The sequence below is a fragment of the Schistocerca gregaria genome, chromosome 3 (assembly GCF_023897955.1).
Source record: "Schistocerca gregaria isolate iqSchGreg1 chromosome 3, iqSchGreg1.2, whole genome shotgun sequence".
Taxonomy (NCBI): Eukaryota; Metazoa; Arthropoda; class Insecta; order Orthoptera; family Acrididae; genus Schistocerca; species Schistocerca gregaria.
Window position 1 is genome coordinate 407508062 of NC_064922.1, and position 288358 is coordinate 407796419.

The 288358-nt window shown below is 40.8% G+C and overlaps 1 protein-coding gene and 1 long non-coding RNA gene across 5 annotated transcripts; one reads left to right on the forward strand and one right to left on the reverse strand.

Moving 5' to 3' along the window:
- Window positions 1-19384: 19384 nt before the first annotated feature.
- LOC126354300 (uncharacterized) lies at window positions 19385-151494 on the reverse strand. 3 transcript variants are annotated; one of them, XR_007565292.1, is made up of 3 exons: window positions 151286-151494; window positions 106695-106781; window positions 19385-19517 (listed from the first exon to the last, which is right to left on the reverse strand). It is a non-coding gene; the product is annotated as an uncharacterized LOC126354300 (long non-coding RNA). The 3 variants fall into 3 exon arrangements; XR_007565294.1 differs by lacking the exon at window positions 151286-151494 and adding an exon at window positions 121134-121354; XR_007565293.1 differs by lacking the exons at window positions 106695-106781; window positions 151286-151494 and adding an exon at window positions 44770-45080.
- A 42571-nt stretch (window positions 151495-194065) lies between these two features.
- Window positions 194066-212483, forward strand: LOC126354297 (uncharacterized). 2 transcript variants are annotated; one of them, XR_007565289.1, is made up of 3 exons: window positions 194066-194322; window positions 206712-206759; window positions 211978-212483. XR_007565289.1 is itself a non-coding variant. In XM_050003849.1 (2 exons), the coding sequence occupies exons 1-2, from the start codon at window positions 194113-194115 to the stop codon at window positions 212302-212304; spliced, it is 537 nt and encodes a 178-aa protein (XP_049859806.1). In that variant the 5' UTR covers window positions 194066-194112; the 3' UTR covers window positions 212305-212483. The 2 variants fall into 2 exon arrangements, 1 of the variants encoding a protein (XP_049859806.1); XM_050003849.1 differs by lacking the exon at window positions 206712-206759.
- The last annotated feature ends 75875 nt before the right edge of the window (window positions 212484-288358 follow it).

Here is a 288358-nt window from a genome sequence, read left to right on the forward strand (position 1 = left end):
CTTCGATGTCCGTCGGTGAGATTTTGGTATTTTTAGATCAATTCGGACCTTTCTTATGCAGACTGCTGTCGTTTTCAGTTTATGTCAGTACGTCAAAATTTTCGTTGTTAATTGGTTGTCATCTAGTCTCATTATGTGTGTGTACAACTTGAGTCGCTGTTTGCGGAAATCGGTTTAGATGTTGGAATACTTTTCTGTGACTGTATTTGAATGTAGACTGTGAGGTTTGGGCCAAGGATATTTCGGATGATTTTTCTTTCAACTTCTTTCAGTTTTCGAGGTCTTCTTTGTAATTAAGATTTAGAATCTCGCTCGTGTAGAGTGTTTTAGGCTTGATAACAGTTGTGTAGTGTCGAACTTTTGTGTTGATGCATTTTTATTGTAGGTGCTCGCAACCTTCCCATACGCTTTGTGCATATTCAATTCCCTCGTTTTTGTGTTGATGTTTCTATATTATTAGGTTCAATAATTTATCCTAAATACTTTACTGTGCCATATTTTGAGATTTAATTGTGTGTTTTGTAGCCATGAATTCGGTTTTAGATACAGAAATTTGCAGTACAACTTTTCATGGTGCGTTCTTTGAGGACTTCAGTCTGATGGACTGCTGTTGGTTCATCGCCAGAAAGGATCGCGAGGTCATTAGCGAAGGCTAGGCATATGACGTCGATGTAACTCTCTTCTTTTCGTAGCCTGATGAGCCTCCAGATATTTCGATGTTTCGGTTCTTTCTCCCATTCTTCGATGACATTGTGTAAAATGATGTTGAAAAGTAGTGGGGAGAGGTTGTGAGATTTTTCCGTTGAATTTGACTTTGGAAATCGTGTCTGTTAGGGTTTGTTGGATTAGCCGTTGTGTTTTTGGATCCAGATTGTTTTCTTTGAGTACATTTAACAGGGACTGTCGGTCGATGGAGTCGTAAACATTCTTGAAGTTGACAAATGAGCAGATGGTTGGGAAATTTCCTGGAGCTCGAATTTTCGGTGAAGTTTTCAGGTTGAAAACTTGTTCGGTGCCTGATCTGTGTGGTCTGAACCCTGCTTGATTTGCACCTATTAGTGGTTCAAGTTGTAAGGGGCAAGCGAAGAGGACTCTGTAAGGAACGGGAAGGAGGGAGACACCTCTGTAGTTATTCACATCAGAATTGCCTCCTATTTTATGTAGTGGGTGAGTGAGTGCGCATTTCCAGTCGTATGGGAGTTCTTCACTTTGCCATGTCCTGATGATCTGTGTGATTTCTTGTAATGATCGCGTTCCTAGATTTTCAGTCATTATGTGATGATGTGGGATTTCTTCTTGTGTTAGTGGATCGGTGTCAGTTTCCGTGTGACTTGGGAATGTGTGTACGAATCGTTCGGATGGTTCAGGGCAATTAAGAAGGTCGGAAAAATAGTGTGCCAGTTCTTTTCAGTTTTCTTGGCTAGTGGGTGCGAGTTTCCCATCTTTATTCTGGAAGGTCAAATTTTGTGTTTACTAACGTTTATTTCTGTTAGCGAAAGCTGTATAGATATTTCTGTTGTTGTAATTTCTGAAGTGCTCCTCGACTGATTTTAGCTTTTCGGTGATGTATTGGGCTTTCCTGATGGTTCTGTTTTGTGTCTTTACGGATATCCAGGAAGTGTTTTCGGCGGTTTGTTGCTGTTATGCTTTTGAAAGACGATTAGGCGATTGGTGATGGCTTGGTCGCAGTGGGAATCCCACCAAGGGTGTTTTATCGTTTTCTTAAGTTGAATTAATTCTTTGTTTTTTTCTGATTAATTTGCTACATAAATCAGTCCCGATGTTGTCGGTTCTTTATCCATATCCTCTGTGATATTTGTTTCTTGAATTCTAGATTCGTCGAACTTTTGGATATGAAGTATTTTATTATATACTCTCTTCAGAGAGAATTTTACTTTAACTCAGATGAGGTAGTGGTCCGGATCGATATTCGCCTCTCTTCGGACTTGAATGTCGTGATGATTCTGTAGTGGTCGTAGGAGACGGAAACGTCGTCTATCAGAAGATATTGGATTGGGGATCATCAGTTTTCTGTTTTTGTGGTGGTTTTCGGAAGTGTGTGGACATAATTTGGAGGTTGAGTTGTTGGCACATGCAATCAGACATGAGGAATTAGTGTTGATGTTTTGGTGTGCAGAATTTTTGTCGATTATTTTTCGATAAGTTTTTTCTTTCCCGAGTAGAGCACTGATGTCTCCCATTATGATTTTCACGTCGTGTTGTTGAATTTTGCCCATAGTTCTTCTGAGCCTGTTCCAAAATTTTTCGACGGTCTCGGGGTTGAGGATCGTATATATTTTATTGGCACTATTAAAGCGCATGGCCATGACTCGATTGTTAATGAGTGTGATTTCTTTAATAGAGTTGATGATGGATTTGTGTACAAGAAAGGCCATTCCGAAGATTGGAGCACCTTTCGTGACCTTCTGTTGTGGTTTGCTCTTGAAGATGCGGTAGTTTCCGTAGTCCATGATTTCATTGACAATCAGGCAAGTTTCTTGAAGAGCAAACATGAGAATTTTTTGTGTGTTTATTATTATTATTATTATTACTATTATACATCGCCCATGTACCATTCAAATTGAAATGAAGTGTGGTTGGATGTAAGACAGGGCTTAAACGTCCTCATATTACCAGATGAAATAAATGCATAAATAAATAAATAGCTAAATTACCAGCTCTTTCGAATGTGGTATTGCTAAATGATATTAACACTGCTTTTGCTCATTTTGCCCACCATTCTAACATCGAGGCGTCTTGAGTAGGTATACAATTCAGGTCATGACATGTCTGCGCTAACAGGGGTGTTAGCTATGGATCCTTCAATATAATGCATTTAAGTTGCCATGCTCCAATTGTCGTAAAACCTCTCTGTCTTAAACTTACGAACTGATTAGCCAAAACATCATGGTAGTTAATGGCATGCAGTTCTACTTTGGGAACGTATTGAAACCGCGATGCCAGGGGAAATGGACTTGAAATGTGTCTGTTAGGTTTCCGGAGATACGTGGCACCCGGTTTTTATACAAAGGTCAGGCAGCTTCCGTAATTTAAAGGCCGGTGGCTGGCACCCGATATCATCCCAGACGTGTTCCATTGGGTTCACAAATAGCTAATTTTGTAGCGAAGACATTCAGTCCATTATCAGGCTCCTGGAACCACTGGAACAGTTGCTAACAGAGACAGCTATTCTACTGCAATATGCCATCGCCACTGTGCAAAACATCAAGCATAAAGGGAAGCAGTTGATCTGCAATAAGGTTCAAATTGGCAGAAGTAGTCAAGGTGCGTTTGTCAGCATAGGTCCTATGGGAGACCCAGAGAATGGCTCCTATTCATACTACTGTCCTCACACATTCATATGATCAGGTAATAGGTTTCCATTGATCGACGGCGATCAAGTATTCACTGAAATCGTAATGGGCGATGTCGTTGGGTCAACATGGGAACACACCTGCTTCAGAGCCCCTTGTTAAACTGCGTGCACTCAACGATGTTTTTTGTACCAGCCCTCTACCGTCAGATATGCTACGGTCTGTGACGATGAGTAGACGTCCAACAGATTGCCGCCAAGTCGTGGTTTCACCCTCCTTTAACCAATTTCCGAAGATGCTCACGACAGTATCACGATAAAATTTGACCACAATCATCATTACTGATGTTAGTTCTCAGGAGCAGCAATATCGCAAAAGTACATGCGTTTAGTAAGCTTTGAAAGAGACTAGTCGAGTCCACTATTTTCGAAGCGCTGGCTAAGGTTAGAGACTAGGTGCGTAGTGGTTTATTTACAGTGATTGGTGAGAGCATTTAATTTATTTTCTGTTATTCGAAGAGGTTGCTGATTGACTTTTGTGTGGCATTCGTGTCTCACAGCTTCATTTTCGAGAATTTTGCGTGCCAAACTTGCTATGAAAAATGTGGAGGTGAGTATGTACCCTTTTGTGCAGTGCTGGAAAAGCTTCGTATTTTATGCGTTTCTTAACCTACACTTTAGTTACGAAGGTGTGTATTTATTATTCAGTTAGTATCTAATTCGCTCTGTCAAACAAATTAGACAATTACATGTTGTTTCTAAGTGCAAGCGTACTGGAGTCTTTGTTGATGCTTATATTCTCAGATCATGTGCATATTGCACATTCTTCTTCCTTTTCCTACGTCATTTATTAAGTATTAACAAATGTATAGAAATGTGCCTTGTCCACCACCATTTTATATTCACGAGTGGCGAGTTAACACCTATCTCTACTAAACAGTTACTCTTAACCTTGTCCATGAAGCATTTCCTTTTTCAAATGGTTCCTCTGATTTATTGTAATAGATACCACTCTTACAGCATTCAATTCATGAAGATAAGTGCTATCGGCGATTCCTGAATGAGGAAAAGCTATAGCTGAGACTGTAAAGTGTATATGTTCACGTTCCCCGGTTTAAATTACAGGGAACGTTATGTCGTTGAATATGGCATTGCTTAATAGGTCATGCAATTTCAAGTCTTTATATCTCTACATTATTCAAATTATCGTGAGACAAATTACCAGCAGTTCCTCACCTTTGGTATTTGACAATCGCAATTACAGCGGGGGGCCTGAATCCCCATTGCACAGTGGTCGACCAAAAGTTGGTCTCTGTTACACTTATAGGGAACCTCTTGAGTACGAGGTCGGAAGGGACCAGTTGTGTTTACGGCATGCGACGCGCCACATATTGTCTACCACGCAACCACAAACATTGGCTGTTAATGACAACAGCGCTAGAGATTAGAAGTATTAACTGGTGAATACAGCATGACGCTATGGAACGTAGTTTAGTTGCTTGGTCCCCTAGTAACTCACGACAGCGCTATAGTGCTAGTGGTGTTGGCACGATGCAGAGCAATAACAGCGATAAACAAAGCAAACGTTGCACTATATATACAGAAAATTGTCATTTAATCAAAAAGGAACCCGAGGAAGTTTGCAGAGTGAGGAAGAAGTGTCAGATTGAATATAAAAGTTTCTGTAAGATGTTTCAGTGGAACGTGCGGTGTCGTATACGCTCGGCCGTGCGGACAATGAACAATGATGACGACACGTGCTTAACATGTAAAAGAGATACTGAAGCGGATGTCGAACCATTTAGTTCATCTTCATTGTCTGAAAGGAAGCCACAAATCCCCACTCCAGCTAAATGTAGCAAAGGACGACCGTTGTCCAAGCAGCGGGTACTAAACACAGTTACGTACACGGATGACGATCAGCTGCATAGTAAAAAAGATTATGAACAGGTTTTGAATAAGTTTGCATTAATGTGACTGTGTAGCGCATGAGAAAAACTACGGATATTCAAGGGAGGACCAGTTACACTTGTTGCAAAAACTGGTATTCGTACGTTTCAAGGATGCTCGAGAAAATTTACAGGATGTTCTTTTTAGTGACCTATTACGTATTCAAACTGCGTGTGACACAGATGACAGTGATTCCAAGACAAGCAGTGGATGGTTGCGTAGCTTCAAACAGTGCTACAGAACTGGAAGACATAACATAATTAATTTTCAAACAATGCGTCAACTTGATGATGCGCTACAAACTATGGACTCGGCGCGAAAATTTGTAGATGAGATAAACAAACGTGCCGCACCGTTCAGCAAGGAATTTAGTTTCAACACCGACCAGTCGGGATTTCAAGAGGAGTTGCTTATGAAAGGAGCCCTTGAAATCAGAGTTACCAAGAAAACTGTATCAAGATCAACTACCATCGATATGTTAAAGCATACAATTACGCCGACTGTTTACCTGGATGGTAAATTGGTTGCAAAGTTATTTATTTTTTCTCGTACACGTGCTCTTGCAAGGGCTGTACTGATTATTTACGTCACAGAAAGCAAGATTGGAAAAATGGATGAGCACAGCATTTGGCCAATAGCTGCTCGAAATAACTTGCTTTTACTTGAGTCTTGGCCTGCATAAAAAAATCGTTCAGATTTAGAGAAAAACTATCCCTCCTGAAAAAAAGAGGCTGACATTGCAATTCATACCTCCTGGAATTACTGGAAAAATTCTGGCGCAGGATTTTGTTTTCCGTTCCTGTAAAATATATCGCACTATCTGCCGCTACGCCTTAAGGGACAGCCCGTTTCACGATAAGCTCCATGAAAGACTGTTCCGCATTAGGTTGCATTCCATGACATTCCATCGACTCTAGACCAATACGATTCTATAATCATTTTTTGAGAATTGGTAACTAATTCAACGTCATGCATAGTTTGTAATTCCCAAGCATTTCTCCCTCGATCCTGAGTGTCGAACCTTTGTGGTTCCTGGGGCACGCCGTTTTTCATGTGGCGTTCATGATGGTTTGCTTTGAACATTGCTTAAATGTCGACGATGTCCATTTTTTCAATTGTAATACGTACGTCCCTAAACTTCCAGGAATCCCAGACCCTAATTTTCTGTCGCGCTCTGGAGCACATGATGAGTCATTAGCAGCTAACACTTTTCCTATCATAATTGTTAACACGATGCTTTCAAATGAACCTTACTAAAGATTGAACTGACGAACACCGACTGAAGCAGTTCCCTGTTAGTAATCTTGGTAGGGTCTTACGAGGCTCTTGCTATTAGTTGATGTTTAAGTTTTTCGTAGTATGCCTGCTTTTCATTAAGTTGCACGATTTATGTGAGTGTGAGCTACACTTGTAACTTTCTTTCTCGCTGGCAAAGTTAGACATAATGAATAACTGAATAATTGCGTCATTATTTGAATATAAAAAGGTATAGTTTCACTAAATCAGGGCTTAGTGGCTCTACTCGTACTGGTAGTTCAGTTACGCAATAGAGCTGCTGACTTACAATTTGGCCCAACCAGCCAAGATATTTCGTTCCTGTGATATCGCTATTGCATCAGTAGCTGAAAATGTAACTGTTTTACTTGACATCCTGTCTAAAAGTCTCCCTATAATTATCAAACCTTATCTGGAATTATGGCTCCTTTAAACCTTCTGATCTTTAATTAACTACAATTTCTTTCATATAAGGTTTCTGTTTAGCAGTATTCAAAAAATATACGCAGTAATTTAATGCTTTTTGGGTTGGCAGCTAGTAATAGTGAGACAGTTACTACTGCTGACTGTGCTGTTATATTAGTCAAAGTATTTTGTTCGTATGTTTTCCTTAAAGAATTTTTCTGAAAGACATAGAATTATGTTTCAATCTACGTCTGCTAGTGGATTAATGTTGTCAAATTCTTATATGTATGTGAACAGTATTTACCACATTGAAGTGATGTTACCTGTTGTCCTCCAGAGCTGAGCAGTCAGTGTTAAGGACTGCCATGCGAGGGACTTGGATTCGATTCCTGGCCTGATCAGAGATTTTCTACGCTTGGAGACGTGCATTATCAGTATCATTAACTGCAGCTGCGTTGTTGTTGAAATTTCAGTTCTGTGAGAAACATTGCGTTATTTGAAATTTATTTTGGACTCGCCATACATACTTTAACGAAGCTGCGTCTACACTTGGATGCATTTGTGCAGTCTCACTTACATTCTGAACACAGAATTTTGTTTAGGTACTACAGTATACATCAGGTACATAATACTTATATGTTCTCAAATGTGTGCCTATATTTCATGATATAATTGAGGAAAGCTTATTGGCGGTATGTTGTAATGGATACTGTAACTGAGTTGGCTATTGCAGTGATTGTACATTCACTGAAACTACTTCTTGTTTTCTAATGTTTAAAGCGAATATGTTCCTCGCCCTAGTGTTTTGCTGAAAGGGTGTATTGTTACAGACGAATATTTTTTTTTCTTGTGTTGAAATTGAAATTTGTGCAAATACTTTTTATGCGGTGCTGTGGGAAGAGTTTATGCTTCATACGTTATATAGAAATAAGCATTTTGGGCTGCATTCCTATATGCTATGATTGTTAGAAGTTGTTGGTTTTTCCGTATATGTGATACAAGTCAATGATTCTTATGTATGCAATGCAAATCATTTGTGTACTTCATATGGTTTGTTACAACGACTGATTTCACTGTAGAGTAACGACAGCTGCTTATTTCTTAATGATACAGTTTGTGGAAGAGAGGGCAGCATGGAAATTCTATCAAACCCCTGCCCCCGTCCCCTACCACAACCACATAAGCACATACGAAGGAAGAGGTTGATTTGGAGGAAGGTTGAGCTTCGAATCGTTTTCAGATTTTTACGAGGCGCTGATTACATTACAAATCGTAATTTTCAAGAATTTCTTCAGTTCATATAATTTTTGTTAATGGGCTTGATAATTTAAAAAAGTGTGTCTGGAACTGACTTGAGGTACTACTGAACATTATAGGCTATGACCGGAGTCATTTCGTGCTTCTGCGATCATACAGTCGTAAGCATTTGTAGAAAGATTATTTAACTATTTCTCACTTATTCGTACAGAGCCTTCAATATTTCTATGAGATGCTACATTTGATTCACTTCTCATTTTCTGAGCTACTGTGGACATTGAAAAGGAAGTAGGAACATCGTTGTCTTGTGGTTTGTCACAGGAAGCTTTTCGTGATTCAGTAGAAAATTATTGAATCTTTTGCCAGGCGTAGGACTTGTGAATGTAATGTTTTCAGGTCTGGTGTGCTATTCTGAAGGAAAACTTTATTTGTTTCTTTGGTCATTTTAAGATGGAGTAGCTTATGACGACTAGAGTCTAGAACTGTAAGCAGTCTCAAAAGGAATGATAGGGCTAGATCAGGAATGCTATTTGATTCTAGTAATATTCATTTTATCGCTGATATTCAAGATGTATACAAAGTAGGAATAGACCATAAAGATAGAAAAATGATATGGAACCTGTACAAAAACGAGACAGCAGTTATCCGTGGACGGACAAAACACGAAGAGGTGCAGATACGGAAAGGTGTCCAACAAGGTTGCGCACTATCCCCTGTTATCTTCAACGTATACGTTGAAGAGGCGCTGAAAAAAAGTAAGGGAAAATTCACAGACAGGTGTAGTAATTCATGGGCAACGAATAGATATGATAGGACATGCCGATGATATAGCTGTCCTGGCTGAAAGTGAAGAAGATCTTGTAATCCTACTGAATAGAACGGATAAAGTTATGGGTGAAGAATATAATATGAGAATTAATAAAGCAAAAACAAAAGTGACATGCGACAAAGAAGATCAAGTGAAAGTCCAACTTCATCTAGGCAATGAACTGCTTGAACAAGTTGATAAATTTACTTATTTTTGCAGTAATATCACCAGGGATGGAAGGAGCAAGGCAGAAGTGAGAAGTAGAATAGCTAAGCAAAGGCTGCTTTTAACAAGAAGAAAAACATATTAATATCTAAGAGCATCAGCCTTGAAATCAAGAAAATATTTTTGAAATCATATGTGTGGAGTGTGGCATGCCATGGGTGTGAAACATGGACTCTCGGGAAAGAGGAAGACCAGAAGCTAAATTCTTTTGAAATGTGGTGCTATAGACGCATGCTAAAAATAAAATGTATCGACAAGGTCACAAACGAAGTGGTTCTGGAAAGAGCAGGTGAGAAGAGAAGCTTCTGGAGTTTCATTGTTAAAAGGCGAGTGCAATTTACAGGCCATCTATTAAGACATAAAGGACTCCTGAACACAATCATAGAGGGATATGTCGAGGGAAAAGACCAAGATGAAGACCACGATTGAGGTACATGGATCAAATCGTGAAAGGTGTCGGATGTAACACCTATAAAGAAATGAAGAGAAAAGCTGAAAGCCGCACAGAATGGAGACAAGCTGCCATTGTAGCTGTTGCAAACCATTCCTTGGATTGACTACTACAGAAGAAGAAGATTCAAGATGTTGATGAAGCGTCTGATAATTCTAATGTAATGTTGGTCAGCTTGCCTGAGGGTGTTGAAATTATGGTTCTTGGTGTTGCAACTGAAGAAATCAGTGTGGTTATTTTGAGTGAGGATGCAGCTGAATGTTAGATGGTGTTGAACCTCGTTCTACTAGCACTTGTGGTGACTTGGTTGAGGATCAATTCACATTGCTGCCTTTATTGTTCAAGCTGAACAACAGTAAATCCTATCATGTTCTGCTCCTACAATGTCGTCTGGATGTCAAGTGAACAAGCACAATTGTTAGGCTTCAGTAAGGAGTACTATACAGGAGAAATTGTAATACATTATTGAAGTCACTTGTGGCAATTCAACAAGAACAATTGGAGAAGTTATGAAAAAATAGGGTCTAGTCCAAAAGAGCATAATGATAAGATACATACTAGTGTATGGTAAAATGAGGGCAGTACTGGAATTGAAACGAATTGATGCTATTGTAAGGGAACAGAAAATTGGTACAGATACGTTGAGAGAGCTAGTTGAGACCAACGGGCCAGCAAGCTGACATTACTGCAATAAAAATGATAATTTAAAATTTTGAACACAATTTCGAACCTTTTGGAGAAGACATTTCTGGGATATATAATTACCACTCATTTAAAGGAAGAGCTGCACTGTGAATGCGTTGAGATGATCTCAGAGGTGGACAATGGACAAATTAGTGTAGATGAGAGACAGGTTGTCCCAATGGTAGTTAACCTGGTCTCTACTGCCCACTAGTGGGCGTTCCGGATATCATAGTGACAAGCATTTTCACTAGGTTTTAATAAAATTTTGATACAAAGGATTTGAGAACTAACTATTATTATATGCTTTAACTTGCTGTAATGCCGCTTTATAAATTTTATAAAGCAAAGGTACTTCTCTGCTTTATAGATCACTATTTCTGCGGGACTGACGGGCGTTTAGAAAATTTTACTGCTAACAGATATACAAAAGTTAACAGTATATAAAAATTGTTGACTACCTCTGAACTAGATTTGAGGACGTTGAGAGTGAGAACATTATAAGTTACTGGCTGATTCACAGATTTTAAGAAAAACGTGTATGAAAATAAGAAATATTTGTCAGACGAAATGGATTTTACTCCTAATTGGGAAGATGTCGCTCAAATATCTATTTGAAGCCAATTCATGTGCTGCTAATAGAACAAACAACAGCTATGAATATTTTAACGTGTAGGATTTGTAAGACGTGAAGGTCCTTTCTATGAAAATGTTAAATTCTTGATAAACCCACTGTTTCTAATCGACGTGAATCGTGTCCTGTCGTATTGTGTTCTACAAACTGATGGCCAGGTGTCTGTGTTGAGTGTGTCAACTTGTCACAGGTCTGTATAGGTAGGAAGGGCAACTGTACGAAAAAGTGTTGAAGTGCAGAAGCAAGTAGGGGTACCGGCTTTGGTAATTCATACGATTTTATTTGTTGACATTTTGTTGAGCACGCAGGAGTTATGGACTTAGACTGCAATGTAGTGAACGTGAAGAGTAATGCCAGCCGTGGTGGCCGAGCGGCTCTAGGCGCTGCAGCCCGGAACCACCTGGCTACTACGGTCGCAGGTTCGAATCCTGCCTCTGGCACGGATGTGTGTGATGTCGTTAGGTTAGTTAGGTTTAAGTAGTTCTAAGTTCTAGGGGACTGATGATCTCAGATGTTAAGTCCCATAGTGCTTAGAACCATTTGAACAATTTTTTAAGAGTAATGTTGTCAAACTGAAGTTGGTTTTCCTCTAGGAGATGAACCGTTTAAGTGGAGTGATGTGTTAGTTACTGAGGCGATTTGGGAGACGTTTTGCGAAGTCTTGTGCAGGTTGAGCGTCTGTAAAGATTATGGTGCAACAATAAATTTGGAGACGCCAGACTCTGACAAAAGTCACAAGAAATTTCTTCATGATATACACATTGCGTTGAATAGCTTCTGGTTGAAGAGAATGGCAAATGATAAGACCACATTCTCAATAGGGATCTTTACTCTTTCATAGATGGGATAAAAATGAACAACGTGACATCTGAAACGATGTACTTTTGTGTCTTGAACCGTTTCCTTTCCTTATGGGAATACCTCCTGCAGTGAAAACTAGGTGTAGCGGTTTGAAAATGCGCACACAAAGGTAGGTAATTTTTTTAATAATGTATTATTTGTTTGTGTGTTATCTGTTTCTCATAGGAAGTTAAGATTCATTTGGTGAAGACGCGCCCACCTGAAATAAGACAGATGGGTACTAAGTAGTGCTGAAAGTGGCGGAAGGTAGAAGTGCTTATGTTTGAACAGTAGTAGTTTTTTAAATGGATGGGACTTTGATACATATCGAACAGATGAATTGGGACTTCAAGAATTGTGCAACAGTGTACCCATCAATAACGTAAACCCACACAACTGCTCTAATCATACACATAATGTATGAACATTTGACTGCAAATTGAGTGTGTAAGTTTGTGTAATATGATGAGACATGTTTGCTCATTCACAAGAAATCACTGTCAATAAATGTGTGTGCTAAATGCCGTATGAGACGGTGGATTACAGCATTAGTAATATATTTATGTAGCTTCCAGCGCACTTTGCGCTTAAATCCGGTGTTTAAGTTTAGATAGCACAATCCAAAATGGCGCCCACTTGATCTGTAAAAGTGTATGTGTTAGTATGGGTTGCCTACATTCAGGAGCACTCTTATCAGTGACATCACTATCCTTATCATAGAGGTAACAAACGAAGTTTGCTATGTTTTCAACCAACTAGTAGCTATACTACTGAAGCTCATTCGACTATGTACTATCAGTTGTTTCCCAAGATGACAGTCCATACGACACATTCAGACTGTTACAGGAAGGAGACTTTTGGATTTCTGAGACGTTAATTAATATGGAAACAAGTACTACTATACAGACGCTTTATTAGTACAGTTACATGCAGAAAACAAAAGCTCCTTTGCTTTTGTCTGGGTAGTTTTAATAACATCCAGCTAAATTTTCTACATGCAGTTTAAATCTAAGTAGAAAACACTTATTTTTTCCAGTCAGTAATATGAGAAATACAAAAATGGGATTTTCCGGAATTCTAATAAATATGCAGTTTTTTTCCTGTAAGACTTCTCATCTTTGAATACAGCAGTTAGCTCTGTTCAATCTCGAAATTCTCTAGTTGAAAATACTTTTCAGTTTTGATTTTTTTCTTTTATTTCCTCCGTTAAACTACTTTTAAGGCATTTCACATCTTACTGAGCATATGTATCAGCTACTCTGCTCCACCTTCTTGTTGAATTTTGGTACAGAATTTTAAGTTTATAAATTTTGTAAATCAGTATTCGTTATATGTCGTTATTCCATTGGTTTCAGATACCGCAAGTAGTTTTCCTGTCGCTAGGTGCACAATGTCCAGTCCATAATATTGAGATACAATGTAATCATCCTTTTGAAGCAGATCGAAATGGAAATAGATGTTTATAAAGAAATTTTCTGTACATTTTGTAATATTGTACGCGTTTGACGATCCATTTTTGCTGAGAGTACTCCAACTCACGGCCGCTTTACATTGATATTTACAGTAAATGAGGAGATCTAGTGTTCCCCAGTTGCATTCAGATTACTCCATTTACTGTGCTTAAATATGTGAGCCTTCTCAACTTTTTTGGCCGGGGGGGGGGGCGGGGGGGGGGAGGGAACACCCTGAGATATAGATGTCAATTGCAAGTTATAGATGTCAATTGCAAGTTAAAGTTAATCTAGATGTTATTAAAACTACACCAAAAAATGAAAGAGTTGTTTTCAGTGCGTAAATATAAACATAAATTTAACGAAGGTTTTGTACAAGAATATTTCTTTTCTTATTTGTTACCAGTGTCAACAATCTTTAGAAATTGCTTACTTTTGCGTCTCCTGTATGGTGACCTTGCAGAGTTGTCAAAAAGTGGTAGCTGAGTGATCTTCGAAAGTAATGTTCGAATTTAAGACCACTGTATGTAACAGCATGTTATGTAAGAACATGAGTATAAAAATGATTTTGTAAAAACATTGTTGAAAAAAGGTTTCTTACATAGATTTTTATGTTTAGAGTAGTTTTCGTTTTTTTTCTTCTCTTCCTAAATCCCGCTGTTGTTTCTTCTTCATTCAACTTCAAGTTTTTGAGATTTCATGCACTGTATCTCCCTCTTCGTAGACCCAGCTGGCTTACATGTAAGCAGGATATTGGAGACATAAGGAGGTAATTCCTGCAGAGGAACACATGCAGCAAGTGGTCCTCCTCTGATGCGAATGACACTCTGATGCCAATGACATACATGTATGTGTGTGTGTGTGTGTGTTTTACTAACTACAAACCTTGATTATTTCTCTTTGGGACATTTGTACAGTGTTGAGTCAACATTGGAGTTGGTGTCAGCAGCTGGGAGTGGAGTGTTTCATATTGTGTAAGTACACATGAGGGACGATGTTTAACTCTTTCTCTGTTTTCGACGTGTATCCAAGTTCTGTTACGCTGTTCCTCAGGTTTAGTGGACGTGTATACGTGCGCCGCTTGGATTTTCCATCTCGGTGAACAAAAAAAGAGTCGAGTGTTTGTCATACTAAATATGTGCCTCATTGTATGCTGTCATTTGTAGATAATCTCGGTATCTTGAATCGTTTGAGATACGACGATTGTTATGACCACATGATTCGCGATACGCAAGGAAGTGAATGGGCGCGAGGCATGCGACCATTCTTCGGATATTAAAGCGAATAATACGAGAAGAATATTAGATATCCTTCTTCTCTAAGTTTCAAACAAAAGTTCTTGATCTTGTCTACATTTCCTTAACTGTGATGTAGGAGGTCAAATGAACCACATGCAAAGTTTACGCAATGCTTTTTTATCTTTGCGAACTCTAAAAATTCGTGCAGTATATTACTTAATATGATGTAGCCGAGTAAGTGCAATGGATAACGAAAGGAAATTCGGTTCTTTATCGAGAGAAGATATCAGACTGTAAGATGGACGAAAATTCACTTTCTCCACTTAATAGTTTTCGAAAAATAGGATAAGCATTTCATCTTGGCCGGAATGCCGTCTGTGAGCAGAGGTGCTAGAATTGTACGAGCAATACAGCCATAACAAAAGCAGCCTCGGCATGGAATGCAAAGAGTTCGATTATGGCAGCGAAGAGGTTAATGACGAGGCAGAGCTGCAAATATATGAAATTTACTGCGGTTTGTAAATCATAGAAATATGGAAATATTTTGTGCACTCACACATCTGTCAGATCAAATTCAATGCCAAGGCACAGTTCACAATAAAGAAAAGTAAAAATATTTTGCGATAAAATTCAGATGTATTTACACAGGCGTAGGCAGCGTGGTCGTATCATTGTGCCATCCAACAGCATTCAGGGTGACGTTGCTCACTCAGTAAACTGACCACCATTCTCCACTGACTATGTTTATCCACTGATCATCACACCCCACTGACCATCACGATCTACTGATCATTATTCTGCACTGCCCATCATTTGCTACTGACCATCAATGTGGGACCAAAATGTAAAATTTCATGTAACATGATTATGTGTAGCGCTGTTTTGGTATAATTGTTTGATTTATATCCGTAACTGAAAAGAAAACGGATGCAGTTTGTTACAAATTTGCGAAAATTTTTTAAAGGTCTTCGGTAATTTGTTAGTTTTGGTGTATCATGGAGGGCAATTTTAACCAGTTTTGGAGCAAGACGATACAGGTGGAAGAATTATTACTCTTTTGTTTTAGCCTGCTAAATTTGTCACAGTTTGCTGTAATGTGGAGAAAAATTCTTTACAGTTAGGGCAACTTGTGAAAGTATTTGTTGTAACTTCAAAAGCAAGTTCACGTAGTTTTTTTGTAATGTGGCTCTATTTGTTACGTGTAGTGAAATTTCATGCATAACAATTTTTTAATGCAGCAGTGTCAACAACCAGTCGAGATCGAAAATGCTCTTCCTCTTTGTTGTATGGTAACTGAGTTCAGTCGTAAACAGACTATCTTCTGACTAGTGATTTCCGCATTCTTGAGAGAGGTGGATTCGATGTACATAGCTGTGCTAAGTGCAAGAAGCACATTTTGTCAACTGGAGTTGACCACAGCTGCTTCTTGAGTTGACTGCACTCACCACCAGTGGGGAAATTACTATTCTGATAATGAAATGTGTGTGACTGAAGTTGGTTACCATATTCTGAAGATAAACTGCATTTGCAATCTGGACTCACTGTATTTAGTTCCAATTTTACTGTAGCACAGAACACAGTTTGTTACTGTTCTGGGAATACCTTACAGTTTTGCTATAATACATATCATAACTTGTTATAGTTTCACTGTAACATGGACAATTTGTTGCGAGTTTGGTTTAATATAGAGAGCAATTTGCCGCAGTTTTGCTATAATGTAGAGAGTCGTCTGTTACAGAAAGGAAGTAATATGGTGGTCAGTTTGTTAAATGGAGGGGAATTTTCTACAATTTGGCTGTAACATGTAGAGTAACTTCTCACAGTTCTGCTTTGAAATGGAGAGTATACATTTAGTTTTCTGTTATGCAACTTTACACCGTTCAGATTGATCAGTATTGTGCAGATTAAAAGCAGAGGTAGACATGTGTAGGCTAAATGCATTTGGAATGTACAAATATTGCATATTTTTTTCCTTCCCCGTATTGAAATGGAGGTTAAGTAAAGTTTTTACTTCATATCTTCGAAACTTTGCGTCCTTTCTACTCATACGACTGTCTCACTGGAGATGAGTGGGAGGGGTAAAAAGCACAAATTGGCCATATCTGCCCTCTTGGGATTTTTAAATATATTTCATATATTGGTTTATTCGTTAATACTTTACCGTGATTGGCTGTCTCATTGTAATTTTAGTATTACACTTTGATTAGAGTATGGTGGGGAAGGGTACAGAAGAAGGGAAGGGACGGGTGCATGGCTTGATGACGTCTTTGATAAGGATGGTGACATCATTAGTAAGATCCACTGACGTTTCACTTTTTCAGGTCAAGTGGCTGCTATCTTAGATTGTAACGTCAGTGGTACCATATCCGAATACCTCATGTAAGTCCAATGTGTACTGGAGACTGCGTCGATATATTACTCAGCATATGCCTCTCCAGTCACTAATGGAAATATTACAATGTTACTGTGCTTTTGTTAAGCCATGATAATGGTTACAGAGTAGGCTCCAAAGAGCTCTGAGCACTATGGGACTTAAGTCCTAAGGACATCAGTCCCCTAGAACAGAACTACTTAAACCTAAGTAACCTAAGGACGTCACACACATCCATGCCCGAGGCTGGATTCGCACCTCCTACCACAGCGGTCGCGCAGCTCTAGACTGTAGCGTCTAGAACCGCTCGGCTACAGAGGAGGGTTCTTACCATTCAATCAGTAACATTTTGCAGTCGATTCAGTCAGTATTGCCAACAGGTTAGCTCATGTTACGATGTTGCTGGTTGCTCATATTATAATTTCATGTGCATATAATTCTCAGAAGCTAAGTGGCTTATGTCCGATGTTAACTTGATATTGGTAACAATTATATGATCAAATTACATATTCTGCTTATTGTTGTCACTTTCCCAACAAGGGAAACTCCTCATCGCACACCCCTCAGATTTTGGAGTAAGTTGGCCGGTAGAATAGCCCATCAAAAACTGACTGAACACAGATCAAACTCGAAAACAGTAAAAAGACTTTCTGAACTATGAAAAAAGAAGAAAAATAGAAACTGTGAACGTTACAAGTTTAATATGTGCAATATCGAGCGACCGAAATGAGATATGAGTCGTGGTCATACAGTCACGGAGTTTGATTGCGAAGGGGAAGATGTGTGTTCGAATCCCCTGGGGCCTTTTTTTCTCTATTCTTTTTACAAAATTACGAACTGTCCGTCCGGTCATTCCCGTATCTGCTGTTCGCTATATTCAAATTTGTGTGTGTGTCGTGGCGCTGTGTCCGTTTTCAACAGCGACGTGTAACGAAGGGGCCTGCAGGCGTACATACCTCCTACTTCTTCTACACAGGACCGTATGTTATGCCTCTTGCGTTCCGTTTTAGAAGTTCTGACTCTTGAATTCCACCGTTGTAACATAGTTCACTGACGCCTATTTGCTGTTCTCATTTCTGTGAGAAGACTATGCGGCATCTCGTCTGCTCTCACTATTCGCAACCGAATATGAGTTATATGGTAAGTATGTATTACTGTCACACTGACTGCAGCTTCAGTACAAATGGAGACATTACCATGGACACCACGGTAGTATTTGTACAGCGAAGGATATATGCATAAATAACCAAACCGAAACAGTCTTGTCACTGAAAGGGTACAAACAACTCCTGATATTTGAACCTAACAATATAGTGTCGATTATGTAGATGCACTGAGTACACATTCGTGTGCGAGCTAAGCTTTGTCTAGGATGGCTACATAGAGAAAATCACTCCCGATAGTCACCGCGCCAAGTCTCTGCTAAAACAACTACTTTTCACTCGTTGCTGACAACATGACCGCAATGACTACTTCATACAACAGTATGTCACACTCTGTTACGTCAATATGAAACCATGGCAGGTTAAAACTGTGTGCCGGACAGAGCGTCGAACTCGGGACTTTGCCATTAGCTGGCAAGTGTCCTACAGACTGAGCTACTCAAGCACAACTCACGATCCCTCGTCACACCTTTACTTCTGCCAGTACCTCGTGTACTAACTGACAGACTGTGAGGACGACCTGTGAGTCATGCTTGGATACCTAAATCGATGGAGTACTTGTCCATGAAAAGCGTAAGTCCTGAGTTTGGTTCTCACTCCGACACGAAATTTTAACCTGCCAGGAAGTTTCACGTCAGCGTGCACTCCGCTACAGAGCTAAAATTTCATTCCCTCCCCGCCCTTCATTGGATGGAATCACTTGGTCAGAGTTTCTTATATCATCCAAGAAAATGATATCTAATAACGACAGTGCTAAGTAGTTTTCAGTGTCGTGTGCGATCTATGGGATAACGGCATATCTGTGGCCATCACTGCAATTCTACAAAAGCAGCCGAAATGTAACACCGTTCATAATCGTTTTTAATAGGTAACTGAATCTGATTCGCAGTGTACGTATGTAACTTGATGTTGTTGACGACAATAACAGGCAATTCATGTGTATGCCGTATACCAACATTATGCAATACGTCATCGCTGAGGATATTTGGTTACAGATTCTTGTTCTCACATGCTTATATATATATCACACATAACAAATGAGTGACAAATGAATGCCACGTTTTTCCGTTACTTTAAATGAATATTTAACTTGAAATCACCCAATCTTAACAAAGCCTATTGCTCATGTATAAATAATTACATGTCTGGTGTAGCTATTATGACAGACCATCAAGTTGTTAATGGAGAAGCTTCATCGGCTCATTGCTTTCTCTATTACTCAGAATACTGACGCTGTTAAAAATTCTGAGGAACCAATATATTTAGCATTTCAGGAAAAGATATTATTATGTTATTAATAAATATCTTTAATTATTCTAAAATAAAGCTCATATAAAGATGTTCTTTATTTGCAAGACACGTGACAGCCACGTTCGATTGGTAACCGACGTGCTTCAGTTGGACAGTCCATCACACTGACTGGAACCGGGTTACTTTTCCTCATTTCTCGTCACGCTGAAAAACAAAAGAGGACTTGCGTTAATAGTAGTTTCACAATTTCAGTATCAGACAGAGACTACAATACTTAATAACATATCAATAAATCTGATATTTATATCTGTAGTAGAGTTTATTGCCTTCTGTTTTATTCCAATACAAACTGTTATATAAATATCAATACTTCATGCTGTGATTCCCTATAATGAGTCAAACATGAATAAATATATAGACAGAGTTTCACTTTCTTCATCACGTAAAAGTACAACATCAACAATCATTAGTCTGAAGGAGAACTACTTGTGCCTATAAGCTAACGAGGTGCTGTCAGTATTTCGTATCCGGTAACTAGAAGGATAAGGACATATTGGAGTAAAATACAGGGTAATTATAATTAAAGTTTAACTTTCCAAACCGTGTATAAATAACACCGCCGGTCAGAATGGCGTCAAATTGCGATGGAATATTGTCTGAGAAAGCGGAAAACTTATGCCACAAGAAAACAAATAATATGAAAATTGATCAATGGATGGCGCTGTATGTGTCAGAATATGGAAATGACAACACCTGCCACGCGCACGACCCACTGACGTTGGTGTAAACACGTCAGGTACACGGCTTTTCGTCCTTTCGCATCTGATTGTTGCAGAAAACGCTGGACAGCAATTGAAAACGTTTTGCGCCACACGAACATTAATAATCCTACTAGTGGTTGATGCTTTTTATGCGACTTTTGGCCTCAAGACAATTAAAACCCGGTATTTCCGATCCGCTGTGATATGACCTTGCAGCGGTGGATGGGCATACGTAACTAACAGTATCAGACCTGTACACCCTCGCACACTGAGTAGTACAGTCTGTTTAACGTCACACGCACAGCTTAGGCATTGTTGAATGATTAAATTGCCATTTGTAAGCGATCACTATTAAATTATGACGCTTATAGCGCCATCTATTGCTAAAATTTGTACCCATTTGTTTGTCTTCTGCTACTCGTTTTGCCCGATCTGCGATAATATTCTGTTGCAATTTGACGTTATTCTGACCAGTCGTGTTATTTCTACGTCGGTTTGCAAGTTTAACTTTAATTATAAACACCCTGCATATCGGTCAAATCGAAGACTACACGATAATTCAGTGTTTTGCTTCTCCTCAGCGGAAATTCTGCAAGTTTTACTTATTGTACCTTGTCGGTCTTTTGACTGGTGACTTGCTGTTCTGTGTGTCTTCCTGTCCCGAGTTAATGTTTCCATCTCACTGCAAATCTTTACGTCTTACATCCTCTTTAATCTGACTTCCTCTTCTTAACTACTGTTTCCAGTCTCTCTTTCCTTTCGCTACTAAGGGAAATCTTACTGTTGCCGATGTTTCTATAACCTGATGTATGGTAATGACCTTTGACAGGCTTCGTTCCCTGCATGCTGCCAGAGGTCTCGCAGTGGTGGACAGAAACCTGGACAACACATTACGTGAGGTCAACGTGACGATGACGTCAAATGTGGCTGGCTCAGCAACGCCAAGCAGTTGAAGGGACGGGGAAAGATAGTGTGTGTCAATCGACGAGTATTTACAGTCCATTGTTGTAGTTTTCTTCATTGTATCACGTTCCGGAGACCACCTTTGGATTCCTTAACATCGAAATGAATCATTAGGAATCTGGATGAAGGATAAAATTTAACGAGTGTAGCACAGGAGTGTGGTGTTCTCGAGATGGTGTTTCAGGTGCATCGGGGTTGTTCCGAAGCAGAGGCAGTACTGCCTGAGGGAGAGAGGTTTGTCGACCACATTGAACTACAGCAGCAATAACAGCTACACGTGCAGCAGGCAAGATGGAGCCTAAGTCAAACAGTGGATGTAATTGCAAACACATTTGACTCTGAGGTACGCAGTTTCATGCTACGCAGTGGCACCGTGATTGCGTATGCTACGCAGAGGCACCGTCATTGCGTAGGGATGGTGGCCTCGTCTCATCAGCATCACCTTGTGTTCCGTATAGACTCACTCAGGTAGGCACCTGCTTTGAAGATCCTACTTCATCCTCTCCCCATGAAAAATTTACCTTGCCATTGTTGGGGAGGCTTGCTTGCCTGAGCGATACAGATAGCCATACCGTAGGCGCAACCACAACGGAGGGGTATCTGTTGAGAGGCCAGACAAACGTATTGTTCCTGAAGAGGGGCAGCAGCATTTTTGATTGACTGATATGGCCTTGTAACATTAATCAAAACGGCCTTGGTGTGCTGGTACTGCGAAGGGGTGAAAACCAGAGGAAACTGCAGCCGTAATTCTTCCCGAGGGCAGGCAGCTTTACTGTGTGGTTAAATGATGATGGCGATCTCTGTAGTAAACTATTCCGGAGGTAAAATAGTACCCCATTCGGATCTCCGGGCGGGGGCTACTCAGGAAGACGTCGTTATCAAGAGAAAGAAAGCTGGCGTATCGGAGCGTGAAATGTCAAATCCCTTAATCGGGGAGGTAGGTTAGGAACTTTTAAAAAGGGAAATGGATAGATTAAAATTAGATACCGTGGAAATTAGTGAAGTTCGGTGGCAGGAGGAACAAGACTTCTGGTCAGGTAAACACAGGGTTATAAATACAAAGTCAAATAGGGGTAATGCAAGAGTAAGTTTAATAATGAAAACAAAATAGGAGAGCGGGTAAGCTACTACGCATTATTGTAACCAAGATAGACACGAAGCCCATGCCTTCCACAGTAGTACAAGTTTATATTCCAACTAGCTCCGCAGATGACGAACAGATTGAAGAAATGTATGATGAGATAAAACAAATTATTCAGGTACTGAAGGGAGACGAAAATTTAATAGTCATGGGAGCTGGAATTCAATAATAGGAAAGAAAGAGAGGGAAAAGTAGTAGGTGAATATGGAATGGGGTAACGAATGAAAGAGGAAGCCGTATGGCAGAATTTTTCACACAGCATAACTTAATGATACCTAACACTTTGTTTACGAAACAAGAAAGAAGGCTGTATGCATGGAAGAGGCCTGGAGACACTGGAAGGTTTCATATAGACTCTGTAATGGTAAGACAGAGATTTAGGAACCACGCATTAAATTGTAAGATATTTACAGGGGCAGATGTCGACCCTGGCCACAAACTGTTGGTTATGAACTGTAGATTAAAACTGAAGAAACTGCAAAAAGGTTCGAATTTAAGAAAATGGGTCAGGGATAATCTGAAAGAACCAGAGTTTGTAGAGTGTTTCAGACAGAACATTAAAGAACGATTGACATGAACGGGGGAAAGAAATGCAGCAGAAGAAGAATGTGTAGCAACGGGATATGAAATGGTGAAGACAGCAGAGGATCAAGTAGGTAAAAAGACTCGAGCTAGTAGAAATGCTTGGGGGATGGGAGAGATAATCAGGTTGATTGATGAAAAGAAAAAAATATAAAAACGCAGTAAATGAACCAGGCAAAAAGGAATAGTAGTGTCTCAAAAATAAGATCTACAGTAAGTGTAAAATGGCTAAGCAAGGATGGCTAGAGGACAAATGTAAGGATGTATAGGCATATATCACTAGAGGTAAGAAAGGTACTGCTTACAGGAAAATTAGAGAAACCTTTGGATAAAAGAGAATTACTTGTATGGATATCAAGAACTCAGATGGAAAACCAGTTCTAAGGAAAGAAGGGAAAGCAGGAAAGTGGAAGGATAACACAGCGGATCTATACATGGGCGATGTAAATGAGGGCAATATTATGAAAATAAAAGAGAACGAAGATGGAGATGAAATGGGAGATATGATACTGCGTGAAGAATTTGACAGAGCACTGAAAGAGCTAAGTGGAAACAAGGCTCCGGGAGTAGACAACATTCCACTAGAACTACTGATTGCCTTGGGAGTGCAAGCCCCGACAAAACTCTACCATCTGGCGAGTAACATGTATGAGACGGGCGAAATAGCCTCATACTTCAAGAAGAACATAATAATTCCAGTCCCAAACAATGCAGGCACCGAAAGGTGTGAAAATTACCGAACTATCAGTTTAAGAAGTGACGCCTGTAAAATACTAACACGAATTCTTTACAGACGAATGGAAAAACTGGTAGAAGCCGACCACTGGGAAGATCAATTTGGATTCCATATAAATGTTGGAACACGTTACCCAATACTAAACCTACGACTTAGAAGACAGATTAAGGTAACGCAAGCCTAAGTTTCTAGCATTTGCAGACTTAGAAAAAGGTTTTGACAATGTTGACTGGAAAACTCTTTTTCAGATTCTGAAGGTGGCTGGGATGAAATACAGGGACCGAAATGCTATTTACAATTTGTACAGAAACCAGATGACAGTTATAAGAGTCGAGGGACATGAAAGGGAAGCAGTGGTTGGGACAGGACTGAGACATTGTTGTAGCCTATCCCCGATGTTATTCAGCCTGTATATTGATAAGCAGTAAGGGAAACAAAAGCAAAATTTGGAGTAGGGATTAAAATCCATGGAGAAGAAATAAAAAATTTCAGGTTTGCCGATGACATTGAAATTCTGTAAAAAACTGCAAAAGGCATGGAAGAGGAGTTGAACGAATGGGCAGAGTCATGAAAGGAGGATATAAGATGAACGTCAACAAAAGCAAAACAAGGATAATGGAATGTAGTCGAGTTAAATCGGGTGATGCGCAGAGAATTAGATTAGGAATTTTGCTATTTCTGGAGCAAAATAACTGATGATGGTTGAAGTAGACAATACATAAAATGTAGACTGGCGATGGCAGGGGAAACGTTTCTGAAGAAGAAAGATTTGTCGACAATGAGTGTAGATTCAAGTGTCAGGAAGTCTTTTTTGGAATTATCTCTATGGACTGTAGCCATGTATGGAAGCGAAACATGGACGATAAATAGTTTAGGCAAGAAGAGAATAAAAGCTTTCGAAATGTGGTGCTACAGACGAATGCTGAAGTTTGGATGGGTAGATCACGTAACTAATGAGGAGGTACTGAATCGAATTTGGGGAAGAGTAATTTGTGGCACAACTTGACTAGAAGAAGGGATCGGTTGGTAGGATACGTTCTGAGGCATCAAGACATCACCAATTTGGTATTGGAGGGCAGCGTGGAGAGTAAAACTTGTAGAGGGAGACCAAGAATGAATACACTAAACAGATTTATAAGGATGTAGGCTGCAGTAGTTACTTGGAGATAAAAAAGGTTGCTCAGGATAGAGTAGAAGGGGGAGGTGCGTCAAACCAGTCTATGGACTGAAGACTGCAACAACTTGCTTATCAGTTATACCAGTAAGGAGTGGGTTCGCGTGGTTTTCTCGGATGAGAGTAGATTCACACTGAATAGCGGTTCTGAACGTACCTTCGAATTCCAAGAGGTGGGAACATGCAACGAAACTTGAAACTTGGTCGAACATGATTGTTTTTGTAATCCATTTGTTAGAGTGTATGGAGGCATAATGTGGGATTTGCATACTGACCAAATCTTTGAACACGATATACTCACCAGTCAACGTTGTTATAATCCTGCAGTATAGACTGCTTCCCCGTCTTTTCTAGGGTGCACTCGGCGCTGACTTCATTTTTGCGGATTACGGTGCGTGATACCATCCCGAAACCACGGTGGAGGAGCTCTTGGAACAAGAGGATAATTGGTGGAGTAAAGGTACGCCCTATCACCCGAAAATCTCATCACGTACACAGTGGCGAAAGTAGAAGCACTGCTGCAGCGTGTGCGCTGCCATCTGTGGGGCTCACGCAACCTATTAACCCTCTGACAGTAAGGTTGGGGTTGGATCCGAGCCCAGCGAGTCTGTTTTGTTTATAACTCGCCACTCCCTTTTCTGAGAGCGCTGTGGTTCCAGCTACCCTACCATCCAGTCGTCCCGAGAACGCCGGGGAGGCCACGCCAGTCTGGTGAGTGGCCTGCAGCTACCCTCTGTATCCGAAACCTACATGACCAGCGCTCGGGTTGGATCCACCCCCACATTACTGTTTACGTCACCCGTATTAGATTCTTTTGTGGAGAGAATTCAACCCCATATTGATGTTTATAGTACATCTAAGTTTTGTTTTCTCTTCTAGTTTCTTACTAAAATAGCGCGTCAACTCCTTAGAACTCCTGAGGAGTTTCTCCGACAGAAGGCTGAGTCAGAGGATGGCGACAATATCGATGCAGAAAACTGTTCAGAAACCACCTATTACATTATGTGCACAAAGACATTTATTATTGAGAACTTTATATTTCGAAACTGCGGACACTATAATTATTTTCTACAAGTAGTAAGAGATGTTTCTCATTTAGTTCCTATCTTTAGAATTTCTAAAGCACCCAAGTTTCTAGTTGATTACTGAATCTATTGATTTTTACTATGTTTTCAATAATTTTACAGAGAATATTTCTATTAAGGTATTTTTTTTAATCAAATTCCTATTTTTTCCTAAGTACTATTATTACTTATTGACTATAAAAAAACTTGTTATAACAAATATTATGTGTGTTTAATTGATGATAAAACTTTTTCCCATTATTCATTTTGTATTTCACCCCGAAAAATCGATATTTGGAGGGTGGTGTCTGATCTAACCCCACCTTACCGTTTATGTCAGGAAACTTCACCTTGTTGTTAAAGGGTTAAGAACCATCTCCAGCCTTTTTGAATGTCGAGGGAACCTTCTGGAATCGCGGTGACTTCAGTGTAATTACTGTCTTTGAATAGCAGTAATTGCTGCTTGTTTCTGTGCCTATTCCACTCAGTTACCTTCTCTACTACAGCAGTTTTCTGTGGGTCAGTTTCGGGTTTACCAGAGCTGACCGGCGAGGTTATCAGTACCCTCCAGTTCTTGCTATGTTTGGTCTAAGTATTTTCGACCTATGATACTTGGCAACGACATATCATGCGAAGCTACTCTCGACCTTAAGTTCTGCCCACCAGTACACAAGATTATTCGATGGTGCCACAATTCAGATGGTTCTACTTTCTTTGTATCCAGATTTCAAGTAGTCTATTTTTTGTTTACACACGGTTCGGCGCTCCAGACATGAGCCTTTATGAAGTAGAGCACAGTTATTAAAGAAAGGCTGGAGAATACGCTACAATTCCGAATTACAAGAGTTAATACAAGGCAGGGACATAGTAAAATTTGTGAAATCACAGCGAATACGATGTCTAGGACACTTGGAGAGAATGGCAGAGAATGGAATTCCAAATAAAATGATGAAAGATATGATCCATTCAGTTAGGCGAAAAGAGTGCGTTGCAATCATGATTGTATATAGCACTAAGGACTTGTGTCGTATATTTGTAGTAATATATTTCTGGTGCCAGTCGATTTTTACAATGACAATGTTATTTTATGTGAACTGAGATATAAATCAGAGACTGTGTTCCGTAAATTCTTATTTAAATGCTATTTTATAAAGATTGTAGCATATAGATTAACTAAAGATAAAACTGTATAGCGACCTATTCAGCTAAGCTGTTCATCCCGAATATTTCCGGAATTGTTCAAGTTAGAGTAAAGAGGTAATTTATATAATTTCAGATATTTCAACATTTTTCATGAAAATAGCGGAGGCTTTCGCTTGTATTAGTACATATACATTTAAAAAATCTATAGAATTTTTAAGAAATATAAATATCACACTTTAGCTACCCCATCTACTAGCACTATTTTACGAACCGATAAAATTGGTGAAATTTTGATATATTTTGGGGGGAAATATGAATAATGCTAAATAAACTGAAAATATCATGTAAAATGTTAGTTTAACTTCAAATCTAGATGACTGTCTTCAAACAAGAAGCATTCATACGTAGTCACGAGCATAGAAGATATAACTAATATCAGTTTTTCCTAGTACTGAAATGTTTACACACAGCGAACACCTTCAAACTGTTTTCTTCCTTTTGCCTCAACAAAACGCTCGTAGTGTCATGTTATGCAACTCTGACACCAGGTCCAGTCACCTTTTTGGAAGAAAGTTGCAAAATCCAAATTTCAAGTCATCTTCACTACTCTGATCTGAGGTCTGCAACCTGATGGTGATTGAGTTCTTCCATCGTTAGCTTTCTTCCTCGCATCTTATGCTAGTGATCGTTTCTGGTTCATTGATTCTTTTTCGTTCAAGTTCCTCTTCTCAGTCTGTTTTGACCCTTTGTCTTCTATCGTCTGATGTTTCTCTTTAACAATTTCATTATTTCCAGGAGAAGTGGTGTGACACTCCTTAGGCGTGAAGTGCATTGCCTGCTATGAGATGGAGATGAGTTCGTCTGTTATAGTTCTGCAGGAATGTTGTACTCAAGAGAATGGTTGTAAGTGTCTTACGCGGCGAAGTCCTCAGTGACTAGTGGTCTTAATAAATTCCAATGCCTGAGAAACCACAGACCGCTAGTTCAACTGACGCCGTACGTTTCCAGACCTTCGTGAAAAGTAGTCCAAAGTGCAATTTACTGATAGCAGACCCTATGTTGCGATGCATCGACATGGTAGCCTACTGATAGTCGTAAAGCCTTAGAACCTTAAAAAGACTGCGGACAAGCGGATACAGGACGTGTGTACGATAGTGAGGTAAGCCGAACAAACATAATTCTGCGGCTGATACGGACGAATGGGAAAGTGTGACCACACGAATCAACAAAAACTTTTCTTGGTACAGGATCTTCTCGAAGTTTTCAAGGAATTTTAAAAATCCGTCTTCACCGATACAGCCACTCGCACATGTACTTAGAAGAGACACATTGTAAAGATAATTTTGCACCTCGGGCTTTTGTTGCACATTGTTAAATATCACTAGCGTGGATACGTAAGTGCCTATGGAGGTACAATATACTTCAATAATAATATTTTCCCTGCGTTCAGCACTTGTTAAGCTGACGATTCCCTTTTTGCTATTCTCTGTTACTATTGAAGGTGGCCTGCTAAAAAACAGGAAACCCTCTCCATTAGCTCGGACAATAATGCAGATCAAGCTCGGTCACAATGTTTTCTAAAACGTGGAAACAGAACTTGACTACCTACTTGTCAAATCCTGCTGCTCTAACTTTACACAGCCTTTCAGCTTAAAGTTGGCCAGGTGCATTTTTACCGACCATAAGTCTGATAACTCAATATTGCAACATTTAGCATGGGAATATGCAGTAACGCAGTTCTCTCTGAGTTAACAAAGCCTCTTAACACACAATTCTCTCAGGGTTGATTCAAAACACCTTGGTTCCCAATATTTCAACCTGTCTGCTACAGTTTGCAGCAGATCTGCTCCACATACTGATGGATGCCTAGTGTCACCAGTTGGTTTTGGTACGTGAGACACCAAATAATCCATTTCTAACATTTCCCTTCTTTTTTAACTGCACTCTTCTATGTGCATTAGTACAAGGAACATCAAGCATCCAGAACTGATATCTCGTTGTTTATGACGGATTTTGTAGCCTGTTCCATGCTTTCCTTTATCCATCTGAGCTTACATTCCTTTCTCTCGAAATTGCTCACCATGCGAATTTAGAAAAAAAAAGATTCAGTTATATAGAATCATGCTACTAGGGTTTAAAATTTGTTTAGATTTATCGCAAAATCAACTTTCCTAGTGACACGCAGGCCATTTTTCTCCGCCACACACTATCCAAATTTCCTAGCGACTGGACGAACGATAATTCGATCATAATTCAAAGCTCAAATACGAGAATGCCCGACAATTCTGACTAGGAAGTGCTCAAGCACACGTGAAACGCTTACTAGTTATTGCCAGTCATCTGCATTACCGCATGTTCTACGAAAGCTTAAGTATATGAAGTCAAAGTCAAAATCTACTAACGAATATGGAGATTATTGCACACGCTTCAGTATAAAAATATTTCCGAAGACTTGTACTTGAGCTTTAGGATCAGATTTATCGAAAGATGACAATCACAACTTACATCTCACTATGCATTACCTCTCAACATGCCGTTTCGTCTCAATGCTGCCAATTTCTTAGCATTATTCATGTTGCCGCGCTATCCAAATTAATCCTTTATATTCTACAGTAATTTGTATCGTCCAAAATGCATTGTGGAAAAGTCTGCACTAAATGGCGTACAGCCACCTTTCTTACTCATATTAATTAGAAGGGACATCACCACTTCGCGCATACGCTGTAACTTAGGTGACTTTTGTTGGCCAGTTTATGGCTGTTTCCCGGTTTAATAAACAGTAAGTATATACAGGGTCGTCCATTGATAGTGACCGGTCCAAATATCTCACAAAATAAGCATCAAACGAAGAAACTACAAACAACGAAACTCGTCTAGCTTGAAGGGGGAAACCAGATGGCAATATGGTTGGCCCGCTAGATCGCTCTGCCATAGCTCACACTGATATCAACTACGTTTTTTTTCTTTTAAATAGGAACCCCAATTTCTATTACGTATTCTTGTAGTACGTAAAGAAGTAAGAATGTTTTAGTTGGACCCCTTTTTTCGCTTTGTGATAGTTGCCGCTGTAATAGTCACAAACGTGTAAGTACGTGGTACTGCGTAACATTCCGCCAGTGCGGACGGTATTTGCTTCGTGATACATTACCCGTGTTAAAATGGACCGTTTACCAAATGCGGAAAAGGTCGATATCGTGTTGATGTATGGCTATTTTGATCAAAATGCCCAACGGGCGTGTGCTATGTATGCTGCTCGGTATCCTGGACGACATCATCCATGTGTCCGGACCGTTCGCCGGAGAGTTACGTTATTTAAGGAAACAGGAAGTGTTCAGCCACATGCGAAACGTCAACCATGAACTACAACAAATGACGATGCCCAAGTAGGTGTTTTAGCTGCTGTCGCGGCTAATCCTCGCACCAGTAGCAGAGAAATTGAACGACAATCGGTAATCTCAAACACATCGGTGTTGAGAATGCTACATCAACATCGACTGCATCCGTACCATATTTCTATGTGCCAGGAATTGCATGGCGACGGCTTTGAACGTCGTGTACAGTTCTGCCATTGGGCACAAGAGAAATTAGGGGACGATGACAGATTTTTTGCACGCGTTATATTTAGCGACGAAGCGACATTTACCAACAGCGGTAACATAAACCGGCATAATATGCACTATTGGGCAACGGAAAATCCATGATGGCTGCGACAAGTGGAACTTCAGTGACCTTGGCGGGTTAATGTATGGTGCGGCAGTATAGGAGGAAGGATAATTGGCCCCCATTTTATCGATGGCCACCTAAATTGTGCAATGTATTTTCTACGCAATGTTCTACCGATGTTAAAACGAGATGTTTCACTGCATGACAGAATGGCAATGTACTTCCAACATGATGGATGACCGGCACATAGCTCGCGTGCGGTTGAAGCGGTATTGAATGGCATATTACATGACATGTGGATAGGTCGTCGGAGTACCATACCATGGCCCGCACGTTCACCGGATATAACGTCCCCGGATTTCTTTCTGTGGGGAAAGTTGAAGGATATTTGCTATTGTGATCCACCGACAACGTCTGATAACATGCCTCAGCGTATTGTCAATGCAAGTGCGAACATTACGAAAGGCGAACTACTCGCTGTTGAGAGGAATGTCGTTACACGTATTGCCGAATGCATTGAGGTTGACGGACATCATATTGAGAATTTATTGCATTAATGTGGTATTTACAGGTAATCACGCAGTAACAGCATGCGTTCTCAGAAATGATAAGTTCACAAGGTTACATGTATCACATTGGAACAACCTAAATAAAATTTTCAAACGTATCTACGTTCTGTATTTTAATTTAAAAAACCACCCTGTTACCAGTTGTTCGTCTAAACTTGTGTGCCACATGTTTGTCACTATTATAGCACAATCTATCGCAAAGCGAAAAAAGTGGTCCCACTAAAACATTCATATTTCTCTACGTACTACACGAATATGTAATAAAAAATGGGGGTTCCAATTTAAAAAAAAAACCGCATTTGATATCCGTTTGACCTATGGCAGCGCCATCTAGCGGGAAGACCATAGCGCAACCTGATTTCCCCCTTCAAGCTAGACAAATTTCGTTCCTTGTAATTTTTTCGTTGGAAATTTATTTCGTGAGATATTTTGCCTGGTCACTATCAGTGGACCACCCTGTATATCTATCTATCTATATACACAGAAGCGCCAAAGAATCTGGTATGGACATGCATCGTCAAATAAAGAGATTTGTAAAAAGGCAGAATACGGTACTTCGGTCGGCAAGGCCAATAAAGAACAACAAGTGCCTTGCGCAGTTGTTAGATCGGTTACTGCTGCTACAATGACAGGTAATCATGATTTATGTGAGTTTGAACGTCGTGTTATAGTCGGCGCACGAGCGATGGGACATAGCATCTCCGAGGTAGCGATGAAGATGGGATTTTTCCGTACGACCATTTCACGAGTGTACCGTGAATACCAGGAATCCGGTAAAACACCAAATCTCCGATATCGCTGTGGCCTGAAAAGCATCCTGCAAGACAGAATCAACGACTACTGAAAATCGTTCAACGTGATAGAAATGCAACGTTTTCGCAGATTGCAGCATATTTCGATGGTCGGTCGTAACGAGTGATAGCTTGCAAAACCATTCAACGAATGAGCATCGATAAGGGATTTCGGAGCCGAAGGCCAACTCTTTGACTGCTGCGACACAAAGCGTTACGCATCGCCTGGACCCGTCAACACCGAAATTGGACTGTTGATTACTGAAAACATGTTGCCTGGTCGGACGAGTCTCGTTTCAAATTGTACTTTGCGGATGGACATGTACGGCTATGAAGACAACCTCATGAATCCATGCACCCTGCGTATCAGCAGGAGACTGCTCAACCTGGTGCATGCTCTGTAATAGTGTGGGACGTGGGCAGTTAGAGTGATATGGGGCCCCTGATACATCTACATACGACTCTTACAGGCATCCTGTCTGATCACCTACATCCATTAATGTCCAGCCTACATTCCGACGAACTCGGGAATTCCGGTAGGAAAATGCGACACCCCACATGTGGAGAAATGCTGCAGAGCGGCTCCAGGAACACTCTTCTGAGTTTAAACACTTTCGCTGGTCGCCAAACTCTCCAGACATGAACATTATTTAGGATATCTGTGGTGCCTTGCGAAGTCCTGTACTGAAGAGATCTCCATCCCTTTGTACTATTGCGGACTTACTGACAGCCCTGCAGATTTCATGGTCTCACTTCCATCCAGCACTGCTTTAGACATTAGTCGAGTCCATGACAGTTCGTTTTGCGGCACTTCTGTGTGCTCGAGGGCGCCGTACACGTTATTAGGCAACTGTACCATTTTTTTGGTTCTTTAGTGTATATGTATCTCTCTTTCTGTTACTCTTCATCGTCTTCGTCCTTTTTTTGTTTGTACAGAGAGATATAAATGTTCATCTTTTCGCGTGCTTTTAGAAAATGGAACGTTAGAACAATAGTCTGAAGGTCTGTTATTACTTTCGTAAATAAAAACCGTCTCTTCTTGCTGCTCTGTAATTTATTTCTCCCATACACGTTTCGACTTTTTTTACTCCAAGGCAGCTGGTCAATAAGTTCGAAAGGCACACAAAAGCTGCTATACAAAGAATGGAAACAGTTCATAGATAAAAGATTAGCCAATTCAAAAAATTCGTCACCATACAGTAACTTTACACAAAACCCAGAAAAACACACGCAAATTCCACCCAAGACATTTTACCTTACAGACACACAATTAAACAGTAAAGCAAGACAACTGTTGGAGAAAGAATTAAAATACAATGCCAATTCAGAAATAGATGAAGATTACACGGAAAAACTAATAAGAGAATCAGAAAACATAACGAGAAAGGCCGATAGGAATTAAACCAGCAGTTTCAACGTCGAACTAATTAGAGAACTAGTAAAACAGAAATCCATAATGTAACAACCGAAATGAAAGACAACACTACCAAAACAGCAAAAAACACAGAATCTGTACCACTCAGAAAACTTAGGAAAATTCTTCAAAATGAAAATGTTAACGTTTCAAAAGCATATATGGGGAATATAGTAGTACTTATAGACAAAGAAAAATGCATTGAAGAAACACAAGAATTGATCTCACAAAATACCATTGCAAAATTAAAATCAGACCCAACAAACAGATTCCAGAAAAAAAGTATACACATGTTATATACATCACACTGGATAGTCCAAAAAAAAAAAAAAAAAGCTGACACAGATTAATCCCAGTGCACCTGTTCTCTGAAGGCAACCAAAGATCCACAAACCAAATCTTCCTGTGAAGCCTATACTGGATTTCAGAAAGTCCCACAGTTATAAGTTTGTAGGATACATGTTAAAATTACTGTCTGAATATTTCAGAGCACAAGAAGACAAAATCATTAAAAATACTACACAGCTACCACAACAGATAAAATATATAAAAATCGCAGACATAGCAACATTCCTCTTATTTCATATAGAAAGCATGTATGCCACCATACCAGTACCACAATCAATAGAAATAAAACCTTAAAAGTTACAGTCAGCTCCTTGAAGAACAGATTAATCAGACACTCACATTAATAAATCTTGTCACAGAACCACATTACTTCTAATTCAATAACGAAGTTTATTTATAATCTGATGGATAACCAATGGGGTGCCCAGTTTCAGGAGCCTTGGCAAAAGTTTTTATAAGCCACATTGAACATATCATTTTCTTAGAAGCATTACCAAAAGAATACAACATATTATAATGGACAAGATTCAACAAAAACTGAAAAACTGCATACTGATGTCAACGATGTATACAAAAATATAAAACTCGCAATTGAGAGAGAACAGAATAACCAAATTAATTTTCTGGATGTAACAATCAAAAAACAAAGCAATAAGCATATGTTTGAAATTTACTGTAAACCCATATCAAAGGACTTCATCATTCCCCAATCCTCAAACCATCCACACTCTAAAAAGGAAGCAGCACTTCGACATCCTCCACACACTCAACACAGTGCCACTCTCCAGGGAAAACCACCAAAAGCAACTTGACATAATTATGCAGACAGCACAAGTGATAGAAAAGTAACATAGTCACAAAGCTAAACAACAAAATTAAAAGCAAAATAAAACAAAAAAGCACCAAACCACAGACAACACCACAACAGAACCAAACACAATCACTCAGTACCATAACAACTACACAGGGTAACCAGAAAAATGTGAAAAAAGACCCAATATGGTACACAATGACATACAAACACAAAGGCACACATAAAATTACCAACATTTTCAAAAGACAAAAAATAAACATAGCATACACAACAGACAATTCTACGCAAAAATATATCACAAAACTGACAAAAAACAGAGATATATACCAGGAAGCAGGCAAATGTCCATTACAGTGTAGTATTTGTGGTGGCAGATACACAGGACAAACAGGCAGAGAATTTGATGTCATGGATAAAGAACACGCGAGCGCCATAAAGTGTGGAATAATCCACTCCAGATCTGCAGAACACCTAAGAAAAGGTAATCACATACCAACCACTGCAGAAGCAGACATGAAAATAAATAGAATCAACAATAAAAATTACCTCCTAACTGCAGAAGAAAATTACCACAGACAGAAAGACAAAGCAAAAAAGCAAATACTACTGATTGATCAGGTACACATGCCAAACAATTTATTGTTTACACTGGCAGATGAAATAACAGGATAACACTCCAAAAGAGGATTACTGGTATAACAATGACAATAATGCCACCCAAAACCTTTCCACTCACTTGTCCATGAACCTGTCGACAGAACATTTAAACCAAAACTCAAGTCAACTGATCACCAAAGTTTTCAACTATTCTCTGACAGCTGTTACATTCATATTTAACACACTACAACTCGCAATGAATAGCCACTAACACCTCCCCCCCCCCCCCCAAGCACACACACAAAAAGATTTAAACGTCATGAATACATCTTTGTTTTCTGGTTTTCAGCATATATCTCTTTAGGTAGGCAGCATGAAGGTAAAAAACCAAACAACGTGAGACACGTAGTTAACTCACAAAATTTGTGCCTTTAACAGCACAGGTTTGGAAAAATTATCTATAACTAGTAGCTAAAGAATAATATTGCACCACAAAAATAAGAGTAAACAAGACTAACAGCGTGAAAGAAAAAGTTCTGAATATAAAAAAAATCTGCTTATATTTCGTAAATGAAGTAGTAGTACTACCTCCAGACTAGATGAGAAAAAGCGCAGCTGCCAACCAAAAATGTGAAGATTTATAAGTAATTACTTATTTACATAAAAACGCAACATGAAATGTTTTAAATGTAAAATTATCGTTTATCACTACAAAACTATGTCGTTCTAGATACTACTAAAGATCTCTTAGAGTCAATAAAAGCCAAACACGTCTAGGAGAAATAAATTGCCGTGCAACAACAAAAGGCGTTTTTTAACAAAATTAATATTTCTGTGCATGCTACGGAGGATAGCCACGCAAACAAACTTTTTAGTCTAAAGCTGGTTAGAGGAACACTTTGACAGGCACTTAAGTGTGCATTGCAGTGTATTCAAGTGGTTGTAGGTATAGATGAAATGTTTTCTTGACTCATGAGAAGTTGCAACACAGGCCCCACATTTTTTATTTTTAGTTTTAAGATACATATTGAGGGCATGTTACTGGCGCCAGCGTGTGTTATTTAGCATTTCGTAAATACGTGAAATGTGGCGCTACTGCCATCTATCAGCTATGAACTAAATCCAATACTGATTTGTCTGTGATATTTGATAGACACAGAGCGAAAGAGTGATAGCGTCCCTAAATGCATATGCACGACCGACGAACTTCCCTGCTGCAATTGGAGGGAAACTGATTTACATATGTTACGTTGAGAAATTTTATGTATGAAAAGTGCTGTGTAAGTCCAATGTACAAAATCATTGCACAGTACAATGAAGTGATATTTGAGTAATTATGATACAGTACTGACCATTAAAACTGCTACACCACGAAGATGAAATGCTACAGACGCCAAATTTAACCGACAGAAAGAAGGTGCTGTGACATGCATCACACAAGGTTGGCGCCGGTGGCAACACCTAAAATGTGCTGACATGAGGAAAGTTAGCAACCGATTTCTCACACACAAACAGCAATTGACCGGCGTTGCCTGATGAATCGTTATTGTGATGCCTCGTGTAACGAGGAGAAATGCCTACCATCACGTTTCCGACTATGATAAAGGTCGGATTACAGCCTACCACGATTGCGGTTTCTCGTATCGCGACATTGCTGCTCTCGTTGGTCGACATCCAACGAATATTAGCAAATATGGAATCGGTGGGTTCAGGAGGGTATTACGGAACGCCGTGCTGGATCCCAACGGCCTCGTATCTCTAACAGTCGAGATGACAGGCATCTTATCCGCATGGCTGTAACGTATTGTGTAGCCACGTCTCGATCCCTGAGACAACACATGGGGACGTTTGCAGGACAACAACCATCTGCACGAACAGTTCGACTATGTATACAGCAGCATTGACTATCAGCTCGCAGACCATGGGTGCGGTTACCCTTGACGCTGCATCACAGACAGGAGAGCCTGCGATGGTGTACTCAACGACGAACCTGGGTGCACGAATGGCAAAACGTCATTTTTTCGGGTGAATCCATTTCAGCAGTATAATGCACGACCGCATGTTGCAGGTCCTGTGCGGGCTTTCTGGATACAGAAAATGTTCGACTGCTGCCCTGGCCAGCATGTTCTCCTAATCTCTCACCAACTGAAAACGCCTGGTCAATGGTCGCCGAGAATCTGGCTCGTCACAATACGCCAGTCACTACTCTTGATGAACTGTGGTATCGTGTTGAAGCTGTATGGACAGGTGTAACGATACACGCCATCCAAGCTGTATTTGACTCAATCCCTAGGCGTATCAAGGCCGCTATTGAGGCCAGAGGTGGTTGTTCTGGGTACTGATTTCTCAGGATCCTTGCACCCAAATTGCATGAAAATGTAATCACATGTCAGTAGTAGTATAATATATTTGTCCAATGAATACCCGTTTGTCATCTGCATTTCTTCTTGGTGTAGCAATTTTAATGGCCAGTAGTGTATAAATTGAGCTTTTCTGTGGAAGTAATTGTTGTGTAACAATTTTCAAAAATGGCTTGTTTTGAAAATTAGGGATAATTTTATGTAGCCTGTACCAAATTTAATGTATACCTCGATTAAAATTTTTATTTCGCTGGTAGCTACGCGAGATAGTAAGCTAGTGTGATGAAAGTTAAATGAGTAATTTACTTTACTTAATATGTTTTACTTCTTTGCGAGAGGCGGTGATTGCTATTATAATATTCTGTACGCTAGAGTCGAAAATTGCAGGTCGACTGAATTCTGATTTGAATTTAGTTTTGAAGGTGTTGCAGTATTAAACAGGAAGCTAAAGTAACGACTCATAAACAAACATGAAGTGTGAACTGCACTATGACTGACTTAGTCACTTTTCAAACGGATGGCTAAAAAGTTTTATTCAGCTCCTGATATAGTACTGTGGTTACTAAATGATTATCCGATTGAACTGAAAGTAGTACCGCTTATTTCTTTTAATTTAATGTGGTGAAAGGAGTGTATCACTTGGATACCTCCGCCAGTTTACAGAGACCTCCCATGTCTTCTAAGGTTATTTTTGTGTACTGTTTCCGGTCGGTGTCCACCTAGGTTCAACTAACTGAAAGTATTTTAATGAAAAAGAAAACAGTACTTTCAGCCTACATATTGTCAAAAATATATCGATGTCGTGACTCAGAATTTCGATCTTGGAGTCACCACAATTAATGCTAGGCCCTTTCATTGTTCGTTACAATGAAGGACACGAAAATTCACCGTATTTGCAAAGTAATGTTTTTTCTCATTATATTTGATAGGTATATATGTGACGAATGTCAGGTTTTTCTGTGATCTTAATTGTTATGGAGTTCCGCAGCTCACATAGTTGAAGTTCTGATGAAGATAAGCGCGACCATGCAACATTCGTAGTAGCAGTGGTTGCAAGCAAAGCAACTGGCTGCATTAGAGTGTCAGCGATTAATTTTCCATTTACATTTTAATTTCTACAGCCTACTTGCCAAGACAATGTCAAGTGATACAAAGTTTTTTAAATTCTCAGAAAAATGTGTACTCTATAGGCAGAAATGGCTCAAATGACTCTGAGCACTATGGGACTTAACAGCTCAGGTCATCAGTCCCCTAGAACGTAGAACTACTTAGACCCAACTAAACTAAGGACATCACACACATCCATGCCCGAGGCAGGATTGGAACCTGCGACCGCGCCTAGAACCGCTCTGCCACTCCGGCCGGCAGTACTCTCTAGGAACAGACAGTACTATACGTGTACAAGAACCAAGAGAATGGAAGACCAAGAGAAGAGTGTTCCGATAAAAAGAGCGCAAAGAAAAGATGCAGCCCTCCTCCGCTGTCAATGCTGAAAAGCGTAGAGGTAATCATGGAAAGAAAAGAAATATTTTAAAATGGGATTAATATGAAATCGCTGATCATATTGCCCTTCTTTGTAACTGTGACGAACACTTACAGAATCTGTTGAGTAGAATGAAGAATCAAAGGAGCACAAAACAGGAACTGAGAGTAAACGAAAGAAGCACAAACATCCCGAGGAGAAACGGGAGTGCTTTATCGGAAGTCATTATAGGAGACGAATTCAAATAATTTTGCTAGCTCGGAAGATGATGAATGAAGAAACAGAATATAAGAAGGACACAATCAAATGCATATAGAGCATTTCTCGTCAAGTATCATGCATAATCCATTACTTGAGAATTACTTTCCTGAAAATGCACGTCTAAAAAACAGCAGCTGAAACACGGACTGTAGGAAAACATCACAAGAACAGAATTAAAGTTTCGAAGATGTGGTGCTAAAGAAGAACGTCGAAAAAAGAATGGATTGGTCAGATAATGTGGAAAACACTGAGTAAAAGGAGGAACAGGACAATAGGATTTGTGTTTTCAGGGAACAACTTCCGATGTACTAGAGGACGTCGTACAGGGGGAAAAAATTGCAGCGGTTGAAGGAGCTGGAATATACACCACCAATATTTCAGGACATTGTCTTTAGGTCTTATTCGAAGATGAAGAAGGCAGAAGACAGGGAATAATCCGGTGGACGCATTAAACCACTCAGAAAACTGATGATAGATAGGAGTGAGACAGGAAGTGAAGCCAAGATACTTAAACTATACTTTACAAATCACCCGTACAAGATTTATACAAGCGTACAATATTCGATGGAATGTAAGGTTGCTTAGCGTAGGCCTATTTGAAAAGGTTTCAGTAAGATTATCATACCTTCCTTAGACAACAACATATAATTTTAGAAAAAGGGGATGGAATATTGATGTTCAAAATTACAGTTGCTTTGAGTTAGAGCAATTAATTAGTGTGTACCTTCGTCTCACGAAAAGTTTCAACATGAAAAGTTACTCGTACTTTCGAACACTCAACATTCCCCTCGGCAAATCCAGAAGATTAACATATTTCCCCACCGCATTTTCTATTCGTTACGCAGTTGTGAAGTTGGGGGACTTCACAGATAAATTTGGAGGTACTTTAGTTTCTTCACACACATTTCTAGAAACAGCCGCAAAAGTTGTGGAAATATTCGTGATTCTTGCTACAAAGTTTTGCGTTAGTTTCGTTGACACTGTATGACTTTCTCCTGAAAGGAAGTTCTTCCCGCTACGTGACGTAAGTATAGCGCAAAATAAGCTTCACTGACAGAGTCTCTCCCAGGTCGCAGCTACAGTGCGGGAGTGATTTAGCTCACAGAGTTAAATCGGTAAAGGAAGATCCTTAGGTTGTGCTAGTCACTTCAAACACCACGTTATAAACTGCTCGCGATATGTGACGATAAGATGAGCATTTCGTGAACAAATGCTTTCGTCTTGTAGTTTAAAACCACAACTACATCTTTTGCATTAAAATTTGAATAAAGAAGGTAAAAATTATGATTCACTAAAATATATCGTTTTGTAGTTTGAAGATAAATAACAAATGGATAAGTTAAGACAACAGTCATATTATTTAAAGGTTCTGATCAATTTCAGCTTACGTGAGGCATCTGAAAACGAAATTTTTCACTCCAAAGATGTTTGTTTGGAACAGGTATATTGCAAATTATGAACATGACTTAATTTACTTTGGAAATAAAAAACACGTCTTAAATTAAAAAAACTTTTCTCTGCTCACATTGCGTATTACATCATCCTTTACGTAACGACGTATCTTTTCTACCTGGAATGGATTTCTAATCTTTCTGCAAACACTTCAATTCCATTTATTCCACGTATTTCTGCCATGGAGTGTACAGCGCATTATATCTGGTCTCACTGAGCAGTCTGTGGCAGCCCTGCACATGTAGGTATTTACGTCTACATCTATATCTACATCCATACTCCGCAAGCCACCTGACGGTGTGTGGCAGAGGGTACCTGAGTACCTCTATCTGTTCTCCCTTCTCTTCCAGTCTCGTATTGTTCGTGGAAAGGAGGAATGTCGGTATGCCTCTGTGTGGGCTCTAATCTCTCTGATTTTATCGTCATGGTCTCTTCGCGAGATATACGTAGGAGGGAGCAATATACTGCTTGACTCCTCGGTGAAGGTATGTTCTCGAAACTTCAACAAAATCCCGTACCGAGCTACTGAGAGTCTCTCCTGCAGAGTCTTCCACTGGAGTTTATCTATCATCTCCGTAACTCTTTGCGATTACTAAATGATCCTGTAGCGAATCTTCTCTATGTCTTCTATCAACCATATCCGGTTTGGATCCCACACTCCTGAGCAGTATTCAAGCAGTGGGAGAACAAGCGTACTGTAACTTACTTCCTTTGTTTTCGGATTGCATTTCCTAAGGATTCATCCGATGAATCTCACTCTGGCATCTGATTTACCGACGATCGACTTTGTATAATCATTCCATTTTAAATCACTCATAATTTATGGAATTAACTGCTTCCAGTTGCTGACTTGCTATTTTGTAGCTAAATGATAAGGGATCTATCTTTCTATGTATTCTCAGCACATTTCACTTGTCTACATTGAGATTGAATTGCCATTATCTGCACCATGCGTCAATTCGCTGCAGATCCTCCTGCATTTCAGTACAATTTTCCATTGTTATAACCTCTCGATATACCACAGCATCATCCGCAAAAAGCCTCAGTGAACTTCCGATGCCATCTACAACGTCATTTATGTGTATTGTGAACAGCAATAGCCAACAAAAACAGCAGATCGCTACTGAATGTTGTAATATTAATGCTCGCGAAAAATCACTGCAGAGGCGTCATTGAACCATTTTCTTATTGCGTGATATCTATGTTACGATAAAGGATGACAGCCAGAAACAGTTGCAGGATAAAAATTTATAATAATAATAATAATAGAAATAATAAAATAAAAATAATAAAAATTAATTTTAATAAATTTTTATCCTGCAACTGTTTTTGGCTGTCATCCTTTATCGTGAAGAATTTCAACAGTTGCTGTTGCAGCCATGTTTAAAATCTTGATCTATCAGTTACTTTCTTGAAGTATTCCTCAGATTTTTTACATATTTTGTCACCATATTCACAAAAGTTGGACACCATCCAAAACGTAATATATAGTGAGTTGGAGGTTTCACCGGTTAATGGATCAATCTCGTTTTACTTAGCAGAGCTGCAGTGTGTTACCAGCAAAGTCGCCTATTGGTCAGTCTCTATTCCTAATAATGCAACCAGACAAACTGATGGGAGGAAATTTTTTATCCCAATGTGAGGGAGAGAGTAAACCTACTTCTTTTGTCTCCTCTTTCATAATACGATGTGAAGCTGAAAGTCTAGTACGTGACATGTACCATTTTGATATAGTGTTTCCCGCTGCGTTCTCAGTGTACTAATATGTGTTGAAATTTTGTATTTCTTTCTTTTACAGCTTTGTCATATATCATCTCCCATAGGTCGCATCATAAAGGTGAACTATTAAGTATATAATTCAAATTTATCATCTAAAGGAGATCTGGCATAACACTACTCGTCTGTTTATAGTGAACTCTGCTACTGGTATTGTTGAGTTCAACAGTTTTTAATCCTAGAATCTAGGCAGTAGGTTGTTGAGGTAATTGTTAACAACTTCGAAATTTATTGGGAATCTGTCCTTGTGTCAAACACCTTTGTACATGCTATGGAACTTAGGCAGGCAGTCTAGGTCTGCATGGAAATTTTATTATTTAGAAAAATTACAATGAGGAAGCATATGGGCTCGGAAGAGAGTGTAAAAGTTTCTAAATATATAGTACACGTGATCAGATAGCTTACCTTGTATTTTGACAGCTTTCCTTAGCTAAATGAACACACTGTTCCTGTTAGTTGCAATGTTCCATCTGATCATTACGTTAGACGGTAGGTAACGAAAGTAGACAAAATAAATCAGCATCTCATCACTAAACACAACGAGTCATGTCTAAACATGGCGATATGAGCTTCTAGAGCACCATGTCATTATTGAGGTAATGTTTTTTCTATTACCGAAATATTCGCTGGGATGAACATTAATGTCAAATTAGAATTAAATTATGTTCCTGATCTTGAGTCAAACCAAGACTCTCTGGCTGGATACTCTCCATAAAGCGTGCACGGATAACCCGAACTATAGCCCATTGGCCGTGATAGGAAACGAATCCTGTGCCGTTTCCGTTCTTTGTAAGTTTTCATCAATTTAGTGAGATCATTTTAGCTTGGAACTCAACTAGGCCCAAGGAATTTAGCACACAATATTTCATTTACAGGGCAATAATTAATGCCTTTTTACTGATATTAATATTTCAATGTTTTGTGATGCAACAAGAGACAGCCAGAGCGGCCACTAAGATGGATGTTCATTTAGTCAGTGACGGGTGTCGGGTTACACACATTCTCAACCCAACCAATGTTTGCCAAGTAAAATGTCTACCCAAAATAGCAGTAAATGAAATGACTACATATGTGTATGGTACCAACTAATTTTCTGCCTCCTTTTGCACGACAGTTTAAAATAAGTTGCAGTCCCACATTAGCCATGGCTCTGGAGTATTACAAGTTCATTTTTATCCGTGTTTAATTGCGCAATAACATCTACAACTACATTTATACTCCCCAGACCACCCAACGGTGTGTGGTGGAGGGCACTTTACGTGCCACTGTCATTACCTCCCTTTTCTGTTCCAGCCGCGTACGATTCGCGGAAAGAACGACTGCCGGAAAGCATCCGTGAGCGCTCGAATCTCTCTAATTTTACATTCGTGATCTCCTCGGGAGGTGTAAGTAGGGGGAAGCAATATATTCGATACCTCATCCAGAAACGCACCTTCTCGAAACCTGGACAGCAAGCTACACTGCGATGCAGAGCGCCTCTCTTGCAGAATCTGCCACTTGAATTTGCTAAACATCTCCGTCACGCTATCACGCTTACCAAATAACCCTGTGACGAGACGCGCCGCTCTTCTTTGGATCTTCTCTATCTCCTCCGTCAACCCGATCTCGTACGGATCCTATACTGATGAGTAATACTCAAGTATAGGTCGAACGAGTGTTTTGTAAGCCACCTCCTTTGTTGATGGACTACATTTTCTAAGAACTCTCCCAATGAATCTCCACCTGGTACACGCCTTACCAACAATTAATTTAATATGATCATTCCACTTCAAATCGTTCCGCACGCATACTGACAGATATTTTACAGAAGTAACTGCTACCAGTGTTTGTTCCGTTATCATATAATCATACGATAAAGGATCGTTCTTTCTATGTATTCGCTATAAGAGTTTTGTAACTAACATGTCTTGCAAAAAGTAAAATACTGTTTACTATAAATAACAATAACTGATTGAAATAGACATACAAAGTGTATCTTCTCTGGCAACTGCAGGCGGGCCCTATTTTCCAAACCTTACGGAGGAAAGAACTGAAACCACAAAACCGGTGGTTAACGGAATGACCTGACAATTCGTATCACTGCACACTTAAAGAGTTTTTCGAGGCTTCGCGCAATTAATGTTCTATACGAAAACATATGATGCATGCGGGAACAGATGCTCGTCTCTGTTTAGATGATTAAAAGCTAATGACAACCCATGATGATTTAGCCATAACGTAAAATGACTGTATGCACGCTGATGTGTAATAGCGAAAAGAAAACTTGTGGTAAAAAAAAAATTGTTTTGCATTTGCGCGTGAATCACTAAAGAAGCTTAAAACACTCATATGCACCAAAGACTGAGCTAAATTGAAATAACTTACCACTGACAGGTTGATCGTCTTGATACAATTTCCGTTGTAATCAGCATAGCCTGATCTACATCTGGTAGGCACATCCAAAGCGTTGTAAAGGGTCAGATTGGTCGTATTCTTCGTGTCCTCGGGCAGCACAGTTGGATACTCCTCAGTGTCTACGGATGGTTCTGTTGTATTTTCCGCGTGGTCTGCATCGGCAAATGTGGTGTGCAGAACTAGCACGGTACACAGCAGATGCGAGAACATACTTCCTCGGCAGTGTTCTTGGCAAAAATGAAGTCTCCTACAGGATGCGGTGTGCTTACGATGCGCTCTTCTCCGAGGCAGTAAAAACGTCAAGGTGAACAACTCGCTTAACTAGAAACCAGCTATCAAATGACGAAATTTTCCCACTAACAGTCCAAGACAATCGGCGGAAACGAGCCCTCTTAAGGTTACCTAACGACAACGCTGTTAATCATTGCAGACTTGCAACTTTGCATTATCTGCTGGGTCCTTTATTGGCCTGGCTCAACAGATAACCGCCTGAAATCTACATAATATATTTCCCGATACGTGTGGACGTAAGTCATTCTGCGCTAATTTTTGTTGTATTTTTATATGTTTCATCTTTTTGTGACATTGAAGCAATTCTACATCTACATCTACATGATTACTCGGAAATTCACATTTAAGTGCTTGGCAGAGGGTTAATCGAACTACAATCATACTATCTCTCTACCATGACACTCCCGAACAGCGCGCGGGAAAAACGAACACCTAAACCTTTCTGTTCGAACTCTGATTTCTCTTATTTTATTTTGATGATCATTCCTACTTATGTAGGTTGGGCTAAACAAAATATTTTCGCATTCGGAAGAGAAAGTTGGTGACTGAAATTTCGTAAATAGATCTTGCCGCGACGAAAAACGTCTTTGCTTTAATGACTTCCATCCCAACTCGCGTATCATATCTGCCACACTTTCTTCCCTATTACGTGATAATACAAAACGAGCTGCCCTTTTTAGCACCCTCTCGATGTCCTCCGTCAATCCCACCTGGTAAGGATTCCACACCACACAGCAATATTCTAACAGAAGACGAACGAGTGTAGTGTAAGCTGTCTCTTTAGTGGACTTCTTGCATCTTCTAAATGTCCTTTCAATGAAACGCAACCTTTGGCTAACCTTCCCCACGATATTATCTATGTCGTCTTTCCAACTGATGTTGTTCGTAATTTTAACACCCAGGTACTTAGTTGAATTGACAACCTTGAGAAATGTACTATTTATCGAGTAGTCGAATTCCAACGGATTTCTTTTGGAACTCATGTGGATCACCTCACACTTTTCGTTATTTAGCGTCAACTGCCACCTGCCACACCATACACCAATCTTTTCTAGATCGCTTTGCAACTGATACTGGTCTTCGGATGACTTTACTAGACGGTAAATTACAGCATCATCTGCGAACAATCTAACAGAACTGCTCAGATTGTCACCCAGGTCATTTATATAGATCAGGAACAGCAGAGGTCCTAGGACGCTTCCCTGGGGAACACCTGATATCACTTCAGCTTTACTCGATGATTTTCTGCCTATTACTACGAACTGCAACCTTCCTGACAGGAAATCACGAATCCAGTCGCACAACTCAGACGATATTCCATAGGCCCGCAGCTTGATTAGAAGTTGCTTGTGAGGAACGGTGTCAAAAGTTTTCCGGAAATCTAGAAATACGGAATCAACTTGAGATCCCCTGTCGATAGCGGCCGTTACTTCGTGCGAATGAAGAGCTGCGTTGCACAAGAACGATGTTTTCTAAAACCATGCTGATTATGTATCAATAGATCGTTCTCTTCGAGATGATTCATAATGTTTGAATACAATATATGCTCCAAAACCCTAGTGCAAACCGACGTCAATGATATAGGTCTGTAGTTCGATGGATTACTCCTACTACCCTTCTTAAACACTGGTGCGACCTGCGCAATTTTCCAATCTGTAGGTACAGAACTATCGGTGAGCGAGCGGTTGTATATGATTGATAAGTAGGAAGCTATTGTATCAGCGTAATCTGAAAGGAACCTAATTGGTATACAGTCTGGACCTGAAGACTTGCCCCTATAAAGCGATTTGAGTTGCTTCGCAACCCCTAAGGTATCTACTTCTAAGAAATTCATGCTAGCATCTCTTCGTGTTTCAAATTCTGGAATATTCCATTCGTCTTCCCTGGTGAAGGAATTTCGGAAAACTACGTTCAATAACTCCGCTTTAGCAGCACATTCGTCGGTAACAGTATCATCAGCACTGCGCAGCGAAGGTATTGACTGCGTCTTGCCGCTTGTGTACTTTACATACGATCAGAATTTCTTAGGATATTCTATGGTCCCTTTCAAAACTCCATGTTCATTTGGACTTCCTTCGGCAAACGAGGAGAAAAAGCCACCCAGGTCTACTGTTAATCATTAGGGAGTGAATTTTTACATGCTAGCTCTCACTATTTAATCCCTGTCTTTATGAGGGTTTGTTATCTTTTCTCATTTCAAGATGAGGCAGGTAGATTTAATTGTCATTTCATAAAAAGTGGCTCTTTTGAAAATCCACGTACATTCGGACTTCTCTCGGCAAACGCGGAGATTAAAAAGTGTCCCAGTTCTACTATTAGTAATTAGCGAGTGAATTTATACACGCTAGCTCTCGCAATGTAATGTGTCTCTACTGGAAGCTTTGTTACCGTCTCTGATATAAGGATATAGTATGAAAACATCACTCGCATTTCTACATCTACATCTACATCCGTACTCCGCAAGCCACCTGACGGTGTGTGGCGGAGGGTACCCTGAGTACCTCTATCGGTTCTCCCTTCTATTCCAGTCTCGTATTGTACGTGGAAAGAAGGATTGTCGGTATGCTTCTGTGTGGGCTCTAATCTCTCTGATTTTATCCTCATGGTCTCTTCGCGAGATATACGTAGGAGGGAGCAATATACTGCTTGACTCTTCGGTGAAGGTATGTTCTCGAAACTTCAACAAAAGCCCGTACCGAGCTACTGAGCGTCTCTCCTGCAGAGTCTTCCACTGGAGTTTATCTATCATCTCCGTAACGCTTTCGCAATTACTGAATGATCCTGTAACGAAGCGCGCTGCTCTCCGTTGGATCTTCTCTATCTCTTCTATCAACCCTACCTGGTGCGGATCCCACACTGCAACTGTTGTTAAACATCGATTAGAATGGACAGGGACTGCGATTGCTGTGTTCGGATGAGGGCTGACTTGGCATCCCTTCGTTCACAGCTGCAATCGGCGCTGACTTCGGTCACGCAGCTTGAGGCTGTTGCCAATGGCCACCACTGTGGGGAGCCGGACTCGGGTATCACGGGGATGTCAACCTCGTCCCGTCTGTCCCCAGATCGGTCTGCCGCTGTGGTTGCCCCGGTTGCTGCCCGCAGTGGGGCTGAGCCCTCGCCTGTGGTTGATTGGGAGGTCGTTCCAAGGCGTGGCAGGCAGCGAAAGGCGTCCCCGGAGGCTGATCAGAAAGCCTCCCCGGTGCGTCTGACAAACCGGTTTCAGGCACTGTCTCTGGCTGAGCCAGATGCAGCTGCCTGCCCTGTTTCAGAGGATCATTCTCAGCCTTCAAGGTCCGGGCAATCGCAGAGGGTGGGCTTACTGGTAGTTGGGAGCTCCAATGTTAGGCGCGTAATGGGGCCCCTTAGGGATACGGCGGCTAAGGAGGGGAAGAAATCCAGTGTGCACTCCGTGTGCATTCCGGGAGGAGTCAATCCTGATGTGGAAAGGGTCCTTCTGGATGCCATGAAAAGCACAGGGTGCAGCCAGCTGCAGGTGATGGCACATGTCGGCACTAATGACGTGTGTCGCTTTGGATCTGAGGAAATTCTCTCTGTATTCCAGCGGCTATCTGATTTGGTGAAGGCTGCCGGTCTTGCTTACGAGATGAAGGCAGAGCTCACCATCTGCAGCATCGTTGACAGAACCGACTGCGGACCTTTGGTGCAGAGCCGGGTGGAGGGTCTGAATCAGAGGCTCAGACGGTTTTGCGACCGTATTGGCTGCAGATTCCTTGACTTGCGCCATAGGGTGGTGGGGTTTCGGGTTCCGCTGAATAGGTCAGGAGTTCACTACACTCAGCTGGCGGCTACACGGGTAGCGGAGGCTGTGTGGCGTGGACTGGGCGGTTTTTTTAGGTTAGAAGGCCTCGGGAAAGTGCGGGATGGGCTGCAATGTCAAAGGGTGCTTGGCAATTACAGGACGTGCTTGGATCAAGGAACAGTCGGAATTATAGTTGTAAATTGTTGTAGTTGCGCTGGAAAAGTCCCTGAGCTTCAAGCGCTAATAGAAAGCACAGAAGCTGATATCGTTATAGGTACAGAAAGCTGGCTAAAGCCTGAAATAAGTTCTGCAGAAATTTTTACGAAGTCTCAGACGGTGTTCAGGAGAGATAGATTAGGCAGAATTGGTGGTGGAGTGTTTGTGTTTGTCAGTAGTGGTTTATCTTGTAGTGAAGTCGAAGTAGATACTCGGTGCGAATTGGTGTGGGAGCCGAATTAAGTTAATAATTGGCTCCTTCTACCGACCCCCAGACTCCGATGATACAGTTGCGGAACAGTTCAGAGAAAGTTTGAGTCTCGTAACAAATAAATACCCCACTCATACAGTTATAGTTGGTGGGGACTTCAACCTACCCTCGGTATGTTGGCAAAAATACTTGTTCAAAACCAGTGGCAGGCAGAAAACGTCTTCCGAGATTGTCCTAAATGCATTCTCCGAAAATTATTTCGAGCAGTTAGTCCACGAACCCACACGAATTGTAAATGGTTGCGAAAACACACTTGACCTCTTGGCCACAAACAATCCAGAGCTGATAGAGAGCATCATGACTGATACAGGGATTAGTGATCACAAGGTCATTGTAGCTAGGCTCAATACCATTTCTTCCAAATCCATCAGAAACAAACGCAAAATAATTTTATTTAAAAAAGCGGATAAAGTGCCACTAGAAGCCTTCCTAAAAGACAATTTCCATTCCTTCCGAACTGACTATGCGAATGTAGACGAGATGTGGCTCAAATTCAAAGATATAGTAGCAACAGCAATTGAGATATTCATACCTCATAAACTGGTAAGAGATGGAACGGATCCCCCGTGGTACACAAAAAAGGTCCGAACGCTGTTGCAGAGGCAACAGAAAAAGCATGCGAAGTTCAGAAGAACGCGAAATCCCGAAAATGGGCTAAAATTTACAGACGCGCGAAATTTGGCACGTACTTCGATGCAAGATGCCTTTAATAGGTTCCACAACGGAACATTGTCTCGAAATTTGGTAGAAAATCCGAAGAAATTCTGGTCGTATGTAAAGTACACAAGCGGCAAGACACAGTCAATACCTTTGCTGCGCAGTGCCGATGGTACTGTTATCGACGACTCTGCCGCTAAAGCGGAGTTATTGAACGCAGTTTTCCGAAATTCCTTCACCAGGGAAGACGAATGGAATATTCCAGAATTTGAAACACGAACATCTGCTAGCACGAGTTTCTTAGAAGTAGATACCTTAGGGGTTGCGAAGCAACTCAAATCGCTTGATACGGGCAAGTCTTCAGGTCCAGATTGTATACCCATTAGGTTCCTTTCAGATTACGCTGATACTATGGCTCCCTACTTAGCACTCATATACAACCGCTCGCTCACCGATAGATCTGTACCTACAGATTGGAAAATTGCGCAGGTCGCACCAGTGTTCAAGAAGGGTAGTAGGAGTAATCCATTTAACTACAGACCTATATCATTGACGTCGGTTTGTAGTAGGGTTTTGGAGCATATACTGTATTCAAACATTATGAATCACCTCGAAGGGAACGATCTATTGACACGTAATCAGCATGTCTTCAGAAAACATCGCTCTTGTGCAACGCAGCTAGCTCTTTATTCGCACGAAGTAATGGCCGCTATCGACAGGGGATCTCAAGTTGATTCCGTATTTCTAGATTTCCGGAAAGCTTTTGACACCGTTCCTCACAAGCGACTTCTAATCAAGCTGCGGAGCTATGGGGTATCGTCTCAGTTGTGCAACTGGATTCGTGATTTCCTGTCAGGAAGGTCGCAGTTCGTAGTAATAGACGGCAAATCGTCGAGAAAAACTGAAGTGATATCAGGTGTTCCCCAGGGAAGCGTCCTGGGACCTATACTGTTCCTGATCTATATAAATGACCTGGGTGACAATCTGAGCAGTTCTCTTAGACTGTTCGCAGATGATGCTGTAATTTACCGTCTAGTAAGGTCATCCGAAGACCAGTATCAGCTGCAAAGCGATTTAGAAAAGATTGCTGTATGGTGTGGCAAGTGGCAGTTGACGCTAAATAACGAAAAGTGTGAGGTGATCCACATGAGCTCCAAAAGAAATCCGTTGGAATTCGATTACTCGATAAATAGTACAATTCTCAAGGCTGTCAATTCAACTAAGTACCTGGGTGTTAAAATTACGAACAACTTCAGTTGGAAGGACCACATAGATAATATTGTCGGGAAGGCGAGCCAAAGGTTGCGTTTCATTGGCAGGACACTTAGAAGATGCAACAAGTCCACTAAAGAGACAGCTTACACTACACTCGTTCGTCCTCTGTTAGAATATTGCTGCGCGGTGTGGGATCCTTACCAGGTGGGATTGACGGAGGACATCGAAAGGGTGCAAAAAAGGGCAGCTCGTTTTGTATTATCGCGTTATAGGGGAGAGAGTGTGGCAGATATGATACACGAGTTGGGATGGAAGTCATTACAGCATAGACGTTTTTCGTCGCGGCGAGACCTTCTTACGAAATTTCAGTCACCAACTTTCTCTTCCGAATGCGAAAATATTTTGTTGAGCCCAACCTACATAGGTAGGAATGATCATCAAAATAAAATAAGAGAAATCAGAGCTCGAACAGAAAGGTTTAGGTGTTCGTTTTTCCCGCTCGCTGTTCGGGAATGGAATAGTAGAGAGATAGTATGATTGTGGTTCGATGAACCCTCTGCCAAGCACTTAAATGTGAATTGCAGAGTAGTCATGTAGATGTAGATAGGCCTAACTAATTCTGAAATCCATTAAAGGTGGTGTGGGAAAGCATAATGAAAATTTGGTAAATGTGATTCAAACAATAAGAGTATCACGAGAACAAAACAGAAAATTATTGTGAATGTACATCACATTTAATCAGCTGAGACTGCACAGTAAGTAACAATAGAAACAGATACTTGTACTACTGGTATCATTTAGGGATCTCTTTAAAATGACTGGACAATTTAGGAGACAAATTAAACACATGATAAATCTTCGATGCAAATGATTAAAAGTGGATGAAGAGTAATACAAAAGGAACTTGGAAATCTATTTGCACATTTTATGATAAAAAGTTGTTCAAACTTGGAACAATGCCACAACTGTGCCAAATCATAAAAAAAATTACCGAGACAAGCCGAATACTATAGGCCCTTCACGCGTACCTTACCACTCACACATTTCAAAACCCCAATTTACTCAAGAAATGTGGCACGTTATGTGCAAAACGTAAAAAGTAAACAGCACACAGCACAATTTGACAGAAATTAATGGAACTACAGAATGGAGGGAAGGCAATACTTTGTTCATGATTCACTGAATGGGAACAATTAACAACCGGTAAGTTATGCGAGACTCATTCCATCTATGTCAATGTACTGAATAATATAGTGAAAAGCTCCAACGGAAGTAAATTGCACAAAACTTGCAAAACGGCTTAAACATATTCGTATGTCACATCAAGTTTACTGGCCAGCTGTTAGTAACAGCTGAGAGGCGGCTCTCTGAGAGGCGATGGACAACGTTTTTGAGGGCTGCCGATTCACTTTTGGTATTAGAGTCTGACTGCATTTGTCTTTTGTTACACCTCTCTACAAACTTCATCAGCCTAACCACTTGGAATGGATTTCAGTCACCTATTAGTCTCAGCTCGTATCCTCTTGCCAGAAATTCTGTACGTCGTAATCATGAGTCTTCGTTGTTTTTCATACAGTTTATACACTAACAGCAATTCATTATTCCGGTGTTCAGAAATTTCCCTCACTACCATCTTAAAGATGTCATTTCCTTCTTCTGATTAATCGCTGAAATTCCTCAAATCTATTGTCAATGTGAAAGAATTAAGTAAATATAGGAGTAGTAGTGTGGAAAGTTAGAAGTAGTTAGGAATGTCTCATCTAAGGTGGAAAATCAAATAGTCAAAATGAGAAAATAAGTATGAATGTACAAAAATGTTAAAAATATTTGAATAGTTATAAAATTACGTAACCTCATTGTTAGTGCCTCCCGTGATCGGCTCCCACCGTAAAGAAAGACTGGTATACCGGGTGATCAAAAAGTCAGTATAAATTGGAAACTTAATAAACCACGGAATAATGTAGATAGAGAGGTAAAAATTGACACACATGCTTTGAATGACATGGGGTTTTATTACAAAAAAAAAAACAGTTCACAAAAAGTCCGACAAATCTCTTGCGCGCGTCGTTTGGTGATGATTGTGTGTTCAGCCGCCACTTTCGTTATGCTTGGCCTCCCAGGTCCCCAGACCTCAGTCGGTGGGATTATTGGCTATGGGGTTACCTGAAGTCACAACAGTATCGTGATCGACCGACATCTCTAAGGATGCTGAAAGACAACATCCGACGCTAATGCCTCACCAAAACTCCGGACATGCTTAAAGTGCTGTTCACAACATTATTCCTCGACTACAGCTATTGTTGAGGAATGATGGTGGACATATTCAGCATTTCCTGTAAAAAACATCTTTGTTTTATCTTACTTTGTTATGCTAATTATTGCTATTCTGATCAGATGAAGCGCCATCTGTCGGACATTTTTTGAAATTTTGTATTTTTTTTTTTTGTTCTAATACGAGTAAAACCCCATGTCATTCCAAGCATGTGTGTCAATTTGTACCTCTCTGTCTACATTAGTCCATGATTTATTCAGTTTTCAAATTTATACTGACTTTTTGATCACTTGGTACGTTCGAATTGTAGCGTCTTAACGTCGTGTGATGGAGAGGCTGAAAACTTTAGCAATACCATGGTCTTAACATCAAATGAAATCTGTTACTTGATACCTACTTTTTAATGCTTCGCGAACTGATTGTCCTTTACTTGGATCGATTGGGTTTTGTAATTTGTTAATTATCATTATTTAAGGATTTTCAGTGCATGGAAAACTGAGTTCGACTAGAGACCATTGCTGGGCTATGTAATTTTACTATTTTAAATCGTCTTTAACACGTAAACAACGTAAAGAGCGCGTTAGTAAAGCATTTCGCGAAGAAGCCCACAATGAATCGACAATTTGTTAGTGCAGTGAATTCAATACAAATCGGCATTTTCGTGGTGAATAATTTCACGAAGGATGTCAAGGAACTGCTCTTACTGACGAAAATATTGCCACTGTTCGAGAATTGCTTCAAGGAAATTGACGTCTATTTTATGAATTTACTGGAGCGACATTGAGCATTGGAGCATTGCTTCAAGAAAATCGACATCTGTCTTAAAAATTAACTAGGGCGACATTGAGCATTTGAAGGAATCAAATCCAAATCATTTTACATTACACGTTGGACGTGAGCAAACTTTCTACTTGATGGTTTCCATATAAATTGACTCCGGTTCAGAAATAACACCGTTCTCACTGGTGCCCAAAAACTCTGAAAATAATCGAAAGCGGCACTTCAAGTTAGGTTTGGAATGTCGTTATTGTTCATGTACAGCCCAATGGAATCATTTTTATGATCCTGAAAAGAACTGTAAATCAGCTCGGCCTTTCGAACACAACCTATGGTTAGAAAATTCCGACGAATTTGTAGTGCTGGTAAGGAGATAATTGCCAGTTTTATTTTTCTAAAACGGGCCATACTACTACAATTGTAGTATCAGAAGATACAGGAGCCGCAACGGCCGACCGCACACACATGTGTCTTTACTGCAATGTTTGAAAAAGTTCATAAATTTCCCATCACGATAACCCAGCATTACCTCCAGAAAAACTAAGAACGGAAGACCTGGATGCTCTAAAGGTCAGCTCCATGTACCACTCACCGTACAACTCTCAGCTAGCTATCTTCCGATTTCTCTTTGCTTCTAAAAGTTAAAATTAATATTGGTGTAATCAGTTCCTTGTCATCAGATGAAGCAATAGAGCATTATAAAATTCTGGTTTCTAAAGCGCCTCACGAAGAGTGTATCACTGCTTTATGGACTGCTATCATCGAAGGTAAAAATGTGCTGATGTTAATGGGGAATATCTTGATTTACTAAAAACTTACAGTGTGTCCCTCCTGTTTCGAACTACACTGATGAGCCAAAACATTATGACCACCTGCTTAATAGCTTGTTTGTCCGTGTTGGAACGAAATACATCACTGATTCTCGTAGCAGGGACGCGACAGCTTTTTGGTACGTTTGTGGAGTTATGTGGCAGATGTCTACGCATATAACATTGTCGTTGGGAAGGACATCAAGTATGAAGAGATGCAGGCGGTTCGCAACTGTCAGCATCTTTGATTACTACCACAAGTCCAACGCAAGAGCAGAAGAATATCTCCCACAGGATAACACTGCTCCCACTAGCCTGCGTCCATGGCAAGTTGCACGTTTCGTGCCGACTTTCAACTCGACGATTTTGTTTGTGGAGGCGACCAGCGATTTAGTGCATCAAAAACGCAGAACCAAATAACGTTTCACTGATCGGCGGTCGAACACCGATGGGTCCGCCCCCCTGACGATTACTTTGGGTCAACATGTGAACATGATGGATGGTCTGCTGCGAAGCTCCATGTTGAACCACGTACGATGAACGCTGAGCTCCGAAATACTTGTACGTTCACCAGCGACGTGTCCTTTCGGCAGAGATGCCAGAGATCACAAACTACAGTACTTCACAGGGCAGACAAGCCTCCAAACCTCATGTTCTGTGACATTTGTGGACATAATAGCATTTAGCGCCTAGTAGTAGTTTCACTGTCCTTCTGTCCCTTTCCGTAGATGGTCACGACAGTAGCACGTGGACATTCGATAAGCTTCGCCGTTTTTGGAGTACTCGTTCACATGCTCTGAGTAATGATAATCTGTCCTTTGTCAAAGTCTCTTATCTCGACAAATTTTCACATTTGTAGCCCATATCTTCCCTCGGGTGTTACGCTGTCCGTGTCTGCTCCGCTTACATAATTTTGTTACTGCATCACGCGCCTCCAACGCCTTCTGACGACATATAACGACACGGTGGGCAGTGGTCATGGTTATTTGGATGACAGGTGTACTTCTAAATATCCATAAAGCATATATTTCACAACAACATAGTGTTGCAGTTAATCTTTGATTTATTCCATACCAAGCACCCTAAACATTTACATATGGTAATGTCAACAAGTCCTTCTGTTTATCTAAAAGACCAGACCAAGTTCTTAAATGAGCATAAAGACCTGCGAAATGGAAAATTCGCCAGCATCTCGTGGTCATGCGGTAGCGTTCTCGCTTCCCGCGCCTGGGTTCCCGGGTTCGACTCCCAGCGGGGTCTGGGATTTTCTCTGCCTCGTGATGGCTGGGTGTTGTGTGTTGTCCTCAGGTTAGTTAGGTTTAAGTAGTTCTAAGTTCTAGGAGACTGATGACCATAGATGTTAAGTCCCATAGTGCTCAGAGCCATTTGGAAAATTCATAGACATGTTTTTACTAGTTTTACGACGGAGCAATAGAAATTCACAGAATATAAAATTATTGCTACACTCATTAATAAATATGAGTAGAAAGCGGCAGATCACGAAACGAAAAAGCAATTATCAGGGATTCTCATAGTTACTAGTACCATTTCATGAGAGTACTGTGATCGATTTTATTTACCTAACAACTGTGTAACAACTATTCCAAAACGGCGTGCTCCTACAACAAGAGAAACAAAATTTACAAGTTACACCAATAGTGAGCGATAATTAAATGTAATAGAGAAACAAAGGTATTTGTCGGTGAATTAACAAATTTCTGTTAAATAATTGTAATCTTCCTAGTGTTAACCATGTTAAAAAATCGACCAGACAGAGCTACCAACACATCGAAAACTTCTGAAAATTATCTTATGACCATTACATGCAGTCTTATGAACGAGGACGTATATGGCATAATGTATTAGTAACGAATCGTCCATAAAGTAAGTTATAATGCGCTTAGACATGTCTTTTTGCTATGTCAAAATCACGTCACTAATGCATCCAATGTACGCTACTGGCCATTAAAATTGCTACACCAAGGAGAAACGTAGATGATAAAAGGGTATTCACTGGACATACACTCATGGAAATGGAAAAAATAACACATTGACACCGGTGTGTCAGGCCCACCATACTTGCTCAGGACACTGCCAGAGGACTGTACAAGCAATGATCACACGCACGGCACAGCGGACACACCAGGAACCGCGGTGTTGGCCGTCGAATGGCGCTAGCTGCGCAGCATTTGTGCACCGCCGCCGTCAGTGTCAGCCAGTTTGCCGTCGCATACGGAGCTCCATCGCAGTCTTTTAACACTGGTAGTACGCCGCGAAAGCGTGGACGTGAACCGTATGTGCAGGTGACGGACTTTGAGCGAGGGCGTATAGTGGGCATGCGGGAGGCCGGGTGGACGTACCGCCAAATTGCTCAACACGTGGGGCGTGACGTCTCCACAGTACATCGATGTTGTCGCCAGTGGTCGGCGGAAGGTGCACGTGCCCGTCGACCTGGGACCGGACCGCACCGACGCACGGATGCACGCCAAGACCTTAGGATCCTACGCAGTGCTGTAGGGGACCGCACCACCACTTCCCAGGAAATTGGGGTATCGGCGAGGACCATTCGCAACCGTCTCCATGAAGCTGGGCTACGGTCCCGCACACCGTTAGGCCGTCTTCCGCTCACGCCCCAACATCGTGCAGCCCGCCTCCAGTGGTGTCGCGACAGGCTTGAATGGAGGGACGAATGGAGACGTGTCGTCTTCAGCGATGAGAGTCGCTTCTGCCTTGGTGACAATGATGGTCGTATGCGTGTTTGGCACCGTGCAGGTGAGCGCCACAATCAGGACTGCATACGACCGAGGCACACAGGGCCAACACCCGGCATCATGGTGTGGGGAGCGATCTCCTACACTGGCTGTACACCTCTGGTGATCGTCGAGGGGACAATGAATAGTGCACGGTACATCCAAACCGTCATCGAACCCATCGTTCTACCATTCCTAGACCGGCAAGGGAACTTGCTGTTTCAACAGGACAATGCACGTCCGCATGTATCCCGTGCCACCCAACGTGCTCTAGAAGGTGTAAGTCAACTACCCCGGCCAGCAAGATCTCTGGATCTGTCCCCCATTGAGCATGTTTGGGATTGGATGAAGCGTCGTCTCACGCGGTCTGCACGTCCAGCACGAACGCTGGTCCAACTGAGGCGCCAGGTGGAAATGGCATGGCAAGCCGTTCCACAGGACTACATCCAGCATCTCTACGATCGTCTCCATGGGAGAATAGCAGCCTGCATTGCTGCGAAAGGTGGATATACACTGCACTAGTGCCAACATTGTGCATGCACTGTTGCCTGTGTCTATGTGCCTGTGGTTCTGTCAGTGTGATCATGTGATGTATCTGACCCCAGGAATGTGTGAATAAAGTTTCCCCTGCCTGGGACAATGAATTCACGGTGTTCTTATTTCAATTTCCAGGAGTGTATTATACTAGAACTGACATGTGACTTCATTTTCACGCCGTTAAGATACATAGATCCTGAGTCTTCAGTACACAGAACAACCAGCTCTGGAGTTAATAACGGCCTTGAAACGCCTGGGCATTGAGTCAAACAGAGCTTGGATGGCATATACAACTACAGCTGCCCATTCAGCTTCAACACGATACCACAGCTCATCAAGAGTAGTGAGTGGCCTACTGTGACGAGCCAGTTCCTCGGCCACCATTGACCAGACATTTTTAGTTGGGGAGAGATCTGGAGAATGTACTGGCCAGGGCAGCAGTCGAACATTTTCTGTATCCAGAAAGGCCCGTACAGAACCTGCAGCATGCGGTCGTGCATTATCCTGCTGAAATGTAGGGTTCCGCAGGGATCGAATAAGGGGTAGAGCCACGGGTCGTAACACATTGTTCAAAGTGCAGTCAATGCGAACAAGAGGTGACCGAGACGTGTAACTAATGGCACCCCATACCATCAGGCCGGGTGATACGCCAGTATGACGGTGACGTATACACGCTTCCAATGTGGATTCACCGCGATGTCGCCAAACACGGATGCAACCATCATGATTCTGTAAACAGAACCTGGATTCATCCCAGAAAATGACGTTTTGCCATTCGTGCACTCCGTTTTGTAGCTGAGTACACCATCTCAGGCCCTCCTGTCTGTGATGCAGCGTCAAGGGTAACCGCAGCCATGGTCTCCGAGCTGATAGTCCATGCTGCTGCAAACGGCGTCGAACTGTTGGTGCAGATGGTTGTTGTCTTACAAACGTCCCCTTCTGTTGACTCAGGGATCGAGACGTGACTGCACGATCCGTTACAGCCATGCGGATAAGATGCCTGTCATCTCGTCTGTTAGTGATACGAGGCCATTGGGATCCAGCATGGCGTTCCGTATTAACCTCCTGAACCCACCGATTCCATATTCTGCTAACAGTCATTGGACCTCCACCAACACAAGCAGCAATGTCGCGATAAGGTAAACTGCAATCTTGATAGTCTACAATCCGACCTTTATCAATGCCGGAAACGGGATGGTACGCATTTCTTCTCCTTAACACAAAGCATCTCAACAACGTTTCACCGGGCAACGCCGGTCAACTGCTGTTTCTGTATGAGAAATCTGTTGGAATCTTTCCTCATGTCAGCATGTTGTAGGTGTCGGCCCCGGCGCCAACGTTGTGTGAATCTTTTGCATGTAACAGCATCTTCTTCCTGTCGGTTAAATTTCACGTCTGTAGTACGTCATCTTCGTGGTGTAGCAATTTTAATGGCCAGTAGTGTGTAATACATCCGTTTCAGATACTTGAAAATGGCCTAAGGCCTAAATTCTACAATAATACATGAAATGAAGAGATAGACAGCTGTAGGCACAACGAAATCACTAAAAAACATCCATTTATTATTTTTTAGAAAATAACTGCAATTACCTCAAAATTAAAGCAGTCTGAGATTAGCTTTACGGGAAACAGTTTCAGATATAAATGTGAAACGATAATGACCACCAACATAATGTACCGTAGAATGCCTAAGATCACAAATATAGGATGATTGAGCTGTCCCTAACTATAGGTTTTATGCAACCCATAACGCCTTTAAACACACGGACAAGTGTTTCATGTTCTCTCGGTCGCCACATGCACACATTCATTATCAGTTCAAAAATGGTTCAAATGGCTCTGAGCACTATAGGACTTAACATCTGAGGTCATTAGTCCCCTAGACTTGGAACTGCTTAAACCTAACTAACGTAAGGACATCACTCTCATTCATGCCCGGAGCAGGATTCGAACGTGCGACTGTTGCAGCAGCGCGGTTCCGGACTGAAGCGCCTAGAACCGCTCGGCCACAACGGCCGACACGCTATCAGCCCTAAATAAAAAATAATCAGGACTTTTCCAAGGAAATTTAATGTAGTACTGGGATACATTTTCACTGGAGGCCACTGTTTTCGAATTATTCAAGGTAAATACATCTGAAAATTACTTTTGTACTTCTTGAATAATTCGAAAACTCCGGCTTCTGGCGAAAACGTATCCCAGTATTAAATTTAATTATTTTAAATGTGCTACAAAGAGGTCTTGTTCATTTTTCTACAAGACGAATTGTTTCCTCGTAGCGTGGGAGAGAATATGGAAACGTCACTCGTAGTATTTGAAGCCGTTGCAGGTCGCATAAAATCCACAGGTAGGGCCAGCTGAATCACCCTGTATATTTTTTGTGGTGGTCTTCAGTCCAGAGACTGGTTTGATGCAGCTCTCTATCCTACTCTATCCTCTGAAAGATTCTTCATCTCCCAGTACCTACTACAACCAACATCCTTCTCAATCTGTTTCGTGTATTTATCTCTTAGTCTTCCTCTACTATTTTTACCCTCCAAGCTGCCCTTCAATACTAAATTGGTGACCCCTTGATGCCTCAGAATATGCCCTACCAAACGATCCCCTCTTCCAGTCAAGTTGTCCACAAATTTCTCTTCTCTCCAATTCTATTCAATACTTCCTCCTTAGTGATGCAGTCTACCCATCTAATATTCAGCATTCTTCTGTAGCACCACATTTCGAAAGCTTCTACACTCCTCTTGTCTAAACTATTTACCGTCAACGTTTCAGTTTCATACATGGCTACACTCCATACAAATACTTTCAGAAACGGCTTCCTGACAGTTAAATCTATACTTAATGTTAACAAATTTCTCTTCTTCAGAAACGCTTTCCTTGCATTGCCAGTCTACATTTTATATCCTCTCTACTTCGACCATCATAAGTTATTTTGCTCCCGTAATAGCAAAACCCATTTACTACTTTACGCGTCTCATTTCCTCGTCTAATTCTCGCAGCATCACCCGGTTTATTTCGACTACATTCCATTATCCTCGTTTTGCTTTTCTTGATGTTCATCTTATATCCTCCTTTTCAGACACTGTTCATTCCGTTCAGCTGCTCTTCCGGGTCCTTTGCTGTCCCTGACAGAATTACAATGTCATCGGCGAACCTCCAAATTTTTATATCTTCTCCATGGATTTTAATTCTTACTCCAAATTTTTCTTTTGTTTCCTTTACTGCTTGCTCAATATACAGATTGAATAACATCGGGGGTAGCCTACAACTCTGTCTCACTCCCTTCCCAATCACTGATTCCTTTTCATGCCCCTCGACTCTTATAACTGCCTTCTGGTTTCTGTACAAATTGTAAATAGCCTTTGGCTCCCTGTATTTTACCCCTGCCACCTTCAGAATTTGAAAGAGAGTATTCCAGTCAACATTGTCAAAAGCTTTTTCTAAGTCTACAAATGCTAGAAACGTAGGTTTGCCTTTCCTTAATCTTTCTTGTAAGATAAGTGGTAGGGTCAGTATTGCCTCACGTATTCCAACATTTCTACGGAATCAAAACTGATCTTCCCCGAGGTCGGCTTCTATCAGTTTTTCCATTCGTCTGTAAAGAATTCGCATTAGTATTTTGCAGCTGTGACTTATTAAACTGGTAGTTCAGTAATTTTCACATCTATCAACACCTGCTTCTTTATGGGAATTGGAATTACTATATTCTGCTTGAAGTGTGAGGGAATTTCACCTGTCTCATACATCTCGGTCACCAAATGGTAGAGTTTTGTCAGGACTGGCTCTCCCAAGGCTGTTAGCAGTTCTAATGGAATGTTGTCTACTCCCGGGGCCTTGTTTCGACTTAGGTCTTTCAGTGCTCTGTCAAACTCTTCACGCAGTATCATATCTCACATTTCATCTTTATCTACATCCTCTTCCATTTCTATAATATTGTCCTCAAGAACATCGCCCTGTAAATACTTTCTATATACTCTTTCCACCTTTCAGCTTTCCTTTCTTTGCTTAGAACTGGGATTCCATCTGAGCTCTTGATGTTTATACAAGTGGTTCTCTTATCTCCAAAGGTCTCTTTAATTTTTCTGTTGCGTTATCTATTTTACCCCTCGTGAGATAAGTCTCCACATCCTTACATTTGTCCTCTAGCCATCCCTGCTTAGCCATTTTGCACTTCCTGTCGATCTCATTTTGGAGACGTTTGTATTCCTTTTTGAATGCTTCACTTATTGCATTTTCGTACTTTCTCCTTTCATCAATTAAATTCAGTATATCTTCTGTAACCCAAGGATTTCTAGTAGCTCTCGTCTCTTTCCCTATTTGATCCTCCGCTGCCTTCACTACTTCATCCCTCAGAGCTACACATTCTTCTTCTACTGTATTTCTTTCCCCCATTGCTGTCACTTGTTCCCTTGTGCTCTCCCTGAAACACTGTACAACCTCTGGTTCTTTCAGTTTATCCAGGTCCCATCTCCTTAAATTCCCAAATTTTTGCAGTTTCTTCAGTTTTAATCTGCAGTTCATAACCAACTGTGGTCAGGGTCCACATCTGCCCCTGGAAATGTCTTACAATTTAAAATCTGGTTCCTAAATCTCTGTCTTACCATTATATAATCTATCTGAAACCTTCTAGTACCCCCAGGGTTCTTCCATGTATACAACTTTCTTTCATGATTCTTGAACCAAATGCGTGAAATGCGTTAAATATTTGGAGATCCGCAGAGGAATGGAAATTGATACTAAAACTTGGCCTTATTCACTGTGCCGCAAGCAAGCAGGTGATTTATATCTAAGGCATTGTTTGCTGATGCTACTCTTGTAATCCGCGTGGATTCGCATTACAGTAAACGTTAATGAAAATTTTCATACTGAACAATTCTAAGTAATTCTGCTGTAGAAACACAGACGGCTACCACAAGTTATACAGTCAACGCATCGAAATATAAATGATATAACGTAATAAAGAAGTTACAGAAACTCGGGAAATTTTCTATTCACGTCAGTTACTGAGGGAGATGTCTCACTCATGAGGACACTGGATTACTAGTCGCAAAAAGAGAGCTACAGAACTCCAATTAGGCATCGTGATTTAGATTTTCCGTAGTTTCGATAAATAATAAATTTGAATGGCGAGATTGCTCCTGTGAAAAGAACACTGATAATTTCTTGCGCCATATTCACTCTACCCGAATTTGAGCTCTGTTCCTAATGATCCTGTAATCAACATAAACAAAACTAACTGCATCCAGACATTTTAAGAGTGGATATTACCGATTCCGATCCTTGGTCATGAGACATGAAGTTCTGATATTAAATCTTTCAAAAACGAAGGGTTCCTCAGCGAAAAAATGGGCCACGGAACACACTCGACAGAAAGATGCGTTTATGACACTGATGCCAGACCGGCGAGGCATACAAGTAGGCAAATTAACGTTAGATGGACTGAATAAGTATGTTACTGCTTTGCAAGACATAAGAAAGAAGAGCTAACATGATTCATTGGTGCTTTGATATATGAGATTAGAAAACACTAGCAGCAACATTGGTACGTGTGACTCGCAGCAACAGACGTAAAAAGCTGATGAAGACGCGTTTACCTAAAAGTGTGTGTCAATTAATTTACAGTGAAGGTGATGTAGCCATGTAACAAAACTGTAAAGGCTTTCGTTGTCACTTGTTAACATATTTCCGGTTGACTAGCGTGTCGGGACCTCCGGTCAACTTCATTTTAACGATTTCTCTGATTTTCTGCAAATAACAAGTGGCTTACGTTTTCAAAATTTGAACCCCCACTACTCATGGCCACTAGCAATATAAAGTTACTCTTTGACAATGTCAGCCACAGGTTCCGGCGGAAAGACAGGCCATTAAACCATGGTCAGCTGAATATTCCTAGACGATAGCCACCAGTTACAGCATCCTTTTTGTTTACGTGCTATACAGTTTGCAGTTGTGCCGCCTTGTGTCTGTTTTACACGTAAGAACAAGAAAGGTAATTCCAATACTCGTGCACTGAATAAGAAGTAATTAAATTTCCACTTCTGTGTTTCGTCATGTCCTACACCTTCAGACTGATGCAGGTCATGTCTATTTGCAGTAGAATCCATTCTAATGCACTAATGACTATAGATGAGACTATGCGTGCCGACGTGAAGTTTATATTTATTATTTATTTATTTATTGTTCCGTGGGACAAAATTAAGGAGAAGTCTCCATGGTCATGGAAAGAGTCAATACATGAAATTATAACACGATAGTAGAGACAGATAAAATGAAATATAAGAAACATATTTAGGCGACAAGACTTAAGTTTAAATAAAGAAAATCAACAATGTAACTCTGGAATTTGCTTCATTTTTCAGCTCTTCCAGGAGTTCCTCGTGAGAATAGAAGGAGTGAGCCTTGAGGAAACTCTTCAGTTTAGATTAAAAGTGTTTGGGCTATTGCTAAGATTTTTGAGATCTTGTGGTAGCTTACTGAAAATGGATCCAGCAGAATACTGCACTACTTTCTGCACAAGAGTCAAGGAAGTCCATTCCACATGCAGGTTTGATTTCTACCTAGTATTGACTGAGTAAAAGCTGCTAACTCTTGGAAATAAGCTAATATTCTAACAACAAACGACATTAAAGAAAATATACACTGTGAGGGCAATATCAGAATTTCCAGACTATTGAATAGGAGTTGACAAGAGGTTCTCGAACTTACACCACGTATAGCTCGAACCGCGCGTTTTTGGGCGAAAACTACCCTTTTAGAATCTGAAGAATTACCCAAAAAAATAATACCATACGACATAAGCGTATGAAAGTATGCGAAGTAGATTACTTTTCGTGTTGAAATGTCAGCTACTTCAGATACTGTTCTAATAGTAAATGAAGCAGCAGTTAGGTTCTGAAAAATATGCTGAACATGGGCTATCCACAACAGCCTACTATCTATCCGAACGCCTAGGAACTTGAACTGTTCCGTCTCGCTTATAATATGCCCATTCTGCCTGATCAAAATATCGGTTCTTGTTGAATTGTGAGTTAGAAACTGTGAAAACTGTGTCTTACTGTGATTTAGCATCAAATTATTTTTCACAAGCCACGAACTTAATTCATGAACTACATTATTTGATACTGTTTCAATATTACACAAAAGATCCTACACTACCAAGATGGTGTCATCAGCAAACAGAAACATTTTTGAAACAGCAAGTCAAGTTGAGGTTCCGATAAAAATGACTGAGCGACTCGAGCAGGTAAACTACTTAACTCACCGGAGGTAAGCTGACCGTCTTGATGCACTGTTCGTTAACAGAAACAGTGCCAGTTGGACATCGGTCCGGCAAATCGATAGCAAGAGGTCTCACTATGTTGGGGACTTCTCTCGAAGACCCGTTATCCTCCGCGCTGGCGAACGCCGCTAGCGCAGCCAGCACAATGCACAGCCGGTGCGACCACATGTTTACTCGCACTGCTCACACAGGCGAATGACGCAGACTGTCGGGATCTTCCCGCACGCTCTTCCTCGCCTCAAGGCTACGCACTTCAAACAGGTTTGGAGATGGAACATGGTTTCGGAATTGAATGGTTAAGGAGCAGATAATCCTCGCTACTGTGCTTTTACCAGTCGCACGTGAATGGAAAACACATCGCACACACTGTTGCATAAAATCGATAAACAAATCATGTCCCAGAATCAAGTGGTGTGATGTGTGTGCTCTTTCAAAGGCTGCTTTGTGATGTTTTATACAGGAAAGTTAATATAAAGTTTCTTGATGGGAGCTTATGCATAGGTGAAGGAAATTGCAATATATTATTGTCTGGATAGTATACACAGCATTGATAGAAGATGCCAAAATTATATGCTGAACTTACTCATCTATATTCTGTGGTCTATTCCATACCAATTACAGTATTCGAGTTTGTTTTCAGTGGGCTTTTTCCACAAATGCTCTCTCAACACATCACTCATCTCGTCCTACGCCACATTGTAGTCTCTGTCCCATAGATATCCGAATCCAAGTTAATTTGGTATTTCTGTATTTTTTAAGAGCTTTGATTTATTACCACACCGACACCCAGTAAAGAAAATACATTCCTCTTGTGATACCTAACCGGTGCAACAAAATCCTGGCAGGCAAGTTGCAGCACGTTATCCCCCATGAAGAGTGAAGCACAGACACTGAACTAAAAGAAAGTGCCACAGCGTAATGATATGAGCCTCACCACGAAGGTGACGTGCTACAGACGCGGAATTTAACCGACGGGAAGAAAATGCTGTGACATGCAAATGAATAGCTTTTCAGAGCATTCACACAACGCTGGCTCCGGTGGCGGTATCTATAACTTGCTGACACGAGGAAAATTTCCAACCGATTTCTCATACACAGACAGCAGCTGGCCGGCGTTGCCTGGTGAAACGTTCTTGTGATGCCTCGTGTAAGGAGGAGAAATGCCTACCATCAACTTTCCGACTCTGATAAAGGTCGGATTGTAGCCTAGCGCGATTGCGGTTTATCGTATCGCGACATTGCTGCTCGCAGTGGTCGACATTCAATGACTGTTAGCAGAATATGGAATCGGTGGGTTCAGGATTGTAATACGGAACGCCGTGCTGGTTCCCAACGGCCACGTATTACTAGTAGTCGAGATGACAGGCATCTTATCTGCATGGATGTAACGGATCGCGCAGCAAGGTCTCTATCCCTGAGTCAACAAATGGGGACGTTTGCAAGAGAACAAGCATTTGCACGAACAGTTCGACGTTTGCAGCAGCATGGACTATCAGCTCGGAGATAGGAGCGCCTGCGATGGTGTACTCAACCATGAACCTGGGTGGACAAATGGCAAAACGTCATTTTTTCGGATGAATGCTGGTTCTGTTTACAGCATCATGATTGTCGCATACGTGTTTGGCGACATAGTGGTGAACGCACATTGGAAACGTGTACTCGTCATCGCCATACTGGCGTATCACCTGCAGTGATGATATGGGGTGCCATTGGTTAGATGTCTCGGTCACCTTTTTTTCTCATTGACGGCAATTTGAATAGTGGACACAACATTTCACATGTGTTACGTCCCGTGGCTGTACCCTTCATTCGATACCTGCGAAACCCTACATTTCAGCAGGGTAATGCACGACCTCATGTTGCAGGTCCTGTACGGGCCTTTCTGGATACAGAAAATGTTCGACTGCTGCCCTGGCCAGCACATTCTGCAGGTCTCTTACCAATTGTATACGTCTGGTCAATAGTGGCCGAGCAACTGGCTCGTCACAATACGCCAGTCACTACTCTTGGTGAACTGTGGTATTGTGTTGAAGCTGCATGGGCAGCTGTAGCTGTATGCGCCATCCAAGCTCTGTTTGACTCAATGCCCTACATGCCCAGGTGTATCAAGTCCGTTATTACAGCTATAGGTGGTTGTTCTGGGTACCTTATTCTGGGTACCGATTTCTCAGGATCGATGCACCCAAAGTGCGTGAAAATGTAATCATATGTCAGTTCTAGTATAATATATTTGTCCAATGAATACCCGTTTATCATCTGCCTGTCTTCTTGGTGTAGCAATTTTAATGGCCAATAGTGTGCATCAAATATGTGTTGGTGCGGAGAGCAAAGTATATATGCCACTAGTGGCATACAATGTCATAACATTGATAACGGCATGTAAGTTACGAGAAGCCCTGGTGGCAGTGGTTTTCGATCACACTGACGACTGAGTGGAACATGAGTTTCTACGTGCTGTCATGGAACGAATGGGAATCAACTTCATAACTGTAGACACGATTGTGCGGTTGATTCTCGGTGCGCGCTCTATAGTATTAGTAAATGATGCTGGCTCAGAGCCTATCACGATTCAGCACCTAGTGCGGCAAGGTTTGCCCCTTCGGTCACCTTACCAGCTGTCACTGTTGAATGAGCGCTACACGCCCTCCGACGGCGTCTTGAAGATGTCCAATAACGGACCGCCTCTCTCCTATGCCGCGCATGCGCTGGCGTCGTCTTTCATTTGGTCAGGTCAGGAGACGACATCCAGGCGGCGCTGGGATGGCTTCAGCAGTATGAAGCGGTGGCGAGTAGTAACATTAACCCACCAAAGATATGATGTATTGAAGAGGGCAGAGGGCTGCCGTCAGTGACAGCAGTGTCCACTACCTAGGTGTCCACTCTCAAGTGTCTGGAAGTGGTGTTCCACGGAAGTAGAAGACGTAAAGCATCGGACAATTATCGACTCCTACTGCGGCATATTTGCTCATTGGTACGATAACACGCACTGCTGGCAACAGGAATTTTCCAGAACGCACAGTATGTCAACCTCTATTTGACACCAAATATAGGTAATTTGGCGCACATACTGCCATTGCCCACAACGATCGCGTCAACTTAATAGCCGCCGTTATCACGTTACAGTTAGACTTCGAACATTTCATGAGTGCTGACTTCCTTTTTTAAAATCTGCTATGATACATTGACGCAGCTGTGCCACCGAGAGAAGGAGGTACGGGACTCCTAATAGCTAGGAGCAGGGCGCGTGCGATATGTCTTAGTACGATGTAACGCTTTTGGAGAGAGCTCGTCACCTTTATGGGCGCTGTTATCGACTAAGTGCCCCGACCTCCCCAATCACTCTGACCATCAGACAATGTTGGCGACATCACGGCACCGCTCGCACTCTTCAGGTCTTCTTACTCCATTACAGATACGTTAAGTGTGGTTTGCCGGAGATCAGGCTGCCCGCAACGAAAGATGTACATCGAAGTTTCCTTCAACAGCACCCTCGCAACGTGGTCGAACAAAAGTACCCGGAAATACACTGACAGACCGTATGGAGAAAGGCTCTCCTTTCCTCTCTCTCTAAGGAGGTTACGGAGGTAAGTACTTTGTGGTACGTAGCGTTGAACGGCAAATTTGCGGTCGATGACTGCACTCTATATACCTGGTCGACACGCCGATTTGCCCCCACTGCTCAGTCGTCGAATCCGGCGTTCTGTTTGTGGCACTGCAATCGAATGTTGGCTTCTCACGACGAATAAATTGTCCCTTTTACCTAGTACAGCCCACACGGGGATCTAAATTGACGACGTACTCTTCTTGGAGGAAGTATACTTTCCCACCGCCAGGACAAACGCTGTAAACTGGATAAAGATGATGGCGACGCATTATATGCATCGCTCCGTTGACTAGGACGTCATGTACTACTCGTACATACAGCAATGTGATCTTGGGGCGACACGGGAGATATAGAGCATGTTTTGCTAATTACTTGGGTCATTTACTCACGGACCCTCCAGCTATTTGTAGTGTTCTGGGAGCGGGAAATGAAGTGAGGTGGGGGATCATGGTTCTGGAACTAATTTTCAGGCCTGATGTATTTAAAGATGTTCGCAAACTGGGTCGTTGCGGAGTCCTGTTTTTTTTTAGTGAATTCGTTAAAATCTAGCCGTTTTACGTTTGGATGAGTTGAATGGCACCATTAGCTTATTAATGTTGTGTCTTGCCTCTACAAATCGCAAAAAATATAGTAAAGTACAAATAAAAATGATGAATTACAAAACATCATTTCATCCTTGTACCACAACCCCAGGATCCCTGCCTCCACCATCCACGACCTGACCTCTTAAAACCCTTAAAAAGAGAGTAACGTCTTTCATTACGTATGAAAACGTCCTCGGCCTGGGTTAGAACCCCGCCACCGATTAGATAGTGAATAAAAATTATCAGCAAGAGTGGCCGAAGACTTCCAGGATAAGAAGTCACCCGACATTCTGCCAACGGCCTTGTGAAGGAGGGCGGAGAGCACACAGCGGGTCAGGACCCTCTTTTGCCCTTGAGATGGGAAATTACTCCTAAAAGCGGAAGAATCTGCAGTTATCAAAGATGTCAAAATGTACAAGGTAATAGGGTTGTGTATCTACAGACCATGTGGCTTGTAATTGAAAAAGTATCATGATGATCTCTCCATTGGCAAAAGATTTCGGACTAGTCCCCCATTCGGATATCCAGGAATGGTCTGCCAATGGGGAGGGGACCATGATAAAATGATTGATTAATCAACGAAAGGAAAACGTTATTTGTGAATCGGGGCGTGGAATGTCAGAAGTTTGAACGTGGTAGGGAAACTAAGGCTCAATGTACACATAGTGGGGTCAGTGAAGTAAAATGGAAGGAGGGCAAGGATTTGTCGTCAGATGAGTATAGAGTAATATCAACAGCAGCAGAAATGGTGTAACGGGAGTTGGATTCGTTACGAGCGGGAAGGTAGGGCAGAGAGTGGGTTACTGTGAACAGTTCAATGTTAGAGATGTTCTCAACAGAATCCACAGCCAACCAACGGGAGTTGGGTTCGTTACGAGCGGGAAGGTAGGGCAGAGAGTGGGTTACTGTGAACAGTTCAATGTTAGAGATGTTCTCAACAGAATCCACAGCCAACCAACGGGAGTTGGGTTCGTTACGAGCGGGAAGGTAGGGCAGAGAGTGGGTTACTGTGAACAGTTCAATGTTAGAGATGTTCTCAACAGAATCCACAGCCAACCAACGGGAGTTGGGTTCGTTACGAGCGGGAAGGTAGGGCAGAGAGTGGGTTACTGTGAACAGTTCAATGTTAGAGACGTTCTAAACAGAATCCACAGCAAACCAACACCGAAGACAATAACTATTGTATATGTGCCAACGTCGCAAGAAGAGGCTGAAGAGATAGAGAAACTGTATAGTGATATTGAACGACTAATTCACTATCTAAACGGAGATGAAAATCCTATAGCCATCTGGGATTGGAATGCTATTGTAAGGGAAGGAGCAGAAGAAATAATTACGGGAGAATATGGACGTGGTACAATGAATGAGAGAGGAGGAAGAGTAACTGAGTTCTGCAATAAATTTCAGCTGTTAATTACGAATACACTGTTCAAAAACCACAAAAGTAGAAGCTATTGGTTGCGAAAGGGCGGGAAATACGGGAAGATTCCAGTAAGACTACATCGTGGTTAGGCATAGTTTCTGGAATCATATTCTGGATTATGAGGCGCACCCAGGAGCAGATACAGACTCAGACCACAATTTAGTGAGATGAAGAGTGGATTGAATTTGAGAGACTAATCAGGAAGAACCAGTGTGCAAAGAATTGGTGTGCGGCAGTATTAAAGAATAAAGCGATACGTCTGAAATTTCCTGACGCTTTATATAATGCGATACTGAATAGTTCAACATGAAATTCTTTTGAAGATGAATTGGCATCTCTAAAAAGTGCAATCATAGAACCTGGAAAGAAAAACATAGGTACGATGAGGGTTACTGCGAAGGAAGAAATGACTGACGAAAAAAGGAAGTAGGAAATGTTTGGGGAAATTCAGGATTATGAAAACACAAGTCACTAAGGAGTGAAACAAATAGGAAGTGAAAGGAAACTAAGGCGAATGGCTGGATGAACATTGTGAAGATATCGAAAAAGAAATGACTCAGCACACAGAAAATTCAATATAACCTACAAATAAATCAAAAGCGAGGGCGTTAACACTAAGAGTGCCATGGTAATTCCACTCTTAAGTGCAGGGGTTGCGTTGGGTTGTTTGGGGAAGGGGACCAGACAGCGAGGTCATCGGTCACATTGTGTTAGGGAAGGATGGGGATGGAAGTCGGCCGTGCCCTATAAAAGGAACCATCCCGGCATCTGCCTGGATCGATTTAGGAAAATCACAGAAAACCTAAATCCGGATGGACGGACACGAGTTTGAACCGTCGTCCTCCCGAATGCGAGTCCAGAGTCTAACCACTGCGCCACCTCGCTCGGTAAGGGCAGAGGACAAAGCGGATAGGTGGAGAGACTACACTGAACGCCTCTATTAGCGGGAGGAGTTGTCTGATGACCTGATAGAAGGAGAAACAGCAGCCAACAGAGAAATGATAGGGAATCCAGTATGACAGTCAGAATTTAAAATACTTTTGGACAACTTAAGATCAAATAGGACAGAAGAGATACTAAAGTTTCATCAGAATTTCTCAAATCAATAGTGGGAGTGGCAACACAACTACTGACGTTGGTGCGTAAAATACTATACTTACCATTAAAATTGCTACACCAAGAAGAAATGCAGATGGTAAACGGGTATTTATTGGACAAATATATTATAGTAGAACTGACATTTGATTACATTTTCACGCAATTTGGGTGCATAGATCCTGAGACATCAGTACCCAGAACAACCACCTCTGGCCGTAATAATGGCCTTGATACACCTGGGCATTGATGGCATTGAGACCTTGGATGGCGTGTACAGGTGCAGCTGCCCATGCAGCTTCAACACGATACCACAGTTCATCAAGAGAAGTGACTGGCGTATTGTGACGAGCCAGTTGCTCGGCCACCATTGACCAGACGTTTTCAACTGGTGAGATCTCGAGAATGTGCTCGCCAGGAAAGCAGTCGCACATTTTCTGTATCCATAAAGGCCCGTACAGGACCTGCAACATGCGGTCGTGCATTAAGCTGCTGAAATGTAGGTTTCGCAGGGATCGAATGAAGGGTAGAGCTACGGGTCGTAACATATCTGAAATGTAACATCCACTGTTCAAAGTGCCATCAGTGCGAACAAGAGGTGACCGGGACGTGTAACAAATGGCACTCCATACCATCATGTCGGGTGATACACCAGTATGGCGATGACGAATACTCGCTTCAAATTTGCGTTACCTGCGATGTCGCCAAACATGGATGCGACCATCACGACGCTGTAAACAGAACCTGGATTCATCCGAAAAAATGACGTTTTGCCATTACAGCACCTAGGTTCGTTGTTCAGTACACCATCACAGGTTCTCGTGTCTGTGATGCAGCGTCAAGGGTAACCGCAGTCATGATCTCCGAGCTGATAGTCCATGCTGTTGCAAACTTCGTCGAACTGTTCGTGCAGATGGTTGTTGTCTTGCAAACGTCCCCATCTGTTGACTCAGGGATCGAGACGTGGCTCCACGATCCGTTACAGCCATGTGTATAAGATGCCTGTCATCTCAACTGCTAGTGATATGAGGCCGTTGGGATCCAGCACGGCGTTCCGTATTATCCGCCTGAAGCCACCGGTTCCATATTCTGCTAACAGTCATTGAATCTCGACCAACGCGAGAGGCAATGTAGCGATGCGATAAACCGCAGTCGCGATAGGCCGCAATCCGACATTTATCAAAGTCGGAAACGTGAAGGTGCGCATTTCTCCTCGTTACACGAGGCATCACAACAACGTTTCACCAGGCAACGCCGGTCAACTGTTTGTGTGTGCGAAATCGGTTGGAAACTTTCCTCATGTTAGCACATTTTAGGTGTCGCCACCGGCGCCAACCTTGTGTGAATGCTCTGAAAAGCTAATAATTTGCATATCACAGCGTCTTGTTTCTGTCGGTTAAATTTTGCGTCTGTAGCACGTCATCTTCATGGTGTAGCAATTTTAATGCCCAACAGTGTATATGAGAATGGCAGTGTACCACAAAACGTTCGAAAAAATATCAGCCAAGCTGTTCCAAAGTTAGGAAGACCCCGAGGAGCATAAGAATCATCTCACCGTCACTTTAACGGGACAAGAGTAATATACAGAAGAAAGAAATATAAAATTGAGGTCTGTTATAGGGCCATCAGTTTGGCAGCAGGAAAGGTAAATGTTCTGGCGTAACCACATGTGCGTGATCCGAGGATGGAGAACGCAAGAGAAGAGAAGGCGGTGAGACGACGTTGGCCAGCGGTGCGCTGATTAGGAACGCACCACGACAGAAGAGCCTCAACGACAAGAGAATGTAAGCACCGCCCCCGCGAGCCTCGGCCGCTAAGTACTCGGACAGTATTCGGATAGTATTCGGACAGTAGTACGCCGGTACTACAATAGCAGTGATGTGTGATCCATATCGGTTGCTTTCATGGTTCTTGTACACTGCAAAGGACTAACTTGTTTGCGTGTCGCCCATTGCTTGCGACACCTTTGTAGATTCAAAGTTAAGTATTGGCAATCTGCTTTACTGAAGTAAAAGTACTAATGCTATTTCCTTGAACTGTTGTATAGCATTCCGAGAGTGCAGCATCCTTTGGGTGCTCTATACGAGAAGAGTGGGCAGGAGCCCACAGTAAAGGAACGAGAAGCTCTTGCGATTGGTAATGGAAGTAAGACTAAAGAAGAAGCAAGATACGTTTGTAGGCTTTATTGACCTGTAAAAAGCGTCGACAATGTGAAGTGGTGCAAGGTGTTCGAGATTCTGAGAAAAGTAGAAGTAAGGTATGAGGAAAGTTGAGTAATATACAGTATGTACAAGAAGCAAGAGGGAACAAAAAAAGCGGAGCATCAAGAACGAAGTGCTCGGGATGAAAAGGCTGTAAGACAGAAATGCAGTCTATTGTCCCCACTGCTCAATGAATACATCAAAGAAACAGTGACAGGAAGGTTCAAAAGTGGTTTAATTGAGAATAAAATTCAGGGTGAAATGATATCAGTGATAAGATTCTCTGACCACATAGCTATACTCAGTGAAACTGATGTAGATATTACAGGATCTGTTGAATGGAATGGACAGTCCAACCAATGCAGAATACGGATTCAGTGTAAATCGAAGAAAGAGAAAAGTAATGAGAAGTTGCAGAATGGAGAATAGCGAGAAACTTAACATCAGAACTGGGCAGCAGGAAGTAAAGGAAGTTATGACATACTGGTACCTCGAGAGCAAAAACCGATGATGGATGGGAGAAGAAGGCACAAGATTGGCACTGACAGAAATGGCATTCTTGGCCAATAGAATGTTGTAGTACCAATCATAGGCCTTAATTTGAGAAAGAAATTTCTGAGATTATTCGTCGGAAGCATAGCATTATATGGTAGTGCGACATGGACTGTGGGAAAACCGGAACAGAAGACAATGATGCATTTGAAATGTGGTTCTATAGAAGAATATTGGAAAGTAGGTGGTCAGATAAAGATAAGGAGCGAGGAGTTTACCAGCAGAATCGAAAAGGTAAGGAACTTGTGGAAAACACTAACAAGAAGAAGGGACAGGAAGGCAGGATACCTGTTTAGACACCAGATAATACTTACCACCGTCCTAGAGGTAACTATAGAATGTAAAAACTACTGTTGAACACAGATATTGGAATACATCCAGCAAATAATTGATGGCATACGTTGCAGTTACTGCTGTGAGGTGAAAAAAAAGGTCACAGGGAAGCTTTGCCTCCTGAGAATGTGTCAGTAAGTGAAGATGAGTCCAGTGGCGGGCACGTAGAAGACAGCGAAGGTGATCAGCAGGTCAACTTAACATTTCAGGGTCTATGTGTTTCAGATGAGCCACACTATTTGCATTTTGAAGTAATATCGAGTCCTCTACGGAGACACTGGTATGGCCAGAGTAAATGAGAGACGATTGTTTACAGTTTCCAGCACAGTTAGTGTGAAATCAGTACGTCTCTACAACGAGAATAAATTTACTTCTGTTCCGTGCTAGTGCAGGTAATCTAAGGAACAGATATGGGAACTGCTACACGCACTTATTCAATGTGACAAATACAAATGCCATATAGGTGATGATTACAAGGTCAATGCCCTCATATCGGAATACACCTCGAGTACACAGATCACTGCTATGCTCTATGCAAATAGCACAGCAGGGACAGGAAAATTACTATAATGAAGAAAATAGCCTTCTCTGAGTAAACTATGCCTTGGCCTGAATGTGTTGTTGAATCCAAAATTTGTGTCTACCTGAGTTCACATTAAATTTGGTCTCGTCAAAACTGTGAAAGCCATAGACAAAAATCCATGGAAAAACTTAACGTAGATTCATGTATTTGCAAGAAATCAAGGTTCAGCGAGCCAGAAATAAAGGAAGGTTTATTTGTAGGACAGTAACCAGTTAATGAATGCCTGATGAAGATTTCCTCGATTTGTTGAGTGATGTTGGAAGATGACATGGGTGTACTTCAAAAAATGACTCTAAGCAATATGGAACTTAACATCTGAGGTCATCAGTCCCCTAGACTTAGAACTACTTATACCTAACTAACCTAAGGACATCACACACATCCATGCCCGAGGCAGGATTCGAGCCTGCGACCGTAGCAGCAGCGGGATTCCGGACTGAAGAGCCTAGAACCGCTCGGCATGGGTGTACTTCCTAAGGAACTGCAAGATACTTTTGGGTAACCATAGGACAAAGAACTATCGCGACACTGTACAGGAACTACTGAAATCACACCACCTTACGCGATGTAACATGTAATTTAAACTACATATATTCAATAATCATTTGCATCTATTTTCCGATAACGCCCGCACCGTTAGTGACGAACGCGGGGAAAGGCAGGGAAATATGTTTTGTTCTGATTCTGTATTTTCCTTTGACTCCTTTGAGTACTACCTCATTTGCCTGCTTTTGTATTTCAAGATGTTTTTTGCAAGAATGTGTCATTTTAGCAGACAGTGACAGTCTGCCGTAAGCAGGGAGGAAAAGCATTATTCTATGAAAAATAAACCGATAGAGACATTCTGAAATCATATCTGAATTATGAGGTGGATTATCTTTGAGAAACAGCGCATATTATACCTGGAACAAGGATGACTTCTGTTATTCTGCAGTGACAGTAACATGGAACCATCGCGCAGACTACGTAAGTAACTAAATATCAGTAGCAAACTTAGAGTGTGTGTGAGTGAAAAAAAAAAAAGAGTCACAAACTCGTACTACATAGTTCTCTGTTGCCGTATAACACGCTACCGACTGTTACGTGGTAGCTTCTCTGGTGCAATAATAGTTATTATATGGCGGAAGAAGGTAAACTGACGTATTGTTTTATTATTTACACTCACTTAGCAGCTACATACAAAAGAAAATCAATAGAACTGTCTGTTGTGAGTGCCATTTCACCAACATGTTACGCGTCGTAAACAGATAGTTAACCAGCCCCTACTAAGCAAAATATCTGGGCATTAAACCTTCACAAGTATATTGTGCCCCATTTTCAGGAATGCCTTACAAAATTTGCAATAAAGATATTTTGATATAAAATAAACTTCTGACTGTAGGAACAAATATTTTAAATTTTCGCTTTTTTTTGGCCTATAAATACTTTTTTTTGCGATCTGAATTTCATCCAGTTGCCTTCTTCTGTTAAATGAAAACTTCAGCTGTGCCAGTTGAGCTAGTGTGCAGTACATTGTATGGCTATGAGAAAATGTGGGTACCTTATAATTAACATGGGTTCCCTCAGCCTTAACGGATCATAGGTTCATAACATGTTTATACCTTATCCTTAACACCCAATTTGATAGTTGCCTAGACTAAATATTTTTGTCTAGTTTATAAGGTTTTCTTTAGTAAACATTTATACTTCGCAAAAGCATGGCAATAACATAAAGATAATGCGTGAAATATTTGGAGATGCGTAGAGAAATGGAAAATGATATTGAAAACTTGGCCAAATTCACTGTGCTACAAGCAAGCAGAGAGGTGATTTGGTTCTAAGGAATTCTCTGCTGATGCTACTCTAGTAATCCGCGTGGATTCGCATTACACTAAACGTTAATGAAAATGTTTATACTGAACAATTCTAAGTAATTCTGCTGTGGAAACACAGATGGCTAACACAAGTTATACAGTCAATGCATCAAAATATAAATAACATAATGTAATACAGGAGTTACAGAAACTCTTGAAGTTTTATATTTACGTCAGTTACGGAGTGAGGTGGCTCACTCATGAGGCCACTGGATTCCTAGTCGCAAAAAGCGAGCTACAAAGCTCCAGTTGAGCATCGTGATTTAGGTTTCCGGTTGATTTTTATAAATAATAAATATGAATGGCGAGACTGCTCATGTGGATAGAACACTGAAAATACCTTGCGCCATATTTACTCCCTCCGAATTTGTGCTCTGTTCCTAATGATCATGTTATCGACAGCGGTTCGATAAAGTAAATACGATTTTTAGAACTAAAATTGCAGACTTTAAGAGTGGATATTACCAATTTCGAGCGATGGCCGTGAGACCTGAAGTTCTGGTATTAAAAACGTTAAAAACAAAAGGTTCCTCAGCGAAAAAATGAGTCAGGGAACACACTCGAGAGGAAGATGTAGTTATGACAGTGATGTAACTGAAATGGATACCTTCAAAGCATACAACTAGGCAAATTAACGTTAGGTAGACTGAAGAAGTATGTTGCTGCTTTGCAAGACACATGAAAGAAGAGGTAGCATGACTCATTGGTACGTTGATAGATCAGATTAGAAAACAAATGAGTACGTGTCGTTTCTCTCCCTTCGTAGAGGTCATTTAACATGTAACATGGGTACGTGTGACTCACTGCAACAGATGTAAAACACTGAAGAAGAGGCGTTTACCTAAAAGAAGATGTCATATGATTTATAATGAAGGTGACGTAGCCATTTATACAATACTATAGAGGCTTTCGTGGTCACTTGTTAACATATTTCCGATTGACTAGCGTCTCGGGATCTCCGGTCAACGTCGGTTTAACGATTTTTCTGATATTTCGCAACCACAAGTGGCTGACACTATCAAAATTTGAACCTCCATTACTCATGACCACTAGCAGTATAAAGTGAACCTTTGACAATGCCAGCCACTGCTTCCGGCGGAAAGTCAGATCATTAAACCATGTTCAGCTGAAGATTCCTAGACGATAGCCACCAATTAAAGCATTCTTTTTGTTTACGTGTTTACAGTTTGATGTTGTGCCGCCTTGTGTCTGTTTTACACGTAAGAACAAGAAAGGTAATTCCAATACTCGTGCACTGAATAAGAAGTAATTAAATTTTCACTTATGTGTGTCATCATGTCCCATCACTGGAGTTTAATCCAGGCCATGGTCTACTGCAAGTTTATGTTCTAATGACGTAATGACTCTGGATGAGACAGTGCATGCAGACGTGAAGTCAACTTCAAGTTCCGATAAAAATGACTGAACGTTTCGAACAGGTAAACTATTTAACTCACCGGTGGTAAGCTGACCGTCTTGATGCACTGTTCGTTAACAGAAACAGTGCCAGTTGGACATCGGTTCGGCAAATCGATAGCAAGAGGTCCCTGGATGTTGGGGACTTCTTTCGAAGATCCGTTGTTCTCCGCGCTGGCGAACGCCGCTAATACAGCCAGCACAATGCAGAGCCGGTGCGACCTCATGTTTACTCGCACTGCTCACACAGGCGAATGACGCAGACTGTCCAGGTCTTCCCGCACGCTCGTCCTCTCCTCAAGGCTACGCACTTCAAACAGGTTCGGAGAAGGGACACGTTTTCAGCACTGAATGGTTGAGGAGTAGGTGATCCTTGCTACTGTGCTTTTTGCAGTCGCACGCGTATGGATAACACATCGCACCCACAGTTGCACAAAATCGATAAACAAATAGTGTTCCAGAATCAAGTACTGTGATGTGTGTGCTGTTTCAGAACCTGCTTTTGTAATCTTGGGTACAGGAACGTTGAGGTAAAGTTTCTGAACAAGAGCTTGTGAATAGATGAAGGAAATTGTAAACTGTTATTGCCTGCATAGAATATACAGCATTGGTAGTAGATGCTAAAATTATATGCTGAACCTTTTAATCTATATTCTGTGATCTATGCAATATAAATTACTCTATTCGAGGATGTTTTCACTGAGCTTTTTCCACAGATGCTCTCTCGATATACCACCCATCTCGCCCTATGACGCATTATAGTCTCTGTCCCATAGATAAATCCAAGTTAATTTGGTATTTCTTTATTTTTAAAAAGTTTTGATTTATTACCACACCGATACATAATAAATAAAATACATTCCTCTTGTGACACCTAATTGGTGCAAGCGTGCAGGCAAGGTGCAGCACGTTATCCTCGATGAAGAGAGAAGTACAGACTCTGAACTAAGAAACTGCCACAACGCAATGGTGCGAGGCCTACGAGAAAGACAGACCGCGGCACGTACGTCACGAAGGTAGGCCTGAGCTCGTTAGTTCGCTCAACTCAACAGACAAACTACGTTTCTGCACCTGTTGGGAGTTCATGTACAAACGACAATTGCATATTCTACTGGAATCCGCTATAAGGGAGTCTTACTGTTACTAGTCCTACAATGTTCGTAAGTCCATAGGCCTACTCATAATTTGCTACGGCAGTGTTGGAGTACAATAAAATTAAAATCATGCAGAAATTATTATTAGTTGCATAAGGCACCACTTCTTTTCTGAAACGAAAACTGTTAAGCACGAGAGACTAAAGGCCATAAACAAGCCGTTGTGCCATTTATATCAATTATTGGTCTTAAATTTTGTTGTCACACTATTAATCATGAGACTTCATAATAGCATATTCCAGTATAATATGCAATTCTTGTCAGGATGTAGACGCCCAGCTGCGAGTTAACGGGTTTGGAAAAGCATTTTGTCTATTAGGCTGAGCGAGCGAGAGATTTTAGGCCTACCTTCGCTATGTACGCACCGCGGCCTGTCTTTCTCGTGGTCTTCGGCAGTGATGCCATCGTTGCCTTTCATATTATGCACTGCCCGACGAAGACGTGAAGCACCCAGAAGAGGAAGAGGAAACGATTTGAAGTTTAATGGACTGAAGATGTATTTCACATTCTTTTGGTGGTTATATATCCGAGTCACATTTATAACTAACTGGCAGTATGAATCCACTTCTCATTATGATGTTGCACTCCATCTGGCCTGGATTCATGCAGTGATTCGATTATAATTTGGGTCATAAATTCGTTGTAACCTCTCCTGAAACTAGCAGGCCTACAACTGTTGTAATTGATCATTAATATTCTTTTGACGGTAACTGGATGGAGTTTGTGTGGAAGCTAGTCCCACACATGTTCTGTCGGGGTACTTGCTGGCCACATCAGCATCAAGTAGACTGTTCTACGAGAAACTTACCACGTGTGAAAGAACATTGTCCTGCTGAAAAGTGGCTCTACGATATCGTCGCATGACAGGTAATACATGAGGATGCAGGATAACCCTGACATACTGTTGTATCGTTATAATTCCCTCATTGACTAGAATATATGACTTGTATCCAAACCCAATGGCTCCACATGTCATAACGCCAGGAGTAACAGTGATGTGCGTCTCCAACACATTGGAAGAATTGGGCCTCTCCCTGGGTCGCTGTCATATTCGGCAACGCTGGTAATCTGGGGTAGTGTGAAATTGCGGCTTATGGATGGACAAAATGCGACATTCATTAGCACTCCGCGCTTCTTCTACACAGCACCACTCGAAAGTAGCCGTGATGTGGTATTTACTGCAGCTTGCGCATTGGTTCGTAATACCCAAGTATGTCTCATCCTAATCTCCGAACAATGGTGCAAGGTAATACAGAACGTTGCACGTAGTCCATTACTTGGTCTCGGATGGCAAGTGCCAATAAGAAGGATGCACAATCTGGCGATCAACATTTGTGGTGGTCAGACGTAATTAACTGTAACTTTTATGAGTATCCCGCCCTCACATTCTCGTGTAGTCCATCAAAGGGCCGCTTCGCATACGAACACCTCACATGTGTGGCTACTGCGCGATCCGACCAGCCCCCCCCCCCCCCCCCCCCCCCGAACAGATGCCTCAAGAACACCCTTTCCAAACTCATTCAGGAGCTGATAATGCTGTCACAGATGGGTACGTGTCGTTTCTCTCCCTTCGTAGAGATCATTTAACATTTGACGCTGTTGTCGTCCTTTATACACCGCGCCAGGCTTGGTAACAATACTAAATACAAGCAACACTAATGCGCTCTGGTGACCGTTCTCCATATCACAGACAATTGAAGCTCTAGTCATTTGTATACCTATTGACGGTGTGTGTGATTCTACGAAGTTACAGTGGTATCCAATGTCTTCCGAGTGCTCCACTTGTCAGGGAGTATACCTTAACTAGTTTGTTGATAGCATTACTTGCACTCAGGAGCTTTCCGAACATGACGCAGTTTTACATGACAAAATTTTGTTCAGTGATTACATCGACACCCAGTAAGGTCTCGACGAAACAACAGCCTGTTGCAGTGATTGCTAAAAAGCGGTTAATGTAGTGAAGAGAAAACTTGTGCACTTCACGAAGCGGAAGAGCGTGGTATATCTTGATGAAAACCAACTGAGGTGGACGAGTGGGAGAACTCGCGAACTCAGTAATTAAAATCCCCTTCGATAATCGAGATGTATTCTTATCAGTGATTCCCTTAATCTCCTAAAGTAAAATCCAGGATGCTTCCTTTGAATTTGTCAAGGCCGACATTTTGCTCACAATCCTGTCGTGTGGTTTACTTCCTATAATCTTATCGTCAACCGTCGTTTGTGTCTTGTTAAGTTCTGATCTTCTATTCCTTTGACTACAGGATTAGTGTGTCACATCTAGAATCAGTCATTTCATATTACACTGACAGAAAAAAAATCGCAACAGCAAAAAATAATTAATGTTGGTTAAGGACATTTCGGGAATACATTTTCCTAGATAACATATTTAAGTGATTAATACTGCCAGATCACAGTTGATGTAAGTGCGGTACAAACCACTGCAAAAGCGAAATGCTGGTACACTAAAAATCGGTGTAACGGCCGGACTGTTGAATGCAAGCGTGCATACATCGTGTTGTACGGGTGCCAGGTGTCAGTGTGTGGGATGGAGTCAAAAGCCTATTGCACTTGGTCGGTCAATATAGGGACAGTTACCGAGCGAGGTGGCGCAATGGTTAACACACCGGACTCGCATTCGGGAGAACGATGGTTCAAATCCACGTCCGGCCATCGTGATTTAGGTTTTCAGTGATTCCCCTAAATCGTTCAAGCAAATGCCAGGATGGTTCCTCTGAAAGGACACGTCCGATTTCCTCCTCCCTCCTTATCAGATGGGACTGATGACCTTTCTGTTTGGTCTCCTCCACCAAATCAACCGCCGGCCGGGGTGGCCGAGCGGTTCTAGGCGCTTCAAGCTGGTACCGCGCGACCGCTTCGATCGAAAGTTCGAATCCTGCCTCGAGCATGGCTGTGTGTGATGTCCTTAGGTTAGTAGGTTTAAGTAGTTATAAGTTCAAGGGAACTGATGACCTCTGATGTTAAGTCCCACAGTGCTCAGAGCCATTTGAACCATTTTTTGAACCAAATAAACCAACCAACAGGGACACGTAATGGTGTTTGTAGATGACAATTGAGTTGTCGTCCAATGATGTTCCAAATGTGCTCGACTGGAGACATATTTAGTGGTCGAGTAGGCCAAGGCAACCCCTGCTTTTGCTGAGGGTCGCACTGAAGTTCACGATGAAGAACAGAGTGCAAAACTCCTGGTTTTGGATGCCATTTTCCAGAAGATCACAAGTGAGCTACTCAAAGATCGCAGAGTCACTGTCCGTGAACTCGTTTAACGCATTCCTGAAGCTTCCCGTGGCACAATAGAAAGATCTTTAACAGAAATGTTGGGTTACCGCAAGGTGTCTGCTCGCTGGGTCCCCCAAATGCTGACTGACAGACACAAGCAGCCACGCCTCGACTGTGCTCGCAAGTTTCAGCAATGTGAAGGGGGAGGCAACAAGGAGAAGAAATTTTGATGCTTCATTATACCCCCGAAACAAGACAACAATCTTGTCAGTGGCGTCACCGCAGATCACCGCCACCATAGAAATTCAAACAAACACGGTCGGTAGGATATGTTATGACGACTGTGTTTTGAGATCGAAAGGAGGTACTCCTCATCAATTTCGTGCAACCTGAGACGACAATAAACTCACACACATATTGTGAAACACTGACCAAACTCTGGCGAGCAGTCCAGAATCACCAGACAGGACGACTGAAGGAGGCAGCAGTGCTCGTATGCATAATTTGCAAAACATGTTAATATTAAAATACAGTCTTCAATTAACTTTCATAGAAAAGGAAAGGGATAGTTTAAAAGAGGCGTCAGGTGAGCAGATGCCATGATGAAATAGTGTACTTTGTACAAAAAATTATTGTAAAAATATTCTTTGTGTTTTTGCATGGAGTAGCAATTATTTCATATAAATTTAGCGTTTTATGCCACTATACATAGAGAATTGATTAAACTGTTAAGTTTTAATCCAGAAACAGAGGCTGAGGCTTGTGTGATTCTGACTACAGCTCTCTATCTTGACGGAAAGTAAGCCATATAAACCTATTTCCTTTTCTGCTTTCAGGTAGTAGCAGGAATTCTAAGGCTTCAAGCTGTAGTAGATTGAAAATTCTTACTTTTCGCAGCTGGTTAGTAGTTAGTATTTGTTTGATTAATTTTTGGTGCCCAGTCGATGACGATTGGTAACACAAAAACATTGTTTTATTGTGAATATAATTCAGAGGAATATAATTGAAAAAGAATACGTTAAAGGGTATTATTTGGGGTTCATGTAATATTACTAGCGGTTTAGGGTGGATTTTTTCAGTAAAGATGAGATATCAATCTAAAACAAGCCAACAAGAGATTTCACAGAGAGAAGGCAGTGGAAGAGAGAGAGAGAGAGAGAGAGAGAGAGAGAGAGAGAGGACAGGTCACGGCAAACAACTGATTGATCTGCCGACATTATTGTTACAAAAGACAGAAACCTTTTATTGCAGATTAAAAAAAAATACCAACAAAAATACAATCAGTAGTCACATTGCATTACTATTTGAAATGTCTCCAGTGCAAATGGCAAAAATTAACAATGTACACAAACAACCAATGTCAATACTGCATTAAATATAAATATACAGGAAATAATCAGAGCTCAAAGGAACTTAGCAGCTGAGCTGTTGAAATTTTCTGAGGCACTTAAACATTTACCTCAAGAATTTGGAAGTCTTAAGAGCCAAGTATGTGACACCAGAGTCGAGGCACCTTAAGCGAATGTGACGAGCAGTGATCGACCAAGCGGAAACTCTATATGAGGAACTGAAAGTTCCTCCCAGTTATTGTGCTAGTGATCTCCAGTCATGGCTCACGGAAAAAGATGAAAAGTTGTCAAATACAGTACATAAATAAGTACAATAGACAGTAAATGAGATTAGATCTGCTGTTGAAAGGGTATGTAATGAATTTTCTGATGGTCTGTAAGAAGTTAAAACCAAGCTGGGTGACGAATTTGCCCAGTGGAAAGCGACAGTCATCTATCGGGTAGAATCAGTAAACTGTCAACAATCAAGATAACCACTGTGTAACTAGTAACGCAAGCAATGAAAATGGACAAGCATATATGTCTAATTATCCACAGTTTCAGAAGGAGACTTACAACTAAATGTGTCATCTCAGTTACCATTAGTGAGGGAGGAGTTAAATGAAAATCCAACATTGCATCTGGAGGAGAAATTAATCACATTTTATCAATTCCACTTCTTCATCGTGGATAAAAGGGAAATCCACCCAACTTTGTTGATACAAGTTTTCATATCTGTGTTACCATGTATATGGACTGAGTCCCAAAAGACTGCAAGATGTTAGTAGATATATACAAAGAGATATTTTATGGGCGAAAGATGCAACGGAATCTTGTAATACTTGTGTGGAATTCGAAATAACATTCACTACTAAATACTGGTCACCTGCCATGTATGAAAGACTGTGCAAATAAATATTCAGCTCTGAACACTTTAATGTCCAACAAGAAAATTTAGAGGCAGATGTACAGCAAAATTGCAAAAAGGTTTGAATTACATTTGGTTGCGTAATTTATTAAACTGATTGTTTAATAATAACATAGCGAAGTTTCATAATGAAATTCTGGCTAGAAACACGTTTTAAAAATATTTGTTTTGGCGTCTGTACCTACACCCCCCCCCCCCCGCCCCCCTTTTTCTATGCTGTGATCCACAACTTCTCTACGCTTAAGTTTTCGTTCACAAGGCCTAAACGAACTTCAGATCATTACGGTATATTGTAAATTTTTACTTGTTGACCGTCTAATTACAATGTCAATTCACATATGTCAAGCATTGCCTGTCTACAAGTAAAACTCCAGGACACTGAAAATGCCTTGCAGAGAAGAAAAGCGAAACGCGTATGGCAGAAAATTGTGTTTCATTCAGTTGTAGTTATACGGTCAATAAGTAATAGTTAACACAACAACGCAATTTTACACCCAACAGAGGAAGTCAGGACTACAAAAGTTGAAGATGTGAACTGCATTTGAGTTTAGACGGCTCTGAAAAAAATTATCTTTACTTGTTCCTTTGTTTACAATGCAGTCTTTTAATAGTGCGTGCTACAAACTTATTTAAGATTTTAGTTTTGCATGTAACAACATGTTTTGGTCGAAATGGGTCATAACAGTAGACGCATATTCAAAAAAAGTGAGGAAATGTCGAATTTCACAAGAAAAATGTACAGGAAATTCAAATAACAGTGCTACAGTTGCTGCTCCTAAATCTGAAGAACAATTTTCGACAAAGTCACTGAGTTCATCGAAGAACAAAATTAGTGAGGGAAAGATGATGCTGTATACAGAGACTAATACAAGTTTTCCAGTGGATTTAGGTTTATCTGACTTAGATATAGTTGCCCATATGATTGATATTTCAAGTGCATGTGGTAACTGTGTGTCAAAGAGCCTTAGACTGTATGATAAAATTGACAGAACTGTGATTGTAAGTAATATATATATATATATATATATATATATATATATATATATATATATATATAACTGAATATCATATTTATAGACTTTACACAATATATATATATATATTGTTATATATATATATATTGTTATATATATATATATTGCGTAAAGTCTATAAATATGATATTCAGTTATATATATATATATAAGTAATATGTACGAGGCGAATACAAGACTGCATTATGCCGTAAGATGGTTATGTGTAGGCAAAGAAGGCACAAATTCGTTTTGTGGCTTGATGAACACCTGTGACTAGACCTCTTGCAGTTGAGTGCAAGGAAGACTTGAAACCTGCATTTTAGCAAGCTGAAAATATTAACAATGAGGATGAAGGACACTGTGTAGTGAAGACAGATCTCTGTGTCTCTTGTGATGGAACATGGATGAAGAGGGGACGTACAACACTTCATGGTGTATCATCTAGCATTAGTGTGGATACATGGAAAATCTTAGACCCCCCAGGGAAATAGAGAATTTTGCTGTAAGTGTGACACAAGAAACAACACTGATGAGAGGAAGAAGACAGGTGGCAGCAGTACCACAAGAAAGTGTGTAGCGATAATTACCGGGGATAAAGCAGAAGGATGATAGCAGCTGGGGTCGAACTAATATTCCAAAGGTCAGTTGAACAATATGGTGTCAGGTATGTCAAGTAGCTAGGTAATGGAGATTCCAGTATTTTTAAGACTGTTTTAGAGAGCAATCCTTATGGTTCACCAGCTAAAATTTAAAAACTGGAATGTGTGGAGCATGTTCGAAAGCAAATGGGAGGTAGACTTCTCAGATTGAGAAAGAAATGGAAGGCAAGGCGTTAGAAGATGGAATGCCACTGTGAGTTGTTACCAGACTGACCAACAAGAAAATTCACACCTTATAAATATATTATGGTAAAGCTATCAGGGATAATTTACATAGAGTGAGAACTATGCTGCAAGCCATATATAAAACACTTTTACGAACTTCCCACACATGATAATCTTCAACAGCCCCTTTGTGACATTTCGTACTGCAAATATCTTCGTGTGAAAGCCACCCGAAAGTCATACACCCACATACATGGTTTGCTGCTTGCTGTTTTAGATGCTGTAAAACGAACTTTCAGGTACCCAGCCAAGACTGAACTGCAGGAGAATGTCTACATTGCAAAACATAGAATGAAATTTAAACCTACAGTCAAATCATATGGATGCACTGTCCAAAAGCAGTATTTGTGTCCTCAGTTGTTATGAAGGTAGTTGTCTGCAATGCATGTCTAGTATTCAGTAGTGAAAATGAGCGAGGATAAAGTGCATGCACTGACAAGGCTTCCATCCAGGTGCATTCCGAATGAAGGTACTCAGAAGCATCGATGAAGTGCGACTGGACAAAGTTCAGGTAGAAGAAGAAACAATGAAAAAGTTGGCTAACCAAAAGAGTCAGGGGAAGAGTTTACTCCAGGAAGACGAGGAAGAAAATAAAGTGTAAACAGGATATGGATATGGACAGCATTAGTCACTCAAAAAAAAAGAAAGAAAAAAATTCTCAGCACAAACTGGCCATGAAAGCTCAAAGGTACCGACTGGCCACAGTATCATCCTCTGCCCATAGCCGTCCCTGGGTGTGGATATGGAGGGGCATGCGCTCAGCACACTGCTACGCCAGCCGTATGCCAGAACCGCTACTTCTCAGTCAAGTAGCACCTCAGCTTGCCTCACGAGAGGTGAGTGCACCCAGCTTTCCAGACTGAATGGTCAGCTATCCGAGTGTTAGCCTAGCTCGACAGCGATTAACTTCAGTGATCAGACGGGAAGCCACTAGAAGTGTAGCAAAACTGTCAAAACTTGAAATAAAACTTTAAATGTGAATTCCCATAAACTGACGTTTTTTATCTATACTGTACCTTTTATGAGGAACTATAAAAGTTAACATTCCGAAATCTTGCTTGGTTCATAAGAATTACTTACGGATTAATCCTGTGCAGCACTTTTGCGTTATCTTTACTCTGAGGACAGCTCTCCTTTAAAATCTGACAAATAGAGCGGTCCCAGGTAACAAAAAACTGAACAATTAATTTCAAAGTAACTATGACTCATAAAAATCTTTTCCACACGCTTTATTAGTCTCTTATGCAGATGTAAAGTTTGAAATTCCAGTGTTGTTGCTTGATTATTTTACGAGAAATGATACAATATAGAAATAATGGTACTTAAAAATTCAAATCCTTATTAAATGTATGTCGATGTGGATTTTCTAACAAAAACTACGCAGAATATTAAGCAGTATGTTGTGCATAATAGTCTCGAGTTTTACTATTTTAGCTGTAATTTTTAATATATGTTTAAATACAAGAATGCGTTTTGCCCTAAGTCTGTCCTTATAATACTACCCTGAAAAATACATGAACAAAACATATTACTGGACAGAAAGTATCTCGCCAAAAGATATAGTGCGTACTTCGAAAGACGAGCTACCCATAAATAATAGAGAGAAACTCGTAGACACCAATGACACAGGCTTGAAAGAATTATTGTCTATGATTGATACCATTGATATGTTGTATGAAGAGGCTAAAAGCAACATACTGAATTTGCGTCCACAGACAGTCAACGTTTAATCAACTACCTTTAACTGTTGCAGTGTCAAAACCATATTATGTGGTACAGGAATAGAACAGGACCCACTGCTGCAAACCATTCATTTCGGAAACAGTACAATAACCTCACTAATAATTCTGGAAATTCTAACTCAATAATAACCGATTCATTGATAAGTGACATGAAATAAGGTACAATCCAGTTTATCAGCAAAATGTGTGACAATCTCAGTAGCAAAAACTAATCCTCCCATTAAATATAAAGGTGGTCACTGGCGAAACCAGCAGCGGAGTTTCATAGAAGTCACAGTGGACAGTCATCTGACTGCTCTTCATTGAGCGTTAAAGTTACAACAGCTTGGAGCCCAGAGATGTTAGTCTAAGTTGTGAGAGAGTCTGAGCGAAGAACATCTGTATGCTTAGGTATAATGATGGTGAGGATATTAGAAAAAAACTAACACAAGATGCTAACCCCTGGTAGCTTACAGTGTATCTCAGTCTCCTATAAAAGTGGAAGTGGAAGGCTGAGAAGTGTTCATTGTTCTCAATACGGGTTTGTGGATAAATGCAGTGTTGATGTCATTGTTCAAATTAATGCAGGAAAGAGCTATATTATCCACCTTACCAGTAGCCAGTTTTCTCATCTTACGTGCTGCAGGATGGTGTTCCAGTATTATGAAAATACAGATATGACTACATTTAATCCTAGGTACTGGAACCAATAGTTGGAAATGCCTCCTAGTACCAAGCATGGTTGCCATTGTGTACTTGGATGAGACGGAAATGGAGGCAATTGTCGACTTTGCCTCCGGAAACCTCTCACAAACAGTGGAATCCCATCACATTAGACCTGATTGATTTACGTTGCTCAGTAATTATATATAACCTGTCCCTCAAGTTACCAATATTCTTGGACCTCAGTCTGCTGTATAAGTATCTTTTACTGTGTAACTAACGGACATTTTTATGTTAATTATGTCTCTTGGGGGTCGTTATTATTCACTGTTACATGAAACTATTATATCTATATTTCTGAAGGCATTCAACAATGCCCACTAAAATTGTCTTGCAGCACTTCATACTTCCATAACTTCTAGGTACTTTATTCCATGGAATATTATTTAAAACCTACACGCAGTTCTATATTACATGTAGCTCTCCAATTTACCTTATGTAGACAATCAGACCATGAGCAACACGTGGCACAATAATGAGACATTCTACATACATTCAATACTGTTTCACTATTAATCACTTTTAATACAGGACTGCTTATTCTCTATCTTGGTTATACAGAAATTAACTTTCCTACAGAACAACCATGTGACCCTAGTGTATCCACATATAATGATGAATATATTGTAACTGTATTTATTTATGGTATTATAATTAATTGGACAATGGACATGCGTCACATTTCATATCCTGCTTTTACTCTTCGTTTTCATGTACTTAATACCTATATCTTTATTTATATAATACATTGACGTTTTCTACATGTTATGAATTATATATAGACTCCACACTGAAAGATAGACATACATTTACAATTATTGCATATTTAGTTGTAGTTGTTGCTTACGAAGGCCTGAGACAAAGTAGTAGTTGGGTTTCGCTATTTGGGGATCAAAATAACTGATGATGAGTGAGGTATTTGGGATATAAAATGTAGATTGGCTATGGCAAGGACAGCGTTTCTGAAAAAGGGAAGCTTGTTGACATCGAGTATAGATTTAAGTGTCAGGAAGTCTTTTCTGAAAGTATTTGTATGGAGTGTAGCAATGCATGGAAGTGAAACATGGACGATAACTAGTTTAGACAAGAAGATAAAAGAAACTTTCGAAATGTGATGCTACAGAGGAAGGCAGCGTGGAGAGTAAAAATCCTAGAAGGAGAGATGAATACACGAAGCAGATTCAGAAGGGTGTAGGTTGCAGTAGGTACTTGGAGATGAAGAAGCTTGCACAAGATAGAGTAGCATGGAGAGCTGCATCAAACCAGTCTCTGGACTGACGACCACAACAACAACAACAACAACAACAACACTTTCATTGTTATGTAGCATCCAGATCTCAGACTACATTGCAGAATGAGTTCATGAATGCATTGCATATAATGAACGGAAATTTTTCTTACAGCTTGCATTTATTTTTGATATTAAATGAAAGTATGGTACTGTATCTGTCATAATAGTGTGTGATATTCCTTCTCTACTTCCTGTTTGATAGTAGCACCTAGAGCTCCGTCTACATTTCTAACTCACGTGATCAATATATTCCACATTTTCAATGGAGTTCTTTTAGAAGGTTTTGTGGTGGGTTTGTGAATTTTAATTCTTTTTTATATTTCAGTAATTGGGTTGAGATGTGTTTCTCCAATTTCGTCTTTCCTCTAACAGCCTATACTGCTTCTTAAATGTAGCCCTCAGGCTACAAGCTACATGGCTGTTGACTTCTTCACATAAGGTACTGTCTTACTTTGTTGACTTTATGCTATGTGCAGAAACTTTCATATGATGGTACCGATATAATGCATATTCTTTTATCACGCCATGTCTTAAAATTTAAGTGTACAAAACACACATTAGGCTCGTTATAAAAAGTAAATTATTGGCTTGCAGATATTTATCCTTTATTTCTCTTCACAGCTATAAGCGTTGAACACCTGTCCTTAGAATAACTGAAAGTTGAACTTTATTATTTCATTCGAAACTTAATCACTAATTCTACTGTCGTGTGCATACATAAACCGTGAGTCTGAGTATTATTATTGCGAGTAGCAGCGGGCGAATTGTTGTTGACAAGAATTGGAAGTCGTCGGACGCGGCTTTCGGAGGATAGAAGCCCTGTGACATGAGAGGTCGCAGTCTAGTAGCGCCTGAGGTGACTTTGCTATTAATTGAGGTTTTTGGTAATTTGACTTTTTGTTGCATGTAGTTGTTGCTTGCTTGCACACTGAATGGATTTTGTTAGATTTGTGTGTCAACAGACTAGGAGCAATATTCGTATCTTTGTTGTGGCTAGAGACATGATTGTTGTTTTTAGACATTCTGGAATAATTACATTTGTTGCTGACCATACAGTCAAACAGAAAGTAAGATCTGTGTAATTTTTTTCAGTGTTTAAACCATCAATTTTGTGAATATAGCAGATTAAAATCCTTACCGATTTCTTTCATTTTTACATCACTTAAGGCAATCATGCAATTTCTGTATTAAAACAGTTTGGCAGCAGTTGTACCAGTAGTTGTGACCATGATGATACGATTCTAAGGGCATAACCTGCTCAAGACGTTCTGTTTACAAGTGCCTTTGTGTTGTTCACACCATTTCAATCGAGAATCAGTATTCATTTCTAGAAATTTTGCATTAGTTATACTGTCTATAGAGATGCCATCTACATTTAATTAAACATTGTCACTTTTCCTCTTCACACTGAAATTCATGGCACTAGTTTTCTTATGTTCAATGTCACTTTATTGCTTATTGACCAATCATAACCTTACTTGAGAGTTTCATTCGCTGTCTTGGCAAGTAACTCTCTTGTTTTCTCAGTGACTATAATATTTCTGTCATCAACGAAGGGAATTTTGGCACCATGAGTAACGCTACTAGGAAAATCATTGATGTATATCAGGAATAGCATTGGTCGTAATATGGTGCCTTGCAGAACTATTGGAAGACGTTCGAAAATCTCTTTAAATTCGCTGTCAGGTACTAGAGATACAATTTCGTATGGTTTGTAGGAAGAGTCGGCAGATGAAGGTGAAATTGATCCCTGCATCAAACAAAAATTTACCGATACTAGTATTTGAATGCTATCCCCTATTTGGATGGAGCCGAGGTAGGAATTTCCCTACACATCGGTCAGGAGGCCTGACGATAGCGTAGTAAATCGCGGAAAGTGGTAGCCCAATAAAATAACAGTTTGAAAATTAGCCTGCAGATAGTTGTTTCATTTGGCATTGTGTACTAAACAGCCGAGTCCTAACCATCTCGGAAAAGATGGTCATTCAGAGATTAATGAATTTTCTTTTTTCTATCAGAATACTACTGTTGTCAGAGATGGACCTTCACATATTTCCATTCGTGTGTCACCAGAAACCAAATAATAAGAATTTCAAATATTCTAAGGTTAAAAAAACTAAACAACTTTCACCTGTCGAATTGTCTGTCAGGATCTCGTTTCGTTTGATGATTTCGCTGTTAGACATGCTTCGGCTTGCTACTGCATTTACAAAATTTTATGCAATAGTAGCCGGTCAGCAGTCGTATCACAGCACCGTTGTTGCTTGCGCGCTGCTTTGCATTAATTCAAAATTTTTATTTCAGTAGCTTTCTGGTTCAGAACTTGTTTGTTTATTTTGTAACAGTGAAGTTAAATGCTGTGTGTTAAGATAGTATTTTGCATTTGATATAATTTGCTTTATTGCTACAACGACAGTTTCTGCACAGGCAAAAATTGACAAGACTGCAGAAGTAGCTCCAAATGAAGTCTCGGAAAATTTGAAACACTGTCTAGAAAATTATATTCAGGATAATGAAGTCAGAGCACTTTTGAATAACACCGTGAATAATTAGGGTGTAGGCTATTATTAGCCAATAATGCTTGATGAATTGCAGGGAACTACAAATACTTAAGAGGGCAAAGCACTCTGAGATTCGATTTTGTTATGAGGGATCCAGGTATGGCTTCTATTTTTACAGAGCAAAGTAAGTATGTCTTTCAGTAACGATGTTACATAGTTAATACTACTTCAGATTGGTGAGATTAAAAAATCTAATGACGAACTTCGTGGCGAGATCAAAGAATCTAGTGGCAAACAGGAACAGAATTGGAAGCTATAGTAAGAGAACTTCAAATTGTTTCATGACGAGACAAATGATCATTTAAATCGTAAATTACAGGAAATCTCAGATTGTCGAAAAATCAGGTACGCGAGGAGCTCAAGTCTGATGTTCATAACTTTGAGTCCAGACATGACAATGTACAATCTTTTGATATTGTTGAGACAACAGACGTAACAACAAAAATTTCAAGTAGAAGAATTAGCAAAAGAGTTAGTTACAGTTACAGACTAACAATGAATCTTCGAAGGCGCAAAATCAGTTGACGATTGTAGCAAAACTTGTCGATGAATTATTCGATATAGTAATGTAAACGAAAAATGGCGAGAAGATATTCAGCCGGTACCGTTCGCTGATACAGAAGCATTTCAGCTAGTGCAACTTTTGAAAGATGGACAGATGACAATTAATCAGCAAAATAAACGTAATACAGGAACAGCTTGCGAATATCGAAAAAAAGATCGGTCACAATTACGATACGACTATAGGTTCAATAATTATCACATTAGAAATCACAATAAAAGCACCAAGTTTGGAAATACTAATCACTTACCTTGTGAACGTGATAAGTTCGCAGGGGACAATACTTGGAATGCGAGTTTCGGTATGAGAGAAAGCTCACGTGTTTAGAAAAACGATGGCTTCGATTACAAACATTTTATCTCAGTATGGAAATTTTAAGATTTTTCGCAATGCTAGCAATGAAATTCACCCAAGGGACTGTTTGCAACAATTTGAACTTTTGCCACCGACATGGCCAATTGGCCACAAACTTGAATTGATTTGCACTTATCTCGAAGGAGAACCTGTGAGAACAAGGAGATCGATAGCACGTGAATATAACATGTATGGTGAATTTTAGCAAACATTATCGTCCACATACTGGTCTGAAACAACTCAAGATCGAGTGATACATAACATTATATTATGCAGAATTATAAACAATCGAATTTATTAACTCCTGTGGAGTACTTTGAAAACATGGCGCGAATGAAGAGACATTTAACTAATCTGTACATTCCTTCGGAATTATTCGGCGTTTGTTTGACTAAACTATCTATCAGATTACGACCCAGGCAGGACGTCGTAAGGTTGACTTGGAAACTTTTCAAGCTCTTTTGCAAGAACTTGAATTTGACAGTAATGACGACACACAAAGTTACAATAATAGTATTGAGAAAATTACTGTCAGCAGCGTAACCGAAAACTTAGATTAAATTCACGTGAACAGTATGATGATAGATGCGACGAAAACAGGTATGACAGAAACATCAGCCGTACAGTACAAATTACAGACCCTTGGAGAAATGATTCCCATGTCCGTCGGAATTATCAGTACAGGAATAGACATCGCGGGTCGTGTTAACATACACATTATGCCAATGCAAATAATTTCAGACGTAGTGGAAATGACAAAGTAAATGTAAAGTGGTGTGACCGCACAAATTTTGATTTTGAACGTGCTCTCAGGTTGCAGAAATCAGGGCATCGAACCCACGGGACTGTTATCGTTACGCAGGACGAAATAATTGTGATGACAGAGCAAACCAAAGTTTGCGTCATCATAGAAATTCAAATTCTGAGCATGGTACACCTGTAGAAATCAGACCGCCCAACTCATGCAACAGCTCCAGGCAAAATGAACTTGTAGCAGTGATTACCATCCACGCACGCAAACGAACCGTTTTCAGTTGCCGACAATGTACGTATGAACCATATTAACTCTGTACGTTTTGATGACATTATAGACACATTATTGCAAGAAAATGACGACTATAAAAATACACTTATATATCCTATTGCAAAACTTTTCTACACGAAACATTTCACTTTCTGTTGCACTTGGTTCTGGTGTTCCAGTTAATGCGATTCGTGAGGCAGTGTTTAGTAAATGTACTCAATCATCTGTTTGTCCAACTTTGCTGCTATTAAGAACTAAATTGAAAGGAGTGATTCAACTTTTCTGTGAATTTTCTGATAGTTCCCATTTTGTCAACAGAAGCAATTTTTGGCGTGGGGTTTTTACGTGAATATAAAGTGCTGTTAAATTTTTGCTATGATGAAGTAGTTTTGCAAGTAAATCGTGTGCTAGTAAAGCTTAAATTTCAATGTTCTTTGACAAAGGAAGGTGACGATGTAAACTGTTTGCGTTTTCTGTTTCCGTTGAGGCTGACGATTGCATGAACGACGTTACGTTTCATAGTGAAGCTGGACAACCTAATAGCACAGGACAGTTAATTAAAAAGGAAGTACTTAGACATGAAGTAGATTCTGATGCAGACATACATGAATATTCGAAATTTTAAAATCACGTTCTGAAGTTTTTGCTCACAAGACAGGATCTATACAAAAATTTTCTTATGAATTCAGTGTTAAGGACATAATACATTTTTTGCATCACCTTATGTTGTTCCGTTGGCATGCAGGGATAAAGTTACACAAGAGATACAATCGATGCTAGATCAGGAAATAATTGAACATACTGTGAGTTCATACAACAGCCCGTTTCACATTGTTAGAATTCTATTAAATTTATTCTCGATTCCAGACAGATCAAAACCATTATGCGATCACAAACAGAACGACCACACACATTAGATGAATTATTACAGAAATTTCATGGAGTAAAGATAATGTGTTCTCTTGATTCACAATCTGCCCTTTGGAAAATTGAATTACATCCTTAAGTTAGGACATATACAGCCTTTCTCTAGTTTGCAAACTGCTACCAATTTAGATAATTACCATTTGGTCTCAATGTTTCGTCAGCTGCATTTATCCGAAGTCTTCATATTATCTTAACAAAGTATTTGAAAATTCATGGGCAGAACACAACCAAGTACTGAGCGAACTATTACAGACATTTCTTGAGGATCGCATTACAGTCAATTTAGAAAAATCAGAATTTGGTAAAATACACATTAAATTTCTTGGCACTTTGTCTCTACGAAAGGTATGTCATCCGATCTGGAAAAACGGAAAGCAATTGAAGAATTGCCTATACCTACAAACAAACGCCACTTTAGAGGATTTCTAGGTCTTTGAATAATTTATCGACGATCAGCTTAGCGAGCTTGTGACCGCTAAGGCTATATCAACCCACAGGTAAGAATACGGTTTGGGACTGGGGTGATGTCACCTAGATTGAATAAGATGATCTAATAACTGTGCTGCTTAATGCACCCATATTATGGCATCCTGATCTATCTCTTGATTATTGCATTCCATTATAAAGTTAAAAATCTGGTGTCGGTGTATACTTGTTGCAAGAAGTTGTAGAAAATAGAATTCTTATATGGAAATGTGTAGCTTTTCCCAGCCGAGTCTTAATCAAAGCCGAACAAAACTACCCACTGAACTCGAAACATTAGCCATACTTTCGGCATTTGATGAATTTCGTTATTTTCTACCAAGTAAACACACTAAGGTATATACCAACATCGGGCACTTCAGTTTCTTATGACAGATAAACTAAATCATGATCACATAAGACATTTGGCTTTCTTCCTTTAGGAATTCAGTTTCACTGTGATTTACGTTCCAGGTTCAGAAAACTTTGTTCCTGATGCACTTTCGTATGCACCTGTTGGTTTAGTCCAGAGCAATGAGACAGACTGCAAAGAAAATAATTTTAGTTTGTGATATGTGCAAAAAGGAGCCTTTTAAAACTGTATTTCAGCTTAACTGTGCAATGTTGCTCACGTAAAGGAGAAAGATCCACTCTGGAAAGACATAAAGGAGAAATCTGAAAAAAATCTAATACTACGATAAGACAAAAAATGGTTCAAATGGCTCTGAGCACCATGGGACTTAACTTCTGAGGTCCTCAGTCCCCTAGAACGTAGAACTACTTAAACCTAACTAACCTAAGGACATAACATGCATCCATGCCCGTGGCAGGAATCGAACCTGCGACCGTAGCGTACGTTAAAACAGTTTTTCCTTGTATGTTACAACATTTTATTTAGACGTCCATGTCCTGACAGTCCTGTTTGGGTACTGTGCATCCCAGACATACTCTTAAAAGAAAAAAAAAAGAGACTCATTTGGTACACAAATCTCACTTACGCACACTTTGGTGCTAATAAATGTTTTCAGAAATTACGGGATACATGTTACTTCAACAACATGGAAGAGCGAATTCGTACTGTCTTCGTAATATTCTAACTGCGCCAAAAGGCAAAACCAACTACCGTTACGCACAGAACACTGTTGTTTCCTATCATTCCTGTGAAACTAAGAGAATTACCTATCGTAGACATTTTCAATCCAGTTACGAAGTTTCGTTTTTGTAGCCTACCTCTGAGTTTGTGTTACTCACGTCTTTGCGGAAATCTATTACAAAATCTATTTGTATAGCACTAGTAAAGAATTTTCCCAAAGGAGCGTGGAATGTTAACAAAGTAATTTCTGATAATGGGCTACGGTTTCGTTCTAATTTGTGACTAAAAACTTTCACACGTAGAAAAATTAAATCAATATTTATATCACGTTTTATGTCATCTTTTAAGCCATTCCCACGGAATTAGGTAAACTTTGCCGATTTTAGTGTCATCGTCAACACCACAGAACCTGGGATTTACACCTATCGGAATTTCAGAATATCATTAACGAACTACCAAATGACTCTACAACATCTTCTGCACTCCTTGTACTAAAAGAATAAACCACGACCAGAACGTATAAAACAGTTAGTAGCCTTCTCTTCATAACGACGTTTAAGACACAGTGAAATAATTTATTTAGCATTGGAAAATATTAAGAAAGCCGTAGAGAAAAGGAAGAAGCTCCAGAACCTCCGAGTCTACATCTTCATCTACATTTATACTCCGCAAGCCACCCAGCGGTGTGTGGCAGAGGGCACTTTACCTGCCAGTGATTACCACCCTTTCGTGTTCCAGTCACGTATGGTTCGCGGGAAGAACCACTGCTGGAAAGCCTCCGTACGTGCTCGAATCTCTCTAATTTTACATTCATGACCTCCTCGGGAGCTATAAGTAGGGGGAAGCAATATATTCGATACCTCATCCAGAAACCTACCCTCTCGAAACCTGGACAGCAAGCTACACCGCGATGCAGAGCGCCTCTCTTGCAGAGTCTGCCACTTGAGTTTGCTAAATATCTCCGTAACGGTATCACGCTTACCAAATAACCCTGTGACGAAATGCGCAGCTTTTCTTTGGATCTTCTCTATCTCTTCTGTCAACCTTACCTGGTACAGATCCCACACTGTTGAGCAACACTTAAGTATAGCTCGAACGAGTGTTTTGTAAGCCACCTCCTTTGTTGATGGACCACATTTTCTAAGGACTCTCCCAATGAATCTCAAGCTGGTACCCGCCTTACCAACCATTAATTTTATATGGTCATTCCTCTTCAAACCGTTCCTTACGCATAATCCCAGATATTTTACAGAAGTAACACCTACCAGTGTTTGTTTCGCTATCATATAATCATACAATAAAGGATCCTTCTTTCTATGTATTTGCAATACAGTATATTTGTCTATGTTAAGGGTCAGTTGCCACTCCCTGCACCAAGTGCCTATCCGCTGTAGATCTTGAAAACTGGAACTACCTGTGCTCTTTTCCAATCATTTGGAACCTTCCGTTCATCCGGAGACTTGCGGTACACGGCTGGTAGAAGGGGGGCAAGTTCTTTCGCGTACTCTATGTAGAATCGAACTGGTATCCCGTCAGGTCCAGTGGACTTTCCTCTGTTGAGTGATTTCAGTTGCTTTTCTATTCCTTGGACACTTATTTCGATTTCAGCCATTTTTTCGTTTGTGCGAGGATTTAGAGAAGGAACTGCAGTGCGGTCTACCTCTGTGAAACAGCTTGGAAAATGGTGTTTAGTATTTCAGCTTCACGCGTGTCATCCTCTGTTTCAATGCCATTATCATCCCAGAGTGTCTGGATACTATGTTTCGATCCACTTACTGATTTAACGTAAGACCAGAGCTTCCTAGGATTTTCTGTCAAGTCGGTACATAGAATTTTAGTTTCGAATTCACTGAACGCTTCACGCATAGCTCTCCTCACGCTAACTATGACATCGTTTAGCTTCTGTTTGTCTGAGAGGTTTTGGCTACGTTTAAACTTTCAGTGAAGCTCTCTTTGCTTTCGCAGTAGTTTTTTAATTTTGTTGTTGAAACACGGTGAGTTTTTCCCTTCGCTCACTGTTTTATTCGGCACGTACCTGTCTAAAGCGCATCTTACGATTGCCTTGAAATTTTTTCATAAACACTTAACATTGTAAGTGTCGGAACAGAAATTTTCGTTTTGATCTGTTAGGTAGTCCGAATTCTGCTCCTATTATTCTTGCTAAACAGATAAACCTTCCACCCTTTTTTAATAATCCTATTTACTTCCACATTAAGGGATGCTGCAACGGCCTTATGATCACCGGTAGGTCAGAAAATGTTGCTCAAATCACATCGTTTATCTCATAAAAGAAAATCTTTAAGCACCAAGTTTTCGTTGGTGTATGAAGGGGGTTTAAAGTTCTTTGGTAAATATATGTAGTGGCGATCAAATGTGCTCAAGCTGTTGCAGTGCATTTTCTTACTTCAGCTTTCAGCACTGTTTCATTTCATCTAATCTGTAGATCTGTAAATGTATCTCTTACTGTCAATCTACATAATAGGGAATTTTAATGAAAAGTGATGATCTATGGTTTGTGTTATATGAAGAAATGTACTTTGAATTTGCTACCATAGTGTGACAAGGTGAGAATACAGTGAAAACAGACTATTTTTTTAAATCTGTATTTGCACTATGACATTATTAAATGGTAAGGCATCTGTGACAGTTTGTATTCACCTGTTATTATTCTAAGTTTACTGGTGAAATATCTGATTGAAATGTAACACTTATCTCACGAGTTTGGAACTATTGTTTTGAGATCTGGGTATAACATAGTAGTATGCTTTTCAGATTATAAGAAAAACATTTGTTTTTCCATTAGGTAGATAATTTTAACATATTACGAAGTTTCTTGTGTCTTATGATAACTTGTGATGCCCATTTAGCCTTACCTTTATGAGTCAAATACTGTGTTATTTTTGAGAAAGTGCATGACATGACTTTTTCTGTAGGAACATATTGTGTGCCTACAGAAAGCAGGTTATTAATTCTAGAGAGACACACAACTGCTGACTTTATTTTGAATAAGAGACTGTGTATGAATGGTTTCATATTGAGAAAGACATTTCTAATAGGCACTAGTCTAGCTAGGAACATTTCTGACTCATGCTTGTTTGGCTATTTAGAATGTTTCCTGATGAGTGATAGTTTCAGAGTTGTATACATAGACATGATGAATATAGGCGATACTATGCTGTACAGAAGTGGAATATGATGATGAATTTTGCTTTAAGCTTGCCATGTGAGACTCATGATTGTATTAGTGAATAATTATGGTACATAACGGTGTAGTTACTGTATATTATGTGAAGTGGGTCATGATTCATAGGATACAATGCTGAAGGTTAATGAAATATATTGTTCTGAAGAGGACACTTGAGGCATTTTATACAACTTAAGGAGAAATTTTTTGCAGCTATTTATAGAACAAGACAAGCTAGGGAATGTACACTCCTTACATAAGGCAACCCACCTCAGTTAAAGATATATGAAGGTTCTGTTTGTGAACATATTGATCGAAGGTAGAGCCACTGCAATATTTCCAGAAGAGGTATATTTTGTCATGAAAGAATTTCTCAGAGGGCAATATGGATGAAGTTTTGTAACAACTGATGAGCTGTATTATGACATATAAGAGCTATAGATGTTGGAAAGAACATGAATTACAGTTTGAGATACCAACCCTACCTGCTATATACACTGAAAACTCCAGTGATACGAAACCTTTACCTGTATGAAGCACCAGCGCTTGCTGATAACACATTTTCTTTTCACCTATTTGGAGGCCAAAGTGTATATGTCAATATATCTGTCGAGTAATGAGCATGAACGGTTTTACAAAAAGTTTTTCTTTACTGCTGAGTTATGTGAAATATTTGTCAAATGAATTATCTAGCTTTGTGGAGTTGTGAAATGAAACTCTTCCAATGTAATATTTTGTTTATCTACTTATTACTGTTTATACTTACTGTATTTTAATTTTTTGCATGTGATATGATCATAACTGAATTTGTCTCTATTGCATAAGTAATTAAAGGCACAAAGAGCTGTCTGTATTTTTATGAACTAAACAGTACTTCCAGATCATAGTGAAACGTAGGTAGCAAGTGAGTTACTTTCTAACAATGCGAATGTTGCAGTGGTCTGGGTTCCAGAAGTATCCAGTCATGTTACAGACATCGATCCATGACTTGTACATAAATAGGTTATGCATTTTCGTAACTTTTTCTTTTGAGCGTGTTACATTACATTTCTATACATGTTGTAAATAATTGCCTAAAATAAGTTACTTCAGTTCTTAACTGGCTTTCTATTTAAACAATTTTATTTCAAAATGTCTCTTATGGTTTTGCTACAGCAATGTTGCAGTGCCTATTCTATCATATTAAGTTAATGATTGTAAAATGATGATTCTTTTTTCTTGTCCTTAAGCAGTACTGAAGCTCAATTGAAGTTATGTGCTTTATTTTCGGTTACTAAACCATTTCTTTCAGCTACTACTGAACAGTTTCGAGGATAAGTCTCTATTGTGTTTCATCTCAGAGTAGCTGATGTCATTATTAGTTGCTTTATAGGATACGTCTTTTGAATGTTGTATTTACTTTGCTCTTGTGATTCACTAGGCATGGTCATACAGTTCTGACTCCAAAAACAGATAAGTTGACATTTGAGATATGGGAATTTTGACCATGTTATTCTACTTCCATTTTCCATTAGGTGATCATCATTTAGACATTACTATGACTCCAAAAATATGAAATAATTATCTTGTAATAATAAGGAAGTACTTGAGATAATCACTGACCCAATACTTAATGACTGAATGTGTTATAAATTATCAGAACCAAACTGACAATGCAGTAATAAGAAATGACATTCTTTACAAATTTATGTTGACTGTAGCTCATTTCAATTATACTATATAAGAAAGAATTGCGTGTATACCCACATATATTTTTCTTAAATATCCAGCACAGTAATTGGATTATATGAACTTCATGTTATGATTGTTTACCTGTAATTTTACTGTGTAGGTGGAAGTACCTGCGAGCAATGCTAATATTTTATTGTATGATAATTTATAGCACATGCAACTGCAGTGTATACATCAGTCCTGGGATCTACAATTAATTGCTACATTTTTTAAATATGCAACCATTAATATCTTTGGTCAAATCTGTATGTCGTTCAGTGATGTTACATGTCACGCAATTTGCATATTCTGGATGAAAACATGTACTTTCTGGTACACCATCAGAAAATTAATTTGTCTAGAAGATATTTGGTAGGACTGGATATAATACATACAACAGCATTTCAAGAAACTTGCCACACTTATGTAATTGTCTGTGGCGATGCATACTCTGAATCAATTACCAAGCACTGAGCTTATGCGCCCTTTCAGATAAAGTTTTTCAAGTGTGTATAACTTACTATTATTCATTTATTCACTATAATTCGTTTCTGTTGTGGTGTCATGTATGAGACTTTTGATCTATATCGATTACAAGTACCTGTTTTCTCAAAGGCATGGAACTCCAACACTTTTATGATCTTGATGAATTCTGTGGTACTCACCAAGGTATGCTTGTGCCTTCTACGAGATGTAACAATAAAGAAATAAGACTGGTTTTGCTTTAGAAGATGTGGCAACCCTGCAGGCTTGTGTGGGCGCAGTAGCTTTCACCTTGGTCGATAAGCTGCCTCTAGTCCAAGCGGCACATCGATGCAACTGCACAGTCATGAGTTGTGTTACAATAAGTTATTATGCATTTGGGTGTCTTGTCACAAAAATGGAACCACATAATATTGCACAACGGTATGCCATTTCTTTTTGCATTGAATTGGGTGAAAACGCGACGACATTTAGTTTTTTCAGTATGATCCAGAGACAAAACGCCAAATTTCGCAATGGTGCTGAAAGGGATCACCCAGACCAAAACAAGCTCGCATGTCAAAGTGAAAAGTATAATGGATCCTTGTGTGCTGCTTTGATTCCAAAGGAATTGTTCATAAAGAGTGGGTGCCTCCTGGACAAACAGTTAACCAATATTACCAAAATGAAATCTGAGAAAGACATTGCAAAAGAATTCATGCTCGTGCCAATATAGCTGATGATTGGATTCTGCATCATAATAATGCGCCATCCCAGACTGTTCTGTCAGTACAGCAATTTTTAACCTCAAATCAAATTTCAGTACTAACACAGCCACCTTATTCACCATATATTGCCCCGTGCAACTTTTTTTCTATTCGCAAGAATCAAAACAGCGGTCAACAGACACCATTTTCAAACAACACAAGACGTCCAAAAAACTGTGAATATGGTCTTGGAGGATATTCCAGAATATGAGTTACCGAAATGCTACCATATATGGCAGAAGCGCTGGTTAAACTGGGTGCAGTCAGAAGGGAACTACTTTGAAGGACAGAACACTAAACTTGACTAAACCGGTAAGCAACATGTGTTTTCACATATGTCTCATGACTTTATTGTCGCAGCTCTTACTATCAGTACTGATTCTCTACTATATCCTTATATGAGTATGAAAAGGACTGACACACTAAAACATTGTGGTGTGGTCATCAGTAGACATAATGAATGTAGCTAGGCACAAAGTCTACTTAAATCTCAAAAATGTACATCATCAATTGAATATATGTATAAATATGGCAATATATGTATGAATAGTAGATTGCAGTATTTCTTTTGAATTATTTTTCCATGTTGCTGGTCATGCAGTTGCAGTGGTCAAATGATATAATTTGTCTGTTCCATACAGGAACATTGCAGTATAGCTGTCAGGAGACATTAGAAAATATCTGGAAATCAACAGATAGTAGAGAATTGATTTCCTGTAAGTTGTAGGAAGAGTAATTAATTTCTGTTCTTTTTGTTCTATATTAGAATACTGTTATTGTCAGAGATTAAATTTCATAAATTTCCAACCTCTTTTTCTTTTAATTTACAACTTCCATAGTGATTACACAATCATGGTGCATTATCAAACATCTTGCTGTTAGCGATTACATACTGTGTTATTATAAGAAAAAGTATTATCGATTTCTGCCTGTATTCTCCTATACTTTCTTATTTGTTTATAGTTTGACTGAGGAGTGATTATACTTACTTCAACTTACATGTATAGTATTTCTCTGCATTGATGTTTCAACACTTTTATGCTTTTTGGTATGGACTCACTTAGCAAATATGAAATATATTTAATTCTTTCATTTTGTATAAATCATTATTTATGTTGTTGTTTCTGGTAAGGGAAAATTAATTTTTTGCTCCATATGGCAGAATTGTCTTCCTATAGGCCTTGATGCATGGCATCAGTTAGTCTTCTACTGTCCATAATTCTCACTGCACCTGGAGTTACTTTAGAATAACATTATGCGACAAGCTTCAGCTCAATGTCCACATATTTTAATTGTCTTAGTCTTACAGTGTGCATGACATTTTTATGTTGTTAAGGGCTGTAGTTTCATCTTACATTTCCTAATTATGTATTAATGGTCTATAATATTATTGTGACAATTTAGATATGTTAATACAGTAATTTTAATCATTGTTCCATTGAATAACAAACGATCCTACTAACACAAGTTGTAGTCATGCATCCATGATGTTTCAGTTGTGTACTAATAATTGCAGTTTGTTGTGATATGTATCGTTTTATAGAACTTTAGTGTTAGTAATCTATACTTCTGTGACTCTTAGATACAAATTTATGTGTTAGAGGTCTGAAGACAGCTTGAAGATAATCTAAAACTAGTTATCAATGAAGTTATATTTTTGGCATCGTGACCACTGAGGGTTTTCCTGAATTCAAAAGCATATAAAAAAGAGAGAAAATTCTTCTTCTAGTGTATGCAAGGAAGTTATTTCCCAGTTGCTGACCCTTTTTAAATACTTGTAATTATTTACTTGTATGCAAAACTCTCATTAGATACTTCAGTACTGCTGTGTATCATAAATAACTGTTTCAAATTTAATCTTTTAGAATATTACTGTGAGCAATGACACTTTGTTCAACCTATTTATCAGAAGACTTCAAAGTGCCTATAATTTAAGAAAAGAATATAGATCGTTTAACTATCCAGTTTGATTTAATATTCTGTTTTAAAACCTTAAAAAAAGTTTTGATACTGAATTTACAAAACTTACATATTATATCTTATTAGATGAAATTTTTCTTTTGTTGCACCATTCTTTGTTGATCTCATGGTACTCATCAGTTTATCTCCTTCCATCCTAGAAACAGAAAAAAAGCATATTAAATTAATTATACTTTAAGCTAAAGTTACCACTTTCTTAGCACACTTTTCAGACTGCCTGATTACATTGGACAGAAATAACAGCAACTGAGTAGTGTAACACAAAGTGAGACAGCATTAGATTATCAACAAACATTAAAGCTTTATGTATTAGTCACAGTCTTAAGTATTCTACTGGGGAGTTCAGCAACCTAATAAATTTAGCTATGGCAGAGAGAGAGAGAATTTTCTTTTTGTATTGTCTGTTTGCATTCTGTGACTGCTCTTGGTTTATTCAGACAACTTCTATATCCAAAGGGTTCAGTATCAATATATCATGGCATTTGTTAGGTTACAGCTGAACTAACTTTAAACATGCTCTTTTAATGTGCTTAATTTTCTTGATTAGAAGATAAGTATTTCATAACATCTGTGTTTCTGCTAGGCTTTCTGTGCAGGAAGGATAAACATAAAATTCAGTTTGTAAAGGATTGCATGGAGATAAAGAGACATGCATATCACTTGCCCATAGAGGAACTTGTCATTTGTCCCAGACATTTGCTCATACTGGATAACACTTCAAACAAAGCTTTCGCACCTTAATGACACTAAGGACAATATAATTTTTCCCTATTATGAATGGGAAGAGGATGCTGGTGAGTAAGCAGGAGCGATGTACTTTGAAGTTTATTCAGATTATAAACGTCAGTTGGTGAAGGCAAACTACGTTTTGTCTTTCATTTGTTGGATTCTGAAACGATAATATGAAAGTATTCTTAATCATATAAGAACAGTTGTTTATTTACGAACATTTCAGGAAATAGCTTCAACCCATAATCTTTTATATATGAGTAGCTTCAACAGAATGGTCATTTGTAAACTTCGTTCCTGTCTGTCACTACTGTTAACGCTAGTGCATGTGTTTCCTTGTGGTATAGACATGTTCCTCATGTCTAGAAAACTCTGAGAATTTGTGTAAATATCTCATGTTTCACTCCCACATAAGCAACAGTATGAAGTTGTAGCAATGGAACTTACGAGAAAAAATATTCCATGCTTTCATATTTGAAGTGTGGTCAGTATGTTGCACGACATCAGAAATGATGTTTTGCCGCTAGGGACTGTTTTCTATTCATCGGTAGGTCCTCACGCCAGTTGCAAATCTTACATAAATGTATTTTAATTAATAGCTGTCAGTGGTATGTGTACTGCTGAAAGGAATTTTAAAAGAACATTTTCACAGAATGTAAATAGGTTGTCATTTGTGAAGGTTTTGCATTATTATTATTTATGGAGCGTGATCTAATCACTATGAGCAATGCTTATTTAGAATATAGGAATTTGGAACAGCAAAGTTAAAATTGTAAACCGATCACACAGTTTGCTGCACTCTTAGCAGATAAGTTATCTCAAGTCCAATGATCGAAAACGTCTTCGATAGGTGATCAAAACAGTCTCTGGACAAAATTTGACCTTTGAAAATAGGGTTGACTATAAGCACAAATAGAAACAAATACATTACATCAACCTGCTTCACCCCTCTTTTAAATATACCTCCATCCTTAACTACACCACTTCCCTTTCTCTGCCCCTCCCCTTATTAAGCTACTCACCTTCCCATCCCATCCCCTTTACTTAGCAACACCTCTTTTCGATAAATACTCAGTCAGAGTATTTCTAGCTAGCACACACATTTAGCCTTCCCAGTATTAGCTCAGTATTTTACTGGCCAATCATTTTTCTCAAATCATTCTTTGGGCCCCACATATTTTCTTGAAAACAGGCAAATTGGAAAGCTTCTAAGCCAGCAGTGTTACACATATAGAGCTTTTCCAATAAAGCATAGTATTTTTCTGCCATAAAACAAAACCACCAATCACATATGCCAATTTCTCCTGCCTCTCCCCTCTCCTCTTCCTCTTACCAAACACACCCCTTGCCCTGTACTCGCCTTTCCAGGCGAGCAGTCGATTGATCAGCATCAGTTAAGTGTCAACAGTCATCACACGCCTTTGCTGAAGAGTGTTTTACATTTTTCACACTACGCACTGCACCTTGTGGTTCTGTTTACTGACTGTGGATTTACGATCTCAATCCTATGAGTTCTGTAATAGCGTCCCCCACATCTCACCCTTGATTAAATCCAGTTTGTTTTAACTGACACATGGAATAATATGAATGCCATTATCAAGCTAACATGAATTGTCAAATCACGTTTAGTGTCATAAGTATTTGAGATTAATGCATGACATATTAAGTCCCTTGTTTCTGTGTAACACATTTCAATATTTTTCATCTCAAATTTCTTTAAAATGTACTCACAATGAAATGTACATGAAGCATCTTGCAAATATCTGAAATAGAAATTCCTACAACTAAGGACTTGTCAAAAACAGTGTTATCTAGTATGAGTCAATAACCACTAAATTTTGCTTAATTGTAGCACTAACCAGAAATTCGCTCTTGCAATTAGAGCAGAAGCTCCATATTTAGCTTCCCAACATCTTCCCATTACTCATTCATCGTATATTACGAATTCTGATTCAAAAAACGCTTTTATTCAGTCGTCGAAAAAATCTTTTCAGAATCGTTTTTGGGTCCATTCATTTCTCAGCATTTAATCGATATACAGTTTCTTCCAGGGTCTGCGATTGAATGATAATCACATGAGTTTGGCTTACAATGCGGTAATGGTTCGGACATTGGTTTAAATTTCTGTAGCAAATCAAATAACGTTTCCAACATTTAAAGCAGAAATCAGCTTCCTTAGAACCCCTGGCTTGGTGACACTTGGTAGTTTTACTAATTCCTTTCGGTATAATGGAAGTTAGAATGATGTTCATGTATATTTTCAGGATGCTCAGGTCTACTTTTAGTATGTAACCTATGTCTGAATCAAAACGTTTGTAGGCAGCCATGCAAAACTGGAGAGGGATAGGTATTGCATCACTACCCAGATGTAGGGACGAGAAATATAATATAATGTATATTTTTGTTTCCACAATAAGTAGCCATGAACTTGTTGGTTGCCGTATCCTCACTCTACAAATTGTGATTGCTCTATGTCTATAGTAAGTCAAGTTTTATATCATTGACTTTCAGAAACGCATCCCACACTAAACCAATGGGTTAGATCAGTTCCATATGTTTTGAGACAATTATGCAGAAATACATTGGCCTACAGTAAATCAGATATGTTGTTGGAGTAATCACTTGATTTCTTTCACTGAAATACGCACCACACCTTGTAAACTCTTTAGTATTATGATATTTTGATAGTTGTTTCACGAGTTCTCGAACTATTGATCGCTTCAATTATTGGCAACTGTTCATCCATCAAAAATGAATCGTCAGTTACCTACTCATATGGAAACACACTTCTCTTATTAAAGTGTTAAGTGTTGGCAAAATACTTTCTTGTTATTTTCAGTTCAATATCAGGTTTTAAATGTGATACCCATTTTTATAGAGCACACGCCAGAAATCTGAAGGATGCAATGAATCGAATTTCTTCATCATTATATTATACTCAATATCTCCCACTAGTTCTTCACAGACTCATTATTATAAGATGAGCATCGTAATTTGTTAGACTATGAAACACAGCACCATAGAATTAGGCCTATTACTTTAATTTGAGCTGGCATATATAGATTCTCGAAATCTATTTGGGAAATGATTTCTATGTTTTTTATAAGTTTGCTTTAATCTCTCACTGTAGATATAGCAATTTCTACAGTTATAACCACATCTTCCTCTTTGTCCTTGTTCTGTAACAAGTAATTTCTTATGTGCTCATGAATGCAATACAGCTATTTGCTAATCGAATCCATACAATCAGCACCTCAGAACAGCTGAAGCTGTAAATATTCATCACAGTAAGTTCTGTGTATCGATTTCGTAATTATCACACAGTTATAAAAATCTTTCAATAACTGTATATGTGACAAATATTAGATTTTGTTGCTTTCTGTTCTTCTTGAATTTTACGTGCTATTTCTTTGTACTAGGTATGAGACTGGTACCTGTTTTGAATTACGAACAAACAACTATTTGTGCAGCCAGTTTCACTTTAAATTGAAAAATGCCACAAACAGTCCTGATTTACCACAATATCGTGATGACAAGGGTAATGCCACTATCTGATAGATTCAAAAGGTTTGTTGTTGACCAAGAATGATAAATTTACACGTTTACTACTCGTACCATGTCCCTACTAATGTGTTATCACGACTATGATATTTTGAAGCACACAGTGGAACTATGTTAAACTGTTTTTTATTGGATTCTTGTTTCTCTTCCATAGTCATCCTCTTGTGATCAGAGGACTGAATACCACAACATTAACAGAGACACTCTTGTTGCTTTTCTCAAATATTTCGTCGTTCTTCAGATTTCCGGGAAATTAAAATATTTTAAAACATTAAATCAACAGAATAACGTCGATAATAGATATTTAGCTCACATTGTCATATTCTGGACACATATCAGCTATATCTTAACATATTATGCAACAAATACTGCTCTTTGATCTAATATTTATCACAGCATCCTTTTTGGAACACCTTTTCGGTATTTTGTGTGCTTCCTGGCACAAAAACCTTTGTTTACATTCATATTAACCAAAGTTTCCAAATTTCTTTTCATGGTCAGTGGAACTGCCGAATTGGGAAGTTTCCTATGTGGTTAGTATGTAGCAAATTCTCTAATGTCATTCGATAGAGAAAGAGAGGAATTCTTGCTGCTCAAATGCATTTTCATAACCTAACTTGGGAAAGAAAAATTTACATACAAGTGATACAGTTTAACAGGCTGATGCAACTCCTACACTCTGTGGACGAAATCTCTGAGACTTGCATCAACAAAGGGCTCTGGATCCTTAACCATAAGGCGACCGGCTATTATGCTAGTGCATATCCTATATTTAAAAGAAAAATCCGTGATAATTCATTCAGGAGTATCATCAGAGTCCTAAATGCACTTTGAAGATGTTCCACCTTTTATTTATAATTGTATACCTCAAAACTGTCTGTAGTAGCTCTTCTAATTCTCTGATAACTAGAAAACGGAGATTTCACAGAAGTCTAGAATTTTTTGGCTGTGTTTGAAGCTCAAATAGGAAGAAGATTCCTATAAGCTATGTGCACTACTCTAGCACAAAGATGGCACATACATGTATGACAAATAACTGTGTCACAAACAGTATCAATGGCATAGTACTACAGTGACTGACTTTATTTTACAGCCAACAGCATCAGTGGCTTACTACTATAGTGACTGACTTTATTTGAGAATCTATCTCCCTGCTTATTCAGCAAGGTGTTGGACAGGTCGAAACTTGTTGACATCTGCACATGCACATTCAAGGAATAGTTGATGCCATTTCCAAGCATGTCATATTTCACACTGTCGACTCAAATGCAAATGCAGGAAATGTTCTCTCTGTATCTGTGAGCCAAAGGTTCGGACATTTGAATCTAAAGTCCAATGATTTAGGTGTTTCGGTAGCATTTGGATATTTTTCTACACTTTCCGATATTTTTCAGTACCATTTGATAATTTTCAATGCTCTCCAAAATGTTCTATATCAATAACAAGTGTCTCTATACAAATACCAACTGTATTTATAGCAAAAACTACTGATATTAGAAAATAGTAGTTACGCACATTCACAACCTGCAAGTATTCACAGTTTCGTTGCCATTAGCATAAAGGTAACATTGTTAAGTGAAAGATCTCATAGTATGGTTGTTTTGTTTAACAGGAATATATCTCACTAAAGATGGTGGATGTAAGGATATAAAATCACCACCAGTAACTTGTGAGTCAAGTATTGACTCTAGTACATCTCTTATGTCGAAGGTGAAATACCTTATTTCGCAATTTTTTTTATTTTATTTTGCTCTAACAGTTCTAAAGAAAGAGATGTTTGGTTTTGCAACAGAGCGTTGAGCACTACTATGAGTATTTGTAAATAATGTATGTAAGATTACACATGATAAGTGGCATAAAGTAGCATCTGCTGTTGAAATTAATAAACTATATTTACTGTATCATGTTACAATAAAACTAAATACTGGATTGATTATTAACATACTTATAAGTTTCAATGGAAGTATTACTGATATTATTTATGTACTTGTTATGAACCCATCAGATTTTAGTACAGCATAATACACAGTATGTGTTTGTGAAGTAAGAACAGAAACCCACATTAATCAGAAGTTTGTGCTGTCTTCAAATGCTGGTTGGTGAAGTTAAGCATTAGTGAAGAATTTCTAAATATCTTCAGGTGAATAATGTTCCATTGTAGTATCTACTGTTCCTGGATTATTATTTACAGTAATAGATGCTCTTCTGCGCCTCCCCCCCCCCCCAATCCAACTGCAGACAACATAATCATAAAAGTTCAGAATATTTTACATACAATACAGAAAAACAGTAGTGTATAGTAAGTTAACAAAATGCTCCCGAAAATGAACCATGGACCTTGCCATCGACAGGGTGGCTGCACCATAGGTGCAACCACAACAGGAGGATTCTGACAAAAGTCCCAACAAACCTCTGGATCCTGACATTGGGCAACAGCCTTTTAAGTAACTGTAGGGCAACAGATTGGATGTTTGACTGATCAGGCCTTGCAACATCAACCAAAACGGCCTTACTGGGCTGGTACTGTCAACGATTGAAAGCACATGGAAACTACAGCCGTGACTTTCTCGAGGGCATGTAGCTCTACTGTATGGTTCAATGATAATGACAGCTTCTTGAGAGAAATATTCTGGAGGTGAAATAGTTCACCTTTTGACTCTCTTGGCAGGGACTACTCAGGAGGATGTCGTCATCAGGAGAAATAAAACTGGCATTCTACGGATCAGAGGGTGGAATGTTAGATCCCTTAATTGGTCATGTAGGTTAGAAAATTTAAAAATTGAAATCGATTGGTTGAAGTTAGATATGGTGGGAATTAGTGCAGTCCAGCGGCTAGATGAGCAGGGCTTCTGGTAAGGTGTACACAAAGTCATAAATGTAAATTTAAATAGGGGTAATGCTGGAGTAGGTTTAGTAATGAATAAAAAGATAGGAATGCGAGTGCTCTGCTATGAGCACTTAGTAAACACATTATTGTAGCCAAGATAGACAAAAAGCCCACATCCACCACAGTAGTAGAAATTCATATCGAATTAGCTCCGCAGATGATGAAGAAATCTATGGTGGGATAAAGGAAATTGTTCAGATATTTCAGGGAGACGAAAATTTAATACTGACTGGGGTCGGGAATCCGAAAGTAGGAAAAGGAAGAAAAGGAAAAGCAGTAGGTGAAAGTGGAATTCGGGTAAGGAATGAAAGAGGAAACCACGTGGTAGAATTTTGCACTGAGCATAATTTAATCGTTGCTAACATATCGTTTAAGAATCATAGAAGAAGGTTGTATAGGCGGAAGAGACCTGCAGGCACTGGAAGGTTTCGGATTGATTAAATAATGGTAAGACAGAGATTCCGAAACCAGACTTTTACAGGGAGAGACGTGGGTTCTGACAACAATTAATACCTTATGAACTATAGGTTAAAACAAAAGAAATTAGAAAACGGTAGGAATTTAAGGAGATGAGGCCTGGATAAGTTGAAAGAACCAGACGTTGCTGAACGTTTCAGATGGCGCATTAGGTAGCGGTTGACTAGAATAGAGTAATGGAATACAGTATAAGATGAATGGATAGCTTTAAGAGATGAAATAGTGAAGGTAGCAGAGAGTCAAAAAGGTAAGACAAGGCCGAAGAGAAATCCTTGAATTATACAAGAGGTACTGAATTTAATTGACGAAAGGACAAGGTATAAAAATGCAACAAGTGAAATAGGTGAAGGGGAATAAAAAACGTTTAAGAAATCACACTGACAGGACGTACAAAATGGGTAAGGAGGATTGCATACAGGACAAATGTAAGGATTTATAATCGTAATCGTATTTCGCTAGGGGAAAGAAAGATACCGCGAACAGGAAAATTGAGGAGGTCTTTGAAAAAAAGAGAAGCAACTGTGTGAAAATTAAGAGCTGAGATGGGAAACCAGTCCTAAGCAAAGAAGGTAAAGCTGTAAGGTGGTAAGAGTATAAAGACTGTTTACACAAGGGACATACACTTGAAAGCAAGATTATGCAACGAGAAATGGACCGAGATGAAGATGGGGTGGGAGATATGATACTGTGTGAAGAATTTGACGGAGCTCTGAGGGATCTAAGTTACACAAGGCACAGTAATGACGATATACCGTCAGAATAACTGGTAGCCTTGGGAGAGACAGCCATTACAAAACCATCACATCTGGTGTGCAAGATACACGAGACACGAGAAATGCCCTCAGTCATCAATAAGAATGCAGTAATACCATTTCCAAAGATAACAGGTGCTGACATGTATGAAAATTATCGAGCTATCAGTTTAATAAGTCATGGTTTCAAAATACGAAATAATGTAATAACTTGTAGAGGCCAACCTCCGGGGAGATCAGTTTGAGTTCCGGAGAAATGTGGGATCACGAGAGACAGTACTGACACAACTAATTATCTTAGGAGGTAGGTTAAGGAAATGGAAACCAACGTTTACAGCATTTGTAGACTTAGAGAAAGGTTTTGACAATTTTGAGTGGAACTCTCTCTAAAATTCTGAAGGTACCAGGACTAAAATAGAGGGAGCGACAGCTTATTTGCAACTTGTACAGCAGTTATAGGAGTTGAGGGGCGTGGAATGGAAGCAATGGTTGAAAAGGGACTGAGACAGGGTTGTAGCCTATCCCCATATTGTTCCATCTGTACATCGAACAAGCAATAAAGGAAACGAAAGAAAAATTGAAGTAGAAATTAAAGTTTAGGGAAACGAAACAAAAACTTTGAGGTTTACCGATGACATTGTAATTCTTTCAGAGTATCTAATGAAAAGATGACTAACAGAACTGAGAGCCGGCCGAGGTGGTCTTGCGGTTCTAGGCGCGCAGTCCGGAACCGTGCGACTGCTACGGTCGCAGGTTCGAATCCTGCCTCGGGCATGGATGTGTGTGATGTCCTTAGGTTAGTTAGATTTAAGTAGTTCTAAGTTCTAGGGGACTAATGACCACAGCAGTTGAGTCCCATAGTGCTCAGAGCCATTTGAACCAGAACTGAAAGGAAAGAAATTCTAGCCACAAATTGACGGAAAGATGAGATCAGTTGATAGGACACATTCTGTGATATCAGTGGATCACCAGTTTAGTATTGGAGGAAATGTAGATGGTAAAAATCACAGAGGGGGACCAAGAGATGAATACAGTAAGCAAATACAGAAGGACGTCATGTTGCAGTAGTTATCTGGAGCTGAAGGGGCTCGCACAGGAAAGTGTAGCTGAAACAAACCAGTCTTCCGAGTGAAGACCATAGCATCAATAACAACGAAACATTTAACATTAAGCTCATAAATACTTTCAAATACAGCGAAAGTAAAACATGTTATAGAGTTACCTGTGGAAATGGTTGCAACTTCATATTTTTGCTCGTAATACTTTAAAATACGATGTGAATCCAACTAGATCATTATACTGACATCGGTGCGAGGTGCTTACAAGGTCAGCACACATATCTTTAGGCACATATTGGCTTCTGAAATATCCACAAGTAACTACTGTTGTTGTAAAATAAGATGGCAGGAACTAAATCTGTACTAGAAAAAGCATTTAAGCCTGTTTCTTCACTAATGAAAACCTTGATTCATAACAAAAGTGTGGATGATTGGTGATATGCTGGTAGCTGTCGATGGAGGTTCATAAGTGAGTCATGTCATAAGATACACAGTAACTAGAAGATTGTACAATACATTGTTTAAAATTAAACCCAATATAAAAAAACTTCACAGCACCAGAACTTCAAAATTATTTCAAAATCTTCAGGGATTCCAATAATAATAGAGAAATGGTGGTAAGTTCCTATGAGACCAAACTGCTGAAGTCATCTGTCCCTAGGATTACACACTAATTAATCTAGCTTAAACTAACTTACTCTAGGGACAACACACACACCAATGCCCGAGGGAGGACTCGAACCTCCGACGGGGTGAGCCGCGCGGACCCTGGCAAGGCGCATGAGACAACGTGGCTAACCCGCGCGGCCGAATAGAGAGAACTATCTTTCCTGCAGACCAGCAACGGAGGCTTCAAGAATACCAACATCATTAAGCCTGCAATAGGGAAAGCGCTGCATCATCATTGGGAGACGATGAAATACATATCTGTATGAAAACGAACAAGGAAAGAGAGAATACCACTACAGACAGCCTCCATCGAATCATCAGCACATATCGGCTATGCCCGCTGTAATAACCCAAATAAATTTGTACACGGATTATAGTGCCTGTTCGCATCGAAAATGAAGGACATCAGTTTACCTGACAACGAAGTAAAAACTATTGAATGGGATCTTTGAAACCCGAGACTAATGCTTGAAGTTGAAGTTGGTGAGAACAGTAATTTTCTTCGTCTTTTCTTTTGCCCGACAGTTCACCTCTACGAGTCTGGGCTAATAAGCTCTCTGATCTGTGCTGTGGCAGCTGTACTATCTGCCACTGATGCTCTTCCAACACGACAATCCTGGCGGGATTCTTTGCTACGTGGATGGCCAAAACCTCATCTACAGGTGTGATAATGTGATAATGTTTACGTAACAACCGAAACAACATCATTGCACAACTTACACAACATATCAAACTTATGTTGTGATTCTCCGAAAGGATCATCTCACCACTCGGAAGGCCATCGTGTGACGCCTTTACAAACTCTCTCAGTTGGCTGTAGGAATGACAGTGAGTTCCCTGACATGGTTCCCTGCTTTCTGCACACGCTTGTACCACACTGAACCTTCTGGCTGTGAGCATTCCTATTAGATACAAATGGCGCTCTTGAAGCTGTACTATAACGCTCTTTGTTGGAGGACGACGTTGAAACCATTATAATTACATCTACTATCCCCCAGGTGGCATATGCCGTCATAGCATCAAAATCGACAGCGGCTTTCGAAGAGTACTACCTTCCCCCTCCGCTCCCCCCCCCCCAGTAATGTATATTACGAGCGACATATCTCAGTGTTTGCTTTGGATCCATGACTATCAAAAAAACAAAAACAAAAAAACAAAAAACAAAAAAGTTCAGATGGTGTGTGAAATCCTATGGGACTTAACTACTAAGGTTATCAGTACCTAAGTTTACCCACTACTTAGCCTAAATTATCCTAACGACAAACACACCCACCCACGCCAGAGGGAGGACTCCAACCTCCGCTGGGACCAGCCACACAGTCCATTACTGCAGCACCCCTGACCCCTCGGCTAATCCCGCGCGGCCATGACTTTCAATCTGGTTTAAATCTGCATGTAAGACAGACAAACAAAGTACCTGACAGGTACAACCAGCAAGGAGGACAATTAAGCACCATCGGACGAGAATGACGTCATGCCCCATCGACAGTGCCTGCCACCGGAAAATCTCTGATTGTTCTATTTCCAAAAAGGATTGTGGGTTAGGAAGCAGTTGAATAATATAAATGTGCAGGAAAACAGTGAGCTGTGATCTGGAGGTGTTTAAGGCAATTGATTTAGAAGCTGTCTAATTTGCCTAGGTCCAAGAAAAGGAAGCAGTTTACGATGGAGCTGTGAAATGTGATTGGACAGTAAAGTACTGGGCCATTATTGAAAGAGCTAAATTTGTGTGCTTGGAATCTCCCTGGTTGGCCCAGTTCCAAAGGGTGCTTGGCTTGAGAAGCAGTTGAGAAATGTCACCGGACAGCAAAGTACTGATCTGTTATCGAAAGAGTACAATTCCTTGGCATAGATGCTCTTTGTTTGGGCTTCTTCCAAGAAAGTGGTGTTGTTTAAAGAAAAGTTGACAAATTAGGTCGGACCGTAAAAGACTTTTCTGTCATAGGCAGACCTAAATATGTGATTGGGCTTAAATACTCTCTGACTAGCCTATTTTTGAGAAAGGGATGTGGCTCAGGTAGGTGGAGAGAGTAGAGTGGACGGAATGGGACGTGACTTAGAAGTTATGGGGAAGGAGAGAAAGGGTAGGGAATGGGGATGCGGACTGGAAGGGAAATGTTGGAGGAGATGACAGCTCAACATTATATTTTACTCAGGGAGTACTTTGATCTCTTGCTGTCTTCCCTTGAAAGATTTGCGAGAGGTTGCCACTGGCGTAACTGCCCATTGTAAAAATATTCTCTTCCGATAAATTTCGGGTAGACATTCGAGTCCTCTATTATATATCGCCATTTATGTGTCTTCTGTCTTCCTGTGCCGTGGAATTTAAAATTGATGCCGTCTCGCGGTTCCAGACTGCAGCGCCTAGAACCGCATGGCCACTTAGGCCGTCTTCTATGTAGTTCATTTCACTTATGTGGTAAAATTAAACAGTGTTAGGTTTAACTATACACCTCAGGGTGTCCTTTTCTTAATATCGCGCATTACACAATTATACCACGAGATTTCCTCTAATTTGTTTATAAGCACGTGCATTGTTTTCATATTTATTCACTTCTTTTCTTCGTGTATGCAACAAAAGACCACATGTCAAAACTGAGGGCTCTCTCTAATTCTCTCATCCTCTCCTTCTCTCTTTATTTCTCTGTTTCTCTTTTTCGATCTCTACATCTCTCTAACAATTTATTTATCGATATCTTAAACTTGTAAATTATAATTTAGAAAGGAAGCAGCAGTTAGATAAATACGATATCTGTGGTATAATACTGCGGGAAGATTCTCACAGAGCAATGAGACAATTAAGTCGAAACAAAGCCCCAGAAATACACGACATTCCCTCAGAATTATTCAACTTCTGGGAGAACAACCACGGCAAAATTAATCCACATTTAGTGTGTGATACACGAGACTGGAGAATTGCCCTCAGACTTCGAAAGGAATGTAATAATTCCTATTTCAAAGAAGGCAATACTGGCTCCACTTATTGTAGAAGATAGGTTGACGACAGACAAACCTCCGTTAATAGAATTTCTAGATAGAGAAAGTTTTTTATAATGTTGACCAAATTACGCTCTTCGAAATTATTATGGTCGCAGTGATAAAATAAAGGCAGTAAAATGTTATCTAAGGCATGTACAGAAATTAAACGGCCATTAAAAGAGTCGAAAGCATCAAATGGAAGCAGTAATTGAGAATGGAGCAAAAAGGATTGTAACCTACATCCAACGTTATTCAAACTGAGTACTGAGCAAGCAGTAAATGGAATCAAGCAAGAAACAGAGAAAGAAGTGAGAACGAATTATAGCCCATGGTCGATGTCATTAAATCCATAATTTGAGCAGTCTGTAAAGACACCTATGGAGATTTTTTAAACGGGAATTAAAGATCAAGGAGCAGCGTTTACAACTCTGAATTTGATTGACGATACTGTAATCCAGTTAGTGGAAGCAAAGAAGATTTGGTATATAACATGGACATTGCCTTGGTAATATGACATAAGATGAACATTAAAAAAATAAATTAGAGGTAATAGAATACAGTCGAATTAAACCAGGCGATTCTGAGAGAACTTCATTATGAAATGAAAGACTGAAAATAACTAGAAAAGCATATCTCAAAAACGTAAATTTGTCAACATCGGGTATAAATGTGGTATGAAGTCTTTCGCTGAAGGTATTTTTCTGCGTTGTATGTGGGAGTAAAACATAAAAGACAAATATTTAGGATAAAATGTGAGCACAAGCTTTGGAAATGTGGATCTACAAAAGAACACTTAAGATTTGATGGGTAGATCAAGAACCTAATATGGAGGTACTGAATCAAACTGGAGTGAAAAAATTTATGACACAGTATGACTGAGAGAGGGGATCAGTTGGTTGTATGAGGTGGTTGTAATTAAAGTGCAGCTACCCTAAAGTTCCAGTGTGGGCTGTAATTATCGCATGGCAGCGAAACTGTTTAGAAATTCTAATGCACAAATTGGTTCCACATTATCACATTAGCGTACCTACCAAGTGTGACTCCCATCCATGAATTGCAGCACACAATGGAACTCCGTGACTAGCTGCACATTAACCATAACCACCCGGTATCTATGCTGAAGCCTGAAGGACACTTCAGTTTTGCAATGTTGAAAAATGAAGCGCATAAACAGTGCTGAGGGAGACCAACTTCTGAATACAATAAGCAGCTTGGTTGCCATATTAATGCTGGGATGAAGATATGTGCGCAGGATGGACTAAAGAGGAGAGCCGCATCAAATCAGTCTTCGACCACAAGACCACAGTACAGCTGCTTAACAGTTTAAAAAAGAAGAAATTAGGAAAAAGAAAGTATCGAAGATAGTATGACCTTACCTTCATTAACTCAATTTTCTTCACGCATTTTCCGTTGACGTCGGTATACCCGTCGGGACATCTAATGGGTGTGTCGACACTATGTTCAGGATAAGCATGTTGGCTTATGGAATATTCCATGCTCTCCCCACCAGAAGATGGATCGATAAAAAGTGTAGTAGCATAGAGCAGAGCCAGCCACATCCTCATGCCGCGGTCAGCTGAACTGTAATGACGCAGCAACTTGTTGTCGTGACAGCCCATGAGCTCAAGGTCAACAGCTTTCCGCGAAGCGTGAGCTACAACCGGCCCTTCGTTTTTATAAGTACTCGTTTCATAAACATCTCCACTATATGAGCTCATAGCTGTGGCTACATTCCACTGTCACACGATTAACCGTCCACCTTGTGGTTACGTAACACAGTAAATTATCATCTTAACGGCTAGTACGTTATTCCGAAGAGAATGACACAACACAATCTCATATGCTGATCAAAGATTCGATGAGATCGCAAAGTTTTGGCTTGGCTGCTCCTTAGGATGTACTTGGAATATTCCTACAGACACGCACAACTATCTTCCTATGATTTCATATTTAAATTACTTTTCCCTAAGCAGACGAAATGTAATTATGAAGGTTGTTGTTTAAATGCTTCTGTCGATCTTGAACATACAATTTGTGTATCTGGGAAAAGGATCCCACATTTATCTTGACTGATTGAACAAGAGAAGTCAGTAAAAAAAAAAAAAAAAAAAAAAAAAGGAAACCTCTAGGTATCCATACTAATTTTCCATTTGAGTTAATACAGAAAGGTACTCACAGTTTCCATGGTTAATCCTCACTGTTCTACGAACGAAGAAGTTTTCTTACAAAGAAAAGTTATTCATTATGTGATCAGATATCTATAAAAAAGTAGAAGTTAAAAAATAAATAATTTATATGTAGCTTTAACTGTTACTCTCAAGTGGCCTCTGGCCTTTTATTCGGTATAACGAATTTCGGTTTAATCTGATGGTCTCTTTACAAAGTAACAAGGAATTGTTAATAGAGCAATGAAACAAGTTCTTCATGGATGCTGTTTCTCCAAAGAAAACTGATAGAAACGACGGAGACTGGCGTTTTTTCTGTTTCTGATTACGCACCCAGACAAACAAACAAAGCCAAATTTTCTGCATTTTGTTGTGAAATTGTCCCATACCAAGGGATTGGTTAAAACGTGAAATAGATAGCCTGTTTCTCGAGGGAGACTGCAGGAACATAGCGATGCCATACTTGCCCCCACAGGCGCGGTACGTTTTAACGTTAAGTATCAGTTGTAACCGTCGGTTCTTGTGGTTGCCACTAGGGCGTCTCTAAAGTGCACCAGTCTCGACACTGGCTCGTTCGCTTTCCAATGTGCGTGGCGACGAGACTGGTAAGAACACACCAACAACAGACGTTTTACTTTCGGCAGTCTATGTTGGACCATTTCTTAATAATGAGCTCGTCATCGATGGATTACCCACAGGAGAAATCTCATTGCATCTTTGGCCTCCAATGACGCTTGATATTTCTTTATTTTATGAATGATTGAGTCTAAGTGCATGACCTCCCTCCAACGTTTGGTGAACTGAGAGTCCACATAGCCATAGCAGCGAATAGAATAACTTTAAATGAAGAACACACTTTTTGCGCCACGATCACAGTGTAGACACTTTTATTCTTCCAAGAGACCAGTTTCAACAGTCTTACACTGCCTTCCCGATATCTTATGGAACTTGTTTTAAAGTTGCACATGTTACATTACATGAAGTAAAAGCATAAAAGGCACTCCACAAGTATACATGTCTAGTTAAAAGCCCAGTTGGAAAAACGCACACAGCTATTAAAAGCCTCATATCATTCATGCATAAGGGGCGAGCATGACTCTCCTAGGCTTGCCGCACAGCACTACGCTGCCGGCAGATACATCAAAGAAGGTGAGTGATACGTTTTTAAAGAAAATTATAGAGTCGAGCAAGATAACACATGGAAAAGATTGACGACATAGGTTCGCAGTATTGCTAGGATTAGTGTTTTAGGATGCCCCATGGATCCCCACACTCTTATTTTTAGGCTATGGTTAGGCACTGCTACCAAAGTGGAAAAACCTAACATAGGGGCCGGACGAGAGTTTTCGTATCCTCACCGAGGCAGCTTCATGTTTCTTGAGTGCTGCAGGTAGCAGCGAGTAAACCACGAAAAGGGACTCAAAAGTGTGTAGTGCCATTGTCATATTGGATCTCTGGTGCATGCTAGATTAGTGCTAGTTTCCTTGACACATTTATAGCTTTAGATATATTACAAATTATCTCTTATAGAGGTAGTGAGTCTAAGACTAATGTCTACACTGAACTGCAAGGAGTTAACAACTTCCAACTTCAGGGGGAATTCAGTGGGTTGAATTCTTCAAAGGGTAGAAGAGTGTAAAAGACGCAGGTCTAGTTAGATAGGCTTCGTGCTACAAAGCAGGCTACGGCCGGCAATTCAATAAATTTTAGCTGAACTTATCTCTGGCTTTAGCCAGCTTTCAGTGCCGGTAACGATTTGAGCATCAGTTCATTCTGTTACCACTTGGAACTCAGGCACTTTCCAAACACAGCTACGACAATTTACAGCTGTTGTACCAACGTTTCCTAGATCTGCATTCTTCCTGTGTTCGACCTGCACTCTTCGAGTCTGAAGCCCTTTATTTGTTTGCTCGAGACCTGCGCGGTGTACACCACACAGCCCCCGCTACCCACGTGGCAGTATCCTGCATTTAATGGACTCCTGACCTATTTATCAGAACCCGAAACCCCACCGCCCTATGGCGCAAATCGTGGAATCTGTAACCTACACGGTCGCAGAACCGTCTGAGCCCCCTTTTCATGGCTCTGTACCAGAGGTCTGCAATCGGTCCTGTCGACAATGCTGCATATTGTGAGCCCTCCTTTCATCTGGCAAGCAAGACTGGCAGCCTCTACCACTTATGATAGCCGCTCAAAAGCAGAGAGTTTCTCTTCCGATCCAGAGTGATACACATCATTGGTACCAACCTGGACAACCACCTGCGGCTGGCATATCTAAGGCGTTTGACTGTGTGAATCACAGTATTCTCCTATATAAATTGGAGTTATTTGGGACTGTTAGTGCAGTCAACCAATGGGTAATTTCATATGTAAGCAAACGAGTTCAGTAAGTTGTACTTACAAATTAAATTGCTATGTATTTATTAAGTCTGTTGCTGTAAACTTACTATTTCTATTGTTCCCCGTATACGTAAACGATCTTCCACGTAATATACAAAAAGCAGAATTAATGTACATTGCAAATGACACTAGTATGTAGTTAAAAGCATCACTGATTGGCTTTCTGCGATTACCTCACCATCAAATTTAAAAAGGCACAACATATTCATTTCTGCAGATCTAGGGTTACTACACCAGTGACAAGTGTAACACGTGGAAAGGAAATAATAAATAGAGAAGTCTTAGCGATCTATATTGGTGAGAATCTTAAGTGAGAAAAACGCATTTTGGTACTACTAAAACAACTCAATCCAGCCACATTTACAGTTAGAATTACCGGAAATATTTGGAAGAGGCTAATCAGTAAGGTGGCGTATTTTACATATTTTCACTGAATAATTTCATATCGGATAATGTTCTAGGGTAGCTCATCTTTCAGAAAGAAAGTTTCCATTTCTCAAAATCATGCTGTAAGAATAGTATGTCATGCTCACACATGACCTTCTTATAGAAATCTAAGACGTTGGTCATTCTGACTACTGTTTCATAGCATATTTCTCCCTCGTGAAGTCTGCTGCCAGTTATACAAAGTAGTTCAAAAGGAACAATGATATACATAATCACGAAACCAGAAGAAAAAACGACTGTCATTACCCTACACCAAGCATGACTTTATCACAAATGAGAAAGCACAACACTGCAACTAAAGTTTTTTACCACTTACCCAGGCAGCAGCCGCCGGCTGACAAACAGCAACAACAGGGAAGCAACCGATTTTGTGAATTTTAGAAGTTCCTCACTAGAATCGATTTAAATAATTTCATCTGTGTACTCTGGTAGAATAATTTAAGAATGTATGCGTATTAATTCTATATTTAAAAGACAAGGTTTTCGCGTTTTCGTTTGTGTCGGAAAGTAACCCGACTTTGTTACATATTGAAAGTTCCTAACCAGAAGCGAATTATTTAGTCTCACCTGTTCTTTTGGTAGTTTAGTTTTTGAATCTCTGCTTGTTAATCTCCTTTAATAGACACACTGCTTGCGGTGTCGTCAGTGTCTACAGTAAAGTTTCGTAGCGTGTGTCGACAGTCGTTTGTTCGTTTGTTTTATAAGTTGGAGATCACTTGATGGAGGTAGTCAGGCAGGCAGGCAGTCAGGCAGCAGCCACCGGCCAAGGCAGAGCACCAACAGCGAAGTAGCCGAGTTATGACATTTTACGAGTTCCTATCCACGAGCGAGTTATATAGTTTCATCTGTGTTAGTTTAATATTTTATGGGCACAGTTCTTTGTTGTCGTTTGTGTCGAAAAGTAAATCGATTTTTACATAATAAGATTTCCTAATCTGGAGCGAATTATTTAGTCTCACCCGTTGTTTTGGCACTTAAGTTCTTGAATCTCTGCGTGTTAATCTAATTTATTACACACAATGCTTGCGTCTTGATCAGCGTCTACATTAGAGTTTCGTAGTGCGTGTCGATATCGGTTGTCTGTGTAGTGTACGTTTTACAGACATTAGTATGGATAGAGACTGTGACTGCTCTGTGTCGATGTGAGCCGGGTTGGTGACACCGCGCTCTCAGCTCCATATTGTTTTGGATTCATTTACATAGCTTGAGGCTGCAGTGGGTGGACATTACTGTTGTGGGCCAGTTGTGAAGATCCAATGGACATCCAGCATGACCCACGAGTCTGCTGGTCGGTCCACACTGGCTACCAGCCTAGTTAGTGCTCGCTTTGATACTGACTCCTCACATATTGTCGAGTTTGTCACTTTAGGAAGTGGCAGGCTGAGAAAAACTTCCTGGGGGCTGTGATGTCCTTAGGTTAGTTAGGTTTCAGCAGTTCTAAGTCTAGGTGACTGGTGACCTCAGATGTTAAGTACCATAGGGCTTAGAGCCATTTTTTTTAAAGCGAGCGTAAAGCCTCACAGTTTTAGTCTGACAAACAGGTTCAAGGCTTGTGTGTGTGGCTGATATTATCCCTCAGTAAGATGCAGTCGCTTGTACTGATCCAGAGGAAGCCTCTCAGCCTCCTAGATTCAGGTATTCACAGTGGGTCGGATTACTGGTATTTGGAGCCACGCGGGAATAGCCGAGTGGTCTCATGCACTACAGTCTTGGACTGTGCGTCTGGTCCCGGCTGAGGTTCGAGTCCTCGCTCGGGCGTGGGTGTGTGTGTTTGTCCTTAGGATAATTTAGGTTAAATAGTGTATAAGCTTAGGGACTGATGACCTTAGCAGCTAGGTCCCATAAGTTTTCACACACATTTATTGGTATTTGGGAGCTCCAACGTTCGGTAATTATAACGCCCCTTAGATGCACTGCTGCCAAGGAAGGTATAAACCCATTGTGAATTCCGTGTGCACTCCGGGCGGAGTCATTCCAGAGTTGAAACTGGTCCTCTAGATGCCATGAAGACAATACCATCAGACGCTACTTTATTATTTAATGTTTTTAAAGTTTCGTGAATGAACATGTAAACGGAATTCTGAGTAGAAAAACTCTTCTGATACCCAAACTGTCATTTGCTAATTATATTTTTGTTGCTGAGATGGTATTTCAGAACACTTCATCTCGTAAAAATTTTTTCGAAAACGACGACAGAAGTGAAACAATTCAGTGGTCACTGGCATCTGTCTTAGCAATCATCTTCAAGTGGGGTTTAACAACGACATGTTCCAGTCTCTCTGGAAAAATAATTAGAGTTAGTGATGCATTAAATATTTTAGATAAGGCTGCGGTATTATATAGGGAAAATCCCTACTGCTCCGTTGGAAACCGATCAAAGCCAGATCAGTTTTTATTTATTACAGAATATATAATTTTCTTAATTTCATACTATGAAGTTGGTGATGCATTGGCCAGGAGTTCTTGCACCTTTCTAAAAAGCTTGTACCTGATTGGAGCGGGAATTGTGGATTAAAAACTTATTTTAGAAATAGTAAACAGCCATTGAGTTATAAACTGAAAGTTTATTGAAACCACAGTAGGGGAGTTTTTCAATTTGCAGCTGGTTGGTCGTTTACTTTTTCTACAAGAAGAACCTTTCTAAAACACGGTTGAAAAGACCGGACCTAGCACCAGGACACAGCGATGAGAGTTGCCTACTGATCAATTAAAAGAAAATGAACGGCTGCGGAGAGCTGAATTAAGTGTTTTATATATATATATATATATATATATATATATATATATATATATATATATATATATATATCCGTAGCTGTACGGAGCGGAAAGGCCCGGTGGTTTGAGGCGTCCTGTCACGGACTGTGTGGCCCCTCCCACCGGAAATTCGAAAATTCGAGTCCTCCCTCGGGCATGGATGTGTGTGTTTGTGTTGTTCTTAGCATAGGTTAGTTTAAGTTAGTTTAAGTAGAGTGTAAGTCTAGAGACCGATGACCTAAGCAGTTTGGTTCCTTAGTAATTCACACACATTTGAACATTTCAGCAGATATCCATCGGCCGCTTCCGCAGAGAACAAGGTGGGCTAAAATAGTGAACCTGGCCTCATATCTCTGTTGGTATTAATTCTCATCACTTCTGCAACGAGGCTAGAGGAAAAGTCAAGAAGACCGTTTTGTTAGAGGAATCGGTGACGTCAAGGCGACGGTACGGAAAAATCGTGTTTTTTAAAAGTGGGGGTGGATTCCGTATTTCCATCGAAGAATTCGTCGTCCTGGCTGGGTCTTCGGTGGCAGGGAGCTCAAAAAGAATTTGAGCAGCCATCTTCGCACTTTTTACAATTGGAGGACTAATGTGTATTGGCAGGAATCTGTAAGAGCCCGCGAATGTGGGCGGTGAAGTAAGGATTCGGCGAAGGGCTTCGTGCAGCGACGTTGAGCTTAGCCCTATGGGGTTCAGTTAGACTTTTCGGACGTTGCTTGCCGTTGTGTCTTGTCAGAAACACTCCGAGTTTTGAAGGTCAGTTTGAGAGGAGGTGCGGAATCGGCTCCTTCACAAGAGTCCAGTGTTCGAGTTGTAGCGGTGGCATTGTCTACTGCCAAAGAGCCAGCAGAATGTTGAATGCATGTGTTTTTCGATAATTCGTCAGACGTGCAGTCACTGAATTTTGTTGTTATATTTCTTGCAGCTCAACTAAAGTTAACAGGGTTCAGAGTGACTGCGTTGCAAGGGCCTTGTTATCCGGCAAGCGGTATAACTCGGAAAGCCAGTAAACAAGCAGTCACTTTTTATTTGAACGTTGTTTGCTCATTATCGATTTGATTTTTGTACTGTATGAATATCGACTTTGCTTATGAATAAATTAACGCTTAATAATGCTAAGTTTGTATTTAGCACCTACCACTGACATTATACGAGATTTTATGTCATTGTTGTATTTGGTACATGAATTAGTGGAATCTGATTGAAAGATTGTGGGAAGCTACAACATAAATTTCTAAACCAGTCAGTCGCCCTCTCACCTACACAGAAATTACCAAGGGTAAAAATTAAACATTGCACACTTCCTGCTACCCAGGCAAATTGAATAAATTGGTTGGTTCTTTCTCATTAGGTTTTGTGTAGGGCTGACTTTAGGTAGCTGATAGGAACACCATTCGTTCGTAGGCAGCTACTGAGAAAAGCCAAAATATCGTATTGATTGGATACCAAACGTGCCCATTATGAGTATGTCCAGTTCTATAATTTGCTGGTATTGTAATGGATAATCGTCCAGATGTTTACCATATATTCTTAAGATAATGCTCTCTGGGAAACTTGAAACTGTTTTTCATATCTGTTACCAACACGCAGATGTTGAAATTACGGTACCTATCCACTTAAAATATGCAGGTAATATACGGTATACAGTTTTAAATGACGCAGTGAACATATACTTAGAGATCTACGGTCATCACAAGAGATCTGAGGTCATCACACTATGTTTAAGTCAACATGTAGATCAACATCATACTCCAAAAGCAACCTAACGGTGTGTAGCGGAGGGTACCTTTTGTACTAATAACTGAGCCCTCCAATGCTGTTCCACTCGCGAATAGCGAGCGGGAAGCACGATTCGCTTTAAGTCTATGTTTTTCCTCTAATTTCTCGAATTTTCTCCCCATGATCATTACCCGAGAGGTATGTTGGCGAAAGTGATATGTTGTCTGACTCTTCCACCAATAAAACTTTTGACGCACCGTCTCTGTATAACAGCCACTTCACGACAATACAAATATTCCCAAAGTGATACTTCAGGGAGAAAAAAGGGGCTAAAATGTCCTTAGCATGCCTGGAAACAACTTAAAATGACTGTTGAAAAATTAAGTAAAACTGGAAAGACTTAAAATTCAATGAAATATTTCTCATAACATTTTTCCTTTCTTAAGGTGCACATCATAAGCCTCATGTTTTCGATAAATTCCAATCGATGAACAAAATATCCACAAAAAATGCTGAGCAAACGATTTTGTGTTATCCTTATACTGTGCACTCTTATGTATCGTTCATAGGTGTCAATCTATATAAATGTGTCGAACGATGTAAATAAATTGTCGAAACTTTGCTGACCGACAAAAATCGTTCGACATAAGCAGCAGGAAAAAAAGGGAACCAGCTGAAAGAGGCTCCTATCGGTGCACAAAAGTGTGAATATATTCCTCTTTAAAAAACTGACAAAATACTGGGGTACCAGCTGACTGAATCGCGATTGTGTGTTCTTCGTGAAAAAACTATCGTGAGAACATAATGGCGCTATTTTTTCTTAAAAAGAGTAACAGAGACACAGTGATGGTGGAAGAGAGAGGAAACAGTGCCAGCCGGAGAGGAAGAGAGAGCAGATAGAGATGGTGAAGGAGAGACAGTGTCAGTAAAATAGAAAGGGAGAGGGATGATGACAGTAACAATGGAAGCCATACAGAGAAGAGAAACTGATGGTCAATAAGAGACAGCAGCAGTAAAAGAGATAGAGAAGTAGATGGAGACAGATGTCTAGGAAACAATAGGGAAGAAACAGTGGAAATGAAAAATGCAGATGAGTAGATGCCATACGTAAGGTAAAGGGGTGTCGGAACCCTGTAAATTGGCGGAGGGCGTATTTTGGAACGAAATTTCAAACACATCAACAGAGGGCAAAACTTAAGTTGGTTCTCCTAGAATTTTTCTGCCTTCCAGGTATGGTGAACATATATACTGGGAGTTTCAAGATGAATGTACGGGTTGTAAGGCTTTGTAGCATTTATTGCATTCAGTTATCGGTTATGAATAATGCATCAAATGAAAGAGCAGCTGAATTAGGTTTTCTTACAAGTATTCACTGAGGTGAAATGTCAAGTTATCACCGAAGACGACACGATCCAGAATATCTTCATCGTCATGCAGCAACGTTTCCGTTGCAAAGTTCACACATGAACAGTAAGCTGTAGGCTTTTTACAGCTTGTAACAACTGCAGACGATAAGGACATAGTTGTAAGCGTCTCCTTAAAGGTTTCTATAGAGACATCACTGGAAATGCTAAATCACGACTATCCATCGGAACTGATTTCTGCATGAAAGCTTCTCACTCGTTCACCATGTTCTTCAGTTACTCTTGGCTGTTCCATTCTCTTCCTTTTGCGTACAGATAAACAAGCAAAACTGTTTGAGTTGCTCTTTGATTTGATGTATTATTTGTATCTGTAAGGTAAACGTAATAAATGCTACAAAGCCTTAAAACTCGTATATTCATTTTGAAACACCCTGTAGACAGTGCGAGCAAGATTCTGAGTATGAACCTTAAATATAGTCAGATATTGGCTAAAACGATTTAGAATGTTTCGTATTAAAAAGCCCGAATATGTTCGCATACCAACAGTTTTTGTCTGGAAAGTTGAAATAGGATTGCTTCCCCATTTTTCTATCACAGTCATATGTAGAGCCACATGTTCCACTTCTTTGTGCTTCGATGGGGCACTTTTTTCGCTAGTTGCTCTATAAGAAGTTGATAACATGTAGAGGGACGACACACTGAACCATGGGAATGTCAAAACGAGCCGTCCTGGATGCAGCTTCCGATAATTCGTGCCTTGAATTTCCTTGTGTCGTAGGACCCAGCAGAACGATAGTTTCCTCCCCAATCTTCGTAGGGACGGTCGTTCGTCCTGGATATTGCAGATTAGTCTAGCTATTTGGCAAAATTGCTAATTATGTTGAAAGGCACTTATATGGTCGACACAGATTGATTTGTCAGCAGAAACAACTCTCATTTGCCGCAGTTCTTTGAGGATGTTGAATAATTCTGCATCAAACATCACAAGATGGTAATGCCCTTGTCTCCATAGAACATTAGTGTACTCATCCATAATGAAGAACATACTTATTCATTGCCACTTACACGAAGAACAGCCAGTAAAAGAGGTATGGTACCAAAATATGTAACCTCTGACCTCATACGATATTGGTTAAGGCGAACAGCGTAAACCTTAACACAACCTATCTATAATCAGAAAACTTACGGAAGTCGAACGATCAACAGTCCATCGAAACTTTCCTTATTCCCAACCATTACATGACTTCGACAATCATTTTCAAACTCTTCCCAACCGCAATTACCTCTATGACTGTGTACTAGGCCACACATGTGCCCTCAGCAAGTGTTATGCCATTATGCTGTCGGTGTATGGGGCTGAAGATATGTATGTATAAATAGAGCCGCTTTCGTCTTACTGTACTGCCATGTGAAATATAAGTCCTTAAATTTGACTAAAAATGTGTCAAACTTTTTAGCTTAGTCTGTAACCATAAAAATCTATATTGAATTTACGAGCAACGTTAAATGACTTTGACTGCGTAATAAATGTGTGTGAATGAATAAATATTACTTAAAAAAGCTAATAGCATGATAATGACTGTTTATTGTAGTTATAACGTCTGTGATATTTAGAAATTGCTCAAATTCTTGAGAAACCTGGCGAGAAGGGTGGTTTTCAATCCGTTTTGAGTGGGTGATCTTGTTGGTGATTGGAGTAGAAAGAAAGAGAAACTGGTGTTGGCAGGCAGGTTAGCCATGTCTGCAGACATAGCTGTGTCGTGTCTGACGATGTACACATTTTTTTCAGTGGTAATTCAAGAGAATGTTTGTGTGGCAGCGGGATTAGTCTTGCAAAGGCGTCTGCACCAATTGTGTGTTTTATGGAGCAATATCCTCTAACTTCAATCTCTAATGGAATTCCGATCATAATATTTCGAGGATCTGCATCAAGAACAATGGCCGTCGCAATAACTTCATGCTCTTTAGATTACAAACGTTATCCGTCGGCGCAGAACAATGAACGGCGCCAATTATTATGCCTTCCTGTGCACACTGTGTTAAGTTAACTGGCGACGCGTGTATTTGAAAGTGCAGCAGACAAGATAGTGACCTAACCGCACCAAAATGTTACAAAAAAGCCGCATACGAAAATTTAATTTTTTATGGGATCATGTGACGGGTTCTGTTAATAACACAGATAAGGTGTCAATTTCTTTGTACAGCTCTTTGCCTTACAACCATTTGTATACCTAGTAGGAGAACGGGCATGCTCTATCTGCCCTACAGTACAGGGTCAAAATTTAAACGTTACACACTTCCTCCAGCATAGGTAAATTGAGGAAATCCGTGGGTTCTTTGGCATTAGGTATGTTATAGGGTGTGCGTTAGGCGGCTTATAAAAGCACCATTTTTAATGAGTAGTTCCCTAGAAAACTCCGAGAAACCGTGATAATAGGCTAGCAAAAATGTCAGTTGCGGGGAAGACCATTTCTGATATTTCTATTCGTGATAAATCGACGAAATTTTGACGATATGTTCTTGAGATTGTGTTCTTAGGGAACCCTGAAACCTTTCTTAACGTCATTATCCCTTACCAAGATTCAGAGTTTCTAAGTTATCGCAATTATGCACTAAATATGCATCTAATTTCCGGTCAGGTGCATAAATGTAATTTTAACTGACGTAGTGACCAGATGACGTGGATTCCGGTTTCATTGAAAGGATTCTGAGGTCATCAAAATATGTTTTACTTGCCATTTTTTTCGCCAATGAGCACTTCACAGCAATACAGACTCACTTGACCTGTAAACCGTTCGATGATGCCACCTATAGGTGTAAGAATCATACAAAATATTATTTAGTCGTACGAAGTTCTTTGCACTTGCAAGTCAAACAGCGCTTTTTTGGTATACTGTAGGTGTAGCTTAAAAATGTCGTGCACTTTTATGTAAAGTACTTTAGTTTAAAATGAACTCAAGTCAATGGGATACGATTTTGCGTTAATCTCGTATTATGTGTAACTATACGTTGTTTAGACGGTCAAAGTATGCAAAGATGTTCAAGCATATCAATAAAGTGTACTTTACTGACCTGCTGCTATAGGGAAAACAGGGGCACTAGCTGGAAGATCCTCCGGCCAAAGCAAAAAAATTGGATATTTCTCTTTAAAAGACTGTGACAAAATAATGGACAACAAGCTGCCTAAATCCTTATACGCCTTCCTCATCTGAAACATTAGTAGGCGAACATAATTGCGTATCTTTTGCTCAAAGAGAATAGCAGAGAGACTGTGACTGCGAAAGACAGAGGAGACACTATCAATGTGTGAGAGAGAAGGAGAGAGAAGACAGCGATGGTTGGGAAAGATGGATAAAGACGAGAGTAGTGGGAGCCAAAAAGAATGGACATAATTATGCTGAGAGTGACTGAAAATAAAAGAAATTAAGTGACAGATGGAGGCAGTGGAAGTATGTGCAAAAGAGTGAGAAGGCAGTGGAAGTGAAAGGTGCACATGAGCACAGATCATACATCGGCCCAGGGGAGTGTGGAACCCACCACATCGGCGACCTATAATTTAACCACTGTCTCCCGTCCCGTATACCCAAGTTTTCCTCCTCTAAGTGTCCATATTCCAAGCAAACCATCCCCAGACACGTGTGCGGAGAGGAGACAATGATGGTTGAAGAGAGCCACGGGAACCTACAAACGAGAAAGAAAACCCGGTTGGAATGGAAGAAAAAGAATGAGGCAAAGACGATGGCAGCGTGACAGAGAGGAAGTGATAGTGCAGAGGAGGAGACAGTGATAAGGAAGAGTGAGAGAAAGGGATGAAGACAGTGACAGTGTGAGAGTTAGATCGGAGAAACTGCCAGTGGGAAAAAAGAAGACAGAGGAGAAAGACGTATACATACAGTGACTGTGAGCGAGAGATACTGAATATGAAGGCTTCACTACAACAAGAGACCAGTGGAAAAGAATTAGAATGTTGTATGTGAAAAGAGCGCGAATATGTCAAAATATTTGGTGAGGAAGGCAGAATGAAGATTGAGACAGCTGTTTTCCCGCTTTTCTGTCCGAGTCCTTTAAAGTGAAGCATATTAGCCTTCTTGTGCTCTGGCAGGGCCATTTTTCTGCTAGACTTATTATCTTTACACTGTCTTGCAACAATTTTGCGTACAGGTAAACTGTCAGAAGATCATATTAATTTTCAAATATGATGTCAATGGAAGATTTGTAATTTCAATTGTTGTTAATTTTACTGGGGAAGACAGCTTAAAATATATTTACATGTACTAGTCGCATGGTCAATTAAGTTGCCGGTGTTGGTTCTAAGATTAATTTCTAATTTTTCCAGTTCTTTATATTTTCGTTAACTCACTGTCATTGACCTATGCAGTAATCTCATACCTTGAATCCATACTGATACCATGTATAAGATCCAAGATAATTACAACAAATTAACTGCGGTTTAGTAACAGTAAAGCTGATTCTGATGTATTAAATATAAATTGCTTCTCCATTGCGGGCGACCCAAAATCTATGTAGAATACTACATTTTACATAGGGTAATACTATACCAGTCGATAATCCGCTCACTACGATAGTGAGTATGAAACTGCTAGGGAAGCAGTTAAGTGATCATTCGGTGAAATATCCTTTGTTGTTTGCCAAATTATTGCAAGTCGAGACCTGATATCCCCATCGCGTTTTGGAGAGAGATCAAAATAAATAAATAAATAAATAAAATTAACTGCCTATTATAATAATATACTCAAGCAGGTTACATGTAGACAACGAGTTAATTAAACGTCTTTAGAGTCAGCAGATCAGTAACAAATTGGTCGTGCGGTAGCGTTCTCGCTTCCCGTGCCCGGGTTCCCGGATTCGGTTCCCGGCGGGGTCAGGGATTTTCTCTGCTTCATGATGACTGGGTGTTGTGTGATGTCCTTAGGTTTGTTAGGTTTAAGTAGTTCTGAGTTCTAGGGTACCGATGACCATAGATCTTAAGTCCCATAGTGCTCAGAGCCATTTGAGCTATTTGAACCAGTAACAAATTTAAAGAGCAGTTTAAATGCAAATCTCTATTAACCAACAAATTGTCAGTTTCTCGAGGAGGAGATGGAACGTCGTGATAGAAGACTAGTTTTGGCTATGCAAGGCTGCGGGGTCGCGCAACAATTTGCTGAGTAAACGGTCGGTGCAGCCGGCTGTTTTTACGTAATATGCAGTAAATAAAAATCGTATTCTGTAGCAAATTTAATATCTCTGAAAGAAAGCACTGCTAGTACATGAGCTAATAAATGCTATTTTCGTAGTTAAAACAAGCTCTTTTCCTATTAGGAAAACGTTAAAAAATCGAATAAACACGATTCGTGTGCTTCAAAATTTCAAAGAAGCGGTCACGCTTGACATCGGAGGGTCCTTTACATATGCTCAAAGGTATTCGAACGATCCGATTGCGTTCTGCATGATTTATGTGCAGCTCTCTTAACCTAAGTTCCTTGTACGTCCCTAATCTCTCGTCCGTGTAATCGTTTGGCTACACAAAGCGGTAACCGTAAGAGATCAGTAGTGAACACAGCTCTGTATGGCTTTCAGTCCTCATGGAAATTAATACTTCGATACCGCGAATATCACGAAACATGTTATTAAAGATGACGCTGTCTTTAATGTTTGTGACCTGAAATTTATTGCAACAAGTGACATTTCAAAAGGCGAGTCTCAACTTTAAATGTCACTACAAAACTTTTCTTACTTGACCTTTATCCAGGAGTACTATCCTGCAGTTATTGTCCCTGTTAAGAAACCACGAAAGGTATTACGTGTGGTGCTATTCAAGATAAGGAATTGTATACTTGTGAGACCTGTGTGTCTCCCGGGTATACCATTTTCAAATAGTTTACAGGAATGCAACCGACTGACGGAGCCGACAACCGCCGATATTTCGGCAGGTGCACATAGTGTCACTTTCAGGGCAAAAGTACTGCAAGTGAACATTGTGCGAGGGAATTTTAAACCTCCGTTTGCAGAGCAATTCCGGAAATATAACACACACACACACACACACACACACACACACACACGCACACACACACACACAGTCTGTAAACAGTGAACAAGTTAAACTAGCTTAAACTTTAAATAACATGGCATTAAGTTTAATGTCAAATAGGAATTCGAACCCAGTAACTAATCCATAGGATAACAAAACACAATCAAATCTTACAAATCGATTTTTTCATCAATAGCGAGATGAATTTTACTGCAATAACGAGGTGAAAAAATTTGCCACATCACGTTTCAAACACGGAACCCATCGTAGTTATTTTCTAGCCACGAATAAACGCCAAAGTTGAGTTAATTTCACCAGTAGCGAATGTGCACGTGTTTGAATGAGAAATAACTTGACGGATAGTTCAAGTGGTTCAAATGGCTTTAAGCACTATGGGACTTAACATCTGAGGTCATCAGTCCCCTAGACTCAGAATTAATGGAACCTAACTATCCTACGGACATCATACACATCCATGCCCGCGGCAGGATTCGAACTTGAGACCGTAGCAGCCGCATGGTTCCGGACTGAAGCGCATATAACCGCTCGACCACAGCGGCCGGCGACGGATAGTTCTGTGCAGACAGGGATTCGAACACTGCACATACCGTCTATATGGCTCCATACGTAGAGATCATAACTATTGAATTCTTTTTCAGCAGTATTCACGTGTGGAATGTTTGAACCTGAAATGAAGCGATGAAGATTTCTGTGTCTGACTGGGGATCATAGTGGGCTTTTACCGTTATTGATGAGAATGTATGAAAAGTATGAAGAGATGTTTTAAATTATAATTATTTTTCATCAGTAGTTCTTTGTAAGTAAGCTACAGCTTGAAATGATAGGTAAATTTTTATTTGGCACAAGGATTCAGCGCAGATTCATGCCTTTCCTTCAGATATTAAGGGGTTTGAAATATTGGGGAAACATCGAAATGAAGGAACTACATCGCCCCGACTGGGTCCGTTCCGTGAAAGGGGCAATCTGATTTCTAACCCAAGTTCAGAACCAATATTATCAAGATTCCAGTACAAACGCAATGTAAATAACACCCATTGATCTCAAATGACCAATGGGTCATTAAATTAGATACAAATTTGTAATACGAAGAATATTGCTGCTGATTGAGTACAATTGCTGCGACTTCTGTCTCCGTAATAACCCAACCTGAACCAAATTTCCTCCAGTCGTTAGTGAAGCGACATCGAGTTTGTTGTGTATTTAGAACAATGGTGCTAACCTATGTTGTTCAATTATCGTTACCAGGGGAGAGAGGTATCTGCCTGTGTCTGTTAAAAATGGTAGTCACTAAAAAGAAAATTTCAGCATGCAGGTGGCTCATGATTTTCTAGATGAGAATTGTGACTTCGTGTACGTGGTTCACAGCCTGCTCAACATATTTATTTCATTGTTCGACCACATCGCCATTCATCTACGTACACTTACATTTATATACACATTCCGCAGGCCACCTTGCGGTGCATGGCGGAGGGTATCTAGTTCCACTACTAGTCATTTATTTTCCTGTTCCACTCGCAAATGAAGCGTGTCACAAATGGCGACCTATATGCCTCCTTACGAGGCCTGACTTCTATTACTCTCAAGCCAATTGTGCGTTAGTGGCAGAAATATAATTCCGCGGCCAGCCTCAAATGCGGTTTCTCCAAACTTTCTCAATAGTGCCTCACTGAGGGAAGGTCGCCGTCCCTCCATGCATTCGTATTTGAGTTCACCGAACATACAGGTAACAAATATTGAATTCTACAGTGTCTTCCTATTAATCCGATCTGGTGAGGATCCCGCATACTCCAGCAGCACCCAAGAACGGGTCGCATTAGTGTTCTACACAATGCTTTCTTTATAGGTCTACACTCTCCTAAACTTCTACCCACAAACCGAAGTCTACCATTCTCCTACCCTACTGCAGTCAATACGCAGCCGTTCCATTTCATATCGTTAGGCAACGATACGACTAGACATTTAATCGACGTGACATTGACAAGCAGCACAGTCCAATTGCTGTAATCGAATACTGAATGATTGTCTTTCCAATTCTTCTGCCTTAACTTATATACTTCTACATCTACTGCTAGCTGCCATTCATCGCACCAATTAGAAATTTTGTCTAAGCCATCCTGTATAATCCTACAGTCACTCAACGACGTTATCTCCCCGTACACCACAGCTTTATCAGAAAAAAGCTGGAGACTGCTGCCAACCCCGTTCACCAAATCATCTCTATACATAAAAGGCTATGCCCTGACTCACTGAATAACCTACTCATCATAGCCCATCCTCAAAAAGCTAAGAATAGAAACTTGAAATTTGGAGAAACTAAGAAACTTATACTGTAGGCGTCGTTTAAAAAGGAATTTTTCTAAATTCCAACCCTAAAAGCGTGAAAAAGGGGAGGAAGTGTTGTTTTGAAAAATGTTGCTGTTAAGAGAATTTTGACGGTAGACCTTCGAAAACTGGTATTTGGTTTCTAGGTCAGAAATAAATAAATACTTGTTTTAGCATTTTTGGAAAGTTAATCGTAACGGGGTGAAATCTTGTTTTGAAAATATATTATTATTGAAGAACTACTAAAGTAGTTTTCAAGCTATGAACATTGGTGTTTCAATTCTTGGTTACAAATTTAAAAAAATACTTGTTTCCTTTTTTGGGAAAATTAACTCCAAATTGGGGGCAATACGGGATGAAATTGTTTGGGATAAGATTTTACTAACTACTTTATTTTTATTTTATTTTGTTATCTAATTATTTTCAAATCTAAATCTATGAAAATTTAATTTTGGTTTATCAGTTACAAATGAAACACACACATGTCGCTATGTGTGTAATTTAATTCTTAAGAGTGTGAAACAAGTGGCGAAACGTCTTATGAAAGTATTTCAAAACTAAAGCATTTTTAAAACTAAAACTTTGAAAAATGGTGTTTGGCGTCTCAGTTGGAAACTAAAAAACTACTTGTTCACTCTGTTTGGGAATTCAAGCCGTAAGGGGGTGATACAGGGTCAGAGTGACTCAATGACTCATCATCTAGCCCAAATTGCTAAAGACAGAAACTTTAAGTTTGAAGAGGGCATGGACCTCCTAAGGGGGTGAAATACGAGATGAATCGCTTTTTTGAATGTTTGTCACTATTAATAGATTTCTGAAGCTAGAACTACAACTGCTATTTGGTTTCTCAGTCAAAGTAAAAAAAAAAAGAAAACGTCTTTCTGCATTTTTGAAAATTGACCCACTAAGTGCGTAAAATAGTGGATGAAAGTTTTTTGAAAATAAATAATTACTAAATAACCACTAAAGGGTTTTTAAGGCTACATCTACGAGAACCTGTATTTGAATTCGCGGTTAGAAATTAAAAATAATACGTGTTTGATTGTTTCTGCAAATTCCACCCCTAAAGGAGTGCAGTTTCGATTAAATAAAAACAAAAGAAGAAACATCTCTTCAGGCCATATTGTCTATGAGAGCGAAGCAGCGGGTGCTAAGTTAGTTTATGCATGTAGAGAATTAGAGCCGTCTCATTACACTTGCCTTTGGCATTCCTCAAGATAATCTTGGCCTCCACGAATAGGGAATCTTCCTGTTGCCCCTCATCCGTAGTTCGCAGTATATCATGTGAGAAAAGCGCAAGCTGATTTCCCATGAGCGTGGCTTTCTAAATACAAGCTAGTTTGTCGACAAAACCTTTTCTGTCTCAGATATATTAATATATTCGAACTCAGAATACGTTCATGAATTCTGCAGCAAACCAGTGTTTACGATATTGGCCTTTAACGATGCGGATCTGTTTTTTGTGAGAAATTTGCGATATATATAATCCAAGTAAGGGGCTAGTGCCGCTGCGCACTCTCTGTAAAACCGAATTAGGATTCCAACCGAACCTTGTGGCTTATTTGTTTGCCACGCATTCAGTTATTTGTCCACACCGCAGAAGCCTACTGCTATATCCTCCACACGGAAGACAGTGAGACGGTAAAAAAATGGTATCTTTGTACGATCCTCCTGCGTGAATAATTTCTTAAATGCGAAATTTTATACTTCAGCTTTCCTTTTCCTGTCTTCTATTCCGAGGTCAGATTGAAGGACTGGGTATAATCCTGCTACCCTCTCAGCGATTTTACGTAGGAAGAGAATTTTGTCGGGTTCTGGCAGTATCTTCATATACATTGTGATGGTGGAACTAGTTGTTAGCGTTGCGCATCGATTTTCTTACAGACGCACGAATTTCTACCGCCTTATGACTGTCGAAATTTTTGCGTTCTATTTTGAACTGACAGTGCAGTGATCTCTACTTCGCCAGCGGTTTCCGAATTTTGTTATTAAACTGTGGTGTGTCTTTTCCGTTCTTAATCCACTTTCTAGGCACATATTTCTCCAGAGCTTGATTTACAGTCCACTTAAACTTTGCCAAAAGTTCCTCAACGCCTATCATACTGCAACTAAATGGTGTCCATTCGTTTCCTAATTAGAATGTTACCAACTGCATATCTGATCTTTCTATAATAAATACTCTTCTGCGCTTTTTGGTAGCTATATTAACTTTAGTAACCGTCGTCGTTGTGATGGCACCTTGATCATTGATCCCTGGCTCTATAGTGACTCTGTATATTAGGTCAGGCCTGTTTCCAGCTGCAACATTGTAAGGTGGTACTTCACATTAATTCAATTTCCACCACTTGCTACGTGATTAATCTGAAATTATAAAATATTTGACAGGTTCTCCACCGTTATGAGACCATCTGAATGGGACTAACGTCATAAGGTACTGTTCTCCGTTAATTGTTAATATTAATTGACTGAGGGGTGACTGGTTTCATTAGCAAAGTCTGTGGAATAAGAGTCAGAAATGGAACATAGGCCTCATGGTGTGTGTTAGGGCAGCCGTGACTAGCCCGGAAGTGACGAGTACTGTGAGGATGTGCCGACACAGCTTTCAAAGCCGGTTTCTCAGTACAGCTTACTGCGGGAGGTCCCATAGCGACGCGCAGGCCGGCTGGGGGTTCTTTCAAGTTAGAGCGGTCGGTGACCTAACAGACTGGATCACGAGAGCGCAAACGCCATGTGCACCGGAGCTCAGTCACGTCTGGAAATCTTGTTGAATAATACAGAGGAAGTCTGGAATGTCCTCAGCGACACAGCGGCGCCTGCAGCCATTAGCGTGGGTGTCACATACGCCGGGCTGCTTCTCCTGAATTTTCCACTGAGTGATCTTCGGTTGCTGAAATTTTGTTCAGGTGACACAGTAGGGATAAATTCCGGAACTTTAGATGCCAAAAGCCAAAGTAAAGTCGGTTACAGCTCAACTGCCAGAAAACTGAGCAGAGAGATGATGTATAGGGAATTCAGTGATTATGATTCGCTGCCAGCATTTAGGGCAGAGGTCTGCTGGAGAACCAGCTGTGTTCAGAGTAGGACAGTTAATAATTTCAAAAATATCAGGAATCCGATATATCGATATTTAAAAACAGCCTTAGGCCCTTACGGTTAAAAGCGTCTATATATCGACGGAAAAAATATCGCCGTACCGGCCTATAAAAATATCGGCTGCACATTGTACATGTACCGCCGGTTTTTGGAGCTACACATTTAAGTATTCATTTATTATTAAATATTCAGTACATTAACAAGCAAGCAGCTTGCTTACCTCCTTTAGAGCAAGAATTAAAAGAAAAACCATGAATGTTCACGCTTGGCAATGACCACTTTGCTAACAGTGGTTACTGCGTGTAAGTGGCTGCATAAAAGGTGGCTGATGGGTCCATCGTTTGGTTGCGTCACGTATCGAATTTGACCGGAACACTTCATGTCGACTCTCCGGTGTTTTTCATTTCTGCAAAAGCGTCGGAGAACTGGCAGTTGTAGCGTCAAAATTGCATGATGAAGGTAAACATTGCAGTTTCTTTTTGTAGAAACGAGTACTGATTACGTCAGTATTTGCTCTCACATGCCTCCGTCAGTGGCAAAGGACAATCTTGTCATTTGGATTTCTATTCATCATTTTCAGTAGCTGTATTTCAAAAACTCTGATTTGAAGAAACAGAACATGACTTGCGTTAAAAATTGTTTCTTAACGTAACTGTTGTGCTGTTTCTTTACACCGGAAATCTTGTTATTCCATTCACACCGCAACCCACCAGTGCAATCGGACTTCTTTCTGCCAGCTATACTTGCTTCACACCTCAATGAGAAAGACAAGACGTGATGAAAGCTAAAAAAAAGAGTAACAGAGCTTCACACAGTTAAAGTAAAATTATGTTCCCTCTCAATTTCAAAGGAACAATTCCAAATACTAACCGAAAAAAAATTTGAAAATTTGTGGTAAGATCTTATGGGACCAAACTGCTGAGCTCATTGGTCCCTAAGCTCACACACTACTTAAGCTAACATAAACTAACTTACGCTGAGATCGACACACACACCCAAGCCCGAGGACTCGAACCTTCGGCTGGGAAGTCGTGCGGACTGGAACAAGGCCCCCCTAGACTGCGCGGCTACCCCACGCGGCTATTTACCGAAAATTGCGAAAAAAAGTATAAAATAAAAATATCAGCACTTGATATTGTCATTTCTATATCGATATATCGGTGGAAAAGGTATCGCCCGTATATGACCGGGCAAGGTGGCGCAGTGGTGAGCACAGTAGAGTCGCATTCGGAAGCAAGACTGTTCAATCCCGCGTCCGGCCATTCTGATACAGGTTTTTCGTGATTTCCCTAAATCGCTAGCGGCAAATTCCGTGATGGATCCTTTAAAAGGGCAAGGCCGACTTCTTTCCCCGTCCTTCCCTAATCCGATAAGACCGATGACCTCTCTGTTTGGTCTGTTCCCCCTAACAACCCAACCCAAGCCTCATCAACTAAGGTGCGACTAAGGCCCATATATGTCGACATTTCCTGGTAAAAATATGATATATCGATGTATTGATATGCTGTTAACAGCCCTAGTTCAGAGAGCGTCTTCCATCCAGATGCCCATGAGGAACCGATGTTTTGCACTTCAGCCCTTCTTGATAACGGATGGACTTGCTCTCTTTTACTCTGCAGCGAACTTGTAGTTTAGCGAGTAAACTACGACGATTTCGAACTTCGCTGAGAGATCTCGCTTATTAGGTAACATATGTCGATCTATAGAGCACTTCTCTTGTTACACTCTCAACTTGAGACTTTACTGAATTTCTACGTTCTGACTAGGAGTTCACGTCTCTCACCTGTCGCGTCGAGAGAAACTACAAAACAGTATTCAGATTTATTTGTGGACCGCAGTCTGCTCTCCATGCTCTTCTATTTTAGTATTTAGAATATTCTGAGGGCTGCAGCTTTGCCGACGGTGCCGATTTTTTCGAGAATAGTCACTTCGTTTCGCCACCGCGTTGCCTTAATGACGATATTGCGATTCACTGTGCCATCGTAGTGCTGTAAAAGCAAATTGTGTTCATCTCCACAATGAAATCAATTGTTTAGGAGCAGCTTCTTCTACACTTCGGTACTGAGGTGATGTCAGTCATTTAGCATTTATCTAAATGGTTCTGAGCACTACGGGTCTTAACTGCTGTGGTCATCAGTCCCCTAGAACTTAGAACTACTTAAACCTAAGTAACCTAAGGACATCACACACATCCATGTTCGAGGCAGGATTCGAACCTGCGACCGTAGCGACCACGCGGTTCCAGACTGTAGCGCCAAGAACCTCACGGCCACTCCGGCCGGCAACATTTACCTCACAGATAGCACATCGAAAACCAGAGCAGAACTAGGCAGATGATTACTAGTATTAGTTTAGAGTGACTTATGCTTTACACGTCCGTTGGACGATTGCGCCAGGGTTTCATCTTGATTTAAATGGGTAATGACTCCAAATAAATTTGTGTAGTGCAGAATTAAAACAATTTTAATCTGCCACGAAGTTTCATATCAGCGCACACTCCGCTGCAGAGTGAAAATCTCATTCTGGAAACATCCCTCAGGGTGTGGCAAAAACATGTCTCCGCAATATCCTTTCTTTCAGGAGTGCTAGTTCTGCAAGGTTCGCAGGAGAGCTTCTGTAAGGTTTGGAAGGTAGGAGACGAGGTACTGGCAGAAGTAAAGCTGTGAGGACGGGGCGTGAATCGTGATGGGTAGCTCAGTTGGTAGAGAACTTGCCCGCGAAAGGCAAAGTTCCTGAACTCGAGTCTCAGTCTGGCATACAGTTTTAATCTGCCAGGAAGTTGCAAGGTATAAAATATTTTTACTGGATATGGGTTATCTAAAAAGCCGTTCCACACAGTTTTGGGAAAGCACGTTCAAAAATATTCCACAGAACCGTTTCTGTAACACTTGCAGTGAATACATAGATGTCCAAATCTATATTAACGTCTCCACCAGCTAACACTGGATGATCTGGGTACTTCTGTGCTATTGACCGTACACTTCCTTTGAATAATTCTACAACAGTTATGACGAAATCGCGTGGGCACGAAAAACATTCAATGGTTAATTTTAATTCTCGTAGGCTTGCTAGTCGCGTCCTCGTAACTTCACAGCGAGACTGAATTTCGACCTCGACTGACACAATATTTGAGCTGACAGCAATGAACACACCCATCCTATGGCGTCCAGTCTGTCCTTTCAATAAACGTTCCATACCTCAATAAGCTCGAAGCTGCTTACAAGAATAATATACAGAAGAATGGAAAAGAAAATTGAGAATGCGCTAGGTGACGATCAGTTTGGCTTTAGAAAAAGTAAAGGCACGAGAGAGGCAATTCTGACTTTAAGGCTAATAATGGAAGCAAGGCTAAAGAAAAATCAAGACACGTTCATAGGATTTGTCGACCTGGAAAAAGCGTTCGACAATATAAAATGGTGCAAGCTGTTCAATATTCTGAACAAAGTAGGGGTAACCTATAGTGAGAGACGGGTCATATACAATATGTACAACAACCAAGAGGGAATAATAAGAGTGGACGATCAAGAACGAAGTGCTCTTATTAAGAAGGGAGTAAGACAAGGCTGTAGCCTTTCGCCCCTACTCTTTAATCTGTACATCGAGGAAGCAATGATGGAAATAAAAGAGAGGTTCAGGAGTGGAATTAAAATACAAGGTGAAAGGATATCAATGATACGATTCGCTGATGACATTTCTATCATGAGTGAAAGTGAAGAAGAATTAAATGATCTGCTGAACGGAATGAACAGTCTAATGAGTACACAGTATGGTTTGAGAGTAAATCGGATAAAAGACGAAGGTAATGAGAAGTAGTAGAAATGAGAACAGCGAGAAACTTAACATGAGGATTGATGGTCACGAAGTCAATGAAGTTAAGGAATTCTGCTACCTAGGCAGTAAAATAACCAATGACGGACGGAGCAAGGAGGCAAAAAGGTATTTCTGAGAAAGAGAAGTATACTAATATCAAATACCGGCCTTAATTTGAGGAAGAAATTTCTGAGGATGTACGTCTGGAGTACAGCATTGTATGGTAGTGAAACATGGACTGTGGGAAAACCGGAACAGAAGAGAATCGAAGCATTTGAGATGTGCTGCTATAGACGAATGTTGAAAATTAGGTGGACTGATAAGGTAAGGAATGAGGAGGTTCTTCGCAGAATCGGAGAGGAAAGTATTATGTGGAAAACACTGATAAGGAGAAGGGACAGGATGATAGGACATCTGCTAAGACATGAGGGAATGACTTCCATGGTATTAGAGGGAGCTGTAGAGGGTAAAAACTGTAGAGGAAGACAGAGATTGGAATACGTCAAGCCAATAATTGAGGACGTAGGTTGCAAGTGCTACTCTGAGATGAAGAGGTTAGCACAGGAAAAGAATTCGTGGCGGGCCACATCAAACCAGTCAGTAGATTGATGACCAAAAAGAAAAAAGAAAAATCTCACTTAATTATTCAGATTTTTCTACTTCGTTTTTCAGCCAGCTCTCGGATCCGACATATATTCGCTGGAGGGTACTTAATTCTGGAATTTTGTTACAAAATATTTCGACTATTTACTGTTACTATTTTGACAGTCGAAGTGTCTTTACTTTGTATCTGGTCCTATTTCGCTCTGCGCATCGACTGTCGAGCGTTCATCAGAGACGTCAAAATACCGCCTAGCCTAAAAAAACCTCCATATACACTCCACAAGTACTCTGCTACCAGCTACCTGAGCTACTATCTTTTGATTTGATTATGTAATTTCTTACGGCCACCTGTAAGATTTGGCAACACTGTAGGACGTGGAGATATCTACAGGAAGAGTTGCTTTAAAGTTGACCTGAAACAGTACTGCATGCACTGGTGATCCTGTGGTAAACGTGGTAACGTGAAGTTCATACATAGAGCGCGTTCCCTCTCTGTTTTTTAAAACCACATGTTGTCTCCTATAATTGTGTAGGCTACATCATGATGACCATAACTTATGCGGATTATGAGGAGGAGGACATTACAATATTTTATGTACTAATGAATGCAAAGTTTACCTTGCATAGAGGTTCATGGAGGTTATTGTAACGTATTGCCATATATGTTGGTACAGCCAAATTTACTAAATGTCAATCTGTATTTGTCCTAGAATTACACTTGCAGGGAATTACTGAATGTTTCATATGTTTAAAGGAGAGCATTGAGTGTGGAATGAAAAAAAGGATTCTACAATTTTTGATATTTTGTTCTCCATGGATTTAATAGATGAACGCTGGAAGTGGAGACAGCTGGAAACACTGGCACTAGTGTGGGGTAAATAAATGCTAAGAAGTCACGTCAGTAAATAGTTTTCATGTTTCAACCTGAGTGTTGGGCACATTCAAGAAGATCAGTGCGCTTTTATGACGGACGTTTTCACAATTTACCACTATAGTCTTTGCCACAGTATCCGACTTCAATCTTTGTAAGAACCTCACATTCAATGGACAACTGTGAGGAAAAAAAGGATGAGCAGGTTTAAATGTCCTGTTGGTTATGAGTATTTTATCTGGGCCATTCCAGTTTGTCATCAGCGAGAGCTCTAACGTCGTAAGAGCTAAGCTAATCGAAATCAAACACAAGCCAAAAGGTCAATGGGTCAAGTACTGTATAGAAAGTAATCTGAAAAACAGAATACCTCTAAACACGCAAACGTTTTCTTAGAATATGGAAAACCATCAGCTGTATTTCAGAATGCTGACATTCAAAATTTTGTGCCTGACTGGGACACTAACCCGCATTTCCCGTTTATCATGAGCGGTGACCTAGGCGTTGGGCTACCCATGCATGACTCACGCACAGACCCAAACTTCCCTGTCATCAACAATCTGAAATGTTCCTTCAGACATGCATGCAGATCCGAAGTAATAGGCACTGCGGCGACGTTACGAAATACTTGAAATGTTTTCTACACTGACGATGTGGAAAACCATCAGCTGCATAATGAAATGACCGCAATGAAAATTTGTACTGAACTGGGATTCATATCCCGTATTCCTCCTTATGACAAGCAGTTGCCTTACCATTAGGTAATCTGAACACCCTTCACGTCAGACCCAGTCTTCCAAATTGTAAAACATGCATCTACAACGTGCCATTATTTACTGATATATTCCTGTATGGGAGAGACATTTTAACTGAAAGTCGCTTGCCCCTATCGGTGGATAATTATGATAATGATCTGCTTGCCTTGTTCAGAAGTAGGAAGCAATGTTTCTTCAGACATGTACGCACGTCCATGCTCGCAACTGAATATACAGTTCATGTATTTCATAAAGGCAGTAAATACCACACTGCATACATCCCTGAAGGAATATTGCACTGTACTTCATAACAATACAGGATCTGCAACATCGTATTTATCCATCGACGCCAGACAATGACTTTGAATTAAAATGGGAGCCTTCCACAGGAATAGACATAATGGATAAATTAGTGCAGGATGTAGATACATGGTTGAAGACATAAGGAAGTTTGGGTCTGGCAATGAAGGATGTTCAGATAGCGTAATGGTAAGGCGATAAGCGGAAAATTTGGGTTTGAATCCCAGTCTGGCACAAATTTTCATCCTCGTCATTCCATTACACAGCTGATGGTTCCTCATTTTCATAACTGAGAATATATTCCATGTATTTCATAATGGCTGTGGTCTCCACAACCCTGTTCCTTTGGACATACATGTTTGTCTGAGGGAACATGGCATCACACTTCTGCACAACACTGACACGGTAATATCGTCCATACAACTGACAGGAATGGCAGCTGCCTTACCTTGTTGCTTCAGAAAATATAGACTCTCTCCGGTACATTAGGTGAGGACCACCACGACCAGTCCGATGGCTGCCAGCATTGTTGTTTCTGCGTTCTTCGTTGTTGCGGCATTACTGACAGGTGCGGGAACCAAATCCCTCACCCGCCCCTTTAACAGGACACAAGCTGAAAGTGCCTAGTGGTACATCTAAAAGAAAGAGGTGTCAGAAACCCAGCCAGCAGTTCCATCTAGGCGTCATTGTCTTCAGGGGTGTGTGCCAGTCACTGGCAGCTAAAAGTACGACACCCTCACTGGCGTCTCAAAGTACGACACCCTTCTTCGTCGTGATCAATGGACTGCTAAGGTGTCTCAGAGGGAACGGCTCAACCTCCATTCATCGCTATCACTTAAGTGACTCCTGGTGCTTAATATGTAATGGTTCAAATGGCTCTGAGCACTATGGGACTCAACTGCTGTGGTCATTAGTCCCCTAGAACTTAGAACTACTTAAACCTAACCAACCTAAGGACATCACACACATCCATGCCCGAGGCAGGATTCGAACCTGCGACCGTAGCAGTCGCACGGTTCCGGACTGCGCGCCTAGAACCGCTAGACCACCGCGGCCGGCTAATATGTAATGGGGTAAGGGGAATGCTGACGTCATTTGCACTAGCTGATGACCCTGCATTGGCTCCTGAGGTGGGGGTTGTCTATGTTTATGCTGAATACATAACTGGTTCTTGTGCAAGTGTTGTCTCTGACCACGACCTCAAACAGTTACCGACACCTGTGCCGGAGTTTCACCCTTCCAGAAACAGGTTGTAAAACGTGACAGCCAGGCGTGGGGGTAGGTCGCAAGAGATCCTTGATATCAACATTATTATTAGGGATAATTTTCATATCAAGATGTCTTAATTTCCTATCATTTTTCACGTTTCCTATATCTATTACTGAGACTTCTACAACGACCCAAACTACCAAAAGTTTTGTGTACGGTGTCTATCTGCTGAGCCAACCTCCATAAGTTTCTTGACCATATATCCAGCATTTTCACACTCTTAGGCTAGAACGACAGGTCCACGTTGGACAACCGTTTGACTGTATATTCCAGAACAGTTTTCAAAGTTTCACAGATGTGTATTTTGAGCAATGCTGATAAAGGACAACAAACTTGTCTGAAGCTCCTACATGCATGAATATGGATTAATTTTGTTAATATTTTATTTACGTAAGCTTATCATGACAGTAATCCATTACAAGAATTGAATACTCTGTATGTGTCTAAATTTTACTCGTATTTATATGTGCTCAGTGCTCATCACAGAATTAGTGCATTATGCATATATGTACCACGTCTCTCCGTTACTCTCTACAATTTAGATGATGCCATACAATCTTGTTCTTATTGAAGGGGAATTAATTACAAATGTAACTTTCGTATATCCAGTGCTTAGTTGCTTAAGAATAAAGAACATGTCTACGCATGGTATTCTAGCCATAAGACAATTTTGTCCTCTGATTATTTTCAGCTGAGAACCAATACTTGCCCTCAATACATTTCCTTAAAGTTTAGCTGACGGAGCAGTTACACTCAGTACCCAACAATTACAACGTTTTTGTGTCCGTTATTTAGAGCCAAATTTAGGTCTGCATCACTATTGAAAGACCTAGTGATATTTGCAACAGCTTCGTAGTATATTCTTTGTCTTCTCGAAATTTAATTCTTGCCAACTCCTATTGTATTCACATTCGTGAACACAATACCAGAACGAAACTGTGGGAGCTATACCTTCGACTCTAAAGCCAGTACATCATAAACTAACTTTGGGATCTGCTCTTGCTCAAAAGGTATAGGTATACAGGCATGAAGCATTCAGATACCTGTACAGACGTGTTACATTTTAGGCAGAATTGCAGACAGGTATACAGTTAGTCACTAAATTTATTTTTTCTTCGAAATACTTCTCTACTATAGATGATACACTGAAAAGGAGTATTAATTTAAGAGCGAGAATGTGATAGTTTTAAGAAAAATACCTTACCTGCACCACATATTAAGTTTTGACCACGTAATCGACTCCGGGATCTCATCTTCAAGTGGCCATATTTAATGCGATAGCATGTGTTTGTAGTTAAACATAAGGGTAAAGAAGTGCAGCACAGATTACATTGGCGACGCTTTTTCTCAAAGCACATGACTTGAGCACATAATAAGGAACCCTGCAGTAGGTGCGTATGTCATATGATGTCAGTTTAAAAGACACTGTGTAACGCGCGCACACACACACACACACACACACACACACACACAAATGGAACAGTACAGGGCATAGAAAAAGTTCCTTACCTACGAGAATTATTAGCATAAACAAATCTAGACGACTGGTTAGTTTTAAATATGACAGAGGTAAATGCGTGAAATCGCTTCAATCATACCGTTGGTAGCTTGACAGTCTTCACGCAATTCCCGTTGACGTTGACGTAACCGGAATGGCATTTCGTTGGCACGTCGATACCATGTCCAACAGGCATCAAGGTTGTAGTTTCTGTTGACTGTGGACCAACGAAAACCGCCTGTACTGTTAAAGTGATACACAATACATATATCCACATCATTCTTCCGCGGCGTCTGCAGCTAAAGTGATGCGTCTATGTAATTCTGCTGACTTTCACGTCCTCCACGATTTACTCCAAGGTGAATCAACAGTTACGCAATCGCTGCTAAACAGTTTCTTGAGAACCGGCTCCCAAATAATGATGTCACGAGTTTTACGCAAGCTCCTTTCCTTCTGTACATCTAACATTTTTTGCCGTGTTCACCATATCTGCATGTTCCAATGTCTTTCGCTAGCTCTTAGCCTGCAATGCGGTTTACTGTCTACTGGAGACGAATAATTACAATTTCACAATCAATGACGAAGTTCATGAAGTTCATAACAGGAAATATTTTATCATGGATGTAAAGGAATTTGCGCGGTCATTTGGGATGTCCATGCGCAATTCACGCTGTCACTCCAAAACTCTTTAAGTCAGGCTAGATGTTCTCAGATGATTTAAAATATGGTTAGTAAAGGGATTGGACTAACTTGAGGACACAGGGATGTGTGACTAGCTGATCATTTTCGAAGATAACAGTTTCAGGGAGGAAGTCAGATATTGCCCAGACTATAAAACAGGGGACACATTTACATATTAATTAGGCTCTTTCCAGTCAACAGTGCCCAGTAGCATATCCATGAAGGACCTGGTGCACTTTACACTCTTATACTCGTTGGAGTTTGCGATACCACTGAATTTACAAACCAAGATTGTAGCCCTGTAAAGTGATCGCGTGCCCTGTCTATTAAGGGTCAGCTCTACACTCTGTTTTGCTTTAGTACGGCGACAAAATTAACAGTACTCGAATGTTAATGTAGATATTACCAAACAATGACTGCGATAAGCACTCGACCTAAGCCACAGCACCGGTACATACAGAGACAATTCAACAGCTCTAAGACGTGACTGGCTAAGGATTATAAAATGTCTTCCCTTTTTATGTGAATTTTGCTTTTAGCATTAATCAGGCTACGTAATTTGTAGGAGAGAGGACACTTTCGAATCATACGTATTTCTCAATGCCCACTAGTTCTAAACAATCGAACGCGAAAGAAGCTTACTAGCAAATTCAAACAACCAAAATTCTAGGAAATATCTGTTATTACTGCCTCTGTATGTGGCGTTCAACAAATTATCATACTTCAGATACTATGAGTGGAACCTTCATGATAATCCTCTTAGTCATATAAGATTAGCCTACCTGTGCTCTTCCGGATAGCCATGCAGTTAATTATCGATACTTGTCGGTAATACTCAAAGTCATAATTCTTGTTCTTTTCTTTCAGTTCTTTACCATGAGGAAACCTATCACTGATAATTTAATTATTAACACTGTCGCTTAAACAGAATGCTTAAGCCCTGACGAAATAAGTTACCTAATTTCAAAGAAGCCATTTCCTTGTAATTCGCGAAAATTCCGATCCAGCGTGCTAATGTACAGCGGGCTAAACGCAGTCTCCAGGGGGTTTGCCTTTTTCCATCGAGACGAGTAGTTCCTCACTAAGGTCCTCCAAATAAGACGATCTGACTTGTATCGTGGCCAAGAGGGAACTGATTAACTCTCTTTGATTTTGTAATTTCACACTAATAAAATCACTGTAAGGAATGGCTGTCCAAGCTTCATTTAGCTGCCAGAATGGGATGATGGTGGACGATCTTTGGAAACAGTAGCAGCTGCCGCTCTCTCTCTGCTAAGCTGCATAGTTATCAACGCACAGTCATCCTCGTATTGGATTTCTACAACAAAGCTGAGATAACCAATTAAACAATATTTTACACGAATCACTATAGTTATTTATCATCGTTTATGTTACGTTGAAAAGGTGGATGCGACAAATAAACCACTTTCGAATGGCAAAACCCTTTGACACAGTACAGAGCCTCATTCTCGCCTTCGCATATTTGCAAAGCCAGGACGTACTTTTTCCTTCAATAAATGTCTCAGCTCATTGGATACAATGTCCTCCTTACCCTTACCTTTACAATAAACAATATTTCCAAGACATTAGAGTGGAGCCTGGATGCTTATAACATCAAAATAATTTCATGCACTCAACTTCATCCTCTGGCTGCTGATGGTAAGCTAAGCCTCTACTACCTTTTAAACTGGATTTTCCACCTCCTGGCCAAATGTCAACTCCCATATGCCAGACAAGAGCTGCCACCCTCCATCGGGCCATAACTATGTACTTTTCACTCTTTTCTCCGATTTTACTAAATTCAAGAGTGTATGTGCAACCTGAAGCGACAAACGAAAATTTATGACAAAGCCAAGATATGTAGTCGCTTCACGGTCTTGATACAAATTTTCATGCGTAGTTTCAGTCTGCATCTGTGCAGCACAGAATTTCGAGGCTTGAAAAGGTTTTGGAGCCATGTACGTTCATTTGATAAACTCCAAGAGATTGTCAGCTCTACTAATTTAACCTCGTTTTCACCCTCTGGGTGGCTTCTGTTAATACTTAATAGCAAATCCGCTCCCAGTTCCTGCTCGTCTTTATTTCTAAGAAACCTTATTCGGTTATTCTAAACAAACAAATTTGATACAACGACTGGCCTGATAACTCAAGTCATCACTTACAACCGTCTTTCCCACATCCAAGAACTACAAAGTTTAACCATTACTGGTTATATAACGTTTTGAATTAGCAAACTAAAACATTTGCAAGCTAACCCACAAAGAAATAATCCCTTGACTTAAAACCACAAAATACTTGTAAACTAGTTTGGGGCACAAATTCATCCCTATATGCCCTGTGGCATCAGTAAGTCCAAATAGTTCTTTCAGGCCCACACCTATGTTATCACCCTTTTGGTAGTCTCTTGGCCTTTTAGTTTCAATGTCAATCTTTTTTCGTTTGGATTCCTTTTGTTTGGTATTTAAAAATTTACTTCATGTTGTCAGGCACTCCGTATCTTTCTGATTCCATATCTCCTACCTAGCACTGTCGTATTCTTTGGTTCCTTTTTATGCTGATTGCTTACTTCCTATGTCCTATCACATTCTACTTCTCTTTCTGTGATAGACCATACACTATTACTTGCCACACTTGTCTGTTCCTCTGTTTGCCATCAAAGCCTCCGTCTGGTATAACTTATCTCTTCGAATCTCTAACACATCACTCAGTCTTAAATCGCCTACCTCTTTCTCATAGTTTAGGTTATTTCCTAATCCCTGGTCATTAACGAAAGCACAGGATACCACATACTGTCGAATATCGCCCTTGTGAAATTTACATGTTCCTCGGTACGATCCTACTTCCTTCAAATGCACAGTTGTGGAGCTAGTCACTGACTTGATCTCAATCTGATCATCATACAAATACAAAAGCTTCTTCATTTGCTTGTGACTTTTCTTGCTCTTCCAGTGGCTACAAAAGAGAACTCGATCTATTTGTACAAACAAAGTTAGTTGTTCCCCGATTCATTATATCACATCGCCATTTGGCACTTTTCTCTAACCCTGGGGTATGAATTCTTCTAGTCTTTTTATACCAATTAGCTTCCTTGGAAGGATAGTCTATTTTATCCATCAGCTGACCCCCCTTTGTTTTACCGGCACTGTTTCCTTTAGAGCGACCCCATACTATCATGTGGAATGTCATTGAGTATCCATTCAAATCTGCTAGAAAGGGGTCCACTTAGTACTCCTCTTGGCATAGAAGGCCCTACCTAAACTCGCTAATTCTCTCTGAGTAATTTGCTTGTCGGTGGTACAACGCTATTAACAAATGTTTTACTCCTTGTTTACTCAGAAAGTCCTTAAATTCTTGTTCTTCAAATTATGGTCCATTAGCCGACATCAACTTCTTCAGTTTTCCTTTTTTGGAAAAATATTTATTGAGTAAGAAACTTATCTTGGCCTTGTTCATTGCCACCTTAATTGGGTACAATTTTACGAATTTGGACCATACCTACAGTATGACTGCTAGAAGGTTACACATTTAGTCCACGAGGTAACAGACCAGGAATATCGATGGCACATACTTCGAAAAATCACAAAGGGATGGTGGGATAACGCTGGACCTTAATCCTTTCCATACAATTTTCTGTTGACAGACCCTACATTTGGGAAACTCTTTTCTAATACTTCAGGTTAAGCCTTTGCAGTAATCATAAGTTCATATATGGGCTAAACATTTCTTGACCCAAAACGGCCACACACCTGATGAATAAACCATACTAACTTAAGCACATACTACTTTATACAGAAAATTCCATATCCATTCAAGCCTACATAAAGCGTCTGGTACTTTTTTCGTGTCACCCCTTTTATATCCAAGCTCTATATCATACTCTTTCAAGAACAAGGCTCAACAAACCAATGGACTGTGCAACTGTTAACTAGTCATCAGAAACTTAAATGGTCATCGAGCCAAATACACCTCCAGTTTGTGTCCATAGAATAAATACATAAATTTCTTCACTACTCATACTACAGGCAATGTCACTTTCTCTGTAGTATAATAACTTCTTCCACAAGGGGTTAGCATTCTACTGGTGTCCATACCTGGACACATCTACCACTATACAAAATTCCTCACTTAAGCCAGCGTGTCCTAAAGTAGGTGCCGTGCATAAATCTCCATTAATACTCTCCCACTCGACTTGGTATTTTCATTCCATACATGAGTGGACTTCAGTTCCTGCAGTACGTCCAAATGATTACAACACATAACCTGGCTTGAGACATAATAACGATAAAATCTCACGAGACAAGAAACAAAAAATCAACGGCTTCGTATTTCGAGGCATGGAGCATTCAGAAATGTCTATATTTTTTTCAAGTGTGCTGTAATATCCTTCCAACTTACCAAATGCGCAAGATATTTTATTTCGCTACAGCGAAAATTAGATTTCTAAAATTTTCCGTAACTCCATACTGCACCATTTAGTATAACACCTTTTCGATTAATTCAGTGAGTTCTTCCAACATTTTAGACACCAATAGCACATTGTCTACATACACAAACATACAGCCTAGAAAATCATTCCGTGACATCAAATCGAGAATTCGAACAAATTCCGCTCAGATGCATTTAAGTCAATAGGGAACACGTTGAATTGTATTACCGTCCATGAAATTAAGAAACCTGTATATTTGCTTGTCTCTTCAGCTAGAGAAAGTAGCCCATAGCCAGCCATCAAATCCATTGAGCTTAAATAATTGACATTAGTATATCAAAGTAACCTCTCTTCTACAGGAAGAGGCCAGTCCCATTCCATTTCGATAACCTTATCAACTGTTCCTGCGTCTAGTACCAGCCTAGCGTCACAGCAAGTTTTATAATCCCCTCAATGGAATTGTTATATGGGATAATACACCTTTCAATAATATCCCAACTTAACATTCTATTATTAATTTATTTCTTTACTTCCTCATGAATACTCAGTGCAATAGGTTATGGCGGCTTAAAAAGCGGCACATGTTCTTTAATTTTCAGCCTCTCATCAAAAGCCATCCTCCTTCGCAATAATGGCGCATTCAATTGCTCTCTCCACGACATACGAGAGCTATTCGGAAAGTAAGGAACAATAGGTCGCGAAATGCAAATGACTGAGAAAATCGAAACTGTTTTATTTGCAACGGTTGGCTACACTTCCCAGCTACTTCTCTACGCTGTCGCCGCTCAGACTTTGACATTTGTCGTAGCCTTGTACCAACTTTTCCATTCCCTCGTTGTAGAAGACAGTGCTTTTCGACAGTTTTCTACTCAGGACTGCAGCTCGTTGTCTATATCAAGGTATAGTCTTTATAGCCAGCGGTCCATTTGAGCAGAGATTCACCTCAGTGGCAGCCAGTTATGGGCTGTATTGTGGGTGATTAAACACTTCCCATCGAGAAAGCTGCAGGAGCATCTTCATTACCACTGCACAGTGCGGCCGAGAACTGGCATGTAGAACGAACTGCATGATAGTGATGTTACGTGTATTGCATAGTTTCAGGCGAATTCTTTCGGCAGCCCCTCATACTTTGCGGGAGACGCTACTTTCTAGCAATCTTTACATTCTCACTGTGAGCTCAGAAGTGAAAAGAGCTACACGATGTGACCGACGGGCGTACTATACAATTTGCCCAACGGACCTGTGTAAAGCTTCATCAGATTTTCACCATATTTTCCATTTCGCGACCGATCGCTCCTTACTTTCCAAATAACCCTTGCAGTTAACCCACTGGATTCCAAGCATTTCTCTGTAGCCATCTCTTCACAAAGGAGCTGGAGGGTGTTGTTCTGTCCCTCAGGGAACGCTTCAGCTTTTTTTCCTTCTTTCTTCCTATTTAGTTGGGCATTCCAGCGCTTAACACTATCGTCAGATTCCGGAATCTTCCTACTTTTATTTAGCTTAATCCTCCACAGATTCTCAGCCATTATCTGAATCCTTTCATTTGGGACACCTAACAGGACCTCATATGTCGCTAACCAACCCATACCTAATAAAATAGGCAAGTTAATATCCACAACTATTAACGTTGAATGCTGTGACCTAACATCTGAAATTGTAAATGTCGGCAGCTCTACATCTTCGACCTTTTATACGCCTATCACTTATACATTTGTAAGTAAACAAAGAACACTTCCACTTGGTGTTGTTCCTGTTCCATATCACCTTCGACAGTGAACCAACCACACAGTCATTGCCAGTCAAAAGATCCAATTCTTGATTAAATACTGTCCATGACACTACTAGTGTTGACACATCTTTGGATAGGTGTTCCTTCTCTAACAACAACTCATCACTCACATTTTCTTGATCTCTAAGCCTCAATAAAGCACAGTTGTATTTATGAACATTGGGATGGGGCAACTTGGCATAGGGCTGGGTTGACTTGGTTCTGTTATCTCTTGAATAACTACTCCGTTATCGTCCAGGCTATTCCTATTCCTATTATTATTATTATTATTATTATTATTATTATTATTATATTTCTACCAGTATTCCTTCTTTCATTGCTGCCAACATTGCCCTGACCATTAGGTCATACTTCTTCCATTAAATGACTCACAATAAATCTATTGTCTTTCTGTTTGTCCCATGAGAATGGCAGAGCTCCCTGGGAAGACTTAACAAAAATAACTGGACGTACCGAACCACAATATTTAACTTCTGGAAATGACTACATCAGTTCTTGATCCTTAATTTTATTTCCGCAACCAAATCGCAAAAGTTAACATCCGATTTACACACATGGTCATAATTGACATTCGATCTCACTGACACTTGAACTGTTCCATTGTTATTACTACTACTTAGTGAATGTATAGTTTCTGGGCTATTAGGAGCTGAGGATGCTTCATAGGGCTGCCTCTGCCTTCACTCACATATAGAATGAGGTGTTTTCACTGTAGCACTTAATTCAAACAATGGATACCTTAAAGATTTAAATTTGCCTGTCACCGAAGTTTGAGTTATCTGTCGCCTGAAATAAACTGAATCACTCAAAGATGTTAATATCCAATTAACTTTTCCTTTATTCGTTTGTGAAATTCTGGAAACTGTTCAGATACATCCTTTAAAAATAACCCCATCACTTACACTCTTCGTCTTTCATCTTCTCCAGTTCATCAGGAGGAGCGGTAGGTAACGGTATTTTTGTTTTCAGAGAGCTCATTCTTTAACAGTTCTTGATTATCAACCCCAATAACTTCTTTCATCAGTACTCTAAACGTTTCTCTCTCTCTCTCTCTCTCTCTTTGCGCTCTCTTCTGATTTTCCATTATCAAGCCTCTGGTTGCATATCTACCTTTTTTTCGCTTCTCCATGCTGTTACTAAAGTCTGGAAAGTAGCACAGGTCACACCAATATTCAAGAAAGGAAATAGGAGTAACCCACTGAATAACAGACACATATCACTGACCTCAATTTGCAGTAGGAGTTTGGAGCATATACTGTACCGGAACATTGTGAATCACCTTGAAGAAAATGACTTATTGATACATAACCAACACGGATTCAGAAAATATCGTTCTGTGCAACACAGCTAGCTCTTTATTCTCATGATGTAATGAGTGTTGTCGACATGGGAGCTCAGATCGATTCCTTATTCCTAGATCTCCGGAATGCTTTTGATACCGTTCCTCACAAGCGACTATTAATCAAATTGCGTGCATATGGAATATCGTCTAAGTTGTGTGACTTGATTCGTGATTTCCTCTCAGAGACGTAACAGTTCGTAGTGATAAACCGTAAATCATCGAGTAGAACAGAAGTGATAGCTGTGGTTCCGCAAGGTAGTGTCATAGGCCCTCTGCTGTTCCTGATTTACATAAATGATGTAGGTGATAATCTGAGCAGCCCCCTTAGATTGTTTGCAGATGACGCTGCAATTTACCGTCTAGTAAAATCGTCAGACGATAAGTTCCAATTACAAAATGATGTAGAGAGAATTTCTGTATGGTACGAAAAGTGGCAATTAGCACTTAACAAAGAAAAGTGCCAAGTCTTCCACATGAGTACTAAAAGAAATCCGATAAGTTCTGGGTAGGCCTACACGATAAATCGCACAAATCTAAGTGCTGTCAATCTGACTAAATACCTAGGAATTACAATTAACAGTAACTTAATGGGAAAGACCAAATAGATAATATTGTGGGGAACCCGAAACAAAGACTGCGCTTTGTTAGCAGAACACTTAGAAGATGCGACCTACCCATTAAAGAGACAGCCTACATTAGACTTGTCCGTCCACTGCTGGAAAATTGCTGCGTGGTATGGGATCTTTACCAGGTAGGATTGACGAAGAACATCGAAAAATTACTGAGAAGGGCAGTTCGTTTCGTGTTATCGCGCATTAGCGATGAAAATGTCACTGGCATGATACGCGAGTTGGGGTGGCAGTCACAGAAACAAAGGCAGTTTTCTTTGTGGCGATATCTATTTGCGAAATTTCGATAGCCAACTTTCTCTTCGGAATGCGTAAATATTTTGTCGTCACCTACCTACGTAAGGAGAAATGATCATTATAAAAAAATAAGAGGAATCAGAGCTCGAACGGAAAGATTTAGGTGTTCCATTTTCCTACGAGCCATTCGAGAGTGGAATGATAGAGAAGTAGTATGAAAGTGGTTCCATGAGCCCACCGTCAGGCACTTAAGTGTGAATTGCAGAGTAGCCACGTAGTTGTAGATGTAGATCAAGTCTTTGGCTTCCTCCTACCATTGCTTTATCAAGTCTTTTGCTTCCTTTATTAATTTTTTTTTTAAATTAACGTTCCCTGTCTTTTCAATGTTGCAAACATCTTACCAGTTACTATAAACTAATTTTCCTAAAGTCTATTTAAGGCACGTCCTTACCGAGCCAAAGAGTTACAACATCTACAGAATACTACCATAGACATACAACTCGCTGCACTTTAAACACAATAAATGAACTTCATACTTATTTTTTTCTACTCAGCAGCTCCTCCATCAGCAATGACATGGCTGAAGTGCGTCTCGGCCCTCGCGTGCGTTGACCAAAGCATTGGCTCATCCGAAGTTGAGGTCTCGCTCACAGCGAGGCCTCTGGAGTGGTGTTGGATAGACTTCAATTAAATATGTGGCTGAAGGTCGGTAACGCCACAAAAACTCCTTCAGTCGGTAAATAGCTCCCTCAACACCTACCCAACAACAGCAGACACTGCACGAAACTTAGAAGAATATATTACAACAATTTCCTCTCAATTATATTGCGACAGTCACTCTAACTTGGACTAATTGGCGCTAATTAACTATAGCCACAGCCATTCAGCTGATCCACCCAGAAGTTTCATTGATCACTTCAATTTCGATAGTGAGGATCGTCTAGTAACTGAACAATCCTGTCAGACACGCCACCAAATGTAACGTTGCCTACCTGCCATGCCTATTGAGTGGGACCTCTCCACTTTGGTGTTTACTCCGATGTTGATGTCGATGTTTTCGTTGAATGACGTCATAAGCATGCAAGCTTGCTACTTGGTTTTATAATCAGAACTTTAATAAAAATAAGCAAAGGTGATGTTAATCAGAACACAGGGAGAAGTTGTGATCTAAAGGACAACAGATTTATTCATTCTTAATGTCATAAGACAGAAAAAAGACTGAAGATACGTCACAGAAACATTTTCATTTGACAAAGGTTTTCACTAATATGGAGCCTATGGTGGACAAAGTGATCAGCTGGGGACCGACACACGACACTAACCAGAACACTAATCGATCTATCTGACTTCATACACGGGAATCCGGGATATGGCACAAAAACTACCCCACAATAAAGCATCTATACTCTACCATTCAAAAATGAAAACTATGGTTCGAAAGAACAGGGTGCTGAGAAACATTTATTGGAGCCCTACGCCATAGCAGCAAATACTTACCCTTCTGCTGTTCAGGGCGGCACATCACGATGCGTCCAGCGACTGAAGTCATGGACGGTAGCCATCTGTTATTAATGGCGCGCGCCTGAAAAATGCAAGTACGCGATCTGGCGTTCGGAACGAGCGATGTGTGCGTGATGCTAGACGCAGTAGCTCTGATGGTTCAGAAGGTAACTGGCACAGGCTCTATGCGGCACACTAGCAAACGACACAAGTCTCACCGTTTAGGTAGAGACCTGCAGTTCTTTACTAGCGAAGCGCCAGTACAAGAGTGACCTCTTCTCTTTCTCTACATTTTCCTCACAGGCTCAGTATCAAAGTCCATTTATATCTTAGGCTACTCCCACTTTAGCATAAGCCAATCACGAACTGGGGGGGGGGGGGGGGAGGGGCGCATTCGAAGATGGGAGACTGCTCCTTGCTCTGCGTACACTGATTTGACCAATCAGATCCTTTAGAGTTAATTATGAGAAAAAAAGATTCAGTTTCGTGGCCTCTTTCCTACGTGTTTACTCCATGTCTTTTACTAACAACATGTCCAGGATGGAACCACAGCCCCCCATGAAAAGATTGTTATCTCCACAGTTCCGTCCATTTCGAAGTTTCCAAAGAACGGTCGTAAACTCGCTAAAAGCCTCGTGCCTTCACAAATATGTTTTTGTAACAGAGTCTCGACGTATAAGCGCCAGTGAGCTGTCTCATGGAAATTTGCAGAACGCTCACAGTCGCCTCATCGACTTTCTGCCCAACAAGGCAGATTTCCTGCCTTATTTCCAGTCTACAATGCTTTGCCCACTGCAGCGGCATCGCCATGGCGCTAGTCAGCCTATCTGGACGGGACCAACGACCGACTGGCGCCATGCAAACGTGTCTGAGCAATGAGACCGCAGAATTCGGCTGTCTGGAAATGTTTCCACCCTGGTTCCACAGGGAAAACGTGCTCCCCTCGCCCCTCAGTCACCGTACGCTTTTGCTGCAGTCGTTTAAATCGGCACCCTATTCCTTTGAACGCTGGTAAAGCTTACCGCTATTCCTTCAATAGAGCACACAAGCAAGAGCGTTAACTACTGCCCACCAATTCATCATGATATATGAAGTTAGATCATAATAAAGATCATCTTCTTTCCTAAGAACGCGCAGTCAGAGTGAGAGTTCCCTGCAATCTCTCAAGCACTCAGTGTAATCTGACATGACACGTATAAAAAATAAAAAAAATAAAAAAAAATTAATACACAGATTGGGCACAAACATATAACCTAGGTCACAGCTCTAGCACATTGTAAGACCTTTCAATAACTCTGACATGGGACTGGATGAGGAATATAAAATATCTTCCCTTTGCAAATGAGTTTGTACTTCTGGTATTCTATTTAATTCATACTAGAGGTGACAGTCTTGAATCACCCATATTACCCAATGTCAAAGTATTACAAACAAGCAAAAACGAGAGAAACGTACTAGTAATTTCTAACAAGCAAATATCATGGTAATATCTAACGTTATTACTGCCTCAGTATCTCGCCTGCAACAGATTATGACACTTTGAAATACTACACGTGACACTTTAATAATAATCTACTGCACAGAATTAGCGTACTTGTAAAGTCTGCGATTATCATGCCGTTAATTATCGCTAATTCCCCATAATACACAAACTAATAATTATTTTTCCTTCCTTTCAGTTTTATGCCATGATAAAACTTATCTCTCACTGATAAGATGAAAAACATACCTAATTTCAAAATATGCTACTTCAGTAAGCAGTAAATTTGGAATGAAAATTATTTCTTTGAGTGTGTTTGTACCAGTGGTATTAATAGCGAAGCTGTCCGTCTGCGGTAACTGAGTGGTCAGCGTGACAGAAACTCAATCCTAAGGGCCCGGGTTCTATTCCCGGCTGGGTTGGAGATTTTCTCCGCTCAGGCACTGTGTGTTGTGTGGTCCTACTCATCATTGTTTCATCCCTATCGTCGCGCAAGTCGCCGCAGTGGCGTCAAATCGAAAGAAATGCACCTGCCGAAAGGTCTACTGATGGGAGGCCCTCGTTACACGACATTTACATTTATTAGCGAAGCTCACTGCTTCTGACATTATATCAGTAATATTTCTAACTACCCAATGCGATTCTAAAATAAATTACGTACAGCCAAGTTTTTTTCCCTATTTTGAGATGATCTTGGTTATAGAGCTTTATTTAATATTTCCTATAAACTTTATTTTTATTTACAGTAGGTCTGTTAGTCCCAAAGAAGGAAGACTTTCCACTATCTTTATATGCAGTACTTTATGTGGAACGTAGCTGTAACATTTTGTTCTTTCTTTGAGTTTCGCTCTTTTTTTTCAAATATTTGTTGTACCTTCCACTGCAAGTTGGTCATATCATAAGGGGCAATTTAATTACCGTGATTATCGTTCATTATGAACTGTGTGATTAGACAAAATTCCATCTGTTCCAAATCCAGTCAGCTTCCAACATTCACAAAACGCACAAGCAATCTGGTTACCATATCTGAAAACATCTTATTTTGGTTTTTCCTTGTTTCAATCAAGGAGTGTTCTTTATTTCTGCGATATTGACTATTCGTGTTTGGTTCACACACTTATTATCACGCAAAGAAGTGATCGCCACTGTTGGAATCGAAGTACAGAAAAAAATCGGAAGTATCACCGCCACTTCTGAATTACAGTTGTATAACGTGACCTTAAAGTCAGTAGTTGAAAAATAACGAATCCACTAACACAATCTAATTTAATAGTGGTCACACGTCACACATTGTGTTCCCAAATTACAAAATAGGGGCATGTCGCTTCTCGTCATGGTACCAAAATTAAGGAGCAATATCTTTATATACGTTAGGCTATATCTCAACTTACTTACACTAAGCACTTTATGAAGCACTAACTAATAACATGCACGATTACTTCTGTTCTAGGTCTACCAGAAGAGTCTAGTAACTTCGAAACATCAGCTCACTCGGATATATCAAATACCCATCCGTCTCTAAGCAAAAGTCCAACTCACACTTACACATCTTACAGCGGGCTTATACTTCAACAATAGGATCCTGTGTCCGACAAAGTTGGATGTGCATTCCTGTATTCCAGCAAATGAAATTCAATAGGTACCGCGTAGGTGAACTTATTCCTTCAGTTTAATTTGTATTATCGTGGCTTAATTAGATCTCCCTAGTGAATGCTAAAGCACTCACGAGCTAGTAAAAATACCCGGAACTGGTTTTCTTGGAAAGGACTCGCGAACTGATTACAGATACCCGGAACATATTTTCTTGGAATCCGACAAAATTCCGTGCTAGACCCAGCCCGATCGCGATGCTTACGGGCAATCTTTGCAATGAGCTGTAGCCGCCGCACTCTATGCTTTGCAGCATAGCTGTCGACACGCAGTCATCCTGTTACTGGTTATCTACAACAAATTTATACGAATGCTCAGGCAACCATTCAAACATTATTTTATGTGATTCCATGTGGTTACTTACGTTCTTTCACCTGACTTTGCAAAACATGAAGGCGTCAAGTAAACCACTTTCGTACGGCAAAAGCTATTGACACAGTACACGACTTCACCTATGATCAAATGTTAATTATAATTGCCCATACGTCAGGGGAAATGACGGTATCCATTATCCCTTAATGCATAATGTCAAGAAGATCGTGTATGGCTGGAAATTTAAAAATTAAGGGTGGTTGATAACAGAAAGCTGAAATTATAAATAACAAATGGTGGTAAATTTAATAATTAAAATTGGCGAGAATTATAACTGTACTTTGTAACACTCCCCCTCCATCCTCCTTTCCGCCAATCGGAGCCTAGTACATTTTGAACCATCAAAATGAAACTGTCAATCATAGTTGAGCTTGTCGAAAAGTACTCGAAGGTACTGAATTTTCTGCGTCAGATCCAAATGCAGTCGTAAATTGGTTGTATGAAAGACATCTTGCGTATGTGCGAAATTCTATCTCTGTACCATACTCGTAGATGGTGTAAGACACAAAGAAGTCTCATATAAATTATAAACCCCTTTTCAATTGTTCTATGACGCATTTCAGGTGTCACAAAGCAGAAAGGCAAACATCCATAACACTGAACTCACTGTGCATTTTCGTTGCTCCGACAAGTCTCGTAGTGATGACATCGAATGAATTTGACAATCGGCTTGGTGTAATGTGATACGCAAACCACACTGCGATACGCACATGAGCCCTGCTGCTGATTTAACGCACAGCTTAAAGTGCTCTTGTCTAAGAGAATTATCAAAGTAAGCAGTGTTATTCTCACATCAAAAACTCGTCTGATTCCGAGCTCAGTAACCTTTACACAGTGTGAGTCAATAACTATTGTCACCTTGAATAACTCCGAAAGTATCATAGTAGCTGAAAAGTTTGTGGAACAAATGTTGCATGGGACAAATGGGGCCATAGTGTGACGTTGGTTTCTGTTGCTAGGCAAAGGAACAACATTAGTAACGAGCAAACGGAAATTAGTACTCTTGCCACTGTGGTTCGACATCCTTGTGTTAGTTCGCGTCAAATCGCTAGCGAATCTGACATGAGCCGCAGTAGTGTTGTCCGTGTTCTGCATCGCCATAAATATCATCCTTACCACATCAGTCTCCACCAACAATTAACTGGTATGGATTGTATGCGTCGCAATGAATTCTGCCGATGGGCTCAACTTTAGATTCAGAGGGATGACACATTTATTATCTTGATTTTATTTACTGACGAGGCTACATTCTCGAAGCAGGGAAATGTTAATATGCATAACGCCCATTATTCGGCAACTGAAAATCCATGTTGGCTGTGGCAAGTTGCACACCAAAAACCGTGTTCGGTGAATGTATGAAGTAGGATTCTTGGGGACAGATTTATATGCCCCATTTCATTGAAGGGAATCTTAATGGTACGGAGCACACCACATTCATGCAAGAAATATTATGTTTGTTATTGGACGAAATACCTTTAGGAATAAGGAGCGGAATGTGGTATGAACACGCTGGGTGTCCGTCATATTTTTCGGTGGTGGCTAGAAATGACATGCAGAGACAGTTGCCAGATCATTGGATTGGACGCGGGGGGGGGGGGGGGGGGGGAGGGGTGTGTCGTGGCTGGCTCGTTCGCCAGACTTGACGCCTCTGGAATTTCTCTTACTGTTACACATAACTGGATTCGTCTCGATTGCTGCAGTACCAAGCTACCGCAACCCATTATAAAATAAAAAGCAAAGTTGACCTTGATATCTCGGAAGCGACCCCTCATAGCAACAAAAAACCAACATCATATTATGGCCCCCATTGTGCCATGCAGCTTTTGTCCCACAAACGTTTGAGCTCTTATCATACTTCCGGAGTTATTCTTGGTGGTAATAGTTAGTGACTCACCCTGTAAAGCCCCTGTGCTCAGATATTTGCTTCATCGTGCAGTTCAAAAGGATTTTTATCTTTTGCTAACATTTAGTAAATGCTGCATGCACATAACTGGAATAACATACTGTAAGATCGTCATTATTTTTGGGCGTTAATGGGTGAGAGGCAGCTCCATTGCAACCGTGTGAGGCAAGCCTGCACGGCTGGAGGCGCTGATATGCAGTTTCTCAATCGAAACTAGTTTTGTATACCACAAAGCCGCCGGATCAAGCCGTGCAGTCCTAGTGACATTGCAGAACAGACATGCTGGTACCAACCGGTCTGTGGAGCACATTCACATTGCTGAGATACGAAGGTGCTGACCTGCCCATTTTTTTTTTTTTTTTTTTTTTTGTGGTCATCAATCCACTGACTGCTTTGATGCGGCCCGCCACGAATTCCTTTCCTGTGCTAACCTCCTCATCTCAGAGTGGCACTTGCAACCTACGTCCTCAGTTATTTGCTTGACGGATTCCAATCTCTGTCTTCCTCTACAGTTTTTGCTCTCTACAGCTCCCTCTAGTACCATGGAAGTCATTCCCTCATGTCTTAGCAGATGTCCTATCATCCTGTCCCTTCTCCTTATCAGTGTTTTCCTCATATTCCTTTCCTCTCCGATTCTGCGTAGAACCTCCTCATTCCTTCCTTATCAGTCCATCTAATTTTCAACATTCGTCTATAGCACCACATCTCAAACGCTTCGATTCTTGAAGACGTGTTGATTATGAATCAAAGACGCTACCCCTAGACCACGGGTATAGACCTGCCCATACCGGGAAGAAATGTACCTGCACAGCAAGCATGATGTTAATCGGTACAAATACTTTTGATCAGAGCACAGGGGTGTGCTGCATGGCATCACCCTCAGTGACATGGGTCTACGTAAGTTTCCATCACGTTATGGGTCAATCAGCAATCGACGTCGGTTTAGGCAGACAATTCCACCAGCCTAGTTCTAAGTCTGGGACTGTGCCCTTAAAAAGACAAGACAGATGACCCGACTCCAAGTTCCACGGTAGCAACTGGATTCCCGTCTTGGAAGACGTTCGCAGCCAGAGCAGAACCGCTACCATCTATCCCCATGAGGGTGAGCTTCTAATCCAATACCTGTGGATGAAAAGAGAATTCAGCTGATGTTCACGTCGCTACCACAGGCACTTGCTGCCGAATGGTTAAACAGAAAAACAGCAAGCAAGAGTCAAATGACCACCCAGCGCCGCAAGCTCCCGAAGTCGTTTAGCACACACATGCCACAGAGTGCTTATCTGTGGCTTAGCAGGACCTCAATATTGTACTCCAAGACTAAATAAAAGATGTCACATATTGCATCCGAGTTTCTAGCCACCCCTGGCCAGCACCATCACCTACATAACCAGCCGCTCCAACTTCTCTATACCATAGTGGTCCCACTAACCTGGATGGCTATGGTAGAGAACAGAAGTAAAACACATTCGAATAGCTACGAAACGAGAGTTGCTATGATTTCAAAGTCAGTTAGATATCATAGTGACACCAGTATCAGCCTTATCTATCAGTACAAAACGTTTGTCATCTTCTGCTGTCCAACATGGAAACCACATAACACTTTGATGGAATAGCATACTGAACAGTAGTAACACACATTTGTATAGGCAAGAAATGAGGTGTGCTATGCTTTGGAAGTCAGCTATAACTTAGCGTCACTCCATGCGAGCATAAAACGTGTGTCGTCTTCAGCATAAAATGCTAAATCTTGAAGCCATAGACTGATAACTACAGTCTTTGAGCTGGATACATTCCAGAAATTGTGTCAGAGCTCTATGGAAGCTCTGTACTCTTTACTAGCTCTTCCTATGGGCTGTAAGTTACTGGTCGGGTGTTGGCTACTGGGGATTGAGGGACGTCAACTACTCGATATCATTTTCCATTGTAAATAAGCAAACGGCTAATAGGTTGTATATTTTCGCAGCACACTAGGAGAACGTCTGCTTATTTTACAAACAATAAGACGGAAAATTATGGCAGAGACGATGATGCAGCTAGAGACGATCTCTTAAAGTGTAATCTTAAATAGAATTATTTATCAAAATACCTGTAGTTTCACACTCTGCAAACACAATGAAATGCCAGATTAATATGTCAACGTGTAAACTGCCTGTTCAACTTTTCAAAATGTACACAACTTGATTATTAACAATACCGATATCAGTTATATGTTAGTAGACAAGCTTAATTCTGTCTCTGTACCACACGTCAAGTTCGCCTGCGTACAGAAAAATTGGTTGCATAACAGACATGGGTATTACCGCTGTTCTAGCTTGCTGCCAAAAGAACACTTATCGATGGGAATTAGCAAAGTAAACAATATTAATCCCCTCGTCAAACACTCGTCTGACATCAGAGTCAGTCAAAGATTATAGTTACCTCACGCTAAAGGATTAACTACTTCTTGCAGTTCAAATTCTGTTGTTACACAGTTAAAACGTGACGGGAAAATTCCACTTCCTTTATTTTCCTATCTAATATGTTGTAACGGTGTTGTTTGGAAATTTAGTGCGGTGTATCACCAAAGAGATGATGTCAGCTGCAACAAAGATTTCAGCTATTGTGGATTCAGCAACTAGGGAGGAACTCGGCTACTAGGAGTTTGGGGGTGTCAGCTGCTGCGTTTGAGGGGCTGTCATCCATTCGGGGTTGTCATCCACTGGTGCATGTTAGTTACTGGAGGTGTCAGCTACTGTGACTGTCAACTTCAGGGCTGGGTGTCACCTGCTGATGTTTTATTTATTGCCATATTCTGTACATTAACATACAAATCGAGCTGCCTTTCTTTGAACGTTACTGATGTCGTCCATCAGTCCTTTCTGGTAGGGATCCCAAACTGTGCAGCAATAGTCCTAAACGGGGTCGTTGTGCAACCGGTCTCTGTCAATATGATGTGGCCTTTGTTCCGATTTCCCTCCTCAAGATATTCTACATTATCCATAAACTTCCAGTTCTTTATCATTGTAATCCTTAAAATACAGTTCTTAGATCCAGCTGCTTACATCCCTAGAAGCTGATATCTAGTAAGGCTCTCATGGCCCGCAGCAGTAGAGCAAACGGGGACGGAAGTATAGGCAGTCTCTTTAGTAGATCGGATAGAATATTTGCAGCAAGTGTTCCGTCAATACAACTCAACCTTTTCAAAATTATCCAATTTAAGGATGTGTGGTAGCAGTTGTTATTTTCACTAGTGAATATTGGTAACTTACATTCGTTTTCTGTCTTAGATGCAGCTGAACAATGGCTTTCGAGCGACAGTGTCCCATCATCATATTGTAAAACTTAGCTTAAGAGATTAAAACGCTACAAGTCTACCACACACTTTCGGCGTTTGTGCAATTAAATCAAATAAAAACGCATTGCACTGTGGCTCCTCGACTTTCATTAAAATCGTCGACCTCTGTCCGTAGTTATGCCATCAAACCTCGCACACCACACCATGCCATGACTCCGAGAGAGCCCAGTTGACGCATCGCTAGAGGTCCGGATCTTGTCAACTGACATGACCGATGTATCTCCACGTAATTGCAGCTGTTTGCTCTATATTAATATTGTTGTGTTGGTCATATGCTAGTCTTCGTTTCCAAAGCCTGTTGTCTACGTTCGTTAGTCTCTGGCTGTTTAGTTAAAGTGATGTGCAAATTTATAATAGTGCATCTGCTTTGGTGATTAACCTTCTCACCGAAATCATGCTTCAGCCTATATCTCGTTACTGTTTTTAATGCTATTTTGACGCTGCGGATTTTAAAAATATGTACAATCTTTTTCAAGATTATTCTATACCACGCCATTGTGCTGACCGCTATCTTCCCACAGATGTTCTGCCTCTTTATCCTTCCTGCGCATCGGCACATTGGGTATCCTGTGCATTTATCTGACGATAAGCAGCCCTACATAGAACTGCGGATGGTATGAAACATTGGAAATTGCGGCATCACTTGTCTGTTTCCTATAAACAGCACATCGGTGCTTACTGCCCTACCATTTAAAGTTGAAATCAAGAAATTGTAAGTTTCGGTCAGTTTAGTGCTCCATGGCGAACTCAGTTCATTTGTGGGTTCGTTCAACATTTTTACGAATACTCCCATGTTCTACACAGAACTGTCAACAAGCAGCAGTGTAGCGTCTACGTAAAGTTCATAACACATAAATTTACCCACAAATACTTGTTCAGACTTTAATACTTCCTCCTCTAAATCGCTGATAAAAATATTGGCTATAGTCCCTGAAATACTAGTTGCCTTTAATATAGGTTTTACGGGCGAGATTTGGCGTGAGGATAACATATTTTATTTTGGTAATTCTTGTCAACGAATGCACTTTAAGGGAACTCTCCTTTGCGATTGTTTTCATTAAAATGGTGGTTTTACCATTCCATTGCGTATAGATTCGTGTATGAAATAAAATTTATCTCATATCAAATTAAAAATGGCAGCTGTAACCCTTGTCAAAGTATGCACCTTACAATACGTTTTGGTTTCCGTGAAGGGTTGCACAGACTTGTGGCTATCACTGAAACCCATAAAATTAGAAAAACTTAATTTAAAATGAATTTTGGGTGGACCATCGCTATCAGGTTATGAAAAATACTTCGAAACAAAAAATGACAGCTATCTGAAAACCCTGTCAATACCTTAACATGTTTTTCTAAGTTCAAATGTTTCAAAAATACGAGCAGCTTCCCACTTAGTGTTTCGTTTAAAGAAAATCTCCAACTTCACGTCAACTGGCGTGTTATTCATGAGCTTTAAAATCGGTAAAAATAAACAAATAGCCGAGAAATGTCATTTCGCCATCCTTTGTAACCTTGGGAGCACACATAAAAATTATGCCAATTTAAGTGTTTAAAAATTGCAGGCCTCATTACTTCCCGTGGCGCATCTATGAGCGTTAGTGCGACGTCTCATAACGTAAATATCAGACCCAATTAATTAAATGCATTATCCTCCTCGTTACAATAAGTATTCTGTTGTACTGTAACTCTTGACATCTCTTTTCTTTGGATATATACGTAACCTTACATGTACAGTTGCCTTTCAAAAATATCGGAACGTCAAGACATTGTCCAGACACACTCGTTACATGCTGCAAATTAACATCCTGAAGACTGATCTACGGTGTAATTCTCAAAAGGTAACTCAGTAGTCGTAGGATTCCGCCGTAAATTTGAAGTGCTCCTTCTCTTAAATGAGGCAGCTAGCTACAGAAAACGTCATGCTTCGTTCGCGTAGGTTGTCTCCTAAGCAGGAACGGAAACCACAGAGGAACGAAGGCGTTATCTGCTTTCTATGTCCAAGCAGATAAAATTTTACCGCTTTCCGAGCTGTTGACGGTTGTTCTATTTTTTGAGATCTGTAGCATATTTAACATTTGTCACTCTAAAGTCATAAACTCATGGAACATGGTCGTCTCAGCCCATTCTCCGGACTTTAGCGGTTGCATGTTTATAACGAAGAGTACGCCTCCAGGCATTCGGCTAGTAAAGATTAGACCGTTTTCTCACATGGCGCAAGAAACTGATTCCAGGACGATCGAAGCAGCTTGCTCGATGCTGCAAACCACCTTCGATATTGATTGATATTATCGTAAGAAAACGTCGTAGCCACACCCCTCGGTTGCCTGTACAAAATTCTCATGAGTGCAGTATTCTATCTGATTCATATTGATAGTTTTTCCCACAGCAGTATATGCAGAGCAGAGGCTGAATTCATGTTCTAGAGTAACGGAGCGTTTTCCGTCACTCTGTACACACTAATTGTTTGACGGTTTACTAACAGTACTTGTTTCATTCTAAATGTCAGTGTTTTGCTTAGTGTTGGCTGTAATGAATTCTGGGCTGCAGCTGTATTGTTGTGAAGGCTGTTCTCGTGATGTGAAAGTTCTTTGTTTCACTATAAGAATATTTTAAAGATAAACTTATTGGTTAAACATTGTAGCCTACAACTACATGTCAATACTTTCTCTTGTTTTTCTTGTGCTAGTAAACTTACTTTTATCAAGTTTATGTTTGTACTGGACAAATAACTTCATACTGTTCCTAAATCTGGAGGAAGTTTATCATTTGTCTGTCTTTGTTCTTCTATCACTTCCTTCGTTATCTTTCCTCCTTTTGGGGTTGGTGTGTTAAGATGTATGTATCGCTGTAATTGTATTGCTGCGAATAGTGATTCATATTATACCAGTAATGACTTTCGTTTTATTTATCTTTAACAATCCTCTCTTTCTCATGGTATTAACATATTACCAAGTAGAAAAGTAGTTGAGTGTTGTATAAATCGAAATATTTGGGGGCAAGTTTTCATGCCCGTTTTTGCAGCCGTCTCACCGAGATAACTACGTATTGTAGTAATTGTTTAGAATTTTCTCTTCATTTAATTAAAAATTCCGATTGAAAATGTGAATTAAACTATCTTACTCGGAATGTTTCACACATTCACGGTCTCGAAAATACGAATACAAGAAGAATTGAATTTTGTGTTCCAGTATTTTTACATTCGTAGACCTTCCGTCACTTTAAGTAGTCTAGTTCTTATAAAGCCAAGTGTCTACCTCATCAGGTTCTTAATCGATTAGTTTGGTGAAGTGAGACGAATTTTACCTCGTTAAACATGTCAAGACTGAGGCCAGAATTCATAATTAGTACCCCTCAGCGAGAAAGGGCACAATCTGGAGATTCTTCTCTACCTTCACATAAATGAAACCATTCACAGCTAGTTACACTCACAAAGTGATACGCAAAACCGTGAAACATTCCACATTTCATACTCGGAGGAACAGGTGTAGAGGTCCTGCGTTCAACCCGAGCCGCTGTTTGGATTTTAAACGACAAACCAATAGCCGAAAGAAAGGAACTCGAAGAGTTGCACTGTTTCTTCGAATGGCCGTGGAAAACGGGCGAAGAAGAGGACACAGATTCAAGTCCCGCTCTTGGCTTCGGATGGATAACTGGCAATGGTCAAACGAATGAGTATGTAGAAGTTAATGGAATCAATTTCAGTAAAGACACTAAATGTATATCCACAGGAAATAATATTGGTTTAGCCCACTTCTTATTTTTGTTATTATTAAATATAAATGTGATTTCGCCACCTCTCGTGGTTATGGCATCACAGGTTGCTTGGTCATTGGGGACAATTTGACAGTCCCGCTCAGATGACGCATAGGAGACTGTTTGGTCGCCTACCTTCGATCAATTTATGATGTATTTTTCCCCATTGTAAATGCTTTTGATTCCCTTCACTAAACCCTTAGAATATTTTAGCAACATGTTTTCACATGTCTGAAAATTTTTAAGAGCTCAGCGTAAGGCAATGCCTGTGGCAACCCCTTTTGTTATTTGATGCATCCATCGAGACGAAGGGCCGGATGGTGTGGCCGTGCGGTTCTAGGCGCTTGAGTCTGGAACCGCGTGACCGCTACGGTCACAGGTTCGAATCCTGCCTCGGGCATGGATGTGTGTGATGTCCTTTGGTTAGTTAGGTTTAAGTAGTTCTAAGTTCTAGGTGACTGATGGCCACAGATGTTAAGTCCCATAGTGTTCAGAGCCATTTGGACCATTTTTCGAACCGAGACGAAGGCAACGCGAAATTATTTAACTGGCACCAGGCTTCAGTTTCTCAAATCTAGTTTTCTCGACCATCTAGCTGCGACCACCAAGCGCCTAGGCAACAATATTTTGTGTTCTTTCATGCTTTTGCAGTACCTCTTTTTTTAAAATCAGTAACATTTTCGCAATCATTGCCCGTATTCATGACATACTTTCTGATAATGCTTCTGTGTGTCCACCCACTCGCGCCAAAGGTATAGTTCCTGCTTCCAGTCTCTTCTCCACTGATTAAATGTTTACAAACTTGTCATATTGTGCAAATCATGTATTTGATGTATTTTGGCAATAAGCCAAACTATTATAGTGATCATTTATCTCATTTCCTAGTATGATTGTTCCATTCATTAATATGCCCATATGAGGTGTGGTAACTATACTTTCGAACTGAATTGGGCAACCATTAGAAATTTTCACTTTATGAAATGTTACCATTACTTGTTTTAAAAATTTTTATGGTTTTATGTGGAGCCTCACATCCCTTCAGGTTACCGGTGGTCGGATCTGCAGAGTCTTAGCGGTATAATAAACATTTTAACCGCCACCTCAAACTCTGTTTTGATCGTCGCGACTCTGAGTTTTTGACGGTGCCGAAAAATTTATTTGTTTCTGCTGATAGTCTATCCAGCTCACCAGTTGTGTCGACTGAGTTTCCTAGATTCGTTGAGCTGTTACATAACGTCTTATAGAATACCAGTAAGCACTCTAGTACAGCTTTCATAGGAGGTTTTTGGAATGCTCTAGTAACCGATGGGAGCTACAGCAAATAACTATCCCAGCTTGTTTCCACTTCTTGTCCATCATTATGTTGCAAATTCGGCAGGTACTGATGACGGTGTCTCGCTTTTAGCAAAGTCAGGTATAACACGCATCTTATAAATGTATTTTTCTGACCAAAGGGCTACACAAATAGTGGTCCCGATGAATGTGCATTTCTTTTACTGTTAGTAACTAAGTTTTCTGTTATGACACGTTGAGTTGTTATTACACGTGGCGGACTTCTTCAGTACCACAATAAAAGTAATCTGATAAACTTGTGTGTTTATGTGAGTGTTGGTTTCCTACATAGGTCTATGGTTCTCTTGGTAAATATGAGTCGTGTCACTAATGCCATTTATTTTCCAGTTGAATTCATAGAAAGTGGAAAGATTTATGTCACATCTGGCGGATTTAACTTAGTAATAGCGAAGTATGTGACTACAAATTCGAATTTTAGGGTATGTACACATTTCTGGACCATGCTGCTCGTCTTTCAATCGCGAAATTATGCTTGAAAGCCAGCTTTCTCGCTCTAGATTCCTGGTCTTCGATTAGTATAGACGTGTAGTTTGGGATAGCTTATGACACTAAAAGCAGTTGCTCCAAATGATGCATAGAAAGCCAGTAGATTATTTTCACTTCACCTCCATCCCAAAGCGAGTTAAACGGAGAATTTGACCATTCTCATGTCGAACATTCGTAGTGTAACAACCGATTCTGACGTGTGTCGTCACGTTTTAGAGGTATTTCGTCAATAAATCACACTGTTATAGTGGCCATTTATTTCCTTTCGTAGCTTGATTTTTCCGTTCATTAATATGTCCACATGAGGTGTGGTACCCATACTTCCATGTTTAATTGGGCCACCTCTAGAAACTTTCACTTTGAAGTGTTACCAGCTGTTTCTTTTAAACTGGTATTATTTTATGGATAGCTTCATGTCCCTACAGGTGGCCTGTGATCGGATCTGCAGCGTCTTAGCGGTATGCTACACAGTTTAACCGCCATCTCACACCTTGTTTGGACTTCTTCACTACTACAGCAAAAGTAATTTCATAAACTGGTGTGTTTATGTGACTGTTGGTTTCTCACATAAGTCTATAGTAATCCTGGAAAATATGACTAGTGTTAATAATGCTGTTTCTTCTTCCAATTGAATTCACAGTAAGTGGAAGAATTTAGGTCACATTTGGTTGATACTCTAATGATTAACAATGATTTTAGTTATTTCTAACGAAGTATACGACTACTGAATTCGAATTTTAAGGTATGTACAAATTTCAGAAGCATGCTCCTCGTTTTTCGATTATGGTATTATGCTTGAAAGGCAGCTTTCTCACTCTAGATTCCAGGGTTTTCGATTAGTATAGGTGTATAGCCTGGGATACCTTACGACACTAAAAACGATTGCATCATACGGTGCATAGAAATTTAGTAAGTTATTTTCACAATAAGTAATTTTCATAACACCTACAGCCCGAAGCGAATTAAACTGAGAACTTGACCATTCTCTTGTTTAACGCTTGTGGTGTAAAAAGCGTGTCTGTCGTGTGTTTTGCTTGAAGAAGAAAATAAGTGGCTCTATTCTGTAGCAGCGTCAGGAGTGAGTCTTACCTGTTACATGATTGTCGGTGGTTCCATCAAATCCCCCGTAACCTTAGCTGTGTAAGAGTCCGGGCATAGACAGCACGTTGTGCGCCTTGTGTTGAGAGGTGTAAGTACACTGGCTTGTGACGCAAACTTGCAGCCTAGCTGTTATGGCATCGTAAATTATAAGAAAAAGTCGTCTGTAGCGCACACTATTACACGAGCTTTATACCCATTCTTGGACAAGCGATTCATTGATGATTTCACTGGCTGTCAGCCGTTGCAAAGAAAATAAATACGTGGTTAAGCACTCAACAACCCCAAATATGAAACAAAATGGAAGCGAATCGCCATTAGAAAAAAATAATTTTATTCATAAGCGGGCTTATTCTCCCTTTTGCAGATTTCTACAAGAGACAGTGAATCTTAGTTGCTGGTCATGAAAGTGGCTGGTCACATTTGTTACGAAATGAAGGGTTCAGGAATCTAAGTTCCCTAAGAAAAATTAAAACTGCCATCAATTCGAAGATTGCTTTGATCATCAGAGTACTTTGCTAGACATCTTTCAAGTGACTTACCAAGCCAGTTATAGTGAGAACTAAGTTTTACGTGGACTGCGAACCACGGTACAACTCAGCCGGTATCATATTAACTAACACTTCCAGATTTGTAAGAAGTGATAAGTGACAGACAAAACATACGATTAACAGGGGACGGAATCTGAGAGCCTTCGATAATTTTTGAGCTTGATTTTCGTTACCGGAAAAATATTAAAAGAGCTTCAATTTGCTGTTGATGGTGTCGTGCAAATTACTAAACTCTTCTTTAGCAGAGTCCTTTCATGTCATTTGCTCCTTCAGACTGGAGTCTCGCTCCCTTGTCACTTGGATACTCGCTCACCTTCCACAATAGTGAAACTCTTCTGTATATAAAGAGCTGCCCAAACTTTAACAGGCAATATTTCAAATACGAGGCCGCATTCGCTCCTACAGTTTTAAGGTGTGACAGGTTCCTACCCTCACTAAAAGCAGACGAAGTGGGAGCTCATAACGCGACGCATATGCCAGAAGGACCACTTGTGAGTGCGTTCCACTGCAGTATTTTCCATCCCCTTGGAAGACACGACGTGGTCATTTTTTCCATTGGCTACATTAATTTCCTAATTTCAGTTAATTTCAAATTCCTTTGAACTTCCATACACTAAAGAAAGTATCAAAATACCATTCGTATCTGCAAACTGTCCTCGTACCCGTGGCAATCTCAAATTCTTGCTGTAACCTGATGTTAAACATATTTTGTTTCTTACGCATTAACACAGTATAAGCTAAAACCTAGAAATAGTCACTCCTACCTAAATATCTAGCGTTTTAAAAGATTAATTGAGTGGGAAGAATTTCTGCTGACCCTTAACGGAATAAAAATACTCACTTGCTAAAAATTAAGTGGACAAACGACAATTTTATTGAATATCGAGCTTAATACGTTATTCGACCTGACTACACCGCAGCCTCAAGAAATACAGTGCATATATGCAGCATTTAGGTAAGAGGTTAATTTAGTAATGTCTTTCATCATTCCCCATTTACTTGATTTTTATTATTTCGAAAGTTGTTACCACATACAGTATCACAGTACATCATAGCAATAAATAGTGGAATACATTAAACAACAAAATAATGGTTGTAATCATAGTTTGATAATAATACTGATGATTATGGAGATAATAATGTAGAAAACTTTCTTGTAAGCAACACATTCATTTGTTACAAATAGATGAAATGCAGACAAAACGGTAACAAACTGTCCTCTAAATCATCAATACTGGAGAACACTACTTGTGTTAGTTATTGTTTTAAAATGCGAGATGACAGTGAACTGAAAAATGTAATCCATTGCATTCAGTATTGCTTCTCCAGTTGAGATCTTCATCTTACGGGCTCTTGATTGCGATCTTTATTCAGTGCTGAAAACGGAAGAGACTTGTATAAGTGTTAAACATTCTAACAGTTACATTTCTATCAAGCGTAGTTTCTGTAGAATACGCTTAGACCAAGCAGACTTATTACATGTAAAACCACAACTGAGATATGCAACAGCCTCTCTGGATACAGGTAAATCTTTCTACCAACTTTTGTGCAGAGAATGATCTAAGAAACTGATTTGTGGTGAGGACGAGACGAAGTACCTTTGCAACATTCAGATCGTGCCATGTTCGGCAACTGTTGCCACCGGTAAGTGAAGTAATGGCTGCAGAAGCACTGGTAACAGCTATGTATTTGTTTTACATGTTTGTTTCGAGAACCTGGATCTAGACGTTTTTCATGAGTAGGGCAGAACTGGCAATTAACGCCGCCGCCAGAACAACATTATACAATGGAGGGAATACGTGTTTTAAGGTATAAAACTACACGTAACTAAATTTTCCGCAGTAAGTAACTGCTACGAGTATGTCGTCTCGTGAGACTGGAGGGGCAGGAGAACATCGAAATTGAACTGCAGAACTATTGAAGAATTTTTTTGACTTTAACTGTCACGGTGTGGTCCTTGACGCCACACATCGCTAAATCACCTATCAATGACAGCACATGAAGTAATAATCATGCAACTGAAAAAATTAACACCACAAATTATATGCAAGTTGTAAGGTGTATAAAGAACAGTATTATTTACTACATCAAACATATTATAGAATCTGTTTATATACGAAAGCCTTCCTCCGAATTAATCTGAAAACTCTTAAAGCCTTTTAAACAAAACAAATATTGATACCACTCTATATTGGTATTCTTCACACCCGTATACACTCCTGGAAATTGAAATAAGAACACCGTGAATTCATTGTCCCAGGAAGGGGAAACTTTATTGACACATTCTTGGGATCAGATGCATCACATGATCACACTGACAGAACCACAGGCACATAGACACAGGCAACAGAGCATGCACAATGTCGGCACTAGTACAGTGTATTTCCACCTTTCGCAGCAATGCAGGCTTCTATTCTCCCATGGAGACGATCGTAGAGATGCTGGATGTAGTCCTGTGGAACGGCTTGCCATGCCATTTCCACCTGGCGCCTCAGTTGGACCAGCGTTCGTGCTGGACGTGCAGACCGCATGAGACGATGCTTCATCCAGTCCCAAACATGCTCAATGGGGGACAGATCCGGAGATCTTGCTGGCCAGGGTAGTTGACTTACACCTTCTAGAGCACATTGGGTGGCACGGGATACATGTGGACGTGCATTGTCCTGTTGGAACAGCAAGTTCCCTTGCCGGTCTAGGAATGATAGAACGATGGGTTCGATGACGGTTTGGATGTACCGTGCACTATTCAGTGTCCCCTCGATGATCACCAGAGGTGTACGGCCAGTGTAGGAGATCGCTCCCCACACCATGATGCCGGGTGTTGGCCCTGTGTGCCTCGGTCGTATGCAGTCCTGATTGTGGTGCTCACCTGCACGGCGCCAAACACGCATACGACCATCATTGGCACCAAGGCAGAAGCGACTCTCATCGCTGAAGACGACACGTCTCCATTCGTCCCTCCATTCACGCCTGTCGCGACACCACTGGAGGCGGGCTGCACGATGTTAGGGCGTGAGCGGAAGACGGCCTAACGGTGTGCGGGACCGTAGCCCAGCTTCATGGAGACGGTTGCGAATGGTCCTCGCCGATACCCCAATTTGCTGGGAAGTGGTGGTGCGGTCCCCTACGGCACTGCGTAGGATCCTACGGTCTTGGCGTGCATCCGTGCGTCGCTGCGGTCCGGTCCCATGTCGACGGGCATGTGCACCTTCCGCCGACCACTGGCGACAACATCGATGTACTGTGGAGACCTCACGCCCCACGTGTTGAGCAATTCGGCGGTACGTCCACCCGGCCTCCAGCATTCCCGCTATACGCCCTCGCTCAAAGTCCGTCAACTGCACATACGGTTCACGTCCACGCTGTCGCGGCATGCTACCAGTGTTAAAGACTGCGATGGAGCTCCGTATGCCACGGCAAACTGGCTGACACTGACGGCGGCGGTGCACAAATACTGCGCAGCTAGCGCCATTCGACGGCCAACAGCGCGGTTCCTGGTGTGTCCGCTGTGCCGTGCGTGTGATCATTGCTTGTACAGCCCTCTCGCAGTGTCCGGAGCAAGTGTGGTGGGTCTGACACACCGGTGTCAATGTGTTCTTTTTTCCATTTCCAGGAGTGTATTTACGTATTTCTGTATATAGTCACCCTTGTGACGAACAAGTTCCTCCCAAAGAGAGACAAGTTTGTTTACAACGTCACTATATAATGTTTGACTTTCTTGACGAAGACACGTCTCCTCCTCTGCTTGCACTGCCTCATCATGTCAAAGTGATGCCTACGAAGGTATTCTTTAAGTTTTCGAAACAGATTAAAATTCGACGGCTCCAAGTCGGGACTGCACCAAGAATGATCTATGACACCGAATTTCGGATTGTACAAGATATCACAAAGTTCATGCTTGGTCTGGCATTGCCGTCCTGAAGGACAAGGTGCACCACATCCGGACGAACTCTTTTAATCCAAAACTCGATTACAGTACACTGTTTATCAGACATATCCTCGTATTGTAATATTTATCTGCCCAAGTAGCCGTCCATTTTACTTATACTTCCAGCGCCAAGACAACTATTCATGACTGTCGATTAACAAGGCTCTTCTTGTGGTAGCTGTTTCCACACTTCCTCGCCCACCCTCTTTATTGCTTCTCTGTTTCATACGATGCCTGTCCGCGAGAATGTTATTATTTAACTGGGTGACGTTTTAAGGCTTTGCTGTTGTACGAATTAAATGCTCTACATTTTCGTGATCTTCATTAGCATTCATAGCACAAGTTGAAACAAACTTTCTGTTGCGGCATCAATTAAATTTTGATGTCAATCATCCTTAACCTGCCTACCACAAGGCGCTGTCGGACTGGCACGTTTGTCTTTCTTTTCTGACACAAAACAGCGCTCGCGTGTGTTATGTAAGCTAAAGTAAACTGCTTTATAAGGAGGAAAACAATTGTTCTAGTCAAGTTCGTATACGACATAGCCCTCTGTCATGTGTACTGATATTCCAACTTGTGGCTGGAAGATTAATTTCTAGGCTCCTCGAGGAAACAATGCTTTTGTTCTTGTACTTCTGTATCCTTTGTTGTTTCGATATTAAAATTGAAGGCATTCTGCTCCTCATCACGTTCATTATAGCTCTGTTTCTAAATAAGCCCTATTCTGTTCTACGGGTGCTACCCGTATAATTCATAAAATTCCTCAGAGTATTATTCCCTCTAATCCCTTAGGTTCCGTCACCTGCAAAACAGTACTAGTGACTATTCTTTCGCTTTTATTTCACTTACAAAACTATATTTCGCTCCCTTCGTTGACTCCATGACATACAAGGCTAATAATGATAGTGACCTGCTTAAACTCAAGCTTGAGTTTCTTGATTTGTTTGCCTTTAATACTCCCATTTCGCCTGTGAAGATGTAGTAGACCACTCGTTTTTCTCAGTAATTTAGCTCCAATCATCTCAACGTTATGTGCTGTGTATTGCGGCACATTTGAACTTTCCGCCGATGGTGCGATGTTTTCTGGTTGTTTGTGGTTGCACGTTCCACCAGACGGTGTTTACTGTGCACGTTCACCGATGCGAGCGCCCTATGTCAAACGTCTGGACGCATCATGGACTGAGTGAGCCAAAGTCCGTTGACGGCATGTGACCAAAACATGATGGACAGGAGTGTGCAGCGACAGCGAGTAGCATGATGCATTAGCAGCGGGCTGCAACGTTAACGCAGGTACACGGAAACCGTCAAGTTTGGGCGGTAGCGTTGTCAGGAGAAGAGGACAGCTCACAACCAGTGAGGAGCTATGGTAGAGAAACTGGTGACAACAAGACGGTACCACGCACAAAGTGGCGTGCGGTTCTGTGTGCCATATCTGTTGGCTGCAAGTGTTGAGAATATTTGGCCGATTACTTTATAGTGCTTCGGTGTGTGCTGAGAAAGGTGAAGAACCTTACGTCTGTGTAATTATATAGGGGGAATATCGTGGAGTCAATCGCAGAATTTCAGGACAGGACCGTAGTGCAAGAGAGCGTAATAGTTTGTATTTGGATATAACTGACATCAAAGAGTGTGACTGAATGAATTTTAAAATGTTTATTTGACACCACAAACCGTCGTCAAGCCACAGTCACTAAAGCAAGGAAATTTTTAAAAGATCACATAACTAGTTTCGACACTCTTGGTCATCATTTTCAAACATTATCTCAAACTTGGAACACTCCTTTGATAATGGCAACCGCACTTCTTTCAAATATTACGAAAACTAGGCTAAAACCAGTAAACTGAAGCAAAGGCAGCATAAACGCGCCAAAAGAAATCATGACAATTTTTGATTGATCAGTAATTTCACACGTTCCCAGAAAAGATGAAAATTGCATCCGGATAAAAGATATAGATTCTTGCATTACATACTGCGGCGATGGAACGGTCATTTTTCAAACAAAGGCTCACTCGTCCAAGTCTTACAACTAGCAGCAAGCTTAAAGTTAGAACACAGCACGCAATCGTAATGTATTCTGCTAATAATTGCGTGCAATGTTCTAATTTTAGGCTTGTTGCTAGTTATAAGATTAGAACGAGTGAGCCTTTGTTTGCAAACTGATCGTGGAATCGCTGCAGGACGTAATGCAAGAATATATAATATCTTTAACCCCCAAGTAGTTTCCATCTACACTACATTAAGGTGTGAAATGACTGATCAACCAAAAATTGTCATTACGTCTTATGATTAGTTTCTGCTGCCTTTGCTTCAGTTTTCTAGATACCGTAGTATGTGAAAGAAGAGTGGTGCCAATTATTTATGCAGTTTTCCAGGCTTGTGATTACATTTGAAAATGACGACTCAGTGCCTCGAAACTAGTTGTCTAATCTTCTAAAAATTTCCTTGCTTTAGTGCCTATGGTTTGATGATCGTTTGTGGTGTCAAATAAACATTTTTAAGTTCGTAATACTGAGATTATAACACGGCGAGCAGTTATACGTTATTGTGTACTGTACTACCTTTCCTTATGCTCTACGTAGTAGTTACTTCTGTGTAATTGTGTTGTCTTTTGGGGCTAATCTGACAGATGTTGAAGGTTCATAGGAGTAGACTGTCGGTCGGATATTTCTGTCAGTGATACAGTGTGCCTGATAGTAAAGTTAGGCATGGGTTTAAACAAGATGTCATCTTTAGTTGGAGCGCACTTGTACTGTTTATCTGGGCCAAGCAAGATTATTTTATCGAAGTGGTATATAAATACGTTTTACAGCAAGTTCTGTTGTATGTGATCGTTGCCAGTTTGAGAAAAGAACTATTAGATACCTGTCTGGGCCGAATATTGATTAATTTCTGGTGTTAGCAAGTTTCTGAATTTATTATTTGTATTATAGAAGAGGTAAGATTTTCTTTTTCTTATGCGCTCAAATGTTGTAATCTAATTTCTGATAAAAGAGGTATTTACCATAACCCTCCGTTTGCACAACCCCCATCCAAACTCCACTCAAAAATTGCCTCACATCGAGAACTTTTTATTTAGCCTTACTGTCGAAAGCAGTTTCCATGACGTCGGAGTTACATGTCCGAAATATGAATGATCCTAAAAAGAAAAGATTTCATTTCTTCGATTAGCCACAACTATCCCTTTCAGAACACCCGTACAAAATTATGACAAAAAGAGGTGAGAAGGGAATACGTATACGCAACATGAGGAAGAATAAAGTTTCAGCGTTGCCATCTTGTTTTGACTGAGATATCAATAAACAGGGTACAATATTTGCAAACACGGTAGGGAGAGGACTAGAACAATAACATAGTTCTGAGGATAAAGTGTACCTTATAGCCCACACCTTTTAATATCTGTACTAAAGTCATTGTTAAACAGCCATAATTAACGCGAATAGAGAGACAACTGGAACAATAACTAATATAGTTGTTAGAGCAGAGTGTATCTCGTCGCCCATACCTTTTAATGTCTGTAGTAAAGACAATGTTAGACAGTGCAAAGCCAAGATCAGCTGAGACACTAAATCAAGACCAAACGACTGACTAACACCATCATATTCTCTAACGATGGATAATTTTAAAAGACAGTGAGGACGATAAAAGGGCCGTACTTTCTCTAAACTACTACTAATATGTGATCAGGCCCAGTGGACCGCACGCTTATACCTCCTCCACTGTATTCTGTCCATTGCTGCTTTCCGCCATTCGTCCACATCTATTGACACTTGATTTAAATCTTCATGGAGTCCATCTCTCCAACGCATCTTGGGTCTCCCTGGCGGTCTCTTTACTGTAGGTAAACGAGTTCTCAGTGAGAAGTGCCCCTAGGTATTTGAATTCTTGCACTCTCTTGTAGGAATGGTCCCGAACCTGCAGTGATTGTAGATGATCAGCAGACTGACAATGACCACGCGTCATAACGAGGTACTCTGTCTTGGCTTCGTTTATGTTTATCCCAAATTTGCTGGCAGCCTCCTTTAGTACTTTGGTCATTTGCTCCAACTCCTCTTCCGACCTAGAGAGTAAACAGATGTCGTCTGCATAGGATAAGTATGCCAGTCTCTTTCCTTCGATCTCAATCCTTTCATTCTCTTCGAAGGTTTCGCGTACGACCTTTTCGAGGGTAAAGCTGAACAAGATAGGGGACAACCCATCTCCTTGACTGAGTCCTGTCACAATTTCAAACTCCTCAGTTACGCGATTTCCCATCTTCACCTTTTCACGTGTTTCGTTCAGACAGATATTTATCAGATTGGTGAGTTTCTCTGCTATGCCAAACTCCCTTAAACAGTTGAGCAGGCTCTTGCGATGTATGCAATCATAGGCCTTCTTAAAATCAACGAATAAAATATGCAAATCTTTACCATATTCACCCAGTTTCTCAGTGAGCTGCCGGAGACTGAACATGTGATCTACTGTTGACCGACCTGGCCGGAAACCTCCCTGGTACTCCCCAATCACCGATTCTGCCACTGGCTGAATTCTATGTATGAGGCAATTGGACAGGATCTAATAGCAGACATTAAGCAAGGTGATTCCTCGATAGTTGTCACATTTCAGTTTATCGCCCTTCTTATGTATTCGACAAATCATAGCTGTTTTCCATTCTCCTGGTAGTTCTTCTTTGGTCCATATTGCCTGTATCAGTAGGGTTATTTTTTCTGCTAGTTTCCCTCCTCCTGCCAGGATCATTTAAGCCTGTATTCCATCTTCACCTGGACTCTTATTCTGTTTAAGGTGTCTGATTCTGGTTTTTATCTCAGCCAGGGTAGGTGGGGGACAGCCTGCATCGGCTGTAATTGGGTACTGCAAATCAAACTGCAGTTCCAGTTCATCACAATTTAGCAGCTGTCGAAAGTACCCTTTCCCTCTCTCAGCTATGTCCCTATCGGTCGTCAGGATATCACGGGAATCTTTGACAAATTTCTGCTTGGCCCGGTGACCTTTGCAGAGGTACTTCACTCTCAGAAACATTTCCCTAGTCTTTTGTCCTCTGAAGTCTGTTTCTGTTTCAGTGATGATATTCCTTATGTATTTCCTCTTTGCTCTTCTCAGAATTGACCTCCTCAAATTGTGCTTTGGCCTGTGCCAGATTTGTCCCCTTCAGCCATTTGTTCCTGGCTTCCTTTCTCCTTTCCAGGGCATCTGCACATTCCTTTCCAAACCAGATCTTCTTGTCCACTTTGTTTCCCATGAGTGTTTCCTTTGCTGTATCCCTAACTGAACTCTGGATGTTTCCCACATTAGTTCGAGGTCCTGATTCGCGTCCATTTCACTGAGTGCTTCAAAGCGGTTACTAATTTGCAACTGGTATCTGGTCTTCGTTGCGTCATCTTTCAGTTTCTCCACATGGTACCTTTCCAGTCTTTTTAACTTAGGCCCCGTTCTTCTTTTACACTGTATGTTTAAACGGCCTCTGACCAGGAAATGATCACTCCCACCTTTGGCACCCTGCGCTGTCGCAACGTCTAACACCCATCTCTTGGCTCTGAGATCAATGAAACATGGTCTATTTGATTTACAGTTCTCCCATCTGGTGATACCCAGGTTCCTTTATGTATGTTTTTCCGCTGGAAGTTTGTGCTGGAGATGAACAACCCTAATGATGTAGCGAAACTGATAAACCTAACTCCATTGTCATTGCTTAGGTCGTGTAGACTGTGCCTATCTGTTGTGTCTTGGAATATTTGTTCTTTCCCAACCTTGGCATTCATATCACCAAGGAAGATCCTCAGGTGTCCATTTGGTATGGCGTCCATCACTGCCTCCAGCTGTGCATAGAACTCGTCTTTCACTTCACATTCGCTCTCCTCCATGGGGGCATGACACTTCACAAAAGTCGCCTTCATATGCTTTACGTCCAGTATTAGAACAGATATTCTTGGGTTGACTGAAACGAATTCTGAAACATTAGTGGCCAACGTCTTACTGAGACAGAAACCAGTGCCTAAGAGATGACCTCGTTCACAGGCTCCATACAGAATTGAACAGTTTTCAACGTCAATGCTCTCAGCATCGTCCCACCGGATTTCTTGCAGTGCCACTAGGTCTAGTTCGTACCTCTGAATTTCCTTGACCACACTGATTGCAGCTTCTGTGTTGTACAGACTCCTTACATTCCACGTTCCAAATCGTATACCGTTTCTTTGCCATTTGACGTCGTCTATTTTTGTCAGTAGTGTTCCGAGGCTTGCTTGTAGTCTTAAAAGCATATTTAATTTTTTACGGAGAGAGGGTGCTGGCCTCCCGTCCAACCTGCGGTGTTACCCTCACAGCTTAAAGGACTGCTGGCTTTTCTTCAGGGGTGGGCTCCCCTCAGTACTTGGGTTATAAGTAGGAATAAGAAAATTGGAAAGACGCCCTCGGGCCTCTAAACCGAATACCGTTGGGGTCGACAGGTAAGGAGAAAGAAGGAGTCTGACACAAGTAAGTGGAAGCAATGTTAGACTCAGCTCTGGTCCCCGCGTTCGCCACCCGCGTAATTCTGGCCGAACCCCCTGGGGACTCTAAACTAGATACACAAAAGTAACATGGTTAATATCTCACAGAAAGATTATGGTAAAGATTTTAACGGAAAATAGTTTGTACGGTCAAAATTAGTGCTAAGTGAGCATGTTTAAAACCGATTTCCTCAATTTAATCTCCAACATTGTGATGTAAGTTACCAGCTTGATAATCACATAAGTTGTTTGGAAATTCCCGCGGGAAACTTCTAGAACCTGAAGAGGGAAGAGATTACTCGATATTTTTTGTAGGAACCCACATCCGCAATCGTAGAATTTCCGTGCCACAGCCGTTTGAAAACGTGTTTGGCAGGTAGGTTTGCAGCAGTGTAGTCATGGGGAGCGTGGAGGCGACGGTGGGTTACATCGGACTGGCTGATGTAATTTGGCGTTTATTATAGCTCTCTAACCTGGTTCGGGTCTCTTTCACGTGTCTATGTTAGAGGTGGTATGGAGTGCTGGAGGCGATATGGATGTAGTTGTCCGTCATCCACAACATATCAGACGCTCCTGGGAGCAACATCCACTGCCGGCCCAATTGCTCGCGTACTCGTTGACGGATTCTCTTCAACATGGTACAGAAAGGCCTCTTCCAGTTCCCGTGCGCACAGAGTCTCCTTGGAGGGTCACAGTTACGCCTGCTGGTGGTGGAGGTATCCTTTCTCGAAGCCGTTGAGTAATTGTTGCAAAAAGGATATGCGGTGGATTCGAACGTTGTGTATAACGACCTTGATAAGGTGACGAGCAGCTCTTCCATTACCGTGAGCTTCGGTGTACAGAAGGATCATGACGGGGTGTTCTGCAATATTGTGCTCAGACATGTTGCTCCAATACTCACAGATGCGTAAACGGGGCTTGAACCAGGTAAAAGAGATGGGACAGACGTCAAATACCCTCAGGTAAACCGACGTAAGCAAGCCCACCATGACAACCCTGTTGCGAATCTACCAAGCAAAAATGTTTTCCAACGCCTGTACCACGGAAGCTGTACGTTTCTGGATATGGGTTCCCGTTCAGAGTATTATGTAGTCACCCCTTCTACATTTACTATAAGTTTGTCGGGAATTTCAGAGGCCCCAGTGTATGTAATAAATTACAGAAATATCAGATGATGTAGGATAGAATACAAAGATCAATGGGTGACAGAAAGAGAGAGAAATAAAATTTCATACGATACTGGGTATGGATATTTCACATGCCGCTCAGAGTCGTGGACAATAAGAAAGCAAGAGGAAATGCACATGCAGGCCACTGAAATGAAACTTTTGAGACGCACAGAAGATTTTAGTCTGTAAGTCTCTATAAAATATGAAAAAATTACAACTCAGTTGGGGTTTTATATAGTTAACAAAATAATGAGCAAAATACGGTAAGATGTTTGGAACATGAATGATGGGATTCCAGAAAGAAAACAAAATATACTTATGTATTAATGCAGAGTCTCGCGGCGATATCATCGAATAAAACGTTCTCGGGTTTCCAAACGTGTCAATTGCTTAAAGTTACGCGAGCTTTCGTCCAAGCAGCCCTTGGCCATTGTCAAGTGGTATGACTGCCAGTGGGCTGTTTGTGCGTCCTTATATACGCTAGCTGCCTGCTGTGACCTCACTGGTGTCTGTGAAATTGGCATGTATTGGCATGTTTTGAGTCGGCGTTCGATGTGCCCTCTTGAACCGCGCAGTCGCTGGATCCCACGCAGCGCTGAGCTGCAAGCCACCGTCTCTGTTCAGGACGTTTGCGGTAATTTTTATTTCCATAGCTTCCCGTATTAAACTGTCACAGAAGCCGTTAGTGAGAGCCACGACAGAGATATCGTCAAATCTTATGTGGTGACCGTTTTCTAACGCACGCTCAGCTAACGCAGATATCTTTGGACAGCGTAGGCGATAATACCTCTCATGTTCTTTCCTGCGTTGTTCCGCAGTGCGCACTGTTTGTCCGATGTACTTCTGGCCACACTCACAAGGTATTTCGTAGACTCCAGGTGTTCTGAGAGCTACTGCGTCTTTAACTGGTCTCAGTAATTGACGGATTTTCGTTGGAGACCTGAAGATTGATTTGATCTTGTGTCTTTACAACAGGCGGCTTATCTTGCCCGACACAGAACCACAGAATGACAACAAAACAAGTTTCTTTTCCTGCTCTTAGTCGGTGGTCTTATTCTGATATTTCCCAGAAATCACTTCTTTCACTTGATGGGCGCTGTAACCGTTATTCCTGAAAACCCAGCGTAGGTGGCTCAGTTCATGGGGCAGGTTGTCGTCATCTGATATTACTCTTGCACGGTGCGCCAATGTTTGTAATACTGTGCGCTTCTGTGCTGGATGAAGGTTGGTGGCGTGCAGGTACAGGTCTGTATGGGTGAGTTTTCTATAGATGCTGTGGCCAAGGCATCCATTTCGTTTACTGTGGACAAGGACGTCGAGGACGTTCAATGCATTAACTTCTTCCACCTCCATGGTGAATTGGATATTACTGTTGATGCCATTGAGCTGTTCCAAAAACTCGTCTAATTTCTCACCTCCGTGTGGCCAAATGACGAACGTGTCGTCAACGTATCGAAAGAAACACTTCGGTTTCAATGGCGCAGTATCTATGGCAATATACTCAAAACTCTCCATGAAGAGGTTTGTAACAGCTGGAGCCCACGGGCCACCCATTGCTACGCCGTCTGTCTGATCGTGATACTGCCCTTTGTACACGAAATAGGAGGACGTAAGAGTGTGACTAAATAGCACGACCACGTCACGTACAAAGTACTGGGCCACACGGACGAGAAACTAGACGAGTTTTTGGAACAGCTCAATGGCATCAACAGTAACATCCAGTTCAATATGGAGGTGGAAAAAGATAATGTATTGCACTTCCTCGACGTCCTTGTCCACCGTAAACGAAATGGGTGCCTTGGCCACAGCGTCTACAGAAAAACCAACCCATACAGACCTGTACCTGCACGCCATCAGCCATCATCATCCAGCACAGAAGCGCACAGTGTTACAAACATTGGCGCATCGTGCAGGAGTAATATCAGACGACGATAACCTGCCCCATGAACTGAGCCACCTACGCTGGGTTTTCAGGAATAACGGCTACAGTGCACACCAAGTGAAAGAAGTGATTTCTGGGAAATGTCAGAATGAGACCACCGACGAGGAGCAGGAAGGGAAACTTACTTTGTTGCCAATCTGTGGCTCTGTGTCGGGCAAGATTAGCCACCTGTTGAAAAGACACAAGATCAAGTCAACCTTCAGGCCTCCAACGAAGGAAGCTATTGAAATAAAAATTATCGCAAACACTCTGAATAGAGACTGTGGCTTTGCAGCTCAGCGCTGCGTGGCATCCAGCGATCGCGCGTTTGAAGAAGGCACATCGAGCGCCGACTCATAACACGCCCATATATGGCAATGTCACGGGCATTAGTGACGTCACAGCCGGCAGCTAGCGTGTATAAGGCCGCACCAATAGCACACTGGCAGTCATACCACTTGATAATGGCCAAGGAGTGCTTCGCCGAAAGCTCGTGTAGTTCTAAGCAATTGACGCGGTTGGAAGCCCGAGAACATTTTATTCAAAACGAACTTATTTTAACGGGATATCACAGAGAAACCTAGACCCCAGAAGACAACGAAAGACATCGCCAGACTCTGAACGGAGCAGGACGGGGCCTAACTCTTAATGCGAAGAAGGAGAAGAAGAAGCAGATGATAATGAAAATTTAGGATATTAGACACACTCTCCTAATTACTGTTCAGTCATTATGAAGTCTCAGGCAGTTAATCATATGGTGGTTGGACACACATGAAATACGCACGATAAGAGACTGTGCCTAATCTGGAGATGAATCACCAGCAGATGTCATGTTCTGTGGTTGACAAGCTGTGGCTGCATACGAAGTCTCATCGTTCATGGATTGCATTACCTCGCATGCCTTTTAGCTTCTCAACGAGACATAGATTTGTATCTCCATAGCGCAGTCACCATACAGCTTCTGTATCAGGCAGTTAACTGCCCGACATCCCGCTTAATCTGGTAACCAGTGGGACAAAAAAGTGGTTCAGATGGCTCTGAGCACTATGGGACTTAACATCTGTGGTCATCAGCCCCCTAGAACACAGAGCTACTTAAACCTAATTAACATAAGGACATCACAAACATCCATGCCCGAGGCAGGACTCGAACCTGCGACCGTAGCGGTCACGCGGTTCCAGACTGAAGCACCTAGAACCGCACGACCACACCGGCCGGCACCAGTGGGACACCGGCTATTGCAGCGACCATAGTGAAGGATATGTTACTGGATTGTAATGTCGGCTGTTTTATCTGGATAGTTCGTGTTAATTACACTTACTAATCCAGGCCACATTACGACGTTACCCACGTGAACCTCCTTCACCACACATACAATGCCCAATCCACTGACCGCCTCGAGCCCTGCAAAGTCTGTGCTTCTAGCCTGAGGTATAGTCGTAGCTATTCCAGAAAGAACAAGCAGAAAAAAATAAGTAGAAAAAATTGCCAGTGATTTGCATTTTTTATTTACATACTTTTAATGAATAAAGTGAACATCTGTGGTGATGAATACAAGATATTAAATGCCTTCATGAGCTGGTACAGCGTTTTCTATTAGGCCAATTTACCCTTATACAGCGAGAGTAATGTTCTCTAATTATTTGTCAAGCATGATATCGACATCCAAATTCCATAAGCACGCCCAGCGTTACCTGAATGACACCATTCCAGAACGTTGAATTGGCAGAGCAGTAGAAGACGAACTTTTTCGCTTGTGGCCTCGCCGGTCTCTAGACCTCACACCTGGCGACTTTAGTCTGTGGGATTGCGTAAAAGATCGCATCCCTATCCCCCCTATGACTGACTTTCCTGAAAGCCTGTGACAACGAATTGTTGAAGCTGTGAATTCGATAACAAGAGAGCAGCTGCTTCGTGTTTGGCAGGAAATGAGCCACCGTTTGATCCGATATTTGTCGTGTAACACATGGGGCTCACATTGAATGTATAAAAATTTGTACCTTCCTCTTTCCAGGAACGTTGGAATTGTGCTTCTACCTTCTGTAATTTGGAAGCAATAAGTATTTGAAATCTGTTCCTTCTTTTTGAATAGCCCCGTATTTTGATCTAAATGTAGTTGCATAGGAAAGAGCGTAAAATTCAGTGAGTGCAGGACGTTAGTTAGGGTTATACACCCGCACGTAAGTCACAAAATTCTGCATTGTGGATGAAGAGAAACAAGTAATTCATAAAGTTCATTTCAGAGTGAAGTTACCCAAGGGAAAGGCAGGGGTTGGCATCGACCTCCTACCACCCTCCCCATCCCCCCCTTCCCCCCCCCCCCCCTTTCCCTGAAAAACCTTCGCAAATCGATATCACCGCCCGACTTGGCCAACAGGTAGAGTTATTATTTCATCATCACTTTGATGGAAGTTAGAACAAGCAACAGCTTGTGACTAGCACTAAGTGTAGCCAGAGTCGTTCTTCAGAATTATTCCATCATTCACGGCGAAACTGACACCTGTGTTCCTTTTCCCATCCTTCACCACCCCTTTTTATCACCTAGTACAGGACGAGAGTACTTTGTTGGTGTACGGGTCACTTTTTGAATGGAAGCGTGCTGATGATGTCTTAACCTACAAAGGTCAAGGTTAGACTCTTCGGAGGGATTTCCAGCAAACAGTTAAAAGCAATGAAAACATGTTTGTTACTTAGAAGCTGTGCTGTTCACGCCGAACCAGAGGATTCAGAAACTGCTTATTACGCTCAAGGCCGGCAAAGTGAAATATAAAAGGCGAGAGCGCGGGCAGTGAGCCAGCACAGAGAGTGCAGCCGGCGCACCGGTAGAGTTCGTGCGTCAGATATGCGTCGTGCCCTCCTCCTTCTACTCGTGATGGCGCTCTGCACTTTCACCACCACGCACGCACCTCCGACTTGCCCACCTGGATATTTTGAAATATCTGATACTTGCGTTCGCAGGTACGGATCCATTCTGACGCCTAAAATATGCCCTAACGGACAGTTTGCGGCACCAGGGGGCTGTGCCGCAATGACAACACCGACACCTCATCAGGTAGTGTTACCGACTAGACGTATTGTATTATAGTGTAATAAAATAAATAATAGTAATAATTAATACTATTATTTAGACTTTGTTACCAATAATGGAAGATATCAAAGGTGTGTCTCATGCGAAATATTGACTATAGAGGTAGCGAATCGTAATTAAATTTTTGCACATGTTTGTAGCATTGGTAGGTTAGCGTACATTTAAATGGATTCATTTGTTAAGCTTATCTGTTATAAATGTTCTAGAACGCATTGAAGGGTATTGAATACGAATACGTCCCACTCCAACCAGTTACTTTTTGAAGTAGTTGCTTATTTGAACAAACTGCTTTTTACAAACTTTTGAGGCACGTCTTCAAATGCGGCACGCAGTATTTACGCCATTATTTCCGTAGCGTTATCTTGGTACTGCCTCTGTCACCAAAAAAATTCATCTTTCTGAGGAAAATATGTTACATCCTCGACTGACGATACACATATTAAGAAAAAATAAGAACAACAAACCACGAAGGAATTATCTGAATAGGATATACATGTGATGTACATGTACAGACAAACAAATGATTAAAATTTCAGGAAAATCAGTTTTAAGAAATAAATTAATTATTGAGGTGAAAGTGCTTCCACAAACTTTCTTTTTTCTTCTTTTGCTACTGCCTTTGTCCTGCATGTGGCGCAGGGTCAGCATAGTTAGAATGGATTTGGCGTGGTTAATTTTCATGGGTGGCCAGATGCCCCTCCTGGCGCCACCCCGTACGCACACGTCTCCGACTTGCCCACCTGGATATTTTGAAATATCTAATACGTGCTTTCGCAGGCACGGATCCACTCTGACGCCTGAAATATGCCCTAACGGACAGTTTGCGGCACCAGGGGGCTGCGCTGCAATGACAACACCGACATCCCCCCCCCTCCCCTCCCCCGGGACAGAATGAGTGCACCACAGTAGTCTGTCACAGTAAACTATGAGAGAGTGCGGACGTTTTGCAAGTGTCTGCAAGGCGTGTAACTGAGGCGGAACGTGGGGACCAGACCGGTATTGACCTAGGGGGATGAGGAAAAGCGCCTAAAAATCACATCAAGGCTGGCTTGCACACCGGCCAGCCTCGTCAATCCGCTAGGATGATTCGATCCGAGGCCGGCGCCTACCCGAGTCCAGGAAGCAGCGCATTAGCGCTCTCGGCTAAGCTGGCGGGTCAAAGAGCTTCACCCTGAGCATGTCAAGTTTGCGGGCTGACCGGGGTGGCGTCGTGGTCTAGGGCAACTTGTCACGCTTCGTGCAGCGCCCTGCTTTGAGAGGTTAGAGTCCGCCCTAGGGCATGAGTGTGTGTGTTGTCCATAGAGCAAATAGATTAAGTAGTGTGTAAGCCTAGCGACCGATGACCTCAGCAGTTTGGTCGCATAAGATCTTACCACAAATTTCCAATGATGTGATGGTCCACTCCTATCTCTTATACAACAGTTATTCCGCTAGACGCTGACTGACAGAGTTGTTGGATATTCAAATTTGCGACATGGTTGGAGGGGCCTACCCATAACGATCCAAAAGTTCTCAGTTCAAACGTTATTAATTGGGAATACCTTGACAGTGAAGGTATTTTTTGGCAGTAACCTTAGTGAAATGCAAGATCACGATGGGTCGCCATGAACGGCAGCAAGGCCTAGAATAAAACCGATGTACCGATGTGCTGTAAGGGTTCCGCTGATGAAATTAAATCACATCCGAGGCCATCACTCCTGTTTGTCCGGCCGTATGGCTGTCGATAGTCAGGTTGGTATCACACCGCTGTCCGCGGTGTCTCCAGACACGTCTTCGGTCTGGAATCTCATTTAGTGGAGTAGAATTCTCTTTAGTGATGAGTCCCGCTTCGAACTGAGCCCCGAAGACCGGCGAAGACGTGTTTGCATACACCAGAGGTGGACTAACGTTTTACTGACTTGTTCAATTTGTAAAGCTCTTTTTCTCGAATAAATCACCCAACTTTTCAGAAATTGTAATCATTCGTTTGCCTGTACTTTACCACCACATTTACCAATTTGCGTCCCATTCGTATAATTATTTGTTTCGCAGTGTACGTCAGTGGCGCAACACACTTTGAATCCTGGCGCATATATGATGACAACCAGTATTTAAATTTACTGAATAGTTAAAAATGATTAATACGTGACCAACAGGCAGTTAAAAAGAAATCTGTTAAGCGGATTTTAATTGCAGTCGAAATAACTCGCCACCTAACTAACCCTTCAGCTATACATTAAAACTCTTTTTATCTACTTTCTTGTTGCACAATCAGTATCCAGCATCACATTGCAGAAATACACATGTAACATTTATGTGCTCTGTATGATGATTACACCGAAAAGGTTCGAAAGCTGGTTGGAGGAAGAAAACAAATAATTCTAAAAGTAACTGTTTGCGATTTCTTGTATTCACGTGAATTTATTGTTCATAGCCACGAAATGTTGGTAATATATTTATGGTACAAATTTGGTTTCATAATATTATGTTACAAGTTTTCGACTATTTTAATTAAACCGGCAGATTGTAAATACGGACCAAAATCCTTTTTCTGACGACAATTTTAGTGCCCATCGACTAGAAGGTTCGCAGGAGAGCTTCTCTAAAGTTTGGAAGGTAGGAGACGAGGTACTGGCAGAAGAGGACGAGGCGTGAGTCTTGCTTGGGTAGCTCAGTTGGTAAAGCACATGCCCGCGAAAGGCAGGGTCCCGATTTCGAGTGTCGGTCCGGCACACAGTTTTAATCTGCCAGGAAGTTTCATTTCAAGCTATGGAAGTGTTTGAAGGGAGGTGGCATTACGACGCGACACAGAGCTGGATGTCGATGCGTCTTCGTAGAACGTAGAGACCGAGGCTTGTGCACTCTGTGGTAGAATTGATGATTATAGTGCTGGTGTAAGCGCAAAGTTTTCGGAACGCATCGTTCAGACCACGTACTTGAATCTTATGCTCCGCAGGAGAAAACCCCAGTGTGTTTCTCTGTCGACAGTTACGACGGGATTATAGAGATTGGAATCTGGATGAGTGTAAGCGTTTCGTGTATTTGGGTGAATCACTTTTCTTGTTACACCAGGTAGAAAATAGTGTCCTGGTATACTGCCTTTCAGGCGAGCGGCTTCTTGAAACATGCACCGCACCGTGGCTGATGGCAGCTGGAAGGTTTTTTTGTGTTTTCACTTCCTGTTAGAACCTTTTCATCCTTAGGGAAACTGAAACACTAGTCACACATAATCAGTCACACGAATCGAGGACTTTATCACTATTGTAAATCAAGAACACTGTTTTGAAAAACTGATTCATACGAAGGACTGTCAAATATAAATCTACTCCTCAGGTGAATATTGCTCAAAATGTGCATACATTCTGCGTACTGACTGGCTGCACTTTACCACAGAACCGAATTTATCACAAAAGACATGGCCGTACACTCGGGTAATTAGCCCTATGGAATTTATTATACTGTGTATCGACATTTTTCATTACGCAAACCACCTCTTAAAGGTATGATGGCTATAGCTCGATATTTGTAGTATTTACCTATGAAAGGTAACTTTTCGCCCTGTGACGTATTTCGAATTTCATTCGTGCCAGCACCGTTGCAGTTAATAATACATAAACGGGTCAAAAGAGAGCAAATACGTGGAATAACACAGTTCGGATGTTGGTATGAAATGTAAACAATAGTGTCATATAAGCGTCAAGTGACTCGCTTCGATGTTTGTCACACACTCAGGCAGTACGCTATGCTCTTTCCACAGTTATTAGTAATCTCTGTTGGCGATCAGAGATTACATCAACGCCAACGATGATACATAATAAAAGGAAACACCTGCAGCCGTCATAATGATGTTATTTTACTTTACTGCAACCAGTTTCGCTGACTCAGTACTCATCTTCTAGTCTTAACTGATGCTAAGGAACTGTAATTCAGTCGTGTCTACATCAGTGACCAATAATTATTAACTGACTTCAGTAGAATACTGTAAAAGTGATGTTTTGTCTGCAACCATCAACTACCAACTCAACGATGATATGTTGTCGGTACCGTCATTGTCCTCATAACGATGAAAAATATGGGACACATGCCTCAGTAGTCATTAACTATCAAGCGCCAGCTTCCACGCCCAGTTGAGTGCTTAACACTTATCTATAGTCTAGTAATAATGCACATTCTAATTTCTATCGTTTGTTTAATAACATCAATTTTAAACGTGTCTAACGGTCACTTTATATTACCTATCGACTGGAAAGTTTCACAGATCATGCTAATAATCAAGAAATGAAATAGGAGAAATGCGATTAATTGCAAACAAATGTTGGCGTCGCCCATTTGCCGTAGGAGTTTGCAAAATATGCGGTGTTCTAATATCATGAATTACCATCTCCGTCTCCATGAGAAAACATTGTGCACAGTGACTGTATACTGCATTATAAGGAAGGACAGTAACATAGCAATCACGCGCAATACTACTGGATTTTTATTATTCTTGCATGTTCATATTTCAGCTATAAATAACCATCTTCAGTGGAAAAATACAAGCAAATTACAGAATCAGGATTGATTTGAATAAAACCATAAAAAACACCACGTTATCCAATAGAAAGGACCATATGCTGCCGGCCGCTGGTAGCCGAGCGGTTCTAGGCGCTTCAGTCTGGAACCGCGCGACCGCTTCGATCGCAGGCTCGGATCCTGCCTCGGGCATGGATGTGTGTGATGTCCTTAGGTTAGTTAGGTTTAAGCAGCTCTACGTTTAGGGGACTGATGATCTGAGATGTTAGGTCCCATAGTCCTCAGAGCCATTTGAACCATTTGAACCAGTTTCAGCCAACATACAATTTGAGTGATTTATAATACAACAGACTCCCAGCAGTACATGCCACCATATGGCTTTACTAGTGTACGGGCAGAAGAATCCTGAGGTTGTTGTTTACAACAATTACAGCAGCCTCAGTTTGCATCATGTAGTGTAAGTAACGCCCTTTCAGCCCAAAATCCAACTAACCCAGTTACTTTCCTATACAGTAGTTTAAAACCGTTTTTTATTAAATAAAATTAGCTTTTGGCAAATAACAATTTGTATGTAACTATTTTATAAAAACGATCTCCAAATTTTTTATTTCGCTTGTGGTATAACAGTTCTATAGCGGACAGTTGTACGAAACAATTAATGATGACTCCAACGACTATGGACTTAACATCTGAGGTCACCAGTCCCCTAGACTTACAACTACTTAAGCCTAACCAACCTAAGGACATCACACACATCCATGCCTGAGGCAGGATTCGAACCTGCGACAGTAGTAACAGCGCGGTTCCGGACTGAAGCGCCTAGAGCCTCTCGTCCACAGTGGCCGGCTAATGGGTGTGTCGTCGTAACTGCCACCTGTGTCACGTCTACTGTGTAGCGAGCTACGTTAATTTAAGTATTAACTGTATTTTTCTTACTTGTCATTTCTTCTTCCATGTGTTTTTGCTTTTAGGCAGCTTTAATTGTCGAGTGCTGGTAACAGTGTGCCATAGATTTTGTGTTTGTTTTGAATACAGTCAGAGAGAGTCCCTTTAGTCAGCCATAGTGTCTGTAGTGCTAGTGTTTGTTTTGAATACAGTCCAAAGACAGGTAGTGCTATTTTCATTATTTTCAACAAGAAGTGTCCAGTAACCACAGTTTATCAGCTATCAGCCGCCTTTAGTGAATTAGCAGTCTACTTAAAATTTGATTAACTCTCTACAGTAAATTGATTTCTTAGGATGGATAGGATTTGTGACTGCTGTGTACGGACGCAGGAGAGCTGGCCACTGTTCGCGAACACCTGAGCGTGTTGATGGCTACGGTCACCCGTCTTCAGGCTGCTGCCTCGGAGTGTAGCGGCAGTGGGGAGCCTGGTGCGTCGCAAGGTACACCCCAGGTGTTACATGCTTCACCCACGGTCCCTGCTGTCGAGACATCTTCGCGGGTACCGGGCGCGGTTGGTCCGGCGCGTTCAGCGGCGTTCGCGGCGTACGAGGCGGAGGGTCAATGCGAAGTCTGGCCGTGTGGCATCGCCCGCTCTGCCTGTGAGTGGACATGTGGCCGCTCCTTCAGCAAGATCCGAGCAGGTACACGGGGGAGGGGTTTATTAGTGATTGGGGGCTCCAACGTTAGGGGGGTGATGGAGCGCCTTAGGGTAATAGCGGAAAGGTTGGGGAAGAAGGCCAGTGTTCACTCTGTCTGCTTGCCAGGGGGTCTCACCCGATACATGGAGGACGCCCTGCCGGTGGCGATAGAGAGCACTGGGTGTACCCAACTACAAATTGTTGCTCATGTCGGCAACAATGACTCCTGCCGTCTGGGTTCAGAGGTCATCTTCAGTTCATACAGGCGATTGGCGGAGTTGGTGAAGACGGAAAGCCTCGCTCGCGGGGTGGAATTTAAGCTAACTATTTGTAGTATCGTTCCCAGAACCGATCGCGGTCCTCTGGTTTGGAGACGAGTGGAAGGCTTAAACCAGAGGCTCAGACGATTCTGCGGAGATCTGGGGTGCAAATTTCTCGACCTCCGCTATAGGGTGGAGAAATGAAGGGTCCCCCTGAAGTCAGGCGTGCACCACACGCAGGAAGCGGCTACAATGGTAGCGGAATACGTGTGGAGTCCACGTGTGGGTTTTTAGGTTAGAGAATTCCCTCCCTAGGCCCGACAAGACGCCTCCTGAGACGCGGCAAGCTGGTAGTTGGCAAAACGCAACAGGGAATAACAATATTAATGTGGTAATAGTAAACTGCCGGAGCGTCGATAGAAAGGTCCCAGGACTGCTCTCATTAATAAACGGTCAAAATGCCCACATAGTACTAGGGACAGAAAGTTGGCTAAAACCAGATGTAAACAGTAATGAAATTTTAAACTCAGATTGGAATGTATACCGGAGAGACAGGCAGGACAGTGAAGGAGGAGGTGTGTTTATAGCGATAAAAAGTGCTATAGTATTGAATGAAATTGGTTTAGATCCGAAGTGTGAAATAATTTGGGTGACGGTCACGGTTAAAGCAGGCTCAAACATGGTAATTAGATGCCTCTTTAGGCCCCCTGGCTCAGCAGCTGTTGTGGCAGAGCACCTGAAGGAAAATTTGGAAAATATTTTGAGTAGATTTTAATTTTCCGGATATAGACTGGGAGACTCAAACGTTCATAACGGGTGGCAGGGACAAAGAAGTCAGAGAAACTTTTTTTAAGTGCTTTATCTGAAAACTACCTTGAGCAGTTAAACAAAGAACCGACTCTTTGCGATAACATATTAGATCTTCTGGTGACAAACACACCCGAACTATTTGAAACAGTTAACGCAGAACAGGGGATCAGCGATCATAAAGCGGTTACTGCGTCGATGATTTCAGCTGTAAATAGAAATATTAAAAAAGGTAGGAAGATTTTTCTGTTTAGCGAAAGCGTCAAAAAGCAGATTTCAGAGTACTTGGCGGCTCAACACAAAAGTTTTGTCTCAACTACAGATAGTGTTGACGATCAGTGGACAAAGTTCAAAACCATCATACAATAGGCATTAGATTATGAGCCAAGCAAGATCGTAGGAGATGGAAAAGAGCCACCGTGGTACAATAACCGAGTTAGAAAACTGCTGCGGAAGCAAAGGGAACTTCACAGCAAACATAAATATAGCCAAAGCCTTGCAGACAAAAAAAATTTGGCGAAGCGAAATGTATTGTGAGAAGGGCTATGCGAGAGGCGTTCAATGAATTTGAAAGTAAAGTTCTATGTACTGACTTGTCAGAAAACCCAAAGAAAATGTCAAAGCAGTAGGTATATCAAAACAAAATGTCCAGACACTCTGTGACCAAAATGATACTGAAACAGAGGATGACAGACTAAAAGCCGAAACACTAAATCTCTTTTTCCAAAGCTGTTCTACAGAGGAAGACTGCACTGTAGTTCCTTCTGTAGACAAAATGGTAATTATCGAAATGGACGACAGAGGGATAGAGAAACAATTAAGATCGCTCAAAAGACGAAAGGACGCTGGACCTGATGGAATACCAGTTCGATTTTACACAGAGTACGCGAAGGAACTTGCCCCTTCTTGCAGCGGTGTACCGTAGGTCTCTAGAAGAGCGTGGGGTACAAAAAGATTGGAAAAGGGCACAGGTCATCCCCGTCTTCAAGAAGCGACGTCGAACAGATGTGCGGAACTATAGACCTATATTTCTAACGTCGATCAGTTGTAGAATTTTGGAACACGTATTATATTAGAGTATAATGACCTTTCAGGAGACTAGAAATCTACTCTGTAGGAATCAGCATCGGTTTCGAAAAAGACGATCGTGTGAAACCCAGCTCGTGCTATTCGTCCACGAGACTCAGAGGGCGATAGACACGGGTTCCCAGGTAGATGCCGCGTTTCTTGACTTTCGCAAGGCGTTCGATACAGTTCCCCACAGTAGTTTAATGAACAAAGTAAGAGCTTATGGATTATCAGACCAATTGTGTGATTGGATTGAAGAGTCCTTAGATAGCAGAACGCGTCATGTCATTTTCAGTAGAGAGAAGTCTTCCGAAGTAAGAGTGATTTTAGGTGTGCCGCAGGGGAGTGTCGTAGGACCATTGCTATTCACAATATACATAAATGACCTTGAGGATAACATCGGAAGTTCACTGAGGCTTTTTGCGGATGATGCTGTGGCATATCGAGAGGTTGTAACAATGGTAAATTGTACTGAAAAGCAGGAGGATCTGAAGCGAATTGACGGATGGTGCGGGGAATGGCGATTGAATCTCAATGTAGACAAGTGTAATGTGCTGCGGATACATAGAAAGAAAGATTCCTTATCATTTAGCAACAATATAGCAGGTCAGCAACTGAAAACAGTTAATTCCATAAATTACCGGGGAATACGCATTAGGAGTGATTTAAAATGGAATGAAGCCAGGCTGAGATTCATTGGAAGAATCCTAAGGAAATGCAATCCAAAAACAAAGGAAGTAGGATACAGTTCACGTGTTTACCCACTACTTGAATACTGCTCACCAGTGTGGGGTACCGTGCCAGATAGGGTTGTTAGAAGAGATAGAGAAGATCCAACGGAGAGCAGCGCGCTTCGATACGGGATCATACAGTAATTGCGAAAGCGTTAAGGAGATGATAGACAAACTCCAGTGGAAGACTCTGCAGGAGAAACGCTCAGTAGCTTGGTACGGACTTTTGTTGAAGTTTCGAGAACATACCTTCACTGAAGTCAAGCAGTATATTGCTCTCTCCTACGTATATCTCGCGAAGAGACCACGAGGATATAATCAGAGAGATTAGATCCCACACAGAGGCATACCGACAATCCTTCTTTCCACGAACAATACGAGACTGGAATAGAGGGGAGAACCGATAAGGTACTCAAGGTATCCTCCGCCACACGACGTCTGGTGGCTTGCGGAGTATGGATGTAGATGTGGAAGATCTATTGCATAAGATTTGTTGGATCACTTCACCACTGACATATGAATAAACACTTTGTAAATCGGCGTTTCTTGATGTATTGTAAAGGCGATGTGCTGATAAACTTTATAATTTTATTAAAAAAGGGTTTATAACTCCCATATCGGAACGTAACTGAGTTAGCTAGTTTGTGGGCTGAAAGGGCATTATTTACACTACATAAAGCAAACCGTAACTGCGGTGTTTGCTGCAAACAACAACCTCAATTTCCTTTCCCCTATACACCAGGTAAAGTCATATGGGAATACGTACTGCTGTGATTTCGGAGAACTGTGACTCACTCAGTCGTATGTCGACTAAACTGAATCATTTCTGTTGGATAACCTGGTGTTTTACTTAATGTTTATATAATCAATTCTGATTCTGTAATTTTCTTGTTTTTCAGCACTGAAGATGGCTATTTATAGCTGATATCTGGATATGCAACCATCATAAAAGACCAGTGGAACTGCGACTGATTGCTGTGTTTCTGTCATTATTATGAATTACCTTACCTCGAAACTAATGGTTTGCTGACACTTAGAGTCAGCACTGAGTCAGATAATATCGTTCTTTTCAAACTATGTCCTTATTCAGACGAAGTAGTGACTGCTATCGACTCAGGATCTGAGATTGACTCCATATTACTAGATTCACAGAGGCCTTTCGACATCATCTCTCATAAGAGACTTCTAAACGATTTATGTGTGTAAGGAGTAAATTTCCAGTCGTGCGACTGGGTTAGTGATTCCCGTCGGTAAGGTCACAGTACATAGCAATCTATGGAATGTCAACAACTAAAACAGAAGTGATATCTGACGCTCCTAAAGGACGTGTGTAAAGTAGCAGATTGCATAAATGTCAATTTCGCACCTGACATGACAGATTTCATATGTTATAAAAAGTAGATGAGTAGGTTTAGGGGGTGATCAGATACAAATACGAGCATGCTGGGAGACAATTGACTGGGAATCGTCCGATAAAGAGGAACAAGAGTTTTGAATAGTTAATGTAGGAAGGTGTACAAAAACTGATGATGACCAAATTGTGGAGGATGTAGTTTATTTATACCGAGAGAAAATTGGTATGCCAAGAGCATAATTCGTCATTGGCAACATCAGTGTTGACACTCAAGTCAGATGATGTATGTAGGACAGGGACTTATCCGGAAAATAATAAAATCCTCACCAGTACTCGAACATCAACATCTAGTAAAATGGACACTGAGCAATTTGAATGCTGCAGTTTTAAATAGAAAGAACCGAGTCGACAAGACGGCTACCTCAAGAGTATTTTCACTAGGTCAAAAAGTACTTGCGAAAACCCACCATCTCTCTAGTATGAAAAAACATCAAGGTAATAAATTCTTTTCAGCATATAAAGGCCCTATGGATGTAAGTAAAGTGATTCATGATAATGCAGTGAAACTGGTTGCCCAAAAACAGGAAAAATATTGGTCTTGCACCATGTGAGTCATTTGAAATTGTATAAATCGTAAAACAGCACATCTTAACTCCACAAGATAAATTAGTTGTATCAAATATCCAAATTCCAACAAGAGAAAAATCCAGTAGTCAAAGAGTACGGAAGTTAAGAAACTGCATAAAAAATTCTGTTTATTCAGTTTGCACTTGTCTGTAGTAGCACTACGGTTTACGGTAGGAAAAGTCCTTTTTGGTGCAATATTTCTGAGAGTACAAGTTAAAGCCATGAATGGGTCTGTTTAGAGTGAGTTACACACACTAGCAATTACGAAGTAAAATAGAGGCCGTAGGGGCATAGGACAACTGGAAAAAGTACACGCACCAGCTTGCATGGCGCAACTCATGGGCAGAACGGGCATACAGACCAACGTACGTCTTATGAGTATGTGACGCGGAGTGGCGCGTTTAGCAAAACAGAGACGCACAGCAGCTTATAAATAGTTGCCGAGTCACTGATAAGGCAGTCAAGTGTGGCAGCTCTCCTGGATCTACATCTACATCCACATCTTGGATGGCGGGGCATGTCACACCACCGGCTACACATAGCAGAAGGTGGTGCGCCAGTGTTCCAGTCCACGATGGATGCTCTGAGGCCAATGCAGAGTCTGCAGCCAGCCAGCGGTGGGCCACGCCAGGGCTCGCCACTGCGGGTTTTCTTGTTGGTTCCCAACACGCACCAGAGACATCCAAGGCAAGGGCCGCAGATTCAAATGCCGGATTGTGAGTGCTTGTTGTCGCCGCGTCCCAAGCCAAGCCGCAGGGACACACGTCGTGCTCCACCTTGCAGTTGTCAGCAGGCCATGTGGAGGCAGCACAGGACGAAGGCTGCTGAGTCGGCTGCCTGTGCAGCCCTGACGTCGTCATATCACTGAAGCTGTACAAGGCCGACAAATTAGCAAACTGGTTGACCGGTTGTTGAGGTGGCATCCTCAGCACTGCTGGACCCAGTAATGCAGACCAAGGGGAACGCAGCATTGTAGTTGGAAACAATTAATGACTTGGAAAGTTCAAGAGATTCTTAATACGGTGACTTATATCTCTTCCCACTACATTTTGTGTTGCGGTCCCATTCGGTGTCAGAAGTTGCCACTACATTTGGTGTCGGAATAGCGGATGTTATCTGTGCAGTACAATGTTAGAGCCCACTGCCTGCCATACAGTCACAAGATGTTATGAGTTTTGACCAGTTTTCTTTTGAGTGATGGGCAGTTTTTCTTTCTTTTTGTGTTTTTGATTATAGCTCAATGCAGACCATTGTAGATGTTTTGCATCGGCATTTTTTGTTGTTGTTGTCAGAATAAGTGTGTTTCAGGCAGTGAGGTGTTGTTTTTGTGACATTTGGTTACTTTTGTATTGGTTTGAGCATGATGTTACTATGATGATGGTAAAGATGTAGGAATTCGTGTTATTTTTGTACTCAATTGTTTCGTTTCAGGATTAATGGGGAATGAAAGCAACACAATTGCAGAGTCAGGAAAGCAAGGTATGTTGGAACCAGAAGCAGTACGGATTTTGTTGGAAAAGGTATCACAGTTGACAGCAGACTATACGCAGTTGAGGAGTGAATTAACATCTAAAAGTGAGTGGGAAACTGCATCGGATCAGTCGTTGTTGCCTCGGATATTGCAGCACGAAACTGATCCAGCTGTTGTGAGTTTGATTATTCCATTTTCTGGCAAGGCATATGAGCACGAGTGTTCTGTTGCAGTATGGAGGATGGGGAAGTGGAGTTAGTAGAGGTGGACAATCGTTAAAGGGTAGAGGCGTCCCAAGACCCACCAAAGCGAGCTCCCTTTTAATTTCAGTGCTACAAATACGTATGCAGAGGTGGAATGTTCAGTGTTAGGATCCATAGGAACTAAAAGTTTGTTTGACACAGCGGGGCAAGTGTCAGTAGCTACTAAGAGTTTTATTTGACGAAGGAAGCTAGACCCACCACGTTATAGGTTATGTGAAGTGGGGGATAATGAGGTGACGCCTTTAGGGTCAATGAAACAGACTTTTGCATAGGGAAAGTGCGATTTCATGCGTGCATGGAGGTAGTACCATGGGAAAGCGAGGGCTGCGGCATGATTCTAGAAGTAGATTTCTTGCATCAACATCATGCCAAAAATGACTTTGGACAACGAACTGTGGAACTCGATGGGATGTTATTTCAGCTAGGGGAAACTGTTGTCAATGCAGAACTTTTGTGAGGGGCATTCAACATAATGAACAAACCAACTGAACTGTGTTCATTAGCATTAAGGCTTAATTCGCATGAGTGTGTTTCTGGTGACAGCAGGAAGTCGCTTTGGGTAAGAGTGGAGTCGAAAATACCTATGGGTACGGTATGTGTTATTGAACCGTTGGAGATAATGAATTTTGGGATCCATTGGATTGTTTTGAGAAACTTAGTGTTGTACACGTACAGGAGGGGAACGACGGGCAAGTAGTTCCCGTGAACGTGGATAATTTTAGTGCTGTAGACGCGAATTTGAGGAAAGGAGTTTTACTAGCAAATCTGGATGTGCCAGATGACGAAGACTATTGTTCGAGAGGTAGACAAAGCCATCCAACACTAACTGCCGATAGAACTACGTTGCGTGACAAAATTTAAGCTTGTGAAAGAAGGAGAAAGAGAGCATATGGAAGAATTTTGTGGGAATTTAAGGATTTGTTTTTCCACAAGGGCCATTGCTAGCAACTCCATTAGTTCAACATAGGAGACCAACAGAGGACATCAACAGGGAATGAAGCACCTGTTTACCGTAAACCATACAGAATACAGAGGTATTTGCAGCCGATTGTGGAGGATTTTATTGATTAACAGCTTGCAGACTGTATTATAGAGCACAGTAATAGTTGCTGGGGAGCAGGTATTGTCGTTGTGCCTAACAAATCTATGGATGTAACTAAGAAATACAGGTTCTGTTGTGACTACCGATACCTCAATAACCCCAATAATAAGACAGTAATGGAGGCATACCCCATTCCAAACATATCGGAGGAGACTTTGGACACTTAGGACGGTGCCAGTACTTTTATGCTATGAATTTGACAAGTGGTTATCATCAGTTAGAGGTGACTCCAAAGGATCGTCCAAAAACTGCTTTATCTACTCTTGGAGGCCATTACCTGTGCATCGGAATGCCATTCGGTTTGAAGAACGTCCCTGCAACGTTTCAGCGGTTGATAGACAGTGTCTCGAGGGATCTGAAACCACGGCAGTGTCTGGTCTATTTGGATGACATTATAGTGTTTTCAAGTAATATGTGGCAACGGTATGTAGTAGTATGTAGCACAGCGGTTAAGGCAAGTCTTTCTGAGGTTAAGAGCAGCTTGTTTGACGTTGAGTCTGGAGAAGTGTCATTTTGCATTAGAATAAGTAAAATATTTTGATCATATTATCAGTAAGGACAGAGTGCGAACAGATCGGAGGTTGGTACAGGCAGTAAAGGATTTTCCAGAACCGAAAACAGTTAAGGAAGTGCAGTCATTCATCTGAATTTGCAATTTCTATCAAATGTTCGTGAAGGGTTTTGCAGATTTAGCAGAGCCATTGACGCAATTGTTACAGGAGGGTGTAAAATATGAGTGGACAAAAGAGTGATGGGAAAACCAGGAAACTGATGGGGAGGTACATCTTGTAGCCTATGTGCCTAGGCAGCTGAAATCGTCAGAGAGGAATTACTCAACAAAAGAGAGCGAGATGCTTAGCGTAATCTTTGGAATCATATATTTTAAATGTTATTTACGTGGGAGAAGATTCCGTGTAGTGACAGATCATGCTGTACTGAAGTGGTTGTTGGGGTTGACAGATCCATCCACTAGCCTCTCTAGATGGGCTGTGAGGCTCAGTGTAGTCGACTACAGGACGGTGCACAAACGGTAATGTGGATGCGCTGAGTAGAAAGGCGGCGAAAGTAGAAGTCATTGATTATGACCTAGCGGCATGGGATGAATTACAGGATGTGGACAACAATTGTAAATTGTATCAGACACAGCCATAATTTAATATTTATGTGACGGTCTTCTATGCAGGGGAACGATGTTAGGAACAAGGGTAGTAGTGCCAGCGAAGCTGAGGGATAAGATTTTAAAGGAAACACACGAACACGTGTTACCTAGTCATGGCGGGTGTAGAGTGACGAATAGGAGAGTGGGGGAGAGGCATTAGTGGAGGGGTAGGAAAGTATATGTGGATCAGTATATCAAGAATTGTATACCACGTGCGTAGAGAGAAAATCTGTGTCGCAAACAGATACACTACAACGATTGCCGGAAGCGACATGTTGACGTCTTAGGACCTTTGAGGCGAACACCATCAGGTAACAGATTCGTTCTGACAATAATAGACCATTTTTCGAGGTATATGGAGATGGTGGTTATGCCAAATCGGCAGGCAGCAGTGGTCGCGCAAGCCTTAGTAAACCACTGGATTTTGAAATTTGGTGTACCGGAGACAATAATTACTGACCAAGGTATCAGCTTCATGTCAGATTTAATGAAGGAACTGTGTAAATTGTTGAACATAAAGAAGTTGAGATTGAGCATGTTGCATCCACAGGCGAACAGAAGGACAGAATGGGTACACAGAACAATCAGGAAGATGCTGAGTTTTTATGTGGATTCTCATCTCCATCAGTGGGACGAGTATTTGAAACATATTGTATGCGCATATAATGCAAAAATCCATACAAATACAGGTTTGTTTCCATATGACCTAGTGTACGGGCGAAAAATGCCGTCACCGTTTGGTTTAGCGAAGCTACAGAAAGAAAGGACCAATGAATCTTTACGAGAATTTGCAAGGACAATTCAGGATGTTTGGAAACGGGTACAATAGGCGAATACAAAGGCCTTGGAAAGGCAGGAAGATGCAGTGAAGCGGAAAGGAAGTGCACCGCAGTACAGACTGCGGCAATGGGTAATGGTGTCCAGCCGCTATACGTAGAAATGAAAAATGAATAAGTTCTTCACGAGGTATCAAGGGCCATTCCAAGTTGTTGAAACCACATCCTCCGTTAATGTTAAGTTTCAGCTACCTACTAGAACAGCAATAGTACACATTGGGTGCTGACGGCCACTTAAGGGTTACCCGGATGTGATTCCAGCCATGTCACCAGTACGAAAGAGGAAGAAAGAGAGAGAGTGGTGCTAAGCACAGAGAAAACCAGGAAGACAGAGTACAGCATCAAGTTCCGTATGCTTTGCGATCCACAAAGTACTAAAGCATTTGTAGTTTTTTGTTTTCTTGTTATGTGTTACTGGGTTGTGTAGATTAATTAGACATTGTATCTTCGTATGTGTGGTAGCTTTCGAGTATTGTGAGCCTGCTAGGGACAGCGATATTTTGAAGAGGGAGGAAGGGTGATGGTGTTAGCTGTCCTCAGGTCACTGAAGTGGAGAATGTTGAGCAAGTTTGTGGAAGTGAAAACTAAGGAGGTATAGCTGATTCCTGTAGCTAGCAACCGGTATGCCGAGATGACTAGGGAGGTATTACGAATCTGCCATAGAGGGAAGGTAACATTATGTCCAACCAGTATGGTAAGCACCAATCCCGACACGTGCACAGTGCAGTTATTTTTAGCTAGGGGGAAATGAATAAACTGTCCAAGGGACATTGTGGAGCCAAAATTGAGCTTGCAACAAGTCGGGATGCATTGGACCTTCTCCACCTACGAGAATTTGTTAGTAGTATCAAGTTTTTTTGAGCGGGGAGTATTTGCAGAAGCAAAACGTATAGAGCTCGAAGGGAAAGGAATTTTAATCAATGAAACTGCGTGTAACATAATAGGACCAACCTTCCACCTGCCAGCGTAAATTTCAGGAGTTACGCAACTGAATGTTATGCAGCCACATCTGTACTACCCAGAAGCCACTTTAGAGTTTTTGCCAAATCAGAAACTGACCTCTTTAAATCAAAGTTTCGAGCCAGGTCTGTTGAGATCTGTAAACCAGTTCATTTTAGTGCAAAAGGGGAGCATATCAGCCACACAGCTTGTGCAACATGTCGCTCAGAATAGGGAAAGGCAACGGTAAATAACGATCATTTTGGGCACCTCGGTGCCAAGTGTCATCACAGCTTTAACTTTGTTGTGCATTGTTTTGATTCTGATCAGGCGGAGAGCCAGTTCCAAGAGGAACCAAGGGCAGTCCAAGTCCCAGTGCATTGGATACCGAGGGCGTGAGACAAGTAGGTAAGGGGTTGATCGAACAGTGGTCTTCCAGTAAGGAATTTTTACGTTTTGATTCATGTCATGTGTTTTAAGGGGATCTAGACCACATTTAAGTTTTCTGAAAGTAAGGAAATATGTCACAGGTATCGACCCAAACAAGTTAAGAGTTAGTAAAAGGTCGACCCAGGGACTGGGTCTTTTCGAGGAAGGAATAATGTAGCGGCACTACAGTTTGGGATAGGAAAAGAAAGTTTTGGTGCAATATTTCTGAGCATGCAATTTACAGCAAGGCACGGGCCTGTGTACAGTGATTTACGCTCACCAGCAGTTGCGAAGTAAAATAGAGGCCACAGGAGCGAAGAACCGCCGGAAAAAGTACACGTCGCGGTTTGCGTGGCGCAAGTCACAGGCAGAAGGGGCTTACTGGACAACCTAAGTGTTATGAGTACGTGATGTTCAGCTACGCGTTTAGCAAAACAGAGGTGCACAGCAGCATATAGATAAGTACCGATTCACTAACAAAGAATTCAAATGTGGCAGCTCTCCTGGATGGTGGGGTGTGTCACAGCACCGGCTACACGCAGCAGCGGATGGCGCGCTAGCGTTCCAGTCCACAGCGGGTCACTGGTTCGACACTCTGACGCCAACACAGGGTCCGCAGCCAGCCAGCAGTGGGCCACACCATGGCTCGTTACTGTGGGCAGTCTTGTTGGCTCCCAACATGCACCGGAAACATCTACAGCGAGGGCCACAGATTCAGTTGCCAGATCACTTGTTGTTGCTGCGACCCAAGCCATGCTGGATGGGACTCATGGCGTGGGCCCCCTTTTAGTTGTCAGCAGGCAGTGCGGAGGCAATGCAGGATGAAGGCTGCTGAGTCGGCTGCCAGTGCAGCCCTGACGCCATCATATTACTGTGGCCATACTAGGCAGACACATTACCTGAGAGCTTGAGAGGTCGCTGAGGCGTCCTCAGCATTTCTAGAGCTGGTAATGCAGACGAAGGGGAACACGGCACTGTAGTTGGAAACAATAAATCATTTGGAAAGCTCAGACGAGTCTTAATACAATACCTTCTACCTCTTCCCACTACATTTGGTGTTGCTGTTACATTCGGTTTTAGAAGTTGCTTTCTGAGAAGATTAAAAGGATAGTTATGAAGAAAGAACAATAAAGTAAGAATTAAAGTAACTGTTCTGCAGATGAAATTTGTTATGGGGAAAGTGTAGAAATCAAGAAGAAACATAGAGATTAGCATGTAGATAGTCTGACGAAATAGTAGTAGATTCTCTCTTAAAATGTAGTGTAAAGTCGAAAGAAGTTGATTTTGTGGACTAAATGGTGCCAAGCATTAGGAAAGAAGTAAGGAATTAGGTAAGAAGGAAATATTCATTTAAGGTTTGTTCCATCATGGACAGTGAACATTTAGTTGAGGAGATAGTTTGAGGGAAAATGAGAAGCACTTACGATTTGTGGAAGGTATCAGTAGTTGCCATTAAAATGAGATGTGAGGGAAATAAATATAAAAGATTATTAGGTGATAAGAATTAAGAGAGAGGATTGAATTATAAAGGAAAGTGAGAAACATGTTATTTCTTGACAGGTCCTAGACAGAGGAATGTAGTGTAGCGTAGCGTTTATTTCAATAAGGAAGCGTATGATACGGAGACAAGGTAATATAGAAGATTACTGTTTAGACTAAGAAGATAGGGATAACTAAAACTGAGAAAAATAAGCTCTAAAACAATGCAATAGGACAGTGGAGAAAGTTATGAAAAAAGAAAACGGACAGATACTGCATTTTGAAGTTCTGATACACCTTATGCTGAAAAGTAGAGATTGCATTGAAAAGGACGCTGGAGTCAGAGTCAAGGTGTGGAGTTTTTATACCTGTAGTTAGATATAAAGGCTGATCTACTAGTATACTAACCTTCATCACCATCAATTTTCCTCTTACTTTACATCATGATGAAGATGACGAAACCATAACCTTTATATTAATAAAAAATTGTACATATACTGTAGAATGGGGATGGATGTTGATCTATTAAAAAAGATGTGAAGTGATGAAGAGTATAACAAGGAGATTCCTATGTATAGTCAAAATACGGAAGTTTTGTAAAGTCTCTTAGTAATTTAGTAGTTGTAAAGCTTGTAATGTATCGTAAGGGAGAAAAGATTATGACAAGATAGGTAGTAATACCATGTAAATTAGAGACATTTTGGTATGTAAGATGGATAAAAGTGTGCACAATGTTGCATTATATGTGACATCATCAAGCATGATGAATTTTCATTGTGCCCACATCAACAGAATAACTGAGTACTGCAGTGAGGCATGGTAGGAAGGAAAAATGAGCGTGGGTGCCTGGTACATCCGCTTTCGAGATGACGACAGGAAATGCCTTGGTGGAAGCAACAGTCCCAAGGGATAACACCTCTGGGCAAAAGTAAGGGAATCAACGACAAATTATGGATATAGTCAAAGGGTACCATGATGCAATCTTTATTCACGTGAAAGTCACATGCGATCTTCAGAACAACAGATTATACAATAACGAGAGTAAGCAGTTTTTAAATCACAGTTCACTGTCCAGAGAAGAACGAAGGCACAAGTGAGAAGATAGCAAGACGCAACAAGAAAAGACGAGTCAACACAGAATATTAAGTAGAAAGAAGAGCATGGACCAGAAGAAATCAAGAAACCTTTCTAAATCCCTCCCCATACAAGACCATTATTGCATCTACCTACCAACAAAGAATACAAATTTAAATGTTCTAACAATAAAAATGTCCGATATTCCTTACGGAAAATTTCACCACTTTCAACTGTCACACTGAGAGATGGTAGATAACTATTCGTATAGAAAAATGGGGACGAATTGGCATAAAGATTCGAGGATCGATGAAGAAAAAGTTTTTATGCTGTTAAAAATGATCTCTGACATAATGTCGCCATAGGTGCAAAATGGAACAAACGCAACCAAGCATGCACAATACACTCAAACATTTGGCAATCTATCTCTCTGCCGACCACCATTTCATACTCATAGCAGACACATCGAGGTGCATGAAAAGGTGAATGACGACTTCAATGAACCATGTTGAAGATATATGAGAAAGGACCGTTTGTGACACACAAGTATCAGATTAAACTGAACTAGAAAATTTTTATGAACACACGAAGTTTGTTGTTGCTTAAAAATAATTAATTTTAGAAGAGTGTTGTGCGAGAAACAGATTTTTGTTAACAATAGTTCTTTTAATCTTGACAGATCAATAATCTTTTCTTGTATTTTATATTTAACAACACATCTAAGTTAAGAAAACCAAATGGTGATTTTTTAATGCTAAAATTCTAGTATCTAATGCGTTTGTTACAATATCGGTTATGCAGAAAAAAAGGATTTTGCAGTTTCATGATGTTAATGTGATAGTTACAAGGTAATTAGTAGGATTAAAAATTTAATATTTTTATAAAAGTCAAATTCAATTCTTCTGTAAAGTTGTAATATAGAAGTTAACATTTTTTGTTGGAATATAAAATTCAGAGTGCAAGGATATCAAATATTCAAATGGCTCTGAGCACTATGGGACTTAACATACGAGGTCATCAGTCCCCTAGAACTTAGAGCTACTTAAACCTAACTAACCTAAGGACATCACACACATCCATCCTCGAGGCAGGACTGGGAACCTGCGACCGTAGCGGTCGCTCGGCTCCAGACTGAAGCACCTAGAACCACTTGGCCATTCCGGCCGGCTCAGATGACAGAAACTGGTTGTATAAATAAAGTATTTTACGAGCAGCTGAAAGCTATAATATGATTACATTTTTCAAATATGCAAGATCTGTGGGGTACCACCTCCCGAAAACCTATTTTAGCTCGTTTTGTATTATCGCGAAATAGGGGAAAGAATGCCACAGACATGATAAGAGGGTTGAGATGCTTCCATTACAACAACGGCGTTTTTCGTTGTGGTGAGGTCATTTCATGAGAATGAAATCACCAGCTTTCTTCTCTAAATGCGAAGGTATTTTTTGTCCGCAACCTACACACGAAGAAATGATCTTCGTAATAAAATAACATAACTAACGTGCTGTTAGAAAGTTAAACGGTAGAGAAATAGTCTGAAGGTGACTAGAAACCTCTGCAAGGCTCGTAAGTGTGAACTGCAGAATCATCATGTAGATGTGGATACTCACGAAAGTAACCCACGAACATCCGACCAACTTCGCAGTTTCCGAGAGGATCGTTTCCGTATACTCACCACAGTCTTCCCTTTATCAAAGTCGCTCTTCTATGTAGGTATCATCATTGGCAGCCCACATCGTTGTGAGAACGTTTCCACACTCGACTCTGCTCCTTGCCGCGTCACTACCCACAACGTCACCAACCAGCGTTCAATCTCTTGCTGGACAGCGTTAATAATATTTTAGATCATTACTGTAAATTGTATGTAAAATAGCAGATATCGGTGTTTGTCAGCCAAAAATTCTTGTACTTCGTTTTCGCCATGTCGAAGTCAGTGAAAAAAATAAAAAAAAATAGAAAGAAAGAAACATGGCCGCAGATTACTGGTGACATCAGAAACGTACTCGTCGATTCTTTCCATATTGATTGACTGATTTTGTCAGTTGCGTGTCATGTTCGCTATGCAGTATCGAACCAGCTAATTTTGTAAATTCTTACCCTGGGAAGATTGCACTTGATTTGTAGAGGAGGTGGACCAAGTTAGGAATTTGGAACATTGTTCCGGGAATAACAGTGATCCTTATATGACATATTTCAAGCCAAGGCGGTCGGAGTGGCCGTGTGGTTCTAGGCGCTACAGTCTGGAGCCGAGCGACCGCTACAGTCGCAGGTTCGAATCCTGCCTCGGGCATGGATATTTGTGATGTCCTTAGGTTAGTTAGGTTCAATTAGTTCTAAGTTCTAGGCGACTGATGAACTCAGAAGTTAAGTCGCATAATGTTCAGAGCCACTTAAACCATTTTGAACATATTTCAAAATGCACTGACGTAATCACATTTAAATATTCTTTTTTATATTTTTATGTGCCGGGTTTCGATCTTATAAGATATCATCTTCAGATCTTACAATCCTTGACGACTTACGAACCACTGGCGTGGAGCAGGTCGGTCGGCGCAGGCATGGAGAGCTCTCCTGCACAAAGGGACATGCTCGGCGCCAAGGATTCCAACAGGACTATAAAATCTGAAGATGATCTCTTAGAAGATGGAAATCGGTCACCTAAAAATAAAAATAAACGTCTTAAATGGGATAACGTCTGTGTCTACTGAAATACCTTGTACTAGGTCTCTTTATTCCTTTTTTCCTATGCCTACTATTTTAATTTCCTGTATCATTTATTACACGTACGACTGTCGTTGAATGATTGCATGGACACTTGATAATTGACGTAGCTTGGAAGGAGAGAAGGAAACGGGCCATGACAGGTGAAAAAGTAGGTTGGAGGTTTTTCAAATCTAACGAATTTCTGCCTGTACTGTTTTAAGTACAGAGAGACCGTTTCTAGAGCGAGCGTCGCTTTCGACACTACGGTGGAGACAAGTGGTTGAGAGCGACAGAAAAACGTGAATTCCCAAGCAAGAGGGTTAGTAGAGACTTCAAATTTAACGGATCTAGCCTATCAATTGGGCAGATGAAGAGTCTCTTGACCAGCGTGGGAGTAGAAACGACGGAGAACGAGTTGGAAGATGAAAACTTTTCAACTGGAGAGAGAGCTTTGGTTTTTTGTTAAAAAGTTATCGAATCTTGCTCATTCCAGTTCCTAAAGAGAGGAATCATTTCAGTAGTAGTTGTACTTTCGAATCCCTTCTAGTTAACCAGGCATGTGATCAGACGTGTCGTTCAGAGCAATTCTGCCTGCTCCCGCGAGAAAGGTATTGGACTGTATTAGATTCTCTGATTCTTTAGTGCGTCGTTAATGTTCGTTGAGGTTGGTTACGTTAGAGAAATGTTTTGCGTTGTTATTACATTTTACAGTGATCTGTGTAGTTAATGAGGACCTCCCAGCTCTCAATTACGCGTTAGGCAGTGGGACTTCCATACTCCGTGTCCTGCGTTGTGGTGGTGATTGGTAGTTATTAGTTACGCATGTCTTCGGGTGTATCTCTCAGGAATTCGAGGGAGAGAGAGAGGAGGGGGGGGGGGGGGGGGGGGCGAGAGAGCAACATTTATCCGTTATTAATAACGATGACCTCTGCTGCCGACCTTAAGAGACAGTATGTTTAAATAGTTTGTAGCAGAGTCTTAAACTTTTGTGTTTTAGGGTACCTTTCGATCTTGTTGTGATTATACGGTGGATTTGAACTAGTTAACTTGTCCTGAGTAGTAAAGATAACAACGTTGAAGAATATCGCATCTTTTCAATAAGGATCCCGAACTTTCCCAAGATTTTCACTTATGATGCCTACCATCGTGCAAATGAACAGCAGAGGTCATATAGTATTACTCTTTAGTGTTGAGTCATTTCAAATTAAGCTATTTGCAACGTATCTGAAGGCTACTTGCGCTCCTCAAGTCACTTTCCGAGAACAGTTTGCTGAATAGTAGTCATTCCGTTGCACTTACTTAGATTATTGTTTAAGAGACCATGATTTGGTCGTTCAGCCCTAATCATTAAAAGAACAGGCAAGGAAGCTGACATGTTGGATGAAAGCACTAGCCGAGAAATGTTTACAGACTGATGGCAGTGCACTTTCACTTAACTCTACCTGAAAAAGTAACAGTAACGATTAAAGAGCTAACTTGCACACTCCCTGTTCTAGATCATGGGCCTATTATGGCTCATCGTATGTTTCAGATACCTCCGAGTCGTCAGCCGTCTGATTGATTTGATTTGTTCTCCACAAATTCCTTTTTTGTGCTAAAGTGCACTTGCACCCTACGTGCTCGGTTATTTCTTGGAAGTATTAGAATCTCTGCCTTCCCCTGCAGTTTTTGCCCTGTGTAGCAGCACTAGCGCCAGCGAGTACGTCCCTGATGTCCTAATACGCGTCCTGTTGTCCTGTTCCTTTTTCTTGTCAACGTATTACATATGTTCCTTTCTTCCAAGATTCTACAGAGAACCTCCTCATTACTTATCTTGACAGTCCGCTTAGTTTCCAGCATCCTTCTAAAGCACCAGATCTCAAACGCTTTGATTCTCTTCTTCCCCGGTTTTCTTACAGTCTGCGATTCACTGCCATACAACACTGTGCTCCAAACATATATTTTCTTTACTTCTGCCTCAAATTATGGTCTATACTTGACACCAGTAAACTCCTCTTGTCAAACCATGTATTCTTCCTGTGCTAGTCTGCTCTGAATGGCCTCCTTGCTTCGCCCAACACGGGTTATCTTGCTTTCAAGTTATCTTCGTCTACTTCGTAATCACCAATTCTGATGTTAAGTTTACCGCTTACCGCATTTGTATTACTCTTCATTACTTTCATCGTTCCTTGCTTCACCCGCAATTCATATTCTATACTCATTAGACTGTCCGTTCTGTTCAATAGGACATGTGATTCTTCCTCACACACTTAGGATGCAAATGTTATCAACAAATCTTATAATCGATATCATTGCACTCTGAATTTTAATCCCATTCGAGAATCTTTTTTTTTTTATTTCCATCATTACTTCTTCGAGAAATAGATCGAAAAGTTAACGAAAAGGACTGCATCGAAGCCTTACATCCTTTTAATCAAAGCATTTCGGCCAAGGTCTTTCATTCTTATTTTTTCTTCTTGGTTCTTGTACATATCGTATATTACCCTTCTTTTCCTATACTTCGTTCCTGTTTTCATGTAATATCCAAAGCCTTGCAACATTTTAGATCTGCGAACACTTTTTCTAAGTACAGAAATCCTGTGAATGAGTCTTGATTTTTCTTAAGTCTTGCGTCGATAATCAAGCGCACCGTCAGAGCTGCCTTCCGCAATCCACAAAGAACTACATCTAACTGAGCATCACTTCTCTTTTCCATTCTTATGTTTTCTTCTTAGCAACCTAGATGCACGAGTTTTGAAGCTGATTATACAGCGTACTGTCACTTCTATCATCGAGACTGTGTGGACGATATTGTACCGAAAGTTTGATGGTACGTCTCCACACTGTTAGATCATATAAACCAATATGAATAGACGTGTGGTTGCCGCTTCCCCCAACGAGTCTCGAAACTCTAATGTAATGTTATATATCCGTCCTCCCTTACTCCATATTGACTCCCATTTCTTCTACTTTCATGTCACCAGACAAGCCCTCCCTGTCGTAGAAACACTTGAGAGATGTCTTTTTCACTTCATATGAACTCTCTACTAATGAAATGAAATGTGTGTATTGCATTTTTGCCTAAGTGTCCCTTTCTGCGGAATTCGGTCGACATGCGCAAGTCCTTTTACATGACGCCACTTCGCCGACTTGCACGTCGATGATGATGAGATGATGACAACACATGCACCCAGTCCCGAATGAAGAAAACCTCCGACTCGGCCAGGAATCCAACTCGGGCCCCGCGACAGCGAGTCAACTACGGTAATCAAGAGTCCCCGAGCGTGCTTGACAACTGTTTACTGTGGTATTCATCTTCGGAATACCTAGAGTCTGAGGGTATTTCAGACGTACCTCGTCATTCCTTATACTTCAGCATCCCACTTCCTTCGAGATTAATTCAACAGGACGATTAATTTTTAGTCCTCTCTTCATTATTAATTGTGACCTGAGTCTACATCCGTTCCTGGGTATGCCTTACAGACCTATATCAGCTTTCGTAATTTCTGTCTGACCATGTCGTAATGCAAATGCTATCTTCCCACGTTTGGACGCGTTTTGCAAGTAGAACTCTTCCTGTTGTGATTTTTGTACTGTGTATTCGCTTTCACTAGCCGAACCTCATTACAGAACTTAGGCTCTTCTCTCTCGTTCATACCAACAAGCGCAAGTTCTCCTGTAAGTCCGTCTTCTGTTCCCGACAGTTGCGTTCCAATTCCTCATGATTAATGCTATCGTAACCCTTCACACACTGAATTACCCGTTCTATATTTTCACGTACCTTCCCCACCTCATCATCTTCTGCTTGCAACGCCGATGTGTATACCCGAACTATTGTTGTCGGAGTTGGTTTGCTGTCTGTTCTGATCACAAAAACTATTTAGTTGAACTATTCACAGTAACTCACTGTTCCCTCCTATCCTATTCACAACGAATCCTGCATCACTCATACTATTTGATGCTGCTTTTGAGAGTATCCTAAATCCGCCTGATCAGAAATCCTTTTCTACTTTTCTTTATTCTTCACTAAGCTGTACTGTATCTAGGCTGAACCTTAGCATTTCCCTTTTTCCATTTTCTAGCTTCCCTATGACGTTCAGATTTCTGACTTCCACGCTCCGACTCCCGTACTGTTACCTTTTCTTTGGTTATTTAATGTTTTTCTCGTGTTTACCTCGAAATTGTCAGTATACACGAGGAGGGGCTAAAATGTTATCTTTTTTCAGTGGAGAGATCATCATCACCGTTTTTTAATTGCAGGCCACATATATCATGGATAAATATTCTCTGTATTTATTATACGATTTTCATTGCCTTCTGCATCCTCATATAACTGATCACTGCTTATTCTTCTACCTATTATAGATATTTTCCCATCTCAAGGACAAGACGTTGCTCTGAAACACTGTCAGCTTCTTCTCCTTTCTTGACAATACTGCTGTCGGAACGAGGGTGCCTTATTGTAATGGAAGTATTCGGCAGACATTGTCGATGACTATTTTTTTAATGTATGCCTTGACAGGGATCTAATGCATGACAAGAGATGTTTTGATTATTAATTAAAGTCGCTTTCCCATAGCAAATGATATTTTTGTACCCAGAACTTAGAAAAGAGTAAATTCCGCTGTTGTGAAACTAGTGCAACATATGACAAAAATTCCACAGTTTTCTTTCGAAAACTCAAGCACGATCCGGAATCAACAAAAGGGTAGGCAGGTGAGGAAATTTTCTTTAGATTTACTTGACCTATACATAATACAAATGCGTTTCAGTTGTACTTTCCATCATTTACAGTGAAATAGCGCTGGTGTTAATCGCAAAGCACATACATCAATTACGAATAAATTATAAAATTACTCATTAAGTACAAACTGATGTTAAGCCTAACTGATACTTCCCCTCTTCAATTTCTTCGGCAGTCAATGACCTGCTGCTGTGTTCATACTGTCCAGACCACTGTGAAGTGTGGCTCTGAAGTCTTTCGCGCCAGAATACCTGAATAAGATGTTCTCAGCCTACTTTCCATGTCATAATTTGACATTTCGGTGACTGCCTCTATGATCGTTAATAGGGGTGAACATGAATGCTATGAAGCAGTCTAAGCTTCCACTTTATGCCCAGAGGATGGCATCAGTGATCGCAGGCTGATTCATCCTTCATGACTACGATGGAGGCATCCATGGAAATCTTGGGCTTTAATCAGATTTTGACGCTGTTAGTTAATCCACAACGTTTTATATAACTCTGATGTGCTCGCAAAAGAGTACGCGTTAAGAGTTCTTCCGGCTCTGTGCGCGTATGAAGCGTGATTGAGAGTAAACCGGGAAAAGATAAAGGTAATGAGATGTAGCAAAAATGAGAATAGCGAGAAACTTAAACATCAAAATATGTGATCACGAATTACACGAAGCTAAGGAATTCTGCCACCCTAGAAACGAAATAATCCTTGACCGAAAGAGGGAGAAGGATGTAAAATGCAGACAAGCACAGACCAAGAGAAGCTAGTGGTAACAGACATATGCGTTGAACTAAGAAAGAAATACCTGAAAATTTGATTATGGAGCACACAATTGTATGGTAGTGAATCACAGACAGTGGGAAAACTGGAACAGAAGAGAATCAAAGGGTTTGAGGTTTGAAGAATGTTGAAAGTTACGTGGACTGATAAGATACTGAATCAGGAGTTTCTCCACAGAACTGACGAAGAAAGAAAGATCTGGAAAACACTGACCTCAAGAAGAAAGAGGATAATAGGACATGTGTTAAGATATCAGAGAATAATAACATCCACAATACTGGAGGTGAGCTGCAGAGGGTAAAAACTGCAGGGCAAGACAGAGACTGGAATACATTCAGCAACTAACTGAGAATATAGGGAGGAAGGGCTGCTGTGGGATGAATTGGTTAATGCCGAAGAGGCATTCGTGATGGGGCAATTCAAACCAGTCAGAAGAATGATGACTCAATAAATATATAAATAAAATATATAAATTAAAAAGGTGCGTGAAAAAAAACTCTTTAAATTTTTCTGTGCGTGCTGTTTTTGATACTATTTTGACGTCGCGGTTTCTGCTCGTTGTCGTATAGGAGAGTGTAGTATATCTTCTCACTTAACACTAATACTCAATACCTTTAAGCAAGCATTCGTGGCATTTTTGCTTCTATCTTAAAGCGTACCAAGTAAGTTTTTCATCATTTTTGAGGAATTCTCCCGTGGGTCAAACAAATCATTGTTCATTAATTGTTATTATATCATATTAGGTCTATTCGTTATGGGTCCCACAAATCTGAGCAATATTCTGTGTAGATTCGCTTGAAATTGTGTATTTCGACATAACTGTCATAAAGCAGAGAGAAACAATGAAATTTATGTTTATTTGACATCACAATTACATTCGCGATTACATTTGTAAATGACGACTCAATGCGTCGGAACTAGTAATGTAACTTTTTAAAAAGTTTATTGTTTTAGTGACTGTGGCTTAACGATAGTTTGTGGTGCTAGATAAATATATTGAAATTCGCATCAAAGTTCTGTAAGCAACCTCCACTGTACTCTTCTAGAACACTGTCAAAGAACTGATGATTGCCACCTGCTTTACTTACAATTGAGCCTATGTGATCACTGCACTTCGTATCCCCGTTGAACACTACACACACTAATTTTTGTGAGTTCTGAGTACAATTCCGAGTCACTGATGTTGTCATAGGACACTAACAAGTTTCCGTGATTTTTGAAGTGCAGAGACATAGTTTTTATAAGTGGAAATAATCAAGGAACTACAGATAAAGAGCTCATTCAGCTGACCTGAAGACGTTGGTTCCTATACTCTCCGTAGAGATTGAGGTAAAAACGATGTCTAAGTATTTTATTTTGTTAGGTGTCCATCAAACTCGGTGGAGACATGTGGTGCAAATATCTGTACTCGTGGTGCATATTTTCGTGGAAAGCAATTCGTAGACTAATGTAATGGCCCGAATGTCGCATTTCATCTCTGCATGACAGAACAGTGGATAGCGTTCATTTAGTAAGCACTGTGTCTGGCCCAACTACTCGGATACCAACTACCAGGTGTGTCCTTCACTCAGCGAAATACCAGCAGTGCGTTTCATGGGCGCTACATGTAAGAAGACGTATCGCAGCAGATGTTTGGTCAGTAAAATTCTGAATCTAATCATGACATTTTTTCATCCTTGTTTCTATCAATAAAAGATAAACAAGCTGGACATTAATTTCTTATAAAACCTACATGATCACCACTATTTTAACGAAGAGTGGCGGTTTACTCTGAAATAAATCCTTGACGAGTTTAACAGTTCTACCAACACTTGTTGTTGTTTATGACTTCAGTCCTGAGACTGGTTTGAAGCAGCTCTCCAAGCTACTCTATCCTGTGCAAGCTTCTTCATCTCCCAGTACCTACTGCAACCCACATCCCTCTGAATCTGCTTAGTGTATACATTTCATGGTCTCCCTCTACGATTTTTACCCTCCACGCTGCCCTCCAATACTAAACTGGCGATCCCTCGATGCCTCTGGACATGTCCTAACAACCGATCACTTCTTCTAGTCAAGTTGTGCCACAAACTTATCTTCTCCCCAGTCCTGTTCAATACCTCCTCATTAGTTATGCGATCTACCCATCTAATCTTCAGCATTCTTCTGTAGCACCACATTTCGAAAGATTCTATTGTCTTCTTGTCCAAACTATTCATCGTCCATGTTTCACTTCCATACATTGCTAAACTCCATACAAATACTTTCAGAAGACTTCCTGACACTTAAATCTATACTCGATTTTAACAAATTTCTCTTCTTCAGAAACGCTTTCCTTGCCATTGCCAGTCTACATTTGATATCTTCTCTACTTCGACCATCATCAGTTATTATGCTCCCCAAATAGCAAAACTCCATTACTACTTTACGTGTCTCATTTCCTAATCTAATTCCCTCAGCATTACCCGACTTAATTCGACTACATTCCATTATCTTCGTTTTGCTTTTGTTGATGTTCATCTTATATACTCCTGTCATGTCACTGTCCATTCCATTCACCTGCTCTTCCATGTCCTTTGCTGTCTCTGACAGAATTACAATGTCATCGGCGAACCTCAAAGTTTTTATTTCTTCTCCATGGATTTTAATACCTACTCCGAATTTTTCTTTTGTTTTCTTTACTGCTTGCTCAACATACAGATTGAATAACATCGGGGAGAGACTGCACCCTGTCTCACTCCCTTCCCAATCACTGCTCCCCTTTCATGCCCCTCGACTCTTACAACTGTCACCTGGTTTCTGTACAAATTGTAAATGGCCTTTCGCTCCCTTTATTTTAACCCGCCGACTTCAGAATTTGAAATTTAGTATTCGAGTCAACATTGTCAAAAGCTTTCTCTAAGTCCACAAATGCTAGAAACGTAGGTTTGCCTTTCCTTAATCTTTCTTCTAAGATAAGTCGTAAGGTCAGTATTGCCTCACGTGTTCCAGTATTTCTATTGAATCCATACTGATCTTCCCAGAGGTCGGCTTCTACTAGTATTTCCAGTCGTCTGTAAAGAATTCGTGTTAGTATTTTGCCGCTATGGCTTATTAAACTGATTGTTCGGTAATTTTTACATCTGTCAACACCAGCTTTCTTTGGGATTGTAATTATTATATTCTTCTTGAAGGCTGAGGGTATTTCGCCTGTTTCAATACGTCTTTCTCACCAGATGGTAGAGTTTTGTCAGGACTGGCTCTCCCAAGGCCGTCAGTAGTTCCAACGGAATGTTCAGTGCTCTGTCAAACTCTTCACGCAGCATCGTATCTCCCATTTCGTCTTCATCTACATCCTCTTCCATTTCCATAATATTGTCCTCAATTACATCGCCCTTGTATAGACCCTCTATATACTCCTTCCACCTTTCTGCTTTCCCTTCTTTGCTTGGAACTGGGTTTCCATCTGAGCTCTTGATGTTCATACAAGTGGTTCTCTTATCCCAAATGTCTCTTTAATTTTCCTGTACGCAGTATCTATCTTACCCCTAGTGAGATAAGCCTCTACATCCTTACATTTGTCCTCTAACCATCCCTGCTTAGCCATTTTGCACTTCCTGTCGATCTCATTTTTGAGACGTTTGTATTCCTTTTTGCCTGCTTCATTTATTGCATTTTTATATTTTCTCCTTTCATCAATTAAATTCAATATTTCTTCTGTTACCCAAGGATTTCTAGCAGCTCTCGTCTTTTTACCTACTTTATCCTCTGCTGCCTTCACTACTTCATCTCTCAAAGCTCCCTGAAACTCTGTACAACCTCTGGTTCTTTCAGTTTATCCAGGTCCCATCTCCTGAAATTCCCACCCTTTGGCAGTTTTTTCAGTTTTAATCTACAGGTCATAAGCAATAGATTGTGGTCAGAGTCCACATCTGCCCCTGGAAATGTATTACAATTTAAAACCTGGTTCCTAAATCTCTGTCTTACCATTATATAATCTATCTGTACCTTTTAGTATCTCCAGGATTCTTCCATGTATACATCCTTCATTTATGATTCTTAAATCAAGTGTTAGCTATGATTAAGTTGTGCTCTGTGCAAAATTCCACCAGGCGGCTTCCTCTTTCATTTCTTATCCCCAATCCATATCAGCCTACTAGGTTTCCTTCTCTCCCTTTTCCTACACTGAAATTCCAGTCACCCATGACTATTAAATTTTCATCTCCCTTCACTATCTGAATAATTTCTTTTATTTCATCATACCGTTCTTCAATTTCTTCGTCATCTGCAGAGCTAGGTGGCATATAAACTTGTACTACTGTAGTAGGTGTGGGCTTCGTATCTATCTTGGCCACAATAATGCGTTCACTATGTTGTTTGTAGTAGCTTCCTGTTTTCCTATTCATTATTAAACCTACTAATGCATTACCCCTATTTGATTTTGTGTTTATAGCCCTGTAGTCACCTGACCAGAAGTCTTGTTCCTCCTGCCACCGAACTTCACTAATTCCCACTATATCTAACTTTAACCTATCCATTCCCCTTTTTTAAATTTTCTGACCTACTTGCCCGATTAAGGGATCTGACATTCCACGCTCCGATCCGTAGAACGCCAGTTTTCTTTCTCCTGATAACGACATCCTCCTGAGTAGTCCCCGTCCGGAGATCCGAATGGGGCACTATTTTACCTCCGGAATATTTTACCCAAGAGGACGCCATCATCATTTAATCATACAGTATAGTTACATGCCCTCGGGAAAAATTACGGCTGTAGTTTCCCCTTGCTTTCAGCCGTTCGCAGTACCAGCACAGCAAAGCCGTTTTGGTTATTGTTACAAGGCCCGATCAGTCAATCATCCAGACTGTGGGGGGGGGGGGGGGGGGGGAGGGGGGGTACCAACACTTAAGATTTTTAAATGAATCTTCGGGGAACAGTGTTTCCATAAATAACGCGCTCTCGGTGCATGGCGCGTCGTTAATTAGTTACAGTGTCATTGGCCAATAAACCAAACCAATATGATGACACGGTCAAATACCCAGGAATGCTTTAATAATAAAAGTGGCAACAAGCATAAACTCTAGTTATTCACATCTATTGTCAGGTATACCCTTTGTAATCGTTAGTAAATATCCGGCTCTTTCCTGCAGTACAGCAACAGCGGAAGTCTGCAATTGTCGTAAGATTCTCAATTTGACAAAACCATTTGTTATAATGTCTGCCCAAGACTTTTTAAGCATAATGCTGGAAGAGCGAAGAGTTTTCGTAACATGAATCTATGTGTTTCGGAATAACGACACCGGATGGAAGATATGAAATGTGGCAACCAAACGGATATGTCAACAGGCGGAGGTACTACAGGTCTTCGCAAGGTGTAGGTGTTGGGTGCACGGCTTCCACAAAAGACGCTCTCTAAAAGATTTCTTCAATGCACTTAACAAATTTACTTAAATATCATATTAAATTGCTTAGAAAATGCGAAGGTCTTAATTCCATATACAATAAATTATTTAAGCTTTAATTTACCTGTGTCACATGTATTATAAGTTGAAAATGCCCCGAGTTTCATGTTACGTCATGATAATTAAATGTATTCGTGGAAATATAATTCTTTTAGAAGAAGAAGACGTAATAAAAGTTCCTTAGCGGCGGGCATAGAAGTCACAGACATTTACCGCTTTGCAGTACTCCCGACGGTAAGGATTGTGCTACTCATTTTTAGAGAGCAGTGTGAGCAACTGTTGAGTACAGAATAAATGCCGAGCTGGTCCCAGATTTCCGTCATAAATCCCGCGAAACCCGAACAATCAATACAATAATACTAACCACAAACTTTTCATGATACAGAAACACAGGGCGTATACGACATTTACCTCCATAGTCTACGGCGGCGGAGGCGTATCTCACAACGCAGATAAAATAAGTACTTGTTAAACATTCGAAAAAAAACTACAGCATGAAAGAGACAGGGAGAAAGAAAGAAAGCGAGCAGAAATTATACTGTGAAAGGGAGTGCGGTGTAGGTCTGCAGCACTTTCAGATTGTTAGCTTATGATGTTCAGCAAAGCATTGTTACTCAATAGCAGTAACAAAGTAGAGGATGAGTTGAAGAGAATTTCCATATGGTGTGGAGAATGGAGGGTCTCTTTAATTGTCGATAAAAAAAGAAACATCAACAAACACGTGAAAAACAATGACAGGATATTGGCAAACATGTGCAACACACGTTTAAATATTTAGGAGTAATACTACGAATGGATATCAAATATGGCGTCGCTCCCAAGAACCATGGACCTTGAAGTTGGTGGGAAGGCTTGCGTGCCTCAGCGATACAGATAGCCGTACCGTAGGTGCAACCACAACGGAGGGGTATCTGTTGAGAGGTTAGACAAATGTGTGCTTCCTGAAGAGAGGCAGCAGCCTTTTCAGTAGTTGCAGGGGCAACAGTCTGGATGATGGACTCATCTGGCCTTGTAACACTAACAAAAACTGCCTTGCTGTACTGGTACTGCGAACGGCTGAAAGCAAGAGAAAACTACAGCCCTAATTTTTCCCGAGGGCATGTAACTTTACTGTATGGTTTAATGATGATGGCGTCCTTTTGGGTAAAATATTCCGGAGGTAAAATAGTCCCTCATTCGGACCTCGGGCGGGGACTACTCAGGAGGACGTCATCATCAGGAGAAAGAAAACTGGCGTTCTACGGATCGGAGCGTGGAATGTCAGATCAGTTAATCGAGCTGGTAGGTTAGAAAATTTAATGAGGTAAATGCATAGGTTACAGTTAGATATAGTAGGAATTAGTGAAGTTCGCTAGCAGGAGGAACAAGACTTTTGGTCAGGCGAATACAGGGTCAGAAATACAAAATCAAATAGGGGTAATGCAGGAGTAGGTTTAATAATGAGTAAAAAATAGGGGTGCGGGTAAGCTACTAAAAACAGCATAGTGGAGGCACTATTGTGGCCAAGATAGACACAAAGCACACGCCTACTACAGTAGTATAAGTTTATATGCCAACTAGCTCCGCAGATAACAAAGAAATTGAAGGAATGTATGATGAAATAAAAGAAATTATTCAGATAGTGAAGGGAGACGAAAATTTAATAGCCATAGGTGACTGGGATTCGGTAGTAGGAAAAGGTAGAGAAGGAAACGTGATAGGTGAATATGGATTGGGGGTAAGAAATGAAAGAGGAAGTCGCCTGATAGAATTTTGCACAGAGCACAACTTAATCGTAGCTAACACCTGGTTCAAGAATCACAAAAGAAGGTTGTATACATGGAAGAAGCCTGGAGATACTGGAAGGTTTCAGATAGATTATATATTGGTAAGACAGAGATTTAGGAACCAGGTTTTAAATTGTAAGACATTTCCAGGGGCAGATGTGGACTCTGATCACAATCTATTGGTTATGAACTGTAGATTAAAACTGAAGAAAGTGCAAAAAAGGTAGGAATATAAGGAGATGGGACCTGGATAAACTGAAAGAACCCGAGGTTTTACAGAGTTTCAGGGAGAGCATAAGGGAACAATTGACAGGAAGGGGGGAAATAAATACAGTAGAAGAAGAATGGGTAGCTTTGAGAGATGAAGTAGTGAAGGCAGCAGACGATCAAGTAGGTAAAAAGACGAGGGCTAGTAGAAATCCTTGGGTAACTGAAGAAATATTGAATTTAATTGATGAAAGGAGAAAATATAAAAATGCAGTAAATGAAGCAGGCAAAAAGAAATACAAACGTCTCAAAAATGAGATCGACAGGAAGTTCAAAATGGCTAAGCAGTGATGGCTAGAGGACAAATATAAGAATGTAGGCGTAAGACAGATACTGCCTACAGCAAAATTAAAGAGACCTTTGGATAAAAGAGAACCATTTGTATGAATATCAAGAGATCAGAGGGAAACCAGTTCTAAGCAAAGTAGGGAAAGCAGAAAGGTGGAGGGAGTATCCAAAGGGTCTATACAAGGACAATATTATGGAAATGGAAGTAGATGTAGATTAAGATGAAATGGGAGATACGATACTGCCTGAAGAGTTTGACAGAGCACTGAGAGACCTAGGTCGAAACAAAGCCCCGTGAGTAGACAACATTCCATTAGAACTACTGACGGCCTTGGGAGGGCCAGTCGTGACAGAACTATAACATCTGGCGAGGAAGATGTATGAAACAGGCGAAATACCCTCAGACTTCAAGAAGAATATAATAATTACAATCCAAAAGAAAGCAGGTGTTGACAGATGTGAAAATTAGCGAACAATCAGCTTAATAGTCACGGATGCAAAATACTAATGCGAATTATGTACAGAAGGTAACATCGGGGAACATCGGATTGGATTCCGTATAAATACTGGAACACGTGAGGCAATACTGACCCTACGACTTATATTAGAAGCTAGATTAAGAAAAGGCAAACCTTCGTTTATAGCATTTGTAGACTTAGAGGAAGCTTTTGACAGTGTTGACTGGAATACTCTCTTTCAAATTCTGAAGGCGGCTTGGATAAAATAAAGGGAGCGAAAGGCCATTTACAATTTGTACAGAAACCAGGTGGCAGTTGTAAGAGTCGAGGGGCATGAAAGAGAAGCAGTGGGTAGGAAGGGAGTGAGACAGGATTGTAGCCTATCCCCGATGTTATTCAATCTGTATATTGAGCAAGCAGTGTAGGAAACAAAAGAAAAATTCTGAGTAGGTACTAAAATCCATGGAGCAGAAATAAAAACTTTGAGGTTCCCCGATGACATTGTACTTCTGTTAGAGACAGCAAAGGACTTGGAAAAGCAGTTGAATGGAATGGACAATGTCGTTAAAGTAAGGTATAAGATGAACATCAACAAAAGCAAAACGAAGATAATGGAATGTAGTCGAATTAAGTCGGTTGATGCTGAGGGAATTAGATTAGGAAATGAGACACTTAAAGTAGTAAAGGAGTTTTGCTATTTGGGGAGCAAAATAACTGATGATGGTCCAACTAGAGAGGATATCAAATGTACACTGGCAATGACAAGGAAAGCGTTTCTGAAGAAGAGAAATTTGTTAAAATCGTGTATAGATTTAAGTGTCAGAAAGTCTTCTCTGAAAGTATTTGTATGGAGCGTAGCCACATATGGAAGCGAAACATGGACGATAACTAGTTGGGACAGGAAGACAATAGAAGCTTTCGAAATGTGGTGCTACAGAAGAATGCTAAAGATTAGGTGGGTAGATCACATAACTAATGAGGAGGTATTGAATGTGGCACAACTTGTCTAGAAAAAGTGATCATCTGGTAGGACATGTTCAGAGGCATCAAGGAATCCCCAGCTTAGTATTCGAGGGCAGCGTGGGGGGTAAAAATCGTAGAGGGAGACCAAGAGATGAGTACACTAAGCAGATTCAGAAGGATGTGGGTTGCAGTAGGTACTGGGAGATGAATAAGCTTGCACAGGATAGAGTAGCATGGAGAGCTGCATCAAACCAGTCTCGGGACTGAAGACCACAACAACAACAACAGAAAATCAGCAGTAGGCAACGTGAATGGGAGGTTTAGGTTTGTAGGAATAATTCTAGGAAAGAGCAGTACATGTATGAAGGAAAACGAACTCAGATACAAGTGCTGCTTTATCGGTTGGAGTCTCCCTCACATACTGTTGAAACTACAGCAGGCATTGAACGAATTACAGACACGTGCTGCAGAGATATGAACAGGTCGGCACAGCTCTAACGAAATTATGACGGAAATGCGCAGAGAACGAAGTGGGGTTCCTCTGAACAGAGATACAGTAAATGGAGTGTGACATGGAGGCAATGAAGGTACAACGTACTGATGTTCTTATGGTATGTAATCCACCTTTAATCGCTAGATTTTTCTGTATTTTATTTTATTACCAGTATCGATTAATAACGATCACCTTCAGATGTTCGTTTGCGGATAGTATTATATAAAAACACCGCACGAATCTGGACAAGAGAGGCAGTGACGTGTGTTATTTTTTTAGTGCTGGCCCATATTTTTTCTTCTTTTACACCTTCTTATCAACACGGAAAGATATGAAGATGGTAAAAACTGGAAGTAAAAAATAATATATTATTAACTCTAGCGCTCAAATATCGATTTATAAAAGCTTGAAAGAGAAAATTAATTCCTTAAAACAATAATAAGTAATCTTGTTAATATCTGTATTCATTTCTCTTCAGTTCCTACTTCAATTATGCCTTACCATAAACGTAAAAAAAAATTCCGTGTTTAGCAGCTGAAATTTTTATTTCTGTGCAGCAAACATGTTCTTCCGTCTGTACTGTATGCATATAGAACAGGTTTCTTGCAATACGTGGTCTCTTTTAAATATTTCACAATCAGCATTGTCGTACAGTGCCCGTGTAGTTGCTCATATAATTTAGGGCTGATCAATGACGAAAAGAGCAACAAGGAAGAATAATATTCAAACTAATTCACAGTTTACAATTAATAAAAAAATTTTAACACACTTGCACATGCACTGTGTGGCGCCATCGACCCTTCCATCCCCAACCCAACAGCATTTTCTGCTCTTGTCCTCTACAGCTCCCATGGTCCCCCAATCACACAGCTGTAGAAGCCTAGCATGAATTAGCGAAACGCGTTTGGTACATACAAGTAAGGCATTCAGTTGCAAAATATGGAATTTTTCTTATATTTGTGCTAATGCATGACTACTAGGTAAATTTAAAGGACCGATACTCAAGAAAGACTGGGCAACAATTGACCTGATTCAATCGTATATTTCACGCAGCGATCTTAATAATAAATTGAGCGAGATAACGGCGCTTTCATAGAAATTTTGGAAAGTCATTTGTCTAGTTCTTAATACACGAATGGTATGGGACAGAAAGTTGCTAAGATTTGATTGAAGAAAAATCCACAGGGCACCATACAGTGAGTGACTTGCGAAAAACATGTATGTATGTAAGCTCTTCCATATTGTTTTCTTTATCTTTGGCATGAAAGTACCGCTTTTCATACAGTTCAAATGTTTAACTAAATCGCAACATATTCCCGTTGGTCATATCTGCATTCTCTCTACAAACTTGTCTGTCAAAGTTATGGTTCAGCCGATATAAGTATTTCAGGCCGACGCAATATGGTATGGAGATTAGTTATAGTACTAAATAATTATAAATTCTACAAGTTATTCTGATGCTTTTATTCGCACAAATGGGATGAGCCAATAAACTATTAGCACTGTTTCACTCCTTTATTGTAAAATGGCCTGGCAACAATAATAGGTAACAAAACTCAGCTGAACTATATTTCATTATTTTACCACTCATGCTATCGTGACCAGCGGGACAGGAGGAGGGTGACTGGGGCAGCAAATTGTTTTTTATCTCTTTTTTCGCATTTCACCATTTTAATTACATTCCTTTCAACTGATTTCATATGGACGCTGATAACCCACAAATGCATACATTTGAACATTTATTGCTGACAGAATTGATAAATTAGAAAATTTGTTTGGACCATAATACCAATTTTATATGAATATTCTAGAATTCTGCAGATTGTCTGCAAATTTAGTCTTGACATATAATTTACCTGCTCCTTTCACAAGAAAAGTCACTTTAAGTGTTTGCAGTTCGTGGTCTATCTTTGTTCATCGAGGCTGTTTAACATTAAGTAAATTTTATTTTGCAGAATCATTATAATGCTGCAGATCGTCCATGTCTTTATAAGTACAGGAAATTCTACCTTAACGCTAGGTACGAATTATGTTTCTTTTGCAGACTGGAGGCGTATAATTGTAGCCCTATTTTCCGTGCGACTAAAAACGATAAAAAAGATCAGTGTAAGAATGTTAAAAATGTAATTTATTTTAGTCTTTTACATATGGTGCATGTACTGTTTTTTGAGATTGCTGGCGGACATGCATGGCATGCATACAATACCGAATTAATACTCGGTGGTAATAATTAAACTTTCCCTATTTAAATCGTTATAAAAATGGCTCTGAGAACTATGGGACTAAACTGCTGTGGTCATCAGTCCCCAAGAACTTAGTAAATCGTTATAATACGGAAATTAATTACTGTACGAGTACCAGACTTGGTAGCATTAATGTCCAGAGTATGGGGTGCATGATTTCCATGTGTCACAGTGCCACCGTCCAGTTCCAACTATGGCTACCAGGTGCCGTCATCGGTCATTGTGATTCATAGTCTCACACGCCTGACCAGTCACATTGCGCTTGTTGACGTGTCAATATGAGCTTGGACAAAGGAGCAGGGCATTATTAGTGAATCTCTATTATCAAAACAACAGTAATGGTGCAGCTGCACTCCGAGAAGACCGCCCGCTATACGGATTATGGAGGGGTCCTCTTTCTCCGCCTGCTAGGCGGAGCATGATGAAGAAGTTCGAATCAGCTGAAGAACTGAGCTTCGCTTCGGGAAGAGGCCAACGACCGTTTGTTCTCGATAGATGGTTGACGGAATCGCTGTTGCTATGGCAAACAAAGCTGTGCGCAATTCTCGATCGTCAGGCAGTGCATGTGCTGTGTAACGACAGTTGAACATCCCACAGTGCTTCGAAAAATTCTCAAATGGTATCGGTACAATATCCATACCGTACAGCAGCTTGTACCACCAGGCGCACAACGTCGTGTTGACATCGATCTCCACTTTCTCGCAAGGACTAAGGTTGACGAGTGCTGGTCCTGGACCATCCTATGGAAAGACGAAGCTCACTTTTCTCTGACGAATGAAGTGAACACGCAGAATTGCCGAGTGTATGGATCTTCACCTCGAACCACTCTGCATGAAGTTCCTCTGTGAGGTGGTCACAGCATGATGTGACTTCAAGGTTACGTTCACCATCGCCTCTCCCCCTCCCCCTTTTTTCTAGCAGGGTGGCGCTCAAGGACCAAAGACGTGCAGTGTGACTAGCTAGCGTTACTCCGATGCGCTTCGCCAGGATGTCATACCTGTTCTGCAGGAGAGAGATGCATCGACCTCGACAGTTTTCATGCAAGATGGGGCCCCATCGCACATCGCTCTTTAAGTTCATCCTGCTTCACCGAAACAGATTTAGAAACGATCGAATTATCCGCCGATCGTTTCCAAATGCTTGGCCGGCATGGTCATCACTCACTGTTATTCCTGGTTGTGAGGCTACCTGAACGACAAGAAAACATTCGCACATGTGCTAATTTGAGGTACAACCTTTCAAGACATGTAGCGAGCATACCTACAGACATGCTTCGTTCTGCGCTGAATTTAATCCTTTGCTTTCAGACTCTTCTGGACACTTATGGGCGCCATGTTGAAACCATTTAGTACAGTAATGGTACCGGTATGTATTGTTATAATGTACAGTAGCAGTATAATTAAATTGTTTCATTTGAATTGATTCTGCATTATTTCTCTTCCCCTTGTCCTTGACATTAACACTACGAAATTTAGTACTCGTACGGCAATTAGTTTTCGTGTTATATCGTGTTAAATAGGGAAAGTTTAATTACAATCACCCGGTATTTTAGTTTATTAAGAATGTAAACTTCAGTGGTTTGGTATTCATTTGATAACATTCTTCTGGTTTTAATATGATAATTTAAACTGTTTTTTCACTTATATGTTTCATTGAAAATTGTGCTGAAATACTTCGAAACTGGTTTTTAAAAATGCATATTACGCAGGTGTATGGAGAAATTCCTTTCCATTTACGATGAAGACAACAGTGGTAGGACCAGCGTGTGGCTCCACATCGATAGATAGCCTAAAGTTCATACCTTGCTCCAGAAGCAGCTAAGTTTTTCTTGAGTATGAGTACGACGGTGGGTCAAACAGTAATATCTCTCCTCTACTCAGAACTGTAGTTCAACATACTCACCACGCATTTGTACACATTTTCGCAATGGTTGAACCCAGGCATCAAAGCCATTTTGGAAAGGCTTGGGGTTTTACTTGTGGACCAATGATTTTAAAACTGTCTTAACCTCATCTATGAAGGAAGCATGTGGGATGCAGTAATGGACACCAGCAGTGTGCTGCATAGGATAAGGCCTTATGGGAACGTAGGTCACGGATAAACCGCGCAGCGCGACGGCGAAGAAGGGATGGGGAAAACCGACCTGTTAAGACCAACACCGGTATTTTTGTTCTGAACAACCGGTATGTTTCGATATTTGGTTGGGCCCAATTATATCAGGTTCTTTTCGTGGTTGACTAATAATTGGGTAGAAAAACATGTATATTAACTTATAGTAACTGTAGTGCCAAAATTTTGGTTTTTAAATACAACTTTTTAAAAAATCGAGTAATGTTTCTTCGTACAAATTTCGTTGCTTAGAAATATTGGGTTATTACATAAATTGGTAAAAGCGACACGTTCTATTTTAATAACTGCGACTGCAGCTAGAAACTAGCAGCAAACACATGGCATAAGATTAACGGCACGGTATCCCTGAGACAATAATGTACCTTTTTTGCCGTGTGGCGTCGCGAATTAGATGGTGCGCTTATACGTGCAATTCACAGTATAATACCTGCCCCCACCAGGTCCATACTGTTGTTTCTTGTTGCCTTCCGCTGATATCGATTGCACTGCAGAATGGCACCATACATAGTTCTGAAGTATTTTACAAAATGCGTAGCAATGAAGTAAAATGCTCCATTTCGTTTAAAAATTAAAAACGAAAGGAGGCACCACGATATTGGGACATCTTATAAGCAGAAAAATACAATATGTTAATTGAAAGGGAAGGTAAATTTGACTGATATAATTTTATTTGGCATGCAATGAACCTGGGATAATAAATCAAAGCATAAGTTTTTGGTTACTTCAGGGTGAAACATTGATACCATCCAAGAATGGCGATGCAGAGAAGTCATCAAAGCTTTCGCTCTCGCGGTCACCTCGCCCTTCTCCAGTTTCGCAATCATTGATGCAGACAATGAGCCCAATTTCTGCCACAGCCGCAAAGTCATATCGATCGTGATTATCTTCTCCTTCACTTTCATTACACGTTTTCAACCTTTATTCGAAGTCTACTATTATTAGCAATAAAAGCCGATAATTGGTTATTTCGAAAACTGGTTTTATTAATCGGTTTTAAGAGTGGGAATCAGTGCAACCGAAAACTGGTTGTTTCAGTGATAACCGCCATCCCAACAGTGAAACCTGTCTTTTTAAAATCGTGAGTAAAGAAAAAAAAAACATGAATTTTGCCAACTGGTTTCGATGTCTGGGTACAATGATGGCGCATATTTTTACAAATGCGTTAAGACTATGTAGAATGCTAGTGATGTGTAGATGACAGCTGAGGCTGTTCCGCCACTATATCTTCATTATTAATTTTTTATGAGACAGGGGGAATCCACCGCTGATGACCTTACTTGGAACTTTTATAATATAGTCAACAACATAGTTTTATTGGGTAATCATCAATACAGATTTACGTTAAATAAAATCATCCTTCAGTTTTTATGATATTCTGATCCATTATTAATCATTTAAGACATGTTTTCAAAGTAGCTCGCATCTTCGTCGCAAAATTTCTTTTTCAGTTGCATAACTGTAGTATGTATGTCTCATTTGTGGTTTACCAACGTCATGCACCTTGAATTAAAGAGCATCAGTTCAGCATCACTATCTGTGGGATGATTAGTTAAAAAATTTACACTATGTCTTAAAGTCTCAATACGTTTATAATGATTCCAATTACAGCTATGCTGATTTCTATGATTCTTATTGTATTAGGAGAATTGCGTTATATGAAATGACAGAAATCTTTGGTATATCTGTAGAAAAAGCGCATAGTAAATTTAAATTTGCTTTGCTGGATTTAGAAGTTAGTTTCTGACTGGGGAGGTGGTCAACGAAACTGCAGAAGTGCAACTACAAGTAAAAGGATTAACAGAATGGCAGAGTATGAACTGCTTTAAGCGCTCATATGACATCTGGAAGTATTTCTGATAAGGTTTGATATGCTACTATTTGTTGACAGTTTATTGACGGAGCAACAACGTTAACAAGTTTTTACAAAACGGTATCCGTTGTCAACAGCAAATGAGGACACTGTAAATCAGGAAATTTATAACATGGGGAGTACTGATACGTCGGTTCGTTTTCACATTCGAGAAGAAGTTTCACTCTTCCTATAACCTCTGTTTTCATACCAATAACATGATTAGGTGTGACTGTGATAACAAGAGATATATATATATATGAACGGTTACATGACACGATATTTTGGGGCCAATTCTGATGTGAGTATTTTAATGCACTCATTAACTTCATCAAGGTGTATGATGTGAAAAATACAACAATAACTTGCAGTAACCCAGGGCCAGAAGGATGATATTAGGTACATCTCCCACTGGTTCCCAAAAGTAGAACTTCCTGAAGATGGGATAGGAACTGACGGCGTGACTGTCAAACTGTTAGAGTATGTCAATCCCCTCCATTATTTGTTGTCAAGGCAGATCGCGCAAAGTTTCAGAAACTGGTGTTTCATAGGGCCTTTGCATTCCCTTCCAACTAATCTGAGTAATATTTTTGAAGATGGCTTAACAGCTCACAGTAGTTTCTACATAATTGTATAGAATCAACAAAATACGGGTTCTAATAGGTCAAAAACACAGTCCTGCAATTAGTAACAAGAATATAAGTAATATTAAATATGTAGCACAGCAGTCTCGGGCTTTGCACTCTCGAATTTTTCCGTGTGGATGGATATAAAATATAACACTTGCCTCACGTGATGCCATTGGAGAAGCTGCTCGAATAAATAACATTTCACATCGACGAGGAAGTTATGGAGAAAAGTTCCTGCAGGTATGACATTATCCAGATTCAATAAGGGTACATAAATGTAAGACTATGTGTGTGTGTGTGTGTGTGTGTGTGTGTGCGAGGGGGAGGGGGGAGGGGCTGTTGGATAGGATGGTAGATAGGTGTGGGTGTGTAACCAAAGGAAATAAAACGTACCTTGCCCAAAAGAGTCCATAGAGCGTTCTTTCTTCCCTTTTTAATTCTAGAATTATCGACAACACTCCCTGCTCCAAAGTTTCAGTAGAGCTGTCTTTGTTTTCTTTTTAATCTTATCAAGTTCTTCCAGCATCATCCACAGTTAATTAGAAATAACGAATTCAAGTAAAGAGCTCCCTGACGCCTTTAGACATGAACACGTGCAATTTTTCTTGTGTCATGTTAGACTGGTAGTCCGCCATTCTGAATGGTTTGTCAGATTTCAGTGGAGAAACAGAAACGTTTTCATAATAGATATTGCAGTGTCTGTATTATTGTGATTACAATGCAAAGTTCCTTTGGACATGCATGCATGCGTGCACACGTTGTACTTGAAAGTCGCTTTTCCGGTATTGACCGATAAATACGATACTGCACTGTCTGTCCCGGTCTAACACAAATTTTCGTTGTCGTCATTCCGTTCTACAAGTGATAGTAGTCCTTATTTGCAATTACGAATTCGTTTGATGTAATTTTCATAACATATACACTATCTGATCAAAAGTGGAACCAGAGATGATAGTGGACACCGGAGTTTACCGTGGATGTCGGAACTCTGGACAGGGCATTTCATTTCAGGAATATTATTGTCTATAAACCGTTGCGTCACAGACGCTACTTTATGACACAATACACTATCATGCTGATACAATTAACCATTGTCTCCGAACTGTTCCTCTGTGCATACACTGTGTTGTAAAATACGTTTACAGCCTTCCGCATTTAGCGTTTTCTTAAGAACAATAAGGGGACCATACCGTAACCACAAAAAGCTCCCCCATACCGCAACACCATCTCAAATGTAGTTCACTGTTGGCACTACAAACGATCGAAGGCAACGTTATGCCGTCTTTCGCGAAACCCAAATCCTTCCATCACATTTCCACAACGTATTCTCGTGAGTCATCCCTCAAAATAACTCGTTTCCAGTAAAAAAAAAAAAAAAAGTTAATGTCGACTGACTAGGGCCTCCATTCGGGTAGGCCGTCCACCGAGTGCAAGTCTTTCGATTTGACGCCACTTCGGCAACTTGCGCGTCGATGAGATGATGATGATTAGGACAACACAACACCCAGTTCGTGAGCGGAAGAAATCTACGACCCAGCCGGGAATCGAACCCGCACCCTCGGGAGTGGCACTCAGTCGCACTGACCACTCAGCTACCGGGCGCGGACGTTTCCAGTCATCCACTGTCCCAAACGGTAGCTCTTGGAACCACACCAAGAGTTTCTTAGCAATGGCTAAAGAAACGTATGGCTTATGAGGAGCTAAGGAGCTACATGAAAATTGTACCCCATTGTCTTTAACTCACTTCGCACAATCAGTGGGCTAGAAGACTGCTATTAGCGCTTTGGAACTCGTGATTCTTTCCGCTGATTTCGTGCGACTTCTTTATAATCGTTCTCCGCAATGCTCAACGTTGTCTTTCCTTGAGTACATATCGTCTGCCTGGTCTTAGATTAGCTCTGATTATTCCTTCGTGCTTCCACTTCACAATCACATTACCAGCAATCGAAGTAGGCAGCTTTAGAAGAGTTGAATGTCTCTGATGGACTCGTTACTCGTGTGCCATCCAGTTACTGCTTCTTTACTGACAACACGTTACTCCCCACTTCTTGTATACTGTCCGGTCTGCGTCTTGAAATATCCAGTGGTCAGTTCCGCAGTACATAAGGGTGTCTGTGAACAGCGTTCTTCTAACAGTATTATTCAATTATCGCCTCTAAGAAAAATTGTAGTAAGTAACTAAACGCAGCATTTACGGTATAAAAGCGAGAAGGCAAAACCTCGTATGTGATATAAAATTTCTGGAATCACCGGTTTCAACCTGTTGAGAGTTTTTGCTCTGCGAGTGGAGCTGAACGTGTTTTAAAGCTGCTAGTTACTCTTCAAGGTCACCGGTCGTCTAGACACCCATAAAGGCAACAAAGTGCACCGTTGTGAAGGTCACAGGAGACGTCATGTTTAACATTCGCCCTCTTGGTTTTACCCGTTTAACATACAACAGGGCAAGTCTTTTTACCGACGGTGTCAAAAGCTTATAAACATTGCATGTGGCCGAACTCCAGGAACGTTTGGAACGTCTGGAAAATATGATGACTGTAAAGAACAAGAGTTTTTGGATTCGCCATTCGCAGATGATAAATACCTTCAGGCAGACAGCTCGTACCTGCCAGGGTGAGCGCAAACTGTCAGCTGGTTTAATAAATGAAAGGAGTGGCATCAGGCTGGGATGGACTCAACATCTTTAAGGCAATCAGAAGTTGTCTGGGTTTCGACATGAAAATTTATATTTTTATCAACAAATGAGGAGCTGTAAAAGTTTTAACGCTTTTCTTGTGGGAATATATGGCTACCAGGAATACAGCGCCGTCGAGTACAGTGGCGAACTCTTCTATATTTTCTTTCAAACTGCTGACTACATTCCATCACTTATGAGACAAGTGGATGGATGAATGTCTTACATTACAACGGGTAGCAGAAAGATATTCGTTTCTAATTGAAAAAGGAAAATCAAAGCAATACAATGCGTTCTTTCACGGCATGCAAGACCACATTATGGTCTGGAATCACACAACTGGAATGTGCAGCATGGATAATGCAATCAAAAAGATCTAGGACTCTTAGTGACGCTGGAGGTCGAATATCTGCTGGAGTAACAAATTGTTACTTGTTGTTTCTCCCCATAACAACATTTTTGCCTTAGTGTTGTTGTTTTGAGACTGCCTGAAGCTGATGAATCTGCTAGAATACTGATTTCGCTCGTAAGCAGGAAGAATGGTTTAGCTAAGATAACACTGATCTTCCTATATGAATGTCCGTTCCTCTTATCTGACAACTTTACGTGGGATATCTAAATGTTTGCTGCCGCCAAGAATTTCGAATTCGTCTGTAAGTGGTGGCATCTTTCAACTATTTTAAAGGAGCGATGTAGTACAAAGAGCACTTCATGGTATGGGCAAAATTGCGCTCACAGCTAGACAGCACAAGCTGATATGCTGTTATGCTCATTTATTTGTCGATTTATGTTGTTTTTTGTTTCTTTGAGCATTTCAGTACGGTACAAGGCACGAGGCTGCTAAAATAAGGAATTATACCTTCTTACTGTCAATTTTCTTGAGAATTCTTAGTTGACTGAGTGGATGATGCAAGCATGGCTCAGTCCTAGATTCCGCTTAAGCCATTAGCACCTACTTTCTTCTCTTAGAGCTTCTCGCAAGTTATCTTCCATTTGTATCAATTCCTAACATTCCAATCATCTACTAATAACAATTACTAATACGGTCTATTGCGCAGATGTTATATGAAAATTATGCAAGTACGTCACCTTGGAGCAGGCCATGTTTAAGACTATTTCCATTTCTGAAGTATAATAGGAGACATATCAGTGAATTGCAATTGGACCAGCTTGACGAAGCTATTTCCAGATATTGGGTAATTTTCTAGATTAGTCTTCTGACAGCGACAAAATCGTAGTTGGCGGTCAACCACAGAAGCAGACAAAGTGTCCATTTGTTAAGAAGGCTAACTTGGTTGCACTATGTCAGAATTATATTCTCCCTAGCTGAAGCGCACCTAGGAGTTGGGTTACTAACCTCTAAATTAACTCTAAATAAACCATAAATTAATTTGCGAAGAAGTTCGGATTGTAAAGTGACAAATGCAGACAGACGCGTAGGCAGATCTTGCAGAAAGCGAAGTGTTGTTTGAGACAGATGCCACACGTGTACAGATCAAGAGAGGGCGGCCCGTCGGAGCACCCAGGTTTGAGCAGACGACAATTGGAGCACTGTTATCAGCAGAACGTCTCGTCCACCATGTAACCACAGTTAAAGGGAAGGCTACAAGTAAACAGTAGGGTGTCGTGGACTTTCTGAGCATGAACTTTGCTACTCGTGACGTCAGCATGGTGTTTGCGCCTACAGGTATTTTAGTCTCGGCTTTTCCGATCGTCAAAGGAAGCCGCAGCATTGGGGCAGGAACTGGTCGGAAATATCGTGACGTAAAAGTGTTTGGTGCTAGCAGTGGCTTTGACGACCGTTTTGCAGCAGACGCTGTCGTTCACACTGCTCTGAGTGAAACGGGTAGCAGTGACATTTGTAGTCTGGCTTTTCGCAAATAACTGCTGTTTCTTTCCGAATATATAGTGATTGAGTAAATTTTTTATTTTGGTTTTTCACATATATTTGGCTTTAGCTCCCCCAATTTTTCGCGATTTAGGCAGAAAACTAAGAGCACAGCACAAATAGCTGCGACGAGTAAAACAAACACCGCAATGGCACCTCTCTGACAGCGTGGGGTGTCGGGAAGGGGGGGGGGGGTGGGGCGTCGAGAGTGGGGGGGGGGGGGAGGGGGAGTTCCTATGCTCGGCAGTAACTGGTTGGTCGGAAGTGCCACGATACTTGAGTGGAACCTACAAAAGAGTCGAAAAGGCCACGGACGAACTCTTCACGTAGCCTTCTAGCTCCTGTACCTGGAGTTCTCCAGGTGAATGACCGTTTGGAGGCCGCGCGCGGCTAGAAGGCCGTTAGGGCGGTACCTGGAGCTGTCATCCATTTATTTTATAGCCACCGCAAGAATAAAACCACAACGAATGAAATTATACGTGACGAGGAAGCATTTTAAAGGCCCACTCCGTAGTTTGAGAGAAATCTTATGTAGTAACGGTAAGTGATGTAAAGTTACGTTTTCTGATCAAAAATCAACATCTTCCCAAGATCTTAGGCTATCGATACAATAGTAACAATTCTTAGCGTATGGCTAGCACTAGCAATCTATGGTACCAGATGTTCCTTAACCTAAATGCAGTTCGAATAATGACCCAGAATGCTGGTTCTGATGATGAAAACTGATACAGCTATAACTGAATTTCCTCATACCTATGTTTTACTTCGGTAAAAACTTTCAGAATCCAACCAGTGAGTAGCTATGTCTTTATCATTTACAACTGGTTTCGACAGTTCTAACTGTCATCTGCTGGTCTTCAAACATTTTTATTGTAAAACGTGTTCCTTTGTGACTTAGTACGTCTGTAGCTGCTCACGTGCACAAGGTGCTCCTTAACTCTAAAATGTTTTACTGTCAACAGACGTGTCTATAATGTACGAATGTTTTGAAGGCCTTAAGAAGAGCCTTTTTTAAATTTTCAGATTGTTTTTTTATCATTATGACTGGTTTGGTGCGGTCAGCCACGAAGTCCTCTTTTGCGCTAACCTCTTCACCTCAGAGTAACACCTGCGCACCAGATGCTCAGTTATTTGCTGGATGTATTCCAATATCTGTCTTTACTTACATTTCTTGCCCTCTACAGCTCCCTGTAGTACAATGTAAGCTATTCCCTGATGACTTAACACATCTCCTATCGTCATGTCGATGCTTATTTCAGTTTTTTCCAGATATTCCTTTCTTTACCAATTCTCCAGAGAACCTCCTCACTCTTTACCTGATCAGTCCACATAATTTTCAATATTCTTTGGTAGCACCACATCAGAAATTGTTCGATTACCTTCTGTTCCGGTCTCCCCACACTCCATGTCTCACTGCCACACAATGCTATGGTCCAAACGTACCTTCTCAGACATGTCTTCCCTACAGTTCTCTTGGCCAGACATGCCCTCCTTTCCTGTACTAATCTGTTTTTCATGTCATCCTTGCTTCGTCCGCCATGGGCTATTTTGCTTTCAAGGCTGCAGAATTCTTTAATTGTACCTTTTTCCTGATCACTGATTTTGATTCTCGGTACAGAGTATGAAGTTCATGATTGAGCAAAATCGGAAGTAGTTCCTACTAATACTGAAACTATTGGAAGGCATGCACTAACAGCTACGTCATCAGTGACTTTCCTTCAATTGTTGGACATTTCCTTATTGAGGAAAGTACTTCCAAACATAGTAAAAAATATACTAAGGGAACACATAGGTTGCTGGGATGTTCAAAACGGTCATTACCGTTAGGACAACTTGACGCATTCCACGCTGTTCTGTTTCTTATGGTTGCCGCAGCGACTTTATGTAACAGAAGTGGTGAATACAATTTTACAACATTGTGACGTTACGTAATCGCATCAGGGAAATGATGACGTTCATCTGGTGTGGTTTTCAGCGACAAGTTTGTTGTCAGGTGAGACACATTGGAGAGATTCATAGTAAATGTCGCAACATGTATATTTGTGGTCCATTCACTTCTACAGATCAGCAGTTGTTCCTGTCCAAATTTATCTGTCGGGTGCCTTATCTCATAGCTTCAGAACATAAAAAGTGTGGGCAGAAACACTGGGTCGCTGTCGATAAAGATTCCAAATATATGCTAAATACTTTTCCGTATCTTCATATAGCTGAAACCTGTTGTCATTGTGCAAATCTCGTGAATTACTTGAGGTCTACACCAAAATAGAGGAAGAAGTGTTACGTGAACAGCCTCGACACCTCACTGTTACCAACACGACATGTGAAAAGAAACCGAACCAAGAATGGTTCAAATGGCTCTGAGCACTATGGGACTTAACATCTGAGGTCATCAGTCCCCTAGAACTTAGGACTACTTAAACCTAAGGACATCACACACGTCCATGCCCGAGGCAGGATTCGAACCTGCGACCGTAACGGTCGCGCGGTTCCAGACTGGAACGGCTAGAAGCGCTCGGCCACACAGACCGTCCGAGACAGAACAAGCTAGCAATAAACAAAATTAGAAGGGCAGAGCTTTTTTTTGCTCGAGGAAAGATCACGAGGACCCATGAAAGACTGTAGGCTCTGAGCATTATGGGACTTAACATCGACGGTCATCAGTCCCCTAGAACTTCGAACTAACCTAACCTAAGGACATCACACAACACCCAGCCATCACGAGGCAGAGAAAATCCCTGATCCCGCCTTGAATCGAACCCGGGAACCCGGGCGTGGGAAGCGAGAACGCTACCGCACGACCACTAGATGCGGGCAGAAATTATGATATGAGCCTCACAGTGTATCAGTGATAAACAGAAAATAATGTAATAATTCAGTTCCTTGCATGTACAAATTGGAACTACACAAAATCGAATCGTGACTCAGAGACATATTACACTGAAAATAAATACTGAGTAGAAGTTGTTGACCTGATGATGTAAGAGTACGCAATGCAAGTTGGTCGAAGCAGATGCTCTGTTCACACTGTTTAAAATACTCTACATTTAGCACATATCAATGCTTTGACAATATAGCGAGAAGTATCAAACATCCAAATAAGAATACGGGAATTCCTTTTAGTGCTAGTGGAGGATCGCGCCACAGGTTGTGCAGAAAACAAAGTCGAACATCTACCTACTCACGTTGAACCATCAGACATAGGTGTAAGCCGTCACTGCTGCAAAGTGCGAAAATCTCGAGAACATCAGTAAAAAGCATAACAATGTGCTACGTGTGACAAACCAGTTTGGTAAAAATGTGTTCTTACAGTTCCCTATGTCTGTGCAGATTGCAGTGCTAAGTTTATACACTATGATCGTTTGTAGGTATCTAGAAGTTGCGCTTTTACTTACAGGACTGTGCTCTCTACTTCTAGACTGTGTTATAAAAGTGTAGACCTGTATTAGGCTATCGTAGCATACTAATTCTATGTTACTATTTTTCTCACTTGTATAGAATTATCATTTTGTCTTAAAACTTTTTGATTTGGCTGTATTTCTGTAAAATGCCTTATTTACTCGTGATATTAGGTACATTTTTCAAGTATTTGCATATTTAAGTTGATTTAAACAAAAATTACGAATATCTTTCTATTTAATTTTGTTACATAAAGATAATTTACAACAGATTTTGTGTATCTAGAGTGACTATCTTTTACATGTAACGAAAGTGTCCATCAGAGAACAAACTTGCCATGGCGAGTTTTCGTTTTAAAAAATTCGTTAGGACACTGCAGAAAGTGAAGTTAGCTTAGCTCGTGATGGAGAACCGAGTGAGAGATATGGAAAGGTCAAGCTCTAACCTGGTACTACAAAAGGTGCTAAAAGTATCAGCTGCAGCTTACCCTCCGTTATCCTCAAACCGGAAGGAAAAAGTCAACGCCTCTACATCATGTGCAGCCGCTAAAAACAAAGGGCGTCGAACACGTAATAGAAGCAGAATGGGCGAAGACCGACCCACTTTAGAACAGTTTATCCGGAAAGTGAGTCCGAAACCGGATCCTGAAACGAACGTTTCGAAAACTACACAAGCAGCAGTCGAGACAACAGCACAGGGTGTAACACGAACCAAAACGAAGTCAATTCTTGAGCCACAAGGAGCAGGGGTCAATTTGACACAACAGCTAGTTACCGGAATAAAACAAGCAGACCCTTGAGAACGAACTCTCCACAAGCAAAACAAGGATAGCAATGCTTGTGTACAGACAGAACAATGTCCGTTCCAAACACAAAACTAGACACGACGAAAGACAGTGATATCAAACAAGCAAGAAAAGAATGGAAAAGCGGAAGTAGACTGCCTGCAGAGGAAAATACGTCTGCAGCGTAGGCACAAGAAGCGACCAAGCACAGATGGATTCCGATATCTGTCAAGACCATCCGACGTCTCCGTTTGCTGTGATATTCGTGACTGGTGAACGGCCTAGAAACAGAATCCAGCAAAATGTTTCGTAGTATGGAAGAAAAATAAAAACAGAGACTCCAGAAGACAACAGTATTCCTACTCACGGAAATTCCAATCCGATAGTCAAATTGAGTAATTGCTAAAAGCTTTATTTCAAGAGATAGTGGCTGGAAATATTGACAGGCAAATATTTAAATATGAATATATAAGGCAAACCGTTGATGACAGAGGACGCAGTAGTTACACTAAAACGTGTGAGGTAGCTGATAAGCGGACAGCAAATAGCTTAGACACCTCTCACGGAAAACGTAACTATGACATCCTATTGTAGTACCCCTCACTTACCAGTTAAGTTGATCACCGATGAACATACATCATTGACTAGAGTCCAGCCATCTCTGCAGCGTTCTGGCACATTAATGGCTATCTCTGACGGCGGCAACTCAAGTGGGTCTTCGGTTGTGGTTTGACAGAAACATACTCTGGCAAGCTGAACTGCGAGGCAGAAGACCAGCAGGCATCGACTGTACGACATGGCTACCTCACGCAGACTGACCGTGAGATATCTTAAGTTAACACATTCTGTCTTTAGCATTCTACCGGTTCCCTGGCGTGTTTCATAACACCTTCCTACGGTGGGCAAGCTGTTACGCTGGCGTGCGCAGTTTAATAACAGGTTCACCGAAGCCAGCATCTATTGTAGCCATTTAAACCCCATATGAACTAACATTAAGTTGAGATGGATTTTTCTTTCAGGTGAATCGATTTAACGTTAGTTACTAATTTGTATTACCATCATCTCTTTTCGCGTTATTGGTAAACCATACTTATGGTCCCGTTTCTATGAAAAGAGTAAATTAAACTCAAACTCTACTCCAAAAACAGCCAGCACTATGGGACGTTAACACTAACAGTCTTTTGAATATATGCATCTGTAGCAGCTGTAGATTACTTGAGGGAAGCCAATGACCTGCTTAAGCTGTTTCTATTATTGGAATAAACACTTTGTTGCATGCTTTTGCGCTGCAAGAAAATTTTACCCTCTTAGGTATTTTCGTGCTAACTGGCAAAGAAACAAACAACCAAAGCTACAATTACTTCAAGAATAATAAAACAAAGTAAGAAAAGTACATAAAACCTGTCACACACCTCCGTCAATATATTATTTTCGGCACATTAGTGTGGACAAAGGATCCATCTAAAGATATCCCTAACAAAGGTCCCTTACGAACGTGGTGATAACGGAAATTACTTGTATACAATCAGTAGTTAGAACAGTTCACGTAAAATAAGCAAAAATGTGATTTTCATTTGGTGTCACCGTCAAATTATGTTACAACTTACATTCATTAATAAATTCCGTATTTAAAACGACAAAATGCAACCATTACCCTGGTGTTTGTCTCCAGGCCAGCATAGGTCGCATTAAAATACGCTGGTTCGCATAAAAAACTCACGTGACATAATAATCGTCCATAAATCAAGTGGCATACTTGTCAGTGAATTTAACTGCACGATTTTGTAGCCAGAGATGTAAGAAACACCTCAATGCAGAACTTCTCGTAGGTGAAATATGTTTATATCGGAGATACATGAAGGTTCAAAAATTTATCGGGATAACAGAGTGTGTGAAACCCTATTAATACGTCTGAGAGGAAGTAAAGAGACAGTCACAATACACGCATGGAACGAATAACTGTGTCTAAGTCTTCTGCCGGCTGGACGAGGGAGGATTGCGTAGAATACTCCCACAACCATTGAGGCCATTTCATGCAGCTGCTGCATGATATGTTGCAAAATGCGATCTCTTAAATCAGCCGTACATATAACAAACGAAAAATAAACCATGCACAGAGGTATGAAGGAGCTTTATGAAGTACACTACTAGTCATTAAAATTGCTACACCAAGAAGAAATGCAGATGATAAACGGGTATTCATTGGATAAATATATAATACTAGAACTGATACGTGATTACATTTTCACGCAATTTGGGTGCATAGATCCTGAGAAATCAGTACCCAGAACAACCACGTCTGGCCGTGATAACGGCCTTGATACGCGTGGGCATTGAATCAAACAGAGCTGTTATGGCGTGTACAGGTACAGCTGTAGCTTCAACACTATACCACAGTTCATCAAGAGTAGTTATTGGCATATTGTGAAGAGCAAGTTGCTCGGCCACCATTGACCAGATGTTTCCAGTTGGTCAGAGATCTGGAGAATGTGCTGGCCAAGGCAGCAGTCGAACATCTTCTGTATCCAGAAATGCCCGTACAGGACCTGCAACATGTGGTCGTGCATTATCCTGCTGAAATGTAGGGTTTGGTAAGAATCGAATGAAGGGTAGAGCCACAGTCGTAACACATGCGAAATGTAGCTAATGGCACCCCATACCACCACGCCGGGTGATACGCCAGTATGGCGATGACGAATACACGCTTACAATGTGCGTTCACCGCGATGTCGCCAAACAAGGATGCGACCATCATGATCCTGTAAACAGAACCCGGATTCATCCGAAAAAATGACGTTTTGCCATTCGTGCACCCAGGTTCGTCGTTGAGTACACCATCGCAGGCACTCCTGTCTGTCATGCAGCGTCAAGGGTAACCGCAGCCATGGTCTCCGAGCTGATAGTCCATGCTGCTGCAAACGTCGTCGAACTGTTAGTGCAGATGGTTGTTGTCTTGCAAACGTCCCCATCTGTTGACTCAGGGAACGAGACGTGGCTACAGGATCCATTACAGCCATGCGGATAAGATGCCTGTCAACTCGACTGTTAGTGATACGAGGCCGTTGTGATCCAGCACGGCGTTCCGTATTACCCTCTTGAACCCACAGATTCCACATTCTGCTAACAGTCATTGGATCTCAACCAATTCGAGCAGTAATGTCGCGATACGATGAACAGCAATCGCGATAGGCTACAATCCGACCTTTATCAAAGTCGGAAACATGATGGTACGTATTTCTTCTCCTTACACGAGGCATCACAACAACGTTTCACCAGGCAACATCGGTAAACTGCTGTTTGTGTATGAGAAATCGGTTGGAAACGTTCCTCATGTCAGTACGTTGCAGGTGTCGTCACCGGCGCCAACGTTTTGTGAATTCTCTGAAAAGCTAATCATTTGCATATCACAGCATTTCTTTCAGTCGGTTCGAATTCGCGTCTGTAGCACGTCACCTTCGTGGTGTAGCAGTTTTAATGGCCAGTAGTGTAAATTAGTGTAAATTATATGAACATTATATATAATTTGTGTAAGGAAAGTCTATTATAATGGTTAATAATTACATCGAAAGATATTTGTGACAGGAAAATGCATATAAAAAAGTGCGTCTTATGCACTTTTACAACTAGGAGGATCCATTGCAAGCACAAGGGAAAAAAGGGTTCAAAATCGTATAAAAATTTATGAATCAGTCTATTTTTCAACTCGCAGTGTTAGTTTAAAATCTTTTTTTTGTCTATTAAATTAGTGCTTAATGTTGATCTCTTCTAACGTATTAATTTCGCATCATTTACCACGTTGTGTAATATGTGGAGAGCATCGTTAGTATTTTAAGTGACTTGACTCTTACTCTGCAAGTGAGACTTCAATGATGAAGTGTAGCTAACGCCAGGAAGAATGTGTTCTCTGAATCTCTTGTTAAATGATATCCCTGTCTGTCTGATGCTATTAAATTAGTGCTCAATGTTGATCTCTTCTAACGTATTAATTTCGCATGATTTACCACGTTGTGTAATATGTGGAGAGCATCGTTAGTATTTTAAGTGACTTGACTCTTACTCTGCAAGTGAGACTTCAATGATGAAGTGTAGCTTACGCCAGGAAGAATGTGTTCTCTGAATCTCTTGTTAAATGATATCCCCGTCTGTCTGATGCAGAAATAGTCACAAGTGCCAAAGTCGATTTTGTAAATCCCCGACTTGGGGAACGGGTTACATTTCTATGTGACGAGCCGGATTGTCTTGTCTAAAGAACTGCTGTTTCGAAAACTGATGTGAACACCCGTACTAAGGAAAATACGAGATATTCTATTAAATATTTTGCCATAGTTTGGAAGTACAGCGTATCTTGGTTTTCCTTTGCTCTCAAACTCCCTACAAAGAGTAATTTCTCTGATCTTCGTTAGGTATGATAGCTCAGATTGAGAAAAAGAGATATTTTGTAAGTTCCCTACTCCTTTCAAGACTGCATAGTTCGAAATATTATTACTCTCGTCCTGAATATCACTAATTTGTACACGTTTGGTGGTACGGAGACCATCTAACTTCCTCTTGTGCCTGGATCTGACGTCCTCCCTTACTAGAAGTACGAGGGTTGGAACTTAAATAGTGGCAACTATTAATTCACAATCGATACAAAAGAGTTATATGTTTGCACCTGTTACTGTCCTTCAATGTAGTCGCCAGCATTGTGTAGAACCCGTTGCCATCGATTTGAAGGGCGTAGTATACCGTTAGCAGAGCCTGTTCTGTTGTTGGTGCTTATGGAGCGGTCTAATGCCTGTCTAATCTCTGGAACAAAGTGGTTCCTTCGTCTTCGGAATCAAATCAAAGTCACAACGACTTAAGTCTGGGGAGTATGATGGATGCTACAGTACTTCCCAGTCCAATCGACCGAACAGAGCAGCCACGGCTTGCCCTGTATGTGCCCGCCCATTATCGTGCGAAATGATGGGTGTGATGCGCAGAAAGTGTCGCCGCTTCTTTCGCAAAGCTGGTCCCAGGTGATGCTCCAAAAGCGAACAGTATGCACTTCTTCTTCAGAGACGCAAGGACGACCTACCCGATGCATGCCTGCCACAGTTTACCGACCTTCGTTAAAGGCTTTTACCCAACGTGCCACTGTTGTGTGCGGCAATGCCGATCCCCGCACGCCTCTTGAAGACCTTGATGACACAGTCGTGCTGAACGACCTCTAGCACATTCAGTCTTGATTACACTGCGTTGCTCCAGTTTCGAAAACATAGCAACACCGTAACGTTAGAACGCTCGCACGCAAGGGACTGTTTCACTCGATTGTGCGCACGCCGGTGACGTGAGACGGGCGAGTCCATTTGCTCGGAGGTAAGGTAGGAATGTCAGCAACGTGTGCTATCATCGACAATTGTAGATTCCATTGCATAGTGTGTCCACAACAGTGTTGCCACTATTTAAATTCCAACCTACGTGAAGACCGTGGTGGCCACGCCACTGTCCGGAACCACGCGACATCTACGGTCGCAGGTTCGAATCCTGCCTCGGGCATTATTGTGTGTGATGTCTTTAGGTTAGTTAGGTTTAAGTAGTTCTAAGTTCTAAGGGACTGATGACCTCAGAAGTTGAGTACCATACTGCTCAGAGCCATTATCCAAACTACGTACAAAATGTTGACCCCGTATATAAACTATGTTAAATTGTGTGTGTCTGTCAGATATACCTAGTGTCGTATAAGTTAAGTATAAATCACGATACAATTCAGTTTTATGTTTATACTGATTTCATATCTCCTCTTTAAGCTACGTAACTTCACAGTACATTTCTGCGTGTTTTTCCTGCATTTTACGTAGGATGTATCCTAACCGCAATGCAGTTAAGATCAAGATTGTCTTTCAAATACACCTGATTAAAAGAAGTGTTCTTATCAAATGCATCATTTTAACCTTGGTTCTTTGTTCCTCGAACACCTTAGCCTGTTCATCAATGGTCCTTGGTATACATGGGACCACAGACGCTACAAATATCTGGAGGAAAGGCATTGTCCTGCGTAGGCTGCTTTTAGTTTTCACTTAAACACTTTTCCTCATGTTTTGTCCTATTAGCAAATTTCGCCTTCTTGGATATTTTCAACGTACATGCTAGTGAAACAAATGACGAAAGTTATAGGAGCTTCAAAAACTGAAAAAAATCATCAATATACACGAAAGACCGAAAGAAACTGGTACACCTACCTAATATCTTACAGGGCCACCGCCAGCACGCAGAAGTGCCGCAGTACGACGTGGCATGGACTCGACTAATGTCTGAAATAGTGCTGGAGGAAATAAACAACATGAATCCTGCAGGGCTGTCCATAAATGCGTAAGAGTAGGAACGAGTGGAGAGCTCTTAGGAACACCACATTGCAAGGCGCCCAAATATGCTGAATAATCCTCATGTCTCGTGAGTTTTGTGCCCAACGTAAGAGTTTAAACGCAGAAAAGTATTCCTGGAGTCACTCTGTAACAGTACTGGACGTGTGGGTTGTCGTATTGTCCTGCTTGCTGAAATTGTACAAGTCCGTAGGAATGCACAGTGGACATGAATGGATACAGGTGATCATACAGGATGCTTACGTACGTGTTACCTATCAGCGTTGTATCTAGACGTATCAGGGGTCTCATATCACTCCAATTGCACACGCCCCTCATCATTAAGGAGGCTCCATCAGTTTTAACAGTCCCCTGCTGATATATGGAGTCCATATATTCATGAGGTTGTCTGCAAACCCGCACATGTCCATCCGCTAGATATAATTTGAAACGAGACTCGTCCAACCAGGCAACATATTTCCAGTCATCAGCATGGCGGATAACGCAGTGCGCCTGTGCAAAATACGTGATAAAAAGTGTTTGTGTTGTTGCAAAAAAGAAGAAAAGCCAGGAGAAAACAAGGAGAGGAGAATGCCTGCTGCAGCATCCAAACTGCTGTCGAGATTGTACTACTGTAGTAACTGAAGATCCATGTAATTTGCCAGCTGAAGATGGGTGCAAACCCGAAATGCATATTGGCATAATTAAAAAAAACGCATTAAAAAGTGGCTGGTTGCCGTATTTTTTCAGTGAAATATCATTATCCACGGCTACAGAGCTCAAAAGTCCAAATAAAATGGACAAATTGTTATTGGTTATGACATGTAGATTAAAAGTGAAGAAACTGCAACAAGGTGGGAATTTAATGAGATGGGACCTGGATAAACTGAAAGAACCAGAGGTTGTACAGAGCTTCAGGGAGAGCATAAGGGAAAAATTGACAGGAATTGGGGAAAGAAATACAGTAGAAGAAGAATGGGTAGCTTTGAGAGATGAAGTAGTGAAGGCAGCAGACGATCATGTAGGTAAAAAGACGAGGGCTAGTAGAAATCCTTGGGTAACAGAAGAAATATTGAATTTAATTGATGAATGGCGAAAATACAAAAATGCAATAAGTGAAGCAGGCAAACAGGAATAAAACGTCTCAAAAATGAGATCCACAGGAAGTTCAAAATGGCTAAGCAGGGATGGCTAGAGGACAAATGTAAGGCTGTAGAGGCTTATCTCACTAGGGATAAGATAGATACTACCTACAGGAAAATTAAAGAGACCTTTGGAGATAAGAGAACCACTTGTATGAACATCAAGAGCTCAGATGGAAACCCAGTTCTAAGCAAAGAAGGGAAAGTAGAAAGGTGGAAGGAATATATAGAGGGTCTATATAAGGGCGATGTACTTGAGGACAATATTATGGAAATGGAAGAGGATGTAGATGAAGATGAAAAGGGAGGTACAATACTGCGTGAAGAGTTTGACAAAGCACTGAAGGACCTGAGTCGAAACAAGGTCCCCGGAGTAGACAACATTCCATTGGAACTACTGACGGCTTTGGAAGAGCCAATCCTGACAAAACTCTACCATCTGGTGAACAATATGTATGAAACAGGCGAAATACCCTCAGACTTCTAGAAGAATATAATAATTCCAATCCCAAAGAAAGCAGGTGTTGACAGATGTGAAAATTACCGAACTATCAGTTTAGTAAGTCACAGCTGCAAAATACTAACGCGAATTCTTTACAGACGAATTTAAAAACTAGTAGAAGCCGACCTCGGGGAAGATCAGTTTCGATTCCGTAGAAATATTGGAACAAGTAAGGCAATACTGACCTTACGACTTATCTTAGAAGCTATATTAAGGAACGGCAAACGTACGTTTCTAGCATTTGTAGACTTAGAGAAAGCTTTTGAAAATGTTGACTGGGATACTCTCTTTCAAATTCTGAAGGTGGCAGGGGTAAAGTACAGGGAGCAAAGGCTATTTACAATTTGTACAGAAACCAGATGGCAGTTATAAGAGTCGAGGGACATGAAAGGGAAGCCGTGGTTGGGAAGGGTTTGAGACAGGGTTGTAGCCTCTCCCCGATGTTATTCAATCTGTATATTGAGCAAGCAGTAAAGGAAACAAACGAAAAATTCGGAGTAGGTATTAAAATCCATGGAGAAAAATTAAAAACTTTGAGGTTCGCCGATGACATTGTAATTCTGTCAGAGACAGCAAAGTACTTGGTAGAGCAGTTGAATGGAATGGTTATGGTCTTGAAAGGAGGATAGAAGATGAACATCAACCAAATCAAAACGAGGATAATGGAATGTAGTCGAATTAAATCGGGTGATACTGAGGGAATTAGATTAGGAAATGTGACACTTGAAGTAGTAAAGGAGTTTTGCTATTTGTGGAGCAAAATAACTGATGATGGTTGAAGTAGAGAGGATATAAAATGTAGACTGGTAATGGCAAGGAAAGCGTTTCTGAAGAAGAGGAATTTGTTAACATCGAGTATAGATTTAAGTGTCAGGAAGTCATTTCTGAAAGTATTTGTATGGAGTGTAGCCATGTATGGAAGTGAAACATGGACGATAAATAGTTTGGACAAGAAGAGAATAGAAACTTTCGAAATGTGGTGCTACAGAAGAATGCTGATGATTAGATGGGAATATCACATAACTAATGAGGAAGTGTTGAATAGTATTCGGGAGAAGAGAAGTTTGTGGCACAACTTGACCAGAAGACGGGATCGGTTGGTACGAAATGTTCTGAGGCATTAAGGGATCACAAATTTGGCATTGAGGGCAGCGTGGAGGGTAAAAATCGTTGAGGGAGACCAAGAGATGAATACACTAAGCAGTTTCAGAAGGATGTAGGTTGCAGTAGGTACTGGGAGATGAAGAAGCTTGGACAGGATAGAGCAGCATGGAGAGCGGCATCAACCCAGCCTCAGGGCTGAAGACCACAACAACAACATGAATGATACTGATTAGTTTATCAGTTTCGATGTCTTGTTTGGGAAAATAGGGGGGATTTAGTGGAAGTGACGATGGCTGCTAAGAAAGAAGATAATTTCAATAGAAAACTCTGAAGACAAGGGGAGAAGAAAGTGGCGGGAAAGGGGGAGTTGATGAGAGTGACCTACTGGAAGATATGGCTATTGTGACAGAAGACCTTCCACAAGTTGCCTTTTGGAGTATGAAAGGATTTTAATCACTAATATTTTTAGGAATATTGTTGTAATGTCGGGTTCCTAATATAGAAAATGAATTAGAGGACCTGGCAGTGTCGTGTAGTGGTACAGAGAGGCTTTAATTTGTTGAGAACAAATATTTCTGCTGTGTTGTTCAGGTAGTTGTGTAAAGGTAGCGGATAAATATGAGGGGGTCCCATGACTGAGAAGACTACACAGCAACCACAGGTTGTGATCATCTCTTCGCTTATCGCTACGTAGCAATGGTAACTGTTCATAGGTAGGAGCTTAGTGGTCGAAATAGCATACATCACGACCGTATCGCACACAAGCATTCATTGACAATAGCAGCCGACGTGAGCTCACATACGAATGTCCTCACACCATTTTTCCTTATTAGGAATGGCTATTGTCTGCTCCAAAAATACTGAAAGAATCATCGAGTGGGGATGAAATTTTAACCAACGTATCCCAAAGCCGTGGAAACACTGGAGTTTGAGTTCGGCAGCTTTCGGTCAGTGTGTTCATGGTTTAGCACTTCTCATTTCCAGCGACATACATGGCCGTTAAGAAAAGACTGAAGCGGCTAAAATAATGTTTCTCTTTAATCACTTATCAGAAGATATAAAAATGGCGGCTCCTAAAATTATATTCTCTAGTAATTAATACTAATCAAGGCATTAAACATGCTATCTATGATAAGAAGATAATGCTGGCAGTATCACAACCGCATAGTTATCATGCCTAAGGCTGCCTCTAGACTCATATAAAGTTTCGTTACACAATGAGTTAATAAAACAGCCATTTATTCCAGTACATCTCAAACTGCAAATTTCCATATAGGTGAATGAGATCCATGACCGTTGGTACAGTCCTAAACTTTGCACAGATACCACATAATTTATGTTGACTCTAGTAGTGGAAAGGTACAGCACGCTTTGGAATTACAGTTCAGTAGTTTTAAGGATGAACGCATTTTGTTTCAGCATAAACTACAATGTTTCGTTGAATGAAACTATTCACAAAGCAGAGTATACAACAAAGGCACACATTGGAGCTTTGTGGAACTTGGAACCTCCTGGTAGATTAAAACTGTGTGCCGTACCGAGACTCGAACTCGGGACCTTTGCCTTTCTCGGGCAAGTCCTCTACCATCTTAGCTACCCAAGCATGACTCACGCCCCGTCCTCACAACTTTACTTCTGCTAGTACCTCGTCTTTGAGGAGCACTTGTCCGCAAAAGGTAAAGGTTCCGAGTTCGAGTCTCGGCCAGGTACACAGTTTTAATCATCCAGGAAGTTTCAAGTATGATGGAGTAGTATGCCGAAAATATTGATAATTTCGCTTGACTAATCAGAAACATTAATCCACCCTCATCCGATTTTTGTAATAACTATGTACACTGGCGGTGAAACGGAACTGGTTGTATCGTTCCAATGTTTTATTAAATTTCTAGCACGCAGAAATTATTAGCTAGAGTTTCTTGTCTTGCAGGTAATTCCTCAGCTGGTGTCCAAAAGGAGAGAATGGACTAAACAGTGTTATTTATTTAATTTTTTCTGTTGTGTACCACGTTTCCCATTTTTCCTTTGTGCGGCCTGGACGGTATACGTGAGGGAGTGTGTGAACTAGCAGAAAGCTTTAGGCAGAGATTGTAGCACTGTATGAATGGTCGTTCTGTGGTAGGGTAGTGCCAACCCCCAAGCGTGAACAAGTTTAGCAGAGACCAAGTTGGCAGGTCAGGGCAAAGATTTCACGTAGGCGTGCGAATTGGCTCTGTCAGGTTGGCGCGCCACCCCCACCACGCTTGTAAGCGGAACGGTTAGGCGAATTCGGTTGGAAGAGCATTTGTTCCTGGGCTGCGGCGCGGTATAGACGCAGACGTTGGAGTTCTGCACTTTACGGTAGTATGATGTAAGGTGTTGGAATGTTTCAAAACTGGTGCTGATTAAGGTCAGGATGATGGACGCAGGTGTAACATTAAAGGCAAACCCGCATAAGGGAATTCATTTTCGCTATTTGCTTTAAATTTCCGTAAGATCTTTGGGTTTGTGCCTTGCAAAAGTATGGACCATGGGCCCTAAGCTCACGGTCGTATTTTGGGTCTAAGTGTGAAGATAGTTATTTCATTTCATGCCTTTTTGTGTACTCTCTTCTGTATAGTACAGTTTTGGGGGATTATTTAATGATTTTTTCGATGTTTTCTTTGTGTACACAGTATTCCGCCATGTGACCAGTTGGAGTAACGGTCCTGGCATTACGGATCGGTTATCGCTTAAATGTTCAATTAGCTTCAGTACAGTTTCAATAATAAATTAGTACCGTGATAATAAGTACGTGGCTAAAATTAAATTTGATGTTAGGAACCGTGCACGGGCTCATTTTGGCACGAAACGGGATCAACGGCCATTTATAAGAAAACAGGTCAGATTTATCAATATGAGACCCAAATGAATAATGAAACAGTAGTTCACGAGTGCAATGAACGGTCGAGTTAATCTGGTACATCAAGATTTCGTGAATTTTCCATGCTTTGAGTTACTCCAACTTAGCCACATGTGCGAGCTGGGACCAATGTTGGTAGATGTGCGTGTGTCCTCCTCTTTAAATATTTTGCATTGCTAAGAATGAAGTTTACTGTGTAACTTGCGAAGTACAGTACTGTTTACCTGGTAATGAGCTCCGATTTTGCCGGCAATAATACTCGTATGATTTTGGCACCACATGGTAATAGGTAGATGTTCTTGAGTTCCTTTAATCACTTTTCTTTAGAGTAATGGTGGTTGCCACGCAACCTTCAGTGAACGATACCTTTTATTAGAAAGATTTCCGATTGTTTATGAATAATTCTGCTATCATTAACAGTCGCGTAACTTTACCGCCACGTTGTACTAGACAAGCGTTCTCCCGCCACTTTACCTTTTGCTTTATAATGATGTTTAACCTGAAACATGCAGAGTAAGGTACTATTTATTTGAAAGAGCCCCGATTTTATGTATAGTTTTGATGGCCCTGATAGTTGCATCATTTCCCAGCACTAAATGTCCGTATGTGCCCATTTTATCTATGTGTGAACAATAAATGTGTCTGAAAATTATTTGCTCCAATTTAAGGGTTACAATCAAGCCAGCTATGTTTAATAGGGAATGCTGGTTCCTGGAATGTGATAGTGTATCTGTGTAGTCTTAACACATAAATGAAACCGAATTGCCAAACCAAATATAAGCAGACAGGTTGCTATATCCTTATGAGACACATGTTAGCATATCGTGTATCCTCTTGGTACTGCCCAGTATACTTGAGTTCTCGATAGCTGGACTTGCTCTGCGTTTCAGTTGTAGTACCTACTGATAATACCAAAGCAAATCATGGGTCTAGACATGACTGTACGGTTGAATATGTACTTAACACTGAATCCAGGTCAGCACACCATCCCCCCCCCCTTCCCACAATGTCGTGGTTATAACCATAGGCTTATTTTGTTAGAGGGACCTTCTTTGAGAGTAAACAGGGCTGATGCCCTTGCAGTTGTATGACTTTGGTTCTTGTTTAGTACTGATGTGTAAACAATGGTTTTGGTATCATTTAGACATTAAATTCCAATCTGTATGGAACTGCCAATAATTTTTCCTCAAACCTGTCATCAATAATTTAAAGCCATAGTCAAATTTCAAATAGCTCAAATGTCGCAGTACGGAAAATTAGAAATTTATTAATCTTCCCTAAGAGATGAGAGACAAATGAATCACGTTAGCTAGTCACATGTTTGATCTAATCAACAAATATTGAAAGATCAGATGCCCCCTAATAATCTCTGTTTAGGTGTTTCTGTAGCGGCTTTTATTGATGCGTTATCCGTGGCCTTTATAATTTAGTGGGTTAATTAAACCACCTTGTTGAATCATTGACACCCCAGTATTAAGTCTCGGGCCTATTGTTTCGCGAATAACACGAATTTTGAGCCAAGGCTACAGAGGGCAACTTGCTCTGGACTCCCACTGGGTAGAGTTCTACTGATACTTAACCGCAACACACACGCTGAGGGTTCCGTTGCAACGGAAACGGAGAGCTTTATTCAATTTACATCCTCGACCAACGCTACCAAACAGACTCCCACAATTTCCGTGCCTCTTGGATGTGTATGTGCCAGATATTTTCTTCCCTGTGTAAATTAATTTTTTTTCATTCTAGATTTATGATTTTAATCATGAGTTAATGTAATGTATGGTCTTTGATATAAATCTTGAAATGAAACATAAGTGTGAAAGAGTTCAAAGTTAATGTATATTTGTTGTGTCTCACAACAAATTAATACAAATTCTGCATAATACTGAAGTAAAAAGGAGGTGCTATGGCATGACAGCTTAAAATTACATTTGAAATTAACGTCGAGGAGGCAAAGGGTTAGCAGCGAGAGTTTGGAGTAGTAGAAAGATGAATAGACACATGGATCTTTGTTAGAGGAGAAACGAGTTGTAGTTCATTCATGGAAAGAATTGCTTTTTGTTTGTGGATAGACGGTCAAGTGAAAGGAGCGTTCATCATTGGGACGGAGATGTGCAGTTTTGATGGAGTGACATTCGCGGGAGTTTTACCTCTTCGCTAACTGCGAGAATAATAAGTATCTTTCGAGCTAAATTCGGGCAGTGTTGACAAGGGCGATTCTAGAAGTCGGTCAAGGGGGAGATTGGGGGGGGGGGGGGGGATGCTAATGGGGAGGGTGGTTTGGGGAATGGAGTATTGGATAACAAAAGAAGGAGAGTTGGGGTTCTCCACTGACAAATTGGCAAAATTTTATGTTGTGTGTGGAGTTCAGGGTAAAAACGTGTCTACAGAATGTGTGTATCCGAGAAAAGAATACGATTTGACCCAGATGTCCGGCGATTTCGAAGTTTTTGCCTGGTGTCAGCAATTTAAGTCTTGGTAGGCATACCCGGCATATTTAGCTTTCTTGGTTATTGTAAGTGGTACTCGTACATTAATATATATCCAGTGTATATTAATAAATAATATGACGCCAATTTTAAGTTAAATGAGGTTTATTGGTTTACCGTTCCTATTCTTCTGTTAAAACGTATTTGAAATACATTGCAACCTGTATTTCCGTTGAAGTAATACATTCGCTGATTTCTGAAGTCCTTTTATCCACTGTAATTTGATACTCCATTTGGGGGGAGAGACTGTAGCCCTCATAGCCCCCCTCTTCCCCCTCGCCCCCACGTGCCACTGAGTGTCGACTAGTGGAGTGGAACCAAGAAGAGGAACGGCTTGGTGGATCGATTGGACTGAAGCAGCTATAGCTAATCACCATGAGATTAATTATCAGTTTGGGAACTGATCACGGCGTCATATTAGACATATAATTGCAATTTAGCTTGAGCTTTCTCGCGTACAAAATATGCAAACCCTGAAGAGTCGGAACAAGAGCAGAAGATCGCTAAGAAAAAGGCTGAATTTAATATTTATCTAAGCACAAGATATAAGAAAAAAGGAAAGACGAAGTGAAAGTATCAGAGGTGTAAGAGTAGTCTGGACTTTTTTGTTAGTGAAAGGAACAAGAGAAGAGAGCACAAGTGCAGAAGAGAATAGTTTGTTGTCTGACTGAGAGAAGAAAAGATCCGATGGTCTATAGCAGGTGAGTGGCGTAAATAGGAAGTGAATGTTAAATAATATTTTGTGCTAAAGTAGACAAGCCTGGAACGGTGCAGCTATTGTCATTGTAATTTAGCCTGAGGACCGATCACTTAATAGTTTTGACAGCGAAAATGAATAAAATAGTCTCCATTCCATTTAAATAAAGTACTGCGTGGGAATCCATTCTTTCAATTAATATCTGTGTGTATGTGTGTTTCACAAATTAGCCCTGTGAATTCCATCTACACATTCAATATTAAGTGTTTAGGGCAGTTTTAAATGGCCAGAGAGTTTTAGTTTGACTCCGTAACATTTTTCAAGTAAATCATTAATGTACGAGACGATTCATCAGCATATTGAAAGACAACACTAACCATTGGCAGAGCTGGTGTTCAAAGACATTTTCCTTACAGGCAGAGACAGCGGAATATTGCCAACCCAAGGTACGAAACGTCACTGGTTTTAGCCAAAACAAACTAAGAAGCTGATTTACAATTACTCGTTGCTACAGATCGACAAAGACAATTTTTCATTCGGTTAATTAAAACGTTCTATAAAATTTTACACATGAGCTGTGGAAAAACTTGGTTTTCACTTGCATCTATATTTTCTTCCTATGTAAACAGAAGCAATTTAAATCCGTTTACTCGAGAGAGCCGCACTGAATCAGCAGGGACTTTGTCGTAGTAACACTTCTTGCGGGAAACATGAAGCACCCAGTAGACATGATCGGATGTCAGTGTAAATTCGTACATGTAGACACCACTGGAATGTATGTCAGTGAGTAGGTTTGCAGTTCTCTGTGGCAAGGTTAGACGAGCGCTAGAGATCGATAGTGTTGTTCGTGAACAGTTACCAGGTGTAGTAGGGCATTCAGTAGTTGTTAACAGCGCCGGATGTTGAATGATCACTGTGAAGGACAGATGATACCCTGTACTCCTCTCCTACAGCGTTATTTGGATGGCTGGTCGAATCGTACAACTTCCATATATGTGGGACATTTGGGTGTTACATTGGCCCAATGTTGGACAGCATGGGGTGTGAGAGCACGGGTACTCGTCTCCAAAATTGAACCACCTCTGACCACCACAAGGGAGGACCGCTGTAATATGGACCAAGCGCATCGTAACTCATTGACATCTGCGCCTGACATCTGAGATCAAGTAATGGAGTCCCTGCAATATGCTGTGTCATTATACAGTGCTAATCAGTGCTTAGCAGCGGCCGGTCTAGGATGTTACCGTCCCATGCGCAGAATGCCGTTATACCACAAGGCAAACGGCTGCGTTTCACGTCACGCCTGCTGATGAATAGCGTCGCACTTTTTTCCGGAAAAGGATCGCACTTCTACCCCAGATAACCATCGTTAGCGAGTTTGGCGGCGACGCGGAGCGAGATCGGGTTGTTCCATTGGTTTGATGAGTCACAGAGTGTAACTCCTAGCGTCATCGCGTGGAGAGCTATAAGGTACGACCTCAGTCCCAGATGGTACTGACTGATCGAACTCTGACATCACAACGGTACGTCACGGACATCCTGCCTCCTCACGTGCGGTCTCTCACGCGACAGTGTGGTGCTGATATTTTTAAACAGGATATTGCTCTTCCATCGATGGCACGAGTCTCTTTAAACTGTGATGTGACCAGACAAACCTTGAAATTTGTACCCCAAGGAATATCTATGGGACCAGCCAGACATCATCCTAGTGCCTGTATCGCGGATATCAAGCACCAGTTACAAAAGTTGCGGACCAGCTTGCCTAGGAAGACGATACGTCGGCCTAATTACACAATTCCCAACTGTATCAATGTATGCATCCAGGCTAGAGGGAATATAACTTCATAATGATAAATGTACCTACACTGCCAACTTCTTTGAAAATTTGACTCGATATTGTAACCACCGAAATAAATTCTAAGAAGAAAAGAAGATCTTCGACTTGGAATCTCATTCATTGGAGTAGATTGGTCTTCAGTAATGAGTCTCACCTCAAACTGAACTCCCATAACACGAGAAGACGTCTCTTGAGTCGCTCCAGGCAGCAGTGGGATACCAACCTGAGTCTCGTCCACATTATGGCTCGACAGTCAGAAGTGATGGCCTGGGCCGCCGTTTATTTTCTCAGTAGGGCCCCTTTGGTTGTCATGAGAAGCACCCTTACACTACAGCAGTATATCGACGGTGTTGTTCACTCCGTTTTGTTGCCCTTCGTGGCAAGTGATTCAGGGGTTAAATGTCAGCAATATAATGCCCGCCCGCACATGGCGAGTGTTTCTACTGCTTGTCTTCTTGTTTTCCAAACCCTACCATTGGTCACTAAAGTTGCCTGGTCCCTCCCCAATTCAGAACATCTCTATAATTATGGGTAGGGCTATGCAACAATTTCGGGATTTTGACTATTTGACGAGCCACTTGGACAGAAATTGGCACGATATTACTCAGGAGAGCATGCAGTAACTCTGTCAATCAATACAAACGCGAATAACTTCTTACATTGGGGACACAAGTGGGCCCCCACGTTACTAGCTATCTCAATCAGTTAATCTCTTTCTCTTCAATAAATTGTCCATTTTTACTGAAATTGTAATCACTTGTTTGGTTGTACGTGTCCAACACAATCTACCGTCTTCAGTCCCATTCGATATTTCCGTCGTGGTGCGTCTCTCTCTCTCTCTCTCTCTCACTCTCTCTCTCTCTCTCTCTCTCTCTCTCTCTCTCTCTCTCCCTCTGTCCCTTTTCTGTCTGTCTGTCTGTCTGTCTGTCTCTCTCTCTCTCTCTATTACACACACACATAAACATATTTAGATGTCCCATCCTTAGCTCCAGAATGTTAGCACCCATTAAAACGATACACGCAGTCAGTATGTAACTCCCAGAGACAACAACCATGCCGCATTCATAATTATCTGAAAGATTTTAATTTCATTCCTGAATTGCATATGTTGGGGCCATGTTCTTGAGCACCCAAATGGTCTGAATTGCGGAAATACGGCATCATGTTCATAACTATCCGAACGATCTGAATTGGATAAATTGGTACCACGATCAGAAGTTGTAAGTAGGCTGTTTAGGTTTTCTTATTGGTAACGCCGCCGCCACGTAGCGCTCTGTATAAAAATCACTGGCTGTGCCGTGTGCAGTCTGTGGCTGGTTTACATTGTTGTCTGCCATTGTAGTGTCGGGCAGCGGCAGCTGGATGCTAACAGCGCGTATCGTTGCGCAGTTGGAGGTGAGCCGCCAGCAGTGGTGGACGTGGGTAGAGAGATGGCGGAGTTTTGAAATTTGTAAGAATTGGTGTCACGAAATGATATATATATTATGACTATTAAGGTAAATACCTTGTTTGTTCTTTATTAAAATCTTTTCTTTGCTAACTATGCCTATCAGTAGTTAGTGCCTTCAGTAGTTTGAATCTTTTATTTAGCTGGCAGTAGTGGCGCTCGCTGTATTGCAGTAGCTTGAGTAACGAAGATTTTTGTGAGGTAAGTGATTTGTGAAACGTATAGGTTAATGTTAATCAGGGCCATTCTCTTGTAGGGATTACTGAAAGTCAGATTGCGTTGCGCAAAAAAAAATATTGTGTGTCAATTTAAGCACAGTCGTGTATAATTGTTCTAAGGGGATGTTTCATATGTCGACCCTTAGCCAAGGATACCTCACTGGAATCTTCTGATTTTTTCTTGTAGTTTGTGTAGTTAGTGTAGCCTTTGTTTATTGCTAGCGCGTAATCATAGAGAGAATTTCCTTTGTAGTTTCAGTCTTTCACTGTTGTACAGTAAAACAGTTTGGCATGCATGTAGATTTGCACCAAGTATTTTGCAGCTTCGCTTGCAATTAACTAGATATTATTTTCAGTGCTATGTTAATGTGTTCTCTTATTTTCTGCTCTTCAAATTGTGCTTTTATGTTTTATCGTGTGAAATATTGTGACAACAATGGTGTGTGAAAAACGTAACACTAGGCTCCAAAGTAAACTGAGAAATAATAGTGACGACGAGCGTCGCTTATCAGCACCAATGTGTCGTGAATTAACAGACATTCGAAGTAGTAATTTGGTAATTGTGCATAGGGAAATGGAGTGGGCGGCAAATAATGGTGTAGACAATGAAACAAGTAGTGAACAGGGAACAATTATCGATCGATCAGTCGGCAACAGCTCGCCTCAGGAATCCGAAATGACAGATACTGTAGACTTAGGTTATGGGTCCTCACAGTTTTCTCAAATGAGTCAAGACACATTTTCTGCCTGTCAAAATGTAAATGTTGCTGCTGAAAATGCACTGCCAAAAAGCATAGAAAAAAGATTCCAGACACTAATACATTATTATTGCAATTAATGCAACAAATGGAACAAAATCAGAAACAAATGGGGCAAAATCTTCAAAAGTTAGACACAATGGAACAAAATCAGAGACAAACACAGCAAAATCTTCAAAAGTTAGACACAATGGAACATAATCTTCAAATGTTAGACACAATGGAACAAAATCTTCAGAAGTTAGACACCACACTTGAACAATGTCAAAAAATCTGTAATGACGTAAAAACACAAATTTGTGAGTATTTTCAACCTATTTTTTCGCGGCATGAAAACGCATTACAGAATCACGAAGCAGCCATAAACGAATTGCAAACTGTTGTTCGTGAAAATCACGACACCTTGCAAGCTAAAATGGACTCAGTTGCATCCACCGATTCGGTTACGCAACTTGCAAGAACTCATGAAAACTTAAAGGACACAGTAGATTCGATTTCAACACAAATGGACACTTTGAAACTTGGTTCAGAAAAACACACTGGGGAAATGTGTACACTATTGAAGGAAGTAGCCGAACTTTCGGATCAGTTCACTAATTTATCTACGAAGGTAGATGATAATCTGAATGACACAAAACCGGTAGTCTTTAAGGACACAGAAGAGTGTGAACAAATTAGTAAATTCAAACAAAGTCTGAATCAAATTAGTACGCAACACCAAAGAGAAATCCGGGAAGTACAAGATCAGCTGACACAGGTAATACAACAATTACGTATTTCAGAGGACACTCGCGCTCCAATACGGGAAGAAGGACATAGAAATACGGCACAGCCACAAAATAATAACACAGGGCACTTCGGAAATTATGAAAGAAATTGGCAAGGTACACCGAATTTTGAGATGGAACCGCCGAAACGACGTAACAATGACCGACATGCGACTCGCCGACATGATGATTTTGACTATACTACACGTAAATTCATAACATTTAAGAATTCTGGCAACGACATTCATCCACAAGCGTTGCTTCATCAATTCTGTCATTGTTTTCCTACCAATTGGTCATTAGAACACAGATTAGAATTTACGTGTGGCTACTTGGAGAATAAACCAGCTGTAAGAATGCGATCGGTCATTCACGATTGTCACAGTGAAGGAGAATTTTATCATGCTTTCCTCTCAGCATATTGGTCTCAAGCTACACAAGACAGAGTAAAACATAGCATAATGATGATGAAACACTTTGAACAATCTGAATTTTCCAGTCTTGTCAAATATTTTGAAGACATGTTGCATAAGAACCAATATCTTTCAAACCCATATAGCCCTTCAGAACTCATCCGCATTTGCATAATGAAATTGCCTGAACATTTAAGGAATATTATTTTGGCAGGGCGTTGCAAAGACGACATTGAAGCTTTTCAGTGACTCTTACAAGAATTAGAAATTGACACAGACAGTCGCGGGATGCGAAAACAGGAAAACAATCACTACAGTTCACATCCGTCACAATTCCGTGACGACAGAAACAATAACTGGACACGACAAGTCTATTCTTACAACGCAAATCGTGACCAAAACAGACACCACCCATATGACAACCACTGGCGGAGTAATAATAGTTACAGAGAAAGATCGCATTTCCGTAGTAATGACTATCACAGAGACAATCAGAGAAACAGACAATATGGAAACCAAAATAATTACTATCAAGGGAGACAGAATAACTTAAGACGCAACGGTCCAGCGCGCAGTTACGATTCAGGGAGAAATTCTCCACCACGTGACCGACAAGAAAGAAACTATGGAATCTATCGACATGACGACAGACAATATGATCGTAACGACTGACCTGAATTGCAGCAGAACTTGCGGGATTCAAACCGAGCAGGGCTCTCTCGACAAGTTGAATTTGTAGAAGTTAGGTCTCCAAATCCCAATAACGACGCGCGCCAACAAAGACACAATAGGCAATGACTCATACCGCTGGCAGCCACAAAACGTACGCATGAAATTGACGACTCAGCTGCCGTAGCTAGTAATTACGTAAAAATAGAAGACATTAGGGACATCTTACTCCAGGAACATGACGTAAAACATAACAACATTGCATATCCTGTGATTCACATTACTGTAAATGACGTAAAATTTACGGCAGTACTTGACTCAGGCAGTCCCATTTCAGTAATTAGTGAAACAGCATTTAGCAAATGCAACAAATCGAACGATTGCCCCACGCTTCCGTTACGCAAGATTTAAATACAAGGTGCAGTCATTGGAAAAAGTGTAGATGTACGTCAACAAACCAACTTAGAATTTTTTTGTCAAAGCCACAGCTTCCCTATGAACTTTCTTATTGTTCCATTATTGTCGACGGAAATTATACTGGGAGTAGACTTTTTGAATGAATACAAAGCAATCTTAAACTTTCACGATGCTGAAATAAGTTTAGAGAAAGAAGGTAAGTCAATAGCTTTGAAATTTGAAGATTGGCTCTCAAACCATGACGAGGAAATTAATCGGCTTTACCTTCTGTTAGACAACAGTTCGGAATTTTCTACGGAACTAGACACTGATAATCACTCTGCAAGTACTGACAGAGATGATATCGACGGCATATTTGAAACTAATGACTTAATTCAGAATACAATTCAAACAATTGAGAATTGTAATGACACTGATAGGCAGGACCTTTTTGAGATTTTACAAGCACATTCCACAGTTTTTACACACAATACAGGAACAATCAAGGGATTTCAGTACCAATTTCGTGTTCGTGAGCATACTAAATTTTATGTTAGACCATACGTAATTCCAGCACATTATAGGAACCGTGTTAGAACAGAAATACAATCTATGCTTGACGAGGGCATTATTGAGCCTGCAGTAAGCTCATACAACAATCCATTACATGTTGTTGAGAAGAAAAATGGATCGATCAGGCTTGTATCAGATTCCACACAAATCAATACTATCATTATTCCTCAAACAGACAGGCCGCAAACGTTGGAAGAACTACTTCAAAATTTTAATGGTGTAAAAGTGTTGTCTTCTATTGATCTCAGATCCAGCTTTTATCAGATCGAACTTCACCCAGAATGTAGAAAATACACAGCTTTCCTTTGTTTCGGTGTTTGTTATCAGTTTCGGAAACTTCCTTTTGGTTTGAACATTTCTTCGGCAGCATTCATTCGCGGGCTAAATTCCATATTACCTGAGTTCTTAAAACGTCACATCACCTTTTATGTGGACGATATTCTGATAGCAGAAGCCTCATGGGAACAACATAATCACATCAACAGCGTGTTACATATTTTTGCAAAATCTGGAATTACAATTAATTTGGAAAAGTCTGAATTCGGTAGGACAAAGGTGAAGTTTTTGGGACATATTATTTCTTCTGAAGGCATTCAGCCGGATCCTGAAAAGTTAGAAGCAATCAGAGCCATTTCAGTTCCATCCACAAAAAAACAAGTCCGAATTTTTCTAGGCCTCGTAAATTTTTACCGTCGTTTTCTGAATATGCAAATTCTAGTTGCACCAAAACTCTGTTCTCTCGCTGGAAAAAATACTATTTGGAACTGGGACGAACAACCACAGTTGGAATTCAACTCTTTGAAAGAATCGCTACTTAACGCGCCAATACTAGCTCATCCAGATCTCTCACAAGATTTTTGCCTTAGCACGGATTCTTCTAAAGTCGGTCTTGGTGCCCATTTATTTCAAGAAGCCACAGAAAATGAAATTACTGTCCAGAAAACCATTGCTTTTGCTAGCCGAGTGACAACAAAATCTGAAAAAAATTATTCCGTTACTGAATTAGAAGCTTTAGCTTTCGTTTGGGCATTTAACAAATTCCGTTTCTTTCTTTATGGTAAGCACTTAAAAGTATAGAATGACCATCGTTCATTACAATTTCTTGTCTTCAAAATTAAATCATGACAGGTTAAAACGTTGGGCATTGTTTCTGCAAGAATTCCACTTCACAATAGTCTACATTCCCGGCAAGGAGAACATTGTTGCGGACGCACTGTCACGCGCACCGGCTGGGCTCGAGAAAAGTAACACAGAAAGCAACCTCGATAAAAATTTCAGTATTCTTTACATTCAGAAAGTCGCCTTTGAAAATTTCATCACCACATCTTTAAAGGACATTGCTCATGAACAAGATAAAGATCCGATTTGGAAAGACATCAAAAGTAAATGGCATGAAAAGACACACACACAGATTCGGCATTATTATCTGATTAGGAACAACATACTGTTCAAACGCTGCACTGTTGATGACAAGCTATGGGTACTTTGCATTCCAGACGATTTCGTTAATAAGCTGATTTGGTACATTCATTTCAGCTATGCACATTTTGGTCCACGAAAATGTTATCATATTCTTCGAACGACTTGTCATTTTAACAATATGGAAAAGAGAATTCGAAGAGTCTTGTCTATTTGTAAACTTTGTCAAAAGGCGAAACCATCTACTGTCTCGCATCGTGCTCCATTGTTTCCTATCCTTCCTTCTAAATTAAAAGAATTTGCTGCTGTTGATCTCTTGGGACCGCTTGTCAGGACATCGAATGGATTTTCGTACGTTTTAGTCGCTGTTGAACTTACTTCAAAATTTGTTTCTTTCACTCCGTTACGTAAAGCCACAGAACGGTCTATAGCCAACGCCTTTGTTAAAAATTTCTTACGTGAAGTTGAACACGTTAGTAAAGTAATTTCAGATAACGGACCGCAATTCAGATCTGCTGTTTGGTCACGCATGCTTCGTAACCATAAAATCAAATCTGTTTTTATTTCATTGTACTCACCACATTGTAACCCATCTGAACGGATTATGAAAGAAATCAATAAGCTTTGCAGACTTTATTGTCACAGAAAGCATCAGCATTGGGACAGATATTTACACTTATTTCAAAACGTGCTGAATGAAATGCCTCATGACTCCACTGCTTTACCACCTCTTCTTGTACTGAGGAGTAAAGAACCACCGAACAGAATCAGAGAGCTTGTACCTTTTCCGAATACATGTAAACTTCGACACAAAGACATAATTGATTTTGCTATTAAAAATATAAATTCTGCTGCAGACAAAAGGAGAAAATTACACGGTAAAGCAAAAGCAAAGAAATTATATATTGGTCAGAAAGTTCTCATTAAAGCTCATTCATTGTCACATAAGAAGAAACACTTGAGTCACAAATTCTTTCTAGTTTACAATGGACCTTACAGAATTCGACGTATACCACATGATAATTGCGTTGAAGTTGAAACTCTGCGTACTAGGAAGAGTAAAGGTTTACACCACATTTCACATGTAAAACTGTTTATTGAAATATAATCTGCTTTTTAACTTTGTCTTTGCCATAAAACTTTTCACTTCACATTTCTAGTATGCTTTGTCACACTGAGAAACTGTTAACATGCAACAATGTTTTGAAGTTAACTATAGAGTCTAGAACCTAGGGAAATTTTTTAAACAGAAATTACGAATGCATTGTTATAGTGAACAGACGACACAGTGCTGTTATTTGTACATTCTTGCTTGTTAGTTGCTTTCTGTGAGATACCAGATGACACAGTGGTTAGTTTATGTGACAGCTACACGATTTTATCACGACGCTAGTAATGAGTGGCAATTTACAATGTTGCTTTTGCAGTTTATCTGTTTTATATCTGCACAGTTTTTCTGAATTTATCTGGAAAGTAAAACAAGTTTTAGTAGTAACTTTGTGGTATAGCTACAATGAGACAGCCTTTTCTGTAGCACAACAATACGTTACAGTACAGTACTTACTTCATCACGGCAATAAGCGTAGTAACTACGATATCTATACGCAAAGCATTTCACTTTTGTTTATCATGAGGTAAGTACATTGACTTCTGTAGAACTTAGCTTTCAGAGGACGATAACTACGACACTTCCACAGAGATTATCTTACAACACGACGCACAGTTTATCGCTACAGTACGCGTATTTGAGTGACTAATTTTGTACTTAAAGCATTTATTTTTAAAGATATTTGAAATACAATGATACAAAGGTTTTCCGTGATACATTTCATTCCATGGCTGTAATCTGTAACATCTGAGGATATAATTACATTAATCCTCAGGGGGGTACACGTCTACTTTGTGTACCATGTGTTTGGCAAGCACAAGGTATTTGCTTATAAAACTTTACACATCGGTACCATATTTCTCTGACACATAAATTACACACCTATCTGGTTATTTAACTGAGAGAGACAGAGATTTATTTTACTACATCAGTGACAGATGTTTACGTAATTGCACCGTTGGATAACTTCACACTCATGAAATCGTATTTTGTCTGTACTTTGTGAATAGTTCATATTTTTTCGGAACCATTGTGATATTATGAGAGCTTTGAATGATGTATTTGGTATGGGATCATGATTTTTAATGTACGTTTGAGGTAGATGACACTTTTGACATGAGCAGAGAATTTTTTTTTAGGTTTTGAAATTATTGGAGGAAGCTACGACGATTCTGAGAGTTGACTGAGGTGTTATGATGTTATTATTACGATGACTATGGGTATTATGCTGCTGAGGTATGTTTATGATCAATAGGCTGATGCTATATGAGGAATTTGATTATGCTACTTATTTATTATGATGAAATATTGAAGAAGTGTCTACGAATATGTGTAATAAAGCAAGGAATAATGAGTAGTGGTTAGGGACTCTGATTTGTGAAAAGTATGTTTGAAACCGAGAATCGTACTTTAAGTGTCATGAAATGTGTCTATATGCGTGAATGTATCACTATGCTGGTGAAAATTTTTGGATACTATTATATTTAAAGGATTTTGTTTCTACAGATTTCTAACGCAAATTCTCAAACTGTGAAAATATTTTTATATGAGACTGTCACTGTAGCGAAAACTGCTGTCGTAAATTTTTCAGTAAGAAAGGTAAGTAACCACCTGCACGTACTGTGTCAATGTGTCGTGAGCACCCAGCTGCGCGACAGACGCCTTGAAAAAAGCCATTAGTGTGTGCCTGTCAGAGACATAGGTGGAGGGGAGAAAAAAAACGAGGCCATTATTCTCGCTATTGACGTTGCTTTGTAGAAAGCATAGTAAATACGACACACTCAAACATGAAAACATATTATTATACTGTGGAGCTCTTAATTTATGATATTTACTAAAATGCCTAATAAAAAGATGAGAAACATTTCACGGCCATTGTCTTGCTAGTTGAAAGATTGTTTACTGCACTATGAAACGCCATATGGCTAGTGAATGACGTTTCACGCCTTGCTTTCTCTATTTTGTTTAATATCTAGTTTCTAGCTGCCCTGCTGCATTGGTTAAAGTAAAATTTTATAGATGTACTAATATAAATATTTTATGCCTACAGACCCAGTAAAGAATAACTTCCAAAAAAATGAGGGAGCACAAAAAGACATTGCCCTTCGTAGGAACTGCATACATAATTTTCTTTTCAAGTACTTGGTAATTTATTTCATTGAATAAGTAGTGGTGCACCATTTTAATTGCATAGAAATTAAGATGTGACTAGACATTGTCCTTATCTGCATTGTTGTCTTTATTGTAACATTTTTTTCTGCTTGAGCTTTGTCATGTTTAGGTATAAGTTATAGCATTTGCTGCTGCTGTTTGACATGCATAGTGCTACTGAATGTCACTTTGTATTACTAGATTAAGCCAATTTTATTACTGATTTATTTTTCTTGTTGCTGCACATTGGTTCATATCAGTTGTAATGTTGCATTGCTTGGTAATTTAAATTTACTGTATCTTGCTTTGCCAATTGCCATTTTTTTACCATTGCTGTTTGTGTTCATTGTTTTGTGCTGCTGCATTGCCTCGTCCCTTAGTTAGCATCTGAGCTCAGCAGGTTTAAGTTAGCTTAAGAGAGTGTACTCTATATAAGAAACTAACTATAATGAATTGGGAGAAAAGCGTTGAGAAGCTATAAGAAAATGGTTTGGCCAAAAAAGTAGTGTACAGTGGAGAAAAACTATTTTCGAAAGAGGAGGTGAACAGAATACAGAAAGGATTTTTTTGGCGGAAACAAATGTTGAAATAAGACGAAAGATCTATGGATAGAAGTTTTGGGTTGGACTGCAGTACCAAATGTTACAGTGAAAACAAACCCTGTCCTTTCCTTGTGTTATCCCACTATGTGTTTGTGTACCCTTGTGTATTTATGTTCTTCCTGTCTTTGTATGTTTATCTGATAAGACTTATGTTGCAGAATTTTTCTAATACTAAGCTACATTCACTATGATGAGGAATACTGTTATCCTCAAATATAATTTGCATTAATAACATGTTATTTACTTTGTAAAGATGTTTACACATTATTTATTCTGTTTTGTTCTAATGCTCATGTGTGAAGTTGATGTTTCAAAAGTTATTCTGATCTTTTATGTATGTGCTTATGTCGTAATTTTTGTAACACTGATGTATTTGCTATTTCGATTCTTTTGTAAAGCCTGTACTACTACAAATGTTATCTGTATTGTCATGTTCTTTAATGATATATTTTTTACCTTTGTTATTGTATTCTTATGTTATAAAATTGTAATTGACACCAGTTCATCAAATTAAGTACCTTGTAAATTACACTTCACTGCACACGTTTCTGTTGGTCATAGTATATGGACAATATATGAGAAGTAGGGACTGATAGTGTTTGCATGTGTGTTAATAATTCAGTAAGGGACTGGATAACAGCATTACTGGTTGAAAGGACATTTCAAAAAATTTGTGAGTGCACAAGTGGAGGTTTATGGACTTGCTATATTTTCTGCAAGACTCTTCGATGGTGATTGTGCACCTGCACAGTCGTAACAGATGGCTGCTAGCCATCTCTACAAGGACTGCCGTGGGTCTGCACCTCTGGTGGCCCACCAATACCGTAATCTCTACCAGGACTACAATGGGTCTACTCTGTGACGACCTACATACCAATATTTTTAAAACTTCGACTGACTCTGCTGTGGGTCTGCTCTGTTGTGGCCCATTACCTGTCTGCATGTCAAGAGCAAGCACTGTCTTTCCGTTGAAAGGACAACACTACTTCTTCAAGACTGCATGAAAATCCACTACTTCGGTGTGCATTTTCTTTTACTACTCAGACTTTGAGAAAAACACTGCAATTTTACTTTGATGAATGATCAGGACTGTCTTTATGGACTGTGAGAAAATTTTAGCTTTTGACCAACATTGTATCGATAAGTGTGTGCATTTCATTTCTTTGTCATTGTAATTATGAAAAAAAATTTCAAATCTGTATTGGCCACTGCCCAAAACAATTTGTAAATTTTTTTGTGGGGAGCATGAGGGCTATGTAAGTAGGCTGTTTTGGTTTTTTTATTGGTAACGCCGTCGCCACGTAGCGCTCTGTATAAAAATCACTGGCTGTGCCGTGTGCAGTCTGTGGCTGGTTTGCATTGTTGTCGGCCATTGTAGTGTCGGGCAATGGCAGCTGGATGCTAACAGCGCGTAGCGTTGCGCAGCTGGAGGTGAGCCGCCAGCAGTGGTGGACGTGGGTTGAGAGATGGCGGAGTTTTGAAATTTGTAAGAATTGGTGTCACGAACTGATATATATATTATGACTATTAAGGTAAATACCTTGTTTGTTCTGTATTAAAATCTTTTCTTTGCTAACTATGCCTATCAGTAGTTAGTGCCTTCAGTAGTTTGAATCTTTTATTTAGCTGGCAGTAGTGGCGCTCGCTGTATTGCAGTAGCTTGAGTAACGAAGATTTTTGTGAGGTAAGTGATTTGTGAAACGTATAGGTTAATGTTAATCAGGGCCATTCTTTCGTAGGGATTTTTGGAAGTCAGATTGCGTTGCGTTAAAAATATTGTGTGTCAGCTTAAGTACAGTCGTGTATAAATTGTTCTAAGGGGACGTTTCAAAGTGTTCGAACGACCTGAATTATTTATCAAATATATGAACTGATATTGACAATTGTGGTGAAGCTTGCAGAGTTCATACGTCTAATACGTCTATCAAAAATGGTACAAATGGCTCTGACCACTATGGGACTTAACAGCTGAGGTCATCAGTCCTCTAGAACTATAGGATGGGGCCCCTCCACGCCCGCACCAACGTGGTGACCAAACCAAAAGTTCTACTGTCACCTCCGTGTAACACGTTAGTTTTAGAATCAGGAGTCACAGAATGCAGGCTGTGATGTTATCCATGCGTCTGGGTAAGATTACTCATTTACATGGTCCATCAGGAGATAGAAGTGGTCGAAAACGATCGAAGGGTAGCGGTTGTAAGGGCAGAGGGAAAAAAGTGCCAAGGCAAGCGCCAAGGGAAAAAAACCTCTGCGACAGTAGGACGGGTAGTAAGGGCAGTAGCGGACTGCTAGCTGCGACAGCGCATGCAAGGTGTGGTTATGTTAGTGCGAGGTATCGTGCATCGTTACCGTTGTCGTTGCTGGCGCTCGTTCCAGGATCTGCTGCTGCTGCGTCCCTGAAACATTTCATTGTCGTCATATATTAGTGGGCGATCGGTCATAGATCAGCTCACAGTGTGGGGGGGGGGGGGGGGTGTGTGGCTGGTTTGCGTGCTGTGTGCAGTACGGTTTCCCTGCGATTGCCGGTATTTCGGCGGGTTAAGCATCTGGGGTTGCCAGTAGTAGCTGAGTTGCAGGGGCTCGCCAGTACTGTCATGTTAGCGTGCTATGGACCGTAGATGTTCAGTTTCGTACTAATAGTGTTTTTGGTCTATTATGTTTCCATCTATGGTTGTAGTCGTAGTTACCCAGAGAAAGGATAAACGGGTTACGCGAGTGTCTCGTGTTTCTGTACAGTCGTGTGGAGAGTTTTTGGAATACCTGCAAGATGGTATCTAGCCGATATTCCCGGTGAAGGTCCGCGGTGCGCGTGTAGCGCGGAGCGTTGCTTATGATTCTGAGTACTTTGTTCTGTATGAGCTGCAGACAGCGCACACGTGTGGGTGCAGCGTATCCCCAAACGGGAGCAGCATACGTCATCAGAGGTCTTATAAGTGTGGTGTACATGGACCTGGACACCCTCCTATTCAGTGTGCTACGCCTGTTAAGCATAGGGTAGAGTTGTTTGAGCCTCGCGTTTGCTTTGTTGGTCACGTGTTGGATGTGGTCCCCCCAGAGTAGTTTCCGGTCCAGCCAGACACCGAGGTATTTGACCTTCTCTTGGAAACGTATTGGGCGTGCGTGTAGTGTTATTTGATTGCAGTGTTGATGTTTGCGCAGTAGTTTCGGTCTTCTGGTGAACAGAACGGCTTCGCACTTGTCGACATTTACTCTAACACGCCACTTCACCAACCAGGGCGCTGCCGTTCTGAGTGCGGTCTGTAGTCGTGAGTTCATGTTAGACGGCTTCCAATCTTGCGCTAGGATGGCAGTGTCATCCGCGTAGATTGCCATCGTCGTGTTATGTGAATCTGGGAGGTCGTTAAAGTAGAGGTTAAACAGTAAGGGCCCTAGGATGCTTCCTTGGGGTACCCCTGCCTGTATACCATGTCGTGTTGATTGTTTGCCCTGCACGTCAGTGTTGAAACTCCTGTCTGTGAGATATGAGTGTATGAGACACACGAGCCCGTCGGGGAACCCTGCGTCGTTTAGTTTGCGTATGAGGCCGTTGTGCCATAGACGATCGAAAGCCTTCTCGATGTCCAGGAACACCGCACCAGTTGCTTTGTTCATGTTGTATCCGTGTGTGATGTGTTCGACGACGCGGAGGAGTTGTTGTGTTGTCGAGTGGTGATTCCTGAAGCCGAATTGCTCTGGCCTCAGGGTGTCATTTGTAACGCAGTGCCTAGAGAGTCGTTTTAGTATTACCTTCTCAACAATCTTGCTGAGCGCTCTCAGCAGGCTGATGGGTCGGTAATTTTGTGGGAGGGAGTGGTATTTCCCCGGCTTCCTGAACATCAGGACCTTGGCCGTCTTCCAAAAGGCGGGGAAGTGTTGGTGTTTGAGTATGGCATTCGTGATGTGCGTGAGATATTCTATTGCTTTATCCGTGAACTCCTGGAGGACACGGTTTTGAATGCCATCGTGACCAGGGGCCTTCCTAGCAGTGGTATGCATGATGGCCCATTTGACTTCAGCTGTGCTAGCCTGGCGGATGTTGTTGCGCGCTGGTTGGGCCAGGATGCGAGTGACCTCCTGGTCTGTTGCAAGTGTGAACGCTGGATCTGACGGGTCCATGTTCGGTGTGAGTGACGCTGCAAGTGTGAGGGCCATCAGTTCAGCTTTTTCTTCCGCAGAATATGCCGGTCCGTCGGGCCCTTGTAGCGTGGGTGTGTAGTGTTTCTCCCTGGTGAAGTGTCGGGCCATCTGCCACACGCCAGGTCGCGTGGTGTCTAGCCCTGCGAGTTTTTGGTCCCACTGTTGTGTTTTAAATGTTTGTATTTTGTCCCGGATTATTCCCTGGAGCCTGTTAATGTGCCGTTTGAAGTGCTGGCGCCTGGTACGCTGCCAATACCTCCTGAGGCGGTTCCTCATTGAGATAAGGCCCAGTATCTCCTGGGGCAGGGCAGCACTGTATTGTTGTGGTGTGCGGATTGGTATGGTGCCGGCTATTGCGTCTTGGACGGCGTTAGTAAGGGTTTCAACAGCATCATCTATTTGGGCTGTCTCATTAATTGCGTGGGTAGGTGGGATGTGACTGTCAAGCGTTTCCTTGAACAATGTCCAATTCGCGCGCTTGTAGTCGAGCATCCTGCGTTGGTCAATGTGCTGCAGTGTTTCTTCAATGTACAGCACAACGGGTTGGTGATCTGAGGGCAGATCGTTTTCAACAACAACGTTGAGTGTCGTTGTTATGCCCTTGATGAGGGCCATGTCTAATACGTCTGGCCTCTGTTCCCTCCGGTAGGGAATGTGCGTCGGTTCGATCGGCGCTAGTGTAATGTAGTTTCGTCCTAGCGCGTGTTCGTATAGTTTTTTGCCGTTGGAGTTTCGTATAAGTGAATTCCAGTCTGGGTGTTTCTCGTTAAGATCTCCAGCGGCTATTACGCGCGGTGATATGTTGAGTATAGTGCTGATGTCGCGTGTCTCAATGTTCTTAGGACTGTTGTATACTGACACCAGTGTGGTATAGGCTCCGTTGAACTTGACCCTGACGGCGGTTGCCTCTAATTTTTCAAGTTCAGGGAGCACTATGTTTGTGTGTTCAATGTCTTTGTGTATAATGATGGCCGTTCCACCGAAACCAGAGCCGTCCGGTCGGTCGGTACGATAGCCGCAGTAGCTGGTAAAGTTTAGGTGGTTGTGCGGTTTGAGTTTAGTTTCGCTCAGTAGTGCGATAAGGATGCCCTTACGCTCCATGAACGCGGCAAGTTCCGCCCTTTTGTTGTTGATCCCGTCTGCATTCCAGGACAGGATCTGTGATAGTGTCTGGTTGTTTGCGAAGGGGGCCGGGTGTGGCGTATTATCCATGTAGGGATGTGAACAGTGTGGTGAAAGCTGTTTGTATGGCAGCCGAGTACTGCCCGGGTTGGGCATTCAAGAGCTGTGTGATCAGTGTGGTGACGACCGAGAGGATCCTGACAAGAATCTCTTTGGTCGTATGCTGGGGGAATAATGTTTCCAATATTCCATCTTGTGTTGTGTTTGTGTTGTGCATGTCGGCCTGTGGCTCGTTTGTGGTGTTAGCGGCCGCTGGTGCGGGTGTTGGCGTTGTGTGTGGGCTGGCGCTTGTGTTGCTGCTGTGTGCTGCAGTCTGTGGTGCCTGTGTTACAGTTGTGGTGACGGGTGGAGTAGTGTGTGTGCTGGTGTCGCTGGCTTGCTGACTGTGTGCCTGCGTTTCAGTGTTCTGTTGTTGCGGAGTGGTTTGTTGTGGCGATCTTGTGTACCCGTTCCTGTTCCCTCGAGGTCGCCTACGCCTTCTCTGGGTTTTCGGTTCTGGGGGTCCTTGTGTGGGTGCGTCTTCCTGTGCGGTCTGCGTGGTTTCGCATGCCGTGGCCTCAGGGAGTGGGGTCGTGTTGTTTTGGGGAGCTGGTGTTGGAACCGGTGTGGTTGATGTGTTTTCTGTTGGCTGAGACGGTTGTATTGTTGTCGCAGCGGTTGTGTTTTGCGCGTGTGATGGGCGAGGAGGTTCCGACGCCCGCGCAGAACTTAGAACTACTTAAACCTAACTAACCTAAGGACATCACACACATCCATGCCCGAGGCAGAATTCTAACCTGCGACCGGAGCAGTCGCGCGTTTCCAGACTGAAGCGCCTACAACCGCTCGGCCACAACGGCTGCCAATACGTCTATCAAAAGCATGTAAGCAAGCTCATACAAACCCAAATCCTTTATTTCAATCTTATTTCCATGTTCAAAATGTATGTCAGAAATACTTAATGGTGTAACTTAGAGCATTTCCACCTCTGAAATGGTCGCCAAAAATACATTAGCACACACACACACACACACACACGATGTTTATGGCAAAGTTACTTCCACGTCTAAAATGACTGTCTAAATAGATTAAATGCAAATATTATAATATTTCCATGTCGAAAGTATGTATTAAAATAAGCTAAGTTATTGACAATACAGCTGTAACTTACAGTATTTATACGCCAAAATTGTCTTCATTATTGTTTTATAACTGTAAAAAAATACTAGGGACTAAAGTAACATGCTAAATGGGACATCCAATAATTGTTGACAGTAGCTCTCAGGCTTAAGTGAATCTATGTTATTGGTAATGAAGAATAAAACTTTCAGCATCTTATGAAGCACCATTTTAGGTGATAAAGATAATGCACCATGTTCTGCAACAAAAAGTTTTAATTGATAATACCAATAATTTGTGAACGAAAGTATCGAAACACCACAAACACATTACGATACCTAATACGTTATAAAAAAACCGCTGGCGTTCAAAACAGATTCGAGTTGTCACCAGATTAATAAATATAAATTCTGTCTTGTTTTCAAAGGAATCTCAAACAAGGTCGCGCTGATAAGTAATGCCTTCGAATATTTTAAATAAAAACTCTTGAAGCTTTTTAAGTAAAAACAACTTTATTAACATTCTACATCTTTATTCGTCGCTTCTACATAAGCATTTCTTAACATAATCACCGTTGCGCTGAACACATTCCTCCCAATGGGAGACAAGTTTGTTTATACCGTCACTATAGAACGTTTGTTGACGGAGTCGCGACCTCATTTCTACCTGCAAAGTTTCATCTCTGCCAAAGTGAAGTCCTCGAAGGTGTTCTTTAAATTAATAAGTTTGGTTTACTTAAGAAATTTTAAGAGTTTTCACATTAAATTTGGGAGACATTACTTCCCCTTGTATCGTCCTTCTTCCAAAATTGTTGAAGTTTCAGGTAATGGTAACGGTGGTGGCAATAATCTCGCATCCTTCTGTCCAGAGTAGACCGCAAATGCTGCTGAGTACATTGAGATCTGACTATGGCGACCAGGGGAGATGAAACAATACATCCTCGTGGTCACAAAACGAGTCCTGAATGATGCGAGCTGTGTGACTAGGGACCCAGTCATCTCGGAACACAGTATCATCATTGGGGAACCAACATTTGACTAAAAGATGCACCCATCAGCCAAAATGGTCATATAAACCCTGCCAGTAAAGCGAAATTGCGGAGTACACATGGGACCAATGTGGTTCCACGAAATATCTGCCCAAATCATCGCCGAACCTCAGCCATCCTTCACTCTTCCGACGTAAACTCAGAAGTTGGAAACGGTGTGAAAAAAGAGTCAGCCGACCAAACGAAGTTCTTCTAGTGCTCCATAGTCCATGTTGCAGGGCGTTGGCACCACGTTTTCTTGTCACGGGAATTTTCATTACCGATGAGTAGTTTTGGAATCCTACTTTTGGATTTCCAGTCAGCCATGCAATGCCCCGCTTCTGAAGCTGACAGGATTCGCGAGTACAACATTCAGCTCTGCAGTGACATTTGCGGCTGTCATTTTCTTATTTTTCGTCACACTCCTCTTCAATGACCGTCAGTCACAGTCACTCTACATACACTTTCGTCCACATCATAACTCAGCAAACGATGTTTGTCCACTTTCCCTGAACGCTGTATAAATCTTCGATACGTTGTCTCTTGAAACACCAAACACTTCGGCTACCTTGTTTACGGAAGCACCCATCATGCGAGCACCAACAATTTGCCCCTGTTCGAATTCACTTAGCGTTGCCAAAATGCCCTCACAAGTACAATATTCTGACTACGACTAACAGTTGCTTCGTATTGACGACATTGACAGGAGGCGTTTGTGGTCAGATGTAACAGCGCAACCTGCACGCTTCATTTCAATCTGCATTTATATTGAAGTGTTCATTTTCCGCGGTGTTCTCATATTCTTTGCCAGGCATTGAATATTTATAACATTTTTATACACCGACGTCACTTTCCCTGATACTTAAGCACAACAAAATGAACTAAAACTAGTGCATCTTCGTGATACCTTCAATGCTTTCTATCATTTTAAAAACATATATATTTGTAAAATGCAAGTATATCATCGAAATGCACGAAATTCTACATGTTAGCTTTGTAGACACTGTTCTGTCAAAGACAATATGGTCAAGATTCCACTTAGATCTCTGATCGCGAACCAAAATTCGATCTTTGAACCAAAATAAGATTTTCCATGTAATTTATCACAGTTCTTTCTTCTACAACGGTACAGAACACACTTGGTACTATAGTTGTAACATTGTTCTATAGCAGTAAACACTACATGGCTCACTTATTGGTACTTCTATCCTGACTTAGAGCTCAGCACAGTACAAAGAAACAAAATATTAACCTCTTTACTTATCAAAATATGTAAAAATTTGTTCTATAATATTAACAAAATACGCATGCCATAGTGACCTAACATACAAGTTTAAGTGCGTTAGGGATTAGAATAGTTCGGTTTTCAACCACAGTTCAATGAAATCAAAAATATTCTATATTATTTATCAAAATACGAGTACTTAAAGATGTGGTCTGCGACGGTGAAGACATATGTGCGACTACTGATCCAATTTACAGTTTATGGATCCGATGCGGTAAGGTGTTAGTTGGAGATTCGTTAGCTACTGGGACCTCAAAATTAAGTGTATTTAAACAGCATTTTATTCTTAAAATAATTGAATTCGTTACAGTAACAAAATACCAAATGTAATAGGGAAGCACTGATGACTAATCAATAAGACATTAAAATTCAAGGTCCTTCACATCAATAATTACGATACTTGAAAAACATAATAGTATATATAATACAGGGTGTTTCAAAAATGACCGGTATATTTGAAACGGCAATAAAAACTAAACAAGCAGCGATAGAAATACACCGTTTGTTGCAATATGCTTGGGACAACAGTACATTTTCAGGTGGACAAACTTTCGAAATTACAGTAGTTACAATTTTCAACAACAGATGGCGCTGCAAGTGATGTGAAAGATATGGAAGACAACGCAGTCTGTGGGTGCGCCATTCTGTACGTCGTCTTTCTGCTGTAAGCGTGTGCTGTTCACAAAGTGCAAGTGTGCTGTGGACAACATGGTTTATTCCTTATAACAGAATATTTTTCTGGTGTTGGAATTCCACCGCCTAGAACACAGTGTTGTTGCAACAAGACGGTTTTCAACGGAGGTTTAATGTAACCAAAGGACCGAAAAGCGGTACAATAAAGGATCTGTTTGAAAAATTTCAACGGACTGGGAACGTGACGGATGAACGTGCTGGAAAGGTAGGGTGACTGCGTAAGGCAACCACAGACGGCAACGCGCATCTAGTGCAGCAGGTGATCCAACAGCGGCCTCGGGTTTCCGTTCGCCGTGATGCAGCTGCGGTCCAAATAACGCCAACATCCACGTATCGTCTCATGTGCCAGAGTTTACACCTCAAACGCGGCAACCCCTTGGCGCCGCTACCATTGCTGCACGAGAGACATTCGCTAACGATATAGTGCACGGGATTGATGACGGCGATATGCATGTGGGCAGCATTTGGTTTACTGACGAAGCTTATTTTTACCTGGACGGCTTCGGCAATAAACAGAATTGGCACGTATGGGAAACCGAAAAGCCCCATGTTGCAGTCCCATCGTCCCTGCATCCTCAAAAAGTACTGGTCTGGGCTGCCATTTCTTCCAAAGGAATTATTGGCCCATTTTTCAGACCCGAAACGATTACTGCATCACGCTATCTGGACATTCTTCGTGAATTTGTGGCGGTACAAACTGCCTTAGACGACACTGCGAACACCTCGTGGTTTATGCAAGATGGTGCCCGGCCACATCACACGGCTGACGTCTTTAATTTCCTGAATGAATATTTCGATGATCGTGTGATTGCTTTGGGCTATCCGAAACACACAGGAGGTGGCGTGGATTGGCCTCCCTTTTTGCCAGGCATGAACCCTTGTGACTTCTTTCTGTGGGGACACTTGAAAGACCAAGTGTACCGCCAGAATCCAGAAACAATTGAACAGCTGAAGCAGTATATCTCATCTGCATGTGAAGCTATTCCACCAGACACGTTGTCAAAGGTTTCGGGTAATTTCATTCAGAGACTACGCCATATTGGAAATTCAGGAAGCGGGAGCAAGTTTGGCAGCTACCCCCACGAATCAGTTCTTTGATCAGGCGTTCTGGGCCCAAAGTACAGCTGGACGACCCAACCAAATTATATCCCTACTCAGTGGTATTTTAGAGTTTCACTCGATACCTTGGGCTGCGCCCAGCACTTTTTGTCGCTGTTGGTGCGATTTGAATTTTATGTGGATGCTTTGACGGTGCCTTACCACCTTATATTAGCATTACTTTACCCCTTGAAGACAGGTACTCTGAGTGCTTTTATATCCGAAGTTTTTCTACATCTACATCTACATGGATACCCTGCAAATCACATTTAAGTGCCTGGCAGAAGGTTCATCGATCGACCTTCACAATTCTCTATTATTCCAATCTCGTATAGCGCGTGGAAAGAATGAACACCCGTATCTTTCCGTACGACCTCTGATTTCCATTATTTTATCGTGGTGATCGTTCCACGTTCTACGGACAAGCCTAGTGTAGGCAGTCCCCTTAGTAGGTCTGTTACATTTTCCGTGTACTGCCAATAAAACGCAGCCTTTGCTTAGCCTTCCCCACAACATTTTCTATGTGTTCTTTCCAATTTAAGTTGTTCGTAATTGTAATACCTAGGTATTTAGTTGAATTTTCGGCCTTTAGATTAGACTGATTTATAGTGTAACCGAAGTTTAAACAGTCCCTTTTAGCACTCATGTGAATGACCTAACACTTTTCGTTATTTAGGGTGAAAAGCCACTTTTCGCACCATTCAGATATTTTTTCTAAATCGTTTTGCAGTTTGTTTTGATCTTCTGATGACTTTATTAGTCTATAAACGACAGCGTCATTTGCAAACAATCGAAGACGGCTGCTCAGATTGTCTCCCAAATCGTTTATATAGATAAGGAACAGCAAAGGGCCTATAACACTACCTTGGGGAACGCCTGAAACAACTGTTTTACTCGATGACTTTGCATTAATTACTACGGACTGTGACCTTTCTGACAGGAAATCAAAAATCCAGCCACATAACTGGGACGATATTTCATAAGCACGCAATTTCACTACGGGCCTCTTGTGTGGTACAGTGTCGAAAGCCTTCCGGAAATCCATAAATACGGAATCGATCTGAAGTCCCATGTCAATAGCACTCAACACTTCACGTGAATAAAGAGCTAGTTGTGTATTACAGGAACGATGTTTTCTAAACCCAGATTGACCGTGTGTCAATAGACCGTGTCCTTCGAGGTGACACTTCACGTGAATAAAGAGCTAGTTGTGTATCACAGGAACGATGTTTTCTAAACCCAGATTGACCGTGTGTCAATAGACCGTGTCCTTCGAGGTGATTCATAATGTTCGAACAGAATATATGTTCTAAAATACTGCTGCATGTCGACGTTAACGATATTGGTCTGTAATTTAGTGAATTACTTCCACTACCTTTCTTGAATATTGGTGTGACCTGTGCAACTTTGCAGTCGTTGGGTACGGGTCATTCGTCCAGCGAACGGTTGTATATTATTGTTAAGTATGGAGCTAATACATCAGCATACTTCGAAACGAACCTAATTGATATATATCTGGACCGGAAGACTTGATGTTATTAAGTAATTTGTGTTGCTTCACTACTCCGAGGATATTTGCTTTTACGTTAGTCATGTTGCCAGCTGTTCTCGATTCGAATTCTGGAATATTTACTTCGCTTTCTTTTGTGAAGACATTTCGGAAGGCTGTGTATAGTAACTCGATACTTTCAGCATTTCGCGGCCCTGTCAGCAACTGTATAAATATTAAATTCAAAATTAACAGCCTCAGTTGCGGAGTTACCGGCAGCCACGAGTGTTGAGTTCTAGTACAACACTCGTGGCTGCCTCATCGCGGTGAGGAAGTGGGGCTGAGGCAGCTTCAGTTAAGTTTTTAAAATATGACGACATTTGGTGTATTTGTATTTTTAGTTTGACAATGTCCATTACGGACAAACATTAGTAAGTGTAATTCTGAAGAAGGTTGGGTTATCCCAATTGAAACCTAGGTAAATCTAGGTAACTCCGCAACTAAGGCTGTTAATTTTGACCTTTGTTATCGCGCAGAGAAGGCATTGACTGTTTTTTTTTTTTTTTTTTTTTTTTTTTTTTTTTTTTTTTTTTTTTTTCACTAACATACTTCACTTACGACCAGAATCTCGAGACAAAGTTTCGTTGTGAAAACAGTAATAGGCGTCTCGCATTGGAATCCGCTTTAAGTTTCGAGCTTCTGTAAAGAATCGCTAATTTTGGGGATTTTGCGTCTGTTTAAATTTAAGCGGGAGGGTTCAATAGGACTGGCTATGAATAGGAATCTCTCGCCGCGGTTGCAGAACGATCTTGAGCGCCAGTATTACTGGAGGGTTCAGGCATCATTTGAACCGCTGAGCCAGTATGTCGAGCGAGTACGCCTAGCCACCATGGCTCTTAGTATGTCGATTTCGGGTCTCACTACTGCATCAAACATTTTGAAGGGCAAGCGTCCCGAGGACAGGTCGCGAGTGGCCTGTTCTGCAGTGAATTGCTAACACAGGTTGGTTCCATTGGAATCCTTGTCATTTGCCGATGAGGAGCGGAGGCGTGTGAGGAACTTGGAAATTCCTCCGCCCAACTCAAGAAATAATTGTGCTCCTCAGGCATCCAATACATTTTTTGGGAAAGATTGCTTTCAGTGCAGCGCCCACAATCACTTGGTGCGCGAGCGTCTGGTAGTACGAGCTCCTAGACCCGGCAAATGACGACAAGAGAGGGGGCATTGTTCCCGTCGGAGGCGTGCGCTTGGTGGGCGCGTATTCAAGGTCCCTCCGCATTTGCCCTCTCTTTTATCTGCGCTCATTTAGGACAACAAGAACCCCTGTGAACCCTGTTGTATTCTGCTAGCTCCGTGTTCTTGTTGAACTGCAATTGCCAT

Excerpts from the sequence above, each read along its gene's own strand:
- LOC126354297 (XM_050003849.1), top strand. The coding sequence starts at position 194,113 with ATGCGTCGTGCCCTCCTCCTTCTACTCGTGATGGCGCTCTGCACTTTC. Across the intron at positions 194,323-211,977 it reads CAACACCGACACCTCATCAG|CTCTCCTGGATGGTGGGGTG; the intron begins GTAGTGTTACCG and ends CAAATGTGGCAG.